Source organism: Diabrotica virgifera, chromosome 10, assembly GCF_917563875.1.
Source record: "Diabrotica virgifera virgifera chromosome 10, PGI_DIABVI_V3a".
NCBI classification, from domain to species: Eukaryota; Metazoa; Arthropoda; class Insecta; order Coleoptera; family Chrysomelidae; genus Diabrotica; species Diabrotica virgifera.
The window spans coordinates 133,760,584-134,040,891 of NC_065452.1; the positions used below are offsets into that span (position 1 = coordinate 133,760,584).

General features: G+C 32.8%; 5 protein-coding genes across 14 annotated transcripts in view; 2 read left to right on the forward strand and 3 right to left on the reverse strand.

Annotated features, from left to right (window-relative positions):
* Nucleotides 1-65,098: 65,098 nt before the first annotated feature.
* On the reverse strand, nt 65,099-95,434 carry LOC126893417 (solute carrier family 41 member 1-like). 3 transcript variants are annotated; one of them, XM_050663573.1, is made up of 3 exons: nt 95,279-95,434; nt 93,881-93,975; nt 65,099-66,598 (listed from the first exon to the last, which is right to left on the reverse strand). In XM_050663573.1, exons 2-3 carry the CDS (start codon nt 93,965-93,967, stop codon nt 65,252-65,254), a joined length of 1,434 nt encoding a protein of 477 aa, XP_050519530.1. In that variant the 5' UTR covers nt 93,968-93,975; nt 95,279-95,434; the 3' UTR covers nt 65,099-65,251. The 3 variants fall into 3 exon arrangements, with proteins under 3 accessions (XP_050519530.1, XP_050519531.1, XP_050519532.1); XM_050663574.1 differs by lacking the exon at nt 95,279-95,434 and adding an exon at nt 94,158-94,252; XM_050663575.1 differs by lacking the exon at nt 95,279-95,434 and adding an exon at nt 94,165-94,250.
* On the forward strand, nt 94,522-184,875 carry LOC126893418 (UDP-xylose and UDP-N-acetylglucosamine transporter). Of its 6 annotated transcripts, XM_050663583.1 has the most exons (7): nt 94,537-94,749; nt 95,442-95,636; nt 151,387-151,471; nt 157,542-157,758; nt 160,859-160,996; nt 168,471-168,656; nt 183,759-184,875. In XM_050663583.1, the coding sequence occupies exons 3-7, from the start codon at nt 151,389-151,391 to the stop codon at nt 184,161-184,163; spliced, it is 1,029 nt and encodes a 342-aa protein (XP_050519540.1). In that variant the 5' UTR covers nt 94,537-94,749; nt 95,442-95,636; nt 151,387-151,388; the 3' UTR covers nt 184,164-184,875. The 6 variants fall into 6 exon arrangements, with proteins under 6 accessions (XP_050519542.1, XP_050519541.1, XP_050519540.1 ...); XM_050663580.1 differs by lacking the exons at nt 94,537-94,749; nt 95,442-95,636 and adding an exon at nt 142,901-142,943; XM_050663581.1 differs by lacking the exons at nt 94,537-94,749; nt 95,442-95,636 and adding an exon at nt 142,934-143,119.
* A 24,404-nt stretch (nt 184,876-209,279) lies between these two features.
* Nucleotides 209,280-246,529, reverse strand: LOC114345852 (ralA-binding protein 1). Its single transcript, XM_028296660.2, has 7 exons — nt 246,311-246,529; nt 246,113-246,248; nt 244,021-244,208; nt 237,309-237,570; nt 232,582-232,759; nt 228,066-228,377; nt 209,280-218,770 (listed from the first exon to the last, which is right to left on the reverse strand). Exons 1-7 carry the CDS (start codon nt 246,396-246,398, stop codon nt 218,153-218,155), a joined length of 1,782 nt encoding a protein of 593 aa, XP_028152461.1. The 5' UTR covers nt 246,399-246,529; the 3' UTR covers nt 209,280-218,152.
* Nucleotides 246,530-247,132: 603 nt separating this feature from the next.
* On the forward strand, nt 247,133-250,876 carry LOC114345853 (small nuclear ribonucleoprotein F-like). The gene is made up of 2 exons (XM_028296661.2): nt 247,133-247,570; nt 250,691-250,876. Exons 1-2 carry the CDS (start codon nt 247,363-247,365, stop codon nt 250,774-250,776), a joined length of 294 nt encoding a protein of 97 aa, XP_028152462.1. The 5' UTR covers nt 247,133-247,362; the 3' UTR covers nt 250,777-250,876.
* Nucleotides 250,877-272,636: 21,760 nt separating this feature from the next.
* LOC114342777 (putative SERF-like protein) overlaps nt 272,637-280,308 on the reverse strand; it is an 11,051-nt gene continuing 3,379 nt past the window's right edge. For all 3 annotated transcript variants that reach the window (XM_028293570.2, XM_028293571.1, XM_050663586.1), the window contains one exon: nt 272,637-273,101. In XM_028293570.2, the coding sequence (XP_028149371.1) occupies nt 273,023-273,101 (79 nt within the window). In that variant the 3' untranslated portion in view covers nt 272,637-273,022. The remainder of the gene's footprint in view (nt 273,102-280,308) is intronic.

Below are 280,308 nucleotides of genomic sequence, written 5' to 3' on the forward strand. Positions count from 1 at the left end.
AGAATCAGAAACTGTTCTATGGAGTTTTGAAGTCAATGAGAAAAGACAAAATTTAAGAAATAGACAACATAAAGACTAAAACTGACGAAATTCTCACAGAAGAAAATGAAATAATGAACAGATAGAGAAAATATTTCCAAGAGATACTACAAATTCACTGCTATCACGAAGAAAACAACGTGGTGAACCAAAGAATAGAAGATGACAATGTAGATCCTATAACCATAAATGAACTGCAAGAAGCTATTACAGAAATGAAAAACGGAAAAGCACTAGGATATGACAGAATCACCAGTGAAATGATCAAAAAATTGGACACAAAAATTAAAAATATTTAATGACATTTGGAGAGAAGAACAGATACCGATGGACTGGCAGAAGGCTCAGATAATGCTGATTTATAAAAAGGGTGATAGAAGGGATTGCAATAACTACAGACGAATAACACTGTTAAGCACTGCTATGAAAATATACGAAAAAATACTGAACGAAAGAATAATCAGAAAAATTGACAGCACACTCGGGGAATCAAAAAGCGGTTTCAGAAAAGGCAGAAGCACTCATGATCATATATTTACAATCAAGCAAATAACAGAAAAATATCAGCAACAGGAAAAAAGATATATATGGCGTACATCGACCTTGAAAAGGCTATTGACACTGTACCAAGGCAAAAATTATGGGACATATTAGAGAAGAGAGGTACACAGGGTCACTTTATCCATTAGGCAATATAGGCAGTTGCCTAGGGCGGCACATTATGAGAGGGCGGCAAAAATACTGTACAAAAAATATTTGTAGATATATAAAAATTATGGATCTGGGTTATGTCATTAAAGAGTATGAAGCTCTTTCAAATTACTTTACCGCAAGGAAGCCAAAAAATTGTGCCCAAATAAAACATATAAAAAATAAGAAAGAGAAAAAGAAAAATTCAATTTGACGAAAGGGCCAATGATGAACTAAACTTTTCAGCTAGTGATGAGATGAAAATCCACATATTCTATATTATAATCGACACTCTGATAAGAGACCTGAATAGACGTCTGGAATCGTATCGACTTATTTATCAACGTTTTCGTTTATTAACAGATTTGCCAAAATGAAGCAATGAAGAAATTATCAGAGAAACTGAAAATCTGATATGTACAAAATAAAGACGACCAAGATACATCATTCAGACATGAATGATACCACAATAAAATCAGTAATTGACATATCTTAATATTTAAAGAAGAGTTAGATATTTTTCCTAATAGCCCAGTAAATGACCGTTTTGGACTGTAATTTTCAGAGGCAACTCCGAATTGGCTTCATTTGGGGAGCTAAACACGGGGAGGTTTTCATGATTTTTTTTTACCAAGAAAAAGGTGGCTCTTTATTTTGCGCGTAACTTGCTCATTTTTAATGCTAGAAACTTTTGTAAATAACTAAAATAAAGCTTTTTTAAATACTTTAAAAAAGTTTAAATGAGTTTTTCCCGAAAAATGCTTCATTTTTTGGTTATTTCACGATGAAATATTCGATTTGGAATTGGACGAATAAAAACGTATTTTTCATGAGCTACAAATTTGATTTTGATTGATCTCTAGACTTCACGAATACACAATTCTTTTCGCTTTTTTCTAAGCTACATTTTTGCTAAAAATATTTTTTTCGATAAAATATTTACTTTTTGAGTTATTTGCGAAAAACCGTCTGAATACATAGTTTTTTTGTCCAAAAATAAACATTTTCAACCACAAATAGCTCGAAAAGTATTGACTTACGTAAAAAACACTATAGAACGAAAGTTGCTTATAATCAGTCAATTTATCCATTTCCGGGATTATCTTGAACGTATGTTTTTTCACCCCCGAGAAGGGGTGACTGTCACCCCCCAAATAAAAGCAACCAACGGCACAAATTCAACTTTGAAGAGGAGGGTAAGTAGAACCGGAATCTAAATTTTCATGCAATTCGGAGTTGCCCCTGAAAAATACACGGTATCGCCGTATTTCCCGTTCATTTACTGGGCTATAATTTTGACATTGCTTTGCACATTGATTTGTGCATCTCAGTTGCCATCGTGTCCACTGAAAGGTTATTTTCGAAAAAGTCAAGAATTAAAAATAGTTTCCCATCAAGTATGACGCAAGAACGTGTTAACAATTTGTCGATTTTGTCAAGAAAAAAAAAATTTTTTAAAGTCTTTTTTTAAAAAGAAGTCTCTGATGTGTTTGAACTGGAATGACAATTTTTTCTGTTATATAAACATCGTAGTTTAAATCCATTTTTAAAAAAAAATAAAAAAAAATGGTACATGTTTGAAGGGCGGCTACAAGAGAATTGCCTAGGGCATCAATTGACCTAAACGCGGCCCTGGAGGTACCTATAAGTAACAAAATGATGAGGGTAATTAAGAACATTTACAACAACAATGTGAATTATGTCATCAGTCAAAACAGAACATCAAAACAATTTACTACAAACGAGGCTCTGAAACAAGGAGGAGGATTAAATCTAGCACTATGTATATTTTACATGGATGAGATAATTAAAGAATGTAACGTAAAAGTAAAAAATGCATGTGGGTTATAGAAATTTAAGAAGAGTAGAGATTTCAGAAGGAGCATTCGCCGACGACGTCGTCATATTGGCCGAAAATGAGAAACAACTACAAAGAAATATAGAAATATGGAATGAAATACTAAAAAAATATGGAATGACAATTAATAAAAATAAAACAAAAGTTATGGTCATGGGAGAAAATGAAGAAGAAAAGATAAACATAAAAATAGAAGAAGTAAATATATAACAAGCACGAAAATTCCAATAATGATGTCTGATACTGGTTGGTGGAATAATGATGTGGTTTTCAATTGTAGCAAAGCATGAGCCTCTAAAATCAGCCAGACACTCAAAGTGGCTCGACTGTAGTCGTTCATTTAAAACTATGCTTTGCTGTACGGTGGCGGACACCGGTGTCAGCCACCAGTGTCTTAGTCTGAAAGGGTACTAACTGTGAATCAACTAGAACTGTAACAATAAACGATACTAATATTAATGTATTGCCGATGCGTTGCGTTGGTGGAATATTTTCCTGGCATCGCTGGATGGTATGTTTATACCTGGGTAAACAGTTTACTTGAATCGTTATCGACACTCACTTCATCTTTCTTCGTTAAGGCGCGTTTTCACGGGTCGATCTGGATTGAACGATTTAGATCGATTATTAACTCGAAAGCAAATTGAATATGTAAACCATAAATCGACTTGGCCGTTCGGCGGTGTGAGTCGATTCGACGGAAGTAGAAAGACTGTCTACTTTTGATAGGCGATTGTCGCCGAATCGATGTCGAACGACTGGAATCGAATGTGTAAACACCTCGTCGAACAGAAGCACAACGTGCCGAAAGCTGAGTAGAGTACTTCTAGCGTGTATGAAGTTGTTGTTTTTAGTGCGACACGCCGTAATTTTGGGAGAAAATGACTGAAAAATGGTCAGATGCAGACATGGCAAGATTTTTGGATGCTTATCAAAACTATGATGTACTATGGAATCCACAAACCGAGCTTTATCGCAATCTACAAGCGAGGCGAGCTGCATTGCAAGCAATTCTACAATACATGAATAAACCCAAAATGTCTGAAAATGACTTGAAAAATAAAATCAAAAATATTAGAACAACATATTTCGATTTCTTCTCGAATTGCATAACAAATTAATTGCACACCTACATTAGGAATTTCACGTGACGCCATTTTGTACTACAATTAATTCAACATTCATCGATTGTCGTGTAAACCTTTTTGCTTTCGGCACAGATCGAATTATGGTCGAACGATCCAAATCGTTCAACCCAGATCGACCCGTGAAAACGCGCCTTTAAGCCAAGCGTCCACAGACCCGCATCGTACGCAACGGATTTTAGTTTGACAATCGATAATGCGATCCGTACGATGCGGATCAGTGGACGCGGTTACATAAGTTTCTGTACAAGGCAAACTAAAATCCGTTGCGTACGATGCGTCCGATGCGTACGATGCGGGTCTGTGGACGCTTGCCTTTAGAGGTAGCTCAAAGCATACTCCGATCTAATGCTTAAATATATTTACTGACCACCAGTCGATAGCAATGAAACTATAGTAAATTTACAATCGAGATGCATAGTGTAGTCGCAACATAGGGGGTCCCGTGGGAAATTCTAGCTCGCCGAGATTTGATGGTAGTATTATAGGTTTTTTGGGTCGCTGAATCCAATGGAAGTGGTCTGGAAGCCCAAATGTGGTGCGTTTAATTGTTATTAACAAATTATGGTAAAATTAGCTATTTTTCAGGAATTGTTAGAAGCCCTGTAAATAAATTGATAGTGTTAAGGTCTTCTCTGGTGTATTTTTGGTCGCTAAATCGAATGCGACTAGTCGCGATTACTCAAAATATGTTCTTATTTTATTAATAACAAAATAATTGGCTATTCGCGGAAAAGCTCGAAATGCATTATCTACAGCAAGTTTGTAGTCTTTTTCATAGTATTTTTATACGCTAAATCGATTGTCACTATAGTCCAGGGTAATAAGGTTTTTTCCATGACATTCGAGCAGCCAGGGTACTGAAGCGTTTTTTCGACAGGTAATACCTATAAGAGCAAATTGTAACTATTTCCTGCGTAGGTTCTGGCGGCCATTTTTATTTATAAACAATTAAGTGTCAAAAAATGGCATTTTTCTCTTTTTTTTTCAAAACAATGGAAAACAGTGGAAGTTATGGTTTTTTGAGTACAAATATCTTTGAGATTATGGAAAAAGCTTTAAAATGACGTATTACAAAGTTTGATATATTCATTTATTGTTAATATTATTGAGAAAAAAGATCGGAATTGCAAAAAAAATTAATTTCGCAATATCTATTGTAAAAATTAGTGTACATCTTTGAAATTTTTGTCATATAATAGTCCAGGGTCGAAAAATAAAAACGGGAAAAAATCAATACAGGTATTTGAAGGTGCTAAATCGTAGGTGGAATATAGTTAATTAAAAATACATAGAGAGGTACTCGTAAATCGACCTCATTTTTTTATAAAAAAATGTCAAAGTCAGAAATTATCGTTTTTTGCCTATAGCATTTTTAGTATCATATTTACAGCAAAAGTTGTATTACGAAAGTTGTGTATCATGAAAAAACGAATAATTTGAATTTTTATAAGTTAAAATCCTAAAGAATTAACCGAGATAATTGCAAAAAACCACGTATTTTGCACTATTTTGGAAATGTTAATAATTTTTACCAAATAGGCCGTAAGGAAATGATTATACCTCGATCATGAGATAATTAAGTGCTTTTATTAGTGTACAAAATCTCAAGAATATCTGTTTGTTAGTTTACGAGTTATGTTAAATGTTTATCCCAGACATCGAATGTTTAAACAATCATTGTTGCCCAAGGAGTGTCTTCAGAGCATTTTAGCAAAGTGCAATGAGTTCCTAAAGACTAAAAGTACTAAGAAAGTTAAAAAAAGAATATATTTGTTTTTTAAATGCTGTTAAACAAGTCGATAAAAAAATAGTGAGTTTTTCCTTATAAACAATTGGAATATCTTTGTCATTTTTTTTGATAAATAATTATAATTGGTTGTGTCAAAAACCTGGTAAAAAATGCACATTAAAAAGGAAAAAAACTTTCCAGGACCAATAATAGCCAAGTTATACTTTTTTTTGTTGAAAAATCACATCTCTATTGTTTATAAATATTAAGAGTTGAAAGGACCAGGCAACACTCCTTATGGAAAAGTGGTCCCGGTCAAATTTGATGAAAGTTTGGTCAATGATACTTCTTGATGTGTAGATTAAAAAAGTCCATGGCACCTGGGTCTGAATAACTACTATTCTCGAGTTACAGCCTTCTGAAGTTATTGGATTCGGGTGCTCGGTTTAAGTTAAGTGCACTAATTTACGGTTAAGTGAACGAAAATATTTATTATTAGAAGAAGAAAAACTCATGTTCTTCATACATACTTGCGTGTTGTATATGAATTTGTGGTCAAAAATAGTTGGATCGTATTTTAGTCTTCAGAAAACCTCCGAAAAGTCTTCAGAAAACTAAAGAAGTGCGGTATAAAATGTGCCGCTAGATCGATGTAAGCATTATCATGTTTTCGTGAATGCTTCTCAGTTATGCAATACCAGCAAAACTGCAGTTCGGCTTTATCTTTAGAAAACTACTGAACAGTGGCGGATCTAGGGGGGATATGGGTAATTCCGCCGGTAACATGTTCCAGAAATAATGAAATAACAACTGTATTTAACGAAAATGAACGAGATGGATGGAATGGAAGCTGATTCTCGAACAGACCGAGGTCCACCAGGGGTTCTACAGCCAATGATGATGAGCTTTTTAATACAAAATATTATGGAGAATAGTTTTGTAGGGTTATTTTTATAACAACTATAATATTCATACTTAGGTATAATCATATAGAAGAAATAGTCAATGGAGAAGGCTTCATAATCATGATTTTCCTAACTTTCCTGTTTTCGACTACCTAAAAGACCTTACGATTGGGATATATCAAATTAAACTGGCACCATCTTACATACAAGATAAAATAATAAGAGAAAATGACGAAGAGTTTCAAATTGATGAGAATATGGATAAACCGGGATTCATAAGAGTTCGAATATTTTCTAGGTTTCGGCAAGCTACAAAACAACAAGTATTCATTTCCTATACGATTGATGAAGATGATGAAGAAGAGCCTGTAGAAGAACCGATTAACGGGTACTACTGTATCTGGTGCGAGAACTGTAGGTACTTGTGCTCATATCACCAGTGTGTTATGGTTTTCAGGCTTTACAAGACATCAACCCAATGTTAAGTATCCTGATAGGTCGTTAGTTAACACGACGTATGATGCATCTAACTGAAATCAGCAAAATGTTAACATACGAATAGTCGAAGATGATTTAAACCCGATTTTTCCATAGACAATTGTAATTAATATTTAACATTTACAAACTACCATTTACTTTGTTTTTTTTTTTTTTGTATTGTCCATGTTCTCTACCTGTCTTATATCTGATATCCGGGACAAGTTTCATGTCAACTAATGTATTTTTTTATGTTTCAACAATTTTTTCTTTAATTATTCTGTAACATATTACGAGTGGAATTACCCCCATCCCCCCTAGATCCGCCACTGTTCAGTAGTTTTCTAAAGATAAGGCGGAACTGTAGTTTTGCTGGTATTCCAACTGAGAAGCATTCATGAAAACATGATAATGCTTATATCGATCTAGCAGCACATTTTATACTGCACTTCTTTAGTTTTCTGAAGACTTTTCGGAGGTTTTCTGAAGACTAAAATACGATATAACTATTTTTGACCACGAATTCATATACAACACGCAAGTATGTATGAAGAACATGAGTTTCTCTTCTTCTAATAATAAATATTTTCGTTCACTTGACCGTAAATTAGTGCACTTAACGTAAACCGAGCACTTGAATCCAATAACTTCAGAAGGCTATAACTCGAGAATAGTAGTTATTCAGACCCAGGTGCCATGGACTTTTTTAATCTACACATCAAGAAGTATCATTGACCAAACTTTCATCAAATTTGACCGGGACCACTTTTCTATAAGGAGTGTTGCCTGGTCCTTTGTACAGAATGATAATAAATATCTACATTTTATATTGCAATTGATAAGTACGAAATATCTTATATTTAAAATGAGTAATAACCCTTAAAATGAAGTTACTCACACTCACACTGACTGAGCTGGGACTGTGTGGTGGGAAAGAATGTCGAAGTACAGTTTCTCGCGTCGAGATTTTGCTATAGAAACTTCAATTTGGAGCGCTTTAAAAATTTTACAATATCTCAGCTTCCAGAGAACGTAGAGCCTTCATTTTTTTTTTTAAATTGAGGTAACTCGACGAAAGAGTAACAACTAGCTAATTTTCATTTACCGAAAAATTCTGGAAACAACGTTAACACTAATATATTCATTTACAACGTTAACACTAATATATTTTGATAAATATTTTCATAAAATATTATAAATTTGTGAATAAATATTAAAATATAATTGTAGTATATTTATATCTATTTATATACAGGGTGGTTCATTTTATTCGACTCGGTGTATGTACGGAAAACGACTTTATTTAAAAAAAAATTCTACATATAAATATACAGGGCCTTTAACACTACAATCTAAAAATAATGTGAATTATACAGGGTGCTTCAAAAAAGAGTGGTATATCAAAGATATATTTTTTCTTATGGAACACCCTACACCTGATGAAATTTTTAAACTGTCCTTAAAAGATAAGCTAGAATATACCTAAGTACAGGGTGTTTTGATTTATTTCAATTTTCAGAAAAATGTAAAGTTTTAGAAAAAATAAATATTTACGAATCTAAGAATCGCTGACAAATTTTTTCTTGGATCTTCATAATAGATTATTCAGCATACTTAAACATATGTTTATTGTAACTAAATTTATAATTACTTAATCGTACATTTTTAGATTTAAAAACTAATTGAAAAGAAAAACATTCTCAAATTGAAAAAATGTATGTATAGATTATAATTATTGATCTTCGTTAATTCTACACAGTTTATGTACAGATTCATTAATTTCTTCAACATTACCCCTAATTTTTTTAAACAAATCTTCTTCAACTTTACTTTCGTCATCTATAATAACTGTCGAAAGGTTGTAGCATCTTTTTCGTCAGTGTCATCTTTGCAATTTATGCAAAGCTCGGTACAATTGATTTATTTCAAGAAAAAATTATGGATAATGTGGAAGAAATTAACGAACCTGTATAAAAACTGTGTAGAATTAACGAAGATCAATAATTATAATCTATACATAATTTTTTTTTCAATTTGAGAACGTTTTTGTTTTCAATTAATTGTTAAATCTAAAAATGTACGATTAAGTAATTATAAATTTTGTTACCCCCTCTGTGGCTCAGTGGTAAGAGCGCCTACCTTTGGATCGAAAGGTCCGAATGGTCGTGAGTTCGAATCTCACCAGGGTCAGGAATTTTTCGATTATTATAAATTAATAAATGAAAATAGTTTCTGTCCTTGTGGGATCGGTACTCACCGGAGGGACCGCAGACGTTCGGATATAATTTGCGTCTCTTTGCAAAGACAATTACGTCGACTTTGCAAAGTAACAAGACACTTATTTAACACACACACACTACACATGACACTAGGTACCTAACTGCAAAAATCTACCGTACCTACCATGCCAATGACCAATAGTTGTCGAGGCATTAGCTAAATAAAAAAAAATTGTTACAATAAACATCTGTTTAAATATGCTGAATAGTCTATTATGACGATCCAAGAAAAAATTTGTCACCGATTCTTAGATTCGTAAATATTTATTTTTTCTAAAACTTTACATTTTTCTGAAAATTGAAATGAATCAAAACACCCTGTACTTAGGTATATTCTAGCTTATTTTTTAAGGGCAATTCAAAAATTTCATCAGGTGTAGGGTGTTCCATAAAAAAATATATCTTTAATATACCACTCTTTTTTGAAGCATCCTGTATAATTTACATTATTTTTAGATTGTAGTGTTAATGGCCCTGTATATTTCTATGAAGAAATTTTTATTAAATCAAGTCGTTTTCCGTACAGACACCGAGGCGAATAAAATGAACAACCCTGTATATAAATAAACATATACTATAATTATATTTTAATATTTATTCACAAATTTATAATATTTTATGAAAATATTTATCAAAATATATTTAGTGTTAACGTTGTAATAGATGTTGAATAAAAAAGTCGATTTTCCAGAATTTTCCGATTTTTCCGGTCAATGAAAATGAGCTAGTTGTTATTATTTCGTCGAGTTACCACAATTTAAAAAAAAATTGAAGGCTCTACGTTCTCTGGAATCTGAGATAGTGTAATATTTTTCAAGCGCTCCAAATTGAAGTTTCTATAGCAAAATCTCGACGCGAGGAACTGGACTCCGACATTCTTCCATATCACACGGTCCCAGCTCAGTCAGCGTTAGTAACTTTTTAAAGGGTTATTACTCGTTTTAAATAGAAGATATTCCATACTTACCAATCGTAATACAAAATATAGATATTTGTTATCATTCTGCAAAAATTTCAACTCTTAATATTTATAAACAATAGATATGTGATTTTTCAAAAAAAAAAAGTATAACTTGGCTATTATTGGTCCTAGAAAGTTTTTTCTTTTTTAATGTGTCCTTTTTTAACAACTTTTTGATACAATCAGCTATAATTAGATATCATAAAAAATTACAAAGATATTCTAATTGTTTATAAGGAAAAAACTCTCCATTTTTTATCGACTTGTTTAACAACATTTAAAAAACAAATATATTATTTTTTTTTACTTTATTAGTAATTTGAGTCTTTATGAACTCATTGCACTTTGCCAAAAAGCTCTGAAAATACTCCTTGGGCAACAATGATTGTTTAAACATTCGATGTCTGGGATAAACATTTAAGATAACTTGTAAACTATCAAACAGATATTCTTGAAATTTTGTACACGAATAAAGTCACAAAATTACCTCAAGGTATAATAAATTTCTTAAGGCCTATTTGGTAAAAGTTGTTAACATTTACAAAATAGTGCAAAAAATGTGGTTTTCTGCAATTATGTCGGTTAATTCTTTATGTATTTTAACTTACAAAAATTCAAATTAATCATTTTTTCATGATACACGACTTTTGTAATCCAACTTTTGCTGTAAATATGATACTAAAAATGCTATAGGCAAAAACAATATTTTCTGACTTTGGCCTTTGTTTATAAAAAAATGAGGTCGATTTACGAGTACCTCTGTATGTATTTTTAATAAATTATATACCCCCTACGATTTAACACCTTCAAATACCTGTATTGATTTTTACCCTGGAATCGCTCATATTTATTTTTCTACCCTGGTGTATAAGGGTTCTTTGGTGCTTAATATGTGATAAAAATTTCAAAGCGATTCATTCAATCGTTTAAATTTTATTCAAATTGTTTATCCCAGAGAGCATTTCTTTTGCAATAACATAAGTCAGAAAAAAATGACGTTAGAACCATTCCACAGGTGTCAAATGAAAGAGAATGAGTTATATTTTCAACTTGGTTTAAAAAAAGCGAATAAAAAATGCATTTATTAGTAATAAATAATTATGCAAAAGTATGCAAAATTTATTAAATCTTTCCTTATAAACTTTTTATTTTGTTATATAAGAAATTATATATATTTATTACAATTTTTTATCAATTATGATATAAATAACATTACTTGGTAGTTGTGCAGTTAAAACAGGGTAAAAAAGTTAATATTTTTTTTGGAAAAAGTTATTCAAAAAGTTTATAAGGGAAGATTTACGAAAGTTTTGAATAATTATTTACTACTAATAATGCATTTTTTATTCGCTTTTTTTAAACCAAGTTGAAAATATAGCTCATGCTCTTCCATTTGACACCTGTGGAATGGTTCTAACGTCATTTTTTTCTGACTTATGTTATTGCAAAAAAATGCTCTCTGAGATAAACAATTTGAAGAAAATTTAAACAATTGAATGAATCGCTTTGAAATTTTTATCACATATTAAGCACCAAAGAACCCTCATTTGACAAAAATTTCAAACCTGTACACTAATTTTTACAACAGTTATTGCGAAAATAATTTTTTTGCAATTCCGACCTTTTTTCGCAATTACATTAACAATAAATGAGTACCTATATCAAACTTTGTAGTATGTCATTTTAAAGCTTTTTCCGTAATCTCAAAGATATTTGTACTAAAGAATCATAAGTTTCACTATTTTCCATTGATTTGAAAAAAAAGGGAAAAATGCCATTTTTTGACAGTTCATTGTTTATAAATAAAAATGGCCGCCAGATCCTACGCAGTAAATAGTTACAATTTGTTCCTATAGGTATTACTTGTCGAAAAAACGCTTCAGTGCCCTGGCTGCTGAAGTGTCACGAACAGGGTATATTTTTGTCTTATTACCCTGGCCTACTAGTCGTGATAGCTTAAGCCACGTTCCGACTTTGTTATTAATAAATTATTGCAAAAATAACGGTTTATAGTACGTTTACTCACGGTTTTTGCTCTAAATTTTAAAGATCCACTTAGATTGACATGAAATGTGGCATACAAATTGACGAATATGAATCTGTTGTTAATTAGCTACAACTCCGCTGCTACTGGGTCTACGGACCTCAAACATACATCATTTGGTTCACTTTTTTATAGTCTATATTTTTGATACAAAGTTTTTTTTTAAATAACTTACTTTTTGAGTTATTTGCGAAAAACGGTCTAAAAACGTGGGATTTTTCTTGAAAAATGAACATATTCACTCGCAAATAACTCGAAAAGTATTGCCTTAGTGAAAAAACTGTACCAATTGTATCAATTGTTTTGCTTGACATGTTAGCTACGTGTATGCCAAATTGCATGTCAATCCAAGTGCTTTTTTAAATTTTAGAGCAAAAACCGTGAGTAAACATACTATAAACCGTTATTTTTGCAATAATTTATTAATAACAAAGTCAGAACGTGGCTTAAGCTATCACGACTAGTGGCAATCGATTTAGCGTATAAAAATACTATGAAAAATCAAATTATGTATTTTTACAAGAGAACGAAAAGAAATACCTAATCACATCTTAATAAACAATATCTCTTATCCAGTACAAAGTTATGTTAAATATTTGGGTAATACTCTGGATAGACAGCTTCTCTGGAGAGAACATATAGACCATATAGTTAAAAAAAACAGAAAGAGGAATAAACCTTCTTCGATTCGTATCACATTTACGTTGGGGAGCAGATCCAAATATTTCTTTGTTGTTATTTAAAAATAATATAAGAGCTATATTCGACTACGGATCAATATTATACAGTGACGCATCACAGCGATACACAGCTGAATTAATAGCGATAATGGAAGCACTAACATATTTATCTAATATAAATCATTCAAAGTGTATAATTTATAGTGACAGTAAAAGTTCTCTAAGTAAAATTAGTACTATAAATCCTAAATCAAAAGTGAACTACATTGAATTATATATAATAAATAAAATTAAAGAACTTCAGCAACAAGGAAAGTCTGTTAAGTTAGCATGGGTTAAAAACCACTGTGGAATAACTGGAAATGAAATGGTAGATGAACTGGCTAAAAACGCGGTGACAAAAGGAGTATTAACACATTATCTTTGTACGTCTAGAGATATTGAATCAGATTTATTCAAAGAGCTTAAGAAAGAATGGAAAGAAAGGTATATTGATGAGAACATAAATACAGGAAACCACTACAGATCAATCAGAAACTATATAACAGATAAACCTTGGTTTTCTAAAATGGAGTCGACAAAGGATATGACAAGAACCATATGCAGAATGAGATTTAACCACTGTCTTACACCATCATATACTTATATTTAAACTTAATAAAGCTGATAGCCCTCAATGTATTTGTGGTCAGTTTGGTAACCTACAACACAAAATTTTGACCTGTTCTCTTATTTCTAATAAAGTTAATATGTTTATAAATTCACTGTATTCTTTGACTGATGTCCACCATCCCATTAATTTAAATTATTTATTAACATTAGAAAATAATGAGTTGGTATACCGACTATTGTATAAACATATTTTAGATATTAAACTTTAATTGTAATTGTAAAATATAGAATAAGTATTTATTGTAAATTGTTATATATTAAAAGAAAAAAGAAAAGAAAAAAATATAAAAAAAATATATAAAAAAAATATATAATAAAAATATGTAAAAAAATGAATGATGAACTTGGACAGTCCATAGTAAAAAGCTTTCGAATTAAGTAGAGGGCTAAAGAAGAATGTTGCAGTTTTTGCTGTGGAACTCTGAGAACATCATTTAAAAAAATATATATTATAAAAAATTACTAAAAAAATAAATACAAAAATAATTATTTATTAGTAGAATTGTTTATTAGAGATTAATATTAGTATTAGTTTTAGGATAAGATACGAAAAAATGACAAATAAATTAAAAAATAGTAAAATTGGCGAATGGATTTAGTGTCAGCAGTCATATAAACCCAAATAAACAACAACAAATACTATGAAAAAACTACAAACTTGCTGTAGATATCGCAATATTTCGAGCTTTTCGGCGAATAAACAATTATTTTGTTATTAACAAAATAAGAACATATTTTGGGTAATCGCGACTAGCCGCATTCGATTCACCGACCAAAAATATACCAGAAAAGACCTTAACACTAACAATTTATTTACATGGCTTCTAATAATTTCTGAAAAATACCTAATTTTACCATAATTTGTTAATAACAATTAAACGCACCATATTTGGGCACCCAAGAATGACATAATAATTTTACGAGGTGATTTCAACGCAATGATAGGAAAGGAAGATATAAACAAGGATGTAGCTGGTAAGGAAACTCTCCACAAAATTACGAATACTAATGGGAGAATGCTTTGTAACCTAGCAGCAGCAACAGACACATTTATAATGAGCACACACTTCAAACACAAAAAAGAACATAAGGTAACATGGCTAATACCAGGATCAACGGAGGGTAATCACATATTTTGATTTCAAAAAAGTGGAGGAGAACAATTCAAGATGTCAGGTCGTATCGTGGTGCAAATGCAGATTCTGACCACTTCCTAGTAATAGGAAATATGAAAATGAAAATAATTAAAGACACAAAGAAATTCACGAAAAGAAAAAATTGGAACGTAAGGAAACTAGATTCGGATACTGTTCAGAAAGATTACTCTAAAGAGTTTGAAGCATATTTAAAAGTTTCGAACCCTAATAACATAGAAGAAACGTGGAAAGAAATAAAAGGTCACATTTCGATAGCAGCAGAAAAAGTAATAGAATACAAAGAGATAAAAAGGCAAAAAGAATGGTATGACGAAGACTACGAAACAGCAACCAGGGAAAACCCTAGCTCGAAAGAAATGGCTGAAGACAGGTAGAGAAGAAGATCTGGAAGAATATAGGAGAAAAAAGAAAGACTCAGACAAACGCTGTACAAATAAAAAAAAGATATGGATTGATGAAATTATAGAAGAGTTGGAAGTAAATGGCAAGAATAATGTAAAGCTTTACAAATATATAAAATCACAAAACAAGAAGAAACCAACAGTTAAGATTGATGCCAAAATATGGGAGAAATACTACGAAGAGTTATTTAAGGCGAGAGAAAGTTCTCTCGAATATACAGAAGAAACAGACCTTGATGATGAAATCGAAATCGAAAAGCCGTCATATGAGGACTTTTTACGTGTGATAAGAAATCTAAAACAAAAGAGAGCAGCAGGCCCAGATGAAATCCCAAATGAGCTAATAAAACGAGGCGGAGAAGAACTACAACGGAAAATATACGACCTAATAATAAAGATTTGGGAAGAAAAAAGAATGCCCGAAGAATGGAAAACTGGATGGATATTTCCGATTCTTAAGAAAGGGAACACCACAAAATGTAACAATTATAGAGGAGTAACACTGTTAAAGAGCTGCTACAAAATATTGACATCATTAATCAGACAAAAACTCTCAAAACACATTGAAACTAAAATAGGAGACTACCAGCACGGATTTAGAGAGGTAAGGTCAACAATAGACGCAGTTCACATAAGCACACAGTCAATTGAGAAATGTTACGAACTTGATATCGGCTTACACATCCTTTTCATAGACTTCAAGCAAGCCTTTGATAACTTAACAAGATCCGACCTAATAGAAGACATGAAAAACCTAGATATACCAATGAAACTTATAAAGCTTACGAAAATGACAATGAAAGGATCGACTGAAGCAATAATTACAGATAACGGAATCATCAAAAATATAGAAATAGCAAGTGGAGTACTACAAGGCGACTCTCTATCAACGTCACTATTTAATGTCGCTGTAGAAGGAACAATAAGAGCTACAGAAATAAAAGGTACGATTATAACATCGACGTTGCAACTTGTGGCGTATGTTGACGACATAGCATTAATTAGCGGAAACCTAAACAGTTTAAAGGAAGAATTTATGAAGTTATGCAAAGAAGCATCCAAAAGGGGTTTAGAAATAAATCAAAACAAAACAAAATACCTAATATGCCCAAGAAAAAACCCAGTTAATATGATAAGATTAAATATTGGTGAATATGAATTTGAAAAGGTAGAACATTTTAAATATCTTGGAGTCTCAGTTAATGGAACTAATGATAGAAGTACCGAAATTAATGAAAGAATCCAGGCAGGAAACAGAACCTACTGGAAATACAGTACCTTCCTCAAAGATAAGAAGCTTACTCAGAATACAAAACTGAAAATTTACAAAGCAGCAATTAGACCAGTAATCGCAAATGGTGCTGAAGTAATGTGTCTGACACAGAAAGAGGAAGAAAGATTGAGGATCCTGGAAAGGAAAATCATTCGAAGGATAGCAGGACCACTAAACTTAGGTAATAATGAATTTAGAAAACTCATGAACCACGAAGTAAGAGAACTTCTGAAAGGAGAAGACATCGTCAGATTTATCAAGGCACAGATACTCAGATGGATGGGACATATAGAAAGGAGGAATCCAGAATCCGTTATCAAGAAAATTTCCAAATGGAGACCTGTATCAGGCAGACCACGAGGAAGACCCAAAACTAGAAGCAAAAACAGGAACGAATGGAGGAAAATTGTAGAAGATGCCAAGTCACACAACCAATTGTAAAACCAAAAGGTTAATGCGGATTGATTCACCGCGACAAACGAATCGGAAGAGCCCAAAGAGGGCGGCAATCACTCCGCCAGGAGTGTAGATGCCATGATGATGATGATGATATTTGGGCTTCCAGACCACTTCCATTGTATTCAGCGACCCAAAAAACCTATAATACCACTATCAAATCACGGCGAGCTAGAATTTCCCACGGGACCCCCTATGTTGCGACTAGACTAGCAGTGGAAATAAACAAACCATGACACGTTAAATGCTACTAGGAGCACTCCTGAATCGTAATTTACAATGTATACAGGGTGAGCCACGCTCAACGGGACGGAGCCTACCGGGGAAACGGCTAAAGATTTTAAAAATTCCTTCCGTAGGAATACGTAGGTCAATACCGGCTACAAATTAAAATTTGTGCAATATATACAGGGTGTCCCAATTTAGCGTAATGATATAAAGTTATATATTTTTATAATCAAGTATATTCAAATGGGAAATAAGCCACAATTTTACCTAAAAATGATTTTATTAACGTTTCGACGCCCAAGTCGGGTGTCGTTGTCAAAATACAAAATAATACTAAATAAACAAAAATGTTGTTGCTTAGTAAAAAATTCTTCTAATAATTTATTTAATCTGACTCATTTATATCGGCAATTCAGACACGTATTATACATTTTAAAGTAGACGACTTTAAAATGATATTGCCAGTATTGATGAGTTGCGTTCCTGGGACGACTTTACTAAAAGATAGTTCATTCGATTACATGAAATCAATCCCAACTCAAGAATATCCGCCACAAAAATCATAGCATGTGATCTATCTTTAAAAAGACAACCAAATGCAACGGTGGCACTGAAATTCTCGCGTTAGAGATTCCATAGTAAATCACGAGGGAAAACCAGGAAAAACCTCGTGATACTATCCCGACATCGTAAGTATTTGGGTTTACATTTAGTTTACTCTCAAATTTAATACCGAATTCTGACTTGATATTTTAAATTTTAAATAATACTAAAATACTCAATGTACTAACTCGATATGTTACTGATTTACTAATTGTGGTATTTTCTTTCTATTGACTTCCTCCTTTAATATGGATAACCACATCCTACTGCATTCTACCGAGGAATTTGCGACACAATTGGTTTCATTTAGCATAATTAGAGCCGCTTCTTTGATTTTTCTCTTTTTACTATCTGCTTCTTTTAGGACTATACTTGAATCTCTCCACTGAACTCTATGTTCATTATCCCATGCGTGTTGACATATTTGAGATCTATCAAATTCTCTATTTTTTATATAAGACTGATGTTCATTTACTCTAACGTCTAATGGTCTTGACGTTTCACCTATATAAAATTGTTCGCATTCACAAGGTATTTTATAAATACAATTCTTTGTTCTTTCTTGTTCACTGTTAGGTTTAGTTTTAGATAGAATAGATCTCAATGTGTTTGTTGTTTTGAATGTTGTTGATATGTTGAATTTATTTCCTATTGTTTTAAGTTTCTCGGATAGTCCTTTTACATATGGTATTGATATTTTCCTCGTATTATTTCTTGTGAATGTTGTAGGATCCCGTTCTAAGTTGTTCTGTTCCATTCGATCCAATCTTGACAATTCCTTATTTATAAACGATATGGGATAATCATTTTTTAATAAAACAGATGTTAACAATTGTTTTTCTTCAAAAAATGAATTTTCGTTAGAACAAGTAATTTTGGCTCTATCATATAAGGATTTAATGATTCCCTTTTTAACGTTGATGTTATGATTTGATTTGTAATTGAGATATCTGTTGGTGTGTGTTGGTTTTCTATACACTTGAGTCTCATATCCAGTATCCTTCTTTGAGACCAAAACATCGAGGAAAGGTAGGGTGTTATTGTATTCCTTTTCCATTGTAAACTTTATTGTCTCTTCTTGATCGTTTATAATATTCAGGAACGTATCCAACAATTCCGATCTATGAGGCCATATGGAAAACACATCATCTACATATCTCCACCATACTGTGGGTTTTAAATTTTGTTTAGAAATGATATTAGTTTCGAAATCCTCCATAAATATATTAGCCAATAATGGAGATAAAGAAGAGCCCATTGCGAGACCAAAATTTTGTTTATAGAATTCATTATTTAGTTGAAAATATATATTTTTAAATGGAACAACCTATATTTCACTTTAATTTTGAATTCTACTGAACAAAATAATGTTATTTTATTCAACATTCCCTATACCTATTTTTGACAGATTTCGATTTATTTGGGTTTTTCTGAAAATGTACTATTCGGGAAATTAATTAATTAATTAATAATTATTATATATTATATATTATATATTATATATTATATATTATATATTATATATTATATATTATATATTATATATTATATATTATATATTATATATTATATATTATATATATATTATTATATATTATATATTATATAATAATTAATTAATTATCGCATGAATTTTAATTAACGTCTTTTTGTCAGTTAATTGTCAACTGTCCATACTTTACATCAGAATAATTACCATTTGAAACTAATCTACAGAGTGTTCGCAATCTGAAGTGTCATTGCTGTACAATATTTTGTATAATTACTTTCTTAACTTAAATGGGACACCCTGTATTTACTTTAATTTTGAATTCTAATCAAAAAAATAATATTACTTTATTAAACAATCCCTATACCTATCTTTGATAATTTTCGATTTATTTGCATTTTTTGAAAATACACTATTCTTGAAATTAATTAATTATACTTTATTAGATAAAGTTCTAACTTAAACAAAATACCCTATATTTGAATGCTGTAACAATTATTATAATCAAGCTATTATAAAATTTTATATTAATATCTAGTATCTTCAAATCTATTTGCATTATGTTACCTGGAACATTAAATGTCGTTAATTACATAGCTCATTATACATTATAAAGAATGCCATGAAAAAACAAAAGGTACCTAGCTGTCAAACTAATAGTCAAACTATTAACTGTATTGCTTTCAATTAATAGAAATGGCAGATTATTCAATTGAAGACCGAGTAAATATGATTTTAATACTGGGTGAATGTGATCAAAACAGTTTGTTAGCATCAAGAGTCTATGCTGAGAGATTTCCCTTAAAACGTCATCCTCGTAAAGAAGTATTTGAAAGAGTCTTAACAAGTTTTCGTGAAACTTACAGTGTTGTTTATACTAAACGAAAATTGATAAATCCCATAACTGAAGATGAAAATACCGAATTAGAAGTTATTCAATCAGTTATTGAGAATCCAAATACAATTACAAGGACGATGGCCAGGGAGATTAAAGTAAGCCAAACTAGTATACGCAGAATTCTTAAAAAATATAAATATCACCCATACCATATTCAAATGCATCAGCATTTGTATGGAACTGATTTTGAACCTAGGCTAGAGTTTTGTTTATGGTTTCTAGACAAAACGGGAGCAGATCAATATTTTAAAATTTTGTTCACTGATGAGTCTACTTTCCATAATAATGGACTCGTGAATTGACATAACTTTCACTATTATAATACGGAAAATCAACATGAATATAGATTAGGGTGGAACGAAAGGATAGGAAAAAAATTTTTTTCTTTCATGGAACTTTCTAATAGCACTCGAAAGTTGCCTTATCACGTCTACAATAAAACTACAAAATATTTTTGTTCTAGGTTTACATCTTGAGGTGCCGCAGGAGCTTTGAAAAGATAGGTTTTTAACAAAAAATACAGAAAATTTCAAATATTTTTTATATATAACCTGGTGACGTAACTAACATTTCTTAGTCAAATATTGTTTCTAATAACAGTTAACATTGCTATCTGTACACATTGCTATAAGATTTCTTTAGTTACAATATTCATCTTGATACTTAAATAAAATGGTTTTTTGTCTCAAACTTGGGCATGATCTTTTGGGAAGAAATCTTTGCTCTACAAAGCGATTTTTGCTTCAAGACCACAGACACTAAGAGATGACACAGTCACCAGCTTTATGGCTCTTTTCACTGCCTGTGTATGACAGGGAAAACACGAAAAATCCACACACTGTACCTGACAACTAGGGTCTCTTGCTTCACTTATTCTTCTTTTTAAGTCCTCGTCAGTTCTATGTTTTGTCATAGGAGGCTAAGTAATTTTATTCTACCGTCCATTTAATTATATCTATATCAATGTAAGTCATTGGCATTAAAGTTAAGCTTCGGAACAACAAACTTCCTTACACCATTTATGAGTTCCGATCTTGCCTTCAAAAGTCGCAGCAGACCTAGCTCCCTTATATGTTTTCTCTTGTCCCATTCCTTTGAATTACTGGATCAATTATTTAGAGATGTTCCTCACAAAGATAACGTGAAAATTTGATGAGTCTCCATAGATGTTTTGATCCATTTACACAAAATGGTTTCAGTTTGATATGAAACCAGACTGGGACATACACCTTCATCACATACATAGTTACAGTTTTCGGATTATTTGAAAAATTCTCTGTTGCAACATATAACCGAAGAAGGCGATTGGCCAACGTAAGCCATCGTGAATGAGCTAATTTCCCATGGTTTTTTTAAAGAAAGATTAGAAGGATATACACCACTGGAGATTGCTTTGCACATTTCAAGTAAATATTTTTGATCTGTGCTTAGATCATCCTTAATCTCTAGAGTAGGGAGGTTGTTTTGTATGGGAACGAAATTAACCACATGAAGCTGGTTACAGATTTCAAGTTCTTTGCCTAAAAGCCCTCCAAATTCATTAAGGTCTTTAGTTTTTCCATCCAATGTGCAAAACAAATGATGCAAAGGCAATTAATTATTCATTGGTATAGAACAAACAAATTGGCCACTTCAGCGGCTTATTTAGGTTTTCTTCTAAAAAACAATTACACCATTGTTAATGCCGGTGTTAGTGGCAGTTCCACCAAATCCGACAGCTGTTATATTGGAAATGTTCAAAAGATTGTCCTCTTGAAAATGATCCATTATCTTTTATAGCTTCACCTGTTCCGGAAGCAGAAGTTATATACCCTAGAAAGGTTGATCCAGGTCCCTCTACTATTGAAATGTGCTCTTCTGCTATAGTCAGAATGTTAAATTGTATTAAGGAATGAAATAAATATTTCCTATTAAATATTTCTTTAAATGTGGAATTCGAGTTTAAACTTAGCCAGTTTTAGTAAAAATAAACAATGGATTGTTGTAAGTTAAAACTAAAATTATCTTGAAAGAGTAGTTTTAGAGTGTGTACTTATCATTTAAAATAGGAATTAAGACATTACAATAGCTATTTTTTACCAAACCAAAATCATCAAAATTTGCAAAATTTAACTAAAAATTCTAACTTTCAATCCTTCTGCGGCACCTCTAAAAATATTTTGTTTGGAACAATATTTTATTTGTGGCTTCACAATGGCTATAGGCAACTTTCTATCACTATTACACATTGAAATTATAAAATCATTTTTTTCGTTCCACCCTAATATAGATGTACGTATTGATCGACAAAACCGATGGTCCCTTAATGTATATGGTGGACTAATAGGAGAACATGTGATAGGACCGTATTTTTTTAATGGCAATTTAAATGGACAAAAGTTTTTAAGATTTCTACGAAGAGACTTTTGGATACTTTTGCAAAATATCCCTTTAAATATTAGAAGAACAATGTTTCTGCAACTAGACGGTGCTCCAGCACATTACACGCGTAATGTTAGAGAATATTTAGACAGAAAATTTCCCGGAAAGTGGATAGGTAGGGGTGGTGCTGTCAATTGGCCTCCTAGATCACGTGGGTTAACATCAATGGACTTTTTTTGGGGATACAGATAAACCCGCTTATTAGAATACCTCTTAAAGGAATATCCAGGTTTAAGGAATAAAAATTTGAGGTCCCGAAACGTTTCTACTAACGACCAATGAACGGTTATTAGAATATCCCGGTTATAGGAATACTTTTGATTGACACGAAGGCTATTCCAATAAGCGGGTTCGACTGTATATTAAAAGTTTGGTTTATCAAACTCCACCTACAACCGCGGAAGACATGAAAACGCGTATTCGTAATGCGTTTACAACAGTTACTCCAGAAATGTTAAGAAAAGTAAAACAAAATTTTGAACATAGAGTGAGGTTATGTATTGAAGAAAATGGACAACATTTTGAACATTTAATGTAAATCAATTTTTTCCAGTGTGTTTTGTTTAACTTTATGTAATAAAGTGTAATTAATTAATTTCAAGAATAGTGCATTTTCAAAAAACGCAAATAAATCGAAAATTATCGAAGATAGGTATAGGGATTGTTTAATAAAGTAATATTATTTTTTTGATTAGAATTCAAAATTAAAGTAAAATACAGGGTGTCCCATTTAAGTTAAGAAAGTAATTATACAAAATATTGTACGGCATTGACACTTCAGATTGCGAACACTCTGTAGATTAGTTTAAAATGGTAAATATTCTGATGTAAAGCATGGACAGTTGACAATTAAGTGACAAAACGACGTTAATTAAAATTCATGCGATAATGTGTAATTAATTAATTTCGCGAATAATACATTTTCAGAAAAACCCAAATAAATCGAAATCGGTCAAGAATAGGTATAGGGAATGTTGAATAAAATAAATTCAGTAGAATTCAAAATTAAAGTAAAATATAGGTTGTTCCATTTAAAAATATATAACTTTATATCATTACGCTAAATTGGGACACCCTGTATATATTTCACAAATTTTAATTTGTAGCCGGTACTGACCTACGTACTCCTACGAATGGAATTTTTAATATCTTTAGCCGTTTCCCCAGTAGGCTCCGTCCCGTTGAGCGTGGCTCACCCTGTATACATTGTAAATCCCAAATCATGATTTCCAAAGTTTATACATTGTAAATTATGATTCGGGAGTGCTCCTAGTAGCATTTAACGTGTCTTGGTTTGTTTATTTCTGAATTTTCTGATGCATCTTGATTGTTAATTTAGTATAGATCTCAATACATTACGCGGCACGATAGACGAGTTTCGGGGGTCACTCCGTTCTCCAAGTTGGGCCGGATCGGCCCACAAAAAATAATCAAAGCATAAAAATGCATTTTTTAAGTAATAATAGCAATACTCACTCTCAGTGTTCAAATTACAATAACTGTCCTAATGAAGAGAAGGACCTAGACACCTAGAAGAAAAATAAATGTTTTGCCAACATCTAGACAGTTAACTATAACTTCATCAATCCATATCTTTTTTTATTTGTACAGCATTTATCTGAGTCTTTCTTTTTTCTCCTATATTTTTCCAGATCTTCTTCTCTACCTGTCTTCAGCCATTTCTTTTGAGCTAGGTTTTTTCCCTGGTTGCTGTTTCGTAGTCTTCGTCATACCATTCTTTTTGCCTTTTTATCTCTTTGTATTCTATTACTTTTTCTGCTGCTATCGAAATGTGACCTTTTATTTCTTTCCACGTCTCTTCTGTTATTATGGTTCGAAACTTTTAAATTTGCTTCAAACTCTTTAGAGTAATCTTTCTGAACAGTATCCGAATCTAGTTTCCTTACGTTCCAATTTTTTCTTTTCGTGAATTTCTTTGTGTCTTTAATTATTTTCATTTCCATATTTCCTATTACTAGGAAATGGTCAGAATCTGCATTTGCACCATGATACGACCTGACATCTTGAATTGTTCTCCTCCACTTTTTTGAAATAATAGAATGATCGATTTGATTACCCACCGTTGATCCTGGTATTAGCCATGTTAACTTATGTTCTTTTTTGTGTTTGAAGTGTGTGCTCATTATAAATGTGTCTGTTGCTGCTGCTAGGTTACAAAGCATTCTCCCATTAGTATTCGTAATTTTGTGGAGAGTTTCCTTACCAGCTACATCCGTGTTTATATCTTCCTTTCCTATCATTGCGTTGAAATCACCTAGTAAAATTATTATACCATTCTTGGGTGCCCAAATATGGTGCGTTTAATTGTTATTAACAAATTATGATAAAATTAGGTATTTTTCAGGAATTATTAGAAGCCCTGTAAATAAATTGATAGTGTTAAGGTCTTCTCTGGTGTATTTTTGGTCGCTGAATCGAATGCGAGTAGTCGCGATTACCCAAAATATGTTCTTATTTTGTTAATAACAAAATAATTGTTTATTCGCCGAAAAGCTCGAAATAATGTGATATCTACAGCAAGTTTGTAGTCTTTTTCATAGTATTTGTTGTTGTTTATTTGGGTTTATATGACTGCGGACACTAAATCCATTCGCCAATTTTACTATTTTTTATTTTATTAGTCATTTTTTCTTATCTTATCCTAAAACTGATACTAATATTAATCTCTAATAAACAATTCTACTAATAAATAATTATTTTTGTATTTATTTTTTTTTTAATAATTTTTTATATTATATTTTTTTTTATTTCTTTTAATGATGTTCTCAGAGTTCCACAGCAAAAACTGCAACATTCGTCTTTAGCCCTCTACTTAATTCGAAAGCTTTTTACTTTGGACTGTCCAAGTTCGTCATTCATTTTTTTTACTTATTTTTTTTATTATATATTTTTTTCTAATATTTTTTTTATATTTTTCTTTATATGTTTTTTTTATATATTTTTTTATATTTTTTTTTCTTTTTTCTTTTAATATATAACAATTTACAAGAAATACTTACTCTATATTTTACAATTACAATTTAAGTTTAATATCTAAGATATGTTTATACAATAGTCGGTATACCAACTCATTATTTTCTAATGTTAATAAATAATTTAAATTAATGGGATGGTGGACATCAGTCAAAGAATACAGTGAATTTAAAAACATATTAACTTTATTAGAAATAAGAGAACAGGTCAAAATTTTGTGTGGTAGGTTACCAAACTGACCACAAATACATTGAGGGCTATCAGCTTTATTAAGTTTAAATATAAGTATATGATGGTGTAAGACAGTGGTTAAATCTCATTCTGCATATGGTTCTTGTCATATCCTTTGTCGACTCCATTTTAGAAAACCAAGGTTTATCTGTTATATAGTTTCTGATTGATCTGTAGTGGTTTCCTGTATTTATGTTCTCATCAATATACCTTTATTTCCATTCTTTCTTAAGCTCTTTGAATAAATCTGATTCAATATCCTCTAGACGTACAAAGATAATGTGTTAATACTCCTTTTGTCACCGCGTTTTTAGCCAATTCATCTACCATTTCATTTCCAGTTATTCCACAGTGGCTTTTAACCCATGCTAACTTAACAGACTTTCCTTGTTGCTGAAGTTCTTTAATTTTATTTATTATATATAATTCAATGTAGTTCACTTTTGATTTAGGATTTATAGTACTAATTTTACTTAGAGAACTTTTACTGTCACTATAAATTATAAACTTTGAATGATTTATATTAGATAAATATTTTAGTGCTTCCATTATCGCTATTAATTCAGCTGTGTATATACTCATAATAGAATTTAGTTTCAACATTTTACTAATTTTATTACTGCTATCCCAACAGGCGCACCCCACACCTTCAATATTTTTTTATGCATCTGTATATAGCATACAACAATCTTTGAACATTTGTGAACTGTCGGAGATAAACACTAATTTTCTTAAAGATAGTGGCAAATTGCTATAGTCCCTTAAAAAGTATACCTGAACTTGTTCCATAGTATTAAAGTCAATATTATAATTTGGGTTAATGTCATATTTATAAAGTTGTTTATCATATATTGTCATTTTTGAATATAAATCTACTGTATTTAGAGTTTTCTTTGTATCTTTGTAGATTTTTGATAAGCCTATGATAACATACATAGAGATAAAATATATTATGTAATTATGCAAGAATTTGGTATACCAAGGAAATTGGTAAAGTTAGTTCAAGCCACAATGACTCACACAGAAGCGCAAGTACGAGTTCAAAATGAACTGACAGATCACTTCCAGATAACTAAAGGGCTAAAACAGGGAGATGGGCTGGCACCGACTTTGTTTAATATATGTATGTATAGAATATGGCATAAGAAAAATGTCCGTAAACCCAAAATATTACTGTTTAATAAGTCTAGCAGATTGTAAAGTACGCAGATTATGTAAACTTGATGGGAAGAATCGCAAGAGATGTCGCAGAACTATATGTGGAGCTTGAAGAAAATGCTAAAGAAATAGGGCTGCTGGCCATCAACGTAGATAAAACTAAAGCCCTAATACAAGCAAGGAACCAACGAAACTTGCAGAATTTAACAATAGACGACGCTAATATACAGGGTGTCCCGAAAAGCTAGGTCATAAATTATACCACACATTCTTAGGTCAAAAATAGTCCGCTTGAACCTAACTTACCTTAGTACAAATGTGCTCATAAAAAAAGTGACAGCCCTTTGAATTTACAAATGAAAATCTATTTTTTTTTTCAATATATCGAAAACTATTAGAGATTTTTTATTAAAAATAGACATGTATCATTCTTATGGCAGGATCATCTTAAAACAAAATTATAGTAAAATTTGTCCACCCCATAAAATTTTATGGGGGTTTTGTTCCCTTAAACCCCCCCAAACTTTTGTGTACCTTCCAATTAATTTATTATTGTGGTACCATTAGTTAAGCACAACGTTTTTAAAACTCTTTTGCTTCTTAGTATTTTTTCGATAAGCCAGTTTTTATCCAGATGCGGCTTCTTTTTTAATATGTTTACATAAAAATGTTATGGGGGTTTTGTTCCTTTAAACCCTTCAAATGTTTGTGTACGTTCCAATTAAACTATTATTGTGGTACCATTAGTGTACACAGTGTTTTTAAAACTTTTTTGCTTCTTAGTCTTTTTTTCATAAGTCACCTTTTATCGAGATGTGGCTTCTTTTTCAAAATATACCTACAAATGTAAGTTATAACTAAATTTTCAGATTATTCTTCTTCTTCAGGTGCCATCTCCGCTACGGAGGTTGGCAATCATCATAGCTATTTTAATTTTTGACGCAGTAGCTTTAATAGTTGTTTTGAGCTGCATCCAAACCATTCTCTCAGGTTCTTCAGCCATGAAATTCGTCTTCTTACGATGCTTCTTCTGCCATCTTATCTCTTATCGGTATATTACTTTCCTAACACATATAGTCCATTCACTTCAGATTATTAGCAGGTGTCTATAATCATACTTAACCATATACAAATATGTGACGGATTCGACAAATACTTATTCAAAATATCTCGATAAACACTGGCTTATCAAAAAAGTACTAAGAGGCACTAAAAAGTTTTAAAAACATTGTGTTTAACTAATGGTGCCACAATAATAATTTAATTGGAACGTACACAAAAGTTTGGAGGGGTTTAAGGGAACAAAACCCCAATGAAATTTTTATGGGGTGCACAAATTTCACATTAATTTTTTTAAGATGTTGCTGCCATATAAATTCCACATGTCCATTTTCAATAAAAAAATTCTAAGAGTTTTCGATATATGAAAAAAAATCGATTTTTATTTTGTAATTTCAAAGGGCTGTAACTTTTTTTGTGTGCACTATTGTATATAGGTAAGTGAGATTCAATCAACCTATTTTTGACCCCAGAATCTGTGGTATAATTTATGACCAATATTTTCGGGACACCCTGTATATACGGGTGTTAGTAAATAAGTATGAAAAATTTTAAGGGCTAATTCTACATGAAAAATTAATGCCAGTTTGCTCTATAAACATATGTCCGCAAATGCTTAGTTTCGTAGATACGGGGTGTTGAAATTATTATTTCAAACTGCCAATTTATTTATTTCTCTAAGACCAGTTGAGCTATGAAAATGAAATTTGGTGAGTTTTAGGAAGTAGCTATTACGAATTTTATGACATACAATTAAGAATTTTGTATTCATCATTGGCGCGCCTACGGGCAATGGTCTGAATTATTTTAAAGAAAAAAATAGTACGCCACTGAGATATTTCGAATCAGAAAATATTTTTAAATTCCACGTCTAATTTATGATAAAAAACCTTTCTTGCCTTATTTTCATATGATGCACCGTTTTTATGCAGAAAAATAAAACATCTTGGCGCATATTTTTCATTTCTTAATACATCATCAAGAACTATCCAATATAATAATACTAAACTAGAACAATAACAGAAAATATTACTAATACCATTTCAACTAGGTGCAAAGTTGCAAGAAATGTTTAAAATGATCTTTACAAATAACAGAAGAATTTTATATTCATCATTGGCGCGCGTACGGGTAATGGTGGTCTGAATTTTTTGAAGAAAAAAATAGTACACCACTGAGATATGTCAAACTAAAAACCATTTTTGAATTCCTCGTTCAATTGACGACAAAAAATCTTTCTTGCCTTTTTTTCATACGAGGCGCCGTTTTTATGCAAAAAAATTAAACATTTTAACGTTTACAAAGTATTTGAACTAAGTTCAAACATATGGAAACTACCTCAAATACTTGGTAAGCGTTAAGATGTTTTATTTTTTTGGATAAAAACGGCGCCTCGTATGAAAAAAAGGAAAGAAATATTTTTTGTCGTAAATTGAACGAGAAATTCAAAAATAATTTTTAGTTTGACATATCTCAGTGGCGTACTATTTTTTTCTTCAAAAAATTCAGACCATTACCCGTACGCGCGCCAATGATGAATATAAAATTCTTCTGTTATCTGTAAAGAAGATCATTTTAAACATTTCTTGCAGCTTTGCACCTAGTTGAAATCTTATTAGTAATATTTTCTGTTATTGTTCTAGTTTAGTATTATTATATTGGATAGTTCTTAATGATGTATTAAGAAATGAAAAATACGCGCCAAGATGTTTTATTTTTCTGCATAAAAACGGTGCATCATATGAAAAAAAGGCAAGAAAGGTTTTTTATCATAAATTAGACGTGGAATTTAAAAATAATTTTTAATTCAAAATATCTCAGTGGCGTACTATTTTTTTCTTTAAAAAATTCAGACCATTGCCCGTAGGCGCGCCAATGATGAATACAAAATTCTAAATTGTATGTCAAAAAATTTGTAATAACTACCTCCTAAAACTCACCAAATTTCATTTTCATAGCTCAACTGGTCTTAGAGCAATAAATAAATTGGCAGTTTAAAATAAAAATTTCAACACCCCGTATCTTTGAAACTAAGCATTTGCGGACATATGTTTATAGAGCAAACTGGTATTAATTTTTCATGTAGAATTTACCCTTAAAATTGTTCATACTTATTTACTAACACCCTGTAGAAGTAGTAGAACAGCTCACATATGTACTTGGATGTACAGATAACTGAGAATGGCAGTGAGGAGGAGGAAATACGAAAACGGATAAAGGTTGCTAACAAAGCATACTTCCAGGGCCGCGACGTCCATAAGGACGAAGAGGGGCGGTGCCCCTCGGCGCCGTATTCGAAAAGGCGCCGAGCCGGCAGGTGCAGAAAAAAAATTTTTGGCAATACCGAAATTACATATCTTGTAAAATTGAGGGCTTACCAATCGTATTCAAATATAAAAATATCAGTTAGTATTACCTGGCTGGTGTTATGCAATAATGTACTAACCCACAAGAAGTTGTTTCGGAGATAAATTGATTTAAAACTTAAACTCAAATAAGAAATAGACTATTGATATTTATAATTTTATTTATTTTTTAAATTATAAGATCGACAACGAAAAAATACTACATTCTAAGATTATACAGATAAAGTGTCAAATTTGACAGAAATCAGTGTCAAAAGAGGGTTAGGACATTTTTGAAAAACTACAATTATACCTTAATAAATACAAGCAAAACTGATCTAAACACTAAACTTTGGTAATAATCATTTAATTTAAATATGTTTTTTGATCTAGTCCTCAAGAAAACTTTCGTCAATGTCAAAATCTAACTCGCTTCCGAGCCCTGCTATATCCTTGTCAAAGTTGGAACTTGGGGTTAATCTTAAAAAGTTGTAAAATGCTCTGGCATCTTGAGGAATTACTTTTAAAATATCTTTTAAGTCTTTTATTTTTTCTTTAGATAAAGGTTTACCGCTTGGCCACAACAATGGTAGGTGTAATTCCCGTATATTAAATTTGGGCCTTTTCCATGTTTTTCAATATTAACTTCAATATACTCTTCCGCTTTAATATTATATTTCATAAACAAGGTCTTTGGTTGATCTTTTCTTAGTAGAATTTCATGTGTTTTTAACCAACTAATATTTTGTTTATTGATATCAACCTTTCTGTTTGTAACTGCGTTTATTAAGTTTACCGCTGATACCATATCCTCTTTTGTCATTCTATTAACAATAAATTTATTTCTGTTTCTACACCCTTTCATAACGTTGATATAATCTTGATCTGTGTATATTCTTTCGTTGGTTTTTAATGCACATTCAACGTCTCCGAAATGGGAATCATTGGGTAAAAAGGAATGACCCGACAATAAAAATTTTAATTGAATAACGTCCAATGAGGGATGATTTTGCAAAACGTGCATTAACATTAGTACCAATTTTATACTTCTGTTCTGGCCACCGCAGGAATCTGACCACAAATTTAATGTAGTAACTGGAGGCTTAACATTTTCAATTATATACTTACGGAGACAAGACCCGACTTTCTGGGTTCCTCGGCCAGCTTCATGCTCTAACCATACATTAAACATCCCTTTTCCTGTGCTTCCTATAGCAATTCCCAAATTATAAAAGTTCAATTGCCTCTTGTAGTAAACGATACCAGTGGGTAGTTTGGGGAGAGGATGGGTTTTTTGCAAGTCAAATAATTCATAATAATTCATTTTCAATAATGATCTCTATCCCTACTGATGGGTTAGACCACTTTTGCTTATTTATACATTCGCCACATATAGCATTTGTGGGTTACTATGTTTTCCCCTAGATGTCTATGAGAGCGCCAATCAGCTTAAAACATTTTTGCTTACTGCAGTACACCTCATATGGAACCTGTTTCACTAAAAATCTCAATTTTATACGAGGTGTGGGTTAGGACATTATTGCATAACACCGTCCACCTGTGGTATTACTTTGATCCGATAAGTGTACGAACCCTTGTTTCTCTCATTACTGAACTATAAATTTGTTCTCTGATAGTGCAATCGTTGTTTTTTGTAAATATTTATAGTATCCATAAAACTTTTCGGTATATTACTTTCCTAACACATATAATCCATTCACTTACGGTAAGATATTGCAAAGCCTCCGAATTTTAAAGAATTACATACTTGGATTGACATGAAATTTAGCATACCCATAGCTAACATATCAAAGCAAAATAGTGATATTGTGCCGATGTGAGTTTTTGACCTATGGGTGAATTTTACCCTTTGTCAGGGGCGAAAAAATATACATTCAAAATAAGTCCGGAAGTTGGTAAGCTGACTAATTCTAATCAACTACTTTTCTATAGCGTTTTTTTACTAAGCCAATACTTTTCGAGTTATTGGCGAGTGAATAGTTATTAGGGTGGTTCGAAAAAAGCTTTTTTCTTATTTCAGATCGCTATAGTGCGCAAAAGTTGCCATTGGTATAGACTTGAAAAAAGCACTAATTATAATTTTTTTATTAATTTGTCTTCCGGTCGCGCAATGCCATCGAAGTTAGCAAAAATTGTGAAAAACCTTAATTTTTCAAAAAAAAATTTGAAACAGGCCAGATGGTTTTAATTGCATTCCTATACCATGGATTAACTACTAAAAGTATGTAAAATTAATATAAATGCACTTATTATACATTTGTTTCAGATCTTCCCGTCGCACAACGTAATACAAAATGAGTAAAATTAGTAGTTTTTGCAAAATTTCAAAGTTTGACTGATTAGTACAATTTAATCATACGACTTTTAGAGATGCTACAGTTTAATTCAATTAAAATAATATATTTAAAATCCAAGCATCTAAGATACATTTTGATATTCAAGTGGAATTAGGTCGCGCAGCTTCTTCAAAAACAGCAGACTACCGAGAGGCGAGGCGAAAGTGACGAATGCCAGCGAAGCTCGCGCAGCCACAAATAAAGATACATGTGGGAAGACCTCTACAATGGAGTATTTGTCTTCTCCATTACAACGAACTACCATTCCGCCACCTTTTCCAACACTTAGATGGAAATACAACAGGTACTATCTATAGGATATCCGGACCGATTGGAAAGGCCCTACCTGATTGTGAAGGATTACCAGTTGTTGATTTTAACCATTGGACGCATCTTTCAACTGCCTGTGTATGGCATGGCAAAGTATCTATACTCATAACAGGCTTTAAGTCATTGCTCACATACTGTTTTATCTCTTCATTAGTCAATGTTCTTAGCAGTACAGGGGAATCAGTGTACTGGTGTTCCATTTGATAATTTCGTAATACTATTTAGCTTCAAAGTTTAAGTTTGGTGGTTTAAAGATTCTGATAGAGTCACTTTCAGATATTGCTTGCGCCATCATGATACGCCTAAAGCCCAGCTCTCAGATATGGTTTCTGTCATCAGTTACCATAGCCAAAAGTAAATTTTCGGGATGGGCAAAGTAAGCATTCCGTTGTAAAACGAGATCAACAACTTGAAGAAGCTCTACTGGTAAGTACCTTGAATATTCAATGATTTTGTAATCATGTCTAGGCCCATCTGTGAATTTGTGGTTTATTTTTGTGGCCAACCACATAGGCATATTATAACATTTGAGAATGAATCTGACAATTTCTCTCAGATTTTCAGAAGGGTTGGACACACTGATGTAGAAACGCAAAACTCGGTTTGCAGTAGTAAGCCATCTTGAATGTGACGTTGGGATAGGATCACGTACCCACTACAAAGTCTTCTGAACAATGTCCTGACTTGATGACTTCTGATATCTCAAGCAAGTACAATTATTGGTGCTTAAGAGTTGACAAGCTTAAGAATACGCTTGTCAACTTTTGGAATCTCACAATCAATAGGATTAAAATCAATAAGTGGTAGTCTTTCACAATCAGCTAGGGCCTGTCCAATTGGTCCGGAATATCCTATTGGGCCTGTTGTATTTTCATCTAAGTATTGAAAAAGGTGGTGGAATGGCAGTTAATTGTAATGGAGAAGACAAATAATCCATTATAGAGGTATTCTCACATGTATCTTTATTTGTGGTAGCGCGCGCTTCGCTGGCATTCGTCACTTTCGCCTCGCATCTCGGTAGTCTGCTGTTTTTGACGAAACTGCGCGACCGAATTCCACTTGAATATCAAAATTTATATTATATGCTTGGATTTTAAATATATTATCGTAATTAAATTAAACTATACCATCTCTAAAAGTCGTATGATTAAATTGTACCAAACAGTCAAACTTTGAAATTTTGCAAAAACTACTAATTTTACTCATTTTTTATTATGTTGCGCGACCGGAAGATATGAAACAAATGTATAATAATTGCATTTATATTGATTTTACATACTTTTAGTAGTTAATTCGTGGTATAGGAACGCAATTAAAACCATCTGGCCTGTTAAAAAATATATGAAAAATTCAGGTTTTTCACAATTTTTGCTAACTTCGATGGCATTGCGCGACCGGAAGACAAATTAATAAAAAAATAACAATTAGTGCTTTTTTTAAGTCTATACCAATGGCAACTTTTGCGCACTATAGCGATCTGAAATATATAAAAAAGTTTTTTTCGAACCACCCTAATAGTTATGTTTATTTTTCAACAACAAAAAAACACATTTTTAAACGGTTTTTTAATTAACTCAAAAAGTAAGTATTTTATCGAAAAAAACATTCTTATCAAAAATATAGCTTATGAAAAAGTGAAAAAAAAATGAGGTTCGATGTACGAGGTCTGTAGACCCAGCAGAAACAGAGTTGTGCTATATTTCCAACTTTGTCAATTTTCCAGTTTTTCGGGGAAGACTCATTTTCGTTTTTCAAAAATAAGTAGGTACTTCGAATCGGTAAAACTTACAGTTCATATACAGTGCTAGTCAAAAGTCCGGCCTCCCCTCGTATCTTATGAAAGGTTATATGTATTTATAACCGTAAAATTTGGAGCAAGGAAATAAACGGACGCACGTAGGAATCTCAACTTATTATAACAGGTGACGTAATAGTGACAGATGACGTTACATAAGTGAAGCGGTAACGATTAATTTCATTTGGGATGCTAATTAAGGAATGATTTTGACGATTTTTTTACAAAAAAAAAGAAAGCAACTTTATTTTGAGCGTAACTTGCTTACTTTTAATGCTCTTTTTTTGAAATTTTTTTAAAAACAAAAAAAAAAGCCGTTTTAAAATATGAGTTTTTGGAAAAAAGTTTTTCCTGAAAAGTGCTTAATTTTTTGGTTATTTTATGTTGAAATATTTGATTTGAAATTTGACGAATTATAACCTATTTTTCATTAAATACAACTCTGCTTTTACTGGGTGTACGGATCCCATACATACATCATTTTTTTTCAATTTTTTATAAGCTATATTTTTGCTAAGAATGTTTTTTTCGCTAAAATACTTACTAAATAAATAACCGTCTAAAAACGTTGTTTTTTTTTTAAGTGAACATATTCATTCGCAAATAATTTGAAAAGTAGGTATTAAAAATTCTATAGAAAAAGTTGCTTAGAATTAGTCAGTTTATTAACTTCCGGACTTATTTTGAAAGTATATTTTTGCACACATGAGAATGGGTGGAACTCACCTCCTCCCAGGATAATCACACATCGGCACAATTTACTGCCCTCCTTAGCCAAAAGGGCGTATCTCAAAAAACCTCAATTTTCACAATTCACACTTTTGTTATATTTTCATCAGCACTCACACTTTTTCAATATTTTTCAATTTTAACTGCCTTAAAGTGTGTTTATAATACAATTATATTTTAGATTATTGAACTTTTTAAAATTTGTTACTATATATAACCAAACAATGAGATAAGCCTTTTTTGCTTAGTATAAGTCAAAAATTTCACTAATCGAAAAGGGCATTTCTATAGAAAACAAACCAGTCAGTGTGATACCTTTTTAGTGCTAACACTATTAACTAGTTTTAAGGGAGTTTTCTGAACACTTGAAACTTAAACACATTTACCAAAATAATTAACTTAATAAAGTACAGAAACCAACAATAGGCGGAATTCAATAAAGATTTAATTAAACAGCAAAACTTTTTTTATAAAAGTGAAAAATTTATTAAACAGCCCTTTTTTTAATGTTTTACGCACTCAGTTAAAGCAAAAAAAACTTTTCCACAAATTAACAGTTCTAATAGACACTGGAAGATTTTCCCAAAACTTCATCAGTGGTTTTCCTATGATTCCTCCTAGGTTTTTGATTATGTTGTTCTTCTGTTCAGTAGATGTTCTCTTAAAGTTACTTGAGACTTCGGTTTAGGAAAAATGTGGATTTTTGTGATTTTTGAGTTTAGAAAAATGATTTCCTTGTTTCCTTTTCATCAAAATGACTCCTTTTCATCAAAGTCATTTTTGTATTTAATTGACTGTTTACCTCTTGAAAAAACTACTTCTACCATGTCATGCAGGTACGGTCGTGGTACAATTTTGTTGAGTTTGTATTGAGATGAGAAGTTATCCCAAACAAGAAAGTTTTTTAAGTCCATGACATGAACATCAGTTCCAATTGATACATTTTTGACTGCAGTTACAAAATCTGTAAAGTCATAATCTGTTCCCCATGCATGTCATGGACAGCTCCACTCTGTGATGGAACGAATCTGCTGCCATAAATATATGGCCTGGTTCAAAATATCTTAAAGTTACCTGTGAAGTGTTTATTTCATCTGAATTTATTAGGTACAACAAAGAAGAAAATAGAGACCAGTTTTTGTTTTGAGATGAATAGTTATCTAACCATATTGTTGTTTTCCACATCCCTTTTAAACAAAAGAAATTGGTTAAAAGTACTGATTAACTCGTCTTTGGTCCGACCAAACAGGCCATCGTGCCACACAGTAGCAAAAGGTTTGCAATGGTTTTGCTTTTTTCCCACTGGTACAAATGCTTCATTGTACACAGATACTCTATGTGTAAATATGGCAGATTTAAACATCTCTAGCCTGGGAAGCATAATTTCTTTTTCCATGTCTGCGCAATAAACTATAGACTTTACATTTTCTCCCTTTTCTTTGTCTTCAGTGTATAATTTTCGTGATTTATTTTACTTTTCCTTGTGAGCTTTCCATTTAGTGCAACTCTCACATGACTCATCCAGGTTTTCTTTGTCATGGGTTTTGTCATGTTCATTAAATTCCTGACACAACTCGCACTTCTCGTGGCCAAGTTTAACTATTGATATAATATTCATGTCTTTAGCTACTTTTCTATACTTTTCATATGAACACACAAAAGAAGGATTTTTTTCTTTGAAGTCTTTAAACATACAAGTGATACTCAATTCGCTGGTAAGATATAAAACGATTAGGAGCCATGCTCCCTGCGATAATGAGCGATCGAGGGTTCAAAAGATTTGATGTGCTCTTTGATTAGGTCGCTATTAATCTTGTTGTGAGGTTCTTTCGTACACCTTGGGTCTTTTTGAGGAACTACAGAGTTTCTGTTGCTTTTGAAAATGTTCCGGAATACTTTGTCATTACCTTTGTCATAGCCCGAAGTACTTATAAAAATAACTTTACACACTATTACATATTCTCCATTTTCATTTTTCAATGTGTAACATAATGAGTTGTTTCTTTCATGAGCCTCAAATGAAAATGAATCAGCTAAGTTAAGTACTCTCGCGCTCACCTCGCCATCTGGCACGTGTTACAATCCTTAGCGAATTAGGCATATCTCAGAGATAGGTCCTATTCGCTAAGGAAAGTTGTCGTTTCAGGTTATTTGTTTCTAAAACAAAGTGCCTTAACTCACAGAAAGGCCTTTTTTGCTAAGTAACTTGAGATATGACTTTTTGGCTTACGATCTGAACAATTTATTGAGATGTACCTTTTTTCTTAGCGTTTTTAGCCTGTTTCAAGTTGAGATACGGCTTTTTCGCTTAGTAGGGGACGGGGCGGAATGGACCGGCTGGGGCAGAATGAGATTTGTATTTTTTGACGTGTGTATTATGCTGCCATCTACGATGTTTGGTAGTAAGCTACGCTTCGATGAGTAGTTCTGTAACTGGTAGTCGCCATTGTTCACTGCGAAGCGAAGGTGGTATTTATAACGTATTTGTGAATTTCAGTTGTTTTCTTGCATTTTCTGTCCATTTCAGATTTGAAGGTAAGTGGCTAATTTTTTCTTATTGCTTATTCAGCATTACGTACTATTGAAATAGACATTTTAACTTGCTGTAAACCCCCATAGTTCTTTAAAATATTGCTATATAACCTCACAAAACTTTGAAATTCAAAATAACGAACTTCGGGGCACAACGGTACGGGGCAGAATGAGACATGTCTCTTTCCGCCCCGCTTTATCTTTTGTTGCTTTAGAAAAAACTACCTTCAAGTTTTCTTGTTACAGATGGTGCGAAACTATGTTAAAAAAACAGAGAGACAAAGTTGGCCTGTGGATTCTATGGAACAGGTTATATCCGCAGTAATTGACGGTAATAAGTTTAGACAAAGCCTCGTCTCAATATGGTGTACCAAAATCAACATTGGCTCGATGTGTCAAGAAAAAGCGGGATAGTCCGGAATTTTGCATTAACAAACAGTCAGGAAAATTTACGTGTATTTTCAATGAACAGCAGGAGTTAGAACTTACTAATTACGTTAAAGACATGGAAAAAAGATTGTTTGGATTATCCATGAAAGATTTGATTTGCGCAGGCTAGCGTATCAGTTAGCACACCGTAATGGAATCGTTCATAATTTTAACCAAATTAATCAAACAGCAGGACAAGACTGGATTAATGGCTTTTTGAAGAGACATCCCGATTTAAGTTTAAGAAAACCTGAGGCAGCCTCTGGAGCTCGTGCGATGGGCTTTAACCGGGTAGCTGTAGCACAATTCCAATCTCTTCTAAAAGAATGCATTGATAAAAAATATAAACTGACTTCTGATCGTATCTTCAATTGTGATGAGACCGGCATTAGCGTGAATCCAAAGGGACATTCCAAAATCTTAGCAACGAAAGGGAAACGGCAGGTAGGCACGCTAACATCATCTGAGAGAGTTGAAACTGTGACTGTAAAGTTGTGGATCTGCCAGTGGATCTTACATGGCCCCGATGTTAATTTTCCCCCGGAAACGGAAGCAGCAAGAGTTCGAGTTGGGTTTGCCACCTGGAGGTTGGACAGAAGTCTCTGCCTCGGGATTGGTTACAACCGAAACGTTTGTCAGTTGGTTTAAAAAATTTATATATTTTTCTAAGGCCACAAAAGATGCTCCTGTTTTGCTTCTGTTCGACGGACATTCGACACATACGAAGAACCTTGAACTCATTGATCTTGCTCGAGATAACGGAGTTATATTGCTCTGCTTTCCTCCCCACTGTTCGCACCGTCTTCAGCCTTTAGATGTTTCACTGATGAAGCCTATTAGTGTTTATTATAAAGAGGAAGTGCGAAGATGGTTAAGATCAAACCCTGTGGTGACTTTATTTCAGATTGCATCGTTGTTTGGAACTGCATTTATTAATGCAGCTACAATGAAAACAGCACTGAACGGCTTCAAGAAAACAGGAATTTGGCCTCTAGATATTAATGCATTTACTGAAGACGATTTCCTTCCATCTGCGCCAACAGATATTCAAATAGAAATAGATGATAATTTGGAGCCCAGTAATGCCAATGATTTGTCAACGACAGATGACGTAGTTGAAGAGGAACAAATTAACCAAACCAGCATCTAACGGTGAACACCTACCCATTCTTCCTCATTGTTCATGGATGCCAGATCCTGTTCAAATTCCTTCAGCTACAAGTAACTTAACGTCATTTCCGACTGCTTCTCCTCAACATGTTCTACCGATACCGAAAGTGGAACAGAATAAGAAAAGAACTTCTCGAAAAAAAGGAAAAACAGCAACTCTAACTTTATCGCCATACTTCGAAGAGTTGAAAAAGGCCAAGGAAGAAACAAAAACTAAGGCAGCTAAAAAAGTAGAACGAGTAAAAAGAAAAGTCAGCTTCAGTAAAGACGGAAGTAAAGCCACTAAAGAGAAGGTGGCTAAAAAGAAGAGGGTGTTGTTAAAAAGGTCTGAAAGACAAGACAAGAGACTCTGATTCCAGTGACACTGAAGATGATGCCCAGTGTTTATACTGCCAAGACTTCTATTCAACTTCCAATGAAGGATGGGTAGCATGCTCATCGTGCTACAGTTGGGCACATAATTCTTGTGCAGATATAGATAGTGAGGATGATGAATAAGTTTTATCTATGAATTATGTGTAAATTAAAAATTATGTTAGGCATAGATAATATTAATAAAAGTTATTTCCCACTAATTATACTTTTTCCCATGCTATTCTTATGACTGTGTTCATTAAAACCTATTAAAAAATTAAATCCCGTTCTGCCCCGCATACGGGGCGGAACGGGAAAAGTGAACTACTTTTCGTATCAAGTAAAATTGTCAACTATCTTGATTTTTTCTAAAGTTTTATTCTATTTATTGTTTTTTAGAATAATTAATTAATTCATTTCTGCAGTTTGTTTTCATTTTCAATGAAAACTTGTTGACTAATCAAGGCATCAAAATTAGACGTGCCATTCCGCCCCGTGTTCCCCTACTATGTTCCGGTTAGTACACAGCAACACTAAAGTGAAAAGAACAGAAAATAACAAAAATTTGAGATACGCCCTTTTGGCTTAGGAGGCCACAATATTACTTTTTACTTTGGCATGTAAGCTATGTGTGTGCCAAATTTCATGTGAATCCAAGCGGTCCTTTAAAATTCAGAGCAAAAACCGTGAGTAAATGGACTATAAAAAATAGTTAACTATTTTTTATAGTCAATTTACAAATTTGTACATATTTGCTCCGTGCATGACTGATGCGACATCTAGCGCCTTCACCTGATATTTCTGGATGTCACAATTTAATCCTAAGCATAAATAGCAAATGGGTAACATTTATTTACCATTTTTTATAAAATTTGTTATACAAACAATGACAATGACATTCCAAAGATAGCTCCAATATTGTAATATTTCGCCACTATTCTCGCTGGCATCGTTTGAATGTACCCAATAGAAGGTACGCACGGAGCGAATAGCGCATACCGATTCACTGAGTTGCAAAAAACTACATATAAAGGGAAAATGGAGGAATAAAGGGGCGCCTAAAATTACTTACCCAGGGGCGCTTGAAAGCCTTGGCGCGGCCCTGCATACTTCTCTCTGTCGCAGGTGTTTGGATCCAAAGACATCCATAGGGAAGCAAAATAATTTAAAATATATAAATCCATCATACGGCCAATAGCAACATATGGTGTAGAGACATGGATCATTATAGAAAAGACAATAAACCTTATAAATATCTACTTTTGAAAGAAAGATATTAAGGAGGATATTGTTATGATCTGCTCTCTATTACTTTTATATTATTTATTATTTATTTGATCAATTATTTAATTAACGCAAATCATACATAAAAATATTAAGAAAAAAATCTCAGGGTGCCTTTTGTCAAAAAAAAAATTAATTAAATTCTCTTAGGTTATACTTATCCTTCCTCGTGGCTTCAGTATCTCTTAGTTGATCCTTATCGGGATAAAATAGGAAAAGGAAATAAATAGAAAAATCATAAATAAACACATACAAATACCTTTATTCTCAAAAGCAATGCTCTATAAATTTATCAATTAAATCCTGTGGGCATAACTGTCCAAAAGAAACTTTTACCATATAAATTAATCTAATTCAAACAAATATTTATCGCTTTGTTCTTGATACCCTTAATAAAAAAAACAAGCTAAACAAACAAATTTGGTATTCGCAAATTACTTATACTTCCTATTAAATTTTTGAAATGTTGGAATCTTAAATGCATATGCTTTTACGTAAAAAATTTAACTTCTGATTATAAAGAAAATCTATCACATAGGTTATTGACTGACCTTTTTGATTCACACACAATGATGTCTCCTCTTGACCCAAACAGCTCCTTCTTGTTGATTATGTTAGGCTACCAATCAAAGCCCTCTCCGTTCTCAGCAAACAATCCAGCAGGATACCAGCAACTATTTCTCCAAAATACAAGCCAGGCCTCTTTTTGCCAGTACCCGTTCAATAAACTCCAAAACTCTCTCCTCTCTTTCTCTCAACAATAATCTCCTGAGACCCAAGTATCTTTTTACTTGGTGTCACAAATAATGTTAATAACGATAATTCTTGTAACTTACTCTCTTGGACTTTACAGAATCAAAGAGGTATTTCTTCTCGATTTGATTTGTCTCTCGTTACACTTTTCAGCTACTCTCACTATCAAAACAACCACTAGTATTTGCTTCTGAACTACTCACGAAAACTTTTGACTGCTCTTCTCGAATGCCGGTAACACGATAATCCCTCTTTCCAAAACTATCTGAAAATTCAACCTTCTCTCCTTCCCATTCCAAATTGCCAAACCAATCAGAGACACTTCTTCTTCCCCCTTCTTTTTTTCATTCGAAACACCCACTCATACTTTCAAATATATTCCTACCATCATAATAATTACTTTCGGGCAATTCTACAAAATTTACTTGGGGTTAAACAAAAAGAGATTAAAATTCCAAACTTTCTTTACCTTAATTTTCTAAGAACTAATTACCTATGGCTTCTACCTTTCCCGTAATAAACAATCGGTTTAAAATAATAATCCTAAATAACTTTCACTTCACTTTTATTTACAAATGTTTTTAAGTCTTCATGGAAAAATTCATTAAGGAGAAACCACCTTGCGTGAAAGCTAACTTCTAATAAATATTTACAAATCAATATACAAGGTGTATCAAATTTATGTGCCCGCGTTATATTTAAAAAAATAAAAAATTTTATTCCTCGACACCTAATGGTAAAAGAGGCGACCGATTATGTATGTATATATGTATGTATGTAAAAAATTTTATTCTATCTTTGATTGATAAATTGAAACACAATAATATATACTGGAACCCTTTTGCGACAATGGTATATGGAAAATAAGGTTCAACCACGAGTTATACGAATATTACAGAGAACCCTCTATAGCGAATTACGCAAAAATATAAAGATTGCGCTGGGCAGGTCACCTTATAAGAATGAATAATGACAGAATACCTAGTAGAACGCTTAGCTGAACATGGTGGAACGTCGGTCAGTAGGAAGACCAAGGAAGAGGTGGATATATGAAGTGAGAACCGATGCTAAGGATATATTGAGGGTAGATAATAGGGTGGATATAGGCCTACAACCCTATTTATCTCATCCAAAGTTAAATGACGTCGTTCCATGATAAAAAACAATATTTTCAATGCACTAAGTAAACAAGAACTTTATATATCATGAACAAAATCGAAACTAGCAGAATATTTACCATAACATAAAATATAGCATAAAACCTATAGTCTTTACCTCTCCTGTAAAAAGCTTTGTCAAATATTCGTTATCACGTTTGCCGCTATGTTTTACTCACAAAAAAAGATGGCACCTGTACAAACTCAATTGAAATTAAACGATCACGTGAATTTATTTTTACAGTCGAACCCGCTTATTAGAATACCGGTTATAGGAATATCCCGGTTTAAGGAATCGAAATTTGAGGTCCCGAAACGTTTGTACTAGCTAACAATGATCGCGTATTAGAATATCCTGGTTATAGAAATACTTTTCGTTGACACTAAGGCTATTCTAATAAGCGGGTTCGACTGTATTATTAACTACACTGCGCGTCAGAGAAAACGGGCACCCCAAAAAATGAGTCATTTTTTATGTCTCGTACCTATTTCCTAAACCTGTCGTCCGATTTAAGTGATTTTTTAATATGTTATGTGATTCTTAACCGGTGTTCCGCGGAACACAGGTGTTCCGCGAATGTGTTGCAAGTGTTCCGCGAAAAATATACGTTAATCTCGCAGACCGACGTGAAATTGTGTCGCTTCCAAGAGATCGGGAAGAATGAAAAATTCTCTTGACAATCTCGTCGGCGTATGCTATGCGTGTATTATTGTCGCGGTTACCCGGTTACCTGTTTTCTGGTGTACCTGGCAACACTGCTGGTCTCGGTCTTCGGTAGTGGTGCGAACTCCAAGCTTAAGATTGCTCATTTGTTTTGCTTGAATACGCCCTATTTGTCACGTGCACGCAACCGTTTCTCGCCGAAAACGACGAACTATTTTTATTGAGTTTTAAGTTCCAGTTGATAGGTAAGTAATTTAGGTTAGTTTATTTAAGATTGAACAACAAGTTCAAATAAAAATAAGATTACTTAGAGTTAACAACAACGATGAATATTGTTAATTTACTTTTGTAACTAATCACCTTTTAAAATAAAATTTGTTTCGCATTGCAGCAATGGACAAATTCCTTATTAAAAGAAAACGTAGTTCTGACGATGCACAAGATATAAACTATGGAGCAGGTACCAGTACCTCTGTGGAGGGACAGCTTCCCATTTCCCAACCAACCAAAAAAGTTAATCGCCAGTATTCGGAAGAATATTTGAGTTATTTACATGGAAAGGTGATGAAGATTGTCCCATGCCAAATTGTTTTGTGTGTGGTGAAAATTTATCAAATTCAGCAATGGTCCCGGCTAAACTAAAACGCCATTTTTCAACGAAACACGCCAATCTTAGTTCTAAAAGCAAAGCATATTTTCAAAGATTGTTGAACATGCAAGAAAAGCAGGTACCTAAGGAGTTTTGAAAAAATTGTTAAAATTTCTGACAAAGCACAATTAGCTTCTTATAAAATGGCTGAATTAATAGCTATAAGGTTGAAACCGCATACTATTGCTGAATCTTTGGTATTACCAGCATGTGCAGAAATGGTAAAAATTATGTTTGGTGAGGATGCAAAAAAAGATATTATGAAAATTCGCCACTCCGACGATACAATAAGAAATAGAATTAAAAATATGTCAGACGATATTGAAAGTACAGTATTTGGTATTATGACACGAGAAAATTTTACATTGTAAGTTGACGAATCCACTGACTTTAGTGGCAAAGTATACTTAATAGGATTCATTCGTTTTATTTCTGAAAACAAAATAGTAAATCAGTTTTTATGTTGTAAGGAACTTACTGAACATACACTGAAAAAAATATTGTACATAGTACCAATGAACGCCAATCATTGAATTTTTTTACATTGATTCAACGAAAATTTCGTTAATACTATAAACACGTAGTCATTAAGTAATGACCATATTCATTATTACAATGTAATTCTATTTATTAAAAAATAATGAATAGAATCATAAATTCAACGAATCGTTTTATCCATCCAATGACTTTTTTTATAATACTAATAATTTGTTCATTGTCTATACGAAATTATGCATCAGGATTATGCGGTTAAATTAATGAATATAAAACGTTGCACTAATGTACAGTGTTTATTAAATTACGAACTCGTTTACAAGGGCGGATCCAGGGAGGGGGCCATGGGGGCCATGGCCCCCTCCGAGAATTTAGAATAAGTAATATAAATTTAAATATTTGCAGTTAAAATGTTTTTAATTTCAAACACCTATATGTACAAATCAGCGGATAAATACATTTTCTGGACTAGAATTGAAAAAAAGAAGTAACGGGGAAGCTTCAAGAATGACTTTTGGGTTTTTTATAAATCAAAATGTTGATAATTTTACAGAGTGCCAATTGTTAGAACGATCTTGACAGCCATGAAAATCGTATAAATTTCCATATTCTATACACACAAAGAATAAAAAAGAAGTGAAGCGTTACTTGGGTCACTAGCACTTAGAACAAAGGAGTTGGTTGGTATTTTTGCAAAAGGAATTGTTTTACAAATATTGCGTTTCATTTTTCTAATGAAAAATATGGTCACAATAACGGGATGACAGCCCAAAGCCTTGTCACGAAACCTTTAACATCTTTCGCCAAACTCATAAGCAAAGACGGAGTCATATAAACCCATGAAAAAACATCATACCACAAGGAATGCGTTCAGGTGGAGCTAATTTTCTAAAAAGTTATCGCAACCCTCAAAAGTCAGTCATTAACCAGACAGACTCTCAGAGGTCTAAACAGAGACAAAAAATAAAGAAAGACTACGACCATAGTAGGGTCTATCTATAGTGTTCTTAGGTCGACAAAATATTCCTCTAAGAGACCATCGTGATGATGGCCTTATGCTTCTGGACGAATATGCTGGACCTAGAAATGAGGGGAATTGCTGTGGTACTAAATCAAAACCCGATATGTCAAAAATTATCGATTTTTCGTTTTTAATGCCAATATGTACATTGAGCGATGAAGAATGTGATGACAAAACCCTACATGGCTAAACGCATCCATGTAACCAGTAGATAATAAAATTGTTTCCGATATGTCCACCAATACAACAACACCGCGAACTTTTAAACTCATGTGCTGCAAAATCACGTTTTTTGACATATCGGTTTTGCCTTAGCACCACAGTGTTAAGGTTTAAAATCGCATCAGGAGATAAAACTCTTAAATAACACCTATCCACAGCATCTTCCTAAGCAACATGCATTAGTAGCAGCAGTCAAAATCAATTAATAACATGTTGTGGTGAAGAAATAATTGAACAAATAATATTTGACGAAACGACTGATGTATCCCAAAGGGAACAGCTTTATCTAAATTTGGGATACATATACAATAACAACATTCGTGAAGACTTTGTCAAATTAATTGACGCTTATGAGAACCTAAAAATAATTAGTAAAAATCAAGAAAGAGGGAAAGAACAAGGCCTGGCAGGAGAAGCATTGGAAAAAATAGTATTAAACTTGTTGAAAGAACTGCACTTGGATCCGAAGAAATGTGTAGGAATCGGTACTATAGCAGGAATGGTGAGTTTTAAGGCACTTCTCAAAGTGTGTGAAAAGTGACTTAAAACTCACCATTGTAACCCTAATTTTTAAAAATTACCCCCCGTACTTCTGGTACTCCTCCCCAAAAAAGTTTATGGCCCCTCCCGAAAATCGGTCCTGGATCCGCCCTTGCTCGTTTATTGAATCAATGTTTTCCTACATTAAATTAATGTTTTCGTACATTAAATTAATGTTTTCGACTTTGATTAATAACTCGATACATTGTTTTGATGTAACGCAATCATTGTTTTAACGTAATATACCTGAATCAATGATTAATACATTGTAACAACAATCTTGTACATAAACCGATACATTTCTTAAAACTCTATAAGTGTTTTTATTGGTGTAAAAAATCACGTGACAATAGTTGTAACCTCCTAGCAGACAGTTACCCTGCAGCTGCAGACTCTGAAGAGCGGTGTTTGGCACTAGTGATTTGGTTGATTTTTCGAAGGTATGTATTTACATATATTTTTAACTATTTATAAATTATTTTGTTGGATTTCTATAAAAAAAAAGTTGTACTTCTATTTCCACTTTTGCAGATTAATATGGACTTTGGAGTGGCATTTGGAAATGGAAATGGACTTATGGGACAGCAATTTCGAAAGAATTATCTCCTTTCTTTAGTGTGAAAGTCATATCAAGGATAAAACAAATAAATTTTTATTTGAAAAGATTACCTGCCCATGAAGACATTACGGAATGTAAGTACCTATTTCATTATTCAATGCTACATATCTAGTATTAATTATTTTTTTTTATTTACCTGATGCCTCGACAACTAATGGCCATTGGCATGGTAGGTACGGTGCATTTTTTCAGTCAGGTACCCAGTGTCATGTGTAGTGTGTGTGTGTGTGTGTTAAGTAAGTGTCTTGTTACTTTGAAAAGTCGACGTTATTGTTTTTGCAAAGAGACGCTAATTGTATCCGAACGTCTGCAGTCCCTCTGGTGAGTAATTAATTTTTGTTCTCTGTAAATTTTTTGAAAAGCTAATTCGACAAATGAATCGCTTATTTATGAAAGGCCTCTTGTCACAAAGTGTAAATTTTGGGAAACAAGAAAAAACTGTTTAGTTTTATAAAAAACGATTTTATACTTTTCTGATTTTTCGAATCATTTTAAGGACCTTAAAACTCAAAATAAATCATGTTAGACATCACTTTTTAAAATCAATACTGTATTTTTTTTTATTATTGAAAATAGCTGACAAAAGGCCTTTCATAAACAAAAGTGTTGTTTTACCGGAAAATTTTAATTGGTGGCTGAATGTACACCGTGTTTATTTATAATTACTATTACTTTATTAAAACAGTTCTAAGACAATACAATTAGCTAAAATTAAATGCCATTTTATACATTTTTGCTCATTTTTTGGTTGCAACTGTAGGCCATAGGGCAAGCTCATTGTAAAACCATGTAAAAGCTTGTGTTCTTGAAGTAAGTACTGCAAAAGTTTCTTCAGGTCATTAATTTTTTCTTGATGAGTTATTGGTACCTTTGATTCATGAATTTTCCTTGCTAATGACGAAGGGGAAGATGGCTCAGCAATAGACAGTGGATTAGATAATAACTTAAAGGTTTTGCTAAGAAATTCACCTATAAAATCAGGTACAACAACCACTCCTTTTTTAAATCTTTCGCAAGTAAATTCATAGTAGGAAGAAATAGTTAACATTTCCTTTTTTTGTTTTTCTCAATTTTACTTTCTTCTGAAACACTATGTTGCCAACAGTGCTTTTATTTATGAAAAACCCCTTGTCATCGACATGAGGCTTTTCATAAGTAAACGATGTGCGAATATATGGATTATCATTTTCTAAGTTAAACTAAAATTTGAAAAAAAGTGATACGAGGCCTTTCATAAATAAGCGCTACAAATAGGTAAAATAAAATAGGAACCATTTGAAAATATTTCTAAATGGTATAATTTTAAAAAAGATTAGTAAATTAAATCTTTAGATGATTAAACCGTAAATAATTGAAAAATATTGTTAACTCTTGCAGTCGGCAGTATCTACACTGAACCAAAAAAGTACGTAAATACAATGAAAAAAACATTGATTCAAAAACGGGGAGCATTAATTTTCGTCCAAAGATCAGTATCGTTGGTCGAATGTAAGTATGTAGATACATTAACTAATGCTCAAAAACATTAACTTCTATGAACTAGTACGTTCATTCAATGTACTTTCTAGTTAAGAATTAATGTACCGATACATTGATTCAATGTACCGATGCATTGATTCAATGTACTTTCTAGTAAAGAATCAATGTATCGGTACATTGAATCAATGTATCGGTACATTGAATCAATGGATCGGTACATTAGTTCTTAACTAAAAAGTACATTGAATCAATGGATCGGTATATTGAATCAATGGATCGGTACATTGAATCAATGTATCGGTACATTAATTCTTAACTAGAAAGTACATTGAATGAACGTACTAATTCATAGAAGTTAATGTTTTTAAGCATTAGTTAATGTATCTACTTACATTGGACCAACGATACTGATCTTTGGACGAAAATTAATGCTCCCCGTTTTTGAATCAATGTTTTTTTCATTCTATTTGCGTACTTTTTTGGTTCAGTGTACAACGGGTCAATATATTTTTAAGTGCATTACATAATATTTTGAAGAAAATAATATACCTATCATGGAATATGTGCGTGGGTATTTGTACAGATGGGGCACCATCAATGTTATTAAGGGCTCTATTAAGGGATTTGCTACACTTGCGAAAACGAGAAACCCAAACATAATAATTACGCATTGTTTCTTGCACAGAGAATCACTAGTGTGCAAAACGTTGCCAAATGCTTTAAAACCTGTGTTAGATCAAGTAGTGGGAATGGTCAATTACATAAAATCAAGTCCATTAAAAACACGCCTTTTTAAACAGCTTTGTTCTGCAATGGAAGCACAACACGAAGTTTTGCTTTTGCATACTGAAGTTAGGTGGTTAACACATTCGCGGTCATGACTGCATATGAAGTCATTTACTCCATAAGAATACGTGTATAAAATGACAGCGTGTCCGCGAATGTGTTAAGCAGAGGAAAAGTCTTGAATCGAGTTTTAGAGCTTAAATGCGAATTGTTAGCATTTTTTTTCAAGAAGGTGAAGCAACAGATAAATTTGCAATATATTTAGAAAATAATATTTGGCTTGCCAAATTAGGATATTTGACTGACATTTTTATATACCTCAATAATATTAACACGAGTGTCCAAGGAAAATCTGAAAATATTTTGTCTTGTACTGACAAATTATCAGGGTTTCAAAAGAAAATATCTCTTTGGAAAAATCGCATATTAGAAAAAGGTACATTGGATATGTTTCCCAGTATTAGCGCAAATATTGAAGAGATGAAATCCGTTATCATTGAACATTTGACGCTATTAGAAGAAAAAATTGATCACTACTTTCCTTCCCTAAATACAGATAATTACGATTGGATTGGAAATCCTTTTATCTCGATTAATATGTCGAATTACAAGAGGAAGAAGAGTTAGTAGGCTTGTCAACGGATCGCACTCTGAAACTAAAGTTTTCTGAAATGTCACTTGAAGAATTTTGGATTTCTGTGCAAGCTGAACACCCACTTCTTTCTACAAGAGCATTAAAGGTATTACTACAGTTTGCAACTTCATACTTGTGTGAATTAGGTTTTTCAACCTTCACAAACATAAAAACAAAGAAACGTGAAAGACTTGGGAATATTGATGAAGAAATGAGGGTAGCGCTATCGCATATTAGACCGGACATTGCTAAAATTTGCAAAAGTTATCAGGCTCAAGTGTCACACTAAATTTGTGTAATTTTTATGTTATTATGTTAGTTATGCCCATACATCTAATTGTAAAATAAAATGTAATAAAATGTATTTACTAATCTACATATTTTTTGTTAATTTCTATTTTTAGAATATGTTTTTATTCTTATATTTTGTTTTTGCATGTATTTGCAGTTAAAGAACGTGTTTTATTTACATTTGTATTTACATTTGCACCCCTTATTTAGTGTTTCCTATAAAATAACACAATGGTGTTCCGCGACTTTTTCAAAATTTGTCAAGCGTTCCCCAGCTTTGAAAAGGTTAAAAACCACTGTGTTATAGCCTTATTCTTTAACAATATCGCTGTAATAATATTGTTGCCAAACAGGTAAATTTTCATTGCATACCGGGTAGACCAATCAAACTATGTTTTTTTCTCAAAGTTCGCAACACCCTGTGGAATATTCCAGCATTTATAAAATACTGAAATTAAAACCCAACTATAGTAGTCTAAGAGCTAGAGCCCAAAAATCATCGTCATAAGTATTATGGAGTTTGGCATGTGAAATGTGTCTATTGTATATTCATAATTATGACCCCTTTCAGACTGACACCTCAGTGGATACAGGAAGTAGCAATGGGATGAAAGGGGAAAGTTAGTGTAGTCTTTAAAGGTTTTCACCTCCTATTTTGTTAAACCTCCATCGATTTGCATGAAAATTGGTGACTAGTTAGAACATACTTCAGGAAATAAAAATGATTTGGTGCCAACTTGCACTTTTACCCTGGGGTGGATACCACCCCTTCTCGGGGGTGAAAACGATTTTATTAAAAATAACCCCACAAATCGATAGAGGGACAAATTTTAAGTAAGTAAAATTTGTTGTATCATGTTATTAAAATAAATCAATACTTTTTGAGTTATTAAAGATCAAAGATTTGTCTGTTTAAGAGCACATGCGTGAAGTTACGGATGATAAAAAGAACATATTAATTCATTGTATGTTACTAAAATATTATTTTTATATTATTTCGGTATTACAAATTTAGCAAAAGTGTATTCGAATATGTCAAATGTACCCATTATTGGACACCCCCAGTTTCTGGACATATTCAGTTTATAATGAAAAAAAAAATTGAATTATACATCGAAATAATATAAAAATAATATTTTACTAACATATCTACAATTAATTAACATGTTCTTTTTATCATCCGTAACTTCACGCATATACAGGGTGTCCAGAAACTCTACCGACAAACGAAGACAGGAGATTCCTCAGATAATTTTAAGACAATTTAACCCAATTCACCTAGTCCGAAAATGCTTCTTAAGGGAGCTAGAGCTCTTTGAAGATGGCGTCATGAAATTAGTTTTTCTTAAATACCTCCAGAAGGCTTCTATTTAGAAAAACGAAAATTGGTATGCATATTTACTTTTTAGAGATGAATTGATTCCATCCATTGCAAATTTCTAGTACCAGTCATAGGCGTCCGTTTTGGGTAGAGCAACGGGTATTTTATCGCATAACTTTTTTGTCCTTAACTTTTATGCATTTTTGACACCGGTTTATTAAATTGTGAGGTATTCTAGTACTAAAAGGTACTCTTGCTTTAAGTGGGTAGGACACACCGTTTTCTAGAAAAATCGATTTGAAAGTTTTTCGTTTTTGGAATTTGAAAAAAAAATTGAAAGAACTTTTCAACAAAAAACGAAGTATTTTACCAACATAAAGTAAGAGTAACTTTTAGTACTCGAATACCTCATAATTTAATAATCTAGTGTCAAAAATGCTCGAAAATTCAAGACAAAAAGTTATGCTATAAAATAACTGTTGACCTACCCAAAACGGACGCCTATGATCACTATGGCCAGTACTACAAATTCGCAATTAATGAAATCGATTTATCTCTGGAATATAAATAAATGTACCAGTTTTCGTCTTTCTAAACAGTTTTTTTTTTGAAAATTTTTTTTTTATTCAGAAAGCGAAAAATTTTCAAATCGATTTTTCTAGAAAACGGTGTGTCCTACCGATTTAAAAGAGGAGTACCGTTTAGTACTAGAATAATTCACAATTTAATAATCCAGTATCAGAAATGCATAAAAGTTAAAGATAAAAAAGTTATGCGATTAAATAACCGTTGCCCTACCCAAAACGAACGCCTATGATCGGTACTAGAAATTTGCAATGGATGGATTAGATTTATATCTTGACGATAAATACGCGTACCAATTTTTGTTTTTCTAAATAGAAGCGTTCTGGAGGTATTTAAGAAAAACTAATTACAAGACGCCATCTTCAAAGAGCTCTAGCTCCCTTAGGAAGCATTTTCGGACTAAGTGAATTGGATTAAATTATCTTAAAATTATCCTAAAAATCTCCTGTCTTCGTTTATCGGTAGAGTTTCTGGACACCACGTACTCTTAAATAGACAAATATTTGATCTTTAATAACTCAAAAAGTATTGATTTATTTTAATAACATGATATAACAAATTTTACTTAAAATTTGTCCCTCTATCAATTTGTGGGGTTATTTTTAATAAAATAGTTTTCACCCGCGGGAAGGGGTGGTATTCACCACCAGGGTAAAAGTGCAAGTGGCACCAAATCAGTTTTGTTTCTTGAGGTATGCTATAACTAGTCACCAATTTTCATGCAAATCGATAGAGGTTTAACAAAATAGGAGGTGAAAACCTTTAATGACTGCACTAACTTTCCCCTTTTATCCCTTATTGCTACTTCTTGTATCCACTGAGGTGTCAGCCTGAAAAGGGTCATAATTGTCAATATACAATGGACACATTTCAGAGGAAAAACTCCATATTACTTATGACGATGATTTGTCGGCTCTAGCTCTCCGTCTATAGCCTCAGGTTTTCTTAACATTATGCTTTTTGATTCATTCGCTTATGTTGGATAATACAAAAGTTAGGTACTTTAATAACTAGCCATGTTTTCCATCAGTATATACAGGGTGTTTCTTAATAAGTGCGACACACTTTAAGGGGTAATCTTGCATTAAAAATAATGACAATTTGTCATTAATATGTTCATAAATCGTCAATTTGTAAGAAAAAATTCAACATCTCGTATCTCGTAAACGAAGCATTTGCGGACATATGTTAATAAAGCAAACTTTCATTATTTTTTCATGCAGAATTACTCCCTTAAAGTTTGTCGCTCTTATTTAGAAACACTCTGTATTGATGAAGAGCATGGCTAGTTGTTAAAGTACCTAACTTTTGTATTATCCACCATAAGCGAATGAATCAAAAAACAGAATATTTAGAAAACCTAAGACGATAGTTAGGTTTTAATTTCAGTATTTTATAAATGCTAGAATATTTCACAGGGTGCTGCGAACTTTGAGAAAAAACACAGTTTGATTCGTACACCCAGTATACAATAAAAATTTACCTGTTTAGCAACAATTTTATTACAGCGATATTGCTAAAGAATAAGGCTATAGCATATTAAAAAATTGCTTAAATCGGACAACAGGTTTAGGAGATACGAGACATCAAAAATGACTCAGTTTTTGGGGTGCCCGTTTTCTCTGACGCGCAGTGTATTATATAAAAATATTCTTAGACTTTTCCGATGTGTGTAAAATATTTCAATAACCTTACCTTTTAGAAGTACAATCTAGTCTTTTAGAATCAGGAATTGACGCGAATATGTAAGATTCTGTTAATAATGTCATTTCACTGTACTGTCCTTTTCGACGTATAACCACCAAACTCACTCATTTATTGTCTTATTTAGCATAATTAGGAAACAATCACACTTTTATTGTCTTATTACTGGGTGTGCTACAATTATTGTACATTTTAAAAGCACCGGGAAGCTTTCAAATTCAAAATAAAACACGAATATACCGACAAAATCACAAACAGAAACCTGTAGCCGCGGCCATTGCACCTTGTTCGGTCTCGCGTTGCCGGAACTCGAATGTTGATGTGCAATTGTTTTTTGTTTGACTTTTATTTTAAAGTTTTTTGGAAATGCATTTTTAGAATATTTAGGCAGTTTTTAGCATTTTTAGCAAACGGGTAGTATCAGAATATATTCGAAAAATATGTTCACGAAAGACAGATGGCGCCACAATTATTAGGTATTCAAATATTATACAAAATAATAAATTAATTTTGTTTTTAGTATTTTGCTACGTAATTAAAAGCATACTAAATGTAAATAAAAAATATAAAACTAAAAATTATTAAAACAGAAATGTTTTAGAGTCGATTTTTACAGAAAGTGGCCACCAGTAGTATTTTAGTTTTTGTTCTTTTAGCTTTTAGCAAAGAATACATACATATCTACCACAAGAACCGACACGGACGGCGATTCTTTTGTTGTTAGTATGTACTTAATTTTAGTATCGAGTTGGCAAGAGGACACACGAGTACACTGAGAAAAGTCTCAGACATCTCTGGCGTGTATCAATAAAATTTTAGTTGCACTGAGAAAAAGGTTGCACGCAGGGCCGGCTTTTGTTGACATTCTTAGTATGGTGGAATTATTTTTGATTTACAAAAGGTTGCAAATACAACACAAAGTAATGGTGAGAATCATATTGATTAAAACCATGGATAAAATACCTTTTTTATCCTGATTTTAGCATTGAAAGACCAATAATAAAATATATTATAGTGGCGTGACATTCACTAATTATTCTTTTTGGCTTATATTGATACAACGATACAAAATATAATTTGTTGTTTTCACCAATTTTGAAAAAATGTTAACAAGTTGATGAAAATTTGAACGACTTGGTGTGACTCAATAGGCTGTCTGTCCGACTGCAAATTTAACTCCTCCGTCACTATACCAGGTAGAATCACAAATGAGGTGTCGAATGAAAGCTCATAATCCAAGGATGGTACTAAAGGTGAGAAATTTGACCTAGGACTTCTGGTTTTAGAAATGCGACCGGAAGTACTCTTTTATAGTCACCGCAATAGCACAAGTGATATATTATTCGACGCGAATTCGCAAGACGAGAACAAATATATACTTCTGGTTTCATGACTGTCCGTCCGACCGCGAATACAACTCCTCAGTTACTAATACAGATAGAATGACAAATGAGGTGTCGAATGAAAGCTTATAACCCATGGATGGTATTAAAGATGAGAAATTTGACATCGGACTTCGGTTTTAGAGTTACAACCGTAAGTACTGTTTTAAAGGCACTCAAAATATGATATAAATCGTATATCAATCGACGCAAAGTTACACGAAGAGTTCAAATATCGACTTCCAGTTCTACTTTCGATTACTTTGGGTGAAAACCTAGGACCAATTACTTGTTTGTCGAGGTATTTCCTAATTCATTATATTTCGTAAAATAATCGAAAAATAACACAGCCGTTGTAACTGTCACGGAATCCAATTCTTTTTGGGTGACAAATGTTCGTCATCAACAACAAGAAACTGTAGGTATGTTAAAATCGAATGTTAATATTTTTAATTTTTATTGTCTTTGAAACCAGCCAAAAGTAGGTACATTCTTTAAAGTCGAATATCGGGGTAAATAAATAAAAAACCAATAAGTATTGTACTATTTTATTTCTATAAATATAAAGATGAATTAAATTAAAATATATATATATATATATATATATATATATATATATATATATATATATATATATTGTTATGATCTGCTTCTTATTAATTTTATATTAATTATTATTTATTTGATTAATTATTTAATTGTCGCAAATCATACATAAAAAATGAATAAGAAAAAATCTCAGGGTGCCTTTTTATAATATCAAAAAAATGTCTAAATTATCTTACGTTATACTTATCTTCTCTCGTGGGTTCAAGTATCTCTTAGTTGATCCTAAGCGGGAAAAAATAGGAAAAAGAAATAAAGCAAAATATAAAATAAACATACAGAATTGTCTTTTATTCATCAAAATCAATACTCTAAGAATCTATCAAATCTAAAACCTGTGGACACAGATGTCCGAATGAAATTTTTACCACTTAAATTTATTGTAGTTAGAAAAAAACAATTTATCGGTTTGTTCCCGATGACTTTGGTAAAACAAACTGAACAAAACAAATTTATGTATTCGCAAGATTACCTATATTTCCTATTTACTTTTTGAAATAATGGAATTTTAATTCATATGCCTTTTACTCAAAATTTTAGTTTCCGAACATAAAATATCTTTCACATAAATTGACTGACCTTTTTCTTCACTCACTCTGATGTCTTCTCGTGACCCAAAACAGCTCTCCCTCGTTGACTATGTTAAAGGCTACTCATCAAAGCCCTCTCTGTTCTCCAGCTTCAAAACTATCAGCATACCAGCACCAATTCTCCAACGAGCCAAAGCCTCTTTTGACCAGTACTCGATTCACACCAACTACAAAAATTCTCTGCTCTCCTTCTCACAATAATACAGAATCAAATAGGTATTTCGTCTCAATTTGATCTGTCTCTCGTTCCACTTTTCAGCACTATTCTCCACTATCAAACAGCCACCGGTACTTGCTAACTATCTATCCACGAAAACGTCGAACTGCTCCTCAGCGATGCCAATAACATACTGCCTTCTTTTTCAAATTCACTCAACATTCAAACCACTTTTCCCCTTCAAAATTGCCAAGACTCAGAAACATTTCTCTTTTCCATTCGACAAACAAACAGTCATTTTCAAAATTATTCCGACCCTCCTAATTACTTTCGGGGAACCCTACAACATTTACTCGGGTTGAAACAAAGATATTAAAATTCCAAACTTTCTTTTAAACCATTTTTCTAGAAAATGATAATTACCTCTACCTGTAGATTCTATAGTTCCCGTAATAAACAATATTTTTCCATTTTAAAACTAAATACATCGTCCTTTTCACTTTAATTATTCACAAAAGTCTTTAATGGTTCATCGGAAAGCTCATTAAAAGAGAAATCTACTTACATCCAAACTAAATTCTAATAAATATTTACAGATCAATATACAGGGTGTATCAAATTTATGTGCCCGCGTTATTTAAAAAAAAAATTAATTTAATTTTCATTTTGCCTTTGATTGATAAATTGAAAACAATAATATATATATATTTATATAGTATACAATATACTCACTCTCTTGTGATAATAATGATAACTTTCTTGGGTAATAGTTTTGATGAAAGGTACGGTAAATTTAAAGTGGAATTAGAAAAAAATTATTCTGTGTGTCTTTGTACTCACTCTCATATGATTCCAACAAAACTCGTGTAGCTATACTGCAGTATTATTACCATTATGTATACATAAAAAACTTCTCTATCGATAAAGAATAAGGTATAACAAAATTGCTACATACCTTTCCTGATTTTTTGGGATTGAAAATAGGCTTAAACCATCCCCTGTTCTTGTCTGGCAGCCACGAAATATACATGAAAACCCTCGTCGTTTAGCAGCTATTCCAACAGTAAATAAACCACTTAACTATGTACACACGAATAAATACTACACTAATAAACTAATACACTATACACAAATAAAATAAAAACTAAACTTAAAACCTAGAAAATAAGTATATACAAAATATTACGAGCTACAAAATGATACAAAACAAAATACTAACGCCAAACCAAGCCAAACAAATAACAAATGCCGATCCTGTACAATACACAAAAGTCACCAAAATTATTTGCTATTGAGGCAAAGTGAGAAATGACCGATCTCGCACATGCGCATAAAAATTTAGTTCATAGATAATCCGTCCGTGTCGGTTCTTGTGGTATAGTATTTTTACTACAAAAACGTTATTACGTAGGTCAAAATTTTTGACGTAAGAGAACTGTCAAAACATTAGAATGTGACTTTTCATTATTGCTATGTTTATTATAAACACGGCAATAATGAAAAGTCACATTCTATTGTTTTGACAGTTCTCTTACGTCAAAAATTTTGACCTACGTAATAACGTTTTTGTAGTAAAAATACTATAGATATGTATTCTTTGCTTTTAGTCTAAGAACTAGTGAACCCTCAACCCTCCGAGTAACGGTCTTCCTATAAGGCTAGAAATTTGTATAGTCATAATTCATAGCACACCAAGGCTAAAAACCTTGACCTGGCAGGCATCAGCCCTGCACGTGTATCTACCAGGTGAATCGAAAAGTGCATAGTTTAGGGGTAAAATAAACTTTCTCCTGTAAAGTTTAAATTTAAGTATGTGTTTTAATAAGTCATTTAGAAGAAATGTGTACAATGACAGGCGAACCTGAACAGCATAAGACCTTGTCAGATGAGGGGAAAGATCAGGGTTTTTTCCTAAAATTATTTGTTTTGCATCGAACAAAGTTTTTTAGGTTTTTTGAATAATTCCAAACAGAAAAGGTCTTTAGTGACTTTTCTCTTAGGTTAATGGTTTTTGACAGATAAGCGATTAAAAATTTAAAAATCGCAAAATCGGCCATTTTTAACCCTGAATGACATTTAACTGAAAATTTCAATGTTGTCAAGGTAGGTAGATATTCTTTAAACATCGATTGATGAAATCCCGAAGGGATTTTTTGCAATACAATATCGAAAACCCCTTTGTTTTTTAATTGCTATCGAGCGGGCGCGACACTGTAGTATAAGTGAGAACGTTTGAGTTTGCATAAATTCATTATCTCGAGAATGGGCAAATTTGAAGAGAAATCCTCAGACAGCTCGATTTTTATTTTTAAATTAGTACTTTTGGCATATTCTCTCTAAGACTATTTCTTGTCATTAATAGATACTTTACAATGTTTGTTTAATCTTGGATGTAAAAGCTAGAATCCCTATGTTTGCTCCCAGCTGTTTTAGCTTTAACTTAGAGGAAAGTACCTAACCAAATATGGAATAGTGTCCTAATATGGAATTCCTTGATTTCTCCGAAAATATAAGTTGAAAGCGCACTACAAGACCATCCTCTATTTCAGTCGCTCTTTTTATTAACGTATTCACACCTCTAGTGTGTCAGATGCGCGAACGATACGTGTCTGGCAGACGCGTTTTGTTTTATCGTCTCGCAGAAAATTTCAAAGGTAAATATATTCAACGAGTATTATTGGTTATTATGCAGAAATACAGACTTGTTATACTATTGAGTATATTGATAGTACCTTTATTTTAATATTGTATGACCTTCTGTAATTAAAACATTACCACTTGAAAAAATGTTTGAACTAGTTTGAACTAATGTACAAATCCAAATATGGATAGTCGTTGGTGCCTAATTATGGAATAGTGGATTAAGTGCATAACGTGTGGGCTCATTATGATTGCTGGTCCAGAGTTTCATACATGGACCTGTGATGTCTGCAAGTGAATTGAGCTACTTCTTTCATTTTTCACAATTTTCTTATTTCAATTTATTTAATCTGAGATGTTTGTCTATTTTTGTTATTGATATGTTGGTTTATGCCACCAGCGTAGATAAGGGGGGGGGTACTGGGGACAGTACCCCCTAAGAAGCATTCTAATAGAAGCAATAAAATACTAAAAGATGTAGGAGAAATTAATGATACACTTCCCTCATCAAAAAAAAATTCAATCTTATTCGCTTAAAAACCAATTTTTATTACATTGTCTTTTAAGTTTTAAAATGTCAACTATAACGCGACCACAGCCCGCCACTGGTTTCACCATTACATCTTTCGCCTATGTAACCGACGTAATCGCTCGTTGCGTTGCAGCTCAGGTAGTCGGGCCCGGGCCAAGAGAGAACCACTGAACACTGAACATATTATTATTTCTATGGAGAGAACAGACAACACTCAGTCACTCAATACTACTCAACAGTCGCGTGTTAGCAGAGTCGAGCAGAATATCGTTACTGTTTAATTTATATATAACCTATTTTCCTTATTCTATTATCGCGGAGGGATTGTGTTAATGAATACATTGTAGAATTATAAACTGTAAGTGAGTGAAATACTTTGCAATTTTGCGTTTGTGTAACACATAAACCTGGAAAACTACTCATTCCTACGTATTCTACCCTACACGACCCACGAGCCACATCTTAGATTATTGTTGTAAGTTGTTGTTATTTTTTTTTAAATTGGAAGTTTATACGGAGTTTTATATCAACAGGTTGTGGATATACCTATAGTTCCCTAAAAATGAGCAAGCGAAAGAACCTTGGATTATTTTTTGTTAAGAAAACTAAACAACCAGAAATAGAAAATGAAGCGGGGCCAAGTAAAGAATTTATTATTGAAGCAATAAAAAACGTTGCAGTTTCGCAGGAATCGCAAGCCAGTGCCATTGAAGGAACAGAGAATCCTGAAGCGGGAAAGTTTGGAGAAGAAGTAGATATTGGACAGTATGTCAACCAAACAAATATAACCGACCTAGAAAAAGTAAATATATTAAAAAACTCTTTTGTTCCAGACCACAAATTTAAATTTCCATTTTCAGTTCATGTAAAAAAACAAAAAGAAAAAAAATGTTATTTATCTTTTAACCATTTTAAATCATTTAACTGACTACTCTATTCGAAGTCAAATGGGGGACTGTTCTGTAAATATTGTGTTTTATTTGCAAGAACAGGAGGGATGCATAAAAATATTCCTCTTAAAAGTTTGGTAACTATTCCTATAAAGAAATTTTCAAAGTTATTTGGAAAAGATGGCGATTTGTTATCACATGCCGCAAATAAGTATCACAAAGATGCTGTTTTAATTGGAGATAATTTTTTAATAACTTTTAATAACCCTGAAAGGGAAATATCAAACATTCTTAGTTCTGGACGATTGGCCCAAGTAAAAGAGAACAGGGAAAAATTGAAACCTATCATCAACAGCATCGTTTTTTTTGGGAAAACAGGGTATAGCATTTCGCGGTTACAGAACTGAGTCAGAATTGTCAGAATCCTCGGAGGTAAATGAGGGCAATTTAAGAGAAATCATCCGCCACCGTATTCAGACGTGTGGTGATGATTTAAAATTGAAATCTCATTTTGAAACCGCAACTTCCCGAACTAAGTACATAAGTCCTACCGTGCAAAATGAATTAATTTCGTGTTGTGGGGACGAAATCTTAAATTCAATTATTTCCAAAATTTCATACAATAAGTTTTATAGTGTGATTTTCGATGAAACAACTGATATTAGTAAGGTATCACAAATGTCAATTTTAATAAGATATTTAGATCCGGAAAATATTCTTCGCGAGGACTTTGTAGGATTCATCGATTGTCATAAAAATAATTATGATGATTTTACAAAAGAGCCAGTTTTAACGGGTGAACTACTGGGAAAAACAGTTGTTTCATTTTTAAATAAAATTGGGTTGCCGTTTGAGAATTGCGTCGGGATTGGCACAGACACTTGCAGTGTTATGTTGTCTGAACAAAAAGTAGCAGTTACCGAAATTCAAAAAATGTTAAAGAATGCTTGCAAATGTCCTTGTTACAGCCATTCACTTAATTTATCCCTATCAAAATCTAGCAATGTCCAAGATATTCGTAACGCGGTAGGTACTATTAAAGAAACCATTGCCTTTTTCAACGCATCGTCTAAAATACATAACGTTTTGAAATTCACGAACTCATGACATTTACACCAGATGGACAGAACGCCATACAGCTATTCTTAGGTTCAAAGTTTCTTTTGAAAATATCATAGAAACTTTGCAACTAATAACGCAGTGGAAAGATTCTCAATCATCTTCAAAAGCTCAAAGATTATTGGATACAATGCTAAAAACAAATTTTGTAGTTGCTCTCCATTGCTTGTCCCATGTTTTAAATATAACTGTAAGTTTAAGTAAATCTTTGCAGGCTAAAAGTTTGGACAAAATTTCTGCTCGATCTTTAGTAAACGATATATTATTAGTATTTCATAAAAAAAGAGAGGATGCTGAAAATGTGTTTAAAGGTATTTTTGAAGAAGTAACGAAAGTTCATCAAAAATTAGATTTTCCAATATTACTGCCAAGAATCAATGCCAGACAAATTTATCGCAGTAATATTGAAACAAAAAATCCTGAAGAATATTTTAGATTGTCAGTTTTTATACCCCTTTTAGAAAACATATTCCAAGACCTCGAGTTTCGTTTCAATTCAGATCTTTTCGAAATTTTAGATATAAACAACTTAATACCGGTTAATGTTTTAAACCAGAGCGATAATGATTTAAAGTTTCTAGTAAAAAAGGTTTCCGAATATCTTAGTAAATTTAGAAATGATTCCGTAGAATTTTTATCAGATTTGTTGGAATCGGAAATAGCGCTCTGGATAAATAAATGGAAAGGAATAGAAAATAAAACAAATGATTTGCCAGCGACAACGTTAGATACCTTGCTGCTTTGCAGTAACGAAATATTTCCCACCATATAGACACTCATGCAGATAATTTCTGTTATGCCGGTAAGTGTGGCAAGTGCTGAAAGATCATTTTCCACACTTAAGAGACTAAAATCATGGTTACGGTCTACGATGTGTCACGAAAGACTAGTTTGATTAAGTTTATTAAATATACACAGAGATATTGAAATAAATATCGATGCTGTTATTGATAGGTTTTCAAAGCAACGAACAAGAAAAATTGACTTTGTTTCATAATCTAGTTACTGTGGTGTAATATTTTGTTAAATAGACCTAATGATGAGTTTTGCATTTTAAGTTATTTTACCTATATTACCTAATAGTGGAATTGATTTTTTTTTACTTTTACCTAGAATATATCATATATAAAATGAGTTCGTGTTATGTTTGTTTAATTATATGTTGATTTGTATTTTTTTATTATTGACTGATATAGACAGGTTTTCAATGATTTTTGTTTGTTACTTCTGTATTTTCTTGTGTAAATAAACTTTAATAAAAGTTCAAATTTACCTAGCTGTTTGAGCGTGGTACCTGGCGCAAAAAATTGCTCTCGGCACTTAAAATAAGATACTAAGTACCCCCCTAGAAAAAAAACCTATCTACGCGCCTGGTTTATGCCTATATTCCATATATGGGTACTTATTCTATATTTGGTTACTCATTTGGGATTTTGTTTTTTTGTTCGATTTTTTTTTGTTAGTTAAGATATTTAATAGAAGGCTTCTAATTACTACATAAAAACGTATGACTGATTTGTCACAACATTAAACTGTTTTCATTTCTATAAAGGTATTTTTTTATATCCCCAAAACAAAATGGTATTCCATCATTGGCGACTTTTCCTCTACTACTACTAGGTACATGTCGGTTTATAAAATTTTCCGCCGTTTTGTGACTTCCAATCGCCACTTTGTCTGGTTGTTCCACACGTCCTCTTATATGTTTCTTTCTCTCAGCTCTTTGTCTATTCCTTCGCTCCAACTTTTTCTCGCTCTACCTTGTTTTCTATTTCCTTCTGATTGCCATTCAAGCATTTCCTTTGTTATTCGTTGTTCATCCATTCTTTGCATATGTCCGAACCAGATAAGTTGTTTTGTTGATAAGCCATTATTTTTCTTTGTTGCGTTCGTTGGTAATCCTTTCTCTTATACTTGGCAGCTGTATTTCACTATAGTCTCATATACCCTCTTTTTATTTTCTTTGCTGATGGATTGGTCCCATAAAATAATGTTTAACATTGTGATGGCTTTTCTACATGCTGTATTTCTTTCTCTTATGGCTTTGTCCAATGTTCCATCGTGCAAAATCTTGATACCTCGTAGTCTCGCAGTAGTGTTTTATCGTGGTTATGTCGTCTAATATGACATCTTTTTGTTGGTTCCAAGTACAAGTATCCAGTTTTCCTTGTTAACCTCTTATATTATACTTTTTTTTATGGCTTTGGCAGTTTGCCATACAGCCAGTTACATGATCTTTTAATTTCATTAGGAGCAGTGAAAAGTTTATGAATTTTTGCAATTGAATAGACTAGAATAGATAAATTTAAAGTTGGAAATCAATACAACAATTAGTGAAAAGAAGAGAAAATATATATACATACACATTAACATGGGTCACACGCTTCACGTCCAGGGGCCCATCAGGACATTATAATATAAAACATACACAGGAAAACTAGGCCACGGTAAATAGGATTAAACATATAAAGGAGAGAAAACAAAGGTAATATATTATACTTACGGGAGGAATAAAGAATGTATGTGGCGGAAATTAAAATGCTTCGATGGATGAGTGGAGTAACAAAAAAGGATAGAATTTAAAATGATGCCAAAATGAGGAGCATAGGTTAACCCCTTCGCGCCGGATCGTCATACGACAAGTCGCACCTTATATGCAGATCCGTGCGCTTACCCAGTGGCCAACGCCAGCTCATGATGCACCCGTGTGCATCACCGTACGTAGCGGACAGTCAAGCATGATGCACACGGGTGCGTCACCGTACAGAAGTGGTTAAGATGGTTCGGTCATGTTCAACGTCGAGACATTAATCACCCAATATGACGAATTGCTGATCTGCAATTTCCTGGAAGTAGTATGAGAGGAAGACCAAAGAAGACCTGGAGGGAGACGCTGAGGAAGTAACTCGAGAACTTCCTCAATAGTTGGAGCTTCTACTACAAAAAAAATGTACTAGTCTCAATAATTTCAAAATGTTGCTTAAACAACATATCAAAAATTTATACTTTCTTTATATTGTATGTATACTAGGTTTTTCTATTTAAATAAAAATCTACGTATCTATCTAAATACAAAAAATAAAAAAATTGTGTTCAATAAAAATTTATTTTAAATAATTTCCTATAGCACCTATAAATTTAATATGATTTGTACAATAAAATATAATCACAATAAATATAAGATTATGGCCCCAAGTATGGGATTTGCACAATCCACCCTGGAAAATCTGTAACATCACTTTAATCACCAACGTCACTATCTCTATCTCCAATGAGGAAGAGTAAGTGAAAAGCTAGTGCTAGGAGCATTGTTCCTAGTAAGTCTCCTATGGCCGTTAAATAAGGTATAGCGGAGTTATCAGGATCAATTCCTAATTTCCACATGTTGAGAGTCATAATTTGGGCGATGTATAACAACAAAAACACTTGCAATAGAGCAGCGGCTAAGTAAATCGTCATAAAAATAACTGTAAATGAAGTATGACCTGCTTCGAGATAACTTATAGTATAAGAAAAAATGAGGTGCCCAGGTATCACCATCAGCATCAACATTTGTGCGGTACCCGCATGGCTTGTTTCTTTTTTATCACAAAAAGCCGAACAAGGGCTTAAGCATACTTGCATATGTGGTGGTAAGTACCCTGGTTGTGCAATACTGTGCAACTCAGTAGATATCCTACTGGCTTGTACTGCAACCAGATTCCCTCCAACTCCGTTTATAACAAGCTGGAATACAGCTACTCCCTTAAATTGGGAAACTGTAAAGTCCAAAATAAGTCCACCGACACTGCTAATTATCATAGCTGTTACGACGGGACTCCAACCACTGAAGAGGACTTTGTTTACAAATTCATTTTGGCTGGCTAACCAAGCCCAAAGAGGCACCATTAGCAGCCCAATCACAATAGAGCTTGATGTTAAGTACGGATGTGTATCCATAGTATGGTAAAAAACTGAAGCTAACCATGACAAACACGCCAAAGTTGTTAAGTCTCCTAAACTTGCTGCTATAGGAGTAGCGACATTGTCAGGATTAATGTGAAAATGCCTAGAAACAATAATTACAACAACCATTACCAAACCTAAAATAAAACTGGCCCCAAAAGCAGTGACGATACTGCTGGCACACAACAAAAGAGCATGTTTGAGATTGATGTCCCCACTTAGAACCCAACCGAATATCACCGCTGCTACTGAGGCTAAGAATCCTACTACAATGGCTTGGCACAATATTAAGGCAAGATTTCCTCCGATCAAAGCGATTTTCTGATGGTGTGTATCGAGATGTCCCAAATTCGCATGTGTTGACAGTCGAGACGCTAATGTCATTTCCAAGTTTCCTTTGAGACCCAGAAGTGCAGGTACTAGGATATACACCTCGCTAACATCTTTATATACTGGCCAATGCTGTACCTTATCTAATAACAAACTTGCTGCAACCATTCCAAACCCAGCCACAATGAATGGGACGAACATTTGTACAGCAGTCACCCATACTGGCTCCTTTTGTTCAATACTGACTTCAGTCTTTGAGATCTGTCCACTATTAAGTAAAACGCAGGTATCTAATATCACATCCTCTTCATCCTACAACAACCAAAAAATAATTAGTATTAAATAAAAAACCCAGTTCTTCATGTTGTAAACAAGAGTTATGCAGATTATTCTGTATTGTGGCGATTAGTAACTTCATTTCTTGTAAAGTTTGTTTCATTTGCAATTTGTTAAGTTAATAAAAATCCAAACGATCGCAAAAATGGCTACATTTCTGGACCTGAAGATAGATCAAAGTGTAGGCAGCATTATGTTCTCCTGGAACTTATCGAAATATACAAATGGCTATACAGATCAGTCTCAGAGTGGCAATCACGCTCAGATTTGTCAGATGATACGGGTACTTTGTCCTGTTGTTTGGAGTAGAAGCTTGGACTTTGACAGCCTTGGACCAATGAACCGTCTTGAGGCCTTCGAAATGTGGATTGGATATACCAAAGTATGTTGGGAATATCTTGAGTGGATCACATTACAAACTTTTGAGAAGAATATACAAGTACTTTGTCTTATTGTTTGGATTAGAAGCTTGGACTTTAAAGCCTTGGACTAATGAACCGTCTTGAGCCCTTCTAAATGTGGATATATCAAAGTATGCTGGCAATATCTTGAGAAAATCACATTACAAGCTTTTGAGAAGAATGTATGAGTACTTTGTCTTATTGTTTGGAGTAGAAGCTTAGACTTTAAGTCCTTGGACTAATGAACCGTCTTGAGGCCTTCTAAATGTGGATATACCAAAGTATGCTGGGAATATCTTGAGAGGATCACATTACAAGTTTTGAGAAGAATGTATGAGTACTTTGTCTTATTGTTTGGAGTAGAAGCTTGGACTTTAAAAGACTTTGACCAATGAACCGTCTTGAGGCCTTCTAAATGTGGATATGCCAAAGTATGTTGGGAATATCTTGAGTTGATCACATTTTTAAGAAGAATGTATGAGTACTTTGTCGTATTGTTTGGAGTAGAAACTTGGATTTTGAAAGCCTTGGATCAATAAACTGTCTTAAGGCTTTCGAAATAAAGATATACTAAAGTATTTTGGGAATATTTTCAGTGGATCACATCACAAACTTTTGAGAAGAATATAAGACACAGAGCACTGTTAACATTAATAAAAAAAACACTACAGGAGTAAACAAACTAGAAATTAAACCCTAACAATACTCCACCAGAGTTGTTAAAAAACTTGGGAGTATATTTGAATGCTTGGACAACATTGGAGAATAGCACACACTTTATAAATTACAAATGAAGTTTTGTATTGTTGTAGAGCAGGGGTCATCAATTGGCGGACCGCGGTCCGCATCCGGACCGTGTGCTAGTTTTGTGTGGACCGCCATTGAATTGACAATATAGTGTTTGGCAATTTTGAAAATATTTGGCCATGAAATTGTGTACTACGTTTGGCTCAACTTATGTGTGCGAAGCCGCTTTATTAACAATGAACTTTATTAAAAATCGGTAGAGATCTCAGCTAACATGAATATCTTAACTCCCTAATAGGAATCAGTTGCACTAAACTAACTCAAAATATCAGACAGGTTGTACATAATAAAAGATGTCATTTTTCTCACTGATACATAATTTAATTTTGTAATAGTCCAGGGCGCATCTGTTTTGAGATGGACGTTGAGAGGTGACTCAAATTTTTTTGCAGAAATTGCTTGAAAATAAATCAAATAATAATATTTAAGTTATTCTCCCTCTCAAAAAGGTCCGGAACATTGTTTAAATAATCAAAATGTCAAAAAATGAAGGAAAAATTCGATTTTTTTCTTCGTTTTTTGATTATAACTTTAAAAGTATTCATTTCCGAGAAAAGTTGTACTGACATAAAAGTGGCGTATTTAAATTTCCTACAATACAGAATTGGTTATAAATTTAAAAAACAGTCATCCTAATTGCAAAATAGCAATAATTGCGAAAAAACCATACAAAAACAAGTATTCGCATTTAACGTATTTCAACCATTTATGCTAAACATAGGACCTTCATATTTCACCCAGAAAAAGTTTAGGATACATTAAAACAATACTGTAAATTTCATTAAGATCGGTTTAATAGATTTTGTAAAATAAATTTTGCAATCCAGCTTTCGCAAAAAAAATTCATTTTTTCAAAATGTTACAGGACTGAAAATAAAGCAGATAGCAAGTTGAAATTTTTTTATACTGATAGAAGTGTACTGTACCTTTCATTTGCAATTTTCAAAATTAAAATCGATTAATTACCACGGCGCCAGGAAATTTTTTAAATAAACAATAATTTTTGGTGCTACGCTCACGACAGCGGTGTTCGATTCACACAAGTTGATTTCCACCAAAATTTCTTCCAATCTTTATCTAATATATTATTTTCTTACTCTATATTTTGTTGTATTTTAATATTTTAATTCCACAAAAATCAAACTAATTTTATTATTGTTTGTCAAATATTGTTTAAACAATTGCATATGTTTAAAAATAATAAACTTTGTATTCTCTAAGTTAAAATATATGAACAAAGAAAGTTTTTGCTAAACAAAGTGTTATTTCAAAGGATAGAGTAACTGTTTAGTGCAATTGTTTAAACAATATTTCACAAACAATAATAAAATTAGTTTGATTTTTTAACTTTTATTTTTTAAGTTAAAATATATGAACAAAGAAAGTTTTTGCTGATAAAGTGTTATTTCAAAGGATAGAGTATATGTTTTTATTTTGCAATAAACAAATTTATTTATTTATATCGAAATGTAATGAAAATTAAAATGTATCAATCATTATCAAAGGTCATTGGAATGCCCAATCAGAGCAAACTATCCGCTGTCCTGCGCGTAGCACCAATAATTAATGTTTATTTAAAAAAATTCCTGACACCGTGGTGTTAATCGATTTTAATTTTTCAAAATTGCAAATGAAAGGTACAGTACACTTCTATAAGTAAAAAAAATTTCAACTTGCTATCTGCTTTATTTTCAGTCCTGTAACATTTTGAAAAAATGAATTTTTTTTACGAAAGCTGGATTGCAAAATTTATTTTGCAAAATCTATTGAACCGATCTTAATGAAATTTACAGTTTTGTTTTACTGTATCATAGATTTTTTCTGGGTGAAATATGAAGGTCCTAAGTGTAGCATAAATGGTTGAAAAACGTAAAATGCGAATACTTGTTTTTGTATGTTTTTTCGCAATTATTGCTATTTTGCAACAAGGGTAATATTTTTTAAATTATTAACCAATTCTATATTGTAGGAAATTTAATTACTCAACTTTTATGTCAGTAAAACTTTTCTCGGAAATGAATACTTTTAAAGTTATAATCAAAAAACGAAGAAAAAATCGAAATTTTCCTTCATTTTTTGACATTTTGATTATTTAAACAGTGTTCCAGACCTTTTTGAGAGGGAGGATAACTCAAATATTATTATTTAATTTATTTTCAAGTAATTTCTGCAAAGAAATTTGAGTCACCTCTCAACGTCCAAATGTACTAATATTTTTACAGATGCGCCCTGGTCTAAAAGAGTTTTTCCCTTATTGTTATACATACTTATTATAATGATTAATTTTGAATTTAAGTAAACTGTTATATAAAATTGTCACGTGCGTTTTTTAAATTCATTTCGTCTCTACCAGTGGTGTAGTGGAGCCGGAGCGGTCCGGAGCGTCGCTCCGGCACAGCTTTTGAAGGGGGAGCGGCGCTCCGGCTACGATTTTTTCAATCGAATTTTTTATATAGGACAAAAATAGATCTGAAATTGTTTTATTTAGAAAATATTGTTTTGTCCTTTACTAAGTAATTTTTACACGTTAGTTATCGTGGTTAATCAGTTAAGGCATACGCAGCTACGATTAGGTAGTTCGTCATTGTAAGCGCAAAAGTTGAGCGAGCGACTGGCAGACGGGATAGTTGATGGATAGACATCTCAGCGGTCCGCGCCCAGCACTACCGTGTCCGTGTCACCACAACCCTCCCCCCACCACGGAAGGAGGAATAGCCACAACAATATTGAAATATTGTGTCCTTCTTATCTCTCGCCTCTCCCCCTCGATTTCTCTCTAGCTCACTCGACGCTCCGATCACCCGCGCCCCGCCCGAGGAGCGGTAGCGGAGCGAGCTGGCCCTGTACACTGTAGACTGGAGCGATACACACGGCAGTGAGAGCGGCAACAGACTGAGTCGCCGGAGTCGCTTCCCCCACCACTGAAATCCACTCCGTAGCTACTGCGCATCTCCAGCCCACCCGGCCATGCTAATCCTGCTCAGTTGTAGTTGCGTCTCGTCTGCTTTGCATAGTGCACGTGCACTGTATATTAATTTAGTGTTTCTGCTCCAATTATTACGTTACGTGTCGCGGATACCTACTGGAAGAACGCAAAGAAGGATGCATTTTGGCACTTACTTTGAGTATGTATGTTATAATTAATCTGATGTATTTATTACATGTATTTTGTTAAATACACAAGTTATTTGTACTGTATGTAGTTTTTTCAAATAATTCTTAATTCTTTTGGCACATATTATAATGTTTGTGTGTGTTAAATAATAAAAAATATATATACTAATGTAACTTGTGGGTGTATTTTTTCACAATAATAAATTAATACTACTGAAAATGAAAACTTAGTCATTTACAATATTTGCCTAACTTACACCAGTGTTTTTTTAATTTTTGTCAGCAAGGCTTCCAACTTAAATTATAGAGTTTTTAAGGTAGATTATTATGGTTTGATACCTTAAAAACAGTTTTTAAGGTATCAAACTGTAATAATCTACCTTAAGAAAGTCTTACCATATTTTAAAGTTAAAATTATTCTTTGGAGGAGAATGTGTAGGAGGCCCTACTGTAACTACTATCACTCTAAAAGATCATTAATTAGTTTAATTATTAAACTTTTCAAAACATTTGCCAAAGGGCCTTAAAACTCACGATTTGGGTAGTAGGCTAATTTTCAAAAATTTTCCGGTAGAGGTATAGCTCCGGCACAGCTAATTTTACCACTACACCACTGGTCTCTACTATAAGTAGATTTAAGTGGGAGTACTTTTCAGCTGTGTATTTAATTGAAATGGTTTTCAGATTTAATAAGTTTGCAACAAACAGCTTGAATTGAAACTAATGTAGAAACATGTTAATTGCCATTTTGTACTATGATTATTTATTTTAAATTTATCAGTTTCAATAACTGGATTTAAAGAAAGTGTCATTAACATTCACAATGTAAATTCTTAACTTTTAAAATATTACTGTGTTACTGTATCCAAAATAAAAATTTTCTGATTCGTTTTTTTTGCGGATTCCTGTTCAAATATGTCCCCTTTAAACAAATCAGAAGGGTGCCGGGGGAAAGAATTTTTTAAACAAATTCAAAATTAGTTTAAAGAGATCATCATCATCATCCAGCCTTCTGAATCCAAAGTTGAACATAGGCCTCCCCTTATTTCTTCCAGTTTTGTCGGTCTTGGGCTTTCTGCAACCAATTCCCAGCAATCCTTTTGACGTCGTCTGTCCATCTTGTAGGTGGTCTACCTCTACTTCTTCTGTCTTCTCTTGGTCTCCACACTGTAATTTTTTGGGTCCACCTCCTGGTTTTGGAGATATGTATTAAAAAATATAATTACAAGACGCCATCTTCAAAGAGCTCTAGCTTTCTAAGGAAACATTTTCGCAATATTAGGTGAATTGGGTTAAATTGTCTTAAAATTATCTGAGTAATCTCCTGTCTTCCTTTGTCGGGAGAGTTTCCAGGCACCCTGTATATCACTGGTGATAACTTATATGATGTTTTAACCCTAGAGAGATGGTTTTTGTGAATTTGTTTAGCTAAAATATATGACAATTAAAATATTTTGACATTATTTACATACCATCCTTCTCAAAAAAGTTATAGCTTCTCAAAAAATGTTTTGCTAATCTTGTGAAGGGAGCACTAGTTATATATTTTTGTTTTTAGGTTTTAATAATAAACTAATTTAAATGCTGTACAGCACAAGTTGTAAAAACTTTTTTAGATACTTCTAAACATAAACTCACTAGACAGGATACAAATCTATGAATTATACTAACAAATATATAATTCTAAGGTGATAATTTTCAAGGAACTTTTGGCATAAATATAAATATGTATTGATTCGTCGTTCACTTAAAGAAATGCATGGAAAATTAGGCAACTAATGGTGCTATTCAAAAAGTGATAAAAATTGCCAGAAAACTAGAGATATTATTAACTTGTTAAATAGCACCCCAAAACTTGAAATTAAAATTTTGCAAGAATTGGTAAATCACAGGATAAGCTTAGCAGATAAAACAATGTTTTCATACTGGAAAATCATGTATATAGATGTATGTAGTAGTTCTCATAAAGCAACAAAATATTTGCTGCTGTCCAAAGTAGTAAGAGTAGTAAAATAGTAAAATATCACTGTTTACCCAATTTGTTCAAAACCAAAAACTAATTTTAAAGCATTTTTTGATGTTTTTCAAATCTTGTTGATTCATCATTTGATACCAATTTTCAATTCTTGTTGATTAGTCATTTGAGCATCACACCACCCTTCGATTTTATCAGTGAGATAGAATTACTGCCAACCATGGGCGTCGTTACAAACTTTTCCAGGGTGGGGCAAAAATAAAAATTACCTTAATAAAATTGAATTGAATATTAAGCTGTTCGTAAACAGTTGGTTGTTCGCCAGAAATAATTTTGGTAAAGGAACTTGCTCGACCTGTTGATTGCTTATGCCATTCTGAATTTTGGTGTCCTTTAGCAATTTCGGGGAGCTTTTTGTAATTACTAAACTCCTTGATTGCAAAAGAACCTAAAAATCCTCTTTTTGTAACAGGTTTAAATAGGACTCAAAATTTGCATAAAGCACCCTTTAGTTTTGGAGAATATACCATCCATTCATAGTCGCTAAGCCACGACCTTTTAAAACAACGTTTAGCGTTTACACCTACGTCGTTTTTAAAGTTATATTGAGCACTTGGTACATAGGGATTTTTTAGAAGGTCATATTTTTTGTTGTCTGATATTGCCGTGTTCTCTACGAAGAAACCCAAGTCATTTTGATTTTGATAAGTTCTTCTTTCTTCAGATGAGGGTCCGGGTAACGGGATATCCAGATCTTCTGACGCCTCATATTTAAGTTTTTTAGTTAAATGCAGATGTTCATTTTGACTTTCAGTATTGTCAGATTATGGGAAGGGTGTGTTACCTTTTTAAGGAACTTCCTTATATCCATTCTCTGCAAGCAAGATACAAGGAATCAGCAAAAAGACTGTATACTGCTAGCAATGGACGTAGGTAAGAAAAATTCCCGTCGGAAAATATAAATATTTTAAAACAGTTAAATTTTAGTAATTATTAATTATAACTTGAAATATATTTTTAATTTTACAACAATATTCGACAGTCATAGGTAAGTACATATGTCACTCGATGTTTTCAAAATTTATTAAAACATTAAAATACATTAGGATTTTTTAAAAAATAATAAAAAAATAATAAAAAAAATGTTTGTCAAATATACAATCCAAATTGATTGAATCTAACTTTCTTATGAATAATATTATGCTCATCTATCTTAAAATCATATGAAATGGCAAAAGTAATAATAACAGTAATTGAATGACCAATGTCGAATATACATATTTATATTATAAAATAATTTTATGCATGTATGGCACTGATATATTTACCTGTGTTAATTCCTTAGGCCTTAATCAGATTCTTTTATTACATCAAAGAAACATGAAACGTAAATCACGTTTCATGGAAATAAAACACTGCTAAACAAATAGACGTCCGGCCATTTATGAAACTTTCCTAAAATAAAAATGTGTTATGAGCATGAATCACACTCATTTCATTGGTAGGCGGACTTCAAGATTTGTTTAGCCGTGTTTAATTTTCATGAAACGTGTTTTACGTTTCATGTTTTTCGTTTCATGTTTCGTTGGTGTGCGGCTTGCCTTAGTTTTGTTATTAAAACACTATTAAAGCAAATAATAGGTTGTATTTTTGTCAATCATGCAGAAAATACGCGTTTATAATATTCGACGATAACTTATCTGACTGAACAGCAGTCTGCAGTCAGTATACGACATACGACGTGTGCAGCAGTAGAGTACATTAAGAACAAGAAGCAACTGATTAGTGATCTATGATGCAATGCTGCGCTAAGAAGTGCGACCGTTAGGAGTTTCTTGAGTGTTCTTTGGTTACAACGTTGCGACGTTGCCATCTTTTACCAAATGTCTTAAAAACATCTTCGAAACAGTTTTTTTTTTTTATTACCTCTTGCAAGGGGGCATTTGCTCCCCTTGCCCCCCCCCCAAATGACGCCCATGCTGCCAACACACTATTGCTCATCCCATGTATGTTTGGAATTTTCTCACAAAATCAGATCATGACATATTAGCTACAATTTATTTTGTATTAGGTATTGCTTATCTACAGTTTTGTCTACCCAGGAAGTGTTTGTTATTTTTATAGCTGGATTGTTTATTTTATATCTAAATAGACACTTGAAAGACTAATGATATCCAAATGAAAGGAAACTGATCCTCCTGTATCAAACAAGAAAAGAAAAGCATCATATTTGAAATGTAAATTTAACCAAATTAAAGATTTTGAAACAAAAATGAAATTTTGTGAATTTGCAAAGAAATTTGATCTATCAGAATCGATGGTGAGATCAATTATTATAAAGGACACGGAAAGAATTCTTGAAGTTGTTGCACTTTTAACAATTATTGCAAAAGTTTATAAACTATTATTTAAATCAACATTTAAAAAACAAAATGAAATATTTTTTATTATTAAAATTTAACCGTGATAGTGTCTCTGAAAAGTAATTGGAAAATTCTAGGACAGAAATAGTAATTGTCGGATTTTTACCATTGTTTATAAGAAAGCATGCTATCTAATGATATAAAGATTGCATATTTTGCTAGATAATCCCTATGATGCCATTTAGTAGATAACCCCTATAATTTCAAATATTTAAATATCTGTATTACTTGTTTAATATAAATATTCTATTCGCTGCATGGTTATCTACAGAAATGCCAAAATATATATAATGTTCTTGAACTCCTAAGTGGAGCATAGAGCTTCAGTGAAAACGTGCCATCGGGTTCTATTTTGCGCTAGGACCTTCACCTCATTCCAAGACTTTCCTTGACCTCTTATCCTCGTCCATGATGGATCTTCTCCAAGTTTGTGCTGGGCGACCTCGTTTTCTTTTTCCTTGGGGTAGTTGGGTTTTCCATTCTAGGGCAGTTTTTGCAATACTGGAACTATCTTTTCGGGGTGTGTGACCTATCCACCCCCACTTTCTGGACTTTATTTCATTTTACTACCCTCTTTTGTTGGGTCAGGTGTAGCAGATCTTCGTTTCTGATGGTGTTTGGCCAGAAAATACGGACAATTCTTCGTAGACATTTGTTAACAAAGACTTGCAATTTGTCTGTAAGGGATTTTGTCACTTTCCAGGTTTCACATCCATAGAGTAGAACAGACATAACATTTGACTGGAATATTCTGATCTTTGTCCTTGTAGTATATTCCCCAGACCTCCAAACAGGGTTAAGCATGCTGAATGCTTGTTGAGCTTGTCCGGCTTGTCGTATCCTCATACGAATATCGTCTTCTGTACCTCCGCTTTCTGTTATGACACTTCCAAGATACGTAAAGTTTTCCACACTTTCAATCTTTTCAATGTTGTCGACATTAAATAGCGTGTTGTTCCTTGCATTTATTCTCATGGATTTGGTTTTACTAATATTGATTTTTAAACCTATTTTATTGGCCTCAGTGGATAGTGTTTACAATTGGTCGGCCACATCCTGGAACCTTTGTCCTAACAGGCAGATATCGTCGGCGTATTCTAGATCACTTAGGCGTGTGGTTAACGTCCATTGTATCCCTTTTGTGTCGAAGTCTAGTTTGGAGAGAACATAGTCTAAAGCTATGTTAAACAGAAACGGAGAAAGCACGCATCCCTGTCTCACTCCAGTAAGTACGTCAAATTCGTCACTGTTCATCCCATTGTGTGTCTCGCTGCACGTCGCCTCAGTGTACAGTGACTTTATAATGGAAATTATTTTATGAGGAATGTTTCTTAGCTCTAAAATTTTCCATATAGCAGCATGAGATAGGCTGTCAAAGGCACGTTCGAAATCAACAAAAACCATGTACAGTTCACCAAATATAGCTGAAAGTGTGAAATTCCCATTGCCTGCGCCAACAATGAAGTGAGAACGCACATACAAACGGTCTGGACAGTCAGTGCGAGTGCGAGATCTGTCGTTTGACGAATGCGCATCACGATCGAAGTTATTTTCACACTTTCAGCTATATTTGGTGAACTGTATAGAGGTGTGTTCCATTCAACCGACTGTTCCATTATTAAACTCACAGTATTAATGTGGTCTATGCAGGAAGATTCTGGTCTAAAACCTGCTTGATTAGCTCGAAATTCAACCTTGTTTGTTAATCTTTTATGTATGATGGTCGTAAAAATTTTATTTATGACGGTAAGCAAGGTTATTAATTTGTTCCAATTTTGCACAATTTGGAATGCCAAAATAAAAATCAGTTAAAACGAAAAATCCTTCATAAATTATTTATTATTAAACACTGTTTCTGTACAAAAATATGGACTAAAAATTAATATAAAAAGACTAAATATATGATAATATGATAATAACAAAGAAAACAAATATACATATAAACATACATTTGGAAGATGAGCCGATAGAAAGGGTTGATAAATATAAACAGATGGGAACCTGGATTTCAGAAAATGATGATCAAACAGAAATAAGGGTCAGGATAGAAATAGCAAGAAATGTGTTTGTAAAAATGAAAACAATTTTCTGCAATAAAGACCTTATATTAGAAGTGGGACTACAAGCTCCGAGTGTTTTCTATACTACAACATGGACTTAAAAGCTGGACATTGCAGCAAGAACACATAAATAAGCTACAGTCTTGTGTATTGTGAAAAATGGGCAAAGAATACAAAATAATAAACACAATACAAATAGAACAGTCAAAATATCTGGAACATGTACCTAATGAGAAGACAGCGATATTAAATAAGACTGATAATACAGGGCAAGATAAGAGGTGGAAGGAGCATAGAAAGGAGAACCGGAGAAGGTGTACGAATACAAAACCACCGGACAGACTTTTTCAAAATTTCGCAGGGGCTAAAGCAGGGAGATGGGCTGGCCCCAACATTGTTTAACCTGGCACTGGAGTTTGCGGTTAGGAAAATGCAAACTGGATGAGGAAACCTACTGACCAACCGAACGGTTTAATTGGCCGCTTATGCCGATGATATTAATATTATGAGTAGAACATCAACAGGAGCACGGGAAACATACGCAGAGTTAAAACCAAAGACAAAAATGCTAGGTCTGGAAATTAACACAGAAAAACAAAAATAATGACTCAGAGAAGAAATATAGCCCCACAAAACATTATACATGAAGATGACATTGAAACGGTTGAAAAGTTTACATACCTGGAAGTAGAAATATATGCCGACGGATCAGAAGATGGAGAAATACAGAAGAGAATAACGCAGGCAAACAGAGTTTATTTTGCCCTCTCCCATATATTTCGGTCTAAAAGTGTCCACCGAAATACAAAGATGAGAATCTATAAAAACTTAATTCGACCAATAACATGCTATGGCAGTGAAGCCTGGGTCCTGAAAGAAACATCCAAAAACAAACTCGACACAAAGGAAAGTACTGAGGAGAATACTAGGACCTGTGAGTGAAAACGGAATCTTCAGAAGTCGATACAACAACGAGCTTTATCAACTCTATAAGGAAACACTCCTGTCAGACTTCATTAGAATACAGAGATTGCAATGGGCCGGGCATGTGATAAAAATGGGAGAGGATAGGCTACCAAAAAGAGCACTGAATGGTAGAATGCAGGGAAGGAGACCGGTTGGAAAGTCAAGAAAGCGCTGGGAAGACACAGTAAACAGCGACGCACAAGCCCTTTTAGGAGTCCGTGTATGGAGAAGAGCAGCCACAGACAAGCAAGGGTGGAGGCAAAAAATAAAGGAGGCCAAGGCTCAATTTGGGCTGTAGTGCCGTAGAAGAAGAAGAAGTGATGATGATATTCAATCTCTGATTGGGAGACAGCACTTAAAGAAGAAGGCAGTTGAAATTGTAATATGCACCGTGGTATTGTGTATTAAGGTTAAAAAAATTTGTGAAAAAAAAGAAGGGATAATGAAAGAAAAAGGTGGTAGCAATACAGAACATGAAACAATATTTATGTCATTTCAGCTAGAGATAAACCTTCACAAAACAAAATACATGACGATAGGGAAGGGTGAGACAAAGACAAATGTGGTAGCAATACAGAACATAAAAAAATATTGATCATTTCAGATATATATTGTCACTAGAGATGTTAACAGTGGTCATTGATAAATTGGGAGACAAATTATCATGTGGAAAGGGTAAAATTAAGTTCAATTAACTAATTATCTAAAACAATTGTTATACAGGGTGATCAACTTCTGTGACAAAGTCCAATATATCTGTTATTATACAATATATGAAAAAAAGTTGTTGATAGATATGCAAGATAATAATGTAAAAAGATATGCAAGTATAATGATAGAACTTTTCGATGATAATATAAAATACAGGGTGTTCCATTTAAAAATATGAAGAAAATCTTTTATTTACATTTTGGCTTACCCTGTATACAATTTGGACGTATACATAACATTCATTAAAATAGGACGGCTGTGTTGGATGGGACATGTAGAAAGAATGGAAGAAGGCGAAATACCAAACAAAATATTCAAACAGATGCCAGTAGGAAAAAGAACAAGAGGAAGACCGAAGCTGAGATATTTAGAACAAATAGAAAATGATATAAAAACCTTAAAAATAAAAAACTGGAGAAAAAAATCACGAAACAGATCAGAGTGGAGAAGAATCCTGGAACAGGCCAAGACCCAGAAAGGGCTGTCGAGCCAATGATGATGATGATGATGATGATGTATACAATTTGTGTAGTGATAAAAAAATTGTACGTTGTTATATAAAACTACTTTAATATTGACAGTCAACGGCAGTAAAAAAATAAGTTTATATTACACCGTTAGAATCATACAGGGCGATAAAATCAGTATGATTTTTTAATAAAAGTGCTCATAACTTTGAAACGCTCAGTATAACCCTAGACAAGTGTTATATCTTTTTAATCAGAAAAATGTAGAGAAACCAGATTTTGAATAAAATACACGGTGTTCCATTTAAAAAAAACATAACTTTGGTTTGGCACCGTGTTATGGAAGACCCTGTATATTCCTCACTAATTTTAAAATGTGTACATTAAAGGTGTCTATAACTTTTATTAACAACTTTTTTTCATATCTTGTATAATAACAGATATATTGAACTTTGTCACAGAAGTTGATCACCCTGTATAAGGGTTAAGAGCAATTGAGAAATTAGATAAAGAAGCAAAGAGAATATGGCTAGAGATAAACCTGCACAAAACAAAATACATGATGATGAGACAATTCAGAATAGATAGATGAGGGAAGGATGCGACAACTGAGATAGGTATATCAAATAACACAAAATTATTATATATTTGAAACTATATCTACTTTTAGCTACTTGGGAGTAACCACAGGGAAACCCCTAAAAAGAGAGAACAAAGGAAAGAATTCTGATAGGCAAAAAAATGGAATGAATAGAAGTCTACTGAGAAGCAAGAATCCAAGTATGACAACAAAGATGAATCTATATAGGACCTTAATAAGACCTGTTGTTACATATGGGATGGAAGCAACTACAATAATTAACATGAAAGAGGAAGATAGTAAGTAATCCACCTCATCCAAGAATAAGATTTTGAATGCCATGGAGTTAGGTATAATCCCTAGGGATTGTAATTCTAAATGATGATTATGATGAATATAAGGGAATGAATAATAACATATATCATGTTCTATTGACAATCCTCGATTATTGGAAAAGAGTTTTTGTCAAATAGATAATTTTCACAGCTATATATAGTTACATTTTATGTAAGTTGTGAGTGCTGTAAGTATTTTGTAGACATATAGTTTAATATGGTGTGTTGACAATTTCAATATTTATGTCAGTAAATATAGATTCTATAAACTGGCATATCAACATTTTCATTTATTCGATTGTATGGTAAATAATGATTTAGAAACTAATTCATTTGAATCAAACTATTCAGAACAGTGGCAGATAGAGTAAAGATAGTGATGATGATATTCAACCTCCAATTGGAAGACAGCACTTAAAGAAGAAGACAGTTTAAATAGTCATATGCACTGTGATATTGTGTGAAGGTTATAAAAGTGTTGTGAAAAAAAAAAAGGAATACTTAATGAAAGAAAAATGTGGTAGCAATACAGAACATGAAAAAATATTGATATCATTTCCGATACCTATGTCACTAGAGATGTTCACGGTGGTCATTGATAAATTGGGAGAAAAATAATCATGTAGAAAGGGTAAAATCAAGTTCAATTCCTAACTAATTACATATTTAAAAAATTGTAATATAAGGATTAATAGCAATTGAGAAATTAGATAAGGAAGCAAAGAGAATAGGGCTAGAGATAAACCTGCACAAAACAAAATACATGACGATAGGGAAGGATGAGACAACTCAGAAATATCTAATAACACAGAACCATATATTTATAACTATATCCACCATTAGCTACTTGGGAGTAATAATAGGAAAAACCCGAAAAAGAGAGAGCAGAGGAAAGAATTCTGAAAGTCAAAAAACATATATGGAATGAATAGAAGTCTACTGAGAAGCAAGAATCTAAGTAAGAGAACAAATATGGATCTATATAGGACCTTAATAAGACCTGTTGTTACATATGGGCTGGAAGCAACAACAATAATTAACAAGAAAGAAGAAGATGAGAAGATAGATTCTGAAATTTGATAGAAAAATAATGAGAACGACACGGGCCACAATGTAACAAGAGAGTGATAAATAAGAATGAAAATAAATGCCAAAATTAAAGAAAAATTAAAGGCAGAAAATATAGTCAGATACATCAATTCTCTTCACTTAGAATAGACATAGATAGGACATATACAGAGACACCCACATTCAGATATGTTGAGAAGGATAACCAACTGGAAACCACTTTGGCCCAGGTGTAGAGTAAGGCCTAGAAGAAGATGACTGGATGATGTAGAAGAAGATGTAAGAGCAATGAAGGTTAACACCTTGGCTGCGTTACAGGACAAATAGACCTCATACTACACTAAGTGCCGGCGCAAATTGATCCTAAGCGAACACAACCTGGCACCGGCGAGGTGCGTAGAGAGTTCTGCGCATCCTAATATCAGTGAATACAGTGCCAGGTCTAGCATGCGAACGTTTGTCATCGGCGTACAGTTTTCTGGTGTCGTGGGACGCGTGACTCAATTCTCAGTTGCGGTTTTGTTTTCGAGATGGACGTAGAAAAGCTAATAGCACTCGTTCGGAATTACTATTATTATAAACAACACTGATTGTGATTGGATTGTCGTTGCAAAAACTGCTTACTTATTACATATATTTATATCTTGTCTACATATTTTATTTTTAAGCATGAACAAGCCCGGTATGATGACACATTTTATTTGAGGGTTGTGCGATATTCACAGATATGCTTAACGGTTTTTAATGATATTGTTGTGTAGATTTAAGAAATGAATGATATTTACAAAATTTTTATACCTATAGAAAAGGGATTACGCCATCATTTGTGACATTGTATTTCTAGGCCTGGATCCCGCGTACCAACAAAAAGTTGATTAATAGCAAGATGAAAATTTGTTAATAGCTTAACGGTGTCTCGTCAGACAAACTTTGATGTACGGGAACACTGAAACAGAGGAAGTTTTAATTGTGGAACAGGTTAAAAATTTGGAACGTCAGACTACAAAAACGTTCCATATATTTTGTCGGACAGAACTTCCAATTGATTTGTTACCATTTCATTAAACTCTCATGGAAAAATTAGACTGGTTTTTATCACTAACTGGCCATTTTATTGAGTGAAACAGGAAGAACATGTCAAATAACAGGAATCATGTTGGTTAGTAATAGCAGTCTGATTTTTGAATGAGAGTTTAATGATAGGGTAACAAATCGATTGGTTGTTTTGTCCGACAAAATACATGGGACGTTTTCGTAATGTGACGTTCCAAATTTTTAAACTGTTCCACTATTAAACCTTCCCCTGTTCCAGTGTTCCTGTACATCAAAGTTTGTCCGAATAGACACCGTTAAGCTACTAACAAATTTTCAGTTTGCCGGATCCAGGTCTATAAAGTATGTTTTGCTTTTAAAATAAAAGGTGTCCTTCATTTTGTGTAGGTTCATTTAATAAAAATAAAAGTTAAGTTTCTGTAATACTTAAGAGGCGGCATTTCGAAGACTTGCATCATATTGAAAAGATGTACCGCACGGCTCTGTAGTTAGTGTGGCTTTTGCCAATAAATCAAAGTTATGCGTTTACAAGAGCATATTATTTGAAAAATAAGGAGTACCATAATGTGTCATAATTATAATCTCCTTTATACAGATAAAAAAATTGTTTAGTATGTATTTCTAAATCCACACAATCATTGGAAAATGATTCATGGTAAAAAATATCTATTAATGACACTGTTATCGACAAAGTCGATCAATTTTAAACTTGTCATCATATATTTATTAGACTTTTGTTTATCGTTAAAAATTAAATGATGGTTGTGAATTGTATTTTTTGTGTTATTTAATATTTTAGCAAAAGCATAATCAGCAAAAATCTTATTTAAAACATGCGAACCGTTTTTGCAATCACAATCAATGCAGTGTTTAACTTATGCTTGTTATTATAAAGGTATGTAGAAATAGAATACTCAGTGTAAGATATCTTTTTATGCACCTCGCTTATGATCAAATTCGATGTTTTCGAAAGTCATACCGCTACGACTACTAGGGACGTGTAAGATATTTTTAAAACGTTACTAGTTACATGTACGGAACTACCGTTTTTTAGTTGCCTACTCAATTCAGTACAAGGATCAGATACATCAGTATTTTGTAATCAGTATTTGTACTCAGTACCACTGAGAACCGGTATTAATAGTAACCGCTACACGTTTGCACTTATTTTGCCCGTCTCTATTCGTTACGGCGACAGCCGACGGTCGGGTTAGCTCGTGTTTAATATGCGGCACGCTAGAAAAATAACTGCACAGGTCACCCGTCCCACCGGGGCAGGTTGTGACTCGCTTAGGTTCAATATGCGCCGGGACTAACGGTTGGCTGCATCAACTGTGTGGTAACTCACGGGGGCAAATGGGGTATATAGGACATATGCCTTGTAAAGCACCCAACGTAAGTTTATAAATATCTCTAAACGCAGCCAAGGTGTTAAAGACTGGAAAGTTCATTGCAAGGACAGGAAGAAATGGAAGAGTCTCTACAGCAGCAAAGACACACAGCAAGCTTTAAATGACAAAGAGGAGTACAGTCATTAACAAAACATGCTGTTAAAGTGGCTCTGTGAATTTCTTGTCCAAATCTTGGTTTGTACTTATAATTAAAAACTGTGTTTGATGTCAGCGTGTAGCCAAGTAAATTTGCCATCTGTTGAATGTATTAATTAGCTGTTTAATCTAAAGTGCACTCTTGTTTCATCAATAATCCACTTTTGTGTGTTTAAAAGTTTGACAACAAGAAATTGAGCAAAAAACCACTAACATCTAGTTGCTAATTGTTCCTTTTTTTGTGACTTCTGAAAATAAATAAATAGTACAGTCAATATAGGTACAGAAACATTTTTAATTGTATCAAGATAAATTTAAAATGAGTTGCCTTAAATGTGGTAAAACCACAGATTAACCCAACACAGATGCGAAACCCTGGCGATAACTCTGGTACCGAGTTTTGGTAAACTCCTCCCACTTTGAGTTACCAAAAGGGTAGTCGCTTAGTAGCTCACTTAGTCTGTAGGCTTAAGCTTATTGTCAGTTCCTGAATAACCTCGACAGTACATGCGCTTATTGTAGTGTTAAATTGACGGGCTGATTATTGGAAATTTTTTATATTTATCAAGTGTGTTTAAATAGTTTTGTTATATTTTTAATAATGGTTGGATATACGTGTATTTGTGTAGGGTGTTCATCTAAGACGGGTCAAGGAATATCATTTTTTAGATTGCCAAAGGATGAAGTAAGGTATGTAGTATCATTAATAAATTGATTTACTTTTTAAATACTGATTAAGCGGCATATTACTTATATCATATTAATTATATTAATCTCGAAACTTACATAAAATGGTTACTCAAGCTATGTGCGTTAGAAATAGTTCAAATAGTATTTTTTCAAGAAATATTTTGATAAGTGTGAAAAAAATCCTGTCTTGAAAACAGTAAATTTTAGTTACTAGTAAGAATGAATAACGCCCTGTTATTGAAGATAGTCAAAATAATCTTAAAAAATCAAAGAGATATTAACAAGACATTAAATTTTTATTAAAAAACATCTGATGTTATAGGAGTGAGCTATTGTTAAAAGCTACTAAAAGACAAGATTTGTTAGAGGAGGATTTAACTAGATACAGAATTTGCGAAAATCATTTTGAAAATAAATTTTTATGCACATCTTCACGACGAAAACTCTTGTATGACAATGCTTTGCCGTCAATTTTTACCGAATCTAAAGATATCTGCGCGAATACGTCTGAGGAGCCGCCGAAAAAAGTTCAAATATTGTCAAGTAAAAAATTAGGTAAATATCAATAATTTCAATAATAAAAAGATGTGATTTTTCAGATAATAGAATAACGCCTGCGGCGGAAAATTTACAGGTAATATCCTCTAAACAAGTTTCTATCAGCCCCAGTAAGGAAAAGATGGACACATTTCTACAAGAATTACAAAAGATCTTTCCCAGTTATCACCTTCAGTATCATTACAAACATCAGCATCTTTTACGTATAACTTGCCACGTGAATCTAAACTGAAATGTAAAATCAGGTTTTTAAAAAGAAAACTTTTGAATAGAAAAATATGTAAAAAACAAAACGGTACAAAACAAGAGTAAGAGCAGTTTAAAAAATTATGTGACAAATTTCTTAATAAATCATTGGCCTAAATTGTAAAAACTCAGGCACTGTTGCAGAAAAAAGTCCCAACGGCCAGAAGATATTCTCAGGAATACAAACAATTCGCTCTCACATTATACTTTTTTGGACCCAAAACTTATCACTTTTTGAAAAAAATTCTTTATTTACCAACTAAACGTTGTTTATATAATTAAATTTGATTATATAATTAAATAACCTGGAACTTGAAAATTATTATATTAACAACACTTTATCTGGTTTTGTTCTGGAAGGCCATACCTGGAATTCCCAAATTGCTGTCACCAAACTACTGTCACTTTTCTAATACCTAGTTTACTTTCTCTTGTTTTGTTAAGGACAAAACTTTGCTTTGTTTTGTTTTGTAGCTAGTTTACTTTCTCTTGTTTTGTACCTACCTAGAATTCCCAAATTACCCTATTATATTTATATCGTGTTCACGTCCAAGCAACTTTTTATTATTTTTCAATATACAGAGAAATTTAATAAATGACCATTTATATATAAATCTTTAACGAGTGTCACTTTTCTAACAGTTAGTTAACTTTCTCTTGTTTTGTTAAGGACATACCTAGAATTCCCAAATTACCTATTGTATTTTTATTTCCTTTTTCGTTTAACACATAAATTTATTAAATGACCAATGTTTTGTTAAGTTTTGTTTGTCTTAATTTTTAGTGTAAATATAGTAAATATCAAATCAGGTGTAAAAGTAAGTATTATAGACCAAATGAACTATTTTGTAAGTTATCAATTTTATCGGTGCAAACACCGGCGCAACAACTGTGCTCCTTAGTTTCAAGGTTACCAATTTTTGTACCGGCATCATAGCATAGCTTTCGCATCTGTGTTGGGTTAATCTGTGGTAAAACTGATGATAAGGATGATCCGTTGGTTTTGTGTGATTATTGCTCGCAGAAATTATGTAAAGAGTGTGCTGAGTTGACTTCAACCGAGGCTCGCGCTGTAGCTTTAAAGAAGAGGAGCCCCTCAATTACCTATAAATGTCATGGCTGTCTCTATGGTGCAGATTCAGGTGTTAATGTTGAACATGTTATTGATAATTTGTTTAAAAAATATCTTGGAAGACTAGAAGATAAGATTGATTTTTCTCTTAAAGCTGAAATATCCTCTCTGAATACTTCATTTCTTGCTGATCATGCAAAAAAACTGGATAATATAGAGAGTAAGTGTAACTCGCTGGGTGATGAGTTGATTTTGTTGAGAGAAAGCAATATTCAACTGGTTCATATGCTTGCTAATTTTCCTCATAATGTGGGCGGGACTTCTGATGTCTTTGATAGTTTGCCAACCAATTGTGATAGTAACAGGGCCAAAACTGCTAACAGGATTTTACCAACTGTGAATGTTCATAAGGATAGGCTGCCTATTTCTAATCTTACAGCAACTTCTGCAGCTAATGCGGGGGGCAACATCACGCCAACCGCTCCTGCTTCTTTTAGACTGAGTAATGGAACACCTGTGAGCACCAATAACGCTGATACTCGTCACACTAGAAAATCGCCCAGATTTACTAAGGGAAAGACTGACATGGTTGGTTCTGATGCCAATGCTGGATTTAGTGGAGTAGAAAGGATGAGATTTTTGCATGTTAACAACGTTTCCCCCGGTGTAACTCCCGAAGATGTTAAAGCCTATATACTTAAGAAAAATAGTCTCAAAGGGCTGGGTGTATTGGTAAAGCAGCTGACTGCCAATGATTACTATAACTCCTTTGGAGTTGGTGTTCGTGAAAGCATGTTTGATGCTATGTTGAGTTCGTCATCTTGGCCTAGCATGGTCAGGGTTAAGGAATTTACCAGCAATCCCCCACGTCGATGCAAAAACACTAAGAACCACCTAGAAAATAAAAGTGGAGACAAATTTTTTTTATAAAATCCAAGAAACAACTCTCTGTATATTACCAGAATGTCCGAGGGCTTAGGACTAAACTAAATCTATTGTGTAATAATAATGCTACTTCTAACGCATAAGATATTATCATTTTGGTGGAAACGTGGCTGTGCCAGGAAATTGTTGATGCTGAACTTGGCCTTAATGGTTTTTCCATATTTAGAAAGGATAGAAGACTTTGCTGCTACTGGCAAAACATGTGGTGGGGGCATTGTAATTGCGGTGAGGAGCTGCTTTCACTCATCACTGATTGACATTCCTGATACCGCTGTTTACTGTGAACAACTGTGTATCTACTAACTATAGAGAGTAACACATCAGGTGCTTCTGAAAGAAAGTCAAATTAGTGGTGAAATAGTGGGTTTTCTAAATTGAAAGTGGTATCAAATTAATTCTTGAAGCGTAGTACACAATTTTGGGATAAAAGAAAGTGAAAATGGTGACGATTTAACCTAATTATATACGTTTTTCATCAAATTACAGCAAATTTAATTTGTTGAAGGCATTAAAATCCCATTAGCCAGTACTATTCTTATCTGGGACCCATATATTCATATATGGGTCCCATATATTATTCATACCCATATGGGTTCATACCCATATATTATATATCAGCTTTTTATTAACTTTTTTTCTATCAGATACAAAAAAGTTAAAGGAAGATATTAAATCAGCTGTTGTTAAAAGTGTTCTTTAGAATCCAGTGGTGTACAGTTTTGTTTTTGAATAGGGGATCGCTGTTGCAAAAATGCCAAGCAAAGGAAAATGTGCAACATGTGATGTTGTTTTCAGCGAAAAGGAAAAATTAGTTGTCTGTGATAGCTGTTTTGAATCTGTTCACTCTACAGAAACCTGTACTAAATTGGCGGCTTCTGAATATCGTGCAGTCATTATTCAAAACAGATCCCTGGCCTATTACTGTCGAGAGGCGATTAAAAGGGTTCCTAAACTTTTGATAGAAATGAGTAAGTTGAAGCAAGATCTTGAAAAGCTTACTAATGATATGAAAAAATTGTCGTCTGAAGTTGAGTTAGTAAAACAGGAAAATGTTGAATTAAAAAAGGAAATTCAATCGTTTAAATCAATCCAAAAAAACTTAGTGAATCCAGAAAAAGAAGAGGATGTTATTTATGAAGTGATGGATCGACAAAATAGGACATCTAATATTATTGTCTTTAACATAAATGTATATAAGATAAATGTATAATAAGCTGTATATTAGAAACAAGTGATGTAATACTTTATTACGTTAATTTTATGGGTGGGTATTGTATGGTATTATATGTTGTAAAATTTATTTAAAGTTTGTTTCAATTTGATGTTGCTTAGTTACATTCGATTTTGTAAATTATTTGTAATATCTATTCTCTATAGTGTTGCCAGGTCCGATTTGTTTTTAATCGGTACATAAGCAAAAACCAATCGGGATTTAGGGTTGGAGATCGGGACAAATAAACAACAATAGCCCAGTACATGACCGTTTTGGAGTGTAATTTTCGGAGAGTCAACTCCGAATTGCATAAAAATCTGGTTTTAGGTTCTACTTACTGTCTACTTCAAATTTGAACTTGTACCGTTGGTTGCTTTTACTTGGGGGGTGACAGTTTACCCTTTCTCGGGGGTAAAAAAACGCGTGTTTAAAGTAAGTCCCAAAATGGATCAACTGACTAACTCTAAAAAACTTTTGTTCTATATAATTTTTAAACGAAGTCAATACTTTTCGAGTAATTTTATGAAAAAAAAATATTCTTAGTAAAAATGTAGCATTTAAAAAAGCAAAAAAAATGTATGTTCAGAAAGTCTATAAAACCAGTAAAAACAAAGTTGTAGCTCATCAAAAATACGTTCTTATTCGTCAAATTCCAAATCGAATTTTTCATCTTGAAATAACCAAAAAGTTAAGCAATTTTCGGGCAAAACCTATTAAAATTTTTTAGTGTTTAAAAAAATCTTTAATTTTGTTTTATATAAAAATCTCTAGCATTAAAACTAAGCGAGTTTAAAACTCAAAATAAAGTTGGCTCCTATTTTTGGTAAAAAAATCGTGAAAATCTCCCCCTTTTTAGCATCGTAAATAAAATTAATCGTTACCGCTTTACCATTTACTTTATATATGTATTGTTTATACGATCTGTAAGGTTTGCCAATTGGAAGTGCTTAGTTTTAAAAAAAATTGTTTTTATAGTAAAAAAATGTTTGTCTAAAATATTGGAAAAAGCCTTTTTTTCAAAATAACTTAAAAAGTATTAGGAATGCTAAATCAAGGAGTAAAAAGTAGGTAGGTTTTGCTTTTATAAATATGATAGATTCATTTTGTTTTTCTGTTAGACAAAAAATGGTTCAAATATGGCTGTCATCTTTTGCATACACTCGGGTTTAATGACTCGTTCAGGACCTTTCAATCATGTAAAAAATACATAAGTAAAGTAAATTGTTTGTAAAGCGGTAACGATTAATTTCATTTGGGGTGCTAAGTATGGGGAGATTTTCACGATTTTTTTACCAAAAAAAAAAGGAGTCAGCTTGATTTTGAGCATAACTCGCTTAGTTTTGATGCTAGTAACTTTTTTAAAACATAAAAATAAAGCTTTATTAAAAAAGTTTTAATTGATTTTTCCCGAAAAGTGCTTCATTTCTTGGTTATTTCATATTGAAATATTTGATTTGGAATTTGACCAATAAGAACGTATTTTTCATGAACTACAACTTTGCTTTTGCTGGATCTATAGACTTTACGAGTTCAAATTTTTTTTCATTTTTTTATATTATGCTACATTTTTGCTGAGAATATTTTTTTCAATCAAATACTTACTTTTGAGTTTTTTGTGAAAATTGAATGAGAACATGATTTTTTTGTCAAAAAATAAACATTTTCAATCGTAAATAACTCGAAAAGTATTAACTAAGTTAAAATTCTATAGAACTAAAATTGCTTAGAATTAGGCAATTTATCCATCTCCGGACTTCTTTTAAACGCGCGGCTTTTCACCCCCAACTAGGTGTGACTGTCACCCCCTGAGTAAAACCAACCAACGGCACAAGCCGTCCAAATTTCCATGCAATTCTAATGCATGCTAATCGGTTGCCTCATGAGACAGATTTTTTTAACTTGTCCTTAAGTGCCTTTAACCCTTAAACGCCCAAGGGTGGGTAAAAAATGTCCACCTAATGAGTATTCCCTTGTAACATATCTATTACGTGTTTAAAATTTTTTTAAAAATTGTTTATTGTTAAAAAGACAGTCCTTTATCGAATGTTAATTTGGTTCTACCGATATTTTTGAAAATAAAAGTAATATCTTGAGTTAAATATGGGTGGGTACAAAAAGTACACATTTGGTAAAACTTGTTACGAAAGGTTTCTATATAATTTCTCGTTGGTAGGAACATAATCCATACAATTATCGACGTACAATTACATAATCGACATAACTATCTGCCAATGAGGAGGCTGAAAGGAAGAATGTGGAGAAAATCAACAAATCTGAATTACTGGCTTTTACTGGTATGTTAATTTTGATGTACCGGGTGTCCCAATAAGAATGGCTCTCGGCCATATCTCAGGAACCGTTTATAGTAGAGCTTTGAAATAAAAAATTTTATAACAAAAGTTGCCTCAGGAAAAGCCTGGAAATTATTTTCATAATTGTGGGTCCACCGCTAGAGGGCGTAATTGAATATCAAAAATAAAAAAATCTAAATTTTACAAAATTTTCCCAATGAAGGGGCACTGCAAATCCGATTATTGTATTCTTCATCAAATTCTGCGCATATTTGATTTAACAAGTTTAACTCTACCTTTGCAAATAAGAGGTGGGGGTGAGTGGGAACCTTGTTATGAAAAAATGGCTGTAAGTCCGGTTCTGCTAAATCAAATTTTGAAAACTGGGTCTTGTTGAAGACAGATCTTTTTCTTCAATGTAAGCGTGATAATTTTGAACCATCCTAATAAGTAATAAGCCAGCTGGGAGGCGTTATTTAATTTTTTTCAGAAATCTAGTTTTCTTTGGAAAATATTAAATACAAGTATGCATTTTTAATCATACTTTATAAAATTAGATTAAATTAGCAATAGAATAGCGAAAACCGCATGTTGATACCTTTTTTCTATCTCAAGATATCTCGAGAAACGTGTAAATTTTATACATAACTGTTACTATCACCGGTAAACTAAGTTAATGAAAAGTAGTGTGCTGTGGAAAAAAACAAAATAACATTTTCCAGATGTCAACGTATAAAAATATAATTAATTAAAACAACAATATAAAGAGAAACAATACTATTAAAATTAAATATAACACAGAACAAAAAGAACTACTTAGTGACGACCTAAATATTCAAATTGTTGCCCATCATACACTACTCTAGAATACATTATCCAGAGAATACTAAACGCCATTCAAAGCATATCGAGAGCAGAAATTGAGACTGCTGTTCAATCTACTCTTGAAAGAGTAAATGTTTGCAACGAAAATGATGGGCAAAAATTTGAACGTTTATGTCATCACTAAATAGTTGTTTTTATTTCTTTGTAATAGGGCTTTTCAACGCTTCTCATTTGTTTCGAGCCTCTGTCATATGCCGTATAATCCGTGTATAATATTAATATACGAGATATGAACGAAGCTCGAAACAAATGAGAAGCGTTGAAAAGACCTAATATACGTTGACAGCTGGAAAATGTTTCTTTGTTGTTTCCATAGCACACTACTTTTAATGAATTTCGTTTACCGGTGACAGTAACAGTTATGTTTTTAAATTTACACGTTTTGTAAGATATCTCGAGATAGAAAAAAGGTATTAACATGCGGTTTTCGCTATTCTGTTGCTAATTTTATCTAATTTTGTAATATGGTATTAAAAATGCATGTTTGTATTTAATATTTTCCAAGGAACACTAGATTTCTGAAAAAAATTAAATAACGCCTTCTAGCTGGCATATTACTCAGTAAGTTGGTTCGAAATCATAACTTTTACACTGACGAAAAAGATCTGTCTTCAACAAGACCAACTTTGCAAAATTTGATTAAGCAGAACCGGACTCACAGCTAGTTTTTCATAACAAGGTTCCCACTCACCCCCACCTCTTATTTCCAAAGGTAGACGTAAACTTGTCTAATCAAATATGCGTAGAATTTTATGAAGAATACGACGATCGGATTTCCAGTGCCCCTTCATTAGGAAAATTTTGTAAAATTTAGATTTTTTAATTTTTGATATTCAATTACGCCCTCTAGCGGTGGTCCCATAATTATAAAAATAATTTCCAGGCTTTTCCTGAGGCAACTTTTGTTATAAAATTTTTTATTTCAAAGCTCTACTATAAACGGTTCCTGAGATATGGCCGAGAGCCATTCTTATTGGGACACCCGGTACATGGTAATTTGATTGTAAGGTTCGTAAATTGTTTATATTGATATTTTTGAAGATGCTGTGTTTATTAAGTATAAGATTCTTAAGTTTAATCCATTTCCAACAGCTCTCAATAAATATATTAGCTATTTTCTAGGTGGACATTTTTTACCCACCCTTGGGCATACATGGAACCTAAAAAGGTTGGGCGTTTAAGGGTTAAACAATCTCTGAAGCATTAAATTTAATTGTAATTCTATATACATATTTATTTTATGATTTTGTATTTTATTTAGTATTTGTTTGTAATGTTATAAATGTGGCTTAATTGTATATTTTTTGTCAATGGGCTTGCCCTGATTATTAACAATAAATAAATAAATAATCCACGTCACCCAAGAATAAGATTTTGACCGCTATGGAATTTGGAATTAGCTATAATCCCTAGGAATTGTAATGCTCAATGATGATGATGATGAATATAAGGGAATGAATAACATCTATTGTGCCCTCCTATTGACAATCCTGGTGAGTTAAAGATAGTTTTTTTTTTTCAAATAGATCATTTTCACAGCAATGTATTGTTATATTTTATGTATGTTTTAAGTATTTTGTTGTCATATAGTTTTAATGTATGGTGTGTTGGCAATTTCAATATTTATCTATATCTATTTACTACCATAAGTCAATATAGATTTTAGAAACTGACATGTCAACATTTTCATTTATTTCGATTGTGTGATAAATAATAAATTAAATACTAATTCATTCCAATCAAACTATAAATGTAAATATTAAATACAGTAGCAAATATGATTGTTTACTACCAGAAATTTAATTACTTCTACGTGTCACACGTATTAATAGTAAACATAAGATTACTTACCATCTCTTCATCTTCTGGCATCTTGTGTGTTTTGAAACTTCTCTGTTTTCTGCGTTTTAAATGTAAATTATTGATAGGTTTCTCCATTGCAATATCTAATTAACAAATTCATTATTAACATCATGCTAGAAGCTTCCAATAGTCATTAATAAATCTCATTACGATCAATTTTAGAGCAAAATTACAACTATAACCGATTATAGCACAAATCTTGAATATAAAAACAATAAATAAATTGTAGTTATAGATTTGTAGTTAAACATAAATATTATATAACCTAACACCTTGATGACTTCTTACTAGTTCCTACTTCTTCTTCTTCAGAAATTCGAATTGCCTACGTGTAATTGAGTGTCGTCAACTGTTTGTATAGCAGTTGTACCATCTGTTTTAATTGAGAAACTGACTGAATAAAAATAAAAAACTAAATTTAAATTAATAAGGAATTTTACTGAAAATGTATTTTAAACTAATTTGTAATCAAAATTTGTTGTGCTATAGCACTGTTAATATTCTTGAAACTTTAGGATTTTCTAGCTATTTATCAAAACGTACGATAAGTTGGTCACAATGTTAGTTACTATCAATTTCCTCAGTTGGTTTACCTGGATCTCGGTATGTCTTCGTATGTAATATCCGCTGTCCTCACGACAAAAACTCTCTTTTCCAATCCAGCTAGGCGTGGGGTAACATCTGTAGTTAAATAAAAGTTACCCCAAGCCTATTAATAGTTATTTAAAGTGAAGTGATCTATTCAAATCATACCTTAATCATTCTACAGCAGCTGTATAAAAGAAAATTCCACAATTGCAGTGAAGAAACCTGGCTAAATTAATATATTCATGGCTACATATTATTATGCATCATCTGTAAGTTATTATTTATGTTTTTTATTTTATTATTAGTTTATATTTTGCTAATTTAATTATTATTTTGATACACGAGTCAAGATTTTATTTAATTTGTTGTAAGTTGATATAAATATTTGCTTGTCATGGCGCATATTCAGTGTTATGTCGTATTCATAATTGGGATGCTTGGAGCCCTGATTTCTTAAAACGTCAAGTCCTGATTTTTCTAATTTATTCGCCCGAGGGTCTTTCGATTTTGCCGGCACGCTACGCCACGTGGCAAAATCTGATTTGTGCTAATTTATTGGTCTGGATTACTTATCTAACACCTAACCTATAATACTCATATTATGTCTGACCTGGAAACTATTTCACCTTTTAATCTTGACCTAAAAAATTTAATCTAATTCCTGTTCAACCTACGTGTTTTATTTAAAAATTTCTTGGTATCTAAAATACTTTACAATCAACAATACTTATGTAATCATTAACTCGATAACTCCTAAATCCTACAGAAATGGTCAAAAGATTGCAAAGATTAACTTACATTTAAAAAACTGCTCAAATTCACTGTTCCTGAGAGAGGGTGATGTAATACTGATTCATTCTTTTTTAGAGATTATAATCTATATTTAAATTGGCTCAGTATCAAAATTTCTAATTATCTTTCTTTTTGATTAAGTGTTCTATTTGTGGTATTCATATTTTAGGTCCTGCTACACAAAAAGGTTCAAGAAGACAGAATTGACCTTATAATCATGTATAATCAAAACCTTTGTACCACTTCTTGTGTATGATTATGAAATATAGGAAGAATTTCTTTTCTAGAGTTGTAATTTGTTGACTGCATATAGAAGCTGTAACGTTATTGTCATCATTTCTGTTGCACAGGAGTTTTGTACCAAGTAAGTAAATTTTTCATCTAATTTGACAGTTGTCATGTTCATATAAGTTTCTTTGGTTCAAGCAGACAATCTGTGCTCGTACTCTTTTAGCGGATTCATGTATTCCTTTCATTGGCTGTATTTCATTGATTTGATATCATTTCTGATTTGTTGAAATGTATTTTGCTCTAAAGAGTAGTCTAGTATTTTTGTCATCTCTTATTTTAAATCTAGTCTATTTTATAGGCAAAATTTATAAGTACTTCAGATCAGATAGTTAAATTTGGGGCACACCCAAAAAAAGTGGGTTAGTGATTAGTTTATGGCAATGAACATAAACTGTCCTCTCTAGTATATAACTTAATATCTGGACCTCGGAGTCCAGATGTCATTACACTGTCATTTTAATTGTTTGAAAGACAATATAACCATATTTAATGTTACTATAATATAACCAATTTGTATAACCCAACTAATAAAATAAGTGGATTAAAGGAACTTATTCAAAACAACACAATATTGACATAATGTAGTTAATTTTGGAAGTCCAAATATAAGGTTAAGCATCACCCAATGAACTGTCAACACGGATGGAATTTCCCCGTCCTATTCAAATAGTGAAGCTAGATTGCCACCAACATACAAGAGAAAGGTCCTAGAGAGAAACAGTGAATGGTCCGGAAAATGTGACAGGCCGTGTAATTTGAGTTGCCTATATAAATGGACCCGATTGAATCAGTATTGACAGTTCGTTGAATGTACCTCATATTTTAACTTTAAGGCTGATTGGCAGTACATATTTCAAAAACTTATAGTGATCGAGATCGTGTTTTGCAGGATAATATTTTAGATTCTGGTGACATCAACTTATCACAATTACTATACAGTGGCACCTCGATTATCCCTCTCTCCATTAACCGTCACCTCTGTTAACCGTCAGGGTACATACAGACGTTGTATTGAACTTATAGTGATCGAGATTGTGTTTTGCAGGATAATATTTTAGATTCTGGTGACATCAACTTATCACAATTACTATACAGTGGAACCTCGATTATCCGTCTCTCCATTAACCGTCTCCTCTGTTAACCGTCAGGGTACATACAGACGTTGTATTGACTACATAAGCAAACAATTTTAATAAATAAATAAATAGTTTATTTACGGTTATACCAATTACAATCATTAAATAATTCATATATTAACAGTTTTAGAACTCAATAATAATTACATACAATTTACATAAGACAAATGAATAGAATAAATACCTAAATAACAGTTTACAGTGACAGCCTACATTGTATTTTAACACATTCGCGGTCATGACTGCATATGAAGTCATTTACTCCATAAGATTACGTGTATAAAATGAGTGTGTCCTCGAGTGTTAAAAAGGTTTTTTCAGCTTTTTCGAAAACTATTCAGAGAGCTAGAAAAAAAGTCTACATCTAAACCATTTCCAGATTGACACATTCATCTTATAGGTCTATTTAGACAATAGTTTGTTTGTTGGAATTCTAAGTGAAAAACGTCCTTAGATCTTGTGTACCTTTGAGGAACCCTAAGACCTACTCTCTGCAAAATTTGAGGCGAATCTATCATTCCATTTACAATCTTGAAAAGAAAAACCAAATCTAGCATTAAACGACGATTTTCTAATGTTGGTATATTAAGCAATTTTAAAATGTCACAATACACTATATCTTCTGAAGAAATCCCTAATTTATAGCCTATAAAGCGTACAAATTTTTTCTGTACTCAATGCTTTCAAAATGACATTTATGGGTGATTATCTGAAAAGTGAGTCTCACCATGTCTTTGTATCAGAAATTGAACACAAATAATTTAATTATAATACTAAAATCATTACTGAAATGCATAACATGTACTAAATTAGTGCATTCGAATAATTTTACAATTAAAATTATTTTTAGTAATAATTTCGTATAAAGAATGTTCATTTGTAATTCCCGTGTCATGTCCCGCAACTCATATCACAAATGATAGATAGATAGATATTTATTTATCATAATAGATAATACACAAAACAGAAACATTGCACTCCACACCTGTACAAATTACATAAGAATTGTCAAGGCAAGGAGCGCTGTATAATTATCATAAAGTATTACAAAAATTTTTACAAAAATTAAAAACATGAGACTAAACAAATAAAGAAATAAGCATTGTCAAATTAAATTAATCAGAAACATTCAATATATAAATAAGAAAAAATAAAATAAAAATAAAAACACTGGAAGTACAACAAACATTGCCAATTGGTTTCTAGGTCTTAGTTTTAATATAATGGACTAATAATCTCTTAAAGATAGTTGCATTATGGCTATTTTTAATGTGATAAGGTATATTATTGAACTGTACAATTCCTTTATGAAACAAGCTTTTCATTGAACTGGACTTGTTGGTTGTTGTAACATAAAAATTTATTGAATTTGCAGCTCTAGTGCTATGCTCATGAACATTTGCTATCGGGACCAACTGACTGTTCAAATACTCAGGCAATAAATGGTTTACCATCTTAAATAAGAATGTCATAGATTGGACATACATAAAATGTTCAACTTTTAACCAATTTAAAGTTTTCAGCATATCTTGAATTCGAGTATATCGATTGCATCTCAATATTACTCGCATAGCCTTATTTTGGAGAATTTGAAGCCTGTCATAATTAGAACATCCTGTATAAATCAATGAACAACAATATAAAAAGTGAGGTAATATTAACGAATTATAAATTGTTAATTTAGTTTGAAATGTCAAAAATGGTGATACTCTTCGAAAAAAACCTATTTTTTTCCCTATCTTTCTGCAAATGTAATCAACATGTTTACTGAAAGTTAGTTCCCTATCCAATATAAATCCCAAATACTTTATTTCCTGAACCATTTCAATTTTTTCATTATTTAATTTAATGTGAACATCCAAATTTAAGAATTTCCTGAAAAGAGTATTATTACCAATAAACATGTATTTGGATTTTAACTCATTGACTTTCAATTTGTTTAACTTAAATCTTTCAGTTAATAAATGCAATTCACGATTCATCGTGTCCACTACATCAACAAAATCTTCCCCATAAAAATATATTAATGTGTCATCAGCAAAAAGATGAATTTTACATTTGCTTAATACGTTTCCCAAATCATTAATGTATAATATGAAAAGTAGAGGTCCAAGTACACTGCCTTGCGGCACACCAATATCATTTAACTGTGGATTTGACATTTCACTATTTAATTTAGTCCTTTGGTACCTATTTGACAGATAATTTTCCAGCCAATTAAAAACTGTCCCGTTAAAACATATTTCTTTAATTTCAAAAGAAGTATATGACGATCTATTGTTTCAAATGCTCTTTTGAGATCTATAAAAACTGCGCATATACCGACCCCTGTCGTATCTAAAATACTTTTCATATCTGAGACAACTAACTGTAATGCGGTCTCACATGAATGAGAATTTCTAAATCCAGACTGGTAATTATACAGGATATTATTTGAAGTAATAAATTTAATCAGCTGATTGTACACCACAATTTCTAAAATTTTTTCACAAAATGGGAGCATATTTATTGGACGTAATTGATCAAGTTTATTAGTATTAGGAACTTTTGGAACAGGAACTATAGTTGATATTTTAAATTGCTTGGGCACCAGGCCCTTCTCTAAACTCATATTAATTAAATTTAATAAAGGATAACCTAACACATGAAATAGATTTTTGATAATATCAAGACCTACTTCATCCGTACTATTTTTTTTATATTGTAATTTGATTATATCATATAGTTGGTTTAGTGATATGCTCTCAAAAGTTTCAAAATTTACATCAGATGAAACAACTGTCTGCAAATTTAAATTAATATCACTATTTTGGTCAAAACTTACAATAATATTTTTAATACTATCAACATAATATTGATTTAATATGTTTGCCAAATTTACACTATATGTTACACCTTCATGTTCAAGACTTTGAAATTGTGATATAGTTTTATTAGTTCCTACTAACTGTTTGAGATGTTTCCACATTTGTTTAGAACTACCCCTATTTCTATCAATATTTGACTCATAAAATCTAATTTTAACTTGTTTTAAAATTTTAACACAGTTATTTCTTTCAATTTTATAGTTATTCCAATCTACGCAATCGTTTGTAAACAAAAATCTTTTATAAGCAATATTTTTATTCTTAACTGCCAATTTACAAGTGTTGTCAAACCATTTATTACCAAAGTTCTTAACTTCCACAGTTTTAACTGGTGACACTCTATTCAAAACATCTACGATATTACTGACGAAAGTATCAGTAACTTCATCGATGTTTACCGAAGAATATGACCAATCTTTTTCAATCAACATGTTTACCATATTATCATATATTATTTTAGAACGAATTTGTTTTGTTTCAATGACTTCACTTTTAGTTACTTTATTATTGAGCACATGGACAATACAGTGATCAGATATTATGTAATTTTTTTCTACATGAGCAGTTAACGTATAGTCATTACTTATGACAAGATCAATCATAGATTTTGAATCTTTAAAAATTCTTGTATATTCATTTACAAGTTGCTGCATTCCATTATTTTCTATATATTCTTTCAATTTACTTTTACCCTGACAATTTTTATCATAATGTATGTTGAAATCTCCAGCAATGACTATACTACAACTACTATGTGATTCATAATAATCATCCATCCACTTGAAAAATACATCAATGAATTCACTTATACTACCACTTGGCGATCTATAAATACCCACTATTCCATAATATGATCCATTAATTACAACATCCAAAGACAAAACCCACAAACTCTTGCCAATAATAAATGTTTTGATATTATTGACTTTTATGTATTCTTTCGTATAAATTAGAACTCCTCCTGTATGACGACTACTAGAATTACAACGCGCCATTACATATTCAGGGATCTGTAGCTCAGAATCTGAAAAATCGCTAGTGATACAAGTTTCCGTTAAACATAAAATGTGTGGGTCATATACCTGAACATAAAGTTTGATTTCATCGCAATGTTTATAGTAACTTTCAGCATTAATACAAGAAAGAAGAAGATTATCTATACACTTTTTATTTGTGCGTGTAATATTTGAAGGCGTCTTTGATGGCTAGATATTATACCCTATTCTTTCTTTGGCTTTTAATAACTGTCTTTGATAACTACTACAATTTCTATCAAATACATTATGGTTATAATTAACATGTTTAAGTTTAAGAATTTCATTTGCATATTTACAGTTAACACAAGTAAAATTATCGTTAGTAATTCTGCACTCATCTTTTTTGTGTTGACCTCCACATAATGGACAAACATCCTGTGAAGTACATTTATCTGCAAAATGCCCAAACTTCCAGCACCGAAAACAACGAATAATATTTACGTGTTCAAAAAATCTGTAGCTATTCCATCCTATATGTATTTTTTCCTTTTCATTAACTAGATAATTAAATATATCTGCTGAAATTTCCACTATTACATTAAGTGCATTACGGTTATTAGTTTTCGATTTATATTTACGTAATATTTTAATATAAGTTTCTATACCGTCAATCAAATTTTGTTTTTTAAAACTATCAACAAAGCTGTCAATATCTTCAATGTCTTTTTCGTGGACATTTATGATCTTGATCTTAGGTTTAGATATACTTGCAATTTTTATCTCATAATCTGCTCCAAGAACTTTTTCAGCATTAATTTTCAAATTATCCAGACTCCTTATTATTACAATGAATTGCAATCGACCCTTTAGCACAAGATTTAACATTTTCAACTGATACATTTATATCGACTGGACTAAATTTTTGTGCTAATACAGTTTTTGTTGTTAAACAATTTTGATTTTGATTTTTTGGTTTTATAATAAGTGGTTCGGTTTTTTTCGTTTTTACAACATCGCTCCATTGACGCTGACTGTTTGTTAGTGTACCATTATTTTCAATAAGATCAATTAACTTACAAGTTTTTTCCAATACTTCTTTTGTTTTCTTTTCATTAATTTGATATTCAGACTCGTTTTTGTTAAGTCTATTTTCAGCTATCGTAAAACAATTGCCACAAAACCACTTTAAATTAACACAATCTTGTTTAATTTTTAACACTTGATCTTTCACTTTAGCACAATGCAAATGATATGGTTTAATACATAAATCGCAAACGATATACTTATTATTTACAATAAAATTATCAGCACATTGGACACACGTCTGTATGCCCGGCGCCATTTTTGACTGCTATGTTCATCACAGTTTCTTTATCCTTTTACTTATACCAAGCTCTGTTTCTAATTGGTTTAAAAGAATAATTTAATATTTAAAATCTTGAAACTCAAAGCCACATAAAGTCAAAATTCACCTACAAACAAAATTATATATTTTGTCCCTGACAAAATGAGTAATTCCCGTGTTAAACATTTGTATAAATCATAGATGTCTCTACTTTCAACGACGCTGGCAACCGGAAGCTTGCGAATCACCACTGTGACTCCTAACCTATTAGTTAAGCATTGGAAAGCAACGAGAGTGGATGTATTACCGTTTAAAGCGCTGCAACCACGTGTGTAATATTCAACAGCGTAATTCCCAGGGTAAGTTTAGAGAGAGAGAGACATACTTTATTGATACAATGTACCAAAAGGCCATCGACCGAAGTCTTTCAGCCAATTTACACAATTAATATACATTAGTACAGTATATGTTTTTTGTTAATATTAAGACAATACAATAATTAAAAAAATATATTTGTATGTGGCGGTAATCACAACATCACTGACAATTAGTTACAATACAGATGATGATTTAAATATAGTTGTTTATTGTCTTGATGTGTAGCAGATTTCTTCAAAAAGAGTTCTTCGTGGATATCTACGGGCACTGTCCTCTGGTATCTTCACAATGTGTGGCTCAATCAAAATTTTGTTATTGTCATTAATAAAGAGATATTTAAACAGCTTATCGAGTCTCTAATTAATAGGTTCAATTCCAGTTTTCTCGTACAGCATTCTGTTTGATGGATTATGAAGTGGATTATCAGGATGACGCATTCTAGTAATTTGTCGAAGGCTAGTTGTTTCAGCCACTTTTATATTATTTTTGGCAGGACCTTTAGAATTGTAGAAAATTGCAGAACCATACTCCAGCATGGGCCTGCAAATCATTTTATAAATATTGGCTGCTGTTTCAATCGTAATTCCCTCATTCTTGTATGTTAAACTTCTGAAGTGTTTTGCTCTAGTTATAATTATCCTTTTTATAACTGCTGTGTGGTGGTTGAACTTCAATTTGTTATCTATTTCTATTCCCAAATACTTAACAGTTTGGGAGGGTTTAATAATATTGTCGCATATGTTTATAGTTGGTGAGTGATCTTGGATTCTATGGTTAAATATTATTAGTTTTGTTTTAGAAGGATTTATTGTTAATCTCCATTTATTCATCCAAGATATTGTGTCATCCACCTGCCTCTGCAATAAGTCCATTGTCTTTATTAAATTTTTTCCATATGATATCACTGCAGTGTCATCAGCAAATTGTAGCAAATTAGTATTGGTTAGTCTATTGTCACATATATCACTGCAATAGAGATTATACAATAGAGGGGAGAGTGGTGAACCTTGTGGAACGCCTTGTTGCACTGAAAATGAATGGGAATATGTTTCATTGATCTCAACTATACACCTGCGTCTTCTAAGAAATTCGTCAATAATCCATATTAGAGAAGGGGAGCATTTCATTCTGTGAAGTTTATATAACAATCCTCTATGCCAAACGGAGTCAAAAGCCTTCTTGATGTCCAAGAAAACTCCAGCGGCCTTTAGTCCTTGCAATCTTGATGCCTGTATATTGGATGTTACTATTGAAAGAGGAAGGATTGTAGATGATTTTGCTCTAAATCCAAACTGGTGTGCTGGAATATGTTGGTTTAATTCATTATATAATCTTCCTTGGATAATTTTCTCAAAATTTTTTCCAATTACTGGGAGAAGGGTGATTGGACGGTAATTTTGGGGTAGTTGATGGTTAGTATAAGGTTTAGGAATAACTATTACAATGCCTGTCTTCCACTCATCAGGGAAGAAATGATTCATGATACAATAGTTATATATGCTCATTATCTCCTTATGAATATCTGGATCTAGTTGTCTAAGGATTTTACGATTGATGGAATCTTTGCCTGGAGCTGTGTTTTTTCCCTTATATAGAGCCTCGTCATATTCATCTTCTGTGATGTCCTGAAGAGCATTCAGATTACGACTATTTTCATAAAAACTTCCAAACCAACTATCCACCTCCTCTAAGGTATCTCTATCAAAATTGTTATCCTCATTAAATTTGTAGGTTTCTTCAAAGTATCTAGCAAAAGCACTACATTTTTCTTCACTGTACTATATGGCTGGCCATCATATATCAGTTCTGAAATCTGTTGTCTAAACGATTTATATTTAACAGTTTTTTTATTTCATTCCAGTATGTTTTTCCTTTCATGGAGTTTATACTTTTACATGCTATGATCCATTTATGTTGTTTAAATTGTGATATAAGTTTGTGAATATCTTTGTTTAGTTCATTAAATTGTGATTTTAATGCATGTGTCTCATTTTTTTGGATCTGCCTGAATAACTGTCTCTTCAATTTAATCAGAGACAAAATGAAGGGTGGAAGATTGTAATTAACGGGTGATTTCTTCTGTTTGGGTGAATTTTCTATTATTAATTTAGACAACATAGTGTTGAAATTTTTAATGTAATTTGGGCAAATGTCATGACTTATATTCAAAAATTCTTTCATTCTACTATTTACATTTTGTACATTACATTTTGCTATATTGGGAAGATTAATTTCATTAATGTGGTCAGGATCATGATGTAGATTAAAATCAAATTGCAAAGCCAAGTGATCACTTCCCAGATCTGGAGTTACAAGTATATTTGTGATATTATTTATAATATTTTTAGAACAAAATAATATATCTGGAGTGGGTAAGTTTATTTTTGGTAAAAATAGCAAATTTTTATGCATCAAATTTAGAGTCTGCTTTATAATATAATATTTTTCAATTTTTTATTTTAAAGCTTTATAATGAATGTAAAACGCGTATTTTGTAATTCCCGGGTCAGTAATTCCCATGTCTTTTTAGTGTCACAGGAATTACAAGTGAGACACGGGAATTTCGACCACTTGTTATTTTATTATTGATGTTAATTTTTTTTTCAGAATCATGGCTAAACTTTCCAAAGAGCTTTTACAAAGAAAACTAGAAAAGGAGAGAGAAAGACGCAGGAAAATAAGAGAAGATCCAATCAAGAGCTGAACAACAACAAAAAGAAAAGTATCTGAGGCAACGAAAAGTAAAATAAAAAAATCTATCAATGAGATGACTCCAAGACAACAAAGACTGAAGAGGAAACAATGGAGAACTAATTTAGCTGCATTCAGACAAAGACAAAAAGCTTTGAAGGAGACTGGACAACATTTGGAAAACAATACACCCCCAAATTCTTCAGATGAAGAAAATGTACCAGAAAATATTAGAGCCGATATTGGGCGAAGGAGGGCTATTCAAAATAGAGTTAAAAAGACAGAGAAAAAGTAAAAACAAGAGAGGAAATTAAATAGCTCGAAGCTGCACTAGAAAAATACAAAAAAAGGTATCAGAGACTTAAAGCGGAAAAACAGAAAAAAGAGCTAGAGATAAAACAGCTTAGAACTCCTTTAACACCACTAACGAAAACTGATTTGATTATCGATGAACTCCAAGAAAGAAATTTAAAGTTGATGAAATTAAGAAAAAGATTCTTTTTGGTCAGGTTATGGAGGAACAACTAAGACATTCATACAAAGAGTGTGAGCAAAATAGAACAAAGCAAGTTATAAAGAAACTTATGTCTGGAAATATTATAAGAAAGTATGGATTGAAAAAATACTGCTCAAGAAAGATTGGGTTTAGGAATTTGAGCCCCAAAAAATATCAAAATAAGTATCTTAGTACATGAAAAAAAAAGATCTGTAGGTATGGATACTGTTTGACGACAGATACATAAGTATTTTAACAAGGATTTAAATTGGAGAATTTGTGCTGGAAAAAAAGAGTACATAACTCGAAATAAAGTAACGAAACAGAAACGATATTTAACAGATAAAATGATCAACCTTCACAAGAGGTTTTTGAATACTCACCCAGGTATTACTGTGAGCTACGCTTTTTTTGCAGATGTCGTCCGTTTTGGATATTGCATATGAAAGTTTCCAGTAGAGATACTTGTATGTGCATTACCCACGCAAATATTGAGCTTATTACTTCTAGCTTATTTCAATTCAGAGTTTTAAGTTCAAAAAATTTGACTACCATTATTAAAAGTTTATGCTGCGAGAAAAAACTGAAAATTGTCTATTACGTGTGTGTGAAAAATGTCAAGAGACTGTTATAACATACAAGGACCAAGATAAAAACAAGCCTGTCAAATATTATAAATGGTCAACAAAAAAAGAAGGATATTATGACCCCAAAAGTAACACAAATAAAACTACGATTAAAACCATAAAACTTCTTGTTCCAATAACATTGGGATCCTTAATTAACGAATTTGAATCCAAATTAACTGCATTTTTGGCACACGAAGCACGAATATGTCACCAATTTCGGGCCTTAAGAAGCAACTGTCACAGGAATCTATCCTAATACACTGCGACTTGAGCGAAAATTACAACTTAAAATATGCTCAAGACACACTATCGTTTCATTTCGGAGGCTCACGGCAACAAATCAATTTACATACAGTTGTCGTCTACAAAACAACTGCAGATTCTATTGTTAAACCTAAATCTTACTGTACGATGTCAGAATGTCTTAAGCATGATGTTCCTGCTATTTGGGCCCACTTATTACCGGTGCTAAAGGATTCATATGCCACTATGGTTCACTTTTTAAGTGATAGCCCAGCGACCCAATATCGCAATAAATGTATGTTTAATTTTTTGGTCAAAAATTTAAATCGACACTTTAGTCAAATAAAAATGGTGACATGGAATTATTGCGAAGCTGGACATGGAAAAGGGCCACCTGATGGTATTGGAGGGGTATGTAAGCGAACTGCTGATCGTATTGTACCACAAGGATCTGATATTGATTCACTAAGAACACTCATAGACGTGCTTGAGAAAAATTGTTCAAAGATTAAGTTTTATATCATTACGGAACAAGAAATTAATAAGATAAGGCAACAAGTGGAACAAAATGATAACCTTATTTTTAAAGGTACTATGAAAGTACATCAGGTAGTATCAAAATTTTCATCAAAATGTTGGTTTCTCACTTTGTCTTGTTTCACGTGTGAAGAAACATGCCATCATTATGGACTTGGATGTTTGAAGTATAAAGATTTTGGTTCTGAAAATATTCCTTGTACAAGCAAGACTTCAAAGTTAAGATATGAAGATGTTTACAGTGATTCTGAAGAAGAAGATGGAGTTGTAATGTCTTCAAAAATAAAACCATGTTGCCACATTCTTGTCGAAGTTAAAATTGATGCTAAGAAAAATGTTTCCAATGAAAAATACAAATATATGCCAAAGCGAGATGGATGAGGATGGAGAAGTTAAATTTCCTCAAAATATGCGAAAGTAAATCGAAGTTATTTAGTTTGGACGAAGAAGACATCTCATGTAGATTTTAATAATATTTTACGTATTCTTCTGGATCCAACTCTTGTTTTGCAAAGGCAACAGAATTTACTATTCATACCCAACGACGTTTTTGAAAAAGGTTTTTTAGTTTTTTTAAGATTGAGAAACACATTTGATTTGTATACTTTTTACATTATAACACTCATTTTATAATCTCTAGTGTTTTATTGTAATTACCATGCACTTAGTGAAATTCCTGTGTCTACCCTTTTCAGAAAATTGTAAAAAAATCAAAAACCGGTCTTAATTCAGAACATTTTTTGATAAAATCTTCTTTCTAATAAAAAACCACATCTAATAAAATGAAAATGTGATATCTTATTTGAACTTTTTTGTTTGCCATAAATCTGTATTATGAAGACTCATTTTGCAGAGAATCACCCTTATATAAAGGAGACCAAATAGTGCTGGAATATTCCAGGACTGATCTAACCATAGAACAATATACACTTTTAAAACAATCCACATTATTAAATTCTGACAAGGTTCTTTTCAAAAATCCAAGTAATTTAAAAGCTTTATTACAAATAAAATTATAGTGATTGTTGAAACATACAGTGGGATCAAAAAATACACCTAAATCTTTGAAAGTGTTTGTTGGTTCTAGAAATATATTATTTATACAGTAATTAAAACAGATAGGTTGTGAGTTTCTAAAAAAGCGCATTATTTTACATTTATCGATATTAAGTGAAAGGTCATTCTTTGTACACCATTGTGAGAAATTGTTTACATCTTTTTGCATTTTTACACAGCCTCTAACATCCTTAATAATTCTAAAAATTTTCAAATCATCAGCATACAACGAAATAACACAATTTTCAAAGATTTCTAAAAGTCATTTATGAAACAAATAAAAAGAATAGTTGATAAATGACCACCCTGTGGGACGCCAGACCTAACCAAAATTTCTTCAGAAAGACAGTTCTTGACTTTGACAACCTTGTTAATGTAAAAAAAATTTAAAAAAAAAGTTAATTTGATTTGTGATGACACAAACGGCTATCCATTGCTGACAGATAAAGAAATCGTTGAAGTGGCAACAAAGGCGGACCAAACAGATTCAGAAGCTGACACAGACTTGGAATTTGACTGTAGATATGTCGAGGAACCTATAGTAACTGACTGTGCGCATGCGCACATTAAGTATATTTATTTCTTTGAAATTATATAATAGAAGTATAACTTCTTACGTGCGTACAAAGTACACACACATTCTTTTTTTTTTACATTAAAATTTTTGCGTATGTGGTCACTACAACTTCTGTATGTACCCTGACGGTTAATGGAGAGATGGATAATCGAGGTTCCACTGTACATAATATAAATAATAAACAAATCACACATTATAATTGCAAAAGCATGAAATACATATGCATAGTACATCTAAATTACGTACAGAAGTCTTTTTTTGTGATTTTTTATATGCACTTTTCTGTAGAAAGTATCCACCGCATAAAATGAGACCTTCCTGTACAGTTGCATTTCCCTAAAAAATTTGATGCTTCGTTTTCCACTCCAGATATGAAAACAACACCTTGTAAGTTATGGAGTCTTTCAACTATTTCGTACAAATCTATTACAGAGAGAGAGAGACATACTTTATTGATACAATGTACCAAAAGGCCATCGACCGAAGTCTTTCAGCCAATTTACACAATTAATATATGTACATTAATACAGTATATGTTTTTTGTTAATATTAATACAATAATTAAAAAAAAAATTTGTATGTGGCGGTAATCACAATATCACTGACAATTAGTTACAATACAGATGATGATTTAAATAGAGTTGTTTATTATCTTGATGTGTAGCAGATTTCTTCAAAAAGAGTTCTTCTTGGATATCTACGGGCACTGTCCTCTGGTATCTTCACAATGTGGGGCTCAATCAAATTTTTGTTATTGTCATTAATAAAGAGATATTTAAACAGCTTCTTCTTCTTCTACGGCACTACAGCCCAAATTGAGCCTTGGCCTCCTTTATTTTTTTGCCTCCACCCTTGCCTGTCTGTGGCTGCTCTTCTCCATACACGGACTCCTAAAAGGGCTTGTGCGTCGCTGTTTACTGTGTCTTCCCAGCGCTTTCGTGGCTTCCCAACCGGTCTCTTTCCTTGCATTCTAGCATTCAGTGCTCGTTTTGGTAGCCTATCCTCTCCCATTCTTATCACATGTCCGGCCCATTGCAATCTTTTTAATCTAATGAAGTCTGACAGGGGCGTTTCCTTATAAAGTTGATAAAGCTCGTTGTTGTATCGACTTCTGAAGATTCCGTTTTCCCTCACAGGTCCTAGTATTCTCCTAAGTACTTTCCTTTCGAATGTGTCGAGTTTGTTTTTGGATGTTTCTTTCAGCACCCAGACTTCACTGCCATAGCATGTTATTGGTCGGATTAAGGTTTTATAGATTCTCATCTTTGTATTTCGGTGGACACTTTTTGACCGAAATATATGGGAGAGGGCAAAATAAGCTCTGTTTGCCTGCGTTATTCTCTTCCTTATTTCTCCATCTTCTGATCCGTCGGCATATATTTCTACTCCCAGGTATGTAAACTTTTCAACCGTTTCAATACTCATTATTTTCCACTAAAAACATTGGTTATTAAAAATAAAAAATGTCCTGTAAATTGGTTTAATGACAACTTAAAAAAATATGAGAAATTATCTGCACTCTTATAAAATACGTGCTGATTCTACTAAAAATCCAATACATTACAACGAATATAAAAAATACAAAAATCATTATAATTCTGAGTTGAAAAACGCGAAAAAGATGGCTTATGAGAAATTAATATTAACATCAAAAAATAGATCCAAGACGTGTTGGAAGATAATTAACTATGAGCGTAACAAAACAAATAGTTCACATAATATAACAACCAATTTATCTTGTGACACTTTCAATAACTTTTTTGTTGAAATTGCTGAGAACATTATAAAAACCCTTCCTAATACATCAGACGACATAATCTTGAACTATCAAAACTTCCCAGCTCCATTGAGTTCATTCTTTCTATCTCCAACTACTCAACAAGAAGTATGGGAGGTTATAAATTCACTAAAAAATTCAAATTGTTTGGATACAAATGAGCTAAACGCTTCTTTTATAAAAAATACTTGTGAAATAATTACTGATCCTCATTAATAACATTTTTTCAATCGGGATATTTCCAACTGGATTTAAATACTCCAAAATTGTTCCTGTATTCAAGAAGGGCGATCGTGATCTTGTAGACAATTATAGACCAATTTCTATCGTTTCCATATTCAGTAAAATAATAGAAAAAATTCTGAAGCAACGCATAATATCGTACTTTGAAACCAATAACTTTCTTACCAGTTCACAATATGGGTTTAGAAAGGATCGTTCCACAACTCATGCACTCTTAGATGTGATGAGTGGCATAGTGGATGGCCTGGAGAAGCATAACCAAACTACTGTAACGTTGTGTGATCTTTCAAAGGCCTTCGACAGTGTTTCTCATGAAATTTTACTAAAAAAACTGCACTTTTACGGCATCAGAGGTACTCCTCTAGAACTAATTAAATCTTATCTAAGTGATAGATACCAAGCAGTCAGATACGGAAATTGTCTCTGAATTTAAGCATGGAGTTCCACAAGGTTCTGTTTTGGGCCCTCTATTATTTATTATATATGTTAATGACTTGCCCAATTTTATGGCTCCATGTAAAACAGTACTATTTGCAGATGACACTACTTTTATTTTTTCTGACAGAAATCGTTCTCTTTTAGAAACTAATTCTAGGAACATAAATTCAAATGCTCAATCATGGTTCGCAGCAAATAAACTTAGACTAAATGACACCAAAACTCAAAATTTATTCATTTCAACTAATCCATTCGATGCTCATGTGGAAAAAAATACTTTAAAATTGCTGGGCATGACAATTGACAACACACTGACTTGGTATAACCATATTGACCATCTCAAAGGCAAACTTTCCAGTACTTTATTTTTACTTAGACAACTAAAACTTGTTACAAGTGTTGATACCTTAAGAACAATTTATTTTTCTCTCTTCCATTCGTTTTTAAGCTATGGCGTTATTTTGTGGGGAAACTCTTGCAATGCACTAACAATATTTAAATTGCAAAAAAAAGCAATTAGAATAATTGCAAAAGTTGGTTACTTGGAATCTTGCAAACCATTATTTATTAAATATAAAATAATGCCCTTGCCAACACTATGGCTATACAATGTTCTCGTGGAAACACACAAAACTGCAGATACTTTAGTTAAACAGTCTGACTTGCATAATTACAGCACAAGAGGTGCAAATAATATCAGAACAGTCAAATATCGTTTGAGTAAATCACAAAAAACTCAATTGATTTTAACATATATAATGTCCTACCTATAGATTTTAAAAACCTTACAATCAATAAATTTAAAGTCATTCTGAAAAAATATCTACTGAGATTTGCTTTTTATTCTGTTAGTGAATATTTCGATCATTTTAAAGCAGTATCATGGACATGAATATTACTCTATGAATATTACTATGTTTTCCGATGTCATATTTTGTAAATGTGCGTGAATGTAATTATATTTCTATATGTTATATTGTATATATGTACACATTATCTCATGTATTTTATAATATCAAATTGACTTGCTACAATTCAAAAATTTTTTTTGTAAACGTAGTCAATAAATTTTTGAATCTTTGAATGTCATCTTCATGTATAATGTTTTCTGGGACTATATTTCTTCTCGTCTGAGTCATTATTTTTGTTTTTTCTGTGTTAATTTCCAGACCTAGCATTTTTGTTCGTGTTTTTAACTCTGCATATGTTTCCTGTGCTCCTGTTGATGTTCTACTCATAATATTAATATCATCAGCATAAGCGGCCAGTTGAACCGTTCGGTTGGTCAGTAGATTTCCTCGTCCAGTTTGCATTTGCCTAACCGCATACTCCAGTGCCAGGTTAAACAATGTTGGGGCCAGCCCATCTCCCTGTTTTAGTCCCTGCGAAATGTTAAAAAAGTCTGTCCGGTGGTTTTGTATTCGTACACATGCCTGAGTTTCATCCATTGTGGCTTTAATGAGTCTTATTAACTTAGTGTAATGAGTCTATTTAAACAGCTTATTGAGTCTCATTAATAAGTTCAATTCCAGTTTTATCATACAGCATTCTGTTTGATGGATTATGAAGTGGATTATCAGGATGACGCATTCTAGTAATTTGTCGAAGGCTAGAGTTGTTTCAGCCACTTTTATATTAATTTTGGCAGGACCTTTAGAATTATAGAAAATTGTAGAACCATACTCCAGAATGGGCCTGCAAATAATTTTATAAATATTGGCTGCTGTTTCAATCGTAATTCCCTCAAATTTTCTATTACTCAAATTGCATTTTTAAGGTTTTATCAAAATATCGTCACCTCAAATCACTTGATGGAAACTCTACGCTAAGGGAGATTCATAATGAAAGAATTATTTATTCTGTTATCTTTTTATGGTAGATATTTATGTATATAAGTACATATGTACAGACATAAGAAATAAATGAATGGGTCTGCTGAACACCGTAAGTGCCACATCACTCGTTTTTAAAAAATCGAAAAAGAAGTTTTAAAAAAGAGTTAGTAATTTTAGTATTTTAAGAGTTAGTAATAAAGTTTGTAGATACAAATTACAAACTGTATTACTCACCCTTAAAATGTATAAACTCGCAATTATTACAATTTAACACTTTTTCTTCTACTTCTCAAAAACAAACAATGTGGCGGTTACAACGTTATTCGGCAAACCCATTCAAATGTTCAGGTTATCTGTGCCATGTCCGGTCCCGAGGAGCACTGATAATCAAGGCTCTACTGTAAATGTAATCCTCATTTCAATCAACTGTTGCTAGTCCAATATAAACACAATATGTAACTTACACATGCCACAAGAAAATAGTTTCAAAACCTTATCTCTATCATATTTTCTCCAATTGGTCACCAGCCACCTCTATTGATGGAATTATAAAACTTGGTTGTTTAAATTCTGATATTTTCTAATGGACCAAGCAACGTCGGGAAAACAGTGATTTTAAGACACTTGGTTTTTTAATATATTATTCCCTATGCTTCCTTGAACACCTTACCGCCCATCTGGCTACTGAGACAGGTTGCATTCATTACTGCGCAGCGCACCTGTACAGGTAAATATATCGAATTTAAAATTATTTTAAGACGAAAAATTTTTTTTTGCCATTACTTTTTAAACATTATTAGAAATATGAATTATAATTGCCAGGCATTTCTGTGGTTGCTAAATATGCGCCAGACGCTATTTTTTATAAATAATAATTGAAAAATTAAGTCATTTTAGTATGTCTGAAATTTTAATATTATATTATTTACACATAAATAAATGCAAAATTAATTTGCCAGGCATTAATTCGGTTGCATTCATCAGCCAGATGGATTTAGGGCCGGTACTTTATGTCCCGGTTAAACCTCGGTTAGCTAACCGGGGTTTAATCGGGACAGAAAAGTACCTCATAGAGCCTCTTGCGTTGTAATAAAAGCAATTATAATTATTATTATAATTATTTATGAATATAATAATAAGTATAATTGCGTTTATGTCTATGTTATGCATATATTTCTGTCCCGATTAAACCCCGGTTAACTAACCGGCTGTTAACGGAGACATAAAGTACCGGCCCTTAAAATCATAAAAATAATGTGTATTTTCAGCAAAACGATCGCTGCTTGGGTTAAGAAACTAGACAAACAAAAGATACGACAATTTCGGGGGTGAATGTTGTCCGCACATGTTATTAAGATGGCCAGTCACAGTCGCAATAAATTCACAGTTTGTTAACGATTCTTGTCGAGTTTCTATTTAGTGAAAAGTAATTGTGATACAATATAATGGCAAATAAAATACAATGTGTGTTTTGCAAGGAAAAAAAACGAGAATATAATAACTTTTGTGGATGAAAAACTGTTAAAGTGTAAAGAAGTTTTGAGTGCGCGTATGAAATACAATTTAAAATATAATAATGTACAGTTACCGGACCAAGTGAATACCACTGATGGATACCATAAAAAATGTTACAATTCTTTAGCAGCCTTAATGGCTAAGTATCGTAACATATCTGACATTAATTCAGTTTTGTCAAATCTTCCTCATACATCAAGTTCTTCGCTGTCAAGTGTGAGTGACTGTTTTAGATAGTGATGAATTTTCCAATTTATCGTCGACCGGTTTTTCTGAACATCTAGTTCTAAGACATTATTACCAAAAGCTTCAATTAGTATAAGTGAAACAGTGGCATATGACGAGGCTTCTTCAAGTTCATGTACCAGTTCAAATTTCCAAGAAACAAACTTTTGTCCTGAAATCCCGCCGATTGATGATCATCAGTCAACAGACACAGGTAATAAAAGAATATGTTTTTATTGTGGAAAAGATAGAAAACAATTGAAGTGTAAGAAACAAATTCTACATTCCTGTAATGTTGTTAAGATATATGATAAAATAACAGAGTGGGTAACAAAATTACAAAATCAGGAGTTATTAAAAAAAATTAATGATAGTAGAGCTTTAAATAGTTTAATTTTTTATCATCATTCATGTGAATTGGAATATTTAAATGAATATAAAAAAATTATTTCTGATACTACACGTACCTCCTGGCACAATGTGAGAGATATTCACATGAATATTTTTAAATAAATTGTGTCCATAATTGAAGAAACAGTAGTAGCAAAAAATAAATATCTGTTATTAGCTTCTCTTTATGACACATACAACGACGAATTACAAGAAGAGTTAACACTTCAACCTGATGCAGATGTCCATGTAATTACAAATAATCAGCTTGAAGAAAAAATATTAAAACATTTTAAGCAAATTAAGATTGTAACAAAAAAGAAGAAAAAAATTATGCATAAAAATAGTCATTTATTGGAAGATGAAGATATTGTGACACTTGAAGAAAATGATCTTATCGATAAAGTTGTGTACGTTTTGATGAAAATATATATCATTTTAAATTATTTTAAATCCATCTGGCTGATAACTGCAACCGAGTTAATGTCTGGCAAATTAATTTTGCATTTATTTATGTGTTAATAATATAATATTAAAGTTACAGACATACTAAAATGATTTACATTTTTCTATTATTATTTATAATAAATAGCGTCTGGCGCGCATTTAGCAACCACAGAAATGTCTGGCAATTATAATTCATGTTTTTAATAATGTTTGAGAAGTAATGACAAAAAAATTTTTTGTCTTAAACTAATTTCAAATATATTTACCTGAATCTTTTGTTTGTCTTATTTCTTAACACAGCCAGCGTACGTTTTGATGAAAATATATATCATTTTAAATAATTTTAAATCCATCTGGCTGATTACTGCAACCGAGTTAATGTCTGGCAAATTAATGTTGCATTTATTTATGTGTTAATAATATAATATTAAAATTACAGACATACTAAAATGATTTACATTTTTCTATTATTATTTATAATAAATAGCGTGTGGCGCGCATTTAGCAACCACAGAAATGTCTGGCAATTATAATTCATGTTTCTAATATTGTTTGAGAAGTAATGACAAAAAGTTTTTTGTCTTAAACTAATTTCAAATATATTTACCTGAATCTTTTGTTTGTCTTATTTCTTAACACAGCCAGCGTACGTTTTGATGAAAATATATATCATTTTAAATAATTTTAAATCCATCTGGCTGATTACTGCAACCGAGTTAATGTCTGGCAAATTAATGTTGCATTTATTTATGTGTTAATAATATAATATTAAAATTACAGACATACTAAAATGATTTACATTTTTCTATTATTATTTATAATAAATAGCGTGTGGCGCGCATTTAGCAACCACAGAAATGTCTGGCAATTATAATTCATGTTTCTAATATTGTTTGTGAAGTAATGACAAAAAATTTTTTGTCTTAAACTAATTTCAAATATATTTACCTGAATCTTTTGTTTGTCTTATTTCTTAACACAGCCAGCGTACGTTTTGATGAAAATATATATCATTTTAAATGATTTTAAATCCATCTGGCTGATTACTGCAACCGAGTTAATGTCTGGCAAACTAATTTTGCATTTATATATGTGTAAATAACGTAATATTAAAATTTCAGACATACTAAAATGATTTAAATTTTTCAATTATTATTTATAAAAAGTAGCGTCTGGCGCATATTTAGCAACCACAGAAATGCCTGGCAGTTATAATTTATATTTCTAATAATGTTTAAAAAGTAATGGCAAAAAAATTTTTCGTCTTAAAATGATTTTAAATTCGATATATTTACCTGTACAGGTGCGCTGCACAGTAATGAACGCAACCTGTCTCAGTAGCCAGATGGCCGGGAAGGTGTTCGAGGATTCATAGGGAATAATATATTAAAGAATCAGCTATCTTAAAATACTTTCTCGAAAACGTTGAGAGCCATTTAGACTATAGCGTCTGGCACGTATTTAGCAACCACAGAAATGTCTGGCAATTATAATTCATATTTCTAATAATGTTTAAAAAGTAATGGCAAAAAATTTTTCGTCTTAAAATAATTTTAAATTCGATATATTTACCTGCACAGGTGCGCTGCGCAGTAATGAACGCAACCTGTCTCAGTAGCCAGATGGCCGGTAAGGTGTTCTAGAATGCATAGGGAATATTATATTAAAGAATCAGCCGTCTTAAAATAGTTGCTCGAAAACGTTGCTAGCTCTTAGACCATAAATCAAACTGCACTTTTTGTTAAGCTTGAGCTTTCTATGGGCTTCTATATTTGAGGGTATCATCCAAATACTGAAAAAGGGGGATAAAACTTTTGGTCGTCGTCATTCACTGGTTGTAATTGTAGCATTTATACATTAACTTCAAACGTATTGTGTTCTGCTTATACTTTATTTATTTTTTTTTGTTCAACAGGTTTGTTCCATCCATTGTGCATATTGGAAGTGGAAATGGATAAGTCTGCGCATTTAAAAGAAGTTTGCCTTTTTGGTTTTACTATTTGATAGTGTTATTTAACTCATTCACTGCTGGTCACACCACGCTGGCGTGCTTGGCTCCATGCTGACCCCTCCTAGTAGTCACAACTCAAAAAAAAAAATTTTATATTTTTAGCAGAATTAATACACTATGTCGAGCTTCAAAAACCATTGTAACTGACTAAAATAGTTATTATAGTATCTTTAACAGTTTTTGAATTAAACCCAAAAAAGTTCTAGCGCAAATTTTAAATGTCATTTTTTTGATACTTTACTTTTTTGACTTATGACACTTCGAGCAGAGGCGCGATATTTGCCTGAATATAAAATGCTGTCTCAATTTGGCAATTGCTTAGTAGAAAATACTTTTGAATATGACAGCTGTACAAGATTTCTCAGAAGAGTATCTTCTGATAAATGAAGACACAAGTGCGTGAAGGGTCTATGTAACATTTGCAAGTTATTGAAAAAAATAAAAAGTTTTTATACTAAAACTATTTTACTATAAGATCTAAAAAGACTAAATTTATAGGATAGGTAGTCCTAAAACTAATATATTTATTAACACTATTAAAAAAATATTTATTATATATTTTTTATATATAAAAAGTGTACATAGATCCTTTATGCACTTACATTTTAAAATTTACTGTGTACATAGATCGTTTACGCTCTAGTAACTTAGAAAATATTAATTTTAAAACGTGTTTGGCTTGTTTGAAAGATTTTGAGGTTCGAACCACTTACTTTTAACATAAAAAACATGTTTTGAAAAATTTGTCAAATAGACCCTTCATGCACTTGTGTCTTCAAATGTTTACAGCATGCACATTTGAAAGATTTTACTTAAATAACATAACTTTATTATCAGATGATGAAGTTTTCAATCCTAATAGCATTATTAATACTATTTAAAAATATTAAAAACATTACTAAAAGATTTTTAAATTGAAAACTTATTACATACTTAGGCTTCTAAAATTTGCAGGGCATATGGATGCTGAAGCGAAGAAGAGAGTCGAAAATCGCGATTCAGAGGACTGGACTGCGCTCCGTATTCTAATTGAAAAATAAGATTGTTTTGCCTTCGTATTGCAACTGAATTAAAAATGAAATTTTTACTTTATTTTTATATTAGTCTTTACTCCTTTGAGTAACTAGGACCATTCTCTGTTGGAATTTACCAGCTGAACAGACGGGGTCGTGAATTGTAAGTTTTTGAATTCCCTCTTGTCTTCTTCGCTTCAGCATCCATATGGCTTGCAAATTTTAGAAGCCTTGGAGGTGTTACCAAGGAAATGGACCAATAAGTTTTCAATTTAAAAATCTTTTAGTAATGTTTTTAATATTTTTAAATATTATTAATAATGCTATTAGGATTGAAAACTTCATCTTTTAATTGCCAGATGATGCTAGTCACCTAATATTTTCACTTCAGTTGCAATGGGTGGGAAAAGCTCTCGGTACTGATCGGTTAGAATATGGAGAACAAGCCTACGTTCTCTCCGATGAGACTCCAATTAGAGTCGAAAATCGCGATTCAGAGGATTGGACGCTCCGTATTCTAATTGAAAAATAAGATTGTTTTGCCTTCGCATTGCAACTGAATTAAAAATTTTTATTTTATTTTTTTTTAACTTTATTATCATTTTAAATAGTTTGACCCTGTCACTAATTTTATCTCATGGTCTATTTTATGTTAATGTTATGGGAAAACCGTTAGAGCAACTTTTCACATTTCTGTTTAAACTTGTTTCCGTTATATTAATATATGCGATTGCACACTGAAGAAAAACATTACAGGTGGGAAAGTTGTTATAAGCAGGTCTTCCAAAATTAATTTAAAATGCCCCATGAGAACACACTGAAGAAAAATCTTAAGAATGTGCGATTTGATCAAAACAGTCATGTCGAAAGAGCAGTTAAATAAATGTGTTTGCACACTGAAAAACATACAAATATTATAGTTTTCACTGCAGAGGACGCAGAGGCGCTCCGTATTCTAATTGAAAAATAAGATTGTTTTGCCTTCGCATTGCAACTGAATTAAAAATGAAATTTTTATTTTATTTTTATATTAGTCTTTACTCCTTTGAGTAACTAGGTCCATTTTCTGTTGGAATTTACCAGCTGAACAGACGGGGTCGTGAATTGTAAGTTTTTGAATTCCCTCTTGTCTTCTTCGCTTCAGCATCCATATGGCTTGCAAATTTTAGAAGCCTTGGAGGTGTTACCAAGGAAATGGACCAATAAGTTTTAAATTTAAAAATCTTTTAGTAATGTTTTTAATATTTTTAAATATTATTAATAATGCTATTAGGATTGAAAACTTCATCTTTTAATTGCCAGATGACGCTAGTCACCTAATATTTTCACTTCAGTTGCAATGGGTGGGAAAAGCTCTCGGTACTGATCGGTTAGAATATGGAGAACAAGCCTACGTTCTCTCCGATGAGACTCCAATTAGAGTCGAAAATCGCGATTCAGAGGATTGGACTGCGCTCCATATTCTAATTGAAAAATAAGATTGTTTTGCCTTCACATTGCAACTGAATTAAAAAATTTTATTTCATTTTTTTTTTAACTTTATTATCATTTTAAATAGTTTGACCCTGTCACTATTTTTATCTCATGGTCTATTTTATGTTAGTGTTATGGGAAAACCGTTAGAGCAACTTTTCACATTTCTGTTTAAACTTGTTTCCGTTATATTAATATATGCGATTGCACACTGAAGAAAAACATTACAGGTGTGAAAGTTGTTATAAGCAGGTCTTCCAAAATTAATTTAAAATGCCCCATGAGAACACACTGAAGAAAAATCTTAAGAATGTGCGATTTGATCAAAACAGTCATGTCGAAAGAGCAATTTAAATAAATGTGTTTGCACACTGAAAAGCATACAAATATTATAGTTTTCACCAGTTGTCTTAATCCAACTGTCACGTTCATGTCATAAGTACTTTTCTTGTGAAAAGCATTTGTTTGATGAAATGGCAAACGGTTTGGGAGAATTCTTCAAAATTGTCATATTTGTAAAGTGTCCCTCCACGTGCAATCATATATTTATATAAATTGCTCTTTGTAGAAAACTGCTTTGAACAAATTTCACATAGGTAAGATTTTTCTCCAGTGTGTTCTCATATAGTTTTTTAGTTACTCTAAGAAGAACTATTCAAAACAAATTTCACATTTGTAAGGTTTTTCTCCAGTGTGTAATCGCATATATTTATATAAAATACTCAATTAAACTGATTGTGATACTGGATTGAAAAGCTTGAAAGGGTTTGCTTGAAAAGGTTGTTGCTACACTGGGTTAAACCTTACAAATGTTGGAAGTAATTTTATTTTATAATGGTAAACTTAAGTGCATTCTTGATCAGAGTATTTGTAAAACTATTACATTCACATTTCCTATATGTTGTATGTATATAAATGTATTTTTTTATGTATCCTAAATGTTTCCTTTGCATGTATGTGCCTCCTAGGGGCAGGGTACGGACAACGACACACCGGCTTTAAGGGCAGTCCTTACAGTAGGGATCCTGGCCTTACAGAATTATTTAAGCAGATACACGGTATTAGTGTATTTTGGTTCAATTTGTGGTGTCTCGGCTAAAACATACAATAAAGGAATAGAAGAGCCACGTGGCTTGAAATTTAGTAGAACTTAAACTAGTTTATGGAGCTATTTGGAAATTGCTTCAGTAGAAAATACTTTTGGATATGATATAGCTGTACAAGATTTTTCAGAAGGGTATCTTCTGATAAATATTTACAGCATACTTATTTAAAAGGTTTTACTCAAACAACTTATCATTGTTTTAAATAGTTTTTCCCTGTCAACAATTTATCTCATGGTCTATTTTACTTTAGTGTTCTGGGAAAACCGTTATAGCAACTTTTCACATTTTTGTTTAAACTTGTTTCCGTTATATTAATATATGCGCTTGCACACTGAAGAAAAACGTTACAAATGTGAAAGTTGTTATAAGCAGGTCTTCCAAAATTAATTTAAAATACCCCATGAGAGAACACACTGCAGAAAAATCTTTAGAATGTGCGATTTGATCAAAACAGTTATCTCAAAAGAGCAATTTAAATAAATATGTGTTTGCACACTGAAAAAACAATTACAAATATTAAAGCTTTCACGAGTTGTCTGAACCCAACTGATACGTTCATGTCATAAGTACTTTTCTTGTGAAAAGCATTTGTTTGATGAAATGCCGAACGGGTTATGAGAACTTTTCAAATTTGTCATATTTGTAAAGTGTCCCTCCAATGTGCAATCATATATTTATTTAAATTGCTCTTTTTAGAAAACTGCTTTGAACAAATTTCACATTCGAAAGGTTTTTCTCCAGTGTGTGTTCTCATATGGTTTTTCAATTACTTTAGGAAGAACTATTTAAAACAAATTTCACATTTGTAAGGTTTTTCTCCAGTGTGCAATCGCATATATTTATATAAAATACTCATTTAATTAAACAAACTGTTGATTGTAGAACTAAAAACGGTTGGATTGTACACTGGGTTAAACCTTACAAATGTTGAAATAAGTTGGAAGTAATTTTATGTATGTAAACTTTAGGGCATTAAAGTATTCGTAAAACCTTGTTTATCTACAATAAAATACAAATATTCAAAATAGTGCTCCGTAAAACTGGTTACAGTTCAAGTAGAAAGAAAATATACATTTTAATTTAATATTAACTTACATTAGATTCTAATAATTCACTTAGCTCATAAGGCCGTTTTACTAACATTAATTTTAATACTGATTTTTATGTGCTGTAATAGTGTTAAAATTTTGTCAAAAATAAATTCATCTACAATAAAACGTTTTTTTTTTTTTTTCAAACTATACTAAAAATACAAGGTGTCAGTGATGTAACGAATATCTGCATTAGCGAAATTTTTGTGAATATGAATATCAGAAAATAATAGTTTCAAGGTAATATAAGGTTAATAAAATCAAATTCTATTCACTTCTCATCTTTTTATATATATATATATATATATATATATATATATATATATATATATATAATTATCAGCTTTCACTTATATTTTATTATTTGGTATTATGTAATGATTCAGATTGATTTACACTAAATATCAATTAACTTCTCATAAATTTAGAAAACTACAAAAATAGAACCAAATTAAAAAACTGAATATACGCATTCGTGAATGTGGCAGATATTCGTATTCGCAAATGTTAAAAAAATAAAATTCGTTACATCATTACAAGGTGTAGCCTTGTTAGATAGAGCTCGAGATTAACAAGCAGAATTTTGCTTTCTACTTTGTGTCTCCTCATCTATCTGTCTAATCAAATACAAGAAAATGACAACTTGTTATAAAAATTGATTGAAAAGAAGATACATATTGCTAACTAATAATAAACAGATACAATCACACAATTATAGCATATTCTTGTTTGTTCTGTGATTTTTGTTTACATTGAGATCGCTAGTCTTCAGTGACTTGTGTGGTCCTAGCAGAGGCGGCTTTACCTATTGTGCGGTGCACACGGGCGCCGAGCGACAAAGGTCCTTTACTTTGTTTCAACATAAAATATGCTTTAAAACGATGAAGGCTGTTTTATCAGTTGAAGCACATTGCAATTTGAAATGGGCGTATCACTTACTTTTCTACACTGCTTACGTCAGACCCACGTGACTCCCTACTTGAAATTGATTTGAAGTAGGGAATGCGATCTACAATTCGATCTTTACTCAGTGGCGCCGGCGGACATTGACAACAAAATGCATTATTCTCCATTCAAATTATAGGCTATTGATTATATTCAAAATAAGATAGCTAAAAGGAACTATAACGTTAACGGGGTTTTATTATTTCAAATGGTCAATTGATATCTATATATATGAAAAAGCCGCGGAGTGCTACCATTTAAAGGGGTGCGTTTTGAGAAATGGGTGAATTAGTCCCTGGGCACAGGTTACATTAGGGTGAGCTCTATGCACTTTTGGTACAAACATATCTACATGAAAATTGTTCCTGGTTAAATTTTAACTTAACTTTTTTTTTCTTGTACATGAATATACTATATTGCTCAATAAAGAGGGCTTACTTTCTGTTCTTTAAAATGGTGTATCATCTATATTTAAATATGTAATGGAAACCGATTGATTCTTTGATATTTTTTTACCTGTATTATTTAAAATTATTTCTTTTACAAAAATTCCATAAACATTAGTCTTAGAAAACATCACTTTAGTTAACGGTTGCAGTGGCGAAGCGTGACTTTTTCTAAAGTGTTACCAAAACTAGATGTAAAAAAATCTTATTGAAAAATAGTTATTTATGAAACCGTTCGTGAAGTATGCTTTTTGCAAACGCACGCGATATTTAGAGCACGAGCGACAACGGAGCGAGTGCTATACATCGCGTAAGTTCGCAAAAAGTACTTCACGCACAGTTTCATACAATATTTTATCTACGATAAACAAATAAAAAACTAACTCTTCGTCACTGGAATTCATTTCTATTCTACAATTTTTAGAACTTTGACATTTAAAAATCCTATCTACTTTCAAACCACAAAACTGTCAAAAATTGTGTTGTAAGTTAGGGTGACCAGATCATAAACTTAAAAAAACGGGACACATCCAAGGAGTAGTAGCGTAAAATTTTTCTCTGGGGAGGGGGGTTGGCTTATTTTTTTGTATTGTTTGTGAAAGACAAGTTACATTTTCCTACTTTTTTATATATTTTTCATATGCCCTGGGGGAAAGGGGGTTTAACCTCCAAGTCCCCTCTCAGAGGGTTTAACCTTCAAAAGCGCTTTTGATATAATCAATCGGACGAAAATGATGGAGGAAATAGAGAATGTTGGAATCCCAGAAATATTAAGACAAATTATGCTAACAGTAAGCCTAAAGAACACCAAAGCAAGGATTCAACGAACAACTTCTAAGGAGATAAATGTAAATAAATGAGTGAAATAAGGTGACTGTCTCCCCGGCACTATTATTTAATCTGATATTGAAAGTAATCATAAGGAGGACAAACTTTTATCCACCTTTAGCTACTTGGGAGTAACAATAGGGAAAACCGGAAAAGAGAGAACAGAAGAAAGAATTCTGAAAGGCAGAAAAACATATGGAATGATTAGAAATCTGTTGAGAAACAAGACAAGTATAATATGAATCAATATAAGACCTGTTGATACATATGGGATGGAAACAACGACGATTAATAAGAAAGAGGAACATAGCATTCCGAAATTTGAACGAACAATAATGAGAACAATACTGGACCACAATGTAATAAGAGAGGGAGAAATAATAATGAAAACAAATGCAGAAATTGAAGAAAAAATACGAGACATTTAAGCGTCCCGAGAGACTTTTTCGGGACACCGGGACAAATCGTTAAAAAACGGGAAAATCCCGTTTTTTCGGGACGTTCGGCCACCCTATTATAAGTCATTGCTCATATCGCACCTTGAAAACCATAGGGCAGTAACTGCAAAAATCATAATATTGAGTTATGAGCATTTTAAGTTTTTGTAAAGTTAATTTTATTTACTGTAATTCCAAAAATTAAGCTGCAAACCTGGTATTTGGCACAATTGTCTTTAGTTTTACATACATATTTTTATATGAATTAAGAAGTACGTAAAATTTCCCCCAGGAAATAGGTATTTTAGCACATACGGCCATATGGTATTAAAAAATATATCAATTTTCGCACATGATACAGTAAAAATTCATATAAAATAACAGTTTTTTTATTGATTGTACTTATTTATTACAAATTTTTAGTGTTAACACTTAATCAAAGTCTTGCATATTATAATCTGTCGCTTATATAATGTCTGTCGGTTATAATTCGCTTTTCTTTTGGGATCTGCAGTACGACGTTGTATATCAATTTGTCTTGTCGCTTATTTCCAGTGTTGCAATCAAATATCTATGCAGCACTCTGTTTTGTTGCATTCAAAGGATGTTTCCTTAGTAGATCTTGCTTTCATTTTACGAGCGTGGGTCACATTTTGCACATATTGCCATATAGATCTGGGGTTTTTTTTCCAATTTTAGAATCGTAGAGCATCAACTACTGCAGATAATGCCTGATGGTATAAAAAGAAGAACCGATTTTTGACAAAAGCCATAGGGATGTATCTTTCTGGTGCCGAACTTAAAATTTTTTGCAGACGCTGCTATATAGCATTAAAAAATAGATTTTTTTTCTTATTAGACTACATTCAAAGGTCATTTCATGAAAAAATTGCAGATATTGCCATATGGTTTTCAAGGTGCGATATTGTCATAAATATGACAACGCGAAAGTTAAGGATACTTGATTATATGAAAGTGTGCCAAAAAACCCATTGAAAGTGTGCGAAAAAGTAAATCCCATTTAAAATACATTGTTACTTCACGCACACTTTAAACCCTTCACGCACTGCTATCTATAATGACAGTTTTCACAAACTAAAAACATACATAATATGACATAAAGTAGATAACAATTATTTTGAACCCCTCAAATATAAATTTTTGTTTTCAATCATGTGAGATAAAATTACTTTTTCAATCATGTGAGAAAGAACTAACAGTATCACCTACCTTGGTTGTAATCTAAATGAGAACTGGGACATGAGCAAAGAAATTAGAATACGTATAGAGAAGGCCAGAGCTGCATTCTTTAAGATAAAGAAACTTTTATGTGGAAACAACATTACTTTGAATCTTAAAATTAGATTAGTGAGATGTTATGTGTTCTCTACTCTTTTGTACGGTGTCGAAGGTTGGACTTTAACAGATACTCTTCTCAAGAAATTGGAAGCCTTTGAAATTTGGGTATACCGAAGAATCCTACGAATAAGTTGGGTGGATAGAGTTCGTAACGAAGTTGTTTTGCACCGGATGGGAAAAGTCACAGAAGTCGTCAGAACAGTTAAAAATCGAAAACTTGAATATTTTGGCCATGTTATGCGACACCCAGAGAGATATAATATACTCCATTTAATAATACAAGGCAAGGTAGACGGAAGAAGAGGGCCAGGTCGAAGAAGAACGTCATGGCTTAAAAACCTGAGAGAATGGTATAACAGATCCTCTGCATCCCTTTTCCGAGCTGCCGTTAACAAAATTACTATAGCCAATTTGATAGCCAACGTTCGATAATCGAGCACGGCACATGAAGAAGAAGAGATAAAATTAAACAAATCACTATTCCCAAATTATATGCATGTAATTATGTATACATGTATTATATGCATGTAATAGGTATAACAATAAATAATAAACAAACTAAACAGATTATTCTACAATAAAATTGACATCAAAAATAAACAAGTAGGGAACAGAACATATTTTGAAAACTAGTGTTTATATTTTAAATCTTCTATTTTCAATTTCATTTTTTTTTCAAAATTATATATAAAAAAATATACAAGGATAATGACTTTTCAAGTATAGTTGATCGATTACGCAGCAACATTCTTCCATGTTCAAATGCACGAATAGCTACTAAACTAACGTTACCATATTGTAAAATGGTGACAATACTGATATACACAGCGTGCCCGCGCCGTCTCTGGAGCCGTCATTCCTTCAAAATTTTCAGTCTCGACCGATAGCGAGATTCATCTTTCGTTACCAGAACTAGAAATGGTAAAACGGAGTATAATAACGTGCAACGGATTCAAATGTATTCACATGTAATCTCGCCAATATTTTCGTGCGTCTAGTTGGCTATTTACTGAATTAGGTAGGTACTACGTATTAACAAATATTTCTGTTGGTAAAAAATATAAATGGAATTATTTCATAGTAGTCATAAAATATTTATTTGCAAGATTTTTAACTGTTACCAATGGTAACAGTGGTTACATGGACGCTTCGACAGTGAACGGTTAACATTTAAAAAAATTTCAAAATCAAAGTCCATCTCTTCGTTAGCATTAGCTTCAATATCTCCCTCTGACACCTCGGTTAGCTTAGAGTTCCCACAATTAGTACCCATGCACATGCACCCTTTGCAGAATATTGAACAACTAATTCCTATCTTCCTACAACCGCAGTTTTTTGTACATCCCTTGGTACATTTACATACTATTTTTTCAAGCAAAGCTTGTGGTGCAGGAGCTTTGACAGTAAATATTGGAATTAATCCATATTTTGAAGTTTGCCCGGCCGAGTCAAGTGGATCCAAAGTATTACCTATAAAACATAAGATTCAATCATAACACACAATCACATAAAAAAGTTATAATGAGGAATTTAAAAAATAATCCTAAAATCAAAAATCGTTGCAAGTACTTATTACATTTTGAAAAAGCATATCTTATTCAAAAATAATCCTAGAATTTTTTATAATACGCCATTTTAAAGTAAACAGAATAAGCTTGCTTTTTTATTATACATATAATATATACCTAAATGTAGAAAAAAAAGTTATAATAGGAAATTTAAAAAATATAAAAACTCGTTAAAAGTATGAAGTCTTGAAAAAGATAACCTCTTTAAAAGAAGTTGTACAACATACAGTAGAACATTTTAAAGGTAATTGATTTCTATTCCTCTTGCATGTACCATTGCATATGCCTAAAGTTTCGTAGAAAAAAGTTACAGAACAATATTTGCGAAATAACCAGGAAAATTGCCCAAAATTGATGTGAGTGGCGTGGCGAACTTTTAAAAATCATATTTCGAAAACTGTAAATCCTAATGACCTCTACCAAACATCATTTTAAAGACAAAATATGTAAGTTTTTTTTTCTGTGAAGCAATGTCTATACATATATCCCCGTGGACAAAAGTTATGGGACAAAAACAAAATTTTTTTCTTTTGGGTTTCTTTGTGATTTTTCTTTTGAATATATTTTTGTAAAAAAAGTATCTTTGACTTTAAAAAGTTATATTTAGATAGGAAATTTAACCAGGAACAATTTTTATGTAGACGTGTTTGTACCAAAAGTGCATAGAACTCACCCTAATGTAACCTGTGCCCAGGGACTAATTCACCCATTTTTCAAAAACGCACCCCTTTAAATGGTAGCACTCCGCGGTTTTTTCATATACCTACACTGCGCGTCATAGAAAACGGGCACCCTAAAAAATGTCATTTTTTATGTCGCGTATCTCCTTAACCTGTTGTCCGATTTAAGGGATTTTTTGAATATATTATAGCCTTATTCTTTGTCAATATCCCTGTAATAATATTTGCGGACATACGATTATAAAGTAAACTGTCATTATTTTTTAATGCAGAATTACCCCTTAAAGTTGGTCGCACTTGTTTAGAAACACCCTGTACTGAAAAAGAACATGGCTAATTGTTAAAGTACCTAACTTTTGTATTATCCAACATAAGCGAATGAATCAAAAAATAGAATGTTGAGAAAACCTGAGGCTATAGTTGGCTTTTAATTTCAGTATTTTATAAATGTTAGGATATTCCACAGGGTGTCGCGAACTTTGAGAAAAAAACACAGTTTGATTCGTACACCCGGTATACAATGAAAATTACCTGTTAAGCAAAAATATTATTACAGAGATATTGACAAAGAATAAGGCTATAAGATATTCAAAAAATCACTTAAATCGGACAACAGATTTAGGAGATACGCAACCTCAAAAATTACCCATTTTTTAGGGTGCCCGTTTTCTATGACGCGCAGTTTATATACTCGTAGATTCATTGACCATATGAAATAATAAAACCCCGTTAACATTGTAGTTCCTTTCTATAGTACAAAATCAATAGCCTATTAGTTTTGTCAGGAATACCTTTTTAGATTGATGATCGTAGATAATGTTTTAAAAAGAATTATTAGGGGAGTGCAATTAGAACGAAAATATGTATTGTTTCGGAAAAATTCAAACAAGCTTATATTTTTCTAAAACTTTTTTTGTTAGTTTATATACAGGGTGTTTGGTAAAGAATGGGCCATAGCTTAACCTCAGGTTCCTAAGGTTAATATAGGCCGATTTAAGCTAACTTACCTTAGTACAAAGTTTATAATAACCGAGATACAGGGTGTCAAAGTTAAACTTTTTTTTTATTTATTATTGAATATTTCCTGACAGGTATAAGATAACAACATGAAATTTGGTACGTGGGGTTTTTTTGGGTCGAGAAAACTAAATTCCCTACCAAAAATTATGTATTGCCCAGAGGGCGCCACATACGCCTTTCAGCACTCATTTATTACGTTCAATTTTTTGTATCCCTCACTCTGTATAATTTTGACATTAAAATTTTTATTCTCCTATTAGTTTTACTTAAAAAAGGTATACTTCTTTCATCTTCCTAAACTAAACCGTTTTCGAGATAAACGCATTTTAAATCTGCGATACACCATCATTTTTAGCATAATATCATTGTAGTTACACCCGAAAAATAACTTAAAACCATAAAATTATCCAAAAATGTATCGCAAATTTCTTCAAATGGAATTTGCGATGCAATGACATAAATTTAAGAACTGGCACAATTATTATGGTTTTAAGTTATTTTTCGGGTGGAACTACTAAAGATATTATGCTAAAAATGATGGTGTATCGCAGATTTAAAATGCGTTTATCTCGAAAACGGTTGAGTTTAGGGAGATGAAAAAAGTATAGGAGAATAAAAATTTTAATGTCAAAATTATACAGAGTGAGGGATAAAAAAATTGAACGTAATAAATTAGTGCTGAAAGGCGTATGTGGCGCCCTCTGGGCAATACATCATTTTTGGTAGGAAATTTAATTTTCTCGACCCAAAAAACCCCCACATACCAAATTTCATGTTGTTATCTCGTACCTGTCAGGAAATATTCAATAATAAATAAAAAAAAAGTTTAACTTTGACACCCTGTATCTCGGTTATTATAAACTTTGTACTAAGGTAAGTTATTAGCTTAAATCGGCCTATTTTAACCTCAGGAATCTGAGGTTAAGCTATGGCCCATTCTTTACCAAACACCCTGTATATGTTAAAGTAAAAAGTTCTACTCGCGGATTTGGCCGCTAATTGTTTATTAATTGTTTTGTATTAATAATTTTAAAAATATCGTTAAATTCATCATTTTACTTTGATCAAATATGTTTCTATTTTGTTTTTGATTATACTGAATCCGAATATGGCATTGCAATTTGAAAATTCTTATACAGAAGCTCTTACACAGTGTGTCTGCGTAGCTAGGAACCACATGGAAAACTTTTTTATTATCAATTTTACGAAAAAAAGTTATTCTTCATAAAATGCTCTGGATAGGCAAAAATACAAAAACTTAACAATCAGATATCAAATTTTATCAATTTTATACGAGTTATGTCAAAAATATGAATTTCGTTAAAGAGCAAAGTACCTTTATATTTCAGAATATCAAAAAATGCTATTATGAGAAGTTGTTTGAAATTAAAAACTATGTTTAAATATACAATTACATTATTCTAATCGAAAAATTTTTCTCAATTTTTTCTCAAATTACGGATACTCATCATGATTTTATTACAATTATGATAACTATTTTATTATCATTTTTACGAAAAAAAGTCATTCTTTATAAAATGCTCTTCCTGGTCTAAAATCTAAGATACAACCATCAGATATTAAACTTTTTTGATTTTATATGAGGTATGTAAAAAATATGAATTTTTCTTAAGAGTGCCTTTATTATTCACAATATTTTAATTAGAAGGATGTAATTGAACACTAAAACAAATTTTTCCACATTCCAAACAACTTCCATGGAAACAAATTCCAAACAACTTTTCTTAGTAACAATTTTCGAAATTGTGAAATTTAACCATACTTTACTCTTGAGTGAAATTCATATTTTTTGACATACCTCTTATAAAATTCATTAAATTTGATATAATTTGATGATTGCATCTTAGACTATATACGATGCAGAGTATTTTATAAAGAATAACTTTTTTTCGTAAAACTGATAAATCCCTGGGTTAAGCAGAGAACTCGAATCGAGTCGAAATTCATTTCGTTTGATAATAAAAAAGTTATCAATAGGTTCCAAGTTACGCAGACATACTGTATAAGAGCTAAAAAAATTTTTTTTGGTGAACATTTATTATTGTTGAAGTTTATTATTAAATGCATTTTAGGTAAGTTTTACAAAAAAAATTTTGATCACTTTATATAAACATTTTTTTAGCTGGTAATTTTCGGTTTTTGTATTACATTTTTGTTATCTTTCTTAATTTTCTCAAAAATAAATAGTCTATTTCATTTCTAAAGTAAAGTTATTTAGTGCATTTTAAAGATTACATCCTAAGGTTTAAAAAAGCACTTAAAAAACTGTAATAGATTTATTCAAACTTGAGTAATACCGTCTTAAAATGGTGGTAATTCTATAAAACTACGAAGATTTCAAAAATTAGATTTTTTAAGACGTCATATCATTTGAATTAAATTTTTGAGATTTTTTTGAATGAATCATCATTTAGTACGATGCTTGAAAGGTAAGTTGTGCAAAATTGAGAGTTTTATAAGAAAAATTGTATTAGTTACACATTTTTAAACAAAATTCATGAAAGGCTCACTTTCCGCCCCCACCGTACTTATGCCCACAATTTTTATTTCTTTTTATTATAACCATAAGATAGCTTAATTATTCTTCTTTTAGGTTCAATTTGTAAAATTTCATTTGATCCATTAGTTAAAGAATTACATTAAAATAACTCAACCGTGCACTTCGCCGTACACGCTAGTTTACAGTGCGCCAATGTTTGTGAGAAGGGTGACTTTAGCGTTATAAATAAAAAATTATAGAAGATACAGATTTAATTTTAGAAAATTCTTTACATAAGGTTTTTTTTTGTAAAATTTTCTGAATTTTTCAATGGTCACGTCAGTTTTGTTCTAAAATTTATATTTTCGGAGTTATTTAAAAAAAACATCAAACTTCGTAGTTCATTTGTTTAATAAAAAATGAAGCACTCACTTCTCGAGTAGAACTTTTTGATATGTTGTTTGTTAAACATTTCTTAATGAAATTACAAAAAGTTCCATCTTGTTTGATTTTTTCCGAAGTGAAAATCTATATGCACTCCCCTATATCACATTTTTAATTTATAATATCTTAGCTAAATATAGTCTTGAATAAAAATTTGTGAAACGTGACTCCAAAAAACATCATGGTGTTTATTTATAATAAATTTAATAATGTAATATGTACTTAAAAATACGCGTAAACTAAAGAAATTTAATGTTTTCAAAATAACTAAGAATACTGTAAACTGTAAACACTAAGCAAGTTGATGAAGAAAATACAAGAATGAATAACTGGAAATGGATTCTGATTCAAGCGAACTGACCGTACGTTCATGAGATTTGACGTCACGAAGGCGATAACGATGAAACTAAGCGCCAATGATGAGTAACACGTTTCACTATTAGATTTCAATATTTTTAGCAATTTTCTTCAAAGTTGGAACACGCTTTTCTCGATTATTACTGGACACAGAAAGGTGAAAAAAATCAACGATTACAGAAAAAAACTCTTTCAAGTGATGGGAGTAAAATGTTTGGTTATAATAGAACGTTAAACATTATAATCCAATTTTTCAACAGAATTTTCAAAAAAAAATAAAAAAAGTAAAACCATCATTTTAAAGGCAACATAATTTCGAATAACGTGTCCAAATTTCGAGACATTCTGTCGGTAAATAACAGAGAAAACACTGTCCCTACAAACATTGGCACTTAGCGGCATAACAGACGGGCGACTGTGGCCGGCCACTCTGTGGATCAACAAAAGTAGTTTACCGTGGGTTCTTATGCGAGCGACTGTGGCCGGCCACAGTCGCTCGCCTGTGATGCAATGTCCACTACACATAAGAACCCACGATCAATCATCGGAAACTACTTTTGTCGATCCACAGAGTGGCCGGCCACAGTCGTCCGTCTGTTATGGCGCTTATGCGCGATGAAAGAATGTTGCGGGGACGTATGGCATGATTGAGAGGTCGGGAGGCCTATTTCCGAGGAAATTTGGTTCTTGTAAAGGGAAAAGCACGGTGAGTGTATTCGACACTTTGCGCAATAGAGGGGATGAACACCGTTGGACTGCCCTGTTGTTGTTCGATGTTAGGAATGCATTCAATGTTGTTCTGAAGTGGAACGAGGTAATGAAGGTAATGAAGCAGAGAGAATGTCCTGGATACCTGATGAACGTGGTGGCGGACTATCTGTTTGAGAGAAGAATTATGGTGGAGAAAGGATCTGTCTTAGGCCCGACGCTATGGAACATGGCATATGACGGGATGATGAACTGTGGATATGGACAGGGTACAACTCCCTTCGCATTCGCGGACGACCTCACTGGTAGTGGCGGGGGGCTAGCCAGATCTTAAATACCAGGTACGGAACGCAGGCGGCGTTGTGAAGAAATGGATGATACAACACAGACTGAAACTCGCAGCAGAGAAGACCGAAGCCATCATTCTGACAGGGAAAAGAAACAGACAAAGTGTGGAACTACAATGTGCAGGGGCGTGTCTAATATCCAAGAAACACGTAAAATACCTAGGAGTAACGTTGGACCAGAACGGAAAGTGGGGGGAGCACATGCGTGTGGTGACTCAGTAAGCTGCAAACAGTGCGGCTGCGTTTGGGAGGGTGATGCCCAACATTGGGGGACCCAAATCTGAAAGGAGGAGGACCTTGCACGGTGTTGTGCAGTCGATCGTCCTCTACGCGGCACCAGTATGGAATGAGGCGGCAAAGATACTGGCCTACAGGGAGCTCATGACACGAGTGGGCAGAACAAGTCTACTGCGAGTGACATGCGATACAGGACTGTGTCTGCCGCAGCCTTGTGGGCCATCACTGGATGTGTTCCGCTGCATGTGTTGGTAGTGAAAAGAAAAGAACTATATGAGAGAAGAAACCTAGAGCTTACTATGGCCGAGAAAAGACAGGAAAGAGAAAAGACAATTGAAAGATGGCAAGAGGAATTGAACAACACGGACCATGTGGCACAGTGGACAAAGATGTTGCTCCCGAATCTAAAATATTGGGTGGACTGTAGTCACAGGCGCCTGGATTATTTCCTAACGCAGGTGCTCACAGGACACGAGTGTTTTAGAGCCTACCTCTCTAGATAGGAAAGACTGACACTGATGAATGCCTATACTGCAGACACCAGCAGGACGCTGTTACACAGTTACACATACGATGCTAGAGTGCAACAGATGGATAGTAAATAGAAAGGAACAGAATGGAAAGAGAAACAGGTGTAAATTTTGTGACAGTGTAATGATGGTAAAGTGCTTCGAAGTGATGTCGACCTTGTAGCGGCCATTCCTCTTTCGGAGCGCTGGATGACAGAGGAGGGTCTGGTTTGGAAGGTAGGTATTCGGCATAGCCTCGGTGATAAGAGAGCGTTTTAAAGTACCTCGGGAACTATTGCTAGGGCTACTAAGAATGAATCCTGCAGTCAGGTCAGTCAGGCGGCGTTGTGGACTGAGATGTCTTCCCATGTCTGAGATGAAGATTCCAGACCATAGCTCCTTAAAGATGACGAATAAAGGTAGGTACCTATTCGACTATTCCATTTTGACTGCTCGTCTACCAAAGGGCGCCAGGGCATCGACTGCACACGGGCGCTACATGGGCTAGAGCCGCCTCTGGGTCCTATAGGCCCTCTTCTATTTTTACCACCTATTGTAGCGCGTGAAAAGATTTTTGTCATTCTTTGGACATGTCCTAACCATCTTCTTTTGTGCTCTTTCTACTGCAATAATTATATTGGCTCTTTGTGTCCACTGATTGTTATCATTTTTCCCCAAATATTCGAATTTCTTTCCTCCTGTTGGGGAAATCACTTGAACATCGTACACTTTAACTTTATTAATACAAAAACAAAACAATTTATTACATTAAAAATTTACATTGTCTCGCGCCATCTTCTATTGTCTATATGTCGCTTCCACTGTCACTCCCCACACTAGCCCGAGCCGGAGTGTACAACTGCACCTACTTCCGATCGCGCGTCAACTGCCCTCATGTTTTATTAATTCTCCGCAACACCCCCCATATTTGTGACATCGATCACCCACTTTTGTCTTCATCAAGGTTTCTGAGGCATATGTAACTACTGGTCTCTACAGTTTTATACATTCTTAATTTAGCTGTTTTGCGTACACTATTGAGTGCATACATGCAACGATTTCCTGAAAATAATCTTTTGTGTATTTCCTCCCTGATACTTGGTTTACAAACTCAAAAATTTAATCCCTAAATATTCAAATCTACTTGTTCAAATTTATCCATTTTTCCTTCATCTGTTGTGATCATTAAATATTGTCCCTGTTCAAATTCACTGCTGTATGTCCATTCCATGTACTTGTTTTTGTTTTGTTTATCTTTTTTTTCTTGAACTATCTTTTTTAATTCTTTGTTGCTTCTGGACCTTCTCCGACATCTTCCAGTTTCCATTCTTCTCTATCTTCCCACAAGTTGATGACTCTTTCTCTGATCTCTCTGTCAATGCCTTGTCTTCAACTTTGTCTAGTAGGCGAGCAGTTTACCCCTATAAGCAGAGCATCAACCGACTAATTTTTTTGTATTTCTAATGCACCAAACCTTTTTTCTTCGATTCTATATATTTTTCTAAGTTGAAATGTATTTTTTTTACTTATACAAAAAAAGCAATTTCACCGAATTGCTTCGGAATCATTTTTTTGTTATATCTCATCGAAATAAATATTGTCTCTTTTAGTAATTTTTCGAAAAATGCTTCCTTTTTGACTTTTTGCAATTTTTTTGTAATTAAGAGCGGGCAGTGGCGGCTCGTCAGGGTCGGCAGGGTCGGCAGTGCCGACCCACACATTTATGGACACATTATAGATTTTTTAAATATTTAATTTAATCGGAGTTGATGATATTCGTTTCTGTGAAATAAAAAATATATCTGTGAGATAATACAGACTAAATTTTATTCATTGTTTTTAAAAGACTTCGATCCCGATACGTTAGTTAAGTGATCCCTGTGCGCTGTGCGTAAGAGACTTTTCAAATTAATGATCCTATAGCCATGCACCCGCACCCGATTGCGATTGTGTGAATTATTATAAAGCCCGGCACGGCATGCCGTCCCCAGATCGAGGATTTGCTATACAATAAGAAGCTATGGAATATTATCCGATAGGCAACCAATTATACATTCTCCGTACTTATTTGAATGCAAAGTACGGCAGCGGGTACCTCTGCCGAGGCCGAACGGTGATCTGCAAACGGCAGAAACTCACGTACGTAGCCACGTATTGCCTTGCTGGCGCGCCCGGGATAATTATGAAATAGGTAAGTAGTTTTACTGACGTCGTTTAATTATTAATATTATTATTGATATTGTAATTCTTTTAAGTTGTTAGGAATTACCATTTAGGGGACAGGATGTATCGAAGCATTCGTTAAATCAAGTTAATTATAGAGAACAAATAAAAATTTTTAACAAATACGATCTGGAATTTTCTAATTTATTTTCTGACTCGAAGAATATACCGGCTTTTCGGTAGAAGTAGACGAAACTACTGATAGAGGTAACATGTCATTCACAAGTATCAATAATTGTTCTTCGATACGCGTTACGTCTAAATTTATGAGAGGTTGTTAGGTTTTCAGACGTGAGTAGAAGCCATAAGACATAATATATTTTTGCTGTTTTAATTTAAAGGATAGATTAAATTTTTTGATATCAAAAATAAATTGGTAAGGCAAATTTATGACGGGGCTGTCTTGATGTCCAGTGAATTGTATGGTCTCCGGACAAAAGTTAAAACAATTGCACCAGGCAAAACTATTATTTACTCACTGTTATAAGTCATTGACCTCTTTGACTATTCAAAATTTAAAAGTTACGCCAAAGAATTTTCAAAATATCTATTAGACAAGTTCATTAAAAATTATCCATCATTTTTTAATCAAATAAAATAAGAAAATGAATTAACAGTTTTATATTCTGATCCAAATATTTTCGGAAGGTGGGATAAGTTACAGACTATGTATAATTTTATAACTGCAATTCATTAGGTACAACAAACTGTTCCCGAAATTAATAAATTATTGTGCTCAAATGTGGGCAAATTCTGTCTCAAATGAACGGGATTTCTCTTGTCTCAAAAGAGTCAAAACGCATTGTCGAAACACCATGAAACAGGAGAGAATGTCAAACTTGTCTCAAATGTCGATAGAAAAAAACTTTTAAAATCCCTCCAAAACAATAATAAATTTTAAAATTACATACATTATAACCCATTTTGCTACTTCGAAACAACATAGACTAGAGTTAATTTATAAACAGGTATAGTTTCTAAATTTATAGGAAAAAACCAAAAAAAAAACAAAAAAAAATAAAAAAAAACAAAAACCAAAGATCTCCTATGAAATTGAAGCTTTTGGAGACAAAACCTTGCCGACCCTGTCCCTAAAGCCAAGAGCCGCCACTGAGACCGGGCTGTAATATTGTCACCAGTGCTGTTTAATATATACACATAGCGAAGCCGCTAATCTTTAAAAGCTTAGTTCTTAATAATCTAAGATGCCGATGATAGTGTCATATTTACTTTAACTCTACAAAGTCTGGCAAACATACTGGAACGGCTGAACAAAAAGTGTACTATATTATGCTATTTTAAAATGAACATAAAAAAACAAAATTATGGTCATTACAAAAGACCAGACACTCCGTATTAATAATATCGTCGGTCCGGAACAAGAATGACGTAACTGCAAATTTTGTCAATTCAATTAACTTCTAAAATACTGTATACAGATAATACAAAAGCGACAGAACTGTAACTATGTGCTAAGCCAACAGGGTAGTTGCGCCGTTATTTAAATATGGCCATTTATTGAATAATATACTTAACATTTTAGACCTTGTTTCAGATGAAGAATGACGCAACTGTAGATAGAATTGAAAATGGGGGGATTAAATTGAAATAATGAAATTCGAACCAATGGGGATGAAACCAAAAGCCCAGTGGCGTACTGAGCATGGTTCTGCGGAACCAGGGCCAGGGGCCCGCTCTAGCGCGCTCTTTGCTTTTTTTTCTAATTTGATGGGGACATTTTGCACTACACAAGTACACAATAGAAAATGTAACTTCTTAATAAATTTTTATTTTTGTGTAGTTATTTATAAATAAAAACGAAGAATACTTATTTATCAAAAAATTTGAAAACAGAATTAATAATAGACACAAGGAAAACTAACTTTTGGAAGTTCTGTACTTGTTTTACCTACTAAAAGAAAGTGACTAAAACGCAAGTTCTGGTTTCAACACATGTAAAGAATTACCGCCTGTAGGTACCTTTTAACTCAAAAACTTATATTTATATCAGCACGTTTCATGAATTAGTTGTAAACTAGAAAGTTGTAAAATTTTGCAAATTGACACAGTCATTGCAAGTTTTATACTTTTGGAGGGTTATAAAAATGCCTAATCCCAAGACAATAAACTCGACGAAAGATGCTTCTTTTGTTTGTATTTATAGCATCATCATTCTTTAGCTTTTACTTTTAAGTAATAATTCTTGATAGCTGAAAAAAATTAATAGTCAGGGCGCATCTGTTTTGAGATAGACGTTGAGAGGTGACTCAAATTTTTTTGCAGAAATTGCTTGAAAATAACTCAAATAATAATGTTTGACTTATCCTCCCACTTAAAAAGGTCCGGAACATTGTTTAAATAATCAAAATGTCAAAAAATTGAGGAAAAATTCGATTTTTTTCTTAGTTTTTTGATTATAACTTTAAAAGTATTAATTTCCGAGAAAAGTTGCACTGACATAAAAGTTGCGTAATTAAATTTCCTATAACATAGGATTAGTTAAAAATTTTAAAAATTGTCACTCTTGTTGCAAAATAGCAATAAAACCATAAAAAAACAAGTATTCGCATTTTACGTTTTCAACCATTCATGCTACACTTAGGACCTTCATATTTTATCCAGAAAAACTGTATAATATAATAAAACAATACTGTAAATTCCATTAAGATCGGTCCAACAGGTTTTGCAAAATAAATTTTACAATCCAGCTTTCGCAAAAAAAAATCATTTTTTCAAAATGTCGCAGGACTGAAAATAAAGGAGATAACAAGTTGAATTTTTTTGCATATAGAAGAGTACTGTACCTTTCATTTGCAATTTGCAAAATTAAAATCGATTAACCACCACGGCGTCAGGAATTTCTTTAAATAAACATTAATTTTTGGTGCTACACGCAGGACAGTGTTGTTCGATTCACACAAGTTGATTTCCACCAAAATTTCTTCCAATCTTTATCTCTATTGTTTGTTGTATTTTAATATTTTAATTCCACAAAAATCAAACTAATTTGATTATTGTTTGTGAAATATTTTTTAAACAATTGCATATGTTTAAAAATAATAAACTTTCATTCTGTAAGTTAAAATATATGAACAAAGAAAAAAAGCTAAAAAATTGCTAAAAAAGTGTTATTTCAAAAGACAGAGTATGTGTTTTTATTTTGCAATAAACAAATTTATTTATATCGAAATGTACTAAAAATTAAAATGTATCAATAATTATCAAAGGTCATTGGAATGCCCAATCAGAGCAAACTATCCGCTGTCCTGCGCGTAGCACCAAAAATTATTGTTTATTTAAAAAAATTACTGACGCCGTGGTAGTTACCCGATTTTAATTTTGCAAATTGCAGATGAAAGGTAAAGTATTGTTCTATAAGTAGTAAAAAATTCAACTTGCTGTTTTGCTTTATTTTCGGTCCTGTAACATTTTGAAAAAATAAAAAAATTTTGCGAAAGCTGGATTGCAAAATTTATTTTGTAAAATCTATTGACCCGGTCTTATTGAAATTCACAGTATTATTTTATTATATCATAAAGTTTTTTAGGTAAAATATGAAGGTCCTAAGTGTAGCATAAATTGTTGAAAAGCGTGAAATGCAAATACTTGTTTTTTTATGGTTTTTTCGCAATTATTGCTATTTTGCAACAAGGGTGACAATTTTTAACCAATCCTATATTGTAGGAAATTTAATTACGCAACTTTTAGGTCAGTACAACTTTTCTCGGAAATGAATATGTTTAAAGTTATAATCAAAAAGTGAAGAAAAAATCGAAATTTTCCTTCACTTTTTAACATTTTGATTATTTAAACAATGTTCCGGACCAGGGGCGGCCCGTCGGGGTAGGCAAGGTAGGCGCCGCCTACCCTCTTCAAATGTCGCCTACTTATTTCAAAATTGTAATTTATAAATTTTGACACAATACCTACAATAAAATAGCAAAAATTATCCAAATTATTTTTAAAAATATCCAAAAAATTTTCTCCGTAGTTATAATTATTGTACGCTCCTTGTAGTATCAGTAGTACTGTATAAGATTCTATATTCTTCCTTGGTCAGGCACTTGAAAACGTAGCCTGAAATAGAACGACGCCAACACCGAATTGACGTGCGATCTCTCTCTGTTTACGCGAGCAGATCTGCTGCAGGTCTGCTGGTAGCGACCGTATTCTGAAATGAAAATACTGAAAATGAAAATATTATTTTTTAAAGTCTACTGTCCTTGAGTGACTTACTGAAATTTGAATTGACCGCCAAAAGTGACATTTTTCTCAACCAAAATTTGGCAACACTGTATTCCATCAGGGCGAGTTTTAACCGCAGCTCCAAAAACGACTCCTTTTCTAAGGCTAAGGCCTATTCGCGCAGTATGCCCTAAACGTACCCAGAGGGAGATCGCATGCTCCCTCTGGGTACGTTTAGGGCATACTGCACGAATAGGCCTTAGCCTTAGAAAAGGAGTCGTTTTTGGAGCTGCGGTTAAAACTCGCCCTGATGGAATACAGTGTTGCCAAATTTTGGTTGAGAAAAATGTCACTTTTGGCGGTCAATTCAAATTTCAGTAAGTCACTCAAGGACAGTAGACTTTAAAAAATAATATTTTCATTTTCAGTATTTATGGACGACGGAGGCTACTGATTGATAATTCCGTTCATCTTAGATGTGTTCAAATGTATGTAATTATTATATGTATAATATGCAAATATTTGTTTGTATGATTGTTTTTACACCACAAAAATATCAGAGATATAATATAATACCATACATTAATTAAAGAATAGGATTGAAATTGATGTCTATAATTTTTGATGTCTATAATATTATTCGACCTTAATTCGGTAATGCGCAGGCGCTCTCCCTCTGAGTACGTTCGGGCTACACAGCACGAATAGACCTCTAGACCAGGGTTACCAGACCTAGGGAATTTTCCCTAAACCTAGGGAATTTTGAGCCAGCTTAGGGAAAAAGGGAATTTTATTCAATTCTATGACAAATCTAGGGAATTCTTAATATTCGTAAGATGATTTTAAAAAAATTGTTGGATTTTATAAACTTTACAAAATTGCATATATTATCTACATGGAAATCGTATTCTTCGGAAATTCGGGGAATCACAGCGATACGTCAAAGTTTAGAAGTGAAGAGAATATTACAGATTACGATATTTGCGATTCGGGAATTCGGGGAATCACAGCGATGCGTCAAAGTTTAGAAGTGGAGACAAGAATATGACAGATTGAGATATCGATTGAATATGAGATATCGATTCAGATCAATTTTTACGATTATTCCCCATTTGTTATTAAAGGCAAACAAACATCAATAAGGTTATGTTATAAATCCATAATTTATCAGGGTTACTCGTTTCTCGGTTGTAGGATGAAATTATTATTATTGTCCTATAAAATCCACGAAGAAATTTATCTGGGATTGGGTTCTACCATTAGTATGGTATAAACAATGATGTTGTCATAAAACTTCGAGATGCTGGAATCAATTTCTATAGTTGGACTATTATTATTTATAATTTAGTTGGACACAACATTTTATCACATTTGAGTCGAAAAAGAACAACTCTAATAAATAAATAGAAAATATAAAAATATTAGATAACCATAAATGTTCGATTTTTGATTTGTTGTGTCGCTTGTCAATAATAATCGATTTGAATCGATCAGCGTTTCGATCATTTTTAATTTTGACCATTTCGATTATTGTACGGTTTGGAAGTACAATGCTAGAAGTGTACAATATTTTCCGTACAATGCCAGGATTGCCCAATTTCGGGGGTTTGCACGTAACATAAGCTTTGTTCCAGCAGAATGTTGAACTGATGTTGAACTGATTCAGGATCGTACTGAGCGTGCGCTTTACATAAAACGCGTACGGTTTTATGTAAAGCGCACGCTCAGTACGATTCTGAATCAGTTCAAAATTCTGCTGGAACAAAGCTATTTATACAAAAATACTGGGTCTATTCGCAGAGCACATCCTGAACTTACCCAGAGGGAGCACACCTGCGCATTTGCTGTTCACAGGGAAGAATTCGACCTATCCAACGCCCAGTTTTGTAATGCGCATGCGCAGGATGTGCTCCGCGAATAGACCTATTGAAAATATATAGGGAATTCTAGGGTAAAAATGGTCGTCAAGTTGTTAGGGAAATCTAGGGAAATTTTGGCAAAAATTCTAGGGAATTAAAAAAAAATCATCTGGCAACCCTGCTCTAGACTCTAGACATCTGATGATGACATCCAGACATAACCTCCATTCTGGTACTACAAAATATGCACCTGATTATTTAAATAAATAATCATAGTTATGACTATTAATCTATAATTTAAAATGTGTGTATCTTTATCAAAGAGCATTTAATTTATTAACCTTGAAGTTTGCACCCAAAAGAATTTCAAGAATAGTGAATTTTAGTTGTAAGAATAGGAAAAATAAAGTATGTCAAAACCTAATTATTTAATTAATAATTATCTATAAGTATTTTTCACACATTTGTCTATTATATTAGTGTTATTATATCATTTTGTTGTAGCGTAATTTTAATAGCATTAGATGATTTGCATTAGTAACTAGTGACTAGGAAATATTTATCTCTTTTATCATTTTAAGATTCTATTTACTTTATCTACTAGTTACTAGATAATAATACTAGATATTAACTATCAGTAACAACAATTCTATAGAAATTATATAGGAATTTAAGGCTTCAACTCGAATAAAAATTTCTGTGAAGACCTAGTAGAACTAATCTTCTTCTTGTAGCGATGTCTCCTTTACTGGAGGTTAGCGACTAAACTGGTAAATCCGTCTCTGATCAATGCCGATCTAAAAAGATATTGAATTAAGGTCGGTTCCATCTCCCATATTTTTAAGCCATGAAATCTGGTGCCTACCAGGACCCCGTTTTCCTTTAATCTTCCCTTGGATGATCAGTTGTGCAAGGCAGTACTTTTCGTTTCTCATTATGTGTCTTTTCTAACTTTGATGATCTTTAGCAGCTCCCTATCTGTACATATTCACCTCAGAACATTTTCGTTGGTGGTATGGGTTGTCCAAGGTATTTTCAACATTGTTCTATAAAGCCAGTGTTCCAAAGGCTTCTAACTTATTCATCAGCGTTATGTTGAGTGTCCAGGCCTCCATTCCATACAAAAGTATTGACCATACATTCTTCTTCTTCATGTACCATCTCCTCTAAGAAGGTTGGCAACCATCACGGCAATTCGCACTTTCGATACCGCTGCTCTAAAGAGATCAGCTGAAGTGCAATTAAACCAAGCTCTCAAATTGTTTAACCAGGAGATGCGTCTTCTTCCGCGACTCCTTCTACCCTGTATTCTTCCTTGCATTATTAATTGTAACAAGTTATAACTAAAGACCGGATTATATGTTCCTGTTTTGACTGAAATATGTGCATATATATGTCTGAAATATGAGTAAAATATGTTGAAAATATTCCCTGAAAGTTTAAAATATGTTCCAAATATGTGGAATATGTGAAAAACATTTTAAAGTAACAAGAAAATGTGTATTAAAAAATGTATAAAAGTTTTATTAAATAACGGTAAGTACATATATTGACAAAATTAACCTAAATATACGAATGTATACCTATCTAGTACCTATTACTATTACTTACGTTTTTACATTTTATTCCTTCTTATAAAAACAATTCACAATCAAATGTTTTTAAATATTTTCAATAGTAAAATTATGTCGCCTATCCGTTAGTAGTAATTTGTGTGTTGAAAATCTTTGTTCAACATCAACTGACGTGATTGGTGCAAATTTTATAACGTTAACAATCTCCGCATTTAAATTGGTATTGACATCAAAATCGCCACAAATAATTTGGTTTGCTTCCTGTAATAATAATTTTAAATCACTATTTTTCTGTAAAGTTTCAATCCATTTTTTATTTATTGATTGTCCAATTTTTCCAGAAACTTCTTCGGCGTTTTCCTTAAATTTCTGAATTAAATTAAGAGACTCTTGTAGTGGAAACGATTCAGTTTCAAGATTGAGGATGGTTTTATAAACAAATTCATAATTCGATTTAATAAAACAAAGCTCATTGTGCAGTGATCTGTTTTCTAAAATTGATTTGCATTTTGAAATCGCACCAATATTTGTTTCTTCAAAACATAAAATTAGTTCTTTTATAGGGAGAAAATGTTCCGCATAAAAACAGGCAGCTTTTAAATATGTTCCCCAACTTGTGATTATAGGCTCCGGTGGCAAAGGAGTATTTGGTAATTTTTCTTTATATATCCGAATCCTTAAAGGCGATTTTTAAAATATTTTCTTCACGTTGCTAATTAAACTATTAAATGTAGGAAATGAATTTCGAATTTCTTCCGCCACTCTGTCTAAACCATGCGCCAAACACGTCACATGAATTAAATTGGGATATAAAACTTTCAGTTGTTGGCCAGATTTGACCATGTATGACGCAGCATCGGAAACCATAAGCAAGATTTGTTAGCTGGAACAATGTCGGGAAGGAAAAAGTTCATGAATGCATCATTTATAAACCTAACCATTGTTACATGGTTAACTGTGTCAAGCTGTTTACATCCAAAAATATGTCAAAATATGTCAAAATATGTTAAAAATATGCCAAAATATGTTAAAAATATGCCAAAATATGTCAACCGATCGAAAATATGTTTAAACCATCAAAATATGTTAAAAAACCGAAAATATTCTAAATATGTAAAATTAAATTAGTGTCAAACGCCTTTAATTATCATAATTCGTCCACATCCTGAAGCGTTTGATTGTATCTTTGATGGTTATCGATATGCAAAAAACATATAATCCGGTCTTTAGTTATAACGCTCGCCCCTCATAACATGTCCCAGATATTGTAGTTTTCTGACTTTAACTGTATTTAAAACCTCTTTATCTTTTCCCATTCTTCTCAACACCTCGATGTTCGTGACTCTATCCACCCAACTTATTCTTAATATTCTTCTGTAGGCCCATAACTCGAAGGCTTCTAATCTGTCCGAAACATCCTTCTTTAATGTCCAAGCCTCCAACCCATAGAATAATACGGAGAACACGTAGCATCTCAGAAGTCTTATCTTTAACCCGCCGTTACACGCGTCTTCTATTGTGACGTGGTTGCACGCGTATGAGCGTCGCCCTCACCTACATAAATTCGACTTATTTCGAGGAAGAATGAATGTCAACATGTATAAATATAAAATGGGTTGTACTCACATATTATAGAAAGTCTCGTAAACCAATTGTTTTTATTAATTTAACAAAACAAAAGTAAAAATAATATACATAGATCAAAAGCAAGTTTTCTTAATTTTCAATTTCAGCAAGCCTCTGAAGAAATTAACGTTCTTTACGCGAATTCATTTTACTAAAAATACAAATTAAAATTAAGAACTGTTCTGAAGCTATTTCTTTGTGGCATTTATGTAATTAACTATTAATATTTTGTATTTTGATAACGACGTCCGAGGTGGAATTCGAAACGTCAATAAAATCAATTTTTCAAGTTAAATTGTGGCTTATTTCCCAATTGGAATAGGTAAATATAAAAATGGGTTCTTAACCAGTGGCGCACCTAGAATTTTCCTCTGGGGGGGGGAGGGGGGTTTGCTTGGGCACCGAAAGATTTTTGTGTTATTTGTGAAAGACAAGTGACATTTTCCTACTTTCTTTTATATATATTTCTATATGCTCTGGGTGGGATTTTAACCCCCAAACCCCCCGCTCGGTGTGCCACTGTTCCTAACCTAATCCAAACAATAATATTTTAATTAAACCTATCTAAATATTAAATAAAAACCTAAAAGTTTCTTTGAGATAACAGAAATGTGATTTCACCGTGATTGCACGCGCAGTGAGGAATTCCCTCACTTGAAGAGGGATGTCTCTTCTTTCAACTATCACACAGCACACTGACCGCCTGAAATATTCTATAACTTATTCATACCCTCTCGTGAACCATGCTAAAGGCATTCCTGGGTGCTTAAGGTTATCGTATTAGTTTACACAATTTCATTGGTTATAAACAAATATGGTGAGGGATTCCCTCATAGCGCGTGTAATGGCGGGTTAAAGAAATTGTAATGTCCCTGCTACAGAGTACTTTTTTCAGTTTGTTGAAAGCATTTCTTGCCTGTCCTATTCTTGCTTTAATCTCTTCTGTGTACTCATTAGTTTCATTAATTATTGTACCCAAATATTTATATTTTTCAACCTTTTTAATTTGTTTTCCATGTATTGTTATGCTTTCTTGGCGCTGTTGAGCTTTTGTGATTACCATAAATTGTGTCTTTTTTGTGTTTAGGGACAATCCGTTTTCTTGGCTGACTTCTACCACTCTGTCAACCATTTGTTGTAAATCTTCAAGACACTCGGCTAATAAAATAGTGTCGTCGGCAAACCGTATATTATTGATTGGTCGGCCATTTACTTTTATTCCCGTGGTTAGGTCTTCTAGTGCTTCCTGGATTATTTCCTCTGAATACAAATTGAACAAAGTAGGAGACAGGACACAGCCCTGTCTGATGCCCCTCTCAATCTGTATTTCATTTGAAAAGGCGTTGTTCTCTTTTACCACAGCGATCTGATTATAATAGATAGCACTAATGATCCTGATGTCCCTCATATCTAAGTTTTTCTTTTCAAGTAATTCGATAAGGCGGTTATGTCTGACCTTATCGAAGGCTTTGTTGTAATCCAAGAAACACATATATACTGGCTGATTAACATCCATGTACCTTTGCACAAGTACATTTACAGCGAACAGGGCTTCCCTCGTTCCCATTGCATTTCTAAATCCAAATTGCGTGTCGCTTATGTCCTGCTCAAGTTTGTTATGTATTCTCCGGTGTATAATTTTTAAAAATATTTTGAGTGTATGACTCATTAATCTTATTATCCGGTGGTCTTGGCATTCTTTTGCGTTTGGTTTTTTTGGCAGTGTTATGAACGTTGACAGCAGCCAATCTCTGGGAATGATTCCTGTACTGTATATTGTATTAAATAAGTCGACCAATATTCCAATTTACTGTTCTTCTATTAACCGTATTATGTCTACAGGTATTTGGTCAGGACCTGTTGCCTTGTTGTTCTTTGTTCGCTTTATCGCCTCTAATACCTCATCTTCTGTTATGTCTGGGCCGTTGTCGACCTTTTCCTGCTCTAGTACTATCTCAGTCCGTTCGTCTTTAAATAGCTCTTGAATATATTTCTGCCATCTTTTAAGCCTTTCACCGACGTCTATAATTATTTTGCCGTTTTTATCCAGCAGTATGTTTGATTTTTTCGTAATATTTGTGCCTGTTATTTCTCTAATTTTCTTATGAAGGTTTAAGTTATCATGTTTCTCTACCAACTGTTCAATCTCTGCGCATCTGTCACTATACCATCTTTCCTTTGCCTCTCTGATCTTTCTCCTTATTTCTGTGTGTATAATATGACCATACATAGCAATGCAGAAAACATTGTCTAAGGCTGATATTAATGCTACTGTTACAAAATGAGCTTTTCATTTTGATAAAGCTTTGTTGGGCTACCTCTATTCTAGCTCTTACTTCTTGTTTATAATTAAGTTGATTGTTGTACCAGCAACCAAGATATTTGTATTGGTTTATGTATTCAAACTGTTGGTGATTCACATATATATTGGAAGAAGTAAATTTTTGCTCTATTGAATTTTCATAACTTTGGTTTTCACAGTATTGACTTTCATCCCCACTTTCTCACAACTCTCAGTGACCCTATGTAACCGTACCTGGAGACTAAAGTTCGAATCAGTCATTAAAACAGTGTCATCTGCATCTTCTTATGGTCAGACATCTGTCTTTTGCACCATGCAAAAGTTCGCCAGTGTTAGTTATGCCTGTCCAGTTGCCGATCTGCATCTTCTTCTTTAAGTACCGTGCCCAAATTTTTAGGCGTGGGTAGCTTCCATAACAATTTGCCGATATCGTTCTCGATCTTGTGCGGCATGTAACAATTGATCTGCTGATAAGCCAGTCCATTGACGAAGGTTTCGGAGCCATGAATATTTCTTTCGACCAATTCCTCTTTTTCCGTCGATCTTTCCATTGAGTATTAACTGCAGCATCCTGTATCTGCTACCTCTCATTATATGCCCCAGATATTCAAGTTTTCTCTTTTTTATCATCTTCATTAAGTCACCTTCGCCTTGACCTACTCTGTTTAAGACTTCTCTGTTTGAAATGCGTTGAACCCAAGATATTCTGAGCATTCTACGATACGACCACATCTCAAAGGCTTCTAATTTGTTCATCATGTTAACCTTCATGATCCAGGTTTCACATCCATATAGTAATACAGGATACACATAACATTTTAGGAACTTGATTCTTAGTTGTAAATTCAGCTGAGAGTTGCTCAGAATAGATCTAAGTTTCATAAATGCTCCTCTTGCAATTTCTATACGAGTTTTAATTTCTTCATCCGGATTTAGTGTCTCGTTTATCCAACATCCTAGGTATTTAAAATGGTTAACTTTTGTTATTGATTCATCACTGACAATTAGTTGCATAGGGCCGACGTCTTGTTTACTAACCACAAGTAACTTTGTCTTTGTTGCATTTATGTTAAGTCCGTTATTGGAGCATTCTCTAGTGACTCGATCAATAAGGAATTGAAGATCTTCGATATTTTCAGCCATGATCGCGGTGTCGTCTGCATATCTGATGTTGTTAATAGTTTCTCCCCCGATTCGAACTCCACATTGTCTTTCCAAGGCTTCATTAAAAATTATTTCTGAGTATACGTTAAACAAAGTTGGGGATAACACACAACCCTGTCTGACACCTCTTTGAATGCAAATTTTGTCTGTTTCTTTGCCGTCTACCAGAATAGAAGCTTCTTGATTCCAATATAGATGTTGTAAAAGTCTCAGATCTTTATCATCTATTCCAATCATTTCTAGATATTCAAACAACCTATCATGTTGAACTCTATCGAACGCCTTCTCAAAATCTATAAAGCAGACGTAAATTGGTTTCTGTACTTCCCATGATCGTTGAAGTAATGTTAACATTGAGAACAAAGCTTCCCTTGTTCCCAATCCTTCTCTGAAACCGAATTGTTTGTTTCCCATTGTCTCTTCACATTTCTGCTTGATTCTATTAAGAATTATCTTAAGAAGTAGCTTGAGAGAGTGGCTCATGAGACTAATTAGTCTAAAGTCTTTACATGATGATGTATTAGGTTTTTTTGGGAGTGGAATAAATGTAGACTCCAACCATATCTGTGGCATCATTCCAGTCTCGTATATATGGTTATAAATGTTTGTTAATTGTGAGACATTACATCCAGATGTTTGAGCCAGTCTGATGGTATTTGATCAGGGCCTGGAGATTTCCCATTTTTGCTCTGTTTGATGGCTTTCTCTACTTCCGCTTTTAAAATACTAGGACCAGTATTCGTATACTTTGTGGTGTTAAGTGGTGGCCTCGTATCCAGGAAGAGCTCTTTTATATAGTTAGTCCATTCTTCCTTTTTTTCATCCAAGTCGAGAATTATGTTACCTTTGGAGTTTCTCATAAAGTGAGGAGTTCTTTTTCTCTGAGTGTAGGTAATTTCTTTAAGCTTTTTATGTATATTAAACTCGTCATGTTTTCTTTGTAGTTCTTCCATTTCACGACATCTTTGTTCCATCCAGTCCTCTTTTGCTCGTTTAACCACGTATCTTATTTGTCGATATATCTCTCTATACCGAATCTCGTCTTTGTTTTTCCAATTTCTTCTTTGTTGAATAAGGTCTAGTATTTTATCGGTCATCCAATCCTTTTTCTTTATTGGGTCTTTTTCTGGTTTCAAAACTTCGTTTGCTATGGTGACCATGGCGGAATTCATGATATCTAGATTTTGACCGATATTTTCTTGTTCAGATCTTTCTAACTGTTTTTTAATCTCACGATTTATCTTATTTCCGAACTCATCTGCTATTACGGCATTTCTTAGGAGTCGAGTATTAGGTTTCTTCTGCGTTGTGGGGCTTTTATTCTTTTTAGTTTTAGTTTGAATCCAGCACAGAGCAGATTATGGTTAGTTGCTGCGTCTGCACTTGGGTATGTTTTTGCAGATGTAATACTGTTTCTAAACCTTCTATTAATGATCTGCAAATCTAATCTGCAATAATGATCTATTAATGAACCGATCTGCATAACAGGTGTTATTTACTCGTTCCCCGATTATCCTGATACCTTCTGAAAAGCGAGATAAAGCGTTCGCAAATATTACCTCCTAGTACATGTTAAACAGTATCGATGATAGCACACAACCCTGCCTGACTCCTAGTTATATTTCAGTTGGCCTTGTCGTGTTACCATTGGTCTTTATGCTTGCTGTATAACTAATGATTAATATATTATATAGTTGAACATTTTTCACAACAACAGTAGTTAAGTGACCCCAGGATTTTGTTCATTTAGCAATGAAATAAAAGCTAAAACCTGACGTGGGACCTGTAAAGTATTAAAATAAACATTGAAAAATCAACTAAGTAGTTGTTGGAGTTGCAAATAACTAATACCACCCAAAACTTTGTTCATTTAACAGGTTTCTTTGTTAGTTACTTTTATATTCTAAATTCTGGAGTATGTTCGCAATATATAAATAAACGTTATAATATGTCAATTAACTTTAATAAAAAATTAAATATATAAATGAAATATTGTTTCTACTTTTTAGAAATGTCCGCGAAAGCTGCTCAAGCAATAGTATTAACATTAACTGGATGTATGCTAAACAATGTTTTTCTTGAATATATTATCAAGTAAGTACAAAATTTAATATTTATTGGAAATGCACTTAAAACATTTATGATTTTGCATTTTTAAAGCTCTCGATATTATCTGGAGTGGTATATCAATATTTGTAATATTCTCCATATCTCAAAAGTTGTGTAACTTATTTAAGATCTTTCCCATAAGTCCAATAAAAACATAGGCTACCATACAATGTAAAAAATGGAAAGACCTTCAAGAAATGCTGCAAGTAACACTTCATTTGAAAGTGAGAGAATATTACCAGCAAATACTTACTGTATAATCATCATGGCATCTTTGGGCTTTTCCGATTCATTTGTCGCAGAGAACCAGTCCGCATTAACATTTTCCTTGTACCGGGTGTCCCAATAAGATTGGCTCTCGGCCATATCTCAGAAACCGTTTATATTACAGCTTTGAGAAAAAATATTTATAACCAAAGTTGCCTCGGGAAAAGCCTGGAAATTATTTTCATAATTGTAGGTCCACCTCTAGAGGGCGTAATTGAATATCAAAAATTAAAAAATCTAAATTTTACAAAATTTACCTAATGAAAGGGCACTGGAAATCCAATCATTGTATTCTTCATAAAATTCTGCGCATATTTGATTTCACAAGTTTAAGTCTACCTTTGCAAATAAGAGCTGGGAGTGAGTGGGAACCTTCTTATGAAAAAATGGCTGTAAGTCCGGTTTTGCTAAATCGAATTTTGCATACTTGGTCTTGTTGAAAACAGCTATTTTTCGTCAATGTAAGTGTCTTATTTTCAAAATAGCCTAATAAGTAATATTCAAGCTAGGAGGCGTTATTTAATTATTTTCAGAAATCTAGTTTTCTTTGGAAAATATTAAATACAAGTATGCATTTTTAATCCTGTATTACAAAATTAGAGCAAATTAGCAACATAATACCGAAAACCGCATGTCGATACCTTTTTTCTATCTCGAGATATCTTAAGAAATGTGTAAATTTTAAACAAAATGGTTACTGTCACCGGTAAACGAGGTTAAGGAAAAGTAGTGTGCTATGGAAAAAACAAATAAACATTTTCCAGATGTAAACGTATATAATTCATTAAAACAACAATAAGACAAACAACACTATAAAATATAACAAAGAAATAAAAGCAACTACTTACTTAGTCTTAGTGACTGCCTAAATGTTCAAATTGTTGCCCATCATTTTCGATGCAAGCATTTACTCTTTCAAGAGTATATTGAATAACAACAAATTTAACTGTTTTAGACTTTTATTTTTGGGGACGGATTAAAGACCTTGTTTTTGCCGCTAGGTCTACTACTCGAGATAACATGATCTAGAATCTAGAGAATACGAAACGCCATTCAAAGTGTTGCGAAAGCAGAAATTGAGACTACTGTTCAATCTACACTTGAAAGAGTAAATGCTGGCATCGAAAATGATGGGCAACAATTTGAACATTTAGGTCGTCACTAAGTAAGTAGTTGTTTTATTTCTTTGTTATATTTTATAGTGTTGTTTGTCTTATTGTTGTTTTAATTAATTATATACGTTTACATCTGAAAAATGTTTCTTTGTTTTTTCCATAGCACACTAATTTTCCTTAACTTCGTTTACGGGTGACATTAACAGTTGTTTAAAATTTACACGTTTCTTAAGATATCTCGAGATAGAAAAAAGGTATCGACATGCGGTTTTCGGTATTATGTGGCTAATTTGGTCTAATTTTGTAATACAGGATTAACAAGCTGAAAATGCGTGCATTATCATAACGAAAACTTTGTTTATTTACGTATTTTAATTCATAATATGGAAAATTGCTATTATGAAAAGTAGTTTAGAATTAATAATTATGTTTTAATGTGCAATTATATCATTCTAATTTAAATATTATGAACTATAAAGGTAGTTTACTCTTGATCGAAATTCATATTTTTTATATACCTCGTATAAAATTAATAAAATTTTATATGTCATGGTTGCATCATAAATCATAGAACATGAACAACTTTTTATGAAGAATAACTTTTCTTCGTCAAATTAAAAATAAAAGAGTTATTAATGGAAATGTTGTTGGTGTCCATAATTTGAGAAAAATCTTCAAATATTTTTTTCCATTAGAAGATTGTAATTGCACATATCAGACCATAATTTTTTATACCAAACAATATTGTTTCATATACTGTCGGTTCGCTAAACTTAGACACAACTGGCTAGTGATTTTAGTCAATAATTTTGCCAATTGGGCAAAAAAATGATTACTAATTAGTTAATAATTACTAAATCATTAGTAATTTTGCTAATTTTGGCAAAATTCGCAAAAAACAAAAAATTTACCTTCTAAAATCACTAGCCAGTTGTGTCGAGTTTAGCGAACCGACTATATTTTAATTTCATAGCAAATGGAACAGTCCATTTATCATAAAGGGGAGGCCGTATACTCGTATAAACATTTTTAAAGCTGTTAATAAATTATTGCTTTTAAAATATACTCAAATTGTATTTTTAAACATCTTATTTATTTTATATAATAATTAAATTCACTATCAAATGTCATTGATGTTTTATTAATACTTAATTTAAAATTTAGTTTGACATTCACGAAGTGTCAAACTCAAATGTAAATAACCTATGCTTTGCTTAACAAATCGAGATTAAAAAACTAGCCTACTTAATAGCAACGATTTCAGCTGGACGTGTAGTGTGTCGGAAGAAAATAAAACGATTGTGACGTCACATTTTAGACTTTGAGGTCGATTATCTCGAAGACGGTTAGAAATATCGAAATGCCGTTTTCAAATTTGGATTCAGAAGAAAAAACTTCATAAGAATCCATCGATAAGTCTGATCTGAGTATTGCAGGAGCGGCAACGCAATAACACACACACACACTTTTGCTTGCGAATTTATAAACGAAATGTTTTCGTTGAAAATGCATACTTGTATTTTTGTATTTAATATTCTCCAAAGAAAACTAGATTTCCGAAAATAATTAAATAACGCCTACTAGCTGGAATATTACTTATTAGGCTATTTCGAAAATAAGACTCTTACATTGACGAAAAAGAGCTGTTTTCAACAAGACCAAGTATGCAAAATTTGATGTAGCAGAACCGGACTTACAGCCATTTTTTCATAAGAAGGTTCCCACTCACCCCCACCTCTTATTTGCAAAGGTAGACTTAAACTTGTGAAATCAAATATGCGCAGAATTTTATGACGAATACGATGATTGGATTTCCAGTGCCCTTTCATTAGGTAAATTTTGTAACATTTTGATTTTTTAATTTTTGATATTCAATTACGCCCTCTAGCGGTAGGCAACTTTTGTTATAAATATTTTTTTCTCAAAGCTGTACTATAAACGGTTCCTGAGATATGGAAAAATACCCCAACAGTGGCTAAGGTCAACTTTTGTAACAATCCCTAAAAAACCCAATGCCAAAAAAATGTGCAAGATTATCGAATGGCCTTATGAGCCATCTCCTGAAAACTTTTTTAAAAATTATACATAAAAGAATATATAAAAAGGGTGAAGAACACATGACAAACACACAATTTGGCTTCAGGGATGCATTGGGTACTCGAGAGGCATTTTTTGCAATACAAGTTCTCTTTCAAAGATGTAGAGACGTGAATTGTGATATATATGTGTGTTTTGTTGATTACCAGAAAGCGTTCGATAGAATAAAACATGACGAACTGATGAAAATATTAAATTCAATCCATCTAGACAGCAGAGATCGCCGTATAATAAACAATATCTATTACGAACAAACTGCAGCTGTTAGAGTAGGGGATCAGTTAACAGACGACATAAAGATAAAAAGAGGTGTGAGACAGGGATGTATATTGTCCTCATTATTGTTCAATACATATTCAGAGCACATTATGAACCTAGTGCTAACGGACATAGACGAGGGAATACTTATAAACGGAGAACGATTGAACAACATAAGATACGCTGATGATACTGTCATTTTTGCAGACAGTCTTGAAGGTCTGCAGACACTTGTCTCCAGGGTGGCAGAAGTAAGTAGCAGGTTTGGGCTTGATTTTAACATCAAAAAAACCAAATACATGGTCATAAGCAAATATAGGATGCCACCTGGTCAATTACTAGTTAACCAACAACCTATAACACAAATCACCAACTTTTGTTATTTGGGTGCAAACTTAAATGAACAATGGGACCAATCGACGGAAATTAAGATAAGGATCGAGAAGGCAAGATCAGCTTTCGTCAAAATAAAAAAAAATCTTTAACAGCCATGATATAAAATTGGAAGTAAAAGTTCGTTTACTAAAATGCTACGTATTCTCCGTTCTTTTATATGGCGTGGAGTCATGGACCTTAACTGAAGCATCACTGAAGAGACTCGAAGCATTTGAGATGTGGTGCTATAGACGCATGTTGAGGATTTCCTGGATAGACAGAGTTACCAACGAAGAAGTTCTTCATAGAATGGGTAAAGAGCTCGATAAAACGTCGCAAACTGGAATGCCTGGGCCATATAATGCTCAATGAACAACGGTATGACCTACTTCGGACCATACTTCAAGGTAAAGTGCATGGGAAAAGAGGTTCAGGACGAAGAAGAATATCCTGGCTGCATAACCTGCGAAAATGGTTAACTTAACCACTACCGGACTTTTCAGGGCAGCAGTCAACAAAGTCAGAATAGCCATGTTAGTGTCCAACATCCGTAAAGGATAGGCACCACAAGAAGAAGAGATATGGCCGAGAGCCATTCTTATTGGGACACCCGGTACAATTGATTGTGTGATTGGCATCTTCTACAATTTTTCTCCATTCATTCCTGTTTTTGCTTATGATTACCCATTCTCTAACTCCCATCTTCTTAAGGTCCTTGACTATCTGGTTCTCCCATCTGGTTTTGGGTCTTCCTCGTGGTCTGCCTGATACAGGTCTCCATTTGATAATTTTCTTGATAACTGCTTCTGCATTTCTCCTTTCTATATGTCCCATCTATCTGGGTCGCTGTGCCTTAATAAATCTGACGTCTTCTCATTTCAAAAGTTCTCTTAGTTTGTGGTTCATCAGTTTTCTAAATTCATTATTACACAAGTTTAGTGGGCCTGCTATCCTCCGAATTATTTTTCTCTCTAGGATCCTCAGTCTTTCTTCATCTTTCTGTGTCAGACACATTACTTCAGCGCCATGTGTGATTACTGGTCTAATTGCTGCTCTGTAAATTTTCAATTTAGTATTCTGAGTAAGCTTCTTATCTTTGAGAAAATTGTATTTCTAGTAGTTTCTGTTTCCTGTCTGGATTCTTTCATTGATTGCTAGGCTTCTGTCATTAGTTCCATTAACTGAGACTTACTGTATAATGGATAAAAAGATTTTTTTTTTGTAAAAAAACACATCTGGCAGTTAAACAGTTGTCAAACTCCGTTGGATGATACTGAGAAAGACGAGTGTAGTTAGCCACCCTCTCAGAACTAGGTGTAGATTTGACTACTTTTTTTGCTACACTTTTCGAAGGAACAACTTAGTGTACCACTACATCCAGCAAAGAAACAACTTAGTGTAGCAATTTTACACTTTTTCACAACTAGTGTTATACCTAAAAGCAAAGGAACATACCTAATCAGTGCTATGTATCTACTTCTTTCTGATGTGGTACCTTTTAATGGTGTATTGTACCCTTTTTTTGGTTCTTAGTCAATAGTGGAAGGTGGCTGATTGGCTAGATTAGGGTAGGTACAATGCTCTGTGTAGCTGTATTAACATTGACTGCTACTTCAGTATATGTGACAAAAAAAAATTGCTCTTCATGTCTCTGTCTATGTGAAGGTTTACTGCATGCTGGCATCGAGAGCAATTTTTTCTCAGTCACATAGACAGAGATGGTAGGCAATGTGTTAATATTATTATTTAACGATCATGTAATGATAGCTATTACTCACGATGATGAAGTTTGAAGTTGATGAAGGCGAGTGTCATAATTCACCAGAGTGAGTAATAGCCATTACATGCAAGTAGAATACTATACTTTTTCTATGACCTTTCTTATGTGATAATTAATTCATTATAAGTTTCTCTTAACAATTGGAATGTTATATCTGTTTTAGATTAGACCCAGGAGCAGGACATTTGATAACATTATGCCAGTTTTTGTTTATTGCTGTACATGGACTCATTTTTACCTCAAAGTTTGGAACAGTTAAGCCCAAAATTCCATTAAGTGGTTATATGACGTTAGTAGTATTATTCTTCACTACAAGTGTGGTGAACAATTGGGCGTTTGCTTTTAATATTCCTGTGCCATTGCATATGATCTTTAGAGCAGTAAGTAATGCAGAATTTCAAAAAGTATTTCAATGTACTAATAAATACTAATAAAAACTAATAAATAATATTCGAAAGGATGAATTGCATTATTTAAACTTAGTTTTCAAAACTATTTTTTCATTGTTTTCCAAATACTTCTTTTGACTGTAATAAAAGCAGTTTATATGTTTGAAAACTGTATGGTGTAGAAAAATAAATGAAACAAAAAAAAATAATAAAAGATCCAGATTCAGGTCAAATGCTACTTAAAGAAACCACATCCTTATGATATAAATTGGTGTCAAAAGTAACATTTTTAGTAGAATTAGTAGAATGTAGTTAAGAAACAAGCTATTCAATTTTTATTTCATTTACATTTATCTTTACATGTCTTCTTCTCCTTCTTTATCTTATAAACAATTCTGTTTGTTCATTGTCAGATATATAATAATATCGTATGGCATTTTTGCCGGGGAGTTCGTTTCGGATTGTTCCGGCGCCATTTACATCTTTACGCCCGGCGCAAATTGATCCTAAGCGAACACAACCTGGCACCGGCGAGTTGCGTAGGCGTAGAGAGTTCTGCGCATCCTAATATCAGTGAATACAGTGCCAGGTCTAGCCTGCGAACGTTTGTCATCGGAATACAATTTTCTGGTGTCATGGTACGCGTGACTCAATTCTCAGTTCCGGTTTTGTTTTCGAGATGGACGTAGAAAAGCTAATAGAACTCGTTCGAAATTACTATTATTATAAACAACACTGATTGTGATTGGATTGTCGTTGCAAAAACTGCTTACCTATTACATATATTTATATCTTGTCTACATATTTTATTTTTAAGCATGAACAAGCCCGGTATGATGACACATTTTATTTGAGGGTTATGCGATATTCACAGATACGGTTTTTAATAATCATGTTGTGTAGATTTAAGAAATGAATGATATTTACAAAATTTTTATACCTATAGAAAAGGGATTACGCCATCATTTGTGACATTGTATTTCTAGGCCTGGATCCCGCGTACCAACAAAAAGTTGATTAATAGCAAGCTGAAAATTTGTTAATAGCTTAACGTTGTCTCGTCAGACAAACTTTGATGTACGGGAACACTGAAACAGGGGAAGTTTTAATTGTGGAACAAGTTAAAAATTTGGAACGTCAGACTACAAAAACGTTCCATATATTTTGTCGGACAGAACTTCCAATTGATTTGTTACCATTTCATTAAACTCTCATGGAAACGTTAGACTGGTGTTTATCACTAACTGGGCATTTTAATGAGTGAAACAGGAAGAACATGTCAAATAACAGGAATCATGTTGGTTAGTAATAGCAGTCTGATTTTTGCATGAGAGTTTAATGAAAGGGTAACAAATCGATTCGTGGTTCTGTCCGACAAAATACATGGGACGTTTTCGTAATGTGACGTTCCAAATTTTTAAACTGTTCCACTATTAAACCTTCCCCTGTTCCAGTGTTCCTGTACATCAAAGTTTGTCCGAATAGACTCCGTTAAGCTACTAACAAATTTTCAGTTTGCGGAATCCAGACCTATAAAGTATGTTTTGCTTTTAAAATAAAAGGTGTCCTTCATTTTGTGTAGGTTCATTTAATAAAAAATAAAAGTTAAGTTTCTGTAATACTTAAGAGGCGGCATTTCGAAGACTTGCATCATATTGAAAATATGTACCGCACGGATCTGTAGTTAGTGTGGCTTTAGCCAATAAATCAAAGTTATGCGTTTACAAGAGCATATTATTTGAAAAATAAGGAGTACCATAATGTGTCATAATTATAATCTCCTTTATACAGATCAAAAAATTGTTAAGTATGTATTTCTAAATCCACACAATCATTGGAAAATGATTCATGGTAAAAAATATCTATTAATGACACTGTTATCGACAAAGTCGATCAATTTTAAACTTGTCATCATATATTTATTAGACTTTTGTTTACCGTTAAAAATTAAATGATGGTTGGGAATTGTATTTTTGTGTTATTTAATCTTTTAGCAAAAACATAAACAGCAAAAATCTTATTTAAAACATGCGAACCGTTTTTGGAATCACAATCAATGGAGTGTTTAACTTATGCTTGTTACTATAAAGGTATGTAGAAATTAAATACTCAGTGTAAGATATCTTTTTATGCACCCGCTTATGATCAAATTCGATGTTTTCGAAAGTCATACCGCTACGACTACTAGGGACGTGTAAGATATACGATTAAAACGTTACTAGTTACATGTACGGAACTACCGTTTTTTAGTTGCCTACTCAATTCAGTACAAGGATCAGATACATCAGTATTTTGTAATCAGTATTTGTACTCAGTACCACTGAGAACCGGTATCAATAGTAACCGTTACATGTTTGCACTTATTTTGCTCGTCTCTATTCGTTACGGCGACAGCCGACGGTCGGGTTAGCTTGTGTTTAATATGCGGCACGCTAGAAAAATAACTGCACAGGTCACCCGTCCCACCGGGGCAGGTTGTGACTCGCTTAGGTTCAATATGCGCCGAGACTTAACCCTGTTTCAAGTAACTAGGGTCGATGTACACTAGCCCAGAGGGACCGACGGCCTAACGTACTCTCCGAGGCCCGGTGAAACGGCTTTTATCATTTTTAGAAATGAAAAATTAATTGTTGTTGGCAGGGCTTGAACCCGCGTGCTCTGGAGTATGAGGCCAGTGATCATGCCGTTGAGCTACGGCCGTTCACGTTCATTGTCAGATTGATACCTATATGGAAGGTTGTCACTCCATCTTTTGTGCAGTCGTCTGATGTCCATTAGTTTGTTACACTGTATGTTACATTTTCTGCTAATCTCTTCACTCCTCTTTCGATCCAACAGCATATTTCCTGTAATTCTTCTCAGTATTTTCATCTCTGTTGTTTCCAGTAGTCTTTGTGTTGTCTTTGTTTCCTGTAATTCTTCTCTGTCGTTTCCAGTCATGTTTGTGTTGTGGCTGTGTTGTCTTGTTTCTGATGCATGTGTCGTAATAATACATACAATTATCTTGAACTATATACTTTTTACAAAGAAGTTTTATTATGTTTTTAATTGTTTTATCAGTAGACTACAAGATATTGGTTTTATTTTACAGGGTTCACTAATTGCAAATATGATAATGGGTATTATTGTTCTGAAGAAGAAATACACACTAGAAAAATACATATCAGTACTTTTAATTACCTTGGGTATTATCATTTGCACAATTTACTCAAGCTCAGAGAAACCAAAGGTAAGTCAAAGTTTTTTATTTACACAAGGAATCCATAATAAATGTAAAGTCTGTTTTAGACTATAACATAAAATGATATAAGAAAATCGTATACTAAGTTTTGTCACAATGTTAACAATTATAAAACAGGAAACAAAATCTGTTAACAGAAAATGTTATACAAATTAGAACATGTCCTATTTGATAACAATTTTTAGTACACAGGCATGCGCAGTTAGGTTATTTTCGTTATACTGTCACATTAAGCAATCCATCGACCTGTCAAAGATAAACCACGTGATCTTTGGTTGGCACACAAAACTGTTCTTAACCTAAACTCAATGTAATTATTGATTTTTCTTATTTGTTTTTTGTCGTGATTTTGAGGTAGTATAGTATTTAAAGACATTCATTAGATTAATTATTTTATAAACTTTACGTTTTTGGTGATTTTGAGTGCTGACAACATGCCTGTGACTTGTATAGTAGTGAACTGTGGAAGTCCAACTGATCGGGATAATGTTAATTTTAATTTGTTTTTTGTCCTGATTTTGAGCTAATATAGTATTTAAAGACATTCATTAGATTAATTATTTTATAAACTTTACGTTTTTGGTGATTTTGAGTGCTGACAACATGCCTGTCACTTGTATAATAGTGAACTGTGCAAGTCCAACTGATCAGAATAATGTTAATTTTAATTTGTTTTTTGTCGTGATTTTGAGCTTAATATAGTATTTAAAGACATTCATTAGATTGATTATTTTATAAACTTTTCGTTTTTGGTGATTTTAATTGCTGAAAACATGCCTGTAACTTGTATAGTAGTGAACTGCGGAAGTCGAGCTGATCGGATAATGTTAATTTTTTTCGTGTTCCCTCTATAGGGCTTTTCATTCACAGCCATTTGTTTTGAGCTTCTGTCATATGTCGTATAATCCGTGTATAGTAATATTATACACGGATTATACAACATCTAACAGAAGCTCGAAACAAATGACAATCGATGAAAAAGCCCTATTAGAAAGTCATTTATGTTTCCTCGCCTAACTAAATTATCAAAAAACGGGACGCACTCATTCTAGGAATTATGGTTTTTATTAATATTATTACAATTATTTATATGTGACACTAACGTAACTAGTGACATTAATTTTAGGCCAATGTGACAAACTTTATTAATACTAAATTTTAACATTTATCCCCTATTTTGTTAAAACAATATTATTTTGTTTTTCATTCTATTCAAAATAAATGCAGTTTTGACAGGGAATTTGTTTTGTTATTTATTTATTCCATATAGACCTGGATCCCGCGTACCAAAAAAAAGTTGATTAATAGCAAGCTGAAAATTTATTAATAGCTTAACGGTGTCTAGTCTGACAAACTTTGATGTATGCGAACACTGGAAGTTTTAACTGTGGAACAGGTTAAACATTTGGATCGTCAAACTACGAAAATGTTTATGTAATTTGTCAGATAAAACTTCCAATTGATTTGCTACCAATTCATTAAACTCTTATGCAAAAACTATACTGGTGAAAAAATCACCAACTTAGCATTTTAATGAGTAGAACACGAAGACCATGTCAAACTACAGGAATCATGTTGGTTAGTAATAGCAGTCTGATTTTTGCATGAGAATTTAATGAAAGGGTAACAGATCAATTGGATGTTCTGTCCGACAAAATATATGGGATGTTTTCGTAATCTGATGTTCCAAACTGTTTCACAATTAAAACTACCCCTGTTCAAGTGTCACAATACATCAAAGTTTGTCCAACTGGACACCGTTAAGCTATTAACAAATTTTCAGCTTGCTATTAATCAATTTTTTTGGTACACGGGATCCAGACCTAATAGGTTTGTTCGTAGTACGACAAACGATTAGCAACTGCTGCCAACCATCAGATGCATGAGCAGTTAACAGTTAGCGTTGTGCAGTTAATAGTTAGCATTCATAGACTAGTGATGTAACGAATATTCGTATTCGCATTCGCGAATATTCGCATGTTTTTGCATATTCGCATCCGCATTCGCGAAATTTGTGCGAATGTGTTGCGAATATGAAAACCAGAAAAAAAATAATTTTAAGATAAATTAGGTTAATAAAATCAAAATCTATTCACTTCTCATCTTTTTTTATTAAGAAAAGGTAACTTAACCTCAAACATGCAGCTACTCTCAAATGGAAATATGTAGGACACAACAGCAGACAAAGAGACGGAAGATGGAATGAACCGATAACTCACTGGAGACCTTGGGACTACAAAAGAGGAAGGGGCAGACCACAGACGAGATGGTCGAATGACCTAAAGAGATACGCAGCGACCAGATTGACAGCATTAGCACTGAACCGAGAACAGTGGAAAAGTAAGGGGGTGGCCTACGTTCAACTTTGGACAAATGAAAGGCAATAGATAGATAGAACTTAACCTTGTATATCACACTCACATTATCAGCCTTCACTTTTTTTTATTATTTGGTATTATGTAATAAAGCTTAAGAGATTCAGATTGATTTACACTAAATATTAATTAACTTTTCATTAAAAATTTAGGAAACATTACAAAAATAGAAACAAATTAAAAAAAACGACATTCGCATCCGCATTCGCAAATGTCAGTAGCAGATATTCGCATTCGTATTCGCGAATGTTAAAAAAATGACATTCGTTACATCACTATCATAGACTACGAATGCGCATGTGTCTGATGGTGGGCAAGAGTTGCTGATCGTTCTACGAACAAACCTATCAGTAAGCACAATTTGTGATATCCATGGGTAGTTACTAACAGAAAGAGGCAGGATTTGATTCTCACAACATTTATTTTAGAGTCAAAACATAGTCATACCTTAAACGATAAATGTATATTATCATTACAAGTTGATACTAATTACAAAAATAAATACACATTTAAAAGACCAATACATAATTACTCATGATGAAAAAGTACATTATAATTAAAAATGAATAACCATTTTCATATCGCTGCAACATAATGCCAAAGCCATTTTATATTTCAGTTCGTTTAGTGAGCGCAACAAGCACTCTGACCGAACAGTTTCAAAACTCATTAGTTTTTCATCAGAGAATGCATATGTTGCTATCTCCAAACCATGTAGCTGTAACATATGTACATGCATTGGGTTCTTCTTCGTCTGTCTTGCCCTAGGCATACTCGGCTAAAAATAGGATTGCTGCAATATGGCTGCAGACTTCACTATTACCGGCCATACGCGTACAATGTGCATTTGCTATGTCATCAGAACTGGCTATCATCCCACCCAAGCATTTAGTCGTTTAGCATTAGCTTTTTGGAAATGCTTCACCTAAAAAAACTATTTAATTTTTTTGGAAATTCTTCAACTACAAAAATTTATTTTTATTAGAGTATTTGCGTTCTTTACAATGATTGAGAATATTTTATTTAAAATCAGACATTCATATAATATAATTTTAGAACAATCATGACAGTAATTCAAATAGATGGCAGTAATAAATCATTTTCAGAGAATTATGGAGTTCGCAGTTTACAGATTAGGATGACGATATGTCTGGTTTCATACAGACAGATATATAAATGTAAATAAATCTAATATTTAGAACCAATTTATCCAAAAGACATTAATACTGTTATCCATATATTTCTTAATGGTGAATAAATAAAATAAAGGCATACCTTTCCAACAATAATATGGAAATCAGGAAATCATTAACAATTTTTACTCCATCAAAACAAATCCAGCTGTAAAATATTTATGTGCCTGAAGGCTTTTGTATCCTTTCATCTGCTGCTTAGAGTAGTAACTGTGAGACTCCACCAGATATGTATAAATATCTATAATAGTAACTTGATGGACTGCACTTTACTGTAAAATCCAATTCCGACTGAATTGCGTATGGATCTAAATCCCCAATTATTTTCAGCTTCAATAAATATCTAAAACAATAAAAGAAATAATGTTATTGCTTGCAAAATTCATCATTATTGATAAATATCGGGGCAAAATGAACAGTAAATAAAAATTGTTTCGCCTACCTTTCTCGCAACATCTGGAGTTTCCAATAATAATTTCCTTAAATAATCACTTTGCATTTTGGTAAAGTTTATAAAGTTCACAAAAACAGGAAACGAAATCCAAATGAATCCAAAATAGACAAAATACGACGATAAACAATGAAAAATCATTGAAAAATAGATACAAACATAACCTCTTTGTTAGTTTGTGTGCCAACCAGAGGTCACGTGCTTTGGATTGCCTAATTGGTTCTTTTAAGGTTAACTTTTCTTTTAAGAAATGTTGCAATGGAAGCAGCTGATAATAATAGAGTTTTCTTATCCATCATATAACATATCTTTGTAATATAAAATATCAAAGATAAAACTAACCTGGTTAAATGTTGAGGAAAATGAGGTTAAAATATTCTTAAAAGAAAATAAGAAGAAGAAAATTTAGGTTAACAGTACATGTACCATCACAAAAATATAAAAAAGTACTTTTTTTAGCATGCAATGCGCAGAATCACATAACATATTCTAATAGGAAAAAGTGACAATGTAATACACAAAACTTCTTGTTTGAAATATTGTACACAATACATAATTTCATGTAAATTTTTGTTAGGTATATCATTTTCTGTTAACAAAAAAAAGTATAGTCTGAAACAGTCTTAAGTAAACACTTCTTCTTCTTGAAGAAGTCCGTATCCACTATAGCCATCCATCTCCTACGATCTTGCGCTTCCATTTTCCATTGTTGTATCCCAATCCTAGATAAATCACCTTCAACATCATCCTTCGATCTTTTTCTGGGACGACCTACCGATCTTCTACCATCTGGTCTCTTAAAAATACTGTCTTTTACACTGTGCCTTCGTCTGATCTTACCACATGACCTGCCCATCTTATCCGGTTAGCTTTTATATGTCTGACGATGTTTTCAGTACCATACAGAATCACCAATTGCGACGCCTTCTCCACTCTCCTGTTAATTCATCTGTTTGAGGGCCAAATATCATTTTGAGAACCTTCCTTTCAAATACCAGCAGCTTAATTTATTTCCCGATGATGTAGAGTCCATGTTTGACTTCCTTATGTAACAACTGGGCGAATAATTGACATGTGCAGTCTTAATTTATATTGTCTTTTTTGCAGCTTAGATCTTAATAATGATGATAGGAAGTATAATGCTCTATTCAGATATTTAAACTCTTTTACCACTTCGAAGTTGTGGTCATTAATGTCAGTTATGTTCTGCCTAACTTTTGGTCTTAGATTTTTGGTTACTGGCATGTATTTCGTCTTCTCTTTATTTATTCGAAGGCCCAGACTATCAGTTTCTTCCTCGAGATGTGAAAAAGCGTCTCTTGTATTCTAGATCCTCAGCAAAGGCCAACAATAGTTTTGATCCTCGATCTGCAAATCCTCCTGTTAGCTCAGATGACATTTTACTTATTGCATATTCTAAGAGCAAATTGAATAACACGGGGTCTCCTTATCTAAATGACATCGATCTTCTGTTTCATACAAATTAACCAAAGGGACTATTTTGGGTCGCAGTCTATCATAGAAAGTTACCTGAACAACATCTATAGTGTAATACTCAGTAGCTGTCAATAAAACCATATTTTTACTCCACACTCAAACATTTATTTACCATCGTCGATCGAGAAGAAGCGGACAAAGGGGCATTACAAAACAATTCGATCCTGATATTTACATCGAATTATCCATTTGGTCCTTCGAGTCGGATAGTCATTCACCCCTGGCTAGTCATTCCACCATACGCTATAAATTTAGCTATAATGTGCGACGGTTCTCGATCTGAACATATAATCAATCAAACTAGTTTTATAAAGCTGTCGCCAAAGACCCGAAACATAACATTACTCACATCCAGTAATGGATTGGAGACAGCAATTGGAAGTTATTTAAAGACTCCTGTCAGTCCCATTGAAGAGCTTATGCAGAGGCCAATCATAAAGCAGATCAACATTCCCAGACATAACATAGATATCTGGGGAGATGAGTTGCCAAATATTGTACTTGGGGCAGAGCAGTTTGACCAAGATATATCCGAACACACGTGGAAAACCATTGCTAACCATCAGTGGATTCCTCATTTAACCACGGGACTAGTCACTATATTCATTGTTATGTTGATTGTCATTATGTGGAAGGTAGTCAAATATATTCGAAACTCCAAGAGAGCCAAAAAACAAAGGCATCAAGGTTCTTGCATCCAACCTCATCCTGCGCCTTGAAGACATACGGTATCACAACCAAATTTAAGTAAAACTTTAGAGAAAGCCACTCCTAGATCAGTTTCACTGAATGGGCTTAGATTTGAATTACGATAGTTTAGCTGAATCATAAATTCTAAATATTCAAGTTATAGGTAGCACTGCTCAGGTGAGATAATTATTCAAAAACCGAGTGGATTAGTGTTATGATTATTGTTATATTATTATTATTTTATATTTATATGTGTTTAAACATTTTCTATTGGTCGTCTGTTTCTTTTAAGTGGCCAATATGTTCAATCTCAAATGAATCCCTTAATTTGTAATATCACATTATTCTTAACATCTTAAACTTTTATAGTTTCACCGTGTATAATTGAAACATTGGGAAAATATATCGAGTAATATTTTGATTATTAGAGTCCAGTGAACCTTTTGCAATCTAAATAAATTGCCAAATCGTTGTATTTCCAATGTTGCAATAGTTTCCTCAATAAACTGTAGTTGTAAGATTATAAAGATTTGATGTTTTAGTTGAAAAATTTAGTTGAAAGATTATAAAGTTCGTTGCTGTTGCAACTTATTGATGAATTGTATATTTTGAAGAGATTATAAATTAACCAAAGGGACTATTTTGGGTCGCAGTCTATCATAGAAAGTTATCTGAACAACATCTATAGTGTAATACTCAGTAGCTGTCAATAAAACCATATTTTTACTCCTCACTCAAACATTTATTTGCCATCGTCGATCGAGAAGAAGCGGACAAAGGGGCATTACAAAACAATTCGATCCTGATATTTACATCGAATTGTCCAGTGAGCCTTTTTAGCAAAATAATTGATAGAAACTAATGTGCTGTGCTAATTGTTCTTTATCTCATTTCTTAGGTATGGGTGTTATAACAATTCCATTCCGTTCCCTAGACATTTTCTATTGCTGCTATATTCTCAGAATAACCTAACGCGTATATATGATTATCATGTAACCTTCTGGCCCAGGTTTTAGTGTTAACGATTACTTACCTCCGACCGTCTGGACCGACGGGTTTACATGCCCTCCGAAACACGGTTGCAGCTGAGATAAATTAGAATTTGAAAAATTTCTGGTGTCTTTGCCAATGATCGGCTTGGCAAACCAGTACCAGTGTTCTTTGCCAGTAATGTAATAAAATTCATAAACAACCTTATTTAAGTCAAATCTTATTTGAAAATATCTCAAGGAAACTAAGGAATCTGAACATTTTAGGTATGTGCAGACTGTGAATTAGGTGTAGAGACTCATTCAGATGCAGTAGCAGATCATTTCTTCTGGTGGATCATTGGAATAATCCTGCTCACAGGAGCTTTACTACTATCAGCAGGAATGGGTATTTTCCAAGAGGGGCTGTATAAGAAATATGACAAACATCCAGAGGAAGCTCTTTTCTACACAGTAAGTTTAAATTGAAATATCATTTTTCTATTTAGAACCTCTCTCTCTAGGTGTAAGTATAAACTCACAGCCACAATTAACCGCCTACCTCGTATTTCATCCATTCATGATATCCTGGATTTCAGATTGGGGGATATTGTGCCACTCCTCTACCGCAGTCTACTTGAGCTCTCTGAAGGATGTAGGGGCTGGTACTCTTGCTCTTACCCCATTTTTTGAGGTTGTGCTAAATATGTTCAATTGGGTTAAGATCGGTACTGCGTGACGACCATGGTAGAACTTGAACCATGACATGGTCTTGGAGAACTTCTTCCACGTTTCTTTGAGCATGCACACTGCCTCTATCGAGCACAATAAGATCAGTATAAGCTTTTTAAGAGATATCTCCCTATATCTCCCTAAATAGATGATGTCACTCCTCTACCGCAGCCGTCTTAAGCTCTCCGAAGGATGTAGGGACTGGTCCTCTTGCTCTTAGCCGTTTTTTTCAGATTATCCCAACATGTGCGCACTTGGGTTAAGATCGGGACTGCGTGCCGGCCATGGTAAAACTTGAATCCCGATCTCATTAAGGGGTGAATTTTCCGGTATGGCAACGTGCAGTGTCATGCACTAATCTAAAGTTTTCTCCAATGAAGGTTGCGAAAATCATGACATGGTCTTGGAGAACTTCTTCCACATATCTTTGCGCATTCACACTGCCTTTATCGAACACAACAAGATCAGTACAAGTTTCGTAAGAGATACCTTCCCAAATCATTATTGACCCTCCTCGGTAAGCCACTGTTTCGGTTATAGTGTATGGAGCAAACCTTTGCCTTAAAATGGCCATGAATGAATAGCATTCGCAGACGATCTAACACTGTTAACGACAAGTAAGAAAGAGCTAAAAAAATTAATGAGCAATATAATAAAAGAGACAAGATACATGATAATCGCAGAAACAGAAAAAAAAGAATGTGTGTGTACTTTGTACGCACGTAAGAAGATATTCTTCTATTATATAATAGGTAATTTAAACGAAGTAAATATACTTAACCTTTAACTACCCGCGCATCAAGTTATAACATAACTACACGCGTGGCGTACTTTGTACGCCACAAGAAAATACACTTAAAAACAGCGGATTTGTTTAATTTTTTTTTTTTTTTAAATACACTTAGTTGTTTGTTATAAACCTTATTCGGCATCAGTGAATACTTGGAGTTCCTTTTCAGTAAGCCAATTGGGATTTATAACTGGAATCATGGAATAACTGGATTCCATGATAAATAAAATTACTAATAAAAAAATTTTTTAAATGTGATTTTTTACAGGAGAAAAAGTATTGTTTACAAAGAAAAATATATTTTTTGCCATAATGACTAAAAAACAATTAAAATATGTGCTTATATTACGACTTATAGTAATATAATCCTGGGGTATATTGTCCACCACCGGAAACAACAAATAATAAAATGTAAATTACGATCTTTCCAGAACGCCGATTATAACGAAACTAAAACCAAATTGTAAAGCACATTCCAGTGATAGGTTAGAAAAATAAGCAAGGTCAAAAATTAAATTTTTAAATATATTTCCAGTAGAATTCTTATATCTGGCGTACAAAGTACGCCAGCGCGTGTAGTTAAAGGTTAAAAGGTTATTTGTATTTTATTTAAAAATCAAACTAACTTTCTTATCTACCACTTTCAAAAAATTTTTATTAAAACAACCAAAAATAAAAAAATATATGAATCGCCCAGGAATTGAACCCGCAACCTTCCAATCTCAGTGCTAACGCATTGCCCACTACTCCAGCGAGGCCCTAGAAATAGACATGTAAGTTTCGGATATAATTACACAACACGGCGACATATAGTGTAAAAATGTTATGCTTACATAATATTTTATTATTTTACTACAGGGAAACACAAATCCAAAAACACAAGAATTATAATAAATAATACATTTCCTAAAACCACTAATATATTCTTTTAATGACTTATTTGCACGGTTACAGATACATACATACCTATCTTGAAAGATTAGCAATGAACTACATACTGTCAGAACTACATACTGTCAGTGTGCGCAGACGCGCGGATCATGTACAATTTTACCCTCAATCGATTCGCCGCTAAAGAAGAATATCTTCAAAAAGACAATTTCACATAGGAGACAGAAGAAGAAAATTCATGCATGTTGAAAAGAGTTTCTGAATTTACTTACCTAGGTGTAAAATTTATGAAAAGGGATAAGAGGAACGGGAGATAGAAGGCAAGAATAGCAAAGGGAAACAAAAAGTTTGGAGCATTGTGATTATTAATGAAATCCAAATATGTCTAAAGAAAAACAAAAATTAGAATCTACAAAACAGTTATCAGGCCTACAGCTACATATATGTACCGGGTGTCCCAATAAGAATGGCTCTCGGCCATATCTCAGGAACCGTTTATAGTACAGCTTTGGGAAAAAAATATTTATAACAAAAGTTGCCTCGAGAAAAGCCTGGAAATTATTTTCATATCTGTAAATCCACCGCTAGAGGGCGTAATTGAATATCAAAAATTTAAAAATCAAAATTTTGCAAAATTTACATAATGAAAGGGCACTGAAAATCCAATCATCGTATTCTTCGCAAAATTCTGCGAATATTTGATTTCACAAGTGTAACTCTACCTTTGCAAATAAGAGGTGGGGGTGAGTGGGAACCTTGTTATGAAAAATGGCTGTAAGTCCGGTTCTGCTTAATCGATTTTTGCAAACTTGGTCTCGTTGAAAACAGATCTTTTTCGTTAATGTAAGAGTTATAATTACAAAACAGCCTAGTAAGTAATATGCCAGCGAGGGGGCGCTATTTTATGTTTTTCAGAAATCTAGTTTTCTTTGGAAAATATTAAATACAAGTATGCACTTTTAACCCTGTATTACAAAATTAGACCAAATTATCAAAAGAATATCGAAAACCGCATGTCGATACCTTTTTTCTGTCTCGAGATATCTTAAGAAACGTATAAATTGTAAACAAACTGATAATGTCACCGGTAAACGAAGTTAAGGAAATCAAAGTGAAAACAGGTAGTGTGCTATGGAAAAAAATTAGAGCGGAACACTTGCGGAGTGCCGACAGAAGTGAATATTTCTCATAGATTCAATTATATTCGGTTCGATTCCATTTAATTGGACTTAATTTTATTTATTATAATTATGCTTATAATTTAATATATTTAAAATATACCCAATTTAATACATAATATACATGGTTTGTCAAACGTAGGAAAGAGTTTGAAAATCTTACAATCGCCGAAATTTTTAAACTTTTTGCTACGTTTGACAAACTGTACTAGTGATTTTACCCATTAATTTTAGAATTAACAAACTTTCAAAAGAAGTTTTACTTCAAATTGGATAGTGAATCTAATTATTATTATATAAAATGAATAGGATGTTTAAAAATACAATTTGAGGATAAGTAGGTTGAAAGGAATAATGTAATCAACAAATTTAAAAAAGTCACATTTTTATAACGGCCTCCCCTTTAATGAGAGTATCTAAAAATAAATGAACTCTTCCATGCATTATTTTCGATTAAAATTTACACGAAGTATTTACTATACTTCATCAGTAATTAAATTTTTAAATTAAAAAATATTGGTTACATTATTAAGAAAAATAGTAATTTAAAGCTTTATGTATCTTTATATCTTATTAGTCCTAATTTTAACGGGTAAAATCACTAGTATATAATATTATGTATTAAATTAGGTATATATTATATATTTATATTAAATTATAGATATAATATATATTAAATAAAATTAAATCTAATCGAATGGAATCTAATTAAATCAAACGAATATTATCAAATCTATAATAAGTATTCACTTCTGTCGGCATTCCGCAAGTGTCACGCTTTAATTTTTTTCCACAGCACACTACCTGTTTCCACTTTGATTTCCGTAACTTCGTTTACAGGAGACATCATCAGTTATGTTTAAAAATTAACACGTTTCTTAAGATATCTCGAGATAGAAAAAAGGTATCGACATGCGGTTTTCGATATTCTGTTGATAATTTGGTCTAATTTTGTAATACAGGGTTAAAAGTGCATACTTGTATTTAATATTTTCCAAAGAAAACTAGATTTCTGAAAAACATAAAATAGCGCCCCCTAGCTGGCATATTACTTATTAGGCTGTTTCGTAATTATAACTGTTAAATTAACGAAAAAGATCTGTTTTCAACGAGACCAAGTTTGCAAAAATCGATTAAGCAGAACCGGACTTACAGCCATTTTTCATAACAAGGTTCCCACTCACCCCCACCTCTTATTTGCAAAGATAGAGTTACACTTGTGAAATCAAATATTTGCACAATTTTGCGAAGAATACGATGATTGGATTTTCAGTGCCCATTCATTAAGCAAATTTTGTAAAATTTTGATTTTTAAATTTTTGACATTCAATTACGCCCTCTAGCGGTGGACTTACAAATATGAAAATAATTTCCAGGCTTTTCTCGAGGTAACTTTTGTTATAAAAATTTTTTTCCCAAAGCTGTACTATAAACGGTTCCTGAGATACTGCCGAGAGCCATTCTTATTGGGACACCCGGTACAGCTGGTTCCTAAAAAACTGATACGACTCTTAGTAAGATTTGATTGTTTTGAGCAGTATATTTGATTGGTCTGACATTATATTATATTTATAATGACAGACTGTCAAAGTCAGTTAAAATAAACAAACAAACAACTTATTACATATTTATGTTAATTCATAAATTGTAATAATTATTAAGGTCTAAATTTTTATATTATTTTGAATTTCTGCATTTTATAAAGGGTATATAAATTATAGTTTTTACATAAAATAGGGTTTTTGTTATCATTTTTATTATTAAGGAATAAAACAAACAACTTAACTCAACAATAAGTATATTAAAGCAAGAATTGTAACCAAATTAAAAGATAACTGGGCACTATCAGAGGCAGGAAAACATTTTAACATAAGCAGAACCACAGTTTTTCTAAGTATTAGTAAAAAATGGAGGGAACAAGAAACTCTCGAAAGAAAGCGAGGGTCTGGAAGACCAAAACTATACTAAATTTAGGTATGTAAAAATAAAATTAATATTTTGTAATATCTCCATCAGCAGTGATAACAGCTTGTAGTCTTCGGTCCATCTACGTGAAAGGAACTATGAAATTGTCTTCTTCAAAGAGCTCTTCCGAAACCTTGCTTTCTTTCTAGAGTTTCTTGTTCTCTCTATCTTTTATTAATATTAAAAACGGTTGTTCTGCTTACGTTAAAATGGTTCCCTACGACAGATAGTGGCCAAACATCTTCTAATTTCATTACAACTCTTGATTTTAGTTCTTTGCCAGCATGTGGAGCCATTTTCTGAGGTTGAACAGAATAAGTTATCTGACAAATTTTAAGATTTGGCAGTGACAGTGACAGTACGTAAATAATAAGTATTTATCCTTCAAAATACACTGCTCATTTTTCTACAAAATACGCTTTAACAGTCGTATCAGTTTTTTTCGGAACCAGCTGTACATGTGAAACATGGGTGCTTAAAAAATCAGGAATAGACCTTTCAAAAAGATTGGAGAGGAAAATACAAAAAGCAATATGTGGAGGTGTGCAAATAGATTAATAGATGGTCAATGGAGAAGAAGGAACTTAAAGAACTATATAACGAACAAACGAACCAAAAATAAAGCACCCAAGTAGCTTCGAACGGGTTTATTAAGTCTTTTAAGGATGCTTTAAAACTGTAGAATAAAACTAAAATTAAAACCATTTGGTTTTTAAGTAAACCTTAAGATTGCAATAAAACCGCTTTCAGCATAAAAGGGCCCACTCTGAAAGAGGTCAATAAAACCAAAAATAGAAACCTTCTTAAAACTTTGTTTTCTTAAGCAATTGGTTTTAAAGCTGCTGTGAAGGTGCTTTTAAAACCATGTTAAAAGACACTTTAAGTACTGGAGTTTTATAGCAAACCTAAAAAGGTTTCTTAAATGGAGACCTTGAAAGACAATTTACCATATTAAATGATTCTTTAAACCCATGTAGGCCAACAAATTTTTACATGTGTTATGATTGGTAGATACGTATTTGTAACCATAAAATAATAAAAAGTACTTGGTTATTTCGGACTGGCAAGGTAGAAAAACACTTGTGCACCCAACTTTATTGATAATTTAACAAAAATAGGTCTAAATAACACACGCGCCATAAAATTTCTGATTTTTGGCGATTAAAAAAATAAAAACAATAAAAAAAATTAAATCCGAAAAATATTAATTTGAAAGAAAAATAATTTTATCTACAACTTTAATTTAAAATAAATCGAATTTATGTCTTTAAGACGCTTATTTATAATTTTTATGTAAGCCTTATATTGTAATCTATCATGGCTTTCAGCATCTCCAGAAAGCAATATGGCCGAAATCCAAATAAAACTATTCGGTCTATCGACAGAGAATTGTTAAGATCAAATGGTTTTATTTGATACCTTTCCAAGAGCATATATCCTACATAAAAGCAAGGTTGCCTTGGAATTTAAACTGTTTAGTTTTAATGCTGCTGTCAATAATGCCACTCGGTTTCAATGTGAATCTAACCTAAAATCGAGGCGTCGTAGTGCTGTGTGTGTTATATTTTTCTTTTAAAATGACCAGTTCGTTTATATTTTAAGTACTTGCGACGTATTTCTTCCATACTAACTGTACTTCCACTTTTTACAACACGCTACACCACTGTTTCGCTCTAAAACAAATGGCCGACCATTTTGGACGTGAAAGAAGAGGGGATGAGTTTAGTTTTATTGTTTCTAACAAGAAGCATAGTTTAGTCTTTACGATGACCAAATTGATTCAATTAAGAGTATTTGGTTTTAATATAGCCTACTAATTGCTTTTAAGAAAGCAACTTTAAAGAAAACTAAAAAATAGTTTTAAGGCATATGTTTTACTGACATAATAGACTTGAAATCAAGTAGTTTTAATAATAGGTTTTATTAGTCATATTAGGAGAATCTGTAAAACTGCAATAAAACTAAAAGGTCATAAACTAGAATCTAATAAAACCAAACAGTCCGGAAGTTCTTAATAAAACTGATTAGTTTTAAAGTGAACTGAGAATAAACCATTTTAAAACTACAATAAGACAAATTATTATCTATTAAGATTAATTAGTCTTATTTGATACTCTTATTAGATACTTTAAAACTAGTGACAAATGCTTAACAGTTTTAAAGTTTTGGCAGTATATCTACAAGGTAACTTTAAAACCATTGTCTTCTTATTTACCACAATAAAACCTTTATAAACCTTAAATAAAACTAAAATTTTTTTATTGTGCTACTCGGGCACTCATGGGAGTGCCGACAGAAGTGAAAACTTCTTAAAGTATATAAATTACGAGCTCAATGCTTTTTCCCATCCAAAAAGAAGTGCTATTGGCATCTCGTCTTAAGCAATACGCCCTCTGGTGGCTATTGCAGTAACCGAGCTAAGAGTCATTATTTATTTACTTTCAAGTTGAAGGCATATTGTCATTGGAGACTTTGTTTGTTTAATCACGTTTAATTGTTGCTGTGTATTACTTCATGACTAAACTGTAACATATTACTGTAACTCATGACTAAAAAATAAAACATTAACAATAAAAATTAAAATCTTTGGTGTAAGGGAAAGTGGGTGAATGGTGCGGCCTTAAGCAGAAATCGATTCTGTTGTAAATTCTTTAAATCTATCATAACGGCTAGTATGTTACAGTAAGCTCTAATTATTCTACTTTGAATATTTAAAATAGGTTTTAGAGAAATACAAAGTATTAAAGCAGAATATTAAAAAACGAAAAGAAGTGCCTTTGCGCACGATTCCCCATCCATGAGGGTAATCATGCGCATGGATTGGTAAATGGTGCGCACTGAATAATGTTTTTATAAAATTCTTTAAATATTGATCTTTTATGTTTTCCAGCAAATACAACATGTCCCTAGGTGCAGCTGGTTTTCTGGTGGTGGAATGAAACTTAATTTTATATCATATAATTTGTCTTCATCGATAATATCTGACAAATCAGTGTCTGTTACATCAGACTACTCAGGTATTAGCTCCTTTTCCACTCTCTTCTTGTTTTGTTTGCCTTCAATTTTTTTCTGTCCGGCAAAATATCTAGCGATTTTTTAACAAATCATTTTTGAACAGTTGCCTTTCTTGCTGCTTTCTGTTCTTCCTTTCTCTTGAGATTCACGTCCCTTGATCATCTTTTTTCCATGGCGTTCTCCAATTTTATCTTCATTGGTGAGCTTGTAAGATTTTTCGATTGTTCGAGATTTTCTTTTAATTTCTGGTTTAACTCGTGATAGATCAACATGAGTGGAATATAATTTTCTCCAGCACGCATGCATTAAACGGCCATGATAGTTCTTCCACCATCAACAAACAGAGCCTACATTTGTAGCTCCTTTAGGTACATAAACCCGTTCTTCTTTTTCTTGAAGTCAATCTTGAATGTCGAAAGTTCTTATCGTTTCCCTTATTTTTTTGCCGGCATTTCTGATTGCATACAGAGGATTTTGTAAATCTTCGTTAGTATATGTAAGAATCATAGATTTTCTAGTGTAGTTTTGTAGCCTCTGGAAAAGAAAATGGTAACTTTATTATTTACCACTTCATTGTTTGTCGGGAAATCATGCGCACTCCTGCGCACTATTGCCCCCTTTACGCCTTAAATAGCAAACGTCGTCACAAACAAAAAACTACTAAACCATATAAACCAACAGATACACCAAAATGTACGGAAAACAACATGATTTAAATCAATAGGAGGCTCAAAGCAACTTAATAAAACCTACGAACTTAGCGTCTTAATTTTTGGAGCAGAAAAACTAAAAGAATTCTTGCGATTTTCAATAATCGGATCTCACTTAGTCCACGTGCAACATTCGACTGAAGATAATGGCGTCAACCGTTCACGAGATCATCCAAAAGGTGTATGACTTTTGAGTTCTTAAAATCATCCATGGAATTTGAAATACAATGCAGCGCACGATTACCTTCTGCGCATCATTCCCCCACTTTCCCTTACACTAACCTGAAATATTTTTTTCTTATAAAGTTCACTAAAATAAAACTTATAACTAACAAAATTGTCTACTAATCAATAAGAATAAACGATAGTCACACAAAATATAATTTAAATAAAAAAAAACACAGATAAACGAACAAAGCTAACTCAAAAACCCATGCAACATACAATATGTAAACAATACAATGGCTCTTAGCTCGGTTCAATTTGATACCTCATTTGCGCTGCGATCTTAATCCGAATCGCCAATACCTATATTATATACGCGTTTCATACGTTCTATGCTACTTACGTATACCTACACATGACAGTATAAATAAGAAGATAATATATTGCGCATCTTGAAGGGAGGGGGAGTCGTGGCGCAACTGGAGACCGGCACGTTCGTAATGGTTCGTAACGTCCGATTAGTTTGAATCGTTCGCGGTTGTAAGATAAGTGTATTTTATATTTTATCTTTGTAAAAGTAAAATGTCTTTTATAAACAAATAACACAAAAAAGTCGTTTAATATTACTTTGCTAATACATAATTGAATAATTTCATGACAGAATGCATACAAATCCCATTTAACTTCAACAAGAATTCAAATTCAAATTGGTCTCCAGTTACGTCATCATGCGCGAACTCGGACGTATTTGGGCTACGGGAAGATACTATCTGGTTATTTTTAGTATCATGTATATACACATAATATATATACGTACGAAATTTAGTTCGGCAAAGTGATGACGGTCGCAAACTCAATAATTTTCTCCATCTAAAAAGTGCACAACGTCCCTAAAGAAGTTTTCACTTCAAAAATTTATTCGTCGAAGCAATGACGGTCGCTAATTTAATACTTTTTCCCATCCAAAAAGTCTACAACGTTCTTCAGGAAATTTTCATTTCAAAAATTTATTTCGCCGAAGCGATGACGGTCGCTAATTCAACACTTTTTCTCCATCTAAAAAGTGTATAACGTCCCTAAAAAAGTTTCGCTTATAAATTTATTTCGTCGAAGCAATGACGGTCGCTAATTCAATACTTTTTCCCCATCTAAAAAGGGCAAAACGTCCCTAAAGAAGTTTTCACTTCAAAACATTATTTCGTCGAAGCAATGACGGTCGCTAATTCAATACTTTTTCCCCATCTAAAAAGTGCACAACGTCCCTAAAGAAGTTTTCACTTCAAAAATTTATTTCGTCGAAGCAATGACGGTCGCTAATTCAATACTTTTTCGCCATTTAAAAAGGGCACAAGGTTTCTACAGAAGTTTTCACTTCAAAAATTTATTTCGCCGAAGCGATGACGGTCGCTAATTCAACACTTTTTCCCCATCTAAAAAGTGCACAAGGTCCCTAAAGAAGTTTTCACTTCAAAATTTTATTTCGTCGAAGCAATGACGGTCGCTAATTTAATACTTTTTCCCCATCTAAAAAGTGCACAACGTCCCTAAAGAACTTTTCACTGCAAAAATTTATTTCGCCGAAGCGATGACGGTCGCTAATCCAATACTTTCCCCCATCTAAAAAGTGCACAATGTCCTTAAATAAGTGTTCACTTCAAAAATTTATTTCGTCGAAGCAATGACGGTCGCTAATTCAATACTTTTTTCCCATCTAAAAAGTGTACAACGTCCCTAAAGAAGTTTTCACTTCAATAATATTATTGTTATTATATGTACATTTTAATAATATACGTACAAAATTTGCGTTGACAGTCGCAAAATCAATCCTTTTTCCCAATTCCAAAATAGATTTTACATTTATTTTAAATTTAAATACCTCTACACAATTTATATATACATACACATAATATTATAGCATAAGGAATGACGGTCGCGAATTCAATGCTTTTTCCCCTATCAAAAAATTGCACAACGTCCCTAAATAAGTTTTCACTTCAAAAATAACGACCGCAATCTGAGCACAGAAAATACGATATTTAGGACACATTGAAAGAATGACATAGAAAGAATGCCGAAAATGGTACTATCGCCAAAACCAATACAAAAAAGGAGAAAAGGTAGACACAGAATTAGATGGAAGGACAGCGTATATTAGTTGAAGCAATAAAGCACCGAATCTCCGAAAAAAAAAGGACAAGACGGAACTTAATAATTCTTTTTGCATTCGATTCGTGAATGCGCCAGGAATGTTTGTGACCCCGACCCATGGTATAATATTGAAAAACTGCATACAAAAAATGCATTCTTAAAGTGCATCTCAAACAGACAATAAAAAAAATTCAGAATTCGTCAATTATCGTTGGAAATGAGTTCAATTTTGTTAGTCTGGGGTTTTTGGGGTCGCTGAAATCGAATATGACGTCGTAAGTGATCTCCGGAGTACCTGGTGCCAAGGGTACCTACTGTTTACCTCGTCATTAACATTCATTAAAAAATTGGTAAAAATCATTACTCGGGGGGGGGGGGGGTTTAGGGTCACTAACGACTAATATGACATCGGAAGTGATCTCAGGAATACCTGGTGCCCAGGGTACCTACTGTTTATCTCGTGACTAATGATTTTTGACTAATTTTTTAATGAATTGGCCTAAAACTTCGGAATACGAGGTAAACAGTAGGTACCCTGGGCATCAGGTACTCCGGAGATCACTTGCAATGTCATATTCGTCATCAGAGACCCCAAAAACCCCCTAGTAATGAATTTTGACTAATTTTTTAATGAATTTGCCAAAAACTCCAGAAAACGAGGTACAGGTATTCCGTAGATCACTTCCGATGTCATATTCGTCGTCAGCGACCCAAAAACCCCCGAGTAATGATTTTTGACTATTTTTTTAATGAATTTGCCGAAAACTCCAGAAGACGAGGTACCCTGGGCACTAGATATTCCGGAGATCACTTCCGATGTCATATTCGTCGTTAGGGACCCCAAAAACCCTTAAGTAATGATTTTTGACTAATGTTTTAATAAATTTTTTGCCGAAAACTCCACAAGACGGGGTAAACAGTAGGTACCCTGGGCACCAGGTACTCCGTAAATCACTTCCGATGTCATATTCGTCGTTAGTGACCCTAAAAACCTCCCGAGTAATGATTTTTGACTAATTTTTTATTGAATTTTAATGACGAGGTAAACAGTGGGTACTCTGGGCACCAGGCACGCCGGAGATCACTTACGATATCATATTCGTTTTCAGCGACTCCAAAAACACCAGAGTAACAAAATTGAACTCATTTCTGTCGATAATTGACGAGTTCTGAATTTTTTTATTGTCTGTTTGAGATGCACTTTAAGAATGCATTTTTTGTATGCAGTTTTTCAATATTATATCATGGCTCCAGGTCACAAAGTTACCTGGCGCAATCACGAATCGAATGCAAAAAGAATTATTAAGATCCATCTTGTCGTTTTTTTTTTCGGAGGTAAGGGTGAGTGCTTTGTTGCTTCGCCTATATGAAGACTTACAAAAAAGTAATATGTATTTGTATTGAGAATTGAAAAGAAAAAGCTTTGGACAGAAAACAATGAGAGGAAGTGGTCAGGAAATGTATGGAAAGACTATAAGAAATATTGAGTGTTTTATATAAATAAATGAAATATTGTATATAGTATAGTAGCGTTGATTGATAAATACGGAGTATATTTATCAGTCAACGATAGTAGTATAGTATACAGGGTGGGGCATTAGTGTGACAAAGTCCAATTACTCATTTGTCGTAAGAGATACGAAAAAAAGTTATTTAGGTAAAAGTTGGGGCACACATAGTACCATAATTTAAAAATATTTTTAAATATACAGGGTCGTCCGTATTGACAGGGTGACACAAACTTATGTTTTTTTAATAGAACACCCTGTATATTTTTACATTTTTGGATTCTCCTCGATGTTTCCTTTCTTAAAATATATAGTTTTGTAATATTATACGAGGTAGTTTAAGAGTTAATTACGTTTTTTTGTTAATTTCTTAGCAAAATCTACACCCTGTAGAATTGTAGTGATTTGACATCAAATTGTTATTTTATGTTGAAACGATTTTTAATATAGTCTACTATTGTTAAACATTAACAGTATAGCGAAATGTTTAATTTTAGTATACAGGGTGGGTCGAAACTCGGAATGAGTATTTTCTGAGTTTTCTTAAATGGAACACCCTATATTTAAGTATTTTAATGAAATGATATTTTATGATACTTTTTTATTTCTTAAGCATTCCCTATACCTAAGTGCTTTCATTTGTAAGTTATTCGTGATTCTTTAAGCCAAACATTAATTGTAAGAAAAATTACGTGAAATTTTATTAGGTGGCTGTGAAAATATTTAATCAAAAATAATTTTTGGAAAAGAAAATACATCATAAGCTAGTCTGATCCTTAATTTAGTACTATTGGATGAAATATCCAAATAAATTCGTAGTTAAGGTTGTTGGTGCGCAAAATATTAATAAAAACTTACAATATTCTACCTAGTCGGCTGTGACACTAAATTTCCTTAAAAATTTGACATTATACTATTTTTATAGATCCAGTTGCTTTGTTACCATTACTAATATGTATTTTTCTTATGAGAAACTGATTAATAAGATTTTGGTGCTAGTGGAATATAACAAAAATGTGCTACTAGCAATAAGAATTTTTCATCAGAAATTCCCTGATAGACGACAACTAAAAAGAGAAACGTTTAAAAATATACTAGAACAGTTTCAACGGACTGATCACTTAGATTATGATAAATCTGCTCGAATAAAAACTATTGTAAGTGAAGAAAACAGCAATTAAATGTAATCCTTAGTGTCACTGAGGATCTGCATATTAGTACAATCGTTCTTACAATCTAAGTATCTAGTCTGTTGAAACCGTTTTAGTATACTTTCAAAAGTTTCTCTTTTTGGTTGTCGTCTATCAGGGAATTGCTGATGATAAATTTTTATTGCAAGTAGCTCATTTTTGTTATACTCTCCTAGCACAAAGCCATTTTAATCCGTTACTCATTAGAAAAATTAATATTAGTAATGGTATCAAATCAACTGGAACTATATAAATAGCATGTCAAATGTTTAAGCAAATTTTGTGTCATAGCCAACTAGGCAGAATTTTGTATTTTTGATTCATATTTTAAGCACCAACAACCTTAACTACGAATCTATTTAGATATCTCATCCAATATTAATAAATTAAGGATCAGGCTAGATTATTATGTATTTTTTTTCGAAAAATTACTTTTGATTGGATATTTTCACGGCTACCTAATGAAATTTTACGTAATTTTTGTTGCAATTAATGTTTGCTTAAAGAATGACGAATAACTTACAAATTAAAGCACTTAGGTATAGGGAATGCTTAAGAAATAAAAAAGTACCATAAAATGTAATTTCATTACAATACTAAAATACAGGGTGTTCCATTTAAGAAAATTCAGAAAATACTCATTCCGAGTTTCGACCCACCCTGTATACTAAAATTAAACATTTCGCTATACTATTAATGATTAACAGTAGTAAACTATACTAAAAATCGTTTGAATGTAAACAGAAAATTTGATGTCAAATCACTACAATTCTACAGGGTGTAGATTTTGCTACAAAATTAACAAAAAAAACTTAATTAACTTTTAAACTACCTCGTATAATATTACAAAACCATATATTTTAAGAAAGAAAACATCGAGGAGAATCCAAAAATGTAAAAATATACAGGGTGTTCCATTTAAAAAAACATAAGTTTGTGTCACCCTGTCAATACGGACGCCCCTGTATATTTGAAAATATTTTTAAAATATGATACTATGTGTGCCCCAACTTTTACCTAAATAACTTTTTTTCGTATCTCTTACGACAAACGAGTAATTGGACTTTGTCACACTAATGCCCCACCCTGTATTTATAGTATATCTGTAATAGTAATTGTAAGAAAAAATTAAATTTTTCAGCTCTAGTCCTTCAAGGACTGTTGAGCTTATAAATAAAATAAATGGGTCTAAAAGGCCTTTTGAAAAAAAGGGTAGCCTTATATTTTTTAGCTTGATACTTTCGCCAATATTTCTTAAATCTACTTGTTTTTCTTTTATTTCAGCATTTGTATCCTCTGCCTGGATTCCTAATTTATTCTTCAAGCCTGATAGAGCACATCGGCATAGCAAACAAAAGCGATTTGATAAATATTCCTATAGTGAATTTTGCAGTACCAGTACTATGGGCATTGCTATTTTTAAATGTAGTCACTCAATTTGTCTGTATCAGCAACGTGTATGTTCTAACCTCAGAATGCGCGTCCCTGACTGTAACATTAGTAATTACTCTAAGAAAATTCTTTTCTTTAGTGTTTTCGATTATATACTTTCAAAATCCCTTCACCATTGTTCACTGGATCGGTACTATTATGGTGTTTGCGGGTACTTTGATGTTTTCGGAAACACACCACAAAATTAAAAACTTGATGGTTTCTTCTGACCAAGACAAAACAAAAAAGAAGAATTAAAATGACTGTAAGAGAATTTAATATAATTTATTGGTTTTTATTTTGTATAATATAAGTTAGAAATTAATTTTCTAATTTCAGAAATGTTTCTCGTCTTGTTTAATTTCCTACTTTCCTTTTGTACTTATGTACTTCTTTACAGAATATTCAATACCTTTATTCTTGAAATTTTCTTAAATTATTTAAATATTTTATTGTAAATTTGCAGTTTTTTGTTTATGCATATTTTATTAATTTTCTCTCTTTTTCCTTAAGTTTTCTTTATTCTATCTTGGTCTACTCAGTATTTACACTCTTTGTAGAACCAATTTAGCTTTTTATAGTGTCTGTTCATAATTTTATTTTGCTTTTAACCGTTTTTATAGTTTGTCAGTACTAATAATTTTTCTTTAGATGGAAGAGTCATCAAATATGTTTTAAGGCACTTCCTTTCAATGTGTAGCCACCTTATAAACTTTTTGAAATGTTAAATTGAGGGTCATGTGATCATTTTTAAGTTATATAACGAAGTTTTTAGATATATTGCAATTTATTCTCTTATAAAAATAGAGAAAACTTGAAAACCAAACCAAAACAGGTTCCGTTTTTCATTAGTGTTATTTTTTTGTTATTAAATCATTACTAAGTATTGTATGACAAATTAGCTAAAACGTTGTTGTTTTCTACTGTTCCTATATTTGTTGTTTAAAATAAATCTGTTTTACAAAAAATATTTGTTGCATTTTATTTCCCCAAATATTTGAGAAAAAAGTAAACGAAAAACTTAGAACAATCAAAGAAACTGCAGGTAATAATAATGATATAAACAACCTATGAAACCACTATACGGATTTACTATTGGATGCAGCTAAGGAAGTATGTGTAAGTAAAAAAGACTCAACAAAAACACAGATAGCGTGGTGGGCCGAAGAAAAAAAAAAGCAAATGAAAGTGAAGAAAAAAGCATGGAAAGAATATCGCTAAGATAAAACAAACGAGAATTAAAATAACTATAAAAACGAAAGAGAAAAGGTAAAAGTATTAGTAACAGCAGCAAGGAGAGATAATTGGGAAAAATTCCGAGATAAAATGGAAGAAGATAGCATAAGTATCGAAAAGCTATTCTACAGAACCTTGAAGACGATAAGAATACAAAAACTTGAAATATACAGCATTAAAGATAGAAATGGAAAATTAATAACAGGAACAAAACAAATAGTTAAAAGATAGAAACACTTTGAAGGACTATTAACGGATATAAGTAAAGGCAACATTAATGAAGAACAAGTACAAGAAATCCTAGAACATAACAGACACGAAAGCAGAAAATTCTATAAAAGAATAAAAGAAAGTACACAGTCATTTAGACCAAAATTGACAATATGCAAAGACAAGGACGGAAAACTACTAACAGAGAAACAAAAAATTATAATGAGATGGAAAGAATACTTTGAGGAAAACCTAAATGCAGACCATGGCAATTATCAATAAGAGACAATATATTATATGTACCGGGTGTCCCAATAAGAATGGCTCTCGGACATATCTCAGGAACCGTTTATAGTAGAGCTTTGAAATAAAAAAATGTATAACAAAAGTTGCCTCAGGAAAAGCCTGGAAATTATTTTCATAATTGTGGGACCACCGCTAGAGGGCGTAATTGAATATCAAAAATTAAAAAATCCATATTTTACAAAATTTTCCTAATGAAGGGGCACTGGAAATCCGATCGTCGTATTCTTCATAAAATTATACGCATATTTGATTTCACAAGTTTAGGTCTACCTTTGAAAACAAGAGGTGGGGGTGAGTGGGAACCTTGTTATGAAAAACTGGCTGTGAGTCCGGTTCTGCTTAATCAAATTTTGCAAACTTGGTCTTGTTGAAGACAGATCTTTTTCGTCAATGTAAAAGTTATGATTTCGAACCAACTTACTGAATAATATGCCAGCTAGATGGCGTTATTTAATTTTTTTGCAGAAATCTAGTTTTCTTTGGAAAATATTAAATACAAACATGCATTTTTAATACCATATTACAAAATTAGACAAAATCAGCAACAGAATAGCGAAAACCGCATGTTAATATCTTTTTTCTATCTCGAGATATCCTACAAAACGTGTAAATTTAAAAACATAACTATTACTGTCACCGGTAAACGAAGTTTAGGAAAAGTAGTGTGCTATGGAAACAACAAAGAAACATTTTCCAGCTGTCAACGTATATTAGGTCTTTTCAACCCTTCTCATTTGTTTCGAGCCTCGTTCATATCTCGTATATTAATATTATACACGGATTATACGGCATATGACAGAGGCTCGAAACAAATGAGAAGCGTTGAAAAGCCCTATTACAAAGAAATAAAAACAACTATTTAGTGATGACATAAATGTTCAAATTTTTGCCCATCATTTTTGCCCAAAATTATCATGCTTACATTGAAGAAAAAGATCTGTCTTCAACAAGACCAAGTTTGCAAAATTTGATTAAGCAGAACCGGACTCACAGCCAGTTTTTCATAACAAGGTTCCTACTCACCCCCACCTCTTGTTTCCAAAGGTAGACCTAAACTTGTGAAATCAAATATGCGTATAATTTTATGAAGAATACGACGATCGGATTTCCAGTGCCCCTTCATTAGGAAAATTTTGTAAAATTTAGATTTTTTAATTTTTGATATTCAATTACGCCCTCTAGAGGTGGTCCCACAATTATGAAAATAATTTCCAGGCTTTTCCTGAGGCAACTTTTGTTATAAAATTTTTTATTTCAAAGCTCTACTATAAACGGTTCCTGAGATATGGCCGAGAGCCATTCTTATTGGGACACCCGGTACTGCGAAGCAGCACATTGAAAGATTCCCACTCTCACACACAAAAAAAATAGGTAGGTGTTTGGTGAAGCGGCGCTTTCTCACAACACCCTGGCAGTTAGAGTACCTCTGTACTGTCCATTAGTGAGGCAGGAAGGATACGAAAGCCCTGTTGTCGTTGTCATCATATTCTATGAGTGTATTCAAGTATCATGTAGATGCTATGATGATAATGAAACTGAAGGTTATATCAAAGTATCACCTGAATTATTATCTGGTTGTTCTTTTAAAACTTCTAAGTCACTGGAAGTACTCAATTGAGAAATGGTCTTCCATGGACATAAATTTCATATCCATAAACAGTCTACCCTTTTATGAAACTAGTACGTCTATATTAGTGTTGAAAAAAACACAGGCACTGTTGGTTTTCTATGCCAATAAATCTTTATACAGGGTGAGTCATGAGGAACTGTACATACTCCTACCTCGTATAGAGGCCCCTATGGGGAATAACAAATGACCATTAAAAAGTGTCTGCTCCCATTGTTTAATAATATACAGGGCGAGTTTCGCATTTTGACAGAAATTTGTATTCGTCATAATTTTTGAACGGTCAGATCGATGTGTCTCTTATTTTGGTCAATCGTTACACTATTGCCACCTAATCAACTGATTTATTCAAACTAGAAAAAAATCAGGTCCGGCTTTAAAAAAATTAGTTCGTTTGGGTCTTAGAAAAAATTTCACCCTGTATAAGCTTTTTGAAAACTCTAATATGAATTTTGCAAATTAGACAAATAGGCAATTAAAATAACATATTTATTTTTTTCCGCACACGATTGCTTAATTTTTTATAAAAAAATCAAATTTGATTATGAATTAAAAGTTTGGTAAAGTGAACCATAGATTTAACAAAAAATCAGGCCCGGATTTAAAAAATAAGTTCGTTTTGGTCTTAGAAAAAATTTCACCCTGTATACGCTTTTTGAAAACTCTAATATGATTTTTACAAATTAGACAAATAGGCAATTAAAATGGCATATTTATTTTTTCCCCACACGATTACTTAATTTTTCATAAAAGAAAAATCAAATTTGACTATGAATAATTAAAAGTTTGGTAAAGTGAACCATATATTTAAAAAAATAACTTTTATTACAAAAATGAATTTTTTTTGAACAAATATTTAATTTATGTTATCATCCAATCAACTGATTTATTCAAACTAGAAAAAAATCAGGCCCGGATTTAAAAAATTAGTTTGTTTGGGTCTTAGAAAAAATTTCACCTTGTATACGTTTTTTGCAAACTCTAATATGAATTTTACAAATAAGACAAATAGGCAATTAAAATGGCATATTTATTTTTTCCCCACACGATTACTTATTTTTTATTAAAAAATCAAATTTGACTATGCATAAAAAGTTTGGCAAAGTTTTTGCATCGATTTAAAAAAAAATAACTTTTTTACAAAAATTAATTTACAAAAACAACGTTCTTCTTAAAATTAAAAGTTTTACCATTTTTTTTTTTTTTTTTTTTTTTCTATAACATGTCTAGATCTAAAACTTCCCATAACACTTCTTTTGGACTCTATAGTTTAACATAGACGTGATCAAATTGATAAATTTTAAATTTTTCCACCTAATTTTTGCGATTTACAAGTTTGCAACTTTTACAAGAAGAAGTCTGAAAGTCTACAACAATTTTCATAGTCTTCACAATGGTAAGAGGTATGTGCTGTAAAAATTTCAGAAAAAAAATATTAAAATGGAACAGAGTTGTAGCGAGTTAAACCGAGAGTTCATTTTTTTTTCATATTTAGGTTAAAATTCCGATTTTGACAAATTTGATTTTTTAATAAAAAATTAAGTAATCGTGTGGGGAAAAAATAAATATGCCATTTTAATTGCCTATTTGTCTTATTTGTAAAATTCATATTTTTTCAAAAAGCGTATACAGGGTGAAATTTTTTCTAAGACCCAAACGAACTAATTTTTTTTAGCCGGACCTGATTTTTTTCTAGTTTGAATAAATTAGTTGATTAGGTGGTAATAGTGTAACGATTGGCCAAAATAAGAGTCACATCGATCTGACCGTTCAAAAATTATGACGAATACAAATTTCTGTCAAAATGCGAAACTCGCCCTGTATATTATTAAACAATGGGAGCAGACACTTTTTAATGGTCATTTGTTATTCCCCATAGGAGCCCCTATACGTGGTAGGAGTATGTACAGTTCCTCATGACTCACCCTGTAGAGGGGTACAACTGTTGGTTCTACAAAATTTCATATTCATATCCATAAACAGTCTACCCTTTTATGAAACTAGTACCGTCCTTTCTAATACCGTTAATACTTTAAATTGAAGTCAGCATGAAATAAAATAGCTAATTTTAACACCGCGCACACATCTTATGGAAAATATAATGTCACTCAAATTCAATAAAATTTACATTAATAGATTCGTCTTGAAATTACGCTTGTTTTATATCATTGCGCCAACTATATAAACTGCCCGTCAAAAGTTAGGGATATAGAAAATTATGCTCATTTTCATAGCTGATTTTTTCGAGAACAGATTTCTTTTTTCTTTAAATTTTTCTTTATTCTATTTCTAGAATTTCTAGAATTTTTCTTTATTTTTTACACAGTTGTGCAAAGGTTTACTCAAACTTATTTTTTGTACTTATACCGGGTGGAAGAAAAGAAATGTTTTTCTTATGTTAAGTTTGAGACGCCCTGTAGGGAGGACGAGGTACAAATGGGAGTATATATCGAAATCGTATTGTAGGCTTATGTTTTGTGAACATTTTGTGTTTTGAATGTCCCTGATATCTTTAGAAACAAAGAAAAAAGACGGTTTTGTAGTTTAACATGTGTTTTAACTGAAGCAAAAGTTTGAGACGCCTTGTTGGAAGGAAAAGAGAAAGGTGGGTCTATATCGATATTATTATAATATATAGTCTCATATTTTGCGAATATTTTATTTTTTTAGTTTCTCTGATATCTTTAATAACAAAGAAACTTGACGGTTTTGTTCTTTGACGGAACAGTGTTTAAAGAAAAAAATCTGTGTAATGTACCTGCTCTCGCTATTTAAAGAGCCTCCACGTAGACACCAAATCCGTACTTATTCTCAAGGAAATTCCGCCCCAAAACATACAGGGCCTCCATTAAACAATCTCGTCTCTCTTATATTACGCTGCCAGTGGCGGCTCGTGACCTCAGTATGCGGGTAGGCTACACATATACTTCGGGTAGGCGACAAAAAATATCCTACAATTTGTAATACATTTTGAGCCGTCTTGCAATACTAAATGTAATCTATGAGCGCAACAATGTGTAAAAATTGCTTTTGGAGCATCTACTTTAATTTTTGATTGTAATCCGTTTAAAGAGCCAGCCATTACACTTGCACCATCGTAAAATTGAGCAATTAATTTATTTTTGTAATCATATGGCTCAAGCACGTTTGAAATTATATAGAGCGTCTGCAGATATATTCTCGCTAACATCAAAAAACCCTAAAAATCTTTCTGTTACCTGACCAACTTTGTTAACAAAACGGATTGTTAAAGTACACTGTGATTTTTCGGTTATATCAGTAGTATCGTCCTTTAGTATAGAAAAAAATTGACTTTCATTAATTTCTGTTGAAATTTCATTTTTTACGTAATCGGCAAGGCAATCTATTAAATCATTTTGTATTGTTTTTGACAAACCCGTGAACACCCCTTCTATTTTTTAACATGATCCTGGATTTCCTGATCGCGTTTAACTACTAAATTAAAAATTTCTTTAAAATTACCCATGTTTGAAGAATTATGGCTCTCATCACGACCGCGAAATGCAAGTTCTTGTTTTACTAACAGAATTGTAACATCAATTTCTTCAACTTCTTCAATCTTTTTCAACGTTCAACTTCTTATATATCTTATTAGATAGAGAAATTTGTCCAGCTAAAGCACTGTCAATAGTTTGTTTATTTTTTTCTAACCGTTTTAAACAGTGGTGTCATGGTGTGGGAACGCCGTTCCCACACTGGTTAAGAAAAAAAAATAAATAGAGAATTTAGGTTTTGTAAACAAAAATTAGCAGTGCGTTCCGGCACTGCTAATTTTGCCATGACACCACTGGTTTTAAACCTAAGCAATTGTTTAAATGTTCTTTCGAAGATTCATTTTTTTTTACACTAGCTGATAAATTTTTCAAATCTGAATATCCCTGACTCACCCAAACATTTTGCTTCAAATTTGAGAGCAACAGACAAGGCCAACAGAAAAGTGAATTTTTAAAATAACTTCCGCTTAGCCATTTATGATTTTCATACCATATTGTTTTAAACGATCTCGAAAATGGTCGATTGTCTTTTGTCTTATCTGTGGATAAAATTGTTAAATTTGGTAAAGGCCGGCCCATTGAAATAATTTCTGATCTTTCTTGATTTTGGCGCCTTGAAAAAGGCATCTCGATCAAACTGCATATTACATCGTTTAAAATATTCATATTCGATGACTAAAGTTTTTCCACCAATAAAACTAACACACCTACGTTTCAACAACGTAAAATATTACTTATTTTATTTATGTATCAAATAATAATTTACTCTTCGAATAAATTGATAAGTTAACAATTAACCTCGCTTTAAATTTTTAATTATCAGTAGTAATTGCACAAGAGCTCTAAAATTATTGAATTTTTCCCGAGTGACACTTTGACAGTTTTAATTTCACGAGCCGAAGGCGAGTGAAATTATGTCAAAGTGTCACGAGAGCAAAAATTCTATATTAATTTCAGAGATCGTGTGCAATTTATTGTGATTATTTCATGAATAAAACTGTTCAAAACTAAAATTTAATTGTAATTTATTTATGTAAGTACAAAGTACCATTAAACACACAGTTTTTATAAATATAATATGACGATTGAAAGTCATCACTTTTATAATTTTTAAAACATTAATTGTCATTAATGTCACTGAATGTATTTTTGCGTAGCAACGAAGGGCATCTGACGTAATATGCTTAACGACGGGATATTATCAAAAATTATCACCTTAATTTGCATTTCTGTAGCTTTCTATTGGTCAGAATCTCCTATGAATGAAATAATCTATATAATCTAATAACACAATTCGTCAGTTTAACTTTAAATTATCCAAATTGTATTGAAACACAATAAAAATATAATGGACGACTGACAAATAACTATTCACAGATTTATTTGTCGTTAGTGAATTATTACTAAATTAATATAAAATTAAAATGCCCTTCAATAGACCGATCTCAAATTTACCTGTTTATTATTCAGTTTTCATAAACAAATTTAAATTGTCCTACCTAGTTTTATTCAATACTTAACCTACTAATAACAGCTAAAATCAAAAAACAATTATTTAAAACAGTTTCATAAGACACAAGAGAAGCAACTGATAAAATTTTGTAGGTCCGGCTATAAGACTCTGTGCCTATCAGCCCTTTCAAAATCGTAGAATACAGTCGCTACTACCAGCAGGCCTGCTCGCGTAAACAGAGAGAGATCGCACGTCAATTCGGTGTTGGCGTCGTTCTATTTCAGGCTACGTTTTCAAGTGCCTGACCACGGAAGAATATAGAATCTTATACAGTACTACTGATACTACAAGGAGCGTACAATAATTATAACTACGGAGAAAATTTTTTGGATATTTTTAAAAATGGAAAATTTTTTGCTATTTTATTGTAGGTATTGTGTCAAAATTTATAAATTATAAGTAAAACCACTTATCGTCTTTGTTTCTAAAGATATCAAGGACATTCAAAAAAGAAAATGTTCACAAATAATACTACAATACTATTCTGATGTATACTAGACATTTGTACCTCGTCCTCCCTACAGGGTGGCACAAAGTTAACATAAGAAAAACATTTCTTTTCTTCCACCCGGTATAAGTACAAAAAATAAGTTACAGTAAAATTCTGTACAACTGTGTAAATACTTAAGAAAAATCTAAAATAATAAAAAAAAATTTAGCGGAATCCGTTAATCTGTTCACGAAAAAATCAACTATGAAAATGAGCATAATATTCCATATCCCTAACTTTTGACGAGCAGTTTATTTTGCTTAATTAGGGCGTAAATTGATATAAGTAACTATGTAGATCTAAAATCAAATGGGAATTTAAATGATTCAAAGAAAGAAAAAAGATTTTCGGAATCGCCACTTTATAAATTTTTAAGGCAGAGGATTATAGATAATAAAGTAGGTATATAATTTGACCAGCCCCACGGTACAAAAGTATTAGTCCCTCTAATCCGCTTAACTCACGCAGGGTAAGCCCTTGTGATTGTGAATAGCCATTAGACTAATATTATTTATGAATGACACTTTTATGGACTCCAAAAATGTGATTTCGCTAAACTTTAATTACAATTAACGCCCTAATCAAACCAAATTCAGAGTTGTAAATTTATGTAAATTTTATTGAATTTGACTGACATTATATGTAGGGTCGGAAAACCAAAGCACATAAGTCAAAAACTATAGATTTTCAGAAATCGAATAAAACTGTATAAAAAAATAATTCAATATTTCTTAAAAACATTTATTGCATTTTATGAGAGTGTGTATAACATCCTTACTTGTAGCTAAGTATGACTTTATAAAAAAGTATGGAAAATTGTTTTTCCTGACTTATGTTAAAAAGAATACAATTATATATGGCATGTCTAATATAACAGCACAACTAGGAATTTTAGTTTGTTATAACACAATATTTTCTTCCATCAATCCATATTAGCTACATTTTCCTTACTAGGCAAATCTATATAAAATTTATGGAAAACATTAATTTGGTATTATTGTTAGTAGAGAAACTAAGTCATCTCTTTGTGTTTTGATATAGTTAAAGGCAATAGTGATACAATTGGAATGTTATTAGGTATAAAGGATGGGTGCGGCCCAAAAGATTAACTGTCATCAACACGCTTAACTTCACGCGCAACTTTGATATATCCAAAAAGCATAGGCCCCAAGTTGGATACGACCTATCATATTCACAGCAACTCGGATACATAATATTAAGTAAAATAAATATTTAGAATATTATAGAAATTGAATCAATGATGTATCAAAGTTGCGCGTGAAGTTAGGCGTGTTGATGATAGTTGAGATTTTGGGGGCGACCCATAAAGGATGCCCTCCGTCTTAAATGTATCTTGTGAAAATTTGATTCCATTTGTAAGGTGTCTTTGTAAGATACCATTCTAAATTCCGTATTATAGCGGAGCCACCTTTTGTCCAACCATTTAAACTGCTTTCCATCTACATCTTTATTTCTTAATACCAAAGTAAAAGTCCAAAAAGTCAGTATTTCCACAACTTGAAATTTGTTACTGCTGGCCTAATAAGTTGACTCCAGTCATGAGGAACATAAATTTGAATTTCTGTTTTCTTTTTTTCTTTCTATTATTCCATGAACTGTTTAACTTCTAAATGGCTATGTTCGGGAACCATAAATTGATGGTTGATTCTCTCTACTGTAAGTTATGTACAGCCCACGTAAACATGTAGAACCCACGTGAGAATTTCTATTCTGACCTCCACAGGTATCAGAGTAAAATATTACACTTGTGTTATTAGGTAGGTTTGTTTGAAGATGTTTAAAGAGACAAGATGCAATCTGATTCGCTCCTCGAGCAGTAGTAGATTCATACCACACATATCAAAAGCTCTTCTAGTCTTATTGTCATGTACGGTCAAATTGAACGTCCACAATTGACGTTTATAAAAAGCTACATAAGAATGATGGAGTCGGTAAACACTGTTGTAAGTCACATGTATTGTATGCACTTGTACATTTTGATACATCTATGTGTGTCGTTTTTTTTTTGGATTCGTAAGCTTGATCTGGTTTGATCTGGTCTGAAGGAGGTTTGATAGACAAATAGTTGATATATTTTGGTGATTGTTAGGAGGGAAGGCAAATACTTCTTTGATGTACTCTTTTGGTGTAGTGATTTTCTTACGACGGAAGAGACAAGATATTGGTTTTTTATTTCCTTCCTTTTGTTTAAACTACTTTATTTAATGGGTTATAAGTCAAACAATCATAGTATTGAGTAAACTTATATATTTTTATAAAACTTACTAAACATCTTACATACAATAAATCATACAATACAAGTGACAACCATGTTGACTGGCTTGAAGTTAGCCATGTCATGTCTAGCACGCAGCCCCTTGCTACGCTGTTACACAGCTATATATATTAAACACCTTCCCCCTAAGATCGATATCTATAAGGGGTCTTTATATTACGACCAACTCTCGTCTTATAACTGTTAGAAGTCTCAATATTTGGGTTGACTTTATGACTCAATGTAGGTACTGATTTTACATTTGGGCTTGGGCAACTAATGGTTTTATTAACACTATCATTTACGTTAATGTGAGTGGTATCTTTATGAACACTTTGTGACTGAATATCAGGGTACAACTCGGGTTCTAAAATGAGTTCTTTTTCAAGTGTTGTGGTGTATGAATGTTTCATTTGGTGTGAATTCCGTCTAATAATTTTATTGTTATCTTCTTTTTTCACCCAATATGATCTAGGTTCATTGGCCTTTTCTAACACAATTGCTTTACGCCAATAATTATCTTTTGAACTTCTTATTACTACCCTATCTCCCTTTCTAAACTCTACTGGTTTTCTTCGTGCTGTCTTATCATAACGTACTTGTAATTTCTCTTTTTCTTTGCATAAATTCTTATATACTTGTTTCTGGATTGTAGGTTCTAATTTATTAGCTGTAGTTGGTAATTGTCCTCTCAGGATCCTGCTCTGTAAAATTTGAGCTGGAGATGCATCAAGATTTATTATGCAGGTATTATTATATTCCATCACCAAATCTCTAAAATCAACATTTTCCTCATTACTCTTTCTTAAAATTTGTTTGCTTATATTGACTGCTTTTTCTGCAAGTCCATTACTCTGGTGGTAATGTGGAGTGCATGTCATAATTGTAATGTCTTTTTCTCTATAATAATTTTTACATTTTACCGAAGTAAATGGTAGATTATCTGCAATTAAAATTTCTGGATATCCAAATCTACTAAAAGTATCTTGAAATGAGTTGATTACTGAACTGGAGGTTTTATCTTTTAATATTGAAATGTCCAACCAATGCGAAAAATAGTCTACAATTACTAAATATGCTTTTGAACCATACTCTAAAATGTCTGTACCAACTTTATTGAATCTTAGTCTGGGAATGTCATGAGGCATCATTGGTTCTTTAAAATTATTTGGTCTGTATTTCTCACATATCCTGCATTTTTTTATATAGTTTGTCACATCATCATTAAGTCCTGGCCAATAATATATACTCCTGGCTTTGTTTATAGTTTTACTGACTCCTATATGGCCTTTGTGAAGCAATTTTATCATGTCAAGCCTAAGTTTTTTCGGAATAATTATTTTGTCATCAATAAATGCAATGCCAGCTTCAAAATACAGTGAATCTCTTATACCATAGTACTTTTTACACACTTGAGGAACATTTTTTTCTTTTGGCCACCCATTATAATAAAAATCAAAAATTACTGCTAATGCCTCATCCTGGCTAGTAGCTAGTCTTAACTCAGATTGCTTTTCCTGGCTCATAGGTAAATGTTTACTCACTGAGTGGACCATTTCAAACATTTCTGGGTCATGTGTCTCTATATTTAAACTGGACCTAGATAGCATATCAGCAAAATGTATGTCTTTCCCAGGAACAAAATATACATTTAATCTGTACTTGAGAAGTTTAAGCCTTAAACGTTGGAGTCTAACTGATCCAATTTTGGAAATTGGCTTCTTCATAATGGAGATTATAGGTTTGTGATCTGATTGAACGTCAACATCAAAATTATAAATAAAATTGTGAAATTTTTGAGTAGCATAATAAATTGCCAATAGTTCCTTCTCAGTCTGACTATAATTTATTTCACTATCATTCATATTTCGTGATGCACAAGCTACTAATTTTAAAATAGAATCATATTTCTGGAACATACAAACACCTAAACCATTTTTAGATGCATCACATTGTAAAATAATTTTTTGATTAGGATCATAAGGGACTAACGCTGGTGATTTACAAATTATGTTCTTTAAATTATCAAAACATTTTTGATGTGACGGGAGCCACACCCATTCTACATTATTTTTAAGTAATTGACAAAGAGGTTGAATATGTTCAGCCATGTTCGGAATGTACCGTCTAACGTAATTAAATGCGCCCAAAATTCTTTGTAATTCTACTTTACTATTTGGTTTTTCAAGTTTACAAAGTGATTCCACTCTGTCAGGATCTATTTGCATCCCTTTATGTGAAAAAACTTGACCCATAAATCTGACCTCTTCTTGACAATATTGAAATTTGTCCCCATTAAACTTTGCTCCTACTTCTTTAGCCCTTTCTAACACTTTTTTAACAGTTGTATCATGTTCTTCTTTTGTTGTTCCCATAACAATCATATCATCATGACAAATCAATAAATTCTCTATACCTTTAAATTTATCTTCTACTACTTCTTGAAACAGATCTTGGGAATTTGATAATCCATATGGCAATACTTTATATCTGAAAATTCCATAAGAAGTTGCAAAACAGCATTTCCATGATGATGTCTCGTCAAGTTCTAAATGATGATACCCTTCAGAGAGATCAAATACAGAAAATATCTTTTTACCTATCATTTGTGCACAAACATCTTCCAATTTATGTACTACTCTTGGTTTGCGGACTATTTGTTTGTTTAGATCTAATGGGTCTAAGCATAAACGTAACTTACCATTTTGCTTTTCCACAATAACAATGCGGTTTATGCTTGCTCTGGGGTCAATTTCGTTAACTTTGACAATTGCCCCTCTTTTTGTCAACCTATCTAATTCATTTTTTAAATTATCTCTAATTGCAACAGGTACATTTACAGGTGGGTAACTTACTGGCTCAAAATTGTCTACTGTAGTGATCCTATGTTTACCACAAAATTTACCATGACCTCTAAAAACTTCAGGGTTAAGGTTTATAAATTTATCCCCTTCTGCTAATTCTAAAGTACCACAACTCTCAATATTGTTGATTCGTTTAACTAACCCCAAATCAATACATAATTTACCACTTAAAAGAACTCGAGTTGCCCCATTAATAATTGTAAAATCCTCGTAAACATACTTATTTTTATGTTTACAAAATAAATTTACGACACCCATTGTTTTAGCCTGAGTACCCTCAAACCCTTTCAGTACATAATGATTATCCCTAATTTTAAATTGTTTATCAATTTTCTTAAAAATTTTTAATGGAATTATACTTACATCTGCACCTGTGTCAAGTTTTACTTTAATTCTCTTGTTTTCAATTTCTATAATTTCATCCCAAATATTTTGACTACTTACATTTTGGTATACTTTATTGACATTTCCTACAAAACTATCAGCTGATCCATCACTGCTATATTCATCTATGACATCAATATTCTTCACTCTACACGACTTTGCAAAATGGTTTAAAAGCCCACATTTCTTACATTTCTTTCCATACGCTGGACATTCTCTGGCCCCATGAGTTGATTGACATCTTTTACACTTGAATTTTTCATTGGTATTCGCTTTACTTCTAGAGTTATTATAATTTCTATGGCCCTGGTACCTATCTTTACGAACTTCTCCTATGTCTACATCTTTTCTTTCGGTATGAAATTTCAAATTTTGGTTCTTACTTTGTTCACTAGTTCTACAAAATTCGATGGCTTTTTGTAGGGTAAGTTTGTCCACTCTCAATAGAGCTTCTCTAGTAACTGGATCTCTGATGCCCATTAATATTTTGTCTCTCAGAGCTTTATCTTCGGCTGTTTGTTCTGGATCAATTTCATTATAATTACATGTTCGAATCAAATGTCTACAACTAGTAAGAAACTGCTCAAACGACTCTCCTTCTTTCTGGACCCTCATGATAAAATTGTATCTTTCAAATGATTCATTCATCCTTGGATTAACATACTTATCGATTAGTGATATCATCAAGTCATACTTGTTATTTTCGGCTTCTGGGATCTCGAATGTGGACATAATTTTGGCAGACTCAGCCCCAATTATATTTCTTAAAATTGACATTTTCATTTTATCTGCTGACTGGTCTTGTCCCGTTGCTAGTAAATAATCTTCGAAACTAGTCTTCCAGAACTTCCATTCGCTTGCAGCATTTTGATCCTGCAGGTTAAAATCTGGTGGTAATTTTACATTTATTCCCATCACTGCCATTGTAGGTTATGTATGGTACCTCGTGTACAAGTTGCTATAAATTTAGCTTTTCGACTGTAAACTGTAACCCAACTAGCTGTTTGACTGCGCCATGTTTAAACTACTTTATTTAATGGGTTATAAGTCAAACAATCATAGTATTGAGTAAACTTATATATTTTTATAAAACTTACTAAACATCTTACATACAATAAATCATACAATACAAGTGACAAGTGTGACAACCATGTTGACTGGCTTGAAGTTAGCCATGTCATGTCTAGCACGCAGCCCCTTGCTACGCTGTTACACAGCTATATATATTAAACACCTTTTGTCCTCGGATATTTTATTTTTAGGTACAGTTGTTCCACGAATATCATTAATTTTTGTACCACCTACTGATACCGTTTCTTCATTGCCACCCCCTACAAATAGCTTAACGCAGTACATCTATTACAACAAAATATTTATACGTCTTCATACGAAATTTCTTTTTTCAGGGTCTATTTCGCGTTGTCTTTGAGAAGCTTTTTCTACAATCTCTATTAATGATGACATGTAAGCAGACCTTTTTTTGTACAGTCGGAAAAATGAAAGAATACCCATGAACGATCACATCAATCACTTATTTTGTATTTGCTGTCTTTCTCTATGACAAACGTTTGTTATTTATAGAAAAAGACAGCAAATATAAAATAAGTGATTGATGTGATCGTTCATGGGTATTCTTTCATTTTTCCGACTGTATATACCCATTACCCAATATTCATTGAATATCGCTGCTCTCTTAGCCATGTTTTAAGTAGGTACCTAAAGTTATAAATATCTGTATATTCTTAAACAAGGAAGACGATAACGTCAAGTACTTGATGTACGTAACAACTTAAGTCATATGACATTAAGCATATGCTTATAGATCAGCAAAACTGTATATATCAGTTGTACTTTTTCACATAAGTCAACTTATGTTCTTTATAACGTCTAAAGATTTATAGTAATTGAAAGGTTGAAAAAGTACGCTACTTAAAATCAATGTGAAATAAACGTGTATGACGTACATATGTTCTTGAGTCAGTCGGTGGAGAAAAAATATATGGACATGTGCATGTACAAAAAGAAAAATCGGTTTTTTTTTACTTATGTGCTTTAGTCTGCCGGCCCTAGATATATTTTCCAGTGTGCGGTGTCCTTGACGGTAACAATGAATAAATATATAAAACAATTGTTTTTATTAATTTTATCAATAATATCCTATATTTAGCAGAAAATTTTTAATATAACGATTATCAAAATATTAATTAATAAGAAATTACATTTTGAACTACTAGCACCACTTATCAGTGAAGGTACCAAGTTTTACAGTGAATTAAAACCAAGTATCTTTTTGTATCTACCATACAGACTCATTTTTCACTAATTACCGGCCCTTTAGAATTTTCTTTTGCGCTGGCTCTATTCGTCTATCTATTACAACGTAGATGGCGTGGACAGTCGCACTCAAAGGGGTCGACCCAAAAATGAACAATCAAACATTTCAATCGCACCCTGTTTACAATTTTCTGTTAAACTGTTTAAACAAACATTACCTAATTTTTCGTCTAGCTCTTGTGAACATTATAATTAGCATGATGGTGTAGGCTCTTGTTAAAATAAGTTGACATGTTCAATAGGGCTTTTCATTCACAGTCATTTGTTTCGAGCTTCTGTCAAATGTCGTATAATCCGTGCATATTAATATTATTATACACAGATTTTACAACATATGAGTCATATGACAGAAGCTCGAAACAAATGACAATCGATGAAAAGCCCTATATAACAGATTTCCATCAAAAACGTTTAAACCAGTGGTGTCATGGTGCCGGAACGCCGTTCCGGCACTGGTTAAGAAAAAAGCAACAATTAAAATAAAATAAAAAGCAGCAATTCCAGAATTTCAATATATTAAGCAAATGCATATACATTTTAAAATATGCAGACGTAACTTGTATTAAAAAAACATCAAGTAATATTTCTTGTCATAAAGGGGGCCGTTCAAGTATTACGTAACGCAGGTTGGGGGGGGGGGGGTCAAAAATCTTCAAAAATTGCGTTACGCAATAGTTAAACGCCCATTAGAGTGCGTTACGTAGGGGGGAGGGGGGGTCAAAAATCTTAATAAATCGCGTTACGTAATACTTGAACGCTCCCAAAAAGTTAGGAAAAGTGCGTTCCGGCACTGCTAATTTTGCCATGACACCACTGGTTTAAACCCTTTTCGATTGCATAAGTATGTTTTTCGAGACTACATAACTTCAGCTACAAATTCCACATAATGCCATCTTCGTGGAAATATTTCCCGTGACGTGAGATCGTTTGTCATCTGAAATTTTAAATTCAGCGTTTTTTAGACTTATTTCAAATATCTCATATTTGTTGACAAAACTGAAAATCGAAATTTCATGTGATAGGTTAACAGGAAGACAATAATGAAACTGATACAAGTATATGCTCCAACAACAACACATGATGAGGAAGAAATTGATAACTTTTATGATGACATCACCACAGCAATGGAAGACAAAAATATAAAAACAACAATCGTTATGGGAGATTTTAACGCAAAAATCGGAAAGAAAATGGAAGATTCAGAAAACAAAATAGGAAACTACGGACTTGGATCAAGGAATATTAGGGGTGAAACACTACTAGAATATTTGGAACAACAAAACCTTCATGCAATAAATACATACTTTAATAAGAAGCCAAACCGAAAATGGACATGGGTCTCCCCAAATGGGGTGACAAAAAATGAAATAGACTTCCTCTGCCAAAATAAACAAATCTTCGAAGACGTAACTGCACTGAATAAATTCTCAACTGGCAGCGACCACCGCATACTACGAGCCAAAATAGAAATAAGCAAACTAGAGACGCAGAAATCTAGAAGAAAACCAACGGCTATTGACCATAGCAGAATAAGACAAAACGCAGAAGAATATAAACAGACTTTAAGGGAAAACTATAAACAACAAGTAGCGAAAGGAAGAGTCAGAAACTAATAAGATTAATGAAGAAATGAAAGATAAACTCTTGGAAGCGGGAATGAAAACTGCCAAAAAACTAACAACAAAAGAAAATAGATTAAATAGCGGGACAGTTAAATTAATGAAAAGTAGACGAAAACTAATAAGCGAAAACAAAAGAAACACAGTAGAATACGTAGAACTGAACAAACTTATTAGGAGAAAAACCAGAGAGGATCTAAGAAAACACACTGAAAATGAAATCGAGAAAGTAATTGAGAGAAATAAGGGCCTAAAATGCTTACGACCAAATTTAGGGAAACCACTACTCATTTCAATAAAGGATGAAACAGGACGGGAAGAGAGGAGAACAGATAAGATATCAGAAGAAGTAGAAAGGTTTTATAAAGAACTATACACCTCAAAGAAAGACGCAAACTTCAACACTCAGGAATATATCAAGAAAACAATCACGAATGTAAACTCAGAAACATTACCAAAAATAGAAAATTATGAAATAGAAGCAGCACTATCGCAATTAAAGAACAACAAAGCACCAGGACCAGATGGAATCCTTGCTGAAATGTTGAAAGAAGGGAAAGAAGAAATCTTACAAACATTAAGAAATCTGTTTAATCAGTGTCTACATAAAGGAGAAATACCCGACGAATGGAACGAAAGTCTTACAATCCTGCTCTTTAAGAAAGGCGACAGAAAGGACATAAAAAATTACAGACCCATCTCACTGCTGTCGCAAACGTATAAACTATTCATGAGGATTATCAACAACAGGCTAACACACAAATTGGACTTGTATCAACCAGTAGAGCAGGCAGGATTCCGAAAGGGGATATAGCACCACTGACCATCTTCTAACAATTAGGACACTAATAGAAAAAGCTAACGAATACCATATAGATCTGCACTTAGCGTTCGTTGACTACGAAAAAGCATTTGACAGCGTAGAAATGTGGGCAATAGAAAAAGCTATAAACAACTGTAGAATAGATTCCAGATACAGAATGCTAATACATAATATATATATAAGAAAGCAACAATGACAGTACAATTGGAAGAAACCACAAAACCCATACCAATTAACACAGGAGTGCGACAGGGAGATTATTTCTCCTAAACTATTTACATTAGCACTGGAAGATGTTTTCAAAACAATGGAATGGACAAACATGGGAATAAACATAAATGGAAAGAAACTAAACCACCTAAGATATGCAGACGATGTAGTAGTCATAGCATCAAGTTTTGAAGAACTACAAACCATGCTAACCGAACTAGCAAATGAATCCGAACAAATAGGTCTAAAAATGAATTTTGCCAAAACAAAAACAATGACAAACACACAAAACAATAGAAACGTAATACTAAACGACACCACAATAGAAGCGGTTAATGATTATATATATTTGGGACAGATGATAAAAATAAATAAGGAAAACCAAACAGCGGAGGTAAAAAGAAGGGTCAGATTGGCCTGGGCAGGATTTGGAAAATTAAAATGGGTCCTAAAGAATAAAAAATACAACAATACTTAAAAACAAGAGTGTTTGACCAGTGCATACTCCCAATTCTCACATACGCATGCCAAACATGGACCTTGACAAAAGCAAACATGGATAAAATAATGAAGACACAAAGAGCCATGGAGAGAGCAATTTTAGGAGTAAAATTGACAGACAAAAAGCAAAACAACTGGGTCAGAAATAGAACAAAATTCAAAGACGCAGGCCAACATATAGCCAGGCTAAAATGGAGCTTCGCAGGTCATAACGCTAGATAAACGGACAATAGGTGGAATAGCACGATACAACAATGGAGACTATATGGACAGGAAAGAGAGCAAGATGACGACCCCAGATGAGATGGGGAGACGACATTAAAAAGATAGGAGGAACGCACTGGAAACAGAAAGCACTAAACAGAAGCGAATGGAGGAAACTGGGGGAAGCCTATGTTCAAAATTGGACGAATTAAAGGGCAAAAGAAGAAGAAGAAAGAAGGTTTTGAAGATTAAGATCTATTAATGGACATTTCACAGCGGCCGGTCAATGAAAGTGTCTTTTATCTTAGCCATCTCTCCTATAGCGCTACAGTCCAAGCCGGGCCCTGGCTTCCCCCAGCATTTCTTTCCTTGGCTGCTCTCCTACAGTTATTCACCTTCAACATCTCTTTAGCATCGGTTCTCACTTCGTCTTCCTACTGGCCTACGTCCCACCATAGTTCCGCTAAGCGTTCTGTCGTTATCCATTCTTATAAGGTGACCTGCCCAGCGCAATCTTTGTATAATTTGCTATAGATAGAGGGTTTTGTGATATTGATAAAACTTGTGGTTGAACCTTATTCTCCATATCACTGTCGCAGATGGGTCCAAATATCCTCCTTAATATCTTTCTTTCAAAAGTATAAGGTTTACTGTCTTTTCTGTCATAATCCATGTTTCTACGCCATATGTTGCTATTGGTCGTATGATGGTTTTATATATTTGAAACTTTACTGCCCTATCGATGTCTTAGGATCCAAACACTTGCAACAGAGATAAAAGTATGCTTTGTTAGCAACCTTTACTCGTTTTCGTATTTCCTCCTCCTCGCTGCCATTTTCAGTTATCTGTACACCCTGTTGTATGTGAGCTGTTTTACTACTTCAATATTAGCGTCGTCGTCTATTATTGTCAAATCCTGCAAGTTTCGTTGTTTCCTTGCTTGTTTAGGACTTTAGTTTTATCTTTGTTGACGACTATATTTAAGGACCCTAGAAGTAAAGGGGTATAAGTCAGTGGCGGCTCGTACCACTTTAAGAAGGTAGTGCCACAACTCGGGCAGCCGCCAAAATTTTTAGTGACGGATTCACGATATTGTCAAAAAAAGGTATACTGACAACAAAAACTAAAAAAAAATATACGCGGATACTTTTATCTTATGTACATATCTTAAGTTTATTGATCTGAGGTGCCAAGCAATTGTCCAACATTGATCAATACAGTTTCGTAAATTAATTAATAATAAAAACCTCTTAACCTACCACCAGCATTTACTGCTGATAGTGTTTGAAAATTGTTATTACGATTTAGTCTCTATTTAAGAATTTATAAAAATAATACTATTTCATTATTCACACACATGCACAAATTTTTGTAATGCCACTTTTAAAGTTTACGATATCTATATGAAGTTCATTCTTCTATTTTTTGGTTGCAAAGTTTTCAGTGACTTTATAATTAAAATTATCAATACAATTTACAAAATGCTTTTCTGCAGATAGCTTACCTAAAGCACTAGGTTTCGATGTAAACATCGAAAAACAGCGTTCTGCTTCAGATGTTGATATAGGAATAGTGGTAACTAAAATACTTAAAAGTTTAATAGTTTCTTCAAATGTGCTTTTTAAACCTTCCCTCTACAATAAAACCGAAAGCGAAACAGCCCCAGAGGTAGTACTTAATTCGTCTCGCTAATACAGTAACTACTTCCAATTCAGTTTTAAACCGAGTTTTGCTTAAAAATTAAAATTGTCTCCATGTTTCATTAAGAAATGATTCGGAGAACTGATGCTTATAAGCAGAAAACTTCTCCGACATAAATAAATTAGAAGCAACTAAATGTCTGGAGAAGGTAGGCCTTTGAAAGATCTGGTACTTTGAATAATATGAACCTTTAAGTCGTTGTCTAATTCGGCGCTAAAATTGACCAGCTCCTTAAATATGCCTCTATTTTCTGAATTTTCTTTTTCGTCGTGACCTCTTAAAGCTACCTCGAAAGCTCCACAACACCTTATAACATTTGTAGTTTTTTTTTCTAGCGAAAAACCACCAAAATTTTTTTTAAAATACTAATCTTTATTGTCAATTAATAAATTAAACTTAAGAAATAATCAAAATATTATCAAAATACCCACGATCATGATGCACTAAAAGTTTAATTATAAATACAAAAACTTTTTAACGGAAAATATACATAATAAAAGCGACAAACCAGCACGTAAAGAAACTCAAAATAAATAGACCTGGCTTCATACCCTCGTGCCTGGCACAGAGATTCTAATGTTAAGGTCACCGTTAAGGTATACTAATAGTCCAATATAGCTCTTTCTCTGTCACTTACATAGAATGTTCGTAAAATCTTTCTCTCTTTAGTTGTGCCAGTACTGACTTCGGCGCGAAGGAGATTCTCCTGTCGAATACTCTTCGCTGTCGGCAGGGATTGTATGCGCCCATAGTTGCCATATTTTATATAATTTATGAAGATCAAAAGAAATACACACAAAAAAATTAACAGGAATTAAAAAGGTTTGAAGATAAAAAATATGTTTATGGATAGTTAGCAAGGTAGTGCCATGGCTCTATGGCACTACCTCACGGGCCGCCACTGGTATAAGTGGCAAAAAATAAATTTTGAGTAAACACCGTTCAAAGTTGAGCCTTTACTGTAATTGCCATGATTTTTAATGCTAGTTTTTCTTTTCCGGTTTAGTAGCTGTAGGCATTATTATTCTTAGTTGTAACAAAAATCATACTTTTATTAACTTTACTCATTTTGGAGCTATTGAATAAAAAGAAGTAGGTATTTGCTTTTACTTACAAGTATTTAAGTATTTACTTAATACTAAATAAAGTCATTTCTTTAATGCTTTATTCAATTACTGCACTCTGGACCAAAATTAACCGGCCACCTTAAAAATAGGTCATTTTTGATGTCTTATATCTCCTAAACCTGTTGTCCGATGTAAGTGATTTTTTTAATGTTATAGCCTTATTCCTTGACAATATCGTTATAATAATATTGTTGCTAAACAGGTAAATTTTCATTGTATACCGGGTGTACGAATCAAACTATGTTTTTTTCTTAAAGCTTGCATCACCCTGTGGAAAATTCTAGCATTTGTAGAATACTGAAATTAAAACCTAACTATAGCCTCATGCTTTCTCAACATTTTGTTGTTTGATTGATTCGCTTATGTTGGATAATAAAAAAGTTAGGTGCTTTAACAAATAGACATGTTTTTGGAATAGATGAAAGACTGATAAGTTTGTACACACATGTTTTTTTATCAATACAGGGTCTTTTTAAAAAATTTTGGCAAAGTTTAAGGGGTAATATGAAAAAAATAATGACAATTTTCTTTATAAATACATGTCCACAAATGCGTCGTTTCCGAGATATGGGGTGTTGAAATTTTTCTGACAAACTGACGATTTATTTATTACTTTCAAACCGGTTGAGACATGCACATAAAATTTGGTGGGTTTTAATACGTAGTGATTAAACATTTTTTGGTATGCAATTAAGCATTCAATATTCACCACTAGCGCGCATACGAGTAATATGATGGCTCCTATTACCCGTATGCGCGCCAATGGTGAATATTATATTCGTATTTGTATGTCAAAAAATATGCAATAACTACGTCGTAAAACCCACCAAAATGCATTTGCATGTCTCACCCGGTTTTAAAGCAATAAATAAATCGTCAGTTTGTCAGAAAAATTTCAACACTCCCTATCTCGGAAACGAAGCATTTGCGGACATAAGTTTATAAAGCAAACTGTCATTATTTTTCATGCAGAATTACTCCTTAAACTTTGCCAAAATTTTTTAAAAACACCCTCTATTGATAAAAAGCATGTCTAGTTGTTAAAGCACCTAACTTTTTTATTATCCAACATAAGCGAATCAATTAAACAACAAAATGTTGAGAAAGCATAAGGCTACAGTTACGTTTTAATTTGAGTACCCTTCAAATGCTAGAATATTCCACAGGGTGATGCAAACTTTAAGAAAAAAACACAGTTTGATTCGTACACCCGGTATATAATGAAACTTTATCTGTTTAGCAACAATATTATTATAACCATATTGCCAAGGAATAAGGTTATAACACTAAAAAAATCACTTAAATCGGACAACAGGTTTAGGAGATATGACATCAAAAATTACCCATTTTTAAGGTGGCCGGTTAATTTTGGTCCAGAGTGTATGAAGTAAATACTTAAATACGAGGAAGTAAAAGCAAATACTTATTTTTATTCAATAGACCCATTTTTAGGTTGCTAAGTAGCACTTGTGACCCTTTACTTCTAAGAAATGCATCATAAAGGTAAAACAGCTAAAAAGATCTTTAAGTAATTTTAAGATCTTTATAGACATTTATTCTTTACCATAACACTAATACATAATTGGCTTATGATTCATCGACATCAGTGTCTTAATAGTGATCCGTATCGTCATTTTCGACTTCTGCTTCTTCTGAGTTCGCTAGTTCACCAGCTTGTTGATCATCATGTCGCAGATGTGTGAAAAACTCATGGTAAATTGGAGCGGCGTGCTTAATAGGCGGCCTACTGTCAATCAGTACTGGCAAGAGATCTGGCAGAACTGCAGAATTTTTGTCCAGCTCGAGTTGGTTTCATAGATATCTCACTAAACTCTTATATGCTACCTCCAGCTGTTTTCTTGCAAAACAGTGTTAAAGGTTTGTCCTGCTGAAAATGTAACCATTGCATACTTTGTATTCCACTTACGCTCTTCTTGAAGTATGGCGCAAGTATTTGAAAGCCTAAAAAATCTTCATTTTCCATCTGCACTGTAAAGATCTTTCTACTTGTAGAAAGCTCCATCCAATGTTGAGGTATATACAGGTCCTTTTGCGGTACAAGCACACTTGTATCCCTTCTCTTCCAAGCTCTACTCATAGTTGGCTTGGAGGTTAAGTAACTTGGCGCTAGAAAGCAGCACCTGTTCACCGACTTATCGCTTAGATCTCTTTACCACCAAATAGAATGAAATATTTCCAGTTCAGTGGTGCAGTTATCTCAATATTTACAAAAATTTCACTTATAACCCTTTACTTGTAGGGCCCTCATTTCTTTCGCACTTTCTTCAAGCTCCATATAAAGTTCTGTTATGTCTCTTGCTGTGAAGCTCAATTTCGCTTTAATACAAGAGCCCTGAGTCTTAAAACAGACTCTACGAGAAGAAAACAAATTTTGGCACAAAAGTGTATGTATGGTGTTTTAAGAAAAAACAATGTTATATTTCTTTAAGATACGTTTATTCAAAATGATACAGGGTGTTTCATTGGGAAAGTAACATACGTTAACTGTAGAAAGAGGACACTTAGCCGGTCTCAAAAATACCATACTTACTAAGTCTTACTTCATTAATAACAAAGATACTGGGTGTTTTATCTATTTTGCCATTTTTTATTTGGTTCATAACTTTTTAACCACACTGTATATTTATTTTATATTTGGCACGCAAATATTATTTAAGGTGTACAATCAATTAATTTATTTAAAATTGTAAAAAATCCAGGTCCGGATTAAAAAATATATGAAAAATGTTCCTACCCAAAAACAACACCCTGTACATTATTTTTTTTAAATAGATTTTGCATTTGAAAAAGGATGAAAAACTAAATTTGGTGGTATACTTTGAATTGTCGGCAAAATGATTTTTCTGGTCAAATTTTGAATTTGAATTCTGAAATTATGTGAATTTCGAAAGCTCGAAGTAGAAAAAAAATTGAAATATGACTTACAACTTGTTAACCACACTGTATATATTTATTTTATATTTAATACTGAATATTATTTAAGGTGTCCAATCATTTAATTTATTCACAATTATAAAAAATCCAGAGCCGGATTAAACAATATTGGAAAAATGTTCCTACCCAAAAAACACCCTGTGCATTCATTTTTTTAAAATGGATTTTATATTTGAAAAAGCGATGAAAAATTAAATTTAGTGGTATACTTGAATTTTCGGCAAAATGATTTTTCGGGTAAAATTTTTAATTTGAATTCTGAAATTATGTGAATTGCGAGAGCTCGAAGTAAAAAAATTAAAATGTGACTTAATTCTAATTAATACCATTATTAATTAATCTAAATTAATAAAATGTTAACATTTTGGTATTTTTTCATTCTGGCGACAAATAATTCATAACAAATATTAATTAACGAATAAATAATAAAGAGTCCATAAAAAATACATAATTTTAATCAACGAACTATCTTAAAAATTAAAAAAAAACAGAAAAATAATTGCTAAAAAAATAACTTTTGGATATCTAAAATCCAAAGTTTATAACGAGGAAATAAATAGTAGGGAAGAATAGAATGAAGAAAGAGCAAGACTTTGTCTTCAACAAGATGGTGGCCATTTTGAACAATTACTATAGTTTGTAAGTTATTTTTTGGAATTTTTTTTTATTTATAGTTCGTTGATTAAAGTTATGTATTTTTTGTGGACTTTTTATTATTTACACTGAAATGTTAACATTTTACCAATTTGGATTAAATTAAAATTAAAATTAAATTTAAATTAAAATTATGTTATATTTTAATTTTTTTACTTCGAGCTCTCGCAATTCGCATAATTTCAGGATTCAAATTCAAAATTTTACCAGAAAAATCATTTTGCCGAAAATTCAAAGTATACCACTAAATTTAGTTTTTCATCCTCTTTTAAATGCAAAATCCATTTAAAAAAAATTAATGTACAGGGTGTTTTTTGGGTCGGAACATTTTTCCAATATTTTTTAATCCGGCCCTGGATTTTTTTATAATTGTAAATAAATTAATTGATCAAATAATATTTGGTGTTAAATATAAAATAAATATACAGTGTGTTTAACAAGTTTTAAGTCGTATTTTATTTTTTTTTCTACTTCGAGCTCTCGCAATTCTCATAATTTCAGAATTCAAATTCAAAATTTTACCAGAAAAATCATTTTGCCGAAAATTCAACGTATACCACTAACTTTAGTTTTTCATCCTCTTTTCAAATGCTAAATCCATTTAAAAAAATTTAATGTACAGGGTGTTGTTTTTGGGAAGGAACATTTTTCCAATATTTTTTAATCCGGACCTGGATTTTTTACAATTGTAAATAAATTAATTGATTGTACACCTTGAAGAATATTTGCGTGCCAAATATAAAATAAATATACAGTGTGGTTAAAAAGTTATGAACCAAATAAGAAAATGGCAAAATAAATCAAACACCCAGTATCTTTGTTATTAATGAAGTAGGATCCATTAGGTATGATATTTTTGAGACCGCCTAGTGTCCTATTTCTATAGTTAACGTATGTTACTTTCCCAATGAAACACCCTGTATAAAACATTCAATTATATAACAACATTGAATTTTTGTTGAATCTCTTAAGTAGTAAATATAAACAATATCAAAATGTTCTGCTTTAGATCGAAAATACGTTATACAGTTCCACTTAACATCTTCGGTTATAATCACAATATATTAAATCAGAATAAGATTTAAAGATATCACAAATCAAGTATAAATAAATAAGTATTCAAGTACATTAAGGAGTATTTACATACATATATTAAATACATATATAAAAAAATAATAAAATAGAGAGAGATCACACACATATGTAAAAAGTTTAGTCTGTATATTAAAAGTTATTTGCATATCAGACTTTCCTAAAAGAGAGACTACAACAGAAATGGTTGGTTCAAATTAATATTATCATACAGGGGGCTGTTATTATATTACCCATTTATAATAAAACAATAGAATAGGAAAATTTTAAATAAATCAGCTAGAGAACATATTATGTCAGTCCTTTTCTTCTATTTTTTGATACTTTTAGAGGTTTTAAAGTTATTTTCTACGTTTAAGTTAGTTACATATGCAAAGTCTTCTGAAATATAGATGCAAAGAGCCAAATTGTTGTTGTGTAAGTGCATATCAAAACGAATTATATAATGTATCAAATGTGATGTCAATGAATTTGTTCTATTTAGAAATATGTATACAGGGTGTCTCCGAAAATAGTGCGTTCCTTAAATGTATAGGTAGAAGGCACCATGTAGAACAAAAAGTCTTATAACATTTTTTTTTAAATTGATCCAGTTGACCAAAAAACGAAAATACATTTTGATATGCAAATTGAAGTCTGGCAACAACGCGCTACTCAAAAATCTGAAGATTAAAAAAGTAGGTTTGTAGGTCAGTTGCATCTGGTAGGTAAAATAATGTAAATATCAACAAAACCCATATCCATTATTTTGCAGGTAGGTACCTACGATGTCAACAACCCCAAAAAATCACACCTAAAAGTAAATAAACAAGGGGTTATTAAGTTAAATTTCCACAGTCACAGCAAGTTCTTCTAGGCTACGTTGCCATGTCATTCAAATTTATGAAAATAAAAATTCACTTATATGGAGAACAATGTAATTTTTTTCTTGGAAACGGTTAACTTTAGAAAAAAATGTTATAGGACTTTTTTGTTCTAAATTGTGTATTATATCCATATCTTAAAGGAACGCACTATTTTCGGGGACACCCTGTATAAGAAACATATCAATAGTAAAAAACAAAGAATATAGACGTGAGTAGAAGGGTAGTGCCCTGTAACGTTTTAGCATAGGATTTTGTGTTCCCACTGAGTAGGTGCATAAACCTGACTAGACTAAGAGCCGCTATAGGTGAAATTTCTTAATCATTTTAGGCACGATGGGACCCTATAACTTAAATAGTAGAACCTAAAAGAAAACGTTTGAACACTGTGCCGTCACTTTTCAGTGGCACATGCGTCGACAGTGGCGCATCAAACTTTCCACTTATGGACGGGATAAATAAATTAAAAGTTAACAGAACTTACTAACAGAATTAAATTTTTTTTATTTTTTTAAGTTCTATGTGATTAACACATAGGATTCATCGTGATTTTAACCCACCACCCCATTCCCCCTGCCCCACCATCAAAAACTTCATTTTTCGTTTTTATTTTTTTTTTGGTGGGATACAATCAATTTTAAAATTTCAAAAAATTCACACGCATAGTTGAGGCTTTTATAAAACATGCCTATTTTTTATAGACCCATAGGTAGAGTGTACATAACCTCAAAAAATTAAAAGAAATTTTTTTTTTCAAAAAAGCGTATAACTTTTTTTGAGGAATAGCTGCCGGTCTAATTTTTTCTTAATCTTGTGTGTTTTATCAAACACTATATTTTAAATTTTTTTCAGATTTTTCTGTAAGTCTCCCCACCTTCAAAAATCCGAAAAACTGTTTTTTGGGGGGTTTTGGGGGATTTTCCCTATTTTATAGACTTAATATATCAAATCAATTTTGTTTTTATAGGTTATATGTAACTTGAAGTAACTGAGTTCTTTAGAATATTTAAAAATCAGAAAAACACGTTCAAACCCCCCAAAACCCCATTAAAAAACAGTTTTTTGGATTTTTGAAGGTGACCAACGTTACAGAAAAATCTGAAAAAAATCAGAAATATAGTGTTTGATAAAATACACAAGACTAAGAAAAAATTAGATCTGCAGCTATCCCCAAAAAAAAGTTCTATACTTTTTTTCAAAAAAAAAAATTTAAAATTTTTTTGAGGTTATGTACACTCAACCTACAGGTCTATAAAAAATAGATGTGTTTTATAAAACCCTTAGCTATGCGTGTAAATTTTTTGAAATTTTAAAATTGATTGCATCCCACCAAAAAAAAAATAAAATCGAAATATAAAGTTTTTGATGGTGGGGGCAGGGAGAAGGGGGTGCTGGGTTAAAATTACGATGAATCTTATGTCTTAATCACATAAAACTTAAAAAAATGAAAAAAATTAAATTCTGGTAATTAGGGAGGGTATTTTTTAATTTATGTATCCCGTCCATAAGTGGAAAGTTTGATGCGCCACTGTAGACGCATGTGCCACTGAAAAGTGACGGCACAGTGTTCAAACGTTTTCTTTTAGGTTCTACTATTTAAGTTATAGGGTTTCGTCGTGCCTAAAATGATTAAGAATTTTCACCTATAGCGGCTCTTAGTCTAGATGACTACGGAGCTTACGCGAACTCACCACCGCCCGCATCGCGGCCGCAACATCCCTCGTCAACAAGCCTGCTTTGAAGTGACGAATAAACGTGACCATATGTTCCATATAAAAGCTTCTTCTAGGAGAGTATACAGGGTGTCCCCGAAAATAGTGCGTTCCTTTAAGGCAGCGGTTCCCAACCTGGGGTACGCGTACCCCTAGGGGTACGCAACGACCTGGTTGGGGGTACGCCGAAAATATTTGGTAATGGCGGACTTTATGTGTTTGTCGTAAGTTACGTGATAAATCATTACGTGATTTTATGTTCAGTTTACTTTTTACTTGCTTATTGTGCGTGTTAGTTTTTGACTGATTTGTAAACGATTTAACTGTAATCAAGAAGATGGAAAAGTGGTTAAAAACTGGATCGCTTAAAACAAATCAGACTGATCCGGCAAGTCAGGTGCTTAGAAAGCCTAGTACGTCCCGGGACTCAGCAGCAGAACATTCTTCTTATGTGAGTACCAGTGATAGTAAACCTCAGAAATCTAGTACTAGTACTGGAACTTCCTCAAAGAAACGAAAATATTCAAATGAGTACTTGAAATATGGCTTTTTGTTTACTGGAGAGGAGGAAAGTAAAAACCCACTATGTGTTGTTTGTGGAGAAGTTTTAGGTAATGGTAGCATGAAACCTTCCTTACTTTTGCGCCACCTTGAATCCAAAGACGCCCAGCACAAAAATAAAGAAATTACCTATTTTGAACGACTTTCAAAAAATTATGGGAAAGATGGCGTGGTTTCTTCTTATTTCGCATCAGTTAATAGAGATAATGAAAATGCTGTGGAAACCTCTTTCAAAATTAGCTACCATATTGCAAAAAGCGGTAAAAACCACACAATAGGTGAGGATTTGATAGCCCCTTGTATAAAAGATGCTGTTCAGTGTATGTTTGGTCAGGACTTTGTTCGTAAGGTGAACTCCATCCCGCTGTCAAACAACACATAACAGTTTCACGGCGAATTCAAGACATTTCTAAGTACATTGAAGAAAAAGTTGTTCAGCAATTAAAAGACAGTGATTTTTTTTCCATCCAAGTTGACGAAAGTACGGACAATACTGTACGGACAACTGCCCTAACAATCTTACTTGTTAATGCAAGGTATGTAAATCCCAACAAGGAGTTTGAAGAAAATCTGTTGCTGTGCCATGCATTAACTGAGCGTACTACAGGGGAAGATGTGTTCAATGTGATTTATAGCTACTTCTGTGAAAAAGAAATAGACTGGGGTAAATTGTGTGGTATATGCACTGACGGAGGAAAATCAATGTCTGGCATATATATCGGTCTTCAAGGGCGCGTAAAAGAAGTGGCCCCACACGTAGCATGGAGCCATTGTTGCATCCACAGACAGAGTCTTGCAGCCAAAAAGTTGCCGTCTTCTTTGAATGATGTTCTCAATGAAGCAGTTAAAGTAGTCAACTTTGTTAAAGCCAATGCAACAAACTCCAGACTGTTCAAAGTGCTTTGTGAAGGTATGGGTGGCATTCACTCCACGTTGCTTTTGCACAAGGAAGTAAGGTGGCTATCTCGCGGGAAGGTTCTTACAAGACTTTTTGAGCTCAGACATGAACTGCAAGTATTTTTGAAGAGCATCCTTTTTATTTAGCCTCCAAGTTTCATGATAGTGACTGGCTTCAAAAGCTTGCTTATTTAGCTGACATTTTTTCTCAGACCAATAAACTCAACTTAGAGTTACAGAACAGCTCAATTACAGTATTCAAAGTTGCTGACAAAATTGAATCCATGCTGAAGAAAATTGATTTTTGGAAAACCTGTATTCAAAACAATCAAGCTGAAGTTTTTGGCACGCTTCATGATTTCTTGAGTGACAATAATCTGCCCATATCTGACAAAGTGAAACATCAAATAGTGACACATTTGACAAACTTGAAGGACTCTTTTAGAAAGTATTTTCCTAAACGAGGTGACGGAGAGAACTGGATTGCAGATCCTTTCAATGAAGAAAACGTCAAGACTGCTACATTGACCGTTCATGAGATGGAAAAGCTCCTAGAACTTTTAAGTGACTCCTCCTTGAAATCCGAGTTCAAGAAGAAACCCCTTGGACAATTCTGGGTGAGCATTAGGGATGAATATGGACCCTTAGCCACAAAAGCCCTTCTGGTTTTACTTCCTTTTACAAACACAGAACTAGTTGAGAGATCGTTCTCTTCCTATGATTTCATTAAGAATAAGTATAGGAATAAGCTAAATGCAAGTCCTGATTTAAGAGTGTAGTTATCAACCTTTGATATTGATTTCAAAATATTATGTGCAACAAAACAGGCCCAAGGGTCACACTAAAACAGTTTTGACTTGTTTTAAGAATAATTTTGATTTTTTTTTTCAATAAACTTATTTGCTAATTCTAGTATGTTTTTGTGATAAGAAATATTGTATTTACTTTGTTATTATTTTTTACAGTTGGTATTTAGAATTTACTAAGTTTACTAGAAATATATATAGGCCTAATTTTGGAACAATAACTTTATTGTCAAATAAAAGATAAAAAAAAACTCTTGCGTAAATATTTACTTTCCATGATTAATGTTCTTGCAACTTTTTTTTCTTGGGGGTACAATTTGAAATACATTTATCTCAAGGGGTACGGCAGTGAAAAAAGGTTGGGAACCGCTGCTTTAAGGTATGGATATAATACACAATGTAGAACAAAAAAGTCCTATAATATTTTTTTCTAAAGTTAATCGTTTCAAAAAAAAATTACATTGTTCTCCATATAAGCGAACTGTTATTTTCATAAAATTAACTAATTTGGCATCACTTTACAAGAACTGTTTGTGATTTAGTTTATTGACACCACAAATGTAGGTCAGACAGGTACACCTGCAAAATAATTGTACAGTTACGGTCACTGAATAGTTTACACTTTAATTTTTATATTGTAATACTGCAAAAATAGCAGTGTCGTACGGATTTGATAAATGTCGAAAGTCAAAAAATTTGAAAAAGTCAATGCTTGTCAAAAATTTCAGAAATGTTGAAAAATAACATAAAACGATATCAAACTCCTCCAAAATGATTCGAATGCATTTGAGTGATGCGCAAAAAGCAAGAGCAGTTGCCAAACTCGAAGAAGGTTGGTCACTAAGGCAAGTTGCTGCAGATTTAAACGTGAGCCATATGTGCATATGGAAAATCAAACAAAGATGTGTTTATCAATATTTATTATAAAACATATTTAAAATAAAAGGGTATTTTAAAACCAGACTTCCTTATTTTCGTTATTAATATCATAATCAAGTTTATTCAAAAATACTTTTTCTATACTTTTCATTTTGTTAAATTTTGTAAAATATATTATTTATATTTTGATTTTTTAATTTTAATCAACCTATTCTGGGTACACCACTGGTAACGTCACTTTGACGTAAAAGGTGCGTTTACACGGGGTAAAAATTTAAAAAATCGGCTCCTAGATACGTAATCCTGTAAACTATTTAATGACCGCAACTGTACCACCCCATGTTTGAAAATCCAACAAAACAAGAATTTATTTGTTTGTTTAGGATGAAGACAGGGTTGAATGTAAATACTTATGGCTAAAATGCTGCAACTATTTTTGAATTGTGATTGTCTATGTTTAGATTTTTGTATACATAGTTGTCAGATTTCAATTTGCATACCAAAATGTATTTTGGTTTTTTAGCCAAACGGTTGCATTTAGAAAAAAATGTTATAAGACTTTTTTGCTCTACATGGTGCCTTCTACCTATACCTTTAAGGAACGCACTATTTTCGGGGACACCCTGTATATTCTTTGGTAAAAATATGTTTTTTCTTAATAATTCAACTCTAAACAGTACATGATGGCACCAATAAACAACAATTTAAGCCCTTAGTTCAATTAATTAATGAAAACTTATAATTGACTGATAACCAACAAAAAAAATTACATACAAATATGACAGAATAGAGTGATAGTATTAAATTTGTACAAAAACAAAGCATTAGGCACATGTTTTTTTCATCAGTGTATGTGTGAAAAATGAAAGATCATGATCTTAAGTACACTCTACACATTCGAATATTTACCACTTTCAGCTAACTTCAACTGTGCACTCAATTCTATGCACAATTCTTTTTGCTCAATAATTTTCCGAACAAGATTGATCTTCTTTATTTGTAAAATTTTGTTTTCGTTTTGCAGAAGTATCATTATTTGATCTAAGCTGTCTTGTTTTGGTATAACTATTTTAGAAACATTGCCTTTATTTGCACCAGCCTCGAGTTTTGCCTTCGAAGATTCAATTTCATTTTTTTCTTGTTGTATGTCCTTCATCAATTGTTCCTTTAACTGAATGAGACCATTTCGCTTATAAGTAAGCAATACAATATCATCATCAAACAAAAAATCATTTTTTTCAACAGCTGTATCTTCCCCGCCAGTCTCAGTTTCTTCTGGTTGTTTTTGCTCAGGTTTAGCTAACTCCACACTTGCTTCTGATTCAACCAGGGATAAAGCAGTTTGGGATTTTATTGAAGAAGTATCCGAGTGAGCTACTGTTGATTCAGTCGGTTCGTTTACAGGCACCGCATCTAATTCCTTCTCAGTTTTTTTATCTTCCAAACCATTATCTTCATCACATTTTTCTGTACTGCTTTTTATTCTTCTCACTGTCTTCATCTTTCTCTGTAAAAATACAAATTATTTAACATCGTATTTATATTTACCAGTTAATATTGATCTTGTAAAACTTTTGACAAAATCCCAAGAGAAATTTTTTTTATTTTATTTATCAACGGGCAATCACCCAATTAAAATACAGTATAAACATTAATCACAGGAGATTTATAATCTAACCTAAAGTAAATTTAAAAATTTTAATCATACAAACTAGGAACATTAAACAACAAGCATTAACAAAAAATGTACAAAACACAAGGATATCAAGTTATCACACACAGTTTTTAAGCTGAGCTTTAAATTCATTTGGAAAACTATAACAATCTAAACCTTCCGAAACCGTTAGCAAACCTAGGTGTTCTGGACATGAAGGAGTTGTGTCCGTAGTTATTGCGATGGGGTCTAATGTAAAAAGGTTGATTTAGCCTCGTTTGTCTACTGGGAACATGGAGGCTAATTTTCTCCAATAGTTGAGGACCAAAATTATTGGAGTGTAGTATATTATAAAACATTGTGAGATCCTTATGCATGCGTCGGATTTGGAGAGAGGTTATGTTGAGAGACTTTTCTATATTAGAATAGTTAATTTCATCAACCCTCTGGTTTTGTTTAAATGCAACAAATCTTAAGAACTTGTGCTAAACTCTCTCGATAGCTAGAATACGGGTGTTATAGTGTGGAGACCAAACACATGAACAGTAATCTAGGTGAGGTCTAACAAGTGAACAATACAATATTTTTATGGATGGGATATTTAGAAAGTCTTTAGCACAACGTTTGATAAACCCTAAAAGTTGAAGTGCTTTTGAGACAATAGATGAGATATGGGGGATGTAGGATAAGCTGGAATCGAGCACAACACCTAGGTCTTTTATCTGAGATACAGAGTGTAACGGACAATCCTTAATAGTATAGATATGATTTGTAGGAGTTCTATTTCGACCAAAAACCATTAAGTGACACTTTTTAACATTAAGTTCCATTCCGTTGCTATCACACCAATAGCTCAACCGATCCAAGTCAGATTGTAATTTTTGATAGTACCATCATTCTCGATTTTCAAATATAATTTTAAATCGTCAGCAAACATTAGGAAAAAAGCAAAGTGGAAACAGGAGGAGGGGGTAATATCATTAACATAGATATTGAATAGAAGGGGTCCCAGATGTGACCCTTGTAGCACTCCTGAAGGTACCTTAATTTCAAACGATTGAAAACCCTGAACATGTACTATTTGTATTCTTTCAGATAGGTAGGATAATAACCATTCTAAAAGTTCACCCTGGATACCCAGACCTCTCAACTCATTGATTAAAATCTTGTGATTTACCCGGTCAAACGCCTTTGTAAAGTATGTGTATACAACATGAACCTGGAAGCCACCTTCAAGAGATTCCACAAGGAAGTCGGTAAATGTCAATAAATTAAGTTCAGTGGAGCGGCTAGAGAGAAATCCAAATTGCTGGTCGATAAAACAACCTTTTAAACTTGCTGACAAATAGTCACACACAAGGCTCTCAAAAACTTTGGGAATAAAACTCAGAATGCTAATCGGACGATAATTGTTCACTTGAGACTTATCTCCATATTTTAGAATTGGGGTAATAAAGCTAGTTTTCCAGTAGGCTGGGAACATCCCTGTCTTTAATGACAGGTTAAAAATGTGAAAAAGAGGTCTAGAAAGTAAAAAGCTTAAGTGTTTAAGAAAAGAAGGTGGAAGACCATCTGGACCTGGCCCCTTGTTGCTATTCAAAATGGAAAGTTTTTCATATATAGACGAAATAGAAATGCCAAATTGAGATATAGTAAATTGTGATAAGTTGATGTCACTAGAAACTAAAATATCCTGCAAAACACAATCTCTATCACTATAAGTTTTTGAAAAATATTCAGCAAACAAATTAACAATTTCTTTACCAATAGAACCAGTGATATTATTATAGTGTACAACTGATGGTATATTAGGCTTGCTATTTTTATTACTAACAAATTTCCAAAAATTTCTAATATCCCTGAGAGATGATTCAGTTAATGCAATGTAATCACAATGACATTGTTGTTTTAAGTGATTACATTGAGCCCTTAATGCAGAAAACTCATTAAAGGGAATTTAATTAAAAAGAATTTTTTAGAAAATTTAGTCCTAGATTTAGTACCAGTAATCAGCGTTTCTACTGTCTGATAAAGGTTAACAGAAGAGGGTTTGATAGCTTGAAATACAGCAATGGGGCCATTAAAAACTGCTGCTCACAAAAGATGCAGACTTACATTTACCCGTGAACACATCAATTGGACAATAGACGATTGGAAAAAAGTATTGGGTACGGATGACTGTAAAATATCAATTTATGGTAAAGAAATGAGTCTGGACCGGCCTTGATTCAACATCTTTGTCTAGAGCCGCATTGGACAGAGACAGATTTGCTAGTGTAGTCTATAACTTCTACCAAAGGAGACAGCGCCACAAGAACAAGAGAAAAAGAAGAGAAAATCCTTTAAAATGAGAGTTTGTAAGTTATTTTTGTTAATTTCTTGCTTAGGTATTGTAAAAATAGCTTCAAAAGTTGATTTTTTGAAAAGTATTAATGACTTTCCTAAAAATGCAGACAAAACTTGAATTTCACGTGAGAATGGGGACAATATCACAAGTATTCAGCTATAAAAATTTCAGGAAGTTTCACTTAATAGTTATTGCAAAACTGAAATTGTTTATCCCAGAAAGCTTTTATCTACAATGTTATTATGCGTAAACTATTGGTTTCTACATAAATTCTGAAAGCACTTTTAGTAACACATTACAAAAGTACTAAGTAAACAACATATTAAATCAATACTCAGACTAAATCAATACACAGAAAAAATTATAGGACCATACCAACAGGGCTTTAGAAAAGGAAGATCAACAATAGATGCAATACACGTACTGACACAAACAATTGAACAAAGCTATGAACATGACATAGAATTACACATAATATTCATCGACTAAAACGACTTAAGAGTTATGGGAATTCGAAACTGAAAAAAAAAGACTGAGAACCGAAATGAGTGGAGAAAAGTAGTGACGGAAACGAAGACACACCAGAAGCTTTGAGGAGACAGATTAGAAGTGGACTGATCCCCCATGTCTTAACGGATCATTAAAGTGAAAAACAGCTATAACTTCCACGGGAGTGTACAGCTTATATACATACATTCATCGACTTCCAACAGGCCTTCGACAGCATATACAGACAACAGTTATTAAAGGAAATGAAAAAAATGAAGATACCGGCAAAATTAATAAGACTAACTAGAGTGACAATGAAAGACTCAACAGCAAAAGTTAAAACAAATGAGGGCGATACAAACGACATCAAAATAGAACTTGGGGTAAGATACTATTTAACTATTTAATAATATTTAATAACTATTTAATATCGCTCTAGAAGGAGTAATTAGGGACACAGGGCTGAAAAAAAGACAATTATTCAAAGCTCAACACATTTATTTACCGTATGGCACCTGACACATTTACATTTACATATATTTTTTATATTTTCGCGAACTAGCTCTACACCCCAGCTCAACACAGATCATAGGATATGCGGATGACCTGGGACTGGTAGCACGAGATAAAAAAAGTCTCAAATACCACAATTGTAGAAAGTCATGTTTTAATAACTTTTCATAGGCAAGTAAAATTAGACGTTTACCCTTTTTAAAAAAATATTTTTGTTGTCGGAAAATCGACAAAATAAGAAAATTTAATTACTATTTAATAAACAAATTAGTCGATTATTGCAGAATCTGTTTAATCGCTTAAAAACTGACAAAAACCTTCTTTGTCTGACTGTTTAGAATATACGTTCCGATAGAAGAGATCTCATTTTATATCAAATACATTTCAATAATAATTTGACTGGTCTATTTAAAACCTTTTTGACAAGATTGCAGTTCTAAGAATATTGAACGTTGCCAGCATATATAATTTAACTGAACGTTATCTGCAAGGTCGTAGTTTATATCTTTCTCTAACCTTAGGCACTGTCCGAGATCGACACTGTCGTCGCAGATTAAGGCGATGTAACTGGCAACAGCGGCAGCGTTCAAGGGTACGTGTGTTTCTGTAAGTCATTTCATGAGCGCGCTGAAAGGTATTTCATAAACCAGACAGCTGATTTTACGTTTTGCGAATTGTGAGTAATTTAGTGACAAATAATAATAATTAAAAACAGAATTATTTGTAGTGATATTAGTAAAAGGTGATTTTAAATTTACTGAACTGTGAGTGATTAAGGGCCGGTTGTTCGAAAGCTAATGAACAATGATCATTATCAAATATTTAATTACTGTCACCAAAACTGTCAATGTCAACTTTGTTTGGGTTGCTGAAAACATAATTAATTACAAGTATGAGATTTATTATTAATTATGTTAATAATTATTGTTATATTAATTGATTATAGTCTCAGAATTGTAATTAATTATGTTTTTAACAACCCAAACAAAGTTGACATTGACAGTAATTAATTATTTGATAATGATCATTGTTGATTAGTGTTCGAACAACCGGCCCTTAGTTTAATTAAATTTAAGTAGTGACAAATAATAATAAAAAACATAATTATTTGTAGTGTTAGTGGAAGGTGATTTTACCTTTACTGAACTGTGAGTAATTTAGTTTAATTCAATTTAAGTAGTGACAAATAATAATTAAAAACAGAATTATTTGTAGTGTTATTAAGTAGTGGCAGGTGATTTTACATTTACTAAACTGTGAGTAATTTAGTTTAATTCAATTTAGTGACAAATAAGAATTAAAACATAATTATTATTTGTAGTGTTATTAGTGGAAGGTGATTTTACATTTACTGAACTGTGAGTAATTTAGTTTAATTCAATTTAAGTAGTGACAAATAATAATTAAAAACAGAATTATTTGTAGTGTTATTAGTGGAAGGTGATTTTACATTTACTAAACTGTGAGTAATTTAGTTTAATTAATTCAATTTAAGTAGTGACAAACAATAAATATGTCTGACAGTAGTAGTAGTGAACCGTGTATTAAAAAGAAACGCCACAATTTAACACCTGAAGAAAAAGCTATGATCGGAAATGTATTTGAAGGACTTCGAGCCAGAGAACAAAATATGAATGTAAGCGATATAGTTACATTATGTAGTATTTTAACAAAAGTTTCGGAAGCTAGTGTGTACAGAGTCATTAAAACAGTCGATAAAACAAACGATAGTAATACTTTGAAGGTTGAGACAAGAGGAAGGAAACAAATAAAATTGGATGATACGACGAAACACGCCATTCGTCGTGCAGTACATGAATTTTATTTTAAAAACGAATTACCAACTATAAAAAAATTGCTCTTTCCCTTTAATCTAATGAAAATATTCCAAAAATATCAAGACGTGTTTTGTTACGTACTTTACGTAAAATGAACTTTAGGTATTTAAAAAGAAAGAGGAATAGTACTCTTATTGAAAAAGAAGAAATCATTTTATGGCGCAGACGGTACCTGAAAAAAATTGCAGAATTTCGAAGAGATGGAAAAAAGATATACTATACAGATGAAACATGGTTAAATGAAGGACATACAGTGACTAAAATTTGGCAGGATTTAAATGTGAAAAACAAACGACAAGCTTTCCTAGATGGTTTGTCGACAGGTTTAAAAGCCCCATCTGGAAAGGGAAAACGCCTTATTATTACCCATATTGGTAGCGACTCTGGATTTGTTGAAGGAGGTTTAAATGCATTTGTTTCTAAAAAAAACTATAGATTGCCATGAGGAAATGGATGCAGATCATTATGAAAAATGGTTTTCAGATATTCTATTAAAAATTCAACCAGGATCTGTTACTGTTATGGATAACGCTCCATATCACTCCCGGCGTGTAGAACAGTTACCAACCACTAAATGGAGAAAAGCAGAGATTGCGGATTGGCTTACTAAAAAAAATATTAAATTCAATGAACAAAATTTGAAGACCGAATTACTAAACTTAGCACGGTGTCATGATAAATAATACTAAATATGTAGTAGATGAAATGGCGCGAGAACGAGGCGTAATTGTACTTCGATTGCCGCCATACCATTGCGAATTAAATCCGATAGAACTTATATGGGCTCAAATAAAAAATGAAGTAGCAAGGAACAATTTTACTTATAAATTAAATGATGTTAAAAATCTACTTAATGGTGCCGTCAGCAATGTGACCTCACAATCGTGGATAAAATGTATCGAACATGTAGTGAAAGAAGAAAAGAAAATGTTGAACCTTGATAACTTCATTGAAATTACCATTGAACCAATAGTTGTGCATCTAGGTGAAGATACTAGTGATGAATCTGAAGACGACATAGATGACTCAGATTAGGTGATATATAACGTAAGTTTTTATTTGAACATATTTTTTATATTTATCTCTATCAACGTAGATAAGCGCAACACTGTTTAGGCCCCATTAATCAGATTTTATTTTTCAGAGACATACCAAAAAAATAAAAAAAAAACAAAAAACGGCTTCGGCCTCCAAAAAAATTAAAAAATTACTAACAAAAACCGGCGCAAGCCGCCAAAAAAATTAACAAAAAAAAAACAGCAAAAAACACGGGCTAGTAGGGCCCAAACCCTTGAGCTCCGGGCCTAGCCCAGAGCAGAGGCTTGGGGCCCAAGCAAGCAATTTTAGTTACGCGGATAAGTCACTAGATGAAACAGGATTAAAGCGCCTCACGCTAGCCTGAATTTGCAATCGATTAGGGCACCACGTTGGAGTTCTGTTACGCAAAACTCCCACGTGAAGAGCATTTGGCTGATAGTTGTGCCCCTATCGCGCATCAGAGTGCTATAGGGGGGAAAGGGATGGTCTGGAGCATTGGAGCGCGGTAGAGTGTCTCCTGTTTTACTCGAGTTTTACCTCGTTCCAATGAATTGTTACACCCGAATGTCATCAAGGGCTGAGCAAGTCTCTCAGGCTGGGTTGAATCAAATTGCTTGCTTGGTGCTACTATAATATGCGGTCTATCGTCGCGTTTCTGTTATACCTCGCGGTCTACCGTTGGATGCGGGGTATAACCTGTATTATATTAAAGTGCCGGTATAAAATCTTTACAAAGTTATAAAAACGCATAAATCAGAAGAATTATTATTTTAATTTTACAAATTAATACTTTGTCATATTAATTTACTATTTTTGTTGGGAATAAGCTAATTCTATGGCTTATTCTCAACTAAAATAGTACATTGATATGACAAAGTATTAATTTGTTAATTTGGAGAATTAAAATAATAATTCTTCTGATTTATGAATTTTATTCACTTTGTAAAGATTTTCATTATTGTGTGTAAAACTCTTCTCTGAGAAAAGATTATCGTTTAGCGGCACAGGTATACTGTGCCGACAAAAAAATTTTTTACCAAGTAAATGAAACCCATAAATCGGAAGAATTATTATTTTAACTTTATAAATTATACTTTGCCATATCAATTTACTTCGAGGAAGTAGAGAGATTCCAATATCTAGGAGCGACATTCACTAGGAGACCAAATATAAAAGAAGAAATCCAAGCGAGAATTATGGCTGGCAATCGTTGTATCTTTGCTCTAAACAACTTATTGAGAAATAAGAACATATCTAGAGGGGCTAAGATAAGAATATACAAGACAGTGATAAGACCTATAGTCTTGTATGCCAGTGAAACATGGACGATGAACAAATCCGAGCAAGTCATGCTTAAAGTATGGGAAAGAAAAGTCCTAAGAAAAATATTTGGCGGAAAGATATGGAATGGAATGTGGATAAGAAGACCAAATGTGGAATTGGAGAGGATGTATGGTGAACCAAACATAGTAGGGATCGTAAAATCACAAAGACTGAGATGGTTGGGACATATCCAAAGGATGCCAAACACGAGACTTCCCAAAAAAATACTAACGGGAGGAATAGGAGGAAAGAAGAAGAAAGGTAGACCGAAAACCAGATGGAAGAAAGATGTTGAAAAAGACATAGAAGAACTGAAAATCACAAATTGGAAAAATAAAGCAGCAAATAGGAGAGATTGGAAAGGAATAGTAAACCAAGCCATGGGCCTTCTAGGCCTGGAGAGCTAAACTATATATATATATATATATATCAATTTACTATTTTAGTTGGGAAGAAGCCACAAAACACTATAATGATATTCACAGGCAGATCGCATCCCCAGGGTAGACCGCATACTATAGTAGCACCGTTTTCTTCATATAAGAAATCTATAAAATAAGAAAATAATTTTTATGACGATCAATTCGTTCTAAAATTCTTATTCTTTTTTTAATAATAACCGCACGCCCATGACTCGTCGGTTTCCTTTCCCCTTGGACCCGCAAAAGTCCACATTTAAAGTATGCGTCACTTTCTACAATTTTGGTATTTGATATACATTGAGTACTCAGAGTACTCAGTAAGATCAGAGGAAGACAGTGCTAAAGACAGTGTTCTTCGAGAGACCAGACGGTAGAAGATCAGTGGGCCGTCCCAGAAAAAGATGGAAGGATGATGTTGAAACCGATCTATCTAGGATTGGGGTACAACAATGGCAAATCAAAGCGCAAGATCGCAGACGATGGAGGGCCATAGTGGATGCGGCGAAGACTCACCCCGAGCTGTAAAGCCAGTCAAGAAGAAGAAGATAGTACTCAAGGACAAAAACCTGAGCAAAAAAACAAAATCAAAAATATATACAGCAGCAATTAGAGCAGTGATAGCCTATGGAGCAGAAGTAATTACCCTTACGAAAAAAGACGAAGAAAAGTTAAGAATAATTGAGAGAAGAATTATGAAAAGAATACATGGCCCAGTAAAGACAGAAACAGGGGAATATAGAAAGCTGATGAACCATGAAATAATAAATATAAATGAAGGAGAAGATATAGTAAAATTCATTAAAGCACAAAGGCTCAGATGGTTTGGGCTCATACAAAGAAGAGGGGTAGAAGAACTGATCAGGAAGATAATGAACTGGAAACCAGCAAAAAAATAGACCAACAGGAAGACCAAAAATAAGATGGGAAGATCAACTGCTAGACGATATATGAAAGATGGAAATTGCAAACTGGAGAGAAAAGATTCAGGACCGAAGAGAGTGGAAGAAGATAGTAGAGAAGGCAAAAAAACATCACAACGATGACCTAAAGGAAAAGCTGACTAATCCACAGCGTGAAATGGATTAAAAGGGCTCATAGTATTTGAGCGACCCATACTCTAACAAGAGTGAACGGTCCATATATATAAACAACATTATAGATCATAGTTTACTACTCACCTTTAATTGTGTAATGATTCTTTGTACTTCCCACAGCTTTTCCTCTCTTTCTTTGGATATACACCCAACATTCATCTCTTTATGTATTTGAGATAGCAGAGATTCTTGTTTTTTCAGTTCTATTTCTAGCTGCTGAGCTCTTTCAGGTATCTGCACAATATTGCATACAGGAGGAATATATTTAAAAATAACAACATTTGGAAACAATGCTTGAGAGTGATGAAGTAAGGCTTGAAGTAATCTCGATGATACGTGAAAGGTATGATTGAGTGCAGATGCAATATTTTGCTTACTCATTTTGTTTTGCTTTTCCTGCAAATAGATAATATAATTAATATATCTTATTATTTATGAACACTGATCTTATGAATATGGAGTCGACCACAAACCTCCGAGTAAGGCCGTCGCATTCAGTCCAGTATATTTTAAAACATTTTATATTGTAAACGTTAATTCTGATTTATGTACAAAATGTGATTTTAATTACCTACATGTTTTAATATCAGTTATTTGAACGTCTCCGTAATCTTGTTCTAATAAATAAATTCAGTTTTTATTTTTAATTACATTTTAACAGTAAACAAGTGTTTTGGAATCGAGCTAATTATCAGAAGGCATTTAGTGGTAATAACTGAAGAAAATATTCAACAATTCATACCAGTGGAGTGGAGTTAAAAAGGGATATCAAATGAAATCATTTACCTCTCCCCCCACACTTAGTATATCAAAATCCACAGGTAGTCCAACACACGAATGAACAAGCAGCTCCTAACTCTGAATCTGAAGATAAATGGGAGACAGTAACAAATAAAAAAAGAATAAGAAGTCCCGAAGTGGAAATATCCAGGAAACAAACAAAATTAAGTGATTATTGGCTGCAAAAGCCACTAGAAACAAAAAATTCGTATAGTATGCTTACAGAAGAAAACGAAGAAAGCAAAGACGAAGCAAATGATCAAGAAAACAATAAAAACATGTACCCAAGCTCCCACCGATAACCATTTATAATGTAGGTGTTGTCCAACACATTCATGACCTACTTAAACAAACCACAGGAGATAAATACACGATTAAAACCATTAGTTATGAAACAGTAAAAGTTCAAGTCCTTGAGGCCGAACATTTTAAAATACTGATCACTGAACTTGATAAAAGGAATACGCAATACCACACTTTTAGGCCAAAAAGGGAAAAACATTCAGGTTTGTCATAAAAGGACTGCAGCATGGTACAGATACTGATGACATAAAGGCAAATCTAGCAGCACAAGGACACGAAGCAGTGAACATTCACAATATAAAACAGCAGCACAAGGACACGAAGCAGTGAACATTCACAATATAAAACATTATGTATCAAAAACCCCCTTGCCAATGTTTTTCATTGATATCGTATCGAAGGAAAACAACAAAGAAGTTTATAAAATAGAGAAATTAGGAAACAATATCAACAAATGCAAACCTCCTCGTACGAAAAGAACAATCCCCCAGTGTACAAGATGCCAAGACTACGGACACACCAAAACATACTGCCGCAAAGTACACAGATGCGTAAAATGTACAGGTAATCACGAAACAAAAGATTGTCCTCGAAAATCACGTGATGACAAAGTAAAATGTGTCAATTGTAACAGTGACCACCCGGCTAACTATAGAGGATGCCAAGTTGATATTCAACTACAGCAGAAGCTATATCCTACACTAAGAGAGAAAAGAATCATGCAACCACATATCCAAACAAATAATTCTCAACAAATACAACCTGATTTAACCTATGCTCAAATAGTCAACAAAAATCAACCACACTGTACATATAACAACCAAACAAAACCAGGACATAACCAACCTAATAACAACTTAGCCAAGCTGGAAGAAATGATGCAAAAACTCATGGAGCAAAATGGGCACAATGCTCAATTTGCTTACTACTGTCATCAATAAGATCGCTTAATGGCTTCACAACCAAAATATAAAATAGTAGTCTGGAACGCAAATGGCCTTTATCAACGGGCCAAAGAACTCAAAGCATTCATACTTAATCAAAATATTGATATAATATTAATTTTTGAGACTCACTTTACAGAAAAACACTATATGCGGATTCCCAACTACAAGTTGTATTACACGGTGGAAGCGCCATGATTATACGTGATTCTATTAAACACTCCGAAATGGAAAAATATAACAAAGACTACCTGCAAGCAACCAGCTTAACAATTGATGAAGCACAGGGCCCAATAACAATATCTGCCTTAAACTGCCCACCTAAAAATGTCGTTAAAAAAGAACATTTCCTAGAATATTTTTTCCTCTAGGGAACATATTCATTGCAGGTGGAGATTATAATTCAAAACATCCGATGTGGGGTTCTAGACTAACAACACCAAGAGGTAGAGAATTAGCTAAAGCAATGGTAGAAAATAACCTGCAACAAATTTCTACTGGCGAACCAACTTATTGGCCGTCTGACTTAAACAAAATACCTGATGCCGTTAATTTCTGCATCACAAAAGGCATCGATACCAAAAAATGTAAAGCTGAATCATGCTTCGATTTATCATCAAACCACTCACCGTTTATAATAACAATCTTCGAAAAAATCTTAAACAAAGTACATCAACCAACTTTGCACAACATTAAGACTGGTCCCAATTTAGAGAAAAACTAGACAGCCTGATCTCACTAAATCTGTCCTTGAAAAAGAACTACAACTAGAATCAGTTGTAGATAACCTAACAAAAAACATACAAATTGCTGCATGGTATGCGACTTCCAGCTACGAACCATCTCCAAACAGAAATAATGTGTCTCCCACAATTAAACAAAAAATTTTAGAAAAACGACAATTACGTAAAAATTGTCAACAGTCAAGAACGGCAGAAAATAAGAAAAAACTTAACAAAGCAACAAAGGAATTAATCCATGAAGAAGAAAACCATGAAATACAAGAATATTTAGAAAATTTAACACCAACTCAAGCTACAGATTACTCACTCTGGAAAGCCACGAAAAAACTCAAATGGCCCCAACAGCATAACCCACCAATCAAAGATGAGGCAAACACCTGGGCTAGGAACAACAAAGAAAAAGCTGATCTTTTTGGCAAGCACCTTCAAAAAGTATTCACGCCATACCCTTCTACAGTATCTACAGAGGAAGAAACAGAACTAACCATATCCTAACAGCACCGTTTCAAATGGATCTGCCCCACACGAAATTTACAGTCAACCAAGTAAAACAAACAATAATAAATAAAATCAACATCAAAAAAGCCCCTGAATTTGACCTAATCTCTGGCAAGATTCTAAAAGAAGTCTCGGATAAGTGCATAAAACTAATCACCTTTATATTTAATGCAATTCTGCGCCTAAACTACTTCCCTAGTATATGGAAAGTGGCACAAATCCTAATGATTCTTAAACCCGGAAAAAGACCGGAAAATGCATCTTCATACCGGCCTCCTTTTGCCTATGATTAGCAAAGTCTTTGAAAAAATGTACGTAAGAAGGTTGAAAACGATAATAGAGGAACATAAAATAATTCCAGAACATCAGTTCTGGAAGTGCATAGAATCCGTGAAAGAAACCATACAACGTTTTAGTGTTTAATACTGTGAACACGTGCTAGTGCATCCTAATGCGTTTGCCAGACAACTAAATGTGCGAAACGTCTTTAAGTGTGTAGACTAAAGCAACTGCCGTCCGACTTGACCAACTGAATGTAATCAAGTGTATTTAGATTGGTAAAATATTAATTTTAGAATTGTAAAGAGGTTACTCACTGGAGTAACTCTCTACATGTCTGTATTTTTTACCATAACAAATGCTTAATGCCCAATGGGCAGATTGTTGTACTCAATGGAGTTAATAAAAAAAAATATATCTTATGAATATAATATCGCACCCAGACTTCATTAGTGCCGTAACCCTGAAATCAAAAACTTTTCAGGAGAGCAAAAACAAAAAGTTATGTGAACTCTTCATTTTTCCCCTTTAACTTCCTTGCCTAAATTAACCAAATTCTGCACTTATGTTGATTATGTGTGTAGCTATCTAACGCTAGTATTTATTTTTAGTTATTGACATTGCTTTACTCTGAAATTCACCCTTAAAAGGCCTCTAATAAGGCGCTATTGCTAAGGCATCCATATTCAAAAATCGAGGATGAGGACGTATCAATCTTCCGTATCACAGGTTATGGCACTAACACAGGTTTTACTTGAAACAAATACATTATCACATGTTAGGGCAATATTTAAAAAAAAACGGTACTTATCACACATCCACTCTCGACCACACTCTAATGCAAGATGCCTTGTGGCTCCCTTGCTAATACTGAGAGCCAAAACCGAAAATGGCAATAAAGACACAGGCGCACCATACGAATTCTAAGATAACTAAATTTTATCACATTATTCCACAATGAAGGCAACAACTAAAGGAATGTGTTAGACCAAAAAACAGATTTTCCATTGTTTTAGGGTTATGGCACTATGAAGTCGGGGTGCATATACCTACATTTAAAGAAACGTTGTGTAAATGAACTATCAACCATGACAATAACAGCTTGTTCTGTGAGGGCAAATTCTCTACTAATATTTTCAAATGTTTTTCCCTAGTATTTAAATTCAATATGGCACCAGCTTCCTCAAAGCGTATTAGTAAATCATTTGTGAATATGGGTTCTGGAAGATCCCTGCAATTAAAAATAAATGTAATACTAATAACAATGAAACGTCTCAATATATCCATTATTAACACCTTCGCTGTGTTTAGAGATATTTATAAACTTACGTTAAGTGCTTTACTAGACATATATGTCCCATATTGAACCTTTGACACAGTCAATGCAGCCAACCGTTAGTGTAAGTAGTCAGTAACGTACTGATAGATCCGCGGGCCCTGGTTCCAGTTGGGAAGCAGGCCCCCCGCCCAATGAAAACACACGTTGTATATCAAAAGTTTTTAATAAACATTAAATATAAAAAATCATCATACACTAAGTAGCAAAATTAACGCACCACCTTAAAAATGAGACTTTTTGATGTCTCGTATTTCCTAAACTTGTCCGATTTAAGTGATTTTTTTGACAAGTTATAGCGTTATTCTTTAACAATATCGCTGTAATAATATTGTTGCTAGGCAGGTGAATCGTCATTGAATAGCGGGTGTACAAATCAAAATGGTGTTTTTTTCTGAAAGTTCGCAACACCCTGTGGAGAATTCTAGTATTTATAAATACTAAAATAAAACCTAACTATAGCATCGCCTTTTCTTAACATTTTGTTTTTTAATTCATTCGCTATTATTGAAAAATAAAAAAGTTAGGTATTTTAACAAACAAGCCTAAAGTAGGTTATGATAAATTAACAATTTGATAAATGTCAAATTGTGAACACTCAAAAAGTGTCTGGTTTGTTGTAAAAATTAGTAAATTTATTATTTATGTCCGTAATTGTTTTTGTTGTTTGGTGGAAATAGAACGCGCTACAAGGAAATTTACCCGCAATGAGTGCGTTCAAGCAGTCACCTTACATAGCGAAGAACTTAGCTACCATGCTATCGGCTCGAAATATTGGTAACAATTTTTTGCTAATGCACGATACTGCAAGACCTGACTTTGCACGAACTATAACCGAAAATTTACAGCAGGTAAATCTTCGTATTTTGAATTGGCTACCGCATAGTCCAGATCTTAACCCAATCGAACATTTGTGGGACATAATTTGCAGAAGACTACGACAGCGCTTGCCACTTCCTAGAACCTTACAAGAGGTAAAAACAGTAGCTCTCGAGATTTGGAATGATATTGTTATTAAAGACCAACTAGCAAATCTCATTTGTAATATAAAAGGACATATCTCTTTTATTATAGAACATAAGCGAATGAATCACAAAACAAAAATAACAAAAACGATAAAACTGGAATATCTAGGCCATATAATAAGAGGGGGAAAGTATTCCCTGCTAAGACGCATAATCCAAGGAAAACTCTCGGGAAACAGAAATGAGAGACGTAGGAGGATTTCCTGGTTGCGTACTTTAAGGGAGTGGTACGGGTGCAGTTCTATACAGTTGTTCAGAGCTGCAGCCAACATAGTTAAGATTGCTGTGATGGTAGCCAACCTCCGATAGGAGACGGTACTGCAAGAAGAAAAAGAAGAACATTCCGCAGGGTGTTCCGAACTTTTAGAAAAAAACACAGTATGATTGGTACACCCGGTATAAAATGACAACTTACCTGTCTAGCAAAAATATTATTACAGGGATATTGTTAAAGAATAAAGCTATGACATATGACAGCCTTCATTTCTGTTTAAAACGTCACTAAATTTATCTTCAATTTTTTTCCGATTGTCCCAGCAAGATTTATTATTCTTTCTTTGATATCTTTTATATTATTATTTGCAAATGCTATATCTGAGGTTCTCCTCCTATCTTGTATCTTTGACTCTCTAGTTTTGTAGTAGAATTTACAATTATGTCAAAATTCGACTTTATATAGGACAGTTCAGTCTGATCAGTCAATCTAAAGAGGATTTAAAAACGAATTTACTATCCCTCGCTACCTGTTGGCCCTATTCTACTGATGACAAGTTCCAGATGGGTTTTCCCAAACAATAAAACTTGTAATAAAGCTATTTAGTAGATACATACTTGGAATAAAGTAATAAAGTTATTTAGTAGATACCCCAAGAATATACCTGCTATGAATAATTTCAAGAAAGTATTATCTAAATATACAGGGCGAGGCAGATAAAGGGCCTATTAGAAGTATCTCGAGAACTAAAGCTAAGAGAATCTTGAAAATTGGAATACAGGGGCTTTGAGGTATGAACTATTTAATGAAAATATTTTCTTCTCTTTGCTACTTCCGGTTATACCGGAAGTTGATTGTAACTTCGTTTTTTTAAATGAGACACCCTGTATATTTTTACATTTTTTGATTCTCCTCGATTTCTTCTTTCTTAAAATATAAGGTTTTGTAGTATTATACAGGGTAGGTTAAAAGATAATTACGTTTTCTTATTAATTTCGTAGCAACATTAACACCCTGTAGGATTGTAGTAGATTGGTATAATAAATTCTATTAATGTTCAAATGATTTTTAATATAGTCTACTATTGTTAAGAGTTATTGGTATAGTTAAACTTTTCATTTTAGTATACAGGGTTGGTCGAAACTCGGAATGAGTATTTTCTGAGTTTTCTTAAATGGAACACCCTATATTTTAGTATGGTAATGAAATTCTATTTTATGGTACTTTTTAATTTCTTAAGCATTCCCTATACCTAACTTCTTTAGTTTGTGAGTTATTGGTGATTAAATCCAAACATTAATTGCAACACAAAATAGGTGAAATTGTATTAGGTTGGCCGTGAAAATATTCAGTCACAAATAATTTTTTTGGAAATAAATACATATTAATCTATACTGATACTTAAAATTGCCCATAGTGGTTGAGGTATCAAAATACCATCGAAGTTAAGATTGTTGGTGCGATTAACAATTAAGCACAAACTAAAGCAGTTAGGTATAGGGAATGCTTAAGAAGTAAAAAGTACCATGAAATATCATTTCATTACAATACTAAAATATAGGGTGTTCCATTTAAGAAAACTCAGAAAATACTCATTCCGAGTTTCGACCCACCCTGTATACTAAATTAAAAATTTAGTTACACTAATAACTGTTAACAGTAGTAGACTATATTAAAAATCATTTGAACATAAATAGAGTTTATTATGTCAAACTACTACAATCCTACAGGGTGGGAATATTGCTACGAAATTAATATGAAAACGTAATTATCTTTTAACCTACCCTGTATATTATTACAAAACCTTATATTTTAAGAAATAAGAAATCGAGGAGAATCCAAAAATGTAAAAATATACAGGGTGTCTCATTTAAAAAAACGAAGTTATAAGCAACTTCCGGTATAACCGGAAGTACCAAATAGATGAAAATATTTTCATTAAATAGATCAGTCTTCAAAACCCCCTTATTCCAATTTTCATAATTCAATTGTCTTTAGTTCTCGAGATAGTTCTAATAGGCCCTTTATCATCATCATCACATTGTTTGATTTGCTTGTCTAGAAAATGCTTAGAAGAAATGCGTTCAATGTGCTTCCCCGTTTAGGATTTTGTCCTCTTCAGGGTTTGTAGTTAATGTGTAGTATTGGCAGCAAAAGCAAACAGTCCGAAAAACACACTGGGGCAAGCGCCGTGTCCTGGTGTTCTTGGATCCTGGGTTATGCCGGACGGTGGTGTCCAGAAGGCTAAGAAGTCAACAGAGAAGAAAGTTTGATGGATTGTTGTTGGTTCCATAGACATTTACGTGTACTGTCCATGCTTTGCTCTCGACCAGTCTCCCTAGAAACCATTGTACAACGACAGGCGAACCTGCGTCCCTCGTCGGCGGTCAGGAGGTGGCTTTGAGCGCAGCGTGGACAGTGTGCGTTCGAGTGGAGAAAATAGTTGCGGCTATTTTCTTGGGACGAACAGGTATAATTGTGCAATGAAGTTGGGAAACCGCAAAAAACCAACTTCTCCCTGTTCGGGGTAGGGAAGAGGAAATGTTAGAGGTGGGTACGGTAGGCTAACGGGGTAGCCTCAAGGATGTTTTCGTACTCCACCGGGAGTTCGTCAATGCATGTTTGCATTAGAGCGGACGGTACATGAATCTTTTTGCGTTTGGGCTTTCGGTGGAGTACGTGGCCGGAAGATGAACAGAAACATTTGAGAGATTCTTGTGTGTCGGAACCTTCGGTGTGAGGCCCTTTATCTGCCTCACCCTTTATATAGGAAACTATTTTATTTATGCAATATTTTCTAATACATCAAAACATGCCGCAATATGCCCTTAATCAAGTAAATATGAATAGCATATTATGCATTTATGAAGAAACCCACAAAGATATGCTGCATGTTTATGCACAGACATGCATTTTGCATATAATCCAGGCTCTATTTATAAGTAACCACACAAAAATAAAAATGTATTAAGCAGTTATATTTCCTAGTTTTTACTTGTATAGTTCAAAATGTCCCCATCAAATTAGAAAAAAAAAAGAAACAAAAAGCGTATTTGAGAGGGCCCCTGCGGGGCCCGGGCCCTGGTTCTGCGGAACCATGCTCAGTACGCCACTGTAAGTAGTCTATTTGTCTCGCAACGCAGCAAAGTTGTTAAATATTCATAATTATGGAGTATGCATTTCTGTAATATTGGAAATTTCATACCTTAAAAACATTTTTAATAGACTAGTAGCAGTTGGCACATCGTAATCACTTAATCTAACATTTTCCCTCTGATTGTACATTTTCTTAATTTGTGTAACTTTTGCTTTTGTTCCACTAATCTTATAAACACCTTCAAAAAGTACTCCGATGGATTCTACAAAATCGATACAGTCTCTGATTGGTAATGGCAAATCAACTCCATCATGGCACCTACTTCGTTCAATGGCAATATCTAAACTCACCCCAAATATTGGCAGAGCATCTACAATGTAGATATAAATGTATTAAATATACAAATAAAATATTAAAACAAAGTATTATCATGTGATATTTCTGGACGATGTGGTGCTGCTGGCAAGAGGAAAAAAAGAGCTACAGGAGTTACCTAGTATAAAGAATAGTAAAAGCAGCTAAGAAGATGGGACTGTACATAAATGAAACTAGAGGCTGATTTATAAACTCAACGTCAACGTCGAACGGCAACGTCAACGTCGGAAGATGGTCAAATGGGAAACTCATGCTTCCATTTATAAACTTCGTTCGCCGTTGACGTTGACGGTGGGAAGATTCATCTTTTTTGGCCGTTAACGGCACGATCACAGGACATAAACAAAAAGCTATAGCCCTGTAGCGTCATAAAAAATAAAAACTGACAAGGTTTGTCAAAGCCAACTAAATAATTATTTGTTTATGTTTGTAAATACAGAAAACATTCTCAAGTTTTAAAATACCTATATTTAATATGATATTGGAGTACAATCTGTACTCCAAGGTATATCAAGTATAGGTATACAGTGCGTCCATAAAGTAACGCATAAATTCATTATTTCGTAAACCGGCGACATTAAGGAAAAATAGCGAAACCGGTCGATTTTTATTTTTAAATTCCGATTTTTTGGCATATATATCATACTAGTGACGTCATCTATCTGGGTGTGATGACGTAATCGATGATTTTCTTTAAATGAGAATAGGGGTCATGAGATAGCTCATTTGAAAGGGTATTCAATTCTTTATTCACTAATATAAACATTAACATAATTATTAATACAAGGTGTTCAAAAAAAAACATTTTTTTAATTAAAATAATTGAGACAAAAAGAAGAATGTATGTAATTTATTTAATTCAAAATACGTTTTAATGTTGTAGACAACAAGAAAAAATGTTTATTTGGCAAATAAATATTGTTTTTCGCTTAAATTCAATTAGTCCAGGGCCCATCTGCTTTGAGATGGACGTTGAGAGGTGACTCAATTTTTTTTGCAGAAATTGCTTGAAAATAACTCAAATAATAATATTTGAGTTATCCTCCCTCTCAAAAAGGTCCGGAACATTGTTTAAATAATTAAAATGTCAAAAAATAAAGGAAAAATTCGATTTTTTTCTTCGTTTTTTGATTACAACTTTAAAAGTGTCCTGCGCGCAACACCAATAATTAATGTTTATTTAAAAAAATTCCTGACGTCGTGGTGGTTAATCGATTTTAGTTTTGCAAATTGCAAATGAAAGGTACAGTACACTTCTATAAGCAAAAAAAATTTCAACTTGCTATCTGCTTTATTTTCAGTCCTGTCATCATCATCATCATTGGCTCGACAGCCCTTTCTGGGTCTTGGCCTGTTCCAGGATTCTTCTCCACTCTGATCTGTTTCGTGCTTTTTTTCTCCAGTTTTTTATTTTTAAGATTTTTATATCATTTTCTATTTGTTCTAAATATCTCAGCTTCGGTCTTCCTCTTGTTCTTTTTCCTACTGGCATCTGTTTGAATATTTTGTTTGGTATTTCGCCTTCTTCCATTCTTTCTACATGTCCCTGTATTTTCAGTCCTGTAACAGTTTGAAAAAATGAATTTTTTTGCGAAAGCTGGATTGCAAAATTTATTTTGCAAAATCTATTGAACCGATCTTAATGAAATTTACAGTATTGTTTAACTGTATCATATATTTTTTCTGGGTGAAATTTGAAGGTCCTTTAGCATAAATGGTTGAAAAACTTGTTTTTGTATGGTTTTTTCGCAATTATTGCTATTTTGCAACAAGGGTGACTATTTTTTAAATTTTCAACCAACTCTATATTGTAGGACATTTAATTACACAACTTTTATGTCAATACAACTTTTCTCGGAATTGAATACTCTTAAAGTTATAATCAAAAAACGAAGAAAAAAATCGAACAATGTTCCGGACCTTTTTGAGAGGGAGGATAACTCAAATATTATTTGAGTTATTTTCAAGCAATTTCTGCAAAAAAATTTGAGTCACCTCTCAACGTCCAAATGTACTAATATTTTTACAGATGCGCCCTGGTCTAAATGTTAAAGCTGCAACCCACCTGTTTCTTGGCAGTTTGAACATTTCGTTTAAGCGAAAAATCAATTTTTATTTGTCAAATAAATTTTTTTTCTACAACCGTGTTAAAAATGCAATTTTTAGCATTCCATAGGAGCGTTAAAAATGCTACTTTAAAGCACTAGTGCTTTAAAATTTTTAGGGCACTGCAGTTAAAAGTGAATTGTCAAATTGTGAAACGTCAAAATATTTATATTTCATGTATTAACATTAATATTAATAGTACAAATTGCGCAATTTGAAAAAGGTGGTTTAAAAGGTTTTTAAAATTTAATTTAAACTGTATTATTGCATTTTTAACACGTTTGTAGAAAAAAAACTATTAAAATTTGTTAGAATATACAACAATAAAAGTAGATGTTATTATTCTATAGTTGTTATGATTTACGTATTGACAGTATAGGCAGTTTTGATGTAATGTCAAGAAAAATATAAAAATGGAATGTCAGTCAAGTTCCAGTAAAAGTTTTTGTAGATATTGTCCTGTAATTGAGAATGAATAAATTATAATTGTTGATATATAAGACGTTTGTAGAAAAAATATTGTATGATATATGTACGTGTTAAAAAGTGCATTTTTAAGGCACTCATGTGAATTGCAGAATTTGCTTCGCTCATTCTGCAAACTTTCACATGCGTGCCTTAAAATTGTACTTTTAACACTTATATCATAAATAACTATTTCTGTTTACTGACAATAGTAAAATGTATTTTGAATTAAATAAATTACATATATTCCTCTTTTTGTCTCATTTTAATTAAAAAAATGTTTTTTGAACACCCTGTGTAAATAATTATGTTAATGTTTATATTATTAGATAGAGAATTGAATACCTTTTCAAATGAACTATGATATGACCCCTATTCTGATTTAAAAAAATCATCGATTACGTCATCACGCCCAGATGGATGACGTCACTAGTATGATATATATGCCAAAAAATCGTAATTTAAAAATAAAAATCGACCTGTTTCGGGATTTTTCCTTAAAATAGCCGGTTTATGAAATAACGAATTTATGCGTTACTTTATGGACGCACTGTATCTGTCAAGTATAGGTATATCTGTCAAGGTATATCTGTATACCAATTATGGTAATGGTAAGAAATAATTTAAAAAAAATTTGTCCTATATTTCATTAATTTTTATTATTTCAGCTAATATAGATATCCATTGAAAACATTAGGGCAAACATTAGCTTATGCAAAATTGCGAGTTCCTTTATAGTCTATAGCATAAAGTCCATAAAGATTACAAAAACACAACGAACAAAGACGCACCATGAGAGGAAATTACCAAAAGAAACAGTTAGTGGTAGTAAGAATACAAAAAACGTTTTGGTAAAATTTCAATTTTTTCATTGATTTTAGTGGAGTGATCCTGATCGTTTTAGAAAAGGAAAAAATAAGTTTCATGCTAGAATTGAGGCATCAGAAAGTAACTCAGTAACTGACCTTCCTGCAATCAACAGACACTTTTTTACCGAGCACCCTGGATATAAGGACCTTTTTACAACATTCTTCCAAGTTTAGTGTCAGTCTACATATTTGTGGTTTTTTAATTCTTATAATTGTTTTATAAGGGACATTTAAGGTTACAAAGGAAATTTAAAAAATTAAGGCCCCAGAACATCTTCCACTGTCTCTTATGCACCTATTGAAATCATATTTGAGGACGAACCTATACCAGACACATCACAAGATGTGAATACATTTAACTCCAGAAAAACCTAGTCTGTTAGTCATATTCTTTTATGTTTAGTACTTAAAAGTGAGTTTTCATTTGTTACAGTATCAATTAGTGCATTACACTCAAATTTAATCACTGCTTCATAAAAAATGGTAGGTAGTCTTGTTTCTCCAGCAGAAAAAAGTATCTTAAATAATACATTTTCTCAATATGTTCGTGCATGCTTGGAGGCATTGAATCCTGAAGATGCTGCTGAGGGAGCGTTCAAGTATTACGTAACGCGATTTTTGACCCCCCCCCCCCCCTAAGTAACGCACTGTAATGGGTGTTTAAGTATTACGTAACGCCGCAATTTTTGAAGATTTTTGACCCCCCACCCCCTCCCAACCTGCGTTACGTAATACTTGAACGGCCCCTGAGGCAAGGAAGCAGATATGTTCATAGTTTTTTCTTACATTGTTATTAATTTAGTTTGTTGTTTTAATGTTTTGTAGATTGCTTAGTTTGTTTATTGATAAGAAATAAAACAATTAATTGTACTGCTGTCTTTTTATTTCTTTACTTATGTAATAATAAAAGATCACAAGAAGAAAGTTTACAAAATGATGGAAAATAATATTTTAACCAATAAATTTTTTTAAATATTTATATTATAAAAATAATACCTCGACACCGTAAGGTACAAGAGGACGGCTTAAGTAAGTAAGTATTATAAAAATAATATATGCAGGGTATAGACGAAGAATGGCAATAGTCCATTTGGATTGATTTCGAACAAATTGAAAATTAAGATTTAATTTATAAAGTCAAAGTAATTATTATTATTCTTTAAATTTTACTTTATAATAAGTGAATAAATATTAATTTTAAATTTTCTACAAATAAATTCCAATGAACTATTGCCATTCTTCTGTACCATTCATATAGGTATATATCGACAGTTAAATACTGAAACCTCATAAGTTACAATCTACAACTTTTCAGTAGAGCGAAAAACTTCTCTGCTTAGTACAGGCTTTTTCTTTCTCAGTATTTATTTATTGAATACTTTGAAAAAAAAATACCAAAACATACTTTTTAACAGAAGAAATAAAAGCATGTACTAAGCAAGGAAGTTATTTTGCTATCCTGAAAATTTGTAGATTTTGAGGTTTCAGTATTTAACCGTTGAGGTTATATATAATAAGAAATGACTTAAAATGTATTTGATATATTTATTTTTAAAATAATCTGTCTACAGCAATGCCAGAAGAAGAAAAATATATAATGTATCTCAGAAACAGAATATATGACCTTTTTGCAACATTCTTCCAAATGATTATGTTGATCCATGGTCTATTAATTCTTCATAAATCCATTTGGTTGATCTGAACAGTACCTACATACCATACATATTTTTAATTTCATGCATACAAAAATTATGTACACTACTAGTTTCTTCACAATATTGTTGATATTTATTTTAAAAATATTCTCTGTAGGTATATGAATCTTGTCAGATAAAAAATATTGACATAAACTATCTCTAGAATATAGGACCCTTGTTGCAACAATCTTCCAACTATTTCTAATAACGCCCGGTTTTTCTCTATTTGGTTAAGATGAACCGGAACAGTACATGTTTTCATATTCATTTGCAGTTATCAACATTCTACATTCAACACTTTCAACTTTCTAATAAAACCATTTCAAATTCCAAAAAATAAAAAATGTAAGGTTAGAGAGTAATAATAAATATAAATGTGACATGACATTACGTCTAACTGCTACGCACTGTCAACGAAAAGTTTATAAATGCACCCCAGAACGTTGAACGTCAAGGTCAACGTCGAACGGCAACGTTAACGTCAACGTCGAGTTTATAAATCAGCCTTAAAACAAAATGTATGGAATGGACAGATGATCAGTTCAGAAATGGAGAAAAATTTAAAGTAGAAGTAGAAGAAGGAACATCATATCAATTCGAAATGGTAGAAAAATTTACATAACAAGAGCAATAATATCACGTAAACTATACATTAAAGAAGAAATACAAGCTAGAATAATGGCAGGCAATAGAAGTGTATAGGCGTTTAATGGAATGTTAAAAACCAAGTTTTTATCAAGAAAGGCCAAAATACAGTTATACAAAACAACTATACAACCAATAGTACTGCAGTGAGATATGGACAATGACAAAAAATGAACAAAATTTTCTGGAGATCTGGGAAAGGAAAAGGCTGAGGAAGATATATGGAGGAATAATAAAGGAAAGTTTATGGATAAGAAAATCTAATGGTGAGTTAAAGGAATTATACAATCAACCTAATATAATAGGAGTGATAAAGGCACAGAGATGGCGAGTCCCTAAAAAGAATGCCGAACATTAGGACTCCAAAAAGGGTAGTACACTCAACTATAGCCTCAAAAAAGAGAAGAGAAAGAACGAAAAATAGACTTAAGCAAGAGATTGAAAAAGATATGGAAAGAATGGAGCTAGAAGGCCAGAAAAGAAAAATGAATAACAGAAATGAGTGTAGAAAAATCACATATCAAGCCAGAGATGATCTCAGTACATAAAGAAAAATGAAAATTAAGAAAGAACAAACTTTTTAAGCCATTGGGCCTCTAAGGCCTTTAGTGCTATTGTATATATGTATATTTGTTTTATCAGAAAGACAAGCAATTTACTTACCAGCTATGACAATTGTTTCTTCAACAGAACTTTTCGTTTTCTTCCCTTTGTCCTTTTCACATTTCTTATCTGCTTTCTTTTCCTTGTCTTTTTTATCAGAACTCTCTTTGTCTCTTGATTTTTCCCTTTTCTCTTTTGACTTGGAAGTAAATTTAAATGACTTGGTCTTTTTCGATTTTGATGGACTCCTGCAAAAGATAAATTAATATCAATAAGCTAATAGAGTTAAATGCGATATACTATAGCTGCCATCAAATGCAACATATCTTTGGTGTAGTATAGAAATAATGGCATATGCTGATGATATTGTTTATTTATTTATTTATTCACGGGCAAGCGCTATTCAGATATAAATGTTACAGTGTTCTAAATTATCATAATATAACATAAATTATCATAATATAACATAACAAAGTGGTTTGAGAAAAAATAATTCTATGAGTAGTACAGTTACAAAAAAGAAAAAAGAATAAGATGACATATAGGTCAGTACAATTACAAACAAAATATAACACATAATTCAATTCAGAAATGTTCCACGGTATAACAGTTTTAGGTTATCTAATACATACAGGTTGTGTAACACTAATCACAATACAAAAGCTCTGGCCGAAAGTAGTAAAAAGTTAAAAAGTTAGAGAAGAAATACGATTTTTAAAGCGGGAAACTGATATAATAAAAAATACGAGGTTATTGACAGACTAAACATAGTTCAATGTAGACCTATTCATAAAAAATCTCTTAATTAATGGAGTAGAGCATCATGTTCCTAGTAGTAATCCGTTTTCATCCAATGTAAGCCAAATTATTTTACAAATTTCACCATGTAGTTAGAACATACATCTTGACCAGTGTTTGGCATTGTGGCTATTTAGCAAGGACAGAGAGTTCACTGATGATGGACTGATAAGTCCGAAAACGTTATGGTACGTAATCCGTTTGGATTTTTAAAAATTTTTAGAATTTTTATTAAATATAGCAACTACACTAGGGAGTTTTACTTCATGTTAATTTTATTTAACTAGATGGTATACAGCCAACCTTCGGGTATTATCCCGTTTTATTTTTAATAAAATGTCACTTTGCACCTTTTTGCAAATCAGTGACGATATACTTTTGAAGGAGTAAGATAGTTCTTGTATCTAGGCTCAAAATCCATCTACTAAAGTAATACAGTAACTGCAGAAATTAACCGACGTATATATCTAGCAAATAGAGAGTACTATAGATTAAAGAAACTTTTAACATCAGAACATAATATACATAACTCTAATCAAGCCCGTCCTCACCTCTAAAATCCTAAGACATATTTATAAAGGTGTGCAGGAAAACGGATTATGGCATAGACGCTATAATTTTGAAATTACCCACCTTTATAATGAGTTTAGTATAGGGCTTTTCATTCACAGTCATTTGTTTCGAGCTTCTGTCATGTGTCACATAATATTAATATATCTACGTCATATGTTATTGGTATATAACAATGATACAAACCAAAGGCGTGTGGCGTAGATATATTAATATTATGTGACACATGACAGAAGCTCGAAACAAATGACAATCGATGAAAAGCCCTATTGGTAGGTCTATCAAAATAAACAGGCTACATTGACTAGGCCGCTTAGAGAGAATGAATGACATGGAGCTGTCAAAACACATTTATACCACATTAACCAAAAACCGGATAGAGTGAGAAGAGGCAGGCCCAGAGAACCATTTACGTGCCACCAAGTGGAAGACGATTTCCGAATATTAAGAGTGCAAAATTGGAAAACCAAGGCAAAGGATAGGAATGAGTGGAAGCCGATTCTAGAACAGGCCAAGACCTACAACGGGCTGTAGAGCCAAAGATGATAATGATAAATGAACAGGGGCTTTGGAGAAGAATGGAAGAATGTTTTGAGGCAGGCCACAACTTACGAAGGGCTGTAGCACTAACTGATTAAGCTAAGAAAGTTGACCCTGACATAGTTAGACAATTGATCACAAAATTTACTTTAGTTTAAAGGCAACAACAAACGTAAGACACGTTAATTACAACTAAGGGTATATGAAATTCTTAAGATTTAAAAAAATGAAGTAACAAACTCACCGGGACTTGCTTCCATCATCTGAACTCTCTCCTCCTAAAGCTGCATAACCTCTCTCTTTATCTTTTTTGTCCTTTTTATCTTTACGTTTACCTATCAAAATATCTTTTTTCGCTCCTTTCTCGACATCATCACTATCTACAAGATATTGTAAAACAAAAATAATTATAAGTTTAGGGTACTTCACAAAATCAACTTACAGTCACTCTCATTGCTGCATTTTTTATTGTGCTCCGATGCATATAACCCTGGAAAATCTTTCATAACATCTGGACTATCAAAGTCCATTTTAGTCTATTTTGTATTAAGTTTCTTTAAAAATTATATTTCCAGTATTTCTTACATTTCTGGAAATTTCTCATATATAATAGTAAAAGTAAAAAGTAAATACTAAATAACTATATACCTGCGCTCCTGCGCATTTCGATGATCAAAATGGAGCAAAATGGAGTGCCTATACACATACAGTGTTGCTATATGTTCAATATTTACTTGATTTAAGAGAATTTAGAAAATGCCCAGATCCATGATACTATCATGGTACTATAAATAACATTTATTTAACTTTAACATAACTTTATTTATAGTATCATGCCCAGATCTAAATAATATTAATAAAGGAAGTTTATTATTGCTTAATTTGGTCACTTTTTTCCATGAAATATCTCGATTTATAAATACTATTAAAATTATCAGCTGTTTTAATCGGTATTTATTGATTCTTATAAAACAAATAACCAAATATTTGACTAGAAAAGTTTGACATTTGCGCCTCTCATCTACTTAATTGTTGTTGGGTTTATGTTTATTTGATTGTTTTAAATGCATTTAATTGGCTTGGTGGTAAATTAGAGACGTATTTTATAAAAGGAATAGGCATTGATTAATGATTCTTGAATTTATTTGTTTTGGATTTTAGAATTAGATCTAATGAATTTGGTTGAACACTGACAACATCAGTTGAAGTGTTTTTGAATGTTAGCAGGGTTAGCACGTTACCACAGAACAAATAACAAAACGTCGTAATTGCTCCTTTATCTTTATCTAGTACGTTAAGTTAGACACTATATTAGACAGTTTCTCTTTTTATTTATGTCGTTAACACAAATTTTGACAGAAACCGGTACGTACATAAAGGCGGCTTTTTTTAACTTCGTTTAAAAAATTTCATTTTTTGTTGCTCAGTTAAACTTAATTACTTAAATTCGAAGACTCCTTTGGTTATCGTATAAATTAAGTGTATTGAATAATCATGAAGATGTCATTGGTACAGGCACAGCCAGCCCCGACACCTGATAAAATATTAAATCCAAAACCATTCCTCACTGCCCTTATAGGAAGATCCGTCACAGTAAAACTAAAATGGGGCCCTGAATATAGAGGTATTCTTGTAAATTATGATGGCTACATGAATGTACAGTTGTCCAAATGCGAAGAATACATTAGTAATCGTCGTAGAGGTAAATTTGTGTTAGAAGTAGATTTGACTATGGATATGTGCTAGCTTAAATGTTCAAAGATAATGTATTTTTTTAAACGTTAATAAGTGGAGCAACATACTCTTTATTATCCCACAGATTTCTTTTACTCTTCCCTGTAAAATTATGAAATGTTTTATATTCTTTTTCTTATTGCGCCGGCTCCTTTCGAAGGTTGGCGATCCGAATGGCAATTGTAGCTTTGAAAATTGCTGCACGAAATAATTCTGCGAATGAGCGGTCAAACCATCTCCTTAGGTCTTTCAACATCGTCCTACTGATCTTTTGCCCTGTACTTTGCCTTCCAATGATTTGAAGTAATTCATATCTTTCACCTCACAACACATATGACCCAAGTATTGTATTTACTTTTCTTTAATTATCCTTAATATTTTTTTGTTTTGTTATGCGCCGAAGCTAGTATACCTTATTATTAGTAACTTTTTGTACCCATGGAATTCTCTGCATCCGTCGTCCGTCTGTATATACCTATACACGTCTCAAAGGCATCTGTTCTTTTTTCTGTTTCACAGTCCAACTTTCACTACCATATAGCAAGACAGAAAAACTGATCTGATCATTCGGATTCCCAGCTCCAGACTAAAGGCCGCGTCTCACCATCAAATAATTTGATCAAACAGTTTGAGCAAACTCCGGAAGTACGTCAAAGTGACGTCACAATTGCAGTTTTTTTGAAATTCTAAAAATCTGTGCTCTCACTATCAGTCTAGTTTGATCAAATTTTTTGTATTGAGTTGTCTAACTTGTTTGTAATTTATTTAAAATTAAAATTTTTCATTATTATCCACAATGAACACTCAGGATGTGACGTCACTAACTGTCACTTTCAGTTTGCTCAAACCAGTTTGATCAAATTATTTGATGGTGGGACGCGGCCTTAAGGTCTGATCTTGTAAAAATGTTTTCATGTTCATGAGTTTTTCTCGCTTGTTCGATTCTTGATAGGATTTTTTTTTGAGTTACACTGGCTATTGAAATTTGGTCCCAAATATTTTATGGAAGTTACCTGAAGGAGTCAGAAGCAAAACCGCCTAAGTAGCAAAATACACATTTTGAGAAATAAAGCATCAAAGTTTTTGCTCCTTTAAAAATTCTGGACGTTCAAAATTAAAAATTTTAAAGTATTAAACAATTCAAAATAAGTATGTATAATATAGTCGATTCGCTAATCTGAGACACAACTGTCTACACTACAATCACAATAAAGATGCAATAGAAATAAACAAGCACGAGGAGCACTCCCAAATCATGATTTGGGAGTGCTCCTCGAACATTTAACGTGTCTTGGTTTGTTTATTTCTATATAGGGCTTTTTTATTGTGATTGTAGTGTACACAGTTGTGTCTCAGATTAGCGCGAATCGACTATACTTTAAAAATACTTCTGGCGAGAAAATTTTTTTATTTTTTTGCCTCTTTTGACAAAAAAATGCACTTAGGTTGTTTTACCTTTAAGCAAAAATGACTTAATAATACATAAAAGGATTAATTTTCAATTAATATTATTTATTTTTTCTTAAAAAAACAAAAATTTTACTCTTTTATAACACTAAAGTTACTTATAATCTGACAAAAAATCTATGTACGTACGCGTCTTGTTTGTCATTGGCATCTTCTTTGGAAGACTCAACAGCAGTGCTTGCTTTTTTCACTGTGTTTTTGCGGCTTTGACTCGTGCAGAAAATCATTATAAAATTGATGGTAAATGGGGAGTATGAAATCTAGCAGCTGTGATAAATTTTCCCATTTTTGATACTTATTTTTTTTATTTTGCTTGATCTCCAAGAGGATCCAAAGTAACATTATTCACCAGTCGTCCAACATTTTCTTATTGCATTTGTCTTCGTCTTCGTCTAAGTCTAAAGTATTGTTAAAGTAAAATTTTTATGTTTGGTTTTTATTATATTTAAACCACTAATGTCTCTCCATTTGATCACATGATTTTCGCTATACTTTTTTGGATCTTTAATGAAATTATTTAAATTTGAAAGGGACACAAAATCTGTCATTTTAAGAACAACAAATTTTTTTGAACACTTTTTTATTAAGTCACACCAGTGATCAGATAAAAATATCTCAGGATTTTTATTTTTCAGTTTTTCTATTAGAGCGAAACTCCGATCACACTCCATATAGGTGAGACCAGGTTCAAAAAATTTGTGGTCAATATTTTCAATATGTGTAGTGCGAACAATGTGTATGAATAATTTGCTTATATTTTTATTCTTATTCTGACCGCCGCATGAGTCACTGTAGCAATCACATTTACTTGATCATTTCTTAACTAATAGATTCTTATTTTCTGTTTTTTCCAAAAATCATTATAACTTACCTGACTCAAAACATGATCCAAATATTGTAATGACAAAAGATATAATTTCTGCAAACAATAGTATCACTTAAAACACTGCTATTAATCTACTAGAGTAGTATAACCTACACTCTATAAACAAATCCAAACCGTGAGTGAAACCCAAACAACATAAGTACCTAATACAAATATATTTATTTCCAGTCGCTTGTTTGGAAGTAAAACAGCCTAGGTGCACTAAGGCGATTTCTGCTCTTTACGGTTGGTGAATTTCATTTTGGCTGTTTTTTCTATTCATCAAAAGATGGTGATCAAGTAGGGTTAGAGCGTAGTCGATGTTACTACCAAACTAACAATATAAGATATTCAGAACGTGAAACAGCACTATAAAGTCGTTTCCGTGAAAATTTCACTTAGACGGTTTTACTTCTAACCCCTTCACCTGCTCTATTAATTGTCCCTTGCCATACAAATGTACATTTGAGGGTGTTAAAAAAACCAAAGTGATGTAAGTTATATTTTTGAAATGATGTACTTTATAATCTTGATAAGTGTAAGTTTTTACTGTAACACTGTTAATACTTACACCACTTTTCCGGATTTTCCTGATGACAAGAGGTCTTTATATCAAGGTTATAAAGCAAAACTTACATAATTTCAAAAATATGACTTACACAACTTTGGTTTTAACACCCTCATTTATTGATGTCTTTGAAAAGACTAAAATTTTAGTTTTGGAAACGTTTAGATGTAACATACTTTTGTTTCTAGCTGAATTGGGCGAAGTATTGATCAGATGTAACAACATTTTGCATTTGGGATCTACTGAGTATGAAGATAAAAAATATGAGGACTAGTTTTATGATTGGGAACGTGACTACCTTAATATATTGAAATTACAAGGTTATTTTTATTAAGTTTATAAACAAAATAAATATTTGTTTTGTTTAAGTTAAATCTTTTTATTTATTTTTGTATATTGCTAATTTGAAAAATAAGTAGGAATTGACTGAAGAAAAAAAGAGACAAAAACAATAAGGAGTATGAAAGACAAAAGAGTATGAAGACATTGTTAAGAATAGAAATTTCTATATCCCCTTTCAGGTGTCGGATTTGGGTTTAGTTATGCTACATATTCAACCACCTCTTCCATTCTTTTGTGTCTTGTGTATTTTAATTTCTTGAAGCGTTTTCTGTTCAATCTTTCCCGCATCTACTATTTGATGCATCCAGTTTTTTCTCGGTCTGCCTGTTTTCTTTTTTGTGGTATTTCTTGTTTGGGGAATTTTTCTCATTAGTCTACTGGGTTTCATTCTAATCAGATGTCCATACCAGTTTAATTGTCTCTTTATTATTTTGTTTATTATTAGTTCCTGTTGGTTACCCCTCTTATTGTCTCATTTCCTATTCTATACCATTTGGTCTTTCCGGCTATAGCTCGTAGATGTCTCATCTCCACTGCGTTTATCCTACTATTAGGTTTTTTCTGCAAAGTCCAATTTTATCTCGTATATAGGGTGAGGCAGATATAAGGGCGTATTAGAAATATCTCGAGAACTAAAGGTAAGAGAATCATGAAAATTGGAATACAGAGGTTTTGAGGTATCAACTATTTAATAAAAATATTTTGGTCTCTTTGCTACCTCCGGTTATACCGGAAGTTGATTGTAACTTCGTTTTTTAAATGGGACGCCCTGTATATTTTTACATTTTTGGATTTTGCTCGATGTCTCCTTTCTTAAAATATGAGGTTTTGTAATATTATACAGGGTAGTTTCAAAGATAATTACGGTTTTTTATAAATTTTGTAGCAAACTTCACACCCTGTAGAATTGTACTAATTTGATATTAAAAGCTAAAATTATTAATACATATAGCGAAATGTTTAATTTTAGTATACAGGGTTGGTCAAAACTCGGAACGAGTATTTTCTTAGTTTTCTTAGTATGGAATATTTTAGTATTTTAGTATTGTAATGAAATAATATTTTACAGTACTTTTTTATACATTAAGCATTCCCTATACCTAACTGCTTTAATTTGTAAGTTATTCGTAGTTCTTTAAGCCAAACATTAATTGCAACAAAAATTACGTGAAATTTTATTAGGTTTGCCGTGAAAATATTCAGTTATAAATAATTTTTTGAAAATAAATACATGTTAATCAAGAATGATCCTTAATTTATTAATATTGGATGAGATACCAAAATACCTATAGCCTATACCTATACCTATATACCTAAGATTTTGCATAAAATATTAAGTAAAACAAACCATATTCTACCAAGTTGGCTATGACTTTGACACTAAACTTGATTAAACATTAGACATTATGGAACTATAAAAATAATATTATTTTTATAGTTCCAGTTGCTTTGTCACCATTACTAATATAAATTTTTGTAATGGGGAACTGATCAGTAAAGTTTTTGAAGTTATACTTCTTTACGGTCGAGGGTGAAATTTTATAATTGCCTGGCGCATGCGCAGACAGACAGTATGTAGTTCGTTGCTAATCTTTCAAATTATGTATCAGCGCAAATAAGCCATTAAAATAATATATTAGTGCTTTTTAGTAAATGTATTATTTATTATAATTTTTGTGTCTTTGTATTTGTCTTCCTTGGGCGTAAAATAATAAAATATATATTTTTATATTTCACTTGTCACCGTGATGTGTAATTATGTATATCCGAAACGTCAATAACAGGCGCCTTGTTAGCCTGGTTGGTAGAGCGTTGGACCAGAGATCGAGAGATCGCGGGTTCAAATCCCGGACAATTCATATTTTTTATTTTTTTTTTTTTAATTTTTGGCATTGTTAAGTTTTGGTTAATTTTTGGTAATTAATGTTAATTTTTTGTATTGTAACTGCTAAGTATATTTATTTCGTTGAAATTATATAATATAAGTATAACTTCAGTTGTCTGTCAAGTCTCTTAGTGATTAGACGTGTTTGATTTAAAAGTCGATTCACTAATTGCCGCAAAAAATACACAGTTTGTTTACCTTTTACTCATTTATTTGGTTAAGTTTTTTGGATTTCTACAAGTAAGTCGATTCATTACTTAATTTATCCTGGGAAATTATACTTAAAAATCCGACATCTGTCTGGGACGGATGTCGGGAACTTCACCTGGCGGCGGGAAGCCGCCGCGATCTTCAAATATAAGAATCGAGGATATCAGGGTTCTGGATGGCATGGAACTCGACGATTCAAATGTAAATATTAATCAAGATGGTTTTCGCGGATTTACAGAAGCCGATAAGAATAATATTGCAACAGGGGACAAAAATCAAGTTTTTCCAGCAGATAATGATAACAATAAAAGCTCATTAACAACAACAGCAAGTAATTTAGACCAGCCAAACCAGTCTTTCAAACGCGATATTTCCATTAATAATCGATTTACGTCAAGAGATACAGGTCCGTACTTAATTTTTGTGGAACACGAAGTTTTGAATGTGGGAAGATTGCATCCAATGAGACTTGGTGAAAAACTGTTAGCACTTTCGGAATACGAAAAATCGATCTTAGAAATTAGTAGCGTGGGTCGTAATAGACTTAAAATTGAAGTTAATTCAGGGTTAGTTGCGAACAAATTAGTGGAAAATTCGGTATTCAAAGACAATAAACTGATAGCTTATATCCCCTCACATTTAACTGAAAAAAAAGGTATTGTGAGATCGGTCGATACATATCTGACTGAAAATGATCTTGTTAAAGTTATAAAATCAGAGTGTTCTGTTCGTAAGGTGCAAAGAATGTTTCGAAAAGTAATAAAAGACGGAGTGATTGAAAAAATCCCCCGTCAAATGATAATTGTCACATTTGCAGGGAACAAAATTCCCCAATTTATTTATATAAATAAAGTGAGATGTCCTGTAGACACGTACGTTCATCCTGTTATGCAGTGTTACAATTGTCTTCGTTACGGTCACTCTGCATCTCAATGTAAAGGAAAAAAGAAATGCCGAAACTGCGGCAAAGAAAATGATAACGAATGCACTCAATGTGATAACTTCTGCATTTTTTGTAACTCTAATTCACACAACTCGACAAATCGAGATTGTTCAGAGTATAAAAAACAAAAACGAACTAAGGAAGCAATGGCACACCTTAATATTTCTTTCAAAGAGGCCGAAAAAGTTATTGACAATCCTGCCTACACTAGTATTGTTCAAAAAAACAGATTTGCTCCGTTACTGTCATCCACTACTGAATTCCCTTCATTAGTTTCCAGGCCAAATACCTATTCCAATATTGCTCAAAGCTCATCAAAACATTTGCCTTCCATTGCAAATATTTCAAATACTGCAGCTTCTACTAGAAAAAAACGAAAAATACACCCATCGTCTCCTACGCTTATTACCGCTCCAAGCGAATTTAGCTTTTGTGCTAGCCCCGTATTCCAGTTCGGAAACTATAATAAAAATGTATCTAAAAATAACGATGAACATCTTAAAAATGAATTCGCTACTACTTTGAAGGATTCAATCAATAATTTCTTTTCAGACATTCCTGCTCGAAACCCTGCGATTAATAGTTCAGTTCCCTCTATACAAGATGTAGAAAATATAATTAACAGCGTGATTAAACATTTCTTTACCTGATATGGCCGGTTTAAAAATTGTCCAGTGGAACGCTAGATCAGCGTACTCTAATAAAAACTCTATTACGCAACTTTTTACAGAAGAACACTTTGATATAGCTCTTATTTCGGAAACTTGGTACAAACCTAAGTATGAAATGTCCTTACAGGGATTTAATATTGTTAGAAAAGATAGACGTAATAAACGAGGTGGAGGTGTTAGCATAATTATCTCTAATAATATTAAATACAATAATATAGTATTCAACCAAACATTTAATAAAAATATTGAAGTTTGTGGCATTGATATTGATGTCAATGGCACCAAAATATCTGTGGTTAGTATTTATCGTCCAGGTAGCATTGCAGTCACAGTGAACGACTATGTTTCTCTTTTTCAACAAATTCCGCATAATTTTATTATTGGTGGCGACTTTAACGCCCATCATGGAGCCTGGGGCTCTATAAACAATGATCATAGCGGTAACATACTCATGGAAGCTTTAGAATACTTCGACAACTTTATCATTGCAAATGACGGATCTCCTACCAGAGTATCTGCCCCTGGCTCTCCTCCATCATGTGTTGATCTTACCCTCATTTCGTCCAACTTTAGCTCACAATTCTCTTGGTCTGTTAAAGCAGATACGTATGGCTCTGACCATTATGCTATCACATTTGTGTTACAACAACTCAGAATTGATAATATTAATATTACCCCCATTCATAAATGGTCTATGCGAGAAGCTGATTGGGCATTGTTTCAAACAAAAATTGATAAAGATTTCTCCGAGATTCCGCTTTTCAACAATACTAACGAAATGATTAACTTTATCACCAATTCAATGACATCCTCGGCGGATTCAGCTCTTAAAAAAACTTACCCCTTCTCTCCTAAAAAGGCTCCTCATCCCCCTTGGTGGGATGAGGAATGTCAACAGTTAGTTACCCAAAGGAAGGAAGCTTACAAAACGTACAAGCGCAATATGATAACTTCAAATTATATCAATGTAAAAAAAATAGATGCGCTCTGCAAAAGAACCTTCAAATTTAAAGCCAAACAGGCTTGGGCAGACTATTGTACTCAACTCAATAGGAATTCAAATCCCTCGGAAATTTGGCGCCGGATTAATAGATTTCAAAAGAAGAAAAATGATATCCAACCATGTGAAGAAAATGAGGCGGAAATACTTTTTCATAAATTGGCTCCAAGTTTTGTTAGTCCTTACATTCACTACACACCCACCAGTAATCATGATCATTCTCTTCTAGCCCCAGTTACACTAAGAGAGTTAGAACTTAATATCAAATCGTCAAAACTTACTGCTCCAGGCTTAGATGGCATCAATTATATGATGATTAAAAAGCTCCCTGACTCGGCGAAACACTTTCTTTGCAAAATATATAACAATATACTTTCAGGAGATACGGATTACCCCTCACTAAAACAGTGTCTAATTATTCCTATTCCTAAGGCCAGTGACAACAAAGCTCTGCGACCCATTTCTCTAATGTCTTGTGTATTAAAAACTTTGGAAAGAATTATCAAACTCAGATTAGAATGGTGGTTAGAAAATAATAACATCCTCCCCCAATCCCAGTTTGGTTTTCGGCGAGGTAAAGGTACTCTCGACTGTGCAGCCAATCTTGCAACGGAAATTCAGTTGGCTTTTTCAGAAAACCATTATTCAGCTGCCTTATTTTTAGATATCTCTAGTGCTTATGAAAGTGTGCTGTTGGATTGTTTATATGAAAAGTTAACATACATCCATATACCACCACAATTTGCATTTGTTCTTATTAATATGTTCCTCAGACGACAGATCTTTATAAAATGCAATACAAATACTCTAGGTCCTAGAGAGGTTAACTCGGGTCTGCCACAGGGGTCGGTGTTGAGCCCGCTTCTATTTAATATCTATACCCTCGATGTTCACAACCTTGGTATGAACGCAAGAATTTTACAATATGCTGACGATTTTTCTATATACACTACTCATAAAAACTACTCTCAATGTGTTAGTAATCTTAAGTATATAGTACATTGCTGCTTTAAATACTTTCCTGAACAGGGATTTGAAATATCACCTCATAAATCTGCTATTGTATTTTTTACCAGACACCAATTGCCAGAACTTAATAGCCTTACAATTCAAAATCACACTATACCTGTTTGCAAAACATACACATATTTGGGTATCACATTTGATTGCAAACTGACCTGGTCCGATCACATATCAAGATGCATTAAGAAAAGTGAAAAAAGTCTTAATATCCTAAGAGCAATTAACAGATATCATTGGGGCGCTGACCCTAACATTAACTTGATTTTCTACCGAGCGTACACTCGATCTATCCTAGATTATGGTTGTTTCTTGTATGGATCAGCCACTAATTCCAGACTTTCACAAATAGATAGGGTACAGTTCAAGGCTCTACGCATTGTTCTTGGTGCATTTAAATCCACTCCCACAGCTGCTCTCCTTGCAGAGTGTGGCGAACCCCCCATGCAACTTCGACGACAGTTACTAGCTGAAAAATTCGTCGTTAAACAAAAACGATTTACACACAACGACCTTATTAAAAATTTAGGCATCTTAACTGCATATAGCTACACTAATAAATACTGGCACAACAGAAACTGTCCCCCTCTAGCTGATGCATTTGCAACAGTCTCAAACATCGAACTACGTGATGATTCTGGTTTGCCGTTCTTCACGGCTAAATTCGATATATGTCTTACACAACCAAATATTATTTTTCCAGAATATAATGATAACCCAGCAATTAATAACATATCTATGCAAATAGAATTAGAGAAATTAGGTAATGTACATAAATTTTTTACAGACGGATCCAAATCCCCTACTGGAACAGGATGTGCAGTGTACAGGGAAAACACAAACGAAAGTTTGTTGTTTAAACTAAACAAAAACTCTACAATCTTTACAGCAGAGGCACTTGCTATATTTAAGGCTTTGGATTGGGCAAACAATTCACTGCTACCCTTGTCAAACTTGGCTATAATATCGGATTCGAAATCTGTTTTATCAGCTCTGGTGTACCCGGTTACCTCCATATACAATAACTCAATAATCGTGGAAATTTTGACAACCTTAAGAGCCTTAGATTATAAACAGATAAATACATTCTTCATATGGGCCAAAGGGCATTCCTCCATAACGGGAAACGAAACAGCTGACAAACTGGCAAAAAGAGCTATCACTGATGGCAAACAAGCCCCCGAATTAACGCTACAAGACGCATTATCTATATGTAAGCAAAACTTAAGAACTAAATGGGCAGACAAATGGACAACAATTAGATCTAACAATGCATTTCAGTACTGCACGCTTTTTCCAACACTTCCTTCTACAAAGCTTGCTAAAAGAAGCCATCCCAATAGAAAAATTAACACCAAATACATTAGGTGCCTCTTTGGACACGGAGCAGTCAACTCCAAGCTTTATAAGATGAAATTGGCCACATCCCCCCTCTGTGACTGCAGTGACAGTTTTGACGACTTTAATCACTGGATTTTTCAATGCAGTCATAATTCTAATGCCACCTCTTACCTTATTGCGGAATTAACTAAATTAAAAATCCCATTTCCTCAAAATTATCTTTCCATTATGCTGGAGTGCATCCATAATCCCGAAGTAAGAGCTATTTTTTGTAACTTTTTGGGTCGTACGAGGAGACGCTTATAATTTCCTCAACTTTTAGGTCTGTATCAACCAATCCAAATTGTATTCAGTTAGGTATTAAATATATATGTATAGATTTGTAAAAACTGTATTTGTACCAAATAATTGTATTCAGTTACTGTATTTATATGTACAGATTTGTAAAAATTGTATTTGTACCAAATTTTGTTCAGTTATATGTATAGACTTTTAAATGTTATAAATTTTCGTGGCAAAACGGGTTCTTCCCAAAGCCAATAAACCAAAAAAAAAAAAAAAAAAAAAGTATAACTTCTCACGTGCGTACAAAGTACACACACATTATTTTTTGTTCTAGGAGAGTATAACAAACATGTACCTACTACCTACTAGCAATAAGAATTTATCATCTGCAACTCCCTGATAGACGACAACCAAGAAGAGAAACTTTTCAAAGTTTACTAGAATAGTTTCGACGTACTAGACACTTAGATTACGAGAACGTTCATACTAATATGCAGATTCTCAGTGACATTAACAATTAATTCATTTTAATCATTTACATTAGTTTTCGTTCGATCAGATTTCTCGTAATCTAAATGTCCAGTTCGTTGAAACCGCTTTAGTAAATTTTGAAAAGTTTTTCTTTTTGGTTGTCATCTATCATGGAATTGCTGATGATAAATTCTTATTGCTAGTAGCACATTTTTATTTGTTATACTCTCCTAGAACAAAAAAACATCTGAATCAGTTCCTCATTAGAAAAATTCATATTAGTAATGGTAGCAAAGCAACTGGAACTTCAAAAATAGTAGAATGTTTAAGCAAAGCAAATGTTTAAGCATATTTAGTGTCAAAGTCATAGCCAACTAGATAGAATATTGTATGTTTTTGTTCATATTAAACACACCAACAATCTTAACTACGTAGGTATTTTGATATATCAACCAGTATTAATCAATTAAGGGTCAGGACCGATCCTGCATCGATAACTATAATGTTGTATTCAATGTGGGCTCCGAATATTTTTAATATTAACAAAGTTTAATATAAGTTATAAATTGTGAATCTCAGTGATATATTGAAATAAACTGTAAGTGTACAAACTCTTTACATAATATCCAGTAAAATTAGCATTAAAGTCAGCAAATTGCAATTATTTGTTATTGTTGTCAATACACAAATACAGTTTTACCAGCAAAATAACCGCTTTTAGTACAGACCGATACACCTGTTTTAGCAGGTGTACAGGGTCGGACTTACTTTTCACTTAACGTTTATCGAAATGAATTCAAACATGGAATCCCACAACAGTTCTACAATACAAGACCATCAAAGTCAAATAAACGCATCACAGTCATACTCTTTGGCAGCGTCGAGAGTGCAATTTCCTTTAAAGTCCCAAGCAATTATCTTTAGTGCCTTAGAAAACACCAAACTTCAAGACTACCTTCTCCCACTTGGAAATATAATTCAACCGAAAAATATAATCTTCTCTTCTAGATTATCTAATAATCGCATATGTATGTATTTATCCAATAAACAAATAGTGGATGCTTTTATGAATAATTATGGTCAAATAGAAATACAAGGTGAAATTGTCAGAGCAAGAAGGTTAGTTACACCAGCGGAACGACTTGTGCTCTCCGGCGTATGTCCTTCAATACCGCACGACTTGCTAATCAATGAGTTACAAAAAATCGGCATAGTTCCTGTCTCCCCCATGACATTCCTCAAAATTAGTGCTTCTATGCCTGAGTTCAATCATATCCTTAGTTTTCGAAGACAAATCTATATCAGTCCTCACAGTCTAACACTACCAGAGTCATTTACTCTTGTTTTTGACAACACGATATATAGAATATTCATCTCTCAAGACAGTTTAGTTTGCTTTAGATGCAAGAAGCCAGGTCACATTGCATCACAGTGCTTCGAACCACTAGCTCAACTAAACCCCAACCAAAACAATGAAGCATCGGTATCCAGCGCAACAAATATATCTTTGCAAGCACCCAATGATACAAACCCTTCTCAGGGTGAACAAATGTCTATTTCCAATGTCCCGGAGATACCGAACAAAGAAGATGCATCAAATAAGGACAGTCACATAATTAATCAACCAAAATGTAACTTTGATGAAATTATTTCACCTGAAGCAGATCCATCTTCAAAAGAATGTAACATTTTTCCACCACCTAAAGTCCAAGCAAAATCTAAAAAAGCTAAAATTAGTTCAGCAAGCACTTCTGAATGCTCATTTTCTTTCTTACTTGACCCTGCTAAAAACTTCATAGAAAATCACCCTCTACCTTTCCCTCTAAACTTTGATCAACTTAACATGCTCCTAATGAATATCATAACCACAATTCAAGAATATACCACAGACCTATCAGCTTTGTCCCATATGCTCAGTCTAGTTTACCCCCATTTAAAGGAAAGATCCATAAAACGAAAATTCACTTCCATAAAGAAAAAAATTAATAGTTATCTTGGCAGTGAGGCGTCAGACTGGGAAAGTGACACATCTCAATTAAGCCAACATTAACATTCAAGTTTCTACTCCAAAAAATATTGATGGAATTTTTGCATCGCCTTGTTATGCTCCTACATCTTTCTCTGAATTCCAGCATCTATACTGCAGAGCTCTTTGGTTTGTTTAAAGCCATCAAACTATGTATATCTATGTTAAAAACCTCCCTTGTTGCCCAGTCCTTTCCGACTCTCTTAGCACAGTCAAAGCTATGCAAAATATATACCATAAACACCCCATTGAGAAAAAAACCAAGGCCGAACTAATGGAAGCTCAAGAAAGTTTCAGAAGAATCCACTTCCTGTGGATACCATCCCACATAGGCATTGAAGGAAATATGAACAAGCAGATACTAGTGCGCGTAACGCTATCACTAATGATGCATCAGAAAGAGAGTGTCGGAGTGTCGCTAGCGATCTAAAAGTTCATTTCAAAAATAAAGTGTTAGTGCGTGGAATCCAATTATTGCTCCAAAAGTTTAATTGTATACAAATTGTAATTAATTTTTACCAATTTTTGATTTAATATTGTTACAAATGTTACAGAAATGTCGCTAATAACCTTCGGGTGGATGCGACTTTGTCTTTCTAAATAAAAAAAAAATTAAGGGTCAGTCGAGATTATTATGTGATTATTTTCAAAAAATTATTTATGATTGAATATTTTCACGACAAACTTAATAAAATTTCACGTAATTTTTGTTGCAATCAATGTTTGGCTTAAATAACTATGAATAACTTACAAATTAAAGCAGTTAGGTATAGGGAATGCTTAAGAAATAAAAAAGTACTATAAAATATCATTTCATTGCAATACAAAAATACAGGGTGTTCCATTTAAGAAAACTCAGAAAATACTCATTCCGAGTTTCGACCAACCCTGTATACTAAAATTAAACATTTCGCTATATAATTAATTTCTAATAATAATAGACTATATTAAAAATCACTTAAACATAAATGGAGTTTTTGATATCAAATCAGTACAATTCTACAGGGTGTGAAGTTTGCTACAAAATTTATAAAAAACCGTAATTATCTTTTAAACTACCCTGTATAATATTACAAAACCTCATATTTTAAGAAAGAAGACATCGAGCAGAATCCAAAAATGTAAAAATATACAGGGTGTTCCATTAAACGGTATAACCGGAAGTAGCAAAGAGACCAAAATATTTTCATTAAATAGTTCATACCTCAAAACCCCTGTATTCCAATTTTCATGATTCTCTTACCTTTAGTTCTCGAGATATTTCTAATAGGCCCTTTATCTGCCTCACCCTGTATAGTATCATCAATAGGTAACATGTTACAAAAATATTGTAACATAGGTTTATAAAAGTACTGTGATTTTGAACTTATAAACATTTAAAATAGCTCATTTATAAGCTTAAAATTACAGTACTTTTGCAAATCTATATATTTAACATAAATTGTTTGATTTAATTTGATAATCTAAGCCTTTCTTCTCAATTTGGTGCTTTCAGAATTCATGTAGACCAAATATAGATGCATAATAACGTTGTAGATAAAAGCGTTCTGGGATAAACAATTTCAATTTTGCAATAACTATTAAGTATATTTTCTTGAAATTTGTATAGCTTATAAAGGGTGTTACAGAAAAAGGTAACACCGTCTCTATGATAGGTAAAATTTTTTTGTAATGCCATCCGTTTTCAAGATACAGGGCGTTGAAGAAAAAAAAATTACACATTTTTTACGATTTTGCCGAAACTACTGCAACATTGTAATAATAATAATAATAATATTTCCTGTGGGAGTTTTTGTCAGTTCTTCTATCAGGCGCGGCCCCCTGCGAATGGGGGATGCTTTCTGGGTATTCGTAGCGCCAGTACCCAGAGAGTAGCAGGGATACTTGCCGTGGAACAAAAACTGACACCTGGCAGTAGGTATAAAATGCACACCCATGAGAATGGAGAATAATAATGTATGTTTAGGATCGCTGCCTGGGGATCGCCAGGGCACGTCTGGAGCCGGCGCTGGACGTGACAGCATGCGGGACGTCGGTGGCAGGGTGTTGAGGAGGCGGGCCCCTGTCATACAATCAGCTACAGCCCAACCACAACCACAACCACAAGCGAGCCAAACAACAACAAGAGCTCCACCCGCCGAAGGTGCTGCGCTGGATCATCAGCCGGCGCTCACTCAAGCGGGACGGCCGAGGCAGCGCATGAAATGGACTGTGTCCATTAATGAAAACATTTTGCGCTTCTACTACAAGGTGACAAACCTCGGTCAAGAAACAATCGGCTACCGACAACAGCTGTATGCCGAATTTTGCAGGACGTACCCAGATATTCAAGTATCGGAGCAACGAGTATCAGACCAATACCGGGTAATTATAAGAAACAACCTTATCCCAGAGACTAGACGCAATATCATCAGAAGCGAAGTCGAACGGGAGATTCATAACGATGTTGTAATTGAAGATCAAGTCCCCAATGAAGTTCATGAGCAGATTCCTGAGCTTGACATACAAGAAACTCAACCTGACAATACAGAGCAGGAAAACAACGAGCTACATGATAACCTAGTAAGCGAAATGGCACGTGCTGTACAGGAGTTTAATGGAACAAACCCACTTAGCAGACCACCGCTACCACGAATAAACTCTTGTAAGAAACTAGGGGCGCTGTTACAAATTGTGAACACTGAAGTCCTACCCAATTATGTCGTAGAAGCCCACACATTAGAATATTTGCACATGCTAATCTACTGTGCAGCAACAGCAATTGCTAATGTAATGGGCGTTAAGATCAGAACACGACGGGGTACTAACAACGGAAGGACTGGTAACAGAATTGCACCCTGGGAAAAAAGACTGCTCGGAAAGATTGAATTGCTGCGTAGGGATATTGGTCAAGTCACAGAATATATACGAGGTGTAAGAAGTACAAGAGTCATCAGGAGAGCTGAAGAAATAATACGGAATACTGCAAGACACTCAAGATACGATCCAGAAAACAACACAGCCCAACAGTGCCTGGATACATTAAAACAAAGACTCTCAGTTTATTCAGGACGACTAAGAAGGTACAAAGTGAGTAACAACCGAAAATCCGACAATGCCCTTTTTGAGACTGCTGAGAAGGCGTTCTATCGGAAACTCAATTCCACCGTAGAAAATCTCGATAAGTCTTACCCAAGCCAAGAAGAAATTCATGAGTTTTGGGGAAATCAACTTTCCACACCAGCTGCTCTTAACAACAATGCTGGATGGATAGAAGATACGGCACAGAACTGCCAACACTACACTAGAACTCTCTATGAACCTTTCACCACTGAAGAAGTCTCAAATATTATCAAAGAGCTTCATAACTGGAAATCTCCTGGACCAGACGGAGTTCAAAACTTTTGGCTCAAGAAGTTCTCGAGTGCTCATGAATGCTTATCAACACTAATTAATCATGTTATTTCTAATCCGCAGGATATACCATCATTCCTAACTCAGGGAACCACTTATTTAATACCGAAGGATCAAAATAACACCCAAGATCCAGCAAAATACCGCCCAATTACTTGCCTTCCAACTTTGTATAAATTGGTCACATCCTGTGTAGCCCGGCGTATCTACCAACACTGTGCTCTGAACAATATCATAGAGCCTCAACAGAAAGGATGCGCTAAGGGTTCCATGGGTTGCAAAGAACAACTTATCATCGACTCAGTCATTTCTAATCAAGCATATTCCAAAAAGAGGAATCTATTTACTGCTTTTATTGATTACAAGAAGGCCTTTGATTCAGTGCCGCATGAATGGCTTATAGATATATTGAGAATATATAAAGTCGATGATAATATAGTGACCTTTTTACAACATATAATGACAGAGTGGAAAACTAGAATTCACCTTCAAATACCTGGTGAAAGTAACATCGAAACTGAAAATATCGTAATCAGCCGGGGCCTGTTTCAAGGAGATTCGTTGAGTCCTCTGTGGTTCTGTCTAGCTATGAACCCACTATCTCAGCTATTGAACTCCTCAGATGCAGGTTTTAGCATCAAAAATAACAACAATGTGGTGGCGAAGCTTAATCATTTATTGTACATGGATGATTTGAAATTAATGGCTTCCACTCGAACCCAACTCGACGAGATGCTAAAAACTGTAGAAACTTTTTCTAATGATATTAATATGCACTTCGGACTAGATAAGTGTCGTATTTTAAATATAGTCAGAGGAAAAGTACAGCCCGGAGGATTCGATATGCAAAATGGCCAGAACATCGAGGCCATGGGTGAAAACGATATGTATAAATATCTTGGAGTAAAGCAAGCGCGGAAAATTGACCATAAACAAATGAAAACAGAGATAACTACTGAGTTTATACGAAGGGTAAAACAGCTGCTTCGCTCACACCTTAACAGTAGAAATTTGTTTAAGGCACTAAACACCTACGCATGTTCCGCGCTTAGCTACTCATTTGGTATTGTTAAGTGGACAAAAACAGATATAGAAGCTCTTCAGCGAAAAGTACGAACACACCTCACAAAGGCACAAAAACACCATCCTAAAAGTGCAGTAGAAAGAACAACATTACCACGGAATCTAGGAGGAAGAGGACTTATGGATATAGGTGAGCAATTAGATAAACAAATTGCTAATTTAAGAACTTATTTTCAGATGCAGGCTGAGACATCTACTCTACATCGCGCTATCTGCGCAGTAGATGACACAACACCGATCAAACTGAGGGAACCAGAAATGCGCATAAACCACCTTACTAAGGACGAAAAAGTGCGCGCCTGGATGGGTAAACCTCTGCACGGGCGACATCCCAATGAGGTCAGCCAAGATTATGTCGACAATATAGCGTCGAACTACTGGTTGACATCAGGAAAGATGTTCCCTGAGACGGAGGGTTCATTACTGGCCATTCAGGATCAGGTTATACCAACCAGAAATTACCTGAAATATATCATCAAAGACCCTCAGGTTCAAAACGACAGATGCCGATATGGATGTCAAGCCCAAGAAACCATCCAACATCTTACAGGGGGCTGCCAGGCATTTGCTGCAACTGAATACAAGGAACGGCATGACGCAGTGGGAAAAATCCTTCATCAAGAGATAGCTATCAAGCTGGGACTTCTCCAAACAGAGCATCTCCCGTATTATCAATACGTCCCTGAGAGTATGCTTGAGGATGGCAACTACAAGCTATACTGGGACCGCACTGTGCTCACAGACCAAACAGTGGCACATAATAGACCAGATCTCGTACTAGTTAATAAATTAACAAGACAAACAACACTAATTGATGTGGCGATACCTAACAACAATAATCTACGTAGTAAATTTACTGAAAAGATCGCCAAGTACAGAGATCTAGAAATTCAAATACGAAGGCAATGGAGAATGCAAAGTACCCAGACGATACCGATTATTATGTCTACTACTGGAGTCATTCCGAAGACCCTCCTCGAAAGCATAAAAAAGCTGGGTCTGAATGAACATCTTTATAAGACCATGCAGAAAACTGTACTACTCGCGACGGCCAGATGCGTACGAAAATTTCTGGGAGATACACCTGCATTCCAAGTCACCTAGGGCTCGATAACACGGAAAGAGTCCCACCAGAGCTCAATCCTTTTGATACCGTAGGTATCTGGGATGAGTCAATTTTCCCCTTAGAGGGAGTGTGAGCCGTATGGCTAAATCTGGATAATAATAATAATAGCTTTATTGCCCAACAGTTTCCCATTTACAGGACAATGATAAAAATATTACATAATTTATAACACCTATAGGTAAGATTTAAGCAGTAGTACCAAAAAAATAACATTAATAATACAAGTTAGACTAAAATTAATATAAATTCAAACCGAAAAAGAAAATAAATTAATAAAAAAAATAAAATAAAAAATTAGTGCTTATTTCAGACACTCAATAGCTACTTTTATAAAGTTCCTTTGAGAACATGAAAAAATGTCACAATGCTTACCAATAACATTAAAATTTCTACACATTACATTAATAGGAGCCTTACATAGAATATTTGTACGAGCTCTTGTACACCTAATTAATACATTTGTTCTTAAATTTGACCTTGGAATATTAAAATTAATGTTTTGTAATATTGAAATACAATCAATTGCATTATTAACAAGTTTGTACAAAAAAATTAAAGATGCAACTTTTCTTCTTAATTCTAAACTACACATACTAAAACGAGCACACAAGTAATTATTATCTATACCTCTAGCCGGATAAAGACCATTTACTTTAAACATTAAAAATTTTAGAAATTTTCTCTGAACGCTTTCAATTGCAATGTTATGACAATCATAGAAAGGACTCCATACAATACTGGCATATTCAAGTTTAGAGCGGACGTAAGTATAATATAGCAATGTTAATGACTTTATATTATTAAATGACTTACAATTGCGAATTAAAAACCCATAAGCCTTCAACGCTTCAGAAACTTTAACACACATATGTTCCACAAAAGTGAGTTTTGTGTCAAAAATTACACCCAAATCCTTAACCGTGTTCTGCCTTTCTAATATTCTATCGTGACAACTATAGTTAAATACAAATAAACTTGATTTCCTAGAAAAAGTGACTACTTTACATTTTTTTGTGTTAAGTTGTAATTTGTTGCTGTTGCACCAATTTTCCAATATTTCTATATTCTGCTGAAGTTGGTTACAATCATCCAGCTCCCTAATAGTAGAAAATATTTTCAAATCGTCAGCAAAGCCCAATCTTTCGCATGAAATATTTTCAAGAAGGTCATTAATAAATAGTAGAAAGAGCAATGGACCGAGATTGGAACCTTGAGGCACACCAGACGCAGCAAGATATTTTTCTGAGACATAACCATTATATGCTACAAACTGCATCCTTCCCTGAAGATACGATTTTAACAATAAAAGAGCACTGTCAGTAAAAGCAAATGTTGAAAGCTTGCTAAGTAATACTTCATGATCAATTCTGTCAAAAGCCTTCGAAAAATCGGTATATATAACATCAACTTGGCCATTATCGTCAATAACTTCAGACAGATATTGGGTAAAATAAACCAAGTTGGTTACAGTTGACCTTTTATTAACAAAACCATGCTGATGAGATGAAATATAAAGTTGAACAGAAGATAAGATCCTATTATATAATACGATTTCGAAAACCTTTGAAAAATTAGATAAAATAGAGACAGCTCTATAGTTTTCTATTTCTGACTTCACCCCAGCCTTAAATATCGGACACACCCTTGCTTCCTTCCATAATTCTGGATACTTCATTTTTTGTATAGATAAGTTTATAATCTTGGTTAAAGGTATGACAAATGCACCAGCGCAATCTTTAATAAGAAACGAGGGAATCTTGTCAGGGCCTGATGTCATCTTATCTTTTAACTTTCTGATAGCAGCATTTATTTCATCCTCTGTAACCGATTGAAAATTAATTGATGTCATATATGGGTTTATTGGATAATTGCAACCACCTTCATCATCAGAAACTAAATAAACACTACTGAAAAATTCCGCAAAAGCATTCACTATGGCTTGCGGATCTTTGTAATCACTTCCCTCAAAACTCATGTTTCCAGGAATTCGTGATGATTTATTTCTAGAGTGAATGTAAGACCAGAACTTAGTTTTGTCTTGAGAAATATTTGTTTGAATATCCTCCAAGTAGTTGTCATATGCCACCTTGACCTGATATTTTATTAGTCGTCGTAATCTTTTAAACTCAATAAAATCGGAATGAATCTTAGATTTTTTATATTTGCGTCGGAATTTAACTTTTAGTTTTATGTTTTTTATAATCTCGGAATCAAACCAAGGTGGATATTTATGAGCATGATTTTTGTAAACCGGAATATGCTTATCAAAAATGTCATAAATTTTATTATAAAAAGTTTGTACAGCAATATCTACTTCGTCGCAGCATTCGATAAAACTCCAATCACTCTGTAGGATACTTGAATATAAGTTAACAAAATCTGCATTCCTAAAATTATAAGCTTTATCAAGTGAATTTGGAATAAACGTTACTTCTTTAGAAAATATGTTGTTAAAATTTATTAGTAGAGCCGGATGATGATCATCCTCAGCTACAAGAGGCAAATCATCGTGAGACACAGTACATTTTATATTGGATGCTATCAAATCAAGTATTCGTTCAAGTGTATTTTTTATATTATTATATTGATCCAAGTTATTAGTATTAAATAAATTTTGGGCATTAACTGTAATGGCATTTGTTGGGTTTTAAGAGAAAGTTAATGTGCATTTTTTGACATACAATTATGAATTTTATATTCATCATTGGCGCGCATACCGGTAATGGTCTAAATTTTTTAGAGAATAAAAAGAAAAAAATTTAAAGAAAAAAAAATAGTATATAATATGTACTTCCAAAGTATTCTAATTAAGTTTCTATATGAATGTACACTAAGCATCAAAATTAACGCACCACCTTAAAAATGGGACATTTTTGATGTCTTGTATTTATTAAACCTGTTGTCTGATTTTAGTGATTTTTTTAGTATATTATAGCTTTATTCTTCAAGAGTATCAATGTAATAATATCATTGCTAAACAGGTAAGTGTCATTTTTGTCCAAACAGGTAAGTGTCAAGTTTGGAACACCCTGTGGAATATTCTAGCGTATATAAGATATTCAAATTAAAACTCGACTATAGCCTTAGGCTTTCTTAACATTTTGCTTTTTGATTCATTCGTTTATGTGTGATAATAAAAAAAGAATGTGTGTGTACTTTGTACGCACGTAAGAAGTTATACTTCTATTATATGATTATATGATTATAAACGAAATTAATATACTTTTTATTTATATTTTATTTAAATATTAAATTAATTTATACTTAATACTTCTCAAACATTTTTATTAAAACAGTGCCAAAAATTAAAATAATAAAAAAATAAAACACACACAAACACATTAAAAATGCCACAAATGATTTCTGAACATTAATTGTCGGAAAAATTTTTAACTAAATACGTATTTTCTGAAAATAAAATTATATAATAAATATACTTACAATCATAAAATGTATAAAAAAAAATAAAAAAATAAAAGTTTCTATTGGGATTCGAACCAACTTACCACGCGGCTGGTATTTGCGTTGTATTGGGATTCACCCGCATTAAAACTGCGCTACAGACACAGCTTGTCATTATGTGCGAAGATCGTCTAACTAAACAGATTAACCTTTTGACATTTTTAACTTATGTAAATCAAATTATTTTGATTTTGAATTGAAATGATTTAGAATTGAAAAAATACAACAAAACATAGGGTAAGAAGACAATATATTAGGTGAATATTAAGGTGTAAAATAAAAGTATTACATACTACTTATGTATTTTGGTAGGTTCAAGGTAGGTATCGGAGCCCGTATAACGACTAATAAATTTCGCAATCAATTGCGTCGTGCGAAGTGGCTATGTTCAAATATCATAACAAAATTTGATCAACTATTTATAAAACACTTACCAGTGAAAGATTATTTAGCTTTGAATAAGCGAGATCTGCGGCACTCATACTAGGCACAGTTTGATGAGCTTTCACATTGGCATGCAACAATCATCTCTTCTATGTAAATAAGTCCAAAAATATAATATGAAAACTATTTAAAAAGGCAGTATAACCATTAACTAACTTTTTGTTTGTTGTTTCTCTTCCTACAAATTTTAAAACGCAACAAGCATACATTATAACCAAACCATGCACAGTCCCACAGCTGTGTCACAGCTGCCATATCGGATAATTTTTGTCATGTCATTTGAACATCCAATCAGAACAAAGTTATAATGCGCATGCGCCCGGTCGCTAGGTTTTCCCATATAAAATTTCACCGTCATTACGCCCGTAAAGAAGTATAACTTCAAAAAGTTAGGTACTTTAACAACTAGCCATGTTACATCAATACAGGGTGTTTCTAAATAAGTGCGACAAACTTTAAGGGGTAATCCTGCATGAAAAATAATGACCGTTTGCTTTATAAATATATGTCCACAAATGCTTCGTTTCCGAGATACGGGATGTTGAATTTTTTCTTACAAACTGACGATTTATTTATTGCTCTAAAACCGGTTGAGATATGCAAATGAAATTTGGTAGGTTTTAGGAAGTAGTTATTGCGCATTTTTTGACATACAATGAAGAATTTTGTATGCACCATTGGCGTGCATACGGGATGTATCTAAAATGTTTATACTCGTATGCACGCCAATGGCGAATATAAAATTCTTGCGCAATATAAAATCTCTATGAGCAATAACTACCTCTTAAAACCTACCAAATTTCAATTACATATATCAACCAGTTTTAGAGCAATAAATAAATCGTCAGTTTGTAAGAAAAAAATTTAACATCCTGTATCTCGGAAAAAAAGCATTTGCGGACATATGTTTATAAAGTAAACGGTCATTATTTTTTCATGCAGAATTGTCCCTTAAAGTTTGTCGCACTTATTTAGAAACACCCTGTATTGATGAATAACATTGCTAGTTGTTAAATTACCTAACTTTTTGAAGTTATACTTCTTTACGCGTGATATGAGGGTGAATTTTTATATGTTAAAACCTACGATCCCGGCGCATGCGCATTATAACTTTGTTCTGATTGGATGTTCAAATGACATGTCAAAAATTATCCAATATGGCAGCTGTAGCGCAGCTGTGGTTTGGACGGTTGACGGTTTGGTTATGTATGGTTGTTGCGTTTTAAAATTTGTGGGAAGAGAAACATCAAAGGTTAGTTAATAGTTATACTGCCTTTTTAAATAGTTTTCATATTATATTTTTGAAGTTATACTTAAAAATGTTTTAATTTATGTATGTATCAGTCCAGAAAAGGTGTGGAAAGAATATATTAATGTTTTTAAATATATTTTTCTACAAACGTGTTAAAAATGCAATTTTTAGGACTCCATAGGAGCGTTAAAAATGCTACTTTAAGGCACTAGTGCTTTAAAATTTTTAAGGCACTGCAGTTAAAGTGAATTGTCAAATTGTGAAACGTCAAAATATTTATATTTCATTTATTAACATTAATAGTAATAATACAACTTGCGCAATTTGAAAAAGGTGGTTTAAAAGGTTTTTTATTATAATTTTGTGTCTTTGGATTTGTCTTCCTTGGGCATAAAATAATAAAACATCTAGTTTTATATTTCACTTGTCACCGTGATGTATAATTATGTATATCTGAAAGGTAAGTAGCATGCGGCTTGATGGCCTTGTTGGTAGAGCATTGGACCAGAGATCAAAAAATCGCGAGATTGCGGGTTCAAATCCCGGACGATTCATTTTTTTTTTTTTTTAATATTTGGCATTGTTAAGTTTTGGTTCATTTTTGGTAATTATTGTTAATGTTTTGTACTGTAACTGTTAAGTAGGTATATTTATTTCGTTGAAATTATATTATAATAGAAGTATAACTTCTTACGTGCGTACAAAGGACACACACATTTTTTTATTATCCAACATGAGCGAATGAATCAGAAAGCAAAATGTTAGAAAGCCTAAGGCTACAGTTGAGTTTTAATTTCAATATTTTATATACGCTAGAATATTCCACAGGATGTTCCAAACTTTGAGGAAAAAACACACTATCATTGTTACACCCGCTATACAATGACACTTACCTCTTTAGCAATAATATTATTACATCGATATTCTTGAAGGATAAAGCTATAATATACTGAAAAAAATCACTCAAATCAGACAACAGGTTTAGGAAATCTGAGACATCAAAAATGTCCCATTTTTAAAGTGATGCGTTAATTTTGATGCTTAGCGTATATTCGTAAAATTGTATATAAAAAATGTGTAAGTTTTTTTACAGATTTTTCACAGATTAGATACATTTATTTTGATAGTAGACAAATAACTGAGCAATACACTTCCAGTGTTTGTAAAATAAAACCATCTATTTTTAACAAAGAATGTATTAAAGAAGTATATAAAGAAATAGTTAGTTAATGGGATGAAAATACTGTAATGATACAATGAATTAATGCAAAAACAATGATTGTCTATTATAAAGTTGACATGTTATAATGTAATACAAGTATTTGTATAATAAGTATTAATAAATCCAAATTATAAATACTGAATAATATGTACCCCTTAAGAATATATACAAAAAAAAAACAGAACAGTTAAACAAATACCAAAATTTACATACTATGATGTTCGACTGCACTTTTCGTCAATATATTACATATTTCACATATACTATCACTGGTTATGTAAAAAACATATCTTAATTATCGTTCAAATTTATACAAAATATATTAAAGAGCCTGCAAAGTCACTTTATTTACAGGCCTGGCCACTTCCTTGCGATTCATCATCTTGTTTTTTCTTCTGCTTTTCCCTCATGAGCTCAGCATCCCTAAAAATAAAAGAAAACAAATTAATATAATTCAGATATATCTTTTCTATGTCAAGTGCGGACATCTAGAAAAGACTGCATCTGCTGAGGATGTCCGTTTGTCTAGAATTCTTTAATCAGACCAGGTTCAGGCATTTTGTTGTTTTTTTAATGCATTACATTGCAACTATTGAGCCAAAAATTTAAAATGACTGGTGTAATCCATATCATCTCAGACAGGCAAAGAAAAATCTTACCTTTATAGTGTCAGATGTTATTGAATTTGATTATAACAAAATACGTTAAAATTCAGGACAAAGTAACCGAATGAATGAATGAATTAAAATACCCACCCATAAGACAGGAAATAATGGATGCTATTAAAACACAGAAGAATAAAAAAGCCCCAGGTATCGACAACATACCAGCTGAAATTTCCAAAATTGGAGGAGACACAGATATATTTCATAAACTAATAATAAAGCTGTGGAACACAAAAGAAATTCCAGGAGACTGGAAAAAAGCAATTATGTATATGCCCAATCCACAAGAAATGATACAAACTCAGCTACAAAAACTATAGAGGCTTATCCTTACTCTGTGTGAGCTATAAGGTATTTACGTGGGTGGATCATAAACAGGAGATTGTCACTTCACAGAGGAAGCCATAGGAGAATACAAGGCCATATTCAGACCAGGATGGTCTACTATTGACTAGCTATTCAACTTACAACAAATATTAGCTAAAGCCTGGAAGCACAATATATTATCTACCAGATCTTTGTAGATTTTTGAAAAGGCTAAACAGAGAGCCTAAAAAGAAATAGGGCTATTCCTCAACAACGTAACATGAAAAATTTGGCAATAGATGACCCAAACATCGAAACAGTAAAATAGCTCACAAACCTGGGCATACAGATAACTGACGATGGCAGCGAGAAGAAGGAAATATGAAAAAGTATCTCTCTCTCTCTGTCACAGGTGTTTGAATTCAAGATATCCATATTCATAAAATGATTTTAAAAAAATTCAGAAGGCTGTGTTGAAATAAAAAGTATCATTTTACCCTAAATATTATCTTTTGAATAAAAAAAAGTGGAAAAATATCTTGAACCTTTCCAAAGATTTTTCCACAGCATTTTTCATATTGTGCCAAAAATAGCACTTAAGTCATGATTTTGGCAGCCTATTTCTTATGCCAAAAATTTTTTGGGACTAAACAAAAAATATGGGGTAGTTATTTTGTCTTAAATATATTATGTTAAATTCAATATCTTGAGAAATTATGAAAGAATTGATGTGAACTACATCCTAAGATCATTCGCATTCATTCACCATTATTTGCATCTTCATTCAATTTAAAGACTACTACCGACCACTACTTGGTCTACACTAGGAAACTTGAACAATATCAAAATAATTTCTTCCTTTATATTGCTTTTAAGCTTCATACATATCAGGATTACACTGTATGGCAGCATCAACTGCAGGTCCCTTCTCTTGCAAGATGGACAAAGCAAGGAGACCTTTTACTACTATTCAACATCTTAAAAAATAGTATATCGACGCCTCAAAGCAACAGTAGGATATATGTACGTATCCTACTGTTGCACGAGTGCATCGATCAACCAGTTAAGTCATATTGGACCGACGCGCGATGCGATGTGTGTATATACGCATATACGGTGCACTCATGCAACAGTAGGATATGTACATATCCTACTGTTGCTTTGAGGCGACGATATGCAGTTGTTCTCAACTACTTAAGATTGGACTGTTTGTACCACCTCGCTCCACTAGACAAGTGCGAACATTTCATGCACTCTTTCATAGATTTAATTATTCACTTTTTTCATCCATACCCAGAGTCTTGAATATGGCTAACTCCTTTACGATTTACAACTGTTTGACAACTCCATCAGTCGTTTTAAAAGCAATTTGCAAGGGTTTAATCTTTGAGTGAAACATCTGTAATTTGTTAATTTGTTTTTATGTTATTGTTTTCATCTGTATCTTCTTCTTCTTGATGTGCCTATCCGTGACGAATGTTGGCGATCATCATGGCAATCTTCACTTTATCTGCAGCAACGCGGAAAAGCTGCACAGATGTTGTGTTGAACCAGGTTCTGAGGTTCTTTAACCAGGATGTTCTTCTTCTTCCTGGACCTCGCTTTCCAAATATTTTTCCTTGCAGGATGGCTTGTAGGAGGGCATATGTGGATTTATTTCGCATAATGTGTCCAAAGTATTCCAACTTTCGAGATTTGATGGTGGTTAGTACTTCTCGGTTCTTCCCCATTCTTCTAAGAACCTCCTCATTTGTGACCCGATAGTCCATGGGATTTTAAGAATTCAACGATATAGCCACATCTCAAATGCTTCCAATTTTCGGCACATATCCTCGTTCAAGGTCCATGATTCAACACCATAAAAAGGACAGAGAAGACGTAACATCTCAGCATTCTTACTTTTATACCAAGAGAAAGGTTGTGGTTCTTGAAAAACGCCCCCATACGGTTGAAGATTGATCTAGATTTTCCGACGCGCGCTCTTATTTCTTGGTTATTGGTCCATTCTTCATTTATTATGGTGCCGAGGTAGTTGTAGTGCCTCACTCTTTCTACAGGGGTTTGGTTGATATAAAGTTGACCTTCTGTTATCTTTTTCTTGCCGACGATCATAAGCTTTGTTTTCTTTACGTTTATATTGAGTCCATATTGTTGACTGTAATACGTGATTTTGTCCATGAGGACTTGTAGGTCTTCTAGGTTGTCCGCAAATACTATGGTGTCATCTGCATACCTGATATTATTTAGCCGGTACCCGTTTAGTAATACCTTTTCAGTTTCGTGCAAAGCTTCGATAAATATTTTTTCAGAGTAAAGATTGAAAATTAGAGGGGACAAAATGCAGCCTTGCCTCACTCCACGCATGATTTTCACGTATTCGGTGTGTTCACCTTCCACTCTGAGGTTTGCAGTCTGATTCCAGTAAAGGTTTCTAATTATTTTCAGATCTTGGTTGTTAATTCCTGCTTCTTTTAGTATTTGCATCATCTTGGCGTGTTGTACTCGATCAAACGCCTTCTCGTAATCAACCAGACATGCGTATACGTCGCAATTTACGTCTCTGCATCTCTGGAATAAGACTTGAACTGAAAACAAAGCCTCTCTCGTACCAACAGCATTTATTATGAACCCGAACTGGTTGGGCGAAATTTGACTTTCACATAGCTTGTAAATTCTCGTATGGATTACCTTTAGGAACATTATCTGTATAGTACTTAGTATTTATGATATTTATATATTATATATAATATTTATATATTATATACAGGTGTCCCAAAAGTAGTGGAAAAGTCGAATATTTCGCGAACTAAACATCGGATCGAAAAACTGAAAAATATGAGTTCAATCATTTTCAAAAATCTATCCAATGACACCAAACACCAATCCCCACTACACCCCCTGGAGGTGGGGTGAGGGTAACTTTAAAATCTCAAATGGAAACCCCCAGTTTTTCTTGCAGATTTGGATTCGTTACGTGAAAGTAAGCAACTTTTATTCATGACATTTTTTCGAACTGTGGATAGATAGCGCTATAATTGGGAAAAACGATTTATCCTGATACCATAGGTAAATTATAGAAACGGTCTAATATCTCGAGAAATACACTTCCAAATGAGAAACCAAAAAAAAAGTTTTTAATACTTTTCGAAAACCTATCGAGTAACACCAAACATTGCTCGCATTGGTCTTTGGATATACAATAATATTGCATTAAAACCTCACTTTGACCCAATATGTGACCCAGCCCACCATTCAATTGTTTAGAATTACGATTCAATTGTTTAGAATTACGAACATGTTTTTTTTTTAAATTCAGAAATAGATTAGGAAATATAAAACAAATAGTGTACCTAGTTAATTTAAATAGTAATTTTTCAGTTATCTGAAGTCAGTTTTTCAAGTGCACTTGATACATGGTCAAGTACACACTTGTAGCATCTAGGAATTTTATCTATTTTTACACCTATTTGATATAATTTTAGGACAGATTTCCAAAACTAAAGACTACCAACAAAAGTTATTAACCTGATCAAACTGTTTTGTGATGGGTACAAAGCTAGACTAGAACACGAGGGAGTGATCACAGAAGAAGTAGCTATTGAAAGTGATGTTAAACAAGGTTGTATCTGATCTGCTTTACTCCTAATCTTGGTAGACTGGATTATGAGGAAAGTAACAGATGATCGGACAGGTATTAGATGAAACCTCTTTAATCAGCTTGAAGATCTTGAATTTGCTGCCGACAAATTAATAAAATAAAAAAAGGTAAAAAATTGAAGAAGTAGAGAAACTAACTTATTTGGGATCAATCATGGAAAGAAAAGGAGGATGCACGAAACACATACAAGGAAGAATAACGAAGGCACAATTTGCCTTCAATGCGTTAAATAAAATCTGGTAAACAAGTGAAATATCAGAAGCAACAAAAATCAATGTATTCAATACTTGTGTAAAACGCATCTTACTCTACGGAACAGAAACTTAGAAGCACAACGAAATCACAACAAAGAGGCTACAGACTTTTATAAATAGGTCCTAAGATAGATCCTAAAAATTTAGTGACCTAATAAAATAACAAATGTAGAACTATGGAAAAAACAAAACAAACCAGTATAATAACAACAATTAAGCAGAAGAAATGGAAATAGATTAATTAGCAAGCACTTGAATACCAACCGGAGGGGACAAGAAAGGGAAGACCAGATAATACCTGGTAGAAAACAGTAACCAGAGAACACAAGAGAATTGGCTTAAGATGGGGGGAAGTAGAAAACAAAGCAAGAAACAGAGGAGAATGGAAGCAACTGGTATGAAGATTTACCGGAGAATAAACAAAGAAGATATGCTGAGGCCACCAGCCATCTTACACCACTAGACAAGAAATGCAGATGTGCGTAATACTCCACTAGGAGTCCAAGAGAGTGTGTGAGAGAGAGAGAGAGAATATGATTAAAAGAAAAAAGTTATCAAGAAGTGAATCTCAATTTCTTCTTCATATCTCATAGTACAGTGGAACCCCGTTAACTCGGATTAATTGGGACCGCGGCCGATCCAGGTTATCGAAAATCCGGGTTAGCCGGAGAAAATGGTAAAAATTAATAAAATATGGTATGCTTACAGATAAACTCCGTTATAATTGTCACACAGACACTGGTAAACCACGTTCGCATTCCACACAAAACCACACATACAAAGCGTCGTCAAAAGTCTCATTCTTAGCTTTATTAGCTTTGCACCGATTAAACTGTCTTTTGTTATCATTTTGAAAAAAAAAATTCTTCGATTTTAGTTCTATTTTTCTTCCAATCCGATACTGTAGATGTACCGACACCATAATATAATGCTGCAAGATTCACCTTTATCAATTCTACTTAATGCTTCTAGTTTCTTTTCCATTGTCACTACAACATTTTTACGTTTTGTTGCCCTTATAGACAAAAGACACACAAACACAAAATCTGAATAAATTTACGAACGATTACAAAACGGAAGCGAACAATAATACGACTTTACTACACATAATACCGTCTCTGATGTTATGTTATTTAATAAAAGTGATGACTAAGACCATTGTTAAAAAAAGAATTTTAATAGTCTTTTCTAAACAATGCTAACACAGACAGTTTCAAAAAAATAAAGGATAATACAGGTGCATGTTGTTTTCGACAATGAATGTGGTGTACCATGAGTCATTTTTACTATGTTATATGTAGTTCAATCCGGTTCCATTATCTCTCAAATATTATATTACATAGAGTTGGTACAAAACCTCGTGAACCTTGAAAATGCGTATGTATAAACGAAATAAAATGAAGCCAAAAACATACGACTATTTTATTTGCTGCGAATTGCGCGACAGGGTCCCATCTGCACCCTGATTGCCCTGATATTTTCAGTAATGTCGGATTCATCAATCGTTTCGTTCGTATATTGACGTCACCAAATGAATGAATTAGGTTTACGAGATTTTGTAACAGCAATACATTTTTATTGTTGAAATGTTTGTCTGATAAAAATCGGTCCGGGTTAGCCGGAGTTCCGGGTTATCGGGGGCCGACTTATCGGGGTTCCACTGTATTATCAAAGAATAATTAGTAACATAATATGACTCTTGTTATGATTTGAACACAATCATATTTTTAATTTAATTTAATTTTTAATTTATTATGAGAGATAAGGATGTTTTTTATTCCAAGCCTCTTGGTCAGTCTTGGTTCTCAAGACTGTCGGGAAGCAAGCTGTTTTTCTCTGTTTTGTGCAGGTTAAGGTTCAACCATGTTTTAACTCCCCAGTACAAATATAAAATAAAATTGAGTGATTCTCCTAATTGTCATGTGGAGAAGAAGGTACAGCGGAGCACATGATCCTAGGCTGTTCTAGAATAATAAACGAGATTAAATTATTAAATGAAGAAATGGACAAAACACCCAAAATCACCAGACCATATACCTAACTCAACAATTAAGAGCAGAAGATTACAATGTTTATCAAATTTTGTACAAACATATTTTATGTATTAGATTAAGTTTATAACCTATGTTTTTTTCCTTCGTGTTAAGCCCTATGTCTATCCGAGGTCCACCTGTTGTCTAAATGCTCTGATCGACCCCTGAGCGTCAAATTGTGCCCTAGTCTAATATCCCAATTCATATTGAAAAAAAAAGACAATGAAAAAAAAATATATAAAAAAAAAATAAATAAGTAAATAAATAAAAAAAATACATAAAAAAATGATTAAAAAAAAATCACAACTAAAGGAAATAATTCCAAATAAAAACAAAAATCGTTGAAAATTAGATATAGGTATATAAAATACATAAAATCCTTTATAAAAGGTATATTTGTTAAAATCCCTATACAGGGCTACATCAAAGACAGAACTAGTTTTCGATCGGTTGACCGATCATCATCAGTGCAATCTTAGAATCTACATGCTAACCACCAAAGTAAAAATATATGGGTAAAAACCCTTTACAATTGATCCGTCATCGGAACATATGACAAAGATGTAAATTATAACATGGATGAATAAAATATCCAATGTTTTTCGCCCGAGGTACCAATGAGCTCTATCTGACAATATTCACATCATGGCTGTACGGAAGCAAGTGAAAACTAGTTCTGTCTTTGATGTAGCCCTGTATAGGGATTTTAACAAA

What these genes read in the sequence shown, in the direction of transcription:
- LOC126893417 (XM_050663573.1), bottom strand. Translation starts at nt 93,967, where the DNA reads ATGGAGAAACCTATCAATAATTTACATTTAAAACGCAGAAAACAGAGA. An exon ending in TGCCAGAAGATGAAGAGATG is followed by an intron (nt 66,599 to 93,880) that starts GTAAGTAATCTT and finishes TGGTTGTTGTAG; the next exon opens with GATGAAGAGGATGTGATATT.
- LOC126893418 (XM_050663579.1), top strand. Translation starts at nt 144,208, where the DNA reads ATGTGTATTAAAAAATGTATAAAAGTTTTATTAAATAACG. An exon ending in AAAAGTTTTATTAAATAACG is followed by an intron (nt 144,248 to 151,386) that starts GTAAGTACATAT and finishes TCTACTTTTTAG; the next exon opens with AAATGTCCGCGAAAGCTGCT. An exon ending in TGCATATGATCTTTAGAGCA is followed by an intron (nt 157,759 to 160,858) that starts GTAAGTAATGCA and finishes TTTATTTTACAG; the next exon opens with GGTTCACTAATTGCAAATAT.
- LOC114345853 (XM_028296661.2), top strand. Translation starts at nt 247,363, where the DNA reads ATGAAGATGTCATTGGTACAGGCACAGCCAGCCCCGACACCTGATAAA. An exon ending in CATTAGTAATCGTCGTAGAG is followed by an intron (nt 247,571 to 250,690) that starts GTAAATTTGTGT and finishes TTTTGTTTCTAG; the next exon opens with CTGAATTGGGCGAAGTATTG.
- LOC114345852 (XM_028296660.2), bottom strand. Translation starts at nt 246,398, where the DNA reads ATGGACTTTGATAGTCCAGATGTTATGAAAGATTTTCCAGGGTTATAT. An exon ending in ATGCAGCAATGAGAGTGACT is followed by an intron (nt 246,249 to 246,310) that starts GTAAGTTGATTT and finishes AATATCTTGTAG; the next exon opens with ATAGTGATGATGTCGAGAAA. An exon ending in TACACAACGTTTCTTTAAAT is followed by an intron (nt 228,378 to 232,581) that starts GTAGGTATATGC and finishes ATCTATTTGCAG; the next exon opens with GAAAAGCAAAACAAAATGAG.